The 288,358-nt window shown below is 49.6% G+C and overlaps 3 protein-coding genes, 1 non-coding gene and 1 pseudogene across 4 annotated transcripts; all 5 read left to right on the top strand.

Annotated features, from left to right (window-relative positions):
- Positions 1 to 40,527: 40,527 nt before the first annotated feature.
- LOC142452515 (kinesin-like protein KIF6) lies at positions 40,528 to 174,976 on the top strand. The gene is made up of 9 exons (XM_075553796.1): positions 40,528 to 40,634; positions 53,472 to 53,527; positions 112,406 to 112,456; positions 139,091 to 139,175; positions 141,305 to 141,440; positions 146,588 to 146,685; positions 158,239 to 158,349; positions 160,289 to 160,395; positions 174,891 to 174,976. Exons 1-9 carry the CDS (start codon positions 40,528 to 40,530, stop codon positions 174,974 to 174,976), a joined length of 837 nt encoding a protein of 278 aa, XP_075409911.1.
- On the top strand, positions 81,069 to 81,232 carry LOC142454001 (U1 spliceosomal RNA). The gene has a single exon (XR_012785541.1). It is a non-coding gene; the product is annotated as a U1 spliceosomal RNA (small nuclear RNA).
- Positions 174,977 to 182,377: 7,401 nt separating the features above from the next.
- Positions 182,378 to 190,310, top strand: KCNK16 (potassium two pore domain channel subfamily K member 16). The gene is made up of 5 exons (XM_075555163.1): positions 182,378 to 182,590; positions 187,461 to 187,575; positions 188,405 to 188,571; positions 189,505 to 189,670; positions 190,087 to 190,310. Exons 1-5 carry the CDS (start codon positions 182,378 to 182,380, stop codon positions 190,308 to 190,310), a joined length of 885 nt encoding a protein of 294 aa, XP_075411278.1.
- A 1,690-nt stretch (positions 190,311 to 192,000) lies between these two features.
- On the top strand, positions 192,001 to 205,632 carry KCNK17 (potassium two pore domain channel subfamily K member 17). The gene is made up of 5 exons (XM_075555162.1): positions 192,001 to 192,332; positions 196,232 to 196,346; positions 197,822 to 197,982; positions 199,111 to 199,285; positions 205,223 to 205,632. Exons 1-5 carry the CDS (start codon positions 192,090 to 192,092, stop codon positions 205,516 to 205,518), a joined length of 990 nt encoding a protein of 329 aa, XP_075411277.1. The 5' UTR covers positions 192,001 to 192,089; the 3' UTR covers positions 205,519 to 205,632.
- A 60,098-nt stretch (positions 205,633 to 265,730) lies between these two features.
- LOC142452955 (large ribosomal subunit protein mL62 pseudogene) lies at positions 265,731 to 266,511 on the top strand (annotated as a pseudogene).
- The last annotated feature ends 21,847 nt before the right edge of the window (positions 266,512 to 288,358 follow it).

Consider the following 288,358-nt stretch of genomic DNA (forward strand, 5'->3'; position numbering starts at 1 on the left):
TGTGTCCTAGAGAATGTTTCCTGTGTGCTGGAGAAGTCTTGTCGTCTGCTGAGGTTGGGGCCAGTGGTCTCTATCGGTGTCTGGCTGATCTGGTTGGTTCCCATACAATTCGAGTCTTCAGCTTCCTTGTAATCATCTCTCCAGTGGTTCCTCCCACTTTTCAGTGTGGGATGTCAAAGTCTCCACGTCTTGTTGAATTACCTATTTATCTTGCCCATGCTGCCAGAATTTGCTTCGTGTGTTCCAAAAGCTCTGCTGTTAGGCCATGCATGCAATGGTCCTCTTTGTCGCAAGGCAGGACAGGCCCTCCAAATCCCCACCACTTTCTGCTTCCATGGTGTGCTTTCTATTCGGTCCCTTTCAACCTGCTTGCATCTCTGACTATCAAGTGCATTGCCTATAGATAGCATGTAGTTAGGTCTTATTTTTATCCAGTTACACCATCTCTTCTCTTTGATTGGATTGCTTTAACACATTTGCATTTAATCATTCTCATTGAGTGAATCTTTAATTGTGAGCTTTTATTATTATTTCTTTTTTGCAGGTTTTATTGGCCTATAACTCACCTATCATACAATTAAATCATTCAGTCACATCCAGAGGAGCTGTACGATCAATGCCATAATCAGTTTTAGAACATTTTCTTCATTCCTGTACTTATCATTATTGTTCCCCTGCCATGCCCCCAAAGTATCATCAATCTAGTTATGGTCTCCATAGATTCACCTATCCTGGATTTCACATACAGAAAAACATTTTTTAAAACTGTCAATAATAACAAAGCAAAAAAGACGAAAAAACTTCAATTGAAAAGAAAGCAGAAACTATTCAAAGCAAGAACATATTTAAAATGGATCATAAAGGAGATCAATTGATAAGGTGATAAATTGTAGCCTAACTACATCTGTAGTAATCTACTTTCCAGTGCATTCTACCTGATATCAAGGCTGTGCACATGCCTGGTCCATGGTCAGAGGGGGTTCCCCAGGGGCTTAATGCATGTGTATTTTACACTTCACTTAAAAAAAACCCAGAAATAACATTAAAATGAGTCAAAAGGGAGCCCAAATGATAAGATTTTACATTTTAACCTGACTATATCTGCCATAATCAACTTTACAATGCTTTCTTTCTGGTAACAAGGCTATCACACCGCCCGGCTATGGCCAGCGGGGTGGGGTTGTTATTTACCAGAGCCTTGATCCGTGTGTGGACCCTGCAAATGGATGGTTGGCTTCCACTGTCCTCCACAGCCACTTATGAACCAGGTGTTCACAATTTAAGCTCTGGCATCATCCCCTCATTTGGATTTGGATTTTATTATTTACCATCCTTGCGTCAAACAGGTTAGTGTGCTTCTTCCACGTGGACTTAGTTGACGCCTCACTTAGACAGTCCTTTCTTAAAGACGAGCCTTTAAGACCTCAGATGCTATTCTTTCTGGTAGCCGAGCACCATCTAGTTTCTTCACCACACATTTCGATAGCACCACTATCTTCAGTGACCTTTTTATGAGAGCGAGCAGCAAGCAGGGGCATTTTATTGATGGAATTTAATTTTATTTAATTTATTATTGCTATAGTTGGATCCATGACTTCTACTTTTCTTTTTGTTTCCTGAGTCTTATGTCTTTTGTTACTCTGTTATTCCTTTGCTACTTTATTCTACATGACACGGAAAGAAAGTATTTACTGTAGCATTCGAATGACTCTTTCATGATATAACTTCGAGTTATTTCCTCGTGGTCACACTAGGATTTAAAATACTTACCAGAACTTGCTTCAGAAGTATGCTCGTTACAGTGTGGGTCATAAATACTGGTCCTTTGCAACTCTCTTTCCCCCTCTTTGTGCTATGTTATTTATGTCACATCTATACACGTTGCAAACCCAACAATAATTACCGCAGCTATTACATTATGTAAATCTACATGGTTTAAAGCAGACGAATGAAGAAAAGAGACCAAGGGTATATTTACAGAGCTTGTGAGATTAGCCTTACTAGTTCCCACTCCGGGCTCTCGTCGTCATTCCTGGGCACTCAGATCACCACCTGCCATCATCTCCTTACCCAGTACCTCACCTCCTCCATGCTCACATCATCTCTCTATCTGTTAGAGGCCCTGCAGTACAGCCGCATGCACGCTGTTTGTACAGGTGCTTGCAACACCAGCTAAGAGAAGAGAGGAGAGGAGAGATTTGTTTTGTACTATGATTTTGTAGCAGGTATTTGGGGTATTGTGCATTTTGATTGGGTTATAGAACGTATTCTTACTCCATCTCTTATGCCCGCCTGCACTGGCACGCTTGGTTCTGCTTTGCTTCATCGCTGTGGTTTTGTTTTGTCCCGTGCTGATTTCGTAGGTTTGGTTTTCTCGGGCAGCTTTCGGTTTAAAGGACGAGCATGCACCCCTTCTCCCACTGCGCGGGGTCCCCCCCATGGTTAGCATCTTGCGTTTGCGGGGACGGTTAGTGAGGCAGTACTGACACGTTGCTCATCACAGAAGCTCAGCACTGACTTTACACTCACTCTTTGATTGTACAGTTCTGTGAGGTTTGATACGTGCGTAATGCCACATGCCCACTCTTTCAATGTCCCGCAGAATGGCCTGCACCTATCCTTCCGACTTCCACACCCCCCCAACCCCCCCCCTACAATCTTTTCACTTTCTCTGGCCCCTCGCCATTTGCAGAATGTCCTACAGTCGAATCCTGACCGTAAGTGGCTTTCCCAGACTCGCTTCTTCCACTCAGCAATATGCACTTAGGTCTTTCTGTGGCTCGATCGCTCATCTCTTTTACAGCTGGAGAAGGCCCCGCTGTGTGGACGCACCACTGTTTGTCTCTCCGTTCCGTTATAGCGGGGGATCAGAGCTGCTTCAGAGTGTAGGCCGTTATGCTACAAACATTTGTGTGTAGGTTTGGGTACGGACATAAACTGTCAACTCATTTGGGTGAGTCCCTAGGCCTGTGGCTGCTGGTACACGATGTAGCTGGTAGAGTTACATGTCTCCTCTAAGAAACTGCCTGGCTGCCTGCAGGGGGACTGTACCATGTTGGGTTCCCTTGTGGGAAGAACCTCGAAGCCATTGCTCTTGAGCTGAGAATGGGGGCTGGACAAGTAAGGTGCCAGGATGGCGGGAGATCAGTAGCCTCCCGCTTTCTCAGCTCACCTCTCCTGCTGTGGCATCACCACCGGATGACGGAGCTGAGAGAAGGGTACTCTCCCCTGCCAAGATGGGGACGGGGCCTTTTCTGCTCCCCAAGTGGGAGCTGGAGGAGGCAGGGGACCCCAGAGCGCTTGGTGTTCATCCTTGCACTCGAGCTTCTTGAAACATGGAGCAGATGCTAGGGTCGGAGACGCCGAAGGCCTACACCCCCCTTCCAGCCAGGGCCAGAAGGCCTCCCGTTCTTGTCGGCACTGAGGTGGGGGGTGGAGAGGGAGAAAGTCTTGGCCCAGATGCCACAAACTCCCCCCATTCACACTGAGATGCAGCCCATTTTCTGAAGATGGAATGGTGCTTCATTTTCTGGGTCCCCTTAGAATAATTTCTAAAGGACACACAGCAAACTGGTCAATTTGTATTCATTGGGGTCGTTCCGCTGGGCAAGGACAGCTCCTCATGCTGTCATTCCAATAATATGAAAACCCAAAAAGCAAACTCCTGCCCACCATCCAGTTGCTGCTGATTCAGAGCAACCCGGTGGAACAGGGTAGAACTGTGACTCCAGGTGGTTTTAGAAAGCCCATGTGCTCTCAAGGTTCTGAACTGCTGGCCTTTGGGGTCACAGTCAGCTCAGGGCTCCTACCAGCTCCCCTAAATTTCATTCTTCTCTGAGGAACTGACGTATGTGTTCCTCCAAAGAGTTCGCAATCATTCTGGCAGCCGATGTTCATCAGAAGGAAGAAGGGGTGAGGTGGGGTGTTGAGGGCAGAAGAAGAGATGGAGGGAAGAGAGGGAAGGGTAGGGGAGGGAGGGACCCGGACACAGAACCATTTCTCAGAATAAGTAGCACCACAAACAGGAGAAGCTCAGTGCCCGGTCTCTGAGCACCCAACCCCGAGCTCAAGAACGTACATAGAAGTCAGACAGATGGACAAAGGCCAAGGGGCGCTCGCCACTTCATGGGGCTGGGCTGGGTGACATTTTCCCTAGCATCCCTGCTGCTTCTTGGAAGAGATCCCTCAGCCAGAGGTGATGGAGAAGAGAGTCTCTGGATTAGAGACTGGCACGGTCAGAAAGGACAGCGACACGGGGTGACTGAAATGTTCAAAGCACTGCACTTTGTAAGGAGCACTGCAGAGTGGGGAGTGGCAGCAGAGGAGGCTTTGGGGTTGGGTATGTGCAGAAGCAGGAGGGAACCTCAAGAAGCGTTAAGCATCCGTGATGACAGACCTGGTTTATTCTTAAAGGGTCCTCTTGATGAGCACGGGCGTGGGTTAGACTCGACTCCCGGCAGAAGCATAGGGAGGTATCGAGGGAATTATTTAGGCGTGAGGTGATGGGGCTGTGAACCAAAGCTTGGTGTGTTCAGGATGAAGAAGAGAGGCTTCAGAGAGTAGGGCTAGGGAATGGATGGAAAGGTCTTTGTGTTAGTCCGGGTCGACTAGAGAAACAAATTCTTAGATACTCATATGTCGGTAAGAAAGAGGTTTATATGCAAGAGCAATTGAATATTGAGAAAACGTCCCAGCCCAGTCCAGATCAAGTCCATAAATCTTGATATCAGCCCATGTGTATGATACCAATCTATAAAGTCCTCTTCAGACTCACGAAATACATGCAATGACACCGAATGCAGGAGGATCACAGGCCAGTGGGTGGGAAGTCTTGTGGATCCAGTGGTGTGAGCATCTCAGCACTGGCAGAGGTCTCTACGTGGCTTGTCCGGCTTCAGAGGTCTGGTTGCATCGGGGAGGGCCATGTGGCTTCTCCAGCTCAGGGCACTAGCGTAGTTCCATGTGTCTTGTCAGCTGCAATGTCTCCTGGGGAGTAATCGTGAGAGAGAAAGAAGTGTCTCCTGCCTCCAAAGAGGAAATACAGGAGTTCCCAGTATTCTCAGGAGAAGGCCATGCCTACACAGAGGTCTCATTGCGGCATCATTGATTATATCTTGATTGATAGGCCAGACTCCATCCTTTCATTCATAATCCTCTCAAAACGACACCAGATTATGGAGCTGCCACAGTCTTTGTGAGTAATTAAAATGCAAATGATGAAGAAGGAGCCCTGGTGGTGTAGGGGTTACACGTGGGGCTGTAACTGCAAGGTCAGCAGGCTTTCTACTCCTGTAACGAGTTACAGCCGCTGAAACCCATCGGGGCAGCTCGATCCTGCCCCATAGGGTTGCTGTGAGTCAGAAAGGGCTCAATGGCACTGAGTTTGAGAGTGGTTTGGATTGGTTTGGTTTGGTTTGGTGTAATCAAGATGGGGACAAGGAAGCCAATTCACCCAGAAGCAGGACTTGGAACCCCTTCATTCTGGTTGGACTTCAGCTGAGAATTTGCATTGCCACTCAGCTACATGGAAACAGAACCTACCTCTGACTGTTCTTGACAGATATTTCTGAGAAGGTAGTAGTACCACTTGGTATTGCCACCGGAGGTATATGAGGAGGCTGGCTGCATTATCTAGCTATCAAAGTTTGGATCAAAAGGCGACTTCTTAAATGGATCAAACTTGGGGCTCCTGAAAGCCTGACTCTCCCACTTTGGCCAAAAGAATGCTCCGTGGGCAATCAGGTTTGGGGCTCGTGAGCCAAGTGGGTGGAAGAAATCTCTCGGAAGGGCTGCAGGCCTCAGCAGGTGTGTCGTGACACTGATTCAGCAAGCCAGTGGTTCCCAGAAGGGCCTCCTTAGCATAGCCCTGCTCTGTAGAGAGGCGCTTGTGAACATTCCACCTGGGCGGCGTGGCCTGGCCACCTCAGCCCACTGGAATCCAGGCTGTGCTGAGGCAAGCCGCCAAGGTCTGACTTGACCCATCTGAGGAGACGGCAAGCGACAGCTTTGTGTTCCAGACTCCATCTTTAACCAGCTGCCCAATGATGAAAGAAGAGCACTGTGAAGCAGAGAGACATTTATGCAAAAGCAAGGCCCCTTCACTGGGACCGTTAAGTCAGTGTGCTGGTCTCCACTTAACTCCGGGCTAAGCGGAGGCAGATAATGGATTTCATTGAGGTCACTTTTGTCCAAGAGGAGGGTGGGCCTCACATATGCACAGAGGTTCCCTCATCTTCCAGATACTCGTCAGCCAAAATAAATATGTTTTCATTTTAGACTGGAAAGGCAGATGGTCTCCAAATGCCTGCTATCTTGTTCATCAGAGCCTAGCCAGCTCTCACCCGCCCCCCCTGCTGCTCAGCTCTGAGCCTGGCATGGCCCTGCTTCACAGCTCAGCTCCCTGCCAGAGCGGACCACCTAAGGTGGGGGGCCCAGGAGAAGTAGAGGTAATCAGGGCCCCGCCCTCTAGCTCCGCCCCTCCTGCCCTTGGCCCTGTCACCCTGTCAGACCACATCATACATACTTGGGAGAAGCAGACACAGCTAGTTACGAACTGCCAGAGATGAATGTGCACCCCGGGTAAACAGGTGTATCTGAACCATGAAGAACAGGAGAGTGGGTGCTTGGTGGTGAAGCGTGGCTGCACGTTCGGCTAAGATCCGCATGGTCAGCAGCTCAAAACCGCCGGAGCTCCTCGGGAGAAAGACTGGGCTTTCTGCTGCCATCATCAGTTACCGTCTCAGAAACCCACAGGAGATCGCTGTGAGTCAGCATTCTCCGTGGCAATTAGTTTTGGTTTTCTAACCCACCAGTCATTCTGCAGGAGAAATCACCTAGTGATCTGTTCCCGTGAAGATGACAGGCCAGGAAACCCTTTCGGACTGCTCTTCTTGTCCCCAGAGTAAACGGGCGTCAGAACCTAAAGGTCTTGGTGACTGATTGAAATGCTGATGACAGCACGCAGCGAGGGCCACAATGATCGACCCAGATGTCCGGGGTGGGTAGAAATGTGTGCTGCTGCAGAGGGGGAGGAGCAAACTCATCTATGGAAATGAACAAGCCAACAACGTGCCTCAGAGGTGACCAAACCAAATCCACCGCCATTAAGTCAATTCCGACTCATGGTAGTGTTTGTAAACTGCAGTCTGTAAAATCTCTAAGGGAGCAGATAGCTTCAAATTCCTCCCTTGGAGCAACTGGGGGATTTGAACTGCCAGCCCTGCAGTTAGCAGCCCCACACAAAATGAGAACATGTCTTTGGGGAAAATGGCACCGATAGACATTCTCCAAGAAGGGCTGCCACAAACCTTTGAGTTGTAAAAAACACAGTATCTGTGAAGCATGACAATGCAGTATGCCTGTAATGTTAAGGATACCAGGAGGTTGTGTGAGAAGAGATTAAAAGAGACGTCAGATGCTTTTAACCTCTGGAGAGGTTAAAGGTACTACCAGTAAAATAAAGGTGAAAGTAAGAGAGAATTGGGCAAAGTTCAACCAACATAGGCCTTGTCACTTTAGGTATTTATGAGATATAAGAGTTAGGCTAAAGACTTTTAAGTTGACTTATTAATACAGTAGCCCTTATCGGGGCTCTCTTTTGCTGATGATTCATTAAATGTTAAGCATTTTTATCTGTCCTGAAGAACTAATAGTGGACCTCCTTCAACTCATTTCTGGAAACCCCTTTGACATAGACCTGCTTACCTGCCTCAGAATGCCTATTGCCTCTCTTCCCAGAACGACGTGCTCTTTGCAGGAATTAGAAGATATTTCACTTGCAGGCATTATCTGTCTGTTAACAAGACGAGCTAGGAAATCTCAGAATTGGTCCTCCATCACAGTGATTTCTGTCAGGATGTCTGGTTATTACTATTTTGTTCTTTTATTATTATTATTAAACCATTTTATTTGGGGCTCATACAACTCTTATCACAATCCATACATCCATCCATTGTGTCAAGCACATTTGTACATTTGTTGCCCTCATCATTCTCAAAACATTTGCTCTCCATTTAAGCCCCTGGCATCAGCTCCTCATTTTCCCCCTCCCTCCCCGCTCCCCCTACTCTCATGAACACTTGATAATTTATAAATGATTATTATTTTGTCATACTATTTCATTCGTAATGTGGTGGCTCTTCATCCTCATGCAAGTTACCTCCTGAAAGCAAGACGTCTGCTTCAACCTCAGCCATAGCACAATGCTCACATCCAACTTAAGCAGAAGGAAGAAGCAAGGTTGCTGGAAAATTCTTCTCTTGAGCTTGTCCCTTTTATCAGGAAAGCAAACACTCTCCAGGAAAGCACTCCAATCTCCCTCCTACATTTTCTTTGGCCAAAAGAAATACATCTCTTAACCACCATGAGCTGCAAAGAAAGCTGGGAATGTGGACATATGGCTTTTCCAGCCCCATGTCACAGACAGCTAAACATTTGCAATGTGGTTAGTGTGACTGAGGAGCTAAATTTCTCATTTAATTTCATTTTAATTAACTTAATTGAAACGTAAAAACAAAGGCCATCTCAAACATGTCCTCATTGGATACAACTTCGTTGTTTCGCAATGGCATTGCCTAAGATGCTATTATTGTCCCCTCGCATTTACATCAACAGGCACAGATGCTGTTTCTGGGAGCACGCATCACGGTTTAGGACACTTTGCCAATGGGGATGCAAACAGTAAAGCAAAATAATCTGGGGATAGGCAATTTGGTTATTAGAAAAATTTTAAGTATAGTTGAAGCAACTGTACATTTTATGAGAACTAACACAGGTCAGAAGAGGCTGTGGTGGTACTGTTGGTGAGCTGTTAACCCCCAGGTCGGAGGTTCAAGTCTACCAGCTGCTCCTTCAGAGAAAGATGACACTGTCCACTCCCGAAGAGATTTACAGTTGGTATGGGTCAGAATCAACTCTAGGGCAGAGGCTTGGCTGTCACCATTTCTGATAAAAATTCAGTATCTGACTAGAGATGTGCTGTAAATGTAAAGCACACAAAGGGATGAAGAGCTTTAGCATAAAATGTGAACTATACTATTAATAATTCACTCATATATTTATAGTAAACCTTTATTATCATATTTATTAATGTTGGTCCCAGAGGAAATTCTAAAGCCTTAGATATATTTTGTAAAACAAAATATTAAAATTAATTTCTTGTCTTGCTCTTCACATCTTTACCTACTAGAAAAATTTAAACTACATGTATCTGTTCGTCTGGGTTAACTAGAGAAACAAATCCACAGAAACTCATATGTATCTAAGAGAGAGTTTTATATAAAGTGTACATTAAGAAAGCATTCTAACCCAGTACTGTCCAAGCCCATAAGTCCAACATTAGACCATATGTCCAACACTAATCTACAAAGTCCTCTTCAATCTCACAAAACACATACCATGACGCCGACTGCAGGAGGAAAGTCTAGTCAGTGAACGTGTAAGCATCTCAGCACTGGCAGGATCACCACATGGCTGCTCCTGCACCCAGGGCTGCATCAGGGTAGGAACATGTGGCTTCTCCTCAGGGTTGTCTCACAGGAAATGAGCCTTGTCAGCTGAAACAGGGAACTGGCTAAGGCAGCTGCACCCTGGTCCGACCATCAGAGAGCAAGAGTCCCAAGAATTAGAAAGGCGAGGCTCACTGGGCCATTTATCTCTCTGCCCTTCAATTAATCCCACATGTTTATTGGCCAGGTTGGCACAATAAACCTTAACTATCTCACATTCACATGTGTATATGAAAGAGCTTTCTATAAAGAGTACTTGTATATTAAGAAAACATCCCAGCCCAGCCCAGATCAAGTCCATAAGTTTGATATTAGCCCGATACCAGTCTGTAAATTCCTCTTCAGGCTCACGCAACACATGTAATGACACAGTATGCTCAAGGATTGCAGGCCAGTGGGTGTAAAGTCTTGTGGATCCAGTCGTGGTAGAAGCATCTGAGCACATGTGTAGGTCTCCACGTGGCTCCTCCAGCTCCAAGACTCTGGCTCCATCAGTGTAGCTCCATGTGGGTTGTCAACAGGAATGTCTCACAGGGAGAGTAAGCTGAGAATGTGTGTCTGGCCTCCAGTAAGCTATTTATCTCCATACCACCTCCAAATGAGGTCATCAAGCTGTGACCTGATTGGCAGGCTAAACCCACCTCTTAACACTTAATAGCCTCAAGTTGACACCAAGTTATGTAACTGCCACAATGTATAATTTACTCACATGGTATTTCTCTTTAACAGTGCTGGTCTAGGGTGATATGAAGGCAAAGGCAAAGCGTACTGGGGGTAATTTTTTAGACTGGTCGTTCTGTCTTATATAGCTTGTCATCTGCTAATGAAGCCTGCTCCCTCTGTCCCCAACTATTAGCAGGTGTGGAGTTCTTAGATGACATCATCTCGGCCCTGACTCACGGCAACTCCATGTACATCTGAACACAACAGTGCCTGACCCATGCCGTCCTCACAAGCTTTGTTGTCTCTGAGCTCATTGGTGCAACCGCTATGTCAATCTGCCTCACGGAGGACCATCTTTTTTACTGACTCTCTACTTTACCAAGAATGACGTCTTTCTTGATGGACTGGTCCCTCCTGAAAACACGCCCAAAGTAAATAAGATGAAGTCTTTCCATCCTCATATCTAAGAAGCCTTCTCGGAGTACTTCTTCCAAGAAGTATATTCAGGATTCTTCATCAATGCTCTAATTCAAAGGCATCCATTTTTCTCAGGCCTTCCTTACTCATTGTCCCATTTTCACATTCATTTGAAGTTGAAAATGCCATGGCTTGGATCAGGCACACCACAGCCCTCAAAGTGACATCCTTGCTCCTTCACACTTTACAGAGGGCTCTTGCAGCAGATTTTTCCAATGCAACATGTTTGCTTTTTTCTTTTCTTTTTATTTTATTTTGACTGCTGCTTCTATAATCCGTAGGTGTTGATGAGAGATCCAAGTGAAATGAAATCCTTGGTGATTCCAGTCTCTTCTCCAATTATCCTGATGCTGCTTATTGGCTGAGTTCTGGGGGGTTTTATTTTCTTTCCTTGAGGTGGGATCCATGAAGAAGGTGGTGGGCTTTGATCTCCATCAGTGTGTCGGGCCCTTGTGGCTTTCAGCATGGTTGTGGCATCTTCACATCTCAGGCTGTTAATGAGCCTCCCTCCCACCCCATGCCTTGTTCTTTAGATAGCTTCTCAGATGAACTCAGAAGGATCCAGATTATATCCTTTCAGATATAATAAGATGTTTTATCCTTTCAGATTGAATAAGTATGCTGAAAGGATATAACCTTGATGATACCTCTCTTGGTTTTAAAACACTTATTCTGTCTCAATGAGTATCTCTTGATGAATGTACAGGTTCTGCATGAATACAGTGAAGTGTTCTGGAATGCCCATGCTTCCCAATGCTGTCCATAATGTCTTATGAGCCACCTAGCTGGGTACCTGCACAGAGTCAATAGAACTCAAGTGAACATCTTTCTGGTATTCCCCACAATCAGCCAAGACACCTCTGACATCAGCAATGAGATCCCTCGACCCATGTCCTCTGCTGAATTGGGGTTGAATTCCTCCCAGTTCCTCGTCAATGTACCATATAGTAATCATCTTCGGTCATTTTTCCTTACATTCGACACTCGTGATATTCTTGGACAACTTCCACGTAGTGTTGGATTGTCTTTATTTGAAATAGTCACAAATATGGGTCTCTTCCAGTCACTTGGCTAGGTAGCGGTTGTCCAGAGCTGTTGGCATAGATGCACACATTTCCCACATTGCATTCTATCAACTTCCGGTCCCCTGGTTTCCCCAGTGTCTATAGTGAATCCTGGACGTCTTCCTTTGATACCATCCATCCTTGATCACATTCTGCCTCCTGAAACATTTGAATGTCCGTGGACCATTCAAGCAGCTCAATGCCTAACCCAAAATGAGCAATTTTTGGTTGCACAGTGGCGCCATGTATTCCTTCCATCTTCCTTTGATGTTCCCTGCATAGTTTTTACCCGTAGAGTCCTTCAATATTGCTACTTGAGGTTGAATTTTCCTTCCATTTTATGCCTGAGAAATATGAATTGTATTCGTGTTGAAACCATTGTGTTGTTGTTAAGTTGGGGCTTAAAGAAGACCTAACTGGGCTTTAAGGAAATTCTAGCTTACAGCACACATCGTGCAAAACCTCATCGATATTTCACATTCAGATCAGCAATTTTATGCACGCATTCCCACTTGCACCCATAAAGCAAATACGTGCTGTGGGTTAACACACATGTGAAGAAATGCAAGGATGAAAACGTTACTAATTCTGCTAGGCGGCGTCATGGAAGATTTCCCAGAGAAGGTAACACTAACATGAAAGTAGGAGGGTGAGTTGAAGCCTGCCGTGTGCAAAGGGTCCAGGAGCCAAGGAACAGGGTCACAAAGGCATGAGAAGGCCTCGCGTGTTTGGATAGTGGTGAAATAATGTTGTGCAGTGTGGACCAAGCTTGTTTAGAAATGAGGGTAAAGTTTCGACTTTCTTTAATGGTGGGGAAGGCATTTCTCTAAGCAAAGCATCATATGAACGGGATGTTTTCTTCTGATACCCTATGTATGTTCAAGTGAGGAGGCCCGACAGTATCGTGATTGTGCATTTGGCTGCTAACCACAAGTTCAGCCGTTTGAAACCACCCGCCTCTCCACTCGAGAAAGACCAGGCTTTCTACTCCCATAGTTACAGTCTAGGAAACCCGCAGGGGCAGTTCTACCCTGTCTTGTAGGGTGGCTATTAGTAGAATCAGTTTGTTGGCTGGGGATTTCAGGTTTGGGGTGTTTAAGTGAGGAGGTCTGATGGTGTTGAACTGCTGATCCTGCCGTTGTTCCACAAGAGAGAGAGCGTTTCCTAAATTCTCGAGGCAGACGCATCTCTCAGCAGCTTACAATCTTAGTTTCTTTTTTAAATTATTTTATCTTTTTATTGGGGCTCATAAGGCTTTTATCACAATCCATACATACATCAATTGAGCAAAGCATCCATATACATTCGTTGCACTCGTCATTCTCATAATTCACCTTCCACTTGGGTTCCTGGAATCAGCTCGGTTTCCCTTTTTTTCCCCCCATCCCCCTCCCTCCCCGATCCCACCCCTGGTCCCTTGATAGTTTATAAACAATCTTAGTTTCTAATGTGCTCTTTAAGCTACAAATTTGTCACTAAGTACAGATTTAGCTGAGTGCCACAAGATTTGATGTGTAGTGTTTTAAGGAATGTTCAATTGGTAAACAATACCTCATTTCAATCTTCTTTGAACCATGAGTAATTATGAGCTGTTCTATTATTTTTCAAACATATGAATGTTTTAAAAGTGCATTTAAAAATAATTCTAGTTTGGTTGTATTATAGTGAATGAACATACTTTCTGTGACTAAATCCTTGTTCTTCTTGTAGTTTAGTACATACTCCATGTATGTCATACTCCATGTGTTCTTAAAAAGACTATATATTTTCTCATTAGGGGTACATGATTCATGTGTGTTCCTAACACCGAACTTAGCTTTATAATTTTAAATTCGCTATACATTTACTCATATTGTCTAATCCATCTATCAGTTATTTTTAAAGTCCATTAAAATACTCCTGGTGGTGCTGATCTTGGCCATGTTGTCAGTAACTAATCTTTGATTTTATGTTTTGGTACGATATAATTAGGGCTGGTAAATTATGAGTAATTATACTTGCCTTGTAATTTTTATCACTATTAGTGATCCTGTTTAACCTACCAATGCATTGTGCCCAAAATGTGTTTGTTTTGTGTTTTCCTGAGATGAATACGCCTACTCCTCACTTGCTGGTGTGGTTAGTTCCAAAGAACAGGTCGTTGTGTGCAAATTGGTGTTCTGCAAAAATAGAGTAGGACCACATCAGATCCCGAAATTACGTAACTTCAAAATGACATCATTATATAACTGCCACCACTGGGAATCATGGCCCAGCCAAGTTGACACATAGCCTTAGATGTTAACTTCACCTGACAGTTAACCATCATAGCCAGCATGAATCCCAGCACGCACCTTAGCATTTAGTACTGTCAGGTATACATCACGGATTCACAGAATAATCAGATTTTTTTTCACTGTTGCTGTAAATGTGAAATGTCCAAAAACAAGATAGTTGATGCGTAAGGACAAAGTGTATTGCTACATTAATTTTTTCTTTTGGTTACCATTTCCTTTGAATATCTTTTTCAATCCTATGCTAGTAATCTTTCCAAATTCTTATATTTTAGATATGTTTTCTATAAATAGCATATAGTTGAGTTATCAAAATCTAACCTAGTAGTCTTTAGTATTGGGTTGGTAACCATTGTTCACTTCTGTTTATTTTGATTACTAACACAATGAGTTCCAGTGTTGAGTTTAATTTGTCCTTTCTAGTCACAATAGGGATCCTTAGTGGTGCTAGGGTTGGGTTAACTGCAAAGGGACAAGGTTGGTGGTTCAAACCCCCCAGCTACCCTGAAGAAGGTGAGATTGTCTGCTCCTGTAAAGGTCTACAGCAGCGATTCTCAAACGGTGGGTCGAGACCCCTTTGGATCACCTGATTCATCACAGTAGCAAAATGACAATGATGAAGTAGCAACGAAAATAATTTTATGGTTTTGGGTGGGGGGGTCACCACAACATGAGGAACTGTATGAAAGGGTCGCGGCATTAGGAAGGTTGAGAACCACGGATCTATAGCCTCAGAAACCCTAAATAGGGGCCCCGTGGGTCAGAGTCATCTCATCAGCAGTGGGTTTAGTTTGGGTTTTGGCTATCACATGATTTGTTGTTTTTGTTTGCTTATTTGTTTGCTTATTTGTTTGTTTATCTGGTTTTGCTTTCCTTGTTTTCCCCCAGGGTTCCATATTGACATGGAAGCTATGGATACTATTTTTATTATCATAAACATGAATTTTAATTGGTGAAGTCTTCAGTTAATTAATAATTCTATTCACTTCTAAACGTGTACCAAAACCTTAAAACATTTTCATTTGGAACTTACACCATCTTAAACATAATTGTTGTCCAGTTATTTAACAGTATTGTTTTTGTATTATTCTTCCCTTTCCCAAATTTATCATTAGTATTCATATTGTTTTTACAGGCACTACTTTTCTAGATTTGCCCTTATATTTATTAATTTACTTTTACTGTTTCTTCTTACGTTATTTCCCTTCTTCCTTTTGAACTGAATGTTCTTCCTGAAGTATATTCTTTCATTGTCCATCAACAAGGATCTGCCTAGTTTATATCTTACTGATATAGTTAAAGTTTATTGTGCCAACCTGGCCAATAAACACATGTGGGGTTAATTCAAGGGTGGAGCGATAAATGGCTCTGTGAGCCTCACCTTTCAAGTTCCCAGGTCTCTTGCTTTGTGATGGTCAGACCAGGGTGCAGCTGCCTTAGCCAGTTCCCTGCTTCAGCTGGCAAGGCTTACTTCCTGCAAGACACCCCTGAGGAGAAGCCTCATTAACCTGCCCTGGTGCAGCCTGGGTGCTGGAGCAGCCGGGTGGAGACCCCTGCCAGTTCTGAGATGCGTACACACTCATTGATTCAGCTTTCCTCCTGCAGGTGGTGTCATTGTGTGCCTTTTGTGATATTGAGCAGGACTTTGTAGATCAGTGTCAGACATATGGGCTAACGTTAGACTTGTGGGCTTGGGCAGCGCTAGGTTGGGATATTTTCTTGATGTGCACTTAGCCTTTATATAAAACTCTCTCTTATACATGAGTTTTTGTGGATTTGTTTCTCTAAAGGACCCAGACTAATACATTGTAGTACCTTGGGAGTGTGGTACTGGAGAAACAAGTCATAAGATGGAGAGTGGATGTTTGTGTGACCTCTCCCTCATGGTAGTTTTTCTTCTTGTCTAGCCAGAGGTCAGATAAAGCCACACTGTTTACTCGGTTGTTTCTGGGGAAAATAAAGAAGTAGGAAAATAAAAAGTTTGTAAGCCCATTTACTTTCAGCCATTAAAATCTGATCTTTAGATGGGTTTAGGCTATGCCTTTAAAAAAAGATATGTCCCACCCAGTTCTTTAGAGTACACAGGAACCAATGGTCCTTGTCAGAAGCTGAAAAAAAATCTGGAACCATGAAGAAAACTCCTATAGGAGCCTGTGAGCAGGTTAAAATGCTTGCTAGGTGACCACCTGGATCTACTTGTTGAGTAGAAGTGGGAGAAATGTAGCAATAAAGAGACGGGTTGAGTTTGGCCACTGACACCTGTGGACTTGGCTTACAGGGGACAAAAAAATGAGAGCGGGTTGACTGGTCTGAAGTTCATACCTGGCACGAGGGGGCTAGGCTTGCTGAGTATTGGTGAAAGCCCAGGTCTAAAGGCAAGGCAACCAATGTGCACCCTATGGAGGCTGAGTGAGGCAGCCCACATTGAGTTGACCAGAACCTGACCAGCTGAAGATTTTTGAGCCTGTGAACTGGGGCATATCGTTGCTGACTTTATGGATGGCCTGTCTGGATTTGACTTTGCTTATGGATGCAGACTTCACAAGGTTCCAACTGGAATGAAGATTTCTTCATGTCAAAAAATGATTGTCTTCTCAGAGCACTGGGTTGATGTAAGTGGGCAGTAGATGAATTGGAGACCCAAAATTGGGGGGATAAAGGCATGAAGTGGTTAGCTTACAAATTTCACAGGTGAGGAAACATATTCACAGGATTAAAGTGTGTTTCTTAATTGCAATTGTGAGGTCAAAGAATTATGCACAGGTGCCAAGTTGGCAAGGGGTGTATTGATATAAAGTTTATTGTGCCAACCTGGCTGATAAACACATGTGGGGTTAATTGAAGAATGGAGAGATAAATGGCTCCATGAGCCTCACCGAGTAGAAGCCACATGGACCTACCCCAATGCAGCCCTGGCTGCTGAAGCAGCCACGTGGAAACCCCTTCCCGCGCTAAGATGCTTACACATTCACTGATTTGGCTTTCCTCCTGCAGTCTAGATTCTGTGTGTCAAGAGCTCTTATGTGTACCAGTGTACATGCTCTGATCTAGCCAGATTTGTAAGATAGAACTGGGGTCATGATAGTGGTGGGGAGGAAACAAAGAACTAGAGGAAAGTCTATTTCATCAGTGCACCCTGGCTGGCTCACCCCTTCCTTGTGACCCTTCTGTAAGGGGATGTCCAATTGTCTACAGATGGGCTTTGGGTCTCCACTCCACCCCTCCTTGGTTGCATCAGTATGATTATTTGTTTTGGATCTTCTTATGCCTGATACCTGATTTTGTCGATGCCTCATGATCACACAGGCTGGTTTGCTTCTTTCATGTGGGCTTTGTTGCTTCCCAGCTAGATGGCCGTTTGTTTATCTTCAAGCCTTTAAGACCCCAGCTGCTATATCTGCTACCTTAATACTTAACCTATAAATAAATATATGTGCATAAATCTATATTCCCATCATTATATATTAGTATATTTACATATGTGCACGCCTATGTTTACACCTCTCTAAATATATTTTGCCTCCTAGTTCTCTCCTCTATTTCCTTTTATTTTCTGACTGTTCCAGTATCAGATTTGACCTTCATTTGATTCTCTACTACATTGCACTTGATGAAACCCCACCAGGCATTCTATGCCCTCCTTGCTGTTGATTTTAGATCTCTTGTTGTACCCTTGTCCCTGGGTTTGTTAGCGCCCCACTCCCTTTACCCCACCTCTGTCTCTCCCCTGTCCCCCTATAACCATCAGTCCTGTTCTGGTTACCTTGAAAATTCTTTGTTTTCTCCGCTCAGAATTTACTGTGCTTCCTGAATATAGGATTCATATATTTGTCGTTTCTGGGAAATGCAAACCCATTCCCTATTTGAATATTACCTCTTCCTGTTCCCTTAATTTTCTTCTTTGGAAACTCTTATTAAACATGCAGATATGTATGAATCATCTTACTCTGTTTTTCACGTCTCTCACTTGCATATTTTCCACCTCTTTAGTTGCCTGTGTGGCATTTTGAGTGATTTCCTCAGGCAGCAGTTTTTCTTTTCTTGAGTCTCCGACTCAAATTGTGCCCGAACCCAGTCTTGCCTGTGCATTTTCCATTACTTGAACCAATATATTCCATTTTTGTTTTCACACAACTGTAAAGTCTAGTTACCAGTATTTGTAACCTGTGAGTTCTGATAGGTACTCACACAGCTAATCCGTCATTGTATCCCATCAGAAACATCTGTATTCAACACACCCCTTCCTTCCCATCCCACTAACCTCCGCACTGTCACTTACACCACTTAGGTGGCAGACACAGTGCTGTTGGTGTTAGGGGCCATTCAGAGTGACCCTGTATGTACCACAGAACACAATGCGGCCCTGACCTGCACCATCCTCACCATTGACCTTACATTTGAGCCCATCATTGCAGCCACTGTGTCACTCTTGACCCTTGAGGACCTCCCAATGAACAGTCGGAGGAGTGGAAGGAGAATCGGTGGGAAATAATTATAATCGAGGAATTTCCATGTGGCCAAGAAGCGTGGCAGTTGGAAAGTGTGCCCTAGAATTACTCCTTGGGAGATGATTGCCGATCATCATGTTCCGCCTTTATTTCATGCCACGGCTTTCACTGGTTCCTTGGCAACGATGCCAATTATTAGCCGAAAGCCTGGGAGACAGGCATTCAAACAGCATTGAGTGATTGGTTAGTGGATTTTACTTGGGGGATTTGAGAACCTAAGAAAATAGCCATTAAGTAGCCATGGTTTCTATGGAACAGACAAGAAAGAATGGCTCTGCGCAGTGAGAAAAGCCGTTTTCAATGGGAAGCCCTTGGGAGAGAGCGTAAAATCTGACAGTCAGACATTTAACCTGGAGCCTAGTTCCCCACGCCGTTTATGGACCCTTCGTCGGTGGCAAAGAGGAATGGGCCACTATCTAAAGGGATTAATTTTTCAAAAGCCTCAAGCCATTCTTCCCAAATGGGCACAACTTGGATTACATATCCTACTAGTTCACTCTGGACCCCTGTCCCCTTATGGTGTTAATAATATCCAAGGCTCCAAGAGAGGACAGAACCCAAACAAACAAGCACACCCCACGTGTGTGTTCCCCAGTAGAATGGTGCCCTCAGGTCTGGCTCGGCTGTTACCTATGTGGAAGTCGCTCACCAGGCCTTGCTCCTGTGGCACTGCTGGTAAATAGCAACTGCCAGCCTCCAGGTCGGTAGCTGAGCACAGGCCATTTGCACAACGCTGGGATCTCCCAACGCCTCAGGGAAGAAAATTGGTCTTTTCAGCTCCAGTTACTGCTCTTAAATATGATGAAGAGCTAGTGATCATTTCAATGTTTCCCCAGTCAATGACCAATACAGCACAGGTACCCTCCAGAGAGGGTCCCTGCTTGGACCCATAACTAGATGGCATCTGCCTAATATGAGTGCGGTGTCTATGCCTCTCTCTCAGTAACTAGATTTAGGAAACCGAGAGTCCTCTGTCCTCACGAACCCTTTAATGACGTTGGAGGTTACATCGATTCAAAGAAAGAGACTCCTTCCTTGTCCTTGGCTCCACGGGGCCCACGGGAGCTTGGAGAGGGGGAGTGCAGGGAAGAAATGTCCAGGAATCCGGGCATGATGTGATTCGTGTGCTGTTGGCTGCACCAGTTGGTCTTGCATCTATTTCCGAGATGAATTTTCCTGACCATTTGCTTTCTGTGCCATTTCTACTATTTATTTTGTCACTTGGCTCACACCAGGCCTGAGCTTGACTTTGGTCCATACGTCTGGAAAGAACAGTGCAGTTCATTCTCCTTCCACATAGGCTGCTCTTTTAATAAAACTGTTTTTCGGTTTGCCTTTTTTTTCCCCCCTTGGTTCTGTTTGGGGTTTTTTAAATTTCTTATGCAGTATGGTTGATCACAGCATTTGGTAACAGGATAAAATCTGATAATTTGCTTAAAATGAGTCACTTCTGCGCCAGCTGGGGAGCCCCGTGACTCATAATTACAAGTTCAAAGACTGCCTGTTTCTAACAGGAGGAAGCCCAGCCAGAGCGGCTTTCAGCATGCTCCCTCTCTCATTCTTTATATCCAGAGAGCAAATGACAGCCTCGGGCAACCCAAAGCTCATTAAGGAGCCCAGTGAAGGGAACGACAGAGAGCCTCCTGAACTTGAGCAGAGAGGACAGTCTCTCACAAGCCCAGTGAGCCCCCAGCAGTTAACCAGAACCTGGGGCATCCACCCCTGACTGATTCCTACTCTGGATGGGTGCCCGTCTGAGTAGCTTGGAGCCACGTCAAACTTAGGTTCTTCGACCCTCCTCTTTGCTTCTCATCCTGCCCTGGAAGCAGCTGGGGACAATCAGGGCCCCATGCCCTTGGCATCCTTCTCCCCCATCCAATTCTGCTTCTAGCCGAAGGAAAAGGCACAACAGCCAGAGGGAAACTTAGACCAGAGTCATGGATGGAAACCCTGGGGGGAAATGCACATGTGCTGCCCCCACAGGGGGAGAGAAGGGGAAGAGAGCAAGGGCCCCCACAGAGAGCAGAAGGAAGGTCCCGGGGGGGGGGGGGTTGGGGCAGATGGGTGGCTTCCACTCAGTGTCTCAAGGCAGCCCGTCGCTCCAAAAAAGAGATGCTGTTGGTCATGTGGAGGCCGGTTTGTCCCACCCACTAGCAGTTTTAGCTGCAAAGACAGGGTATGCGTCCATTCCCCAACTGAGCAGCCTACAAAGAGTCTCCAAGGAGATCATGAAGATACGATGGCAGAGTGTGCGGTGTCGCAGAAGATCAGAGCAGACCCTTCACCTGAAGGAGCGACTCAGCTGGAAAGGCCCAAAGGAAATAAGGCGACATGATTGCAGCCGTGTTGGCCAAATCAGGCCAGTCCTCTTCACCAAGAGCATTTTAGTCGGAGGTTGAAAACAGAGCTTTGCTCACTGTCAGCTGCCGCCCAGGGGCTTGGGAGATTTGTCAACACATACCTACCTGAGCTGCAACCAAAGCCCTTGATGACTACAGGTTTGAGCACTTGACAAATTACAACCCCCCAATGCTGGTGCAAAAGGAGATGCATTTCCAGCTGGGGGAGGGGGTTTGGGGAGTGGGGGCTCTGTGGAGAAATCATTTACTCAGGGTTCTGTCCATTCTTTATGGGCCTCTCCTGCCAATTCTCGTTCCAGACCAGCCTAACTGTCCAAGGTGAGGGAGGTCAACAAACTGGTGTCCAGAGCCTACACAGGACAGTCCTGGGTCCTTTCCGTATTCAAATCCTCCAGACCCTGCCAGGAAGGGCATTACGAGCAGCCTCTTTTGAAGGAGGACGCTGGGGACTATTGGCAGGGTCATGAATGGAAGGGGACTTTCTTCATAGCATCTGACTCACCTGTCACGAGCCCTCCCAGACCTTCCCTTCTCAGCTCCTCGGTCTCCGTCAGCTCTCCGCAGAAGCTGGGGTCTCGGGTCTTCCGTGCATTCATTGATCTGTGCTACTGACTGTCTCATACGTGCTTGACACAGCATGTGTGCATGGCTTACCTCCCAGAACCCTCTTTCAATGGTGTCTTCTCCAATTGCTCTGCCCCACACAGCATGGCTTGATCCTTCCCTCTCCAGGCATAGGTAACTGCTTCCGACCCACTTCGCCTGGCACGCAGGACCTCACCACGCCATCCACTCCCAACCTCCTTCCCTACCACACACACAGACACATGTACTGTCACTTCCATTTCACATGGGGCGAGTCAAGGTCGCAGAAATTAAGTAACTCGTTCAAGTTCATACTCAAGTAGAGGGCCCTTTTATACCCAGCTTCTCTCTGGGCACCTCCGAGCTCAGCGCTGTTCTTCCTAGAATACTGGTCTTCCGTTCAGAACTTCTGCTCTGGCATTCCCTGTAGGAGTCTCGCCAGCAGCAATGACCCAGAACCGCACTGTGCAAAGACCTGCTCCCCAAAGAGCCTTTCTTCTGACCCACCCAGTAGCTTCCCCTACCAGTCATCAGAGAGCCCTGGTGCCTTAGTGGGTGGGGCTGCAGTTGGAACCCACACCAGTCGCCCCCCAGGAAAAAGATGAGGCTGCCCGCTCCTGTAAAGATTGAAAGTGTCCGAAGCCCAACAGGGCAGCTCCACTGTGTCCTGTAGCGTCGCTGTGGGTCAGATGGGCTCAATACCAGTGGGTTTGGGATCATTCACAACTCTCCGCTTCCTCTTTTAATTGGGTCTATTAATAAGCTTTCTGAGACTATAAATATTTTCATGAGCAGCCAGCCTCATCTTTGTCCCACAGAGCAGCTGATGGGTTTGAACTGCTGACCGTACAGTTAGCAGCCCAGTGCCTAACTCACAACCCCATCAGGACTATATTAATGACCCCAAACCCAGTGGTCGCTGAGTTGATTCCAAAGAGTATGTATGGGTTTGTTTCTCTGTTTGTTGGCTCTCACCTTCAATAGATTTTAAGCTCATCAACAAAAGTAGACCTTTGTCCTCTGCTACAATCTCAGCTCCAAGAACGGGACCTGGCATATAGTGGGCAATACATAAATACCTATTGTGTGAATGATTGAATGAGTGACCTTTGGCATAAGATCTGGGCAGCCGCATGCTCACTGCAGCATTATTGGCATTGCCTGCATATAAAAATCATCTAGAAGTTCAATTTTAGGGGAATGGGTTATATCTTTAAATAGTACACACCATTAAATATAATAGTCACAAAGATTTCACTGACAGAGAAAGGATTATGAGCTAAAGTTCAGCAAAATAAAAAGGCTACAGAATGGTATGTAAATTATTATCTTAACTGTGGTTTTAAAAAGGTGTAGGAGAAAAGCATGTGAAGACGGTGGAGGGATTGCGAATGTTTGGGTTTTCTTGGTTTGTTTGTTTGTTGCACCACTGGCCATTTCCCAGTCTTTCTGTAATAGGCAGAGTGCTTGTCTTTGGTCATTAGAAAAGCTAACGCTTTGCTTTCTACATATTCCTGTCCCATCAACAAAAATACAGAGATTGACATCTTTTGGATTTGCCTTCTGGATCAACTATGTTTCCTTTCTGAGTGCCCTAAGATAATGCCTGGGTGATTCATGAAGCACCATGGTAACTGACTTCTTTCTGCTGAGGATATACAAAGGCAGGCATGGACATTCAATTGACTTTTAACACTACAACGTTCTGAAATGATCAATAATCCTAGCAATTCTCTCTCTCTCTCTCTCTCTCTCTCTCTCTTTTGCTTTTTCACTCTCACTCTTTCCTGCTCTCTTTATTTCTTAAAAGTGGAAAAACTCTGGGGAATTTATATTCCATTTCTATGTGTAGTTTAGCTTGGCTTCCCTGAGTAATCATGACTTATAAGTCTCAAATACAGAAACTAAAAGCCCAACCAAAACAAGCTCAAAACCACCACAAAGATAAAAACTTAGTGAGAGAGGGATGGCAGGGGGAGGAGCTGCTGAGTTTCATCAGGGGGTGGGTTAAACAGGGCAAAGACCAGTGGAAGTTGGTGCAAGCCAGGTGTCTCAGAAAGAAAAACCATTTTTAAAAGCATGACTGTGAGTGCAAAGAAAAGAGCACTCACAGGCCAGGGGTCAGGATCTTCGGCGAACATTTGGGGCACGAGATATGAAGTCAAGGGCAGAGGTGCAAATCCGGGACCTATTCTCATTTAAAACTCTCTTCTATCAAGTCAATGCTGAGACACAGTGACCCTATAGAGCAGGGTAGGACTGCCCCTGTGGTTTTCCAAGACATAACTCTTTATGGGAGTAGAAAGCCCCATCTGTCTCCTGAGGAGCAGCTGGTGGTTTCAAACTGCTGACCTTTGAGATCACAGCCCAATGTGCAACCACTATGCCATCCAGGCACCTTTGGGACCCTTTTAGATGACTCACTTCCAAAAGGACTGTGACTCCTCTCCCTCTCTCTCTCTTTCCCATCCTTCCTGGTGCTGGAGAAGAAGCCATCAACAAGATAAATAAGCCTTTGTGGAGTGTCCACACTACACAGTGCATGCAAGCATGCCATTCCACCTGCTAATAAACACACGCATCGATGATATACCACTAAGCAGAATGATAGAGTAGAAAACTAGTGGGGAGAGGAGCAAAGAAGCTGAGGACTGAGTAACGGGTCGATCATCATAAAGATTTAGGGGGCAAACACTCCGAGCACAAGGAGCAAGCAGCAACTGTAAGGGCTCGGAGGCAGGAATAAGCTTGGCATCATTGAGGAGCTAAAAGAGGTCTGCTGTCTGAAACACTGCTGAACATGGATCAGAATCAGCTAGGTTGTTGTCTAGTCACAGGTAACACTACGCCTCAGTGACTTGTCATAACAGAATTTATTCCCCATGCATACCCCATGCCTGAGAGGGGTCGGACTCCCCGCTCCACAATCACCAGGAAGCCAAGCTGTCTTAGACTCTACATCTGGAATGACACTAGCCACCAGAGGGAGGGCACGAGAATGTAGAGAACCGTTCCTTGGCTCTGGAGGGCTTTCCCCAGGAAGTCCTGTGCGTGGGACCGCCCCGCCACCCACAGCCCTCCCCTGGGCCTTTCAAGCGTCACGGGGCGGTGAGTTGGATCGGAGCATGTGGAATATCTGATCAATGTTATTGCCCTTCTGAAGGTCAACTAAAGTGAGAACAGAAAGCTGGGCGTGCTTCTGGTGTGAGCAAATGCTGTGCTCACGGGGAATCTGAAAAGACCATTTCAACGGGGTCAAAATCTCACGGTCAGTGAGTTGACGCCTACTCATAGCAACCCTGTATAACTGCCCCTGTGGGGTTCCAAGACTGTACCTCTTTATGGAAGTAGAAAGCCCTGTCCTTCTCCCAAACTACTGGTGGTCTCGAACTGCTTACCTGCACATCACAGCTCTTTGATGGAGTAGAGAAGATGAAACTTCTGTGTGGCGGAGAGAATGGAACGTAGGGAATACCGAAACCAACCCACTACCGTCAAGTCAGTTCCCAGTCAGAGCAACCCTACAGAGCAGCGGTTCTCAACCTGTGGGCTGTGACCCCTTTGGGGTCGAACAACCCATTCACAGGGGTCGCCCGATTCATAACAGTAGCAACATGACAGTGCTGAAGCCGCGATGAAAATAATGTTATGGTTGGGGGGTCACCACCGTAGGAGGAACTGTATGAAAGGGTCCCGGCATGAGGAAGGTTGAGAACCACTGCTCTAGAAGGTTGCTGACACTGTGTATCAGCAGGTAACCTCAACTTTCTCCTGCAGTGCAGCTGGTGGATTCCAACTTCTAACCTTGAGATTAACAGCCCAATGCTTACTCAACAGTGCCACCAGTGCCCCCAGGAGAGGGACAGAGACAGTGAGCATACACAGGTCTGGGGAAGCATTGAAGAAGTGGAAAGATAACTAAAACATTAGCAGGGTGAAGGTTATTCTCTGGTCTGAAAGTCGCTCTTCCCAAAAACTGCCACTGAGTCAATCCCAACTCTTAGCGACCCTGTAGGACAGTAGAACTGCCCGGGTAGGTTTCCCAGGCTGTAAATCCTGCCGGTGGTGGATTTGAGCTGCTGACCTCCAGGTTAGGAACCCACTGTGATGCCACCATCCCTCTCTAGCTAGATGATCTTGTCTCTTATTTCATGGATAAAATCCCAGCCAGTGAACGTGGATACTTTAACCTTCGATCCCCTACTACAAATTCAAATATAGCTACATCAATCTCCAACTCGAGATGAACTGTAGAATATATCATTGTTCATAATCCAAGGAATTATGGATTATGAAGGGGACGTTGCTGAGGCCAGCGAGAAAGAGAGCTGGAAGAAGGCAGGAGGGGCATTTGGGAACTAAAGGCCAAGTGGGGGCCTTGGCCTTGGCCTTGATACCATCGTGGGCGCATTTTCCACAATAACCCTAGGGAACACCTGGAGAGTGGGTACACTTGAGGCTGCTGGTGGACCTGGCGTGGGAGAACAAGGAAGTAAGTCCCTATCCGGTTGCATTTATGGCTATTTTCTCCATGAGATTAGGTTGATTCTATGGAATGGGCCTGGCTGGCGTGGTCAGGAAGCAGGAAACACAGGAGCCAGCCTAATGGCTGAGCAGTCTCTCTCTGAATTGCTAAGCCGTTATTTGCAGCTAACTTAAGAAGACTCCCACTGGGTTAAAGTAGTTCTTGTGCTCAGAACAGCCTGCTGAGTGTTAGAAGACTTGGGTTTTCTTGTTTTTTGGGGTTTTTTTTTTACTTCTGATGATGATAATAACAACTCATTTTTACACATTTGCCTTGTACAATGTATTTCATAACCATTCACTCATTCTGTCAAGTGCTTTTAAAGAAGTGATTCAAAACGGCCTTCTATTTCCTTTATTATTATTTTTATTGTAAACTGTACACACAGAGAGCTGCAGTGAAGATCTAGGGACAGTTTAACAAATATTGCTTTGGGAAGAAATAAATTCCCACTGTTTGGGAGAAGCATAGGAGGGGTATTTCTGAAACACTGGGAGTGTCTTTAGATCCAGTGCCTTTGATCTCAATCCCTGAGATAGTTAAGGTTTATTTTGTCAACCTGGCCGATAAACACATGTGGTATTAATTGAAGGGCAGAGAGATAAATGACCCGGTGAGCCTCAACTTTCTAGTTCTCGGGTTTCTTGCTTTGTGATGGTCGCACCAGGGTGCAGCTGCCTTAGCAGTTCCCTGCCTCAGCTGGCAAGGTTCACTTCCTGGGAGACATCCCCAAGGAGAAGCATGGATCTACCCCAGTGCAGCCCTGGGTGCTGGAGCAGCCGAGTGGAGACCCCTGCCAGCACTGAGATGCTTACACATTCACTGACTCGGCTTTCCTCCTGCATTTGGCATCATTTCATGTGTTTTGTGAGATGGAGGAGGACTTTGTAGATTGGTGGTGGACATATGGGCTAATGTTGGACTTACACTTTATATAAACTGAATGTATACTTATCTTTTATATAAAACTATCTCTTTTTTAATATTTTATTAGGGACTCATACAACTTATCACAATCCATACATATACATACATCAATTGTATAAAGCACATCTGTACATTCTTTGCCCTAATCATTTTCAAAGCATTTGCTCTCCACTTAAGCCCTTTGCATCAAATCCTCTTTTTCCCCTCTCCCCCCCGCTCCCCCTCCCTCATGAGCCCTTGATAAGGGAGAGTAGAGGGTGAGTGGGTTGGAAAGGGGGAACTGATTACAAGGATCTATGTGTGACCTCCTCCCTGGGGGACGGACAACAGAAAAGGGGGTGAAGGGAGATGCCGGACAGGGCAAGATATGACAAAAAAATAATTTATAAATTATCAAAACTATCTCTTATACATATCTGACTTTCTGTGGATTTGTTTCTCTAAAGTACCCAGATTAACACAACCCCCCAAAGGGATGTCCCGTCCTTCTCCTACCACCTGCCCAGCCAGGCCCCTGTGTCTGTCTTCCTGTGGGTCTGGCTTCAGTCTGGCTGTTTCTGAGTTTGTCATGTTCTCCTGCCTACCTGTGCTTCCATTACTTTCTGTTACTAACAGTCCGGGTTTTGCTACTGTGAATATTTGTACAAGTTATTGTTTGGGGTCCATTTTTCTACTCGCTCCCTGAAATCAATTGGAATTCCAGTTTCAAGAAAAGAAAAATGATTGCACTAGTGATATAGCGCATCCCTGCTGATTCATTCCATCCGCAAACCATTCTTTCAGTGCAGTGTCGGCTGTGCTCCAGGCACTGAGCTGGGAACTGCGGCCATGGAAAGGGGACATTGGAGGAGAGGGGAGCAAGGAGGTGAAACTGTTCCAGCAGCACATCATTGCTAAACTATCCATTGCGTCCCAAATGGGGCTGTGCATAACGTGTTACATCCTCTTATGGATCCTTCTCAACCATGTTAGCCCGCTGATTCTGGCTCATCGTGACCCCCAACCCCGTGTGTGGATCTAGCCTTGATCTTTTGAAAGTAAACCGCCAGGTCTGTTGTCCAGTGAACCTCGGGGGGGGGGGGGGATTTGAACCACCAACCTTGTAGTTAGCAACCACTCACTCAACGCTCTGTATCAACCAGAGGCTCCACTCCATGCAGTCACGTTGCTGTTGCTATTGATTGCCGTCAAGTCTTGACTCATCCCAACTGCCTGGGACACAGTAGGGTCTTCCAGGCTGCCATCTTTAAAGGAGCAGCTCTCAGAGGCCTGTGCCCACAGGTGGGTTCAGACATGCTTAACTGCGGCACAACCAGAGTTCCTCTCAGTCACAGGAAGGGGTGGGGGTCGCGATCAGCCTCATTTTATAGATGAGGAAACTAAGCCTTCAAGCTCCCTCCGAGGCAAGCCCGCGATCATACAGCTAAGGGAAACCAGCCCTGAAACTCAGGTCTCCTGACTGCAAATCCCACACCCTTGCCCCAGTCACTGGCGGAGAGTAGCAGAAGAGTGGCCCGACATTACTCTCGAAGGTGGAGCTAGAGAGTCTCCTTCAGCCGTGTGAGGGAGGCGCCACTGCCCCTCGGTCCTGTGCTCGGGAATCTCCTGGGCCAGCATTGTGCCCAGACCTACCTAGAGGTCACATGAGCACAAACCCTATAGCCACCAAAGAACGCCCCCCCCAAGGTCCTGCCCAGCCACTCTCGTGGTAGCACCTGCACAAGGTGGGGTCCCCCACTGCCACCACCACGGCTTGGCCTGGAGCTTCTTGTCCTTCCGCTTCTGCCCCTCAATTCATAGAAAACCTGGCTCAGGACAAACGTTCCTTGGATAATCTCCCCCTCCCCCCCCCACCCCCTGCTCCTTTCTTCTCCTTCATCATCATTATGCCCTCCCTACAGGTGACTGTCGGCGCACAGTATCTTGGTCTCCTCCAACCTTTCCACATAAACCCTGGCCTTGCCCTGCCCCCAGGCAGGACGTAGAGTTCAAGGGTAATATGTCTTATTGATCCAGAGCTAAACTTAGAACTGGCCTCTCGGTGGAATGGATGCTCTGGTCCTTGGGAACAGATGGTCTGCTTCATTAATTGACTCCCTGCTTGAGTGAATAAGCAAATGATATGTTTCAACAATTAAATGCTTTCCAGAGAAGTAGTCCGTATACAGAGAGAGCTGGTGGAGAGCTGATGGTGACCTTGGGGTCCTTTTTAACTGTTGTCATAGCCAACATTCGTTGGGGAAGATGATTCTCTTCCTCTTAACCGTCTTTCTCGTTGCCTCCTTGTCCTATTCTCCTGGTCCCCCCGATGGAACAGCTTCTCTCAGCCGTGGGGTGCCCTCCCCAGTTTCTGGCTCACATCGGTCTCCAGCTCCTCTGGGACGCCATATGCCTTCACGGTTTCCATTCCACACGCCAACTCACAATGCTCCAGCACGTCTTGGTCTTCTCTAATTGTCTCTGACCTCCTGTCCCCACAGTCCTGACCTCAGTGGGTGGGTTAGCGTTTATGAGGTCATATCTACTTGGGAATGATTTTCACTGAGCAACACAGTGTACAACTCAGAGTCGGGCGAGCCTGGGATCAAACCCCGGCTTTGTCATTTGCTAATGGTGTCACTTGTCACCTCTTTCAGCTTCAGTCAGCTTACCTGTAGAGTGGATCGGTACGCCCTAGTTTACTGCATCACCGTGAGAGTTCTGTGGGACATCATACATATATATATAAGATCTCTAAACACCCACCAAGCATTAGCTCTCTCGGCACCTTCTTGTGATAATGAATTGAGTCGTATCTGTGAACTATGGAAAATGGCCGGCACAAAGGAGGTCCTGAAAACCCCTCTTCTGTTTCCCCCTCTTAGTTTGTTCTTTCCAGAGAATGAGCGTCAGCACCACTGCCTTCGGTTTTGCCTTTCCCGCACTTCTAAGGCGCAGCAAGAGCATTATATTTAGACCTACATGCATTTCCAGGAAGGGCGGTTCTCTTGCTGGTAGGCTAGAAGGCAATGCCCTGATTCTCTTTGTAAAGTGTGTGGAGATAAATTTGAGATCAGAGTAGGATCTATTCCGAATGCCGGCATTGCTAGGAGAGCTTGCCTCGTTTTCCAGACAACAGGACATGCCAGCAGTGTTGCATCTGCTTCCCCAAGACGCTGACACGAGGACTGAGCTCATCAGGGTGGAAGCGAGGCAACAGGACCCCGGTGACTGTCCTCTGACCTCATCAGGGACACCTCAGCCTTATGGAGCCCTGTGCCATCACCCCCATTCCACGTAATTTGCAGCCTCGTTCTAGGCTGAAAATGGACACTCCCTTTCACTTAATTGTGCCTTTCAGCCTTTAACGTCCAAAGAGCCAGGACACACCTGCCCTCTGGCCCCAGGTGGCACCCAGGTTGGTCCAAATCTGAGGTATTGAATTAACCATGCTCTTTCCAAGCGGCCTCATCTCTGAGTGAGGATCGGCGGCAAAGACTCCATCGAAGCTGTGTGGCCAGGCAGCAGGAGCCGCAGCATGCTGTCTTGTTTCATGGAAACCTTACCGGCCTCCAGCTTCCTGGGTTAACGCCAAAACACAGAACCGCCCACAGGCCTCAGACTGCCCTCCAAGCTCTCAAGGGGGGGGGGGGGGGGTTCTGAGCCGTCCACGGGTGCTCTTGCTCCCGAATGAGGACAGTCACAGAACAAAGAGTGCTCTGCTTTAGGAAAGTGAGGGCTCGCTGTGGACCATCTTCAGGACCATTTGAGAGCATCTTAGCAGGCATGCCCACGCCCTTGGCACATCAGGTCTGTCTTGATTTGCTCAGGCGAAGCTCCAGGACTCAGTCACCGAAGAGGGTGAATCAGACACAGTAACCAAGACAAAGAGAAAACACAACCTGCCCTTGAATGCTGCTCCCGAACTCCAGCCCAGCCTGCAGGCTCTGCCCTGCGGGGCCCACTCAGGTTGCTGGTGGGATATGTGATTTCTGGCACCACGAGTCGGGAACCCATTTGATTTATTTAGATGTGGTGCCACCATTGGGTGGGTCTCCTTCGGTTTATGTGGCTTTCTACTTCATAGTTTCCCTTCAGTCCACTCCCTAGAGCCCACGCCAAGCCTGCCATGCATTAGCCTGGTCCAAGCCAGCCCGAAGAAACTACTCATTAAAAGTCCTTCTTGGACATCTTTCATGTGGTAACTTAGGAAACTCCACAGCAAATCCTAATCTGAGGACTTTAGCCCAGGTGGTATCATGTGGACCGCAAACCGGCCTTTAACCCAAGGCTGTAGGGCACCAGCCCATCCAGAAGCTGTCAACCAAATGCAGGAAGGAGGTTGGACAAAGGTCTTTGGTCACCCCCAAAAGATCTGATCGCTAGAGCTTCACATCTGCTGTCACTTTGGCCGTGGCTAAGTGGTTTCTCCCTTCCCTCCTCCATGGACTTTTATCCTCTGTTGCACCCACTGCACAGCCCCTCAAATTGCAGCTGGGCTACTCCTGGCCCTTTACAGTACACAGAACCCTGGTCCCTGGCATTGCTTGCTGCGGAGACCTCCATCGCCCAGGCAGTGAAGGAGCAAGGAAGAGCGGTTCTCGGTTACGACTCACAGTCACGCTCAGGGGTCCGTCACTCTAGGCAGGATGCTGCTCCTTGGGAAGAGACCATCTGTTCATCAGCTAAGGTAGAGAATGATAGCGCCGGCCTGCTATTCTTCCCCGGAGATTCAGAAAAATTTTTAAAAAATAAAGTGATCTGATGGTAGTGGTCATTTCCTTGCTTTGTAATCGGGTGGGGGGGGGGTAGGAGGGGTGAGGTGGGGGAGGAACCATCTATTAAAGGAAGACCTTCTATACCAGGGATGGCATAGAAGGTTTCAGCTTGCTTGCCCACTCTCTAATTGACTGGGGAGCTATGCTGAAAAGTCTAAAGCTATAATGAGTTTTGCCAGGAAAGTGGGCTGTGCTTGGTTAGCAACGTCTTCCATGGGTATGTAGAAGGAAACTATTTGCCATTCCTGTCCTTCATGAAATTTCCAAACAATGTCTCCTTCCTAAATGACAGCAGGGGCTTCGGGTTGAGTGTCTCCTATGTGCCAGGTCTTAGAAGGTTACCATAAGGTCTCAAGGGTCCTTTACAATCCTACTGGAGATGATCCATTTTTCCTTATAAAATCATTTAGCACCTGCCCATCATGTATTTATCTAGTTCAACGTCAATGGACCCTTTTAACTCTCCATGCAAAACATGACTGCTTTTGCCTTTGTCCCAGAGTTTCTGCTTGTGGCCATCCTGTCCTCTCTCTGGGCCCTGCCCATCCTCGTTCCAGGCACCATTCCCAAGAGTGCTGGACCACTGGCCTCTAACCATCATATCTACGACCTTTACATCATGCTCATTGCCATCAAATCAATTCCAACTCATGGTACCTCAATAGGACAGGATATAACTGCCCTCATGGGGTTTCCAAATCTATAACTCTTTACACGAGTAGAAAGCCTCATCTTTCTCCCAAAGAGCAACTGGTGATTTCAAACGGCTGAGCCCATGATTAGCAGCCCAATGAGCAACCACTGTGCCCCCCAGGCTCCTAGCTATACAGGACGCTCCGCAAGGTAAAGGCTATACCTATTGTCCTGCCCTGGCTCTGCTTCAAGGCACCCTGGGAGCAATGTGGGTTGTGAGAGGGTCTGCTAACTGCAAGATCAGTGATTGGAAACCACCAGCTGTTACGCAGGAGCAAGATGAGGCTTCCCAGCTCCTGCTCCCCGTAGCCTCCCATAAAGATTTTACATCCTCAGAAACCCACAGGTGCGGCTCGGCTCTGCCCTATAGGGTCTCTATGCGTCGGCGCTGAGTTGATGACAAGGCGTTTGGGGAGCTCTGTTTCATCTGTTTTACTCCAGCGTTATCTCTATCCCCTCAACCCAGGCAGTCAGGCTTCTCCTCCCCTCAAGGATGGAATGCTCTGCTCATGATTGCTGTCAGCATATTTTTATGTAGGTTTCACTTCTGTCAACATTGACTGGGAAACTTCGGCCTATACAGGATCCACTGTCAAACACCATACTTTACCCTGCCCGTGGCGTGTCTCCTTCATACATGAAGGTCTGCCTTGCACACACGGTAGGTTTTCCTCACAGCACTAGATCCAAGCCAGCCCCCACCTGTGTTCCATTTCAAATCTTCCAACACCAACCCCCCACCCTGAGCTCCCCCTCTATGCCCACCAGCCTTCTCTGTCCATCTAGCTCTGAACTGTCTCATATTTTAAGCCCCACATCACGTGCCCCCAGCCCCTTCTCCCGTCATAACCCAGCACCCTCCTGCTCTGCACCATTCTCTGTTGGTCTTTCTCCCCCCGCTCCCCCCGCCCCACCCCCACTTCCTTCTGGGCTCAGAGGGAACTGAGACACCACATGAGTAACTGTCTTTCCCAAGGAAAATATATTTGGGGCTCTGACAAGGAAATGGTTTTTCAGCATGAACGACACAACTCTCCATCATGCCGCCCTTGTCCATTTTGTAAGCAATAGCTTCAGCAGCAGTAGGCTGCTTGGGAGCAGCCAGGAAAACGAGCTCTGGCCCACTCAGCCCAGACGACAGGAAATCAGACAGCAGGTCCAAAAGCGGGAGCGTAAACGCTCCACTTCCGATGTGCTCCCTGCCCGTTTGGTTTCCATGGATCCCTGTGTTGGATGGAAAGGGGAAAGGGCTTGGTGTTCTTTAACAAAATAAAGAATGGGATTTCAGGATGACAAAAAAGAGAGAGAGCCCGCACACTGATCAATGAGTACCGGACCATTGGGTAAACACTTTCTCCTTTCTCTACCCAACATTTCCAAAAACCCGACTTCAGGGCTAATTCTGAAAGCGCCTTAGGGAATGTTGTGTTAGACAGGGTTCTCTAGAGAGACAAAACCAGAGTGGTAGTAATTTATATATATATATATATATTTATAAAGATAGATATATAACAGAATAAATGAACTGTGAAATTATATACAGATAGATAGCTATATAATACAAGAAATGAACAGTTAAATTATAAAGCAGTACCATTGGCTCAGTGCAACTCACTCCCGTGAGAGAGTTGTGAGACACTGGCAGTCCTTCAAGTCTTGAGGGCCGCCAGGTAGTCCTCTGTAGAGAGAGCTAGACTATCCCAGCACAGGCAGCAAACAGCAAGCAGGTCACCAACCGTCAGCCAGGTCACCAACCGTCAGTCCCCAGCTCCAGAGATGTACATTCCAATCGTGTGGTTTTAAAGGGACCTAAATTTACAGAGACACAGTCCGCAGGCTAGGCGTCCCACAGGTAGTGTAGCCTGTAAATTGAACCACAGAACAAGCAAGGCACACTGGTCCAATGATCAAAGAGCGAGAGACAAGAAAGGTGAGGCTCACGGAGCCATTTATCTCTCCACCCTTCAATTAATCCCACTTTGTGTTTCTCGGCCAGGCTGGCACAATAAACTATCTCAGATTGTCATTGCTTCCCGGAGAAGAAACTGTACCTTTGGGACTTGTAAATATTTCCCATCCAACCCAGAACCTGGAATTGTGGTTGTCATATATTGGGGACCAAGATTGAGGATCTCTGTTGGGTTAGGGTTTGGGGTTTGTTTGTTTCGTTTCATGGGTATCTTTGGTTTGGGTTTTAAGTTTGGTGGTGAGTTAGGTGAAGGTCTACAGAACACATCGCAGTCTTACATTCAACTATCCTTTCACCTTCTGTTACAACTCACCCATGGCAGTCCCTTCAAGGTACCTGCATTTATGCACCCCCTTCCTCCCTGTGTTCCTTAAGGTTTTAAGCAGCCCTGTGACTCAGCAAGTCAGTCTGCCTCCCTGAGTCATCTGTATTTTCTGGATTCCAACACTGGTACCTATAATTGAAAGTAGCTGAAATAACTAAGAGAGAGAAATGAGCAGGTCCTGAGCCTTGATGAATCGCTGAGTCTCACAGAGGATGCTCACATTGATCTCAGATACCATCATGCCTTCCTTCCCCGTCAGGCTCAGTCCCCCACGGATTCAGGCACCAGCCGGAAGTCCCTTCAATGTTTCCCGTTAGTTAATTGCCACCAAATCAGGGATTTCTTTTCTCTTTTGCTAGTCCTAAAACAATGATGCCATCGAGAATATTTGCATTTTCTGAAAAAGGCATGTGGAGTTGGAATTCATATCTAATTGGTGAGCTGGTCAGCAAAGTGACAGGTAGTGGGAAGAGGATGATGTTGACTTTCTAAATTTATACCCACCCTCCTGCGGCTTCACCTGGCCTGGAGCATCATGGTGAGGCAGGAGAGCAAAGGATTCCTGGGCCACATCCCACATAGTACCACAGTGTGTTGCATATCACAAAGAAGGATATCAGCATCTAAAATATTCACTCACAACCTCTCGATTGAGCTTCTTCTGTGCGACAGGTGCTAGAAATAACTACAGTGGACAAAATTGACAAATATTCCTAAACCAAACCAAGGCCCACTGCCATGGGATGGATTCCAGGTCCTAAGGACCCCCAGACGAGAGTAGAGCTGCTACTCCTTAGGGCTCCTGAGATTTTTACAGGAGCAGACAGCCTCGTCTTTCCGGTGCGTTCAAACTGCTGACCTTTCGAATAACCATCCGACACTTAGCCCACGGCATCACAGGGCTCCTTATACAAATATCCCCAGAGCGCAAAAATTCTAGAAATGATACTCAAACACCTTAGCAATGAAGTCAACCACGCACACAGCAACATTCATGGTTTCGCTTCGGTGGTACTGTAAAAAATGTCGACGTGTTGGCCACGTTAGGAGCCGGGTCAGTCATGTGAATCCATCTACTGTGGCCCGGTCATCTCGAGCCCCGCCCTCTGCTCTCCTCCATCAGCCTCTCCTTCTCTGGAAAAACTGGGCAAACAGCATGAGATGCCTTCCTCCAAGAGCTGGGCCTTTTCCACTCCCTTACCGCTGTTGCTTTAACTGAGCCTCCATTTCCTCCTCTATAAAATGAAATCATTAACAGGGATCAGGGAGAAACTTAATTAGAATAATCTGTGGGAAAGCTCTAGGGACATTGCGCAGCGTGGAGTATTTAAGACATGCGTTTTTCTGATATCCAAGGTTATATCTCTCAGCGAGCAGAATCAGCCATTTGAATGCAGTCGTCCCTTAATTCACACTCCAGCCCTGCCTGCTCCACCCTGGCACTCCTTCCTCCTCTTCTGGAAAATGCTCTTTCAGCCTTCAGAATCCTGCCAGGCGAGGTTCACAAGCTCCCTGCAGCCTGCCTCTCTCTCTCTCTCTCTCTCTCTCTCTCTCTCTCTCTCTCTCTCTCTCTCTCTCTCTCTCTCTCTCTCCCTCCAGTGGAGAGGGCCTTCCATCCCTCCTTCTGACCCTTTCTCCTTCCTTTCTTTTCCCTCTGTTTCCCAGTGCCAGGCATGTTACTTGTGTCGAACAAAAATGTTCAGCAAATTGTTTTCCAAAAGGACAAAAAATCATTTCCTCATATTAATCTTCCCATTCATTTCGCTTCTCGGGCACGTGCCAAGCAGATGCCTGAGATAAACATTATGAAAATAGATACAAAGGGTTGAATGGGTTCTGATGGCTACCAGGAGTTTGAGGGACAGAAGAGAAGAGGTACCATAGACCAGACCAGGGCTCGGCACACTTCTGAGACGGAAGAGCCAGTCCTGTCCCTCACACAATTTAAAAATTACTCGAGAGCCATAAATATATTGTCACAAAACAAACCAAGTCACCATGATCTCAATACTATCCTTTACATGGAACTGTGGTCGTGTTATGTTCATTTTCAACTTTACTGCAGAGCGTACGTGTATGCACCTCAAGGGCCCTATCCGGCTCTGGAGCCATGGTTTGCTGAGCGCTGGGCTAGACGGTCCAAAATCAAAGTCACTGCCATCGAGGCCATGCGGACTCAGAGCGGCCCCCTGTGGGTCCGGAAGACTGTGATGTTGACAAGAGTAGGAAGCCTCGTCTTTCTCCCTCGGAGCTGCTGGTGGTCTCCAGCTGCCCACCACACAATCGCAGCCCAACTCAAAACCCCTACTCCACCTTCTGGGAGTTGTTGGCAGGGGCTAACATTTATGCAGGAGGGGAGCGTATTATACTACAAGAGGGAGAAGGGGGAGGAAGGCGGGGACAAGGCATACTATTGGGAGGTGTAATAAGTAGTTCAGGTTGTTGAATACACAAATGATGATCAGAAATGTAAAGTTCCACCTCATCCACAATTAAAAGTTGGTTTTGCTCACAGGATAATAATCAGATTTTTAAAGAACAGCGTACATAAAGAGGTGGATGATTATTGCTCTTTCTAATATGCCCCGTGTGAGCTTTCCATCTGAGAAAGAACCCGTGTTTCAAAGCTTCAAATGGAAGAAGAAATAATGCTCTGTCTTCCATGCATAGAAAGTTGTCCGTTCACATCATAGGAGAACCTAAAGTGGGGCCAAGAGGAGAATCCAAAAGAACTGGCTGTAGACTTGGCACAAGTCAAGTGGGGATGGCCTAGAAGTGACTGAGGTGGGACCCAGGCAGGACTCACACACTACAGCTGCCCACAACATGCCCTTCACACGTCCTCTCTGTGGAGGCTCCGCCCCACCCTCTGGAAGGCGCCCATAAGGTCTCTGGGGGCATCTGGGCCTTCCGTAGTCCTGTTGCCTTCCGACTAGGGCCATCACCAGCCATCTGACCTTGACTTCTCTAAGCAAAGACTTAGGACCCCAGCTCTCAGGATCATAGCCGTAATTCCATTTACCTGTGGGCACCACAATGAAAGAGCTATTCCGGTTACTTCCTCCGTCACAGCAGGAGGGGAATCAATGCCGTACTCCTCAGGAGAAAGCCAGGCAGGATCCCTCAGTGCCTTCTAAATCACCACCAGGCACCTGATTCCATGTTACGTCTTTGAAAATGGGTGCCTTGTAGATACGGTATTCTGGCACTGGCCCCAGATGCCTTGGGGCTTGACCTTCGAGATTCTCCACAGAATGATCCCAGACTACCTCCCTCAGGCTGTCTCCTCTACACAAGTCCCTTCTGCTCCGTCGCTCCATGTGGGGTTTCCTGTGGATTGTTATGTCAGGACCTGCTGCCACCAGCGCCAAGAGGCCTCCACGTGCCACCCCCCCGCGCCCCCGGTCTGTCCTGACTCTCCACTCCACAAAGAAAGGAGAGTGTTGGGGTGGAAAGCCCATTGAGAGCCTCTGTCTTGCCTTTCGAGCCATCCTCCAGCCTGCTTCTCACCCTGAGCAATACTGGTTTGGGGGAGCCTCTTTGTCTCCACCCCTGTGAGAAGGCATTTGGGGATGCCGCCCTGGCCCCTGCAGCTCTCTCTCCTCCCCGTCTCTCCCCAGGGAGACTCCCATCCCCTCTTCCCTGTGTGGATATTTTATTAGGCCGTGAAAGACATGTGTTGTTAGGATCAGGCATACATAGGCGCAAGGGATGTGTGGAATGAGTCCCTTGGCTCCCGATGGGCGCTGCTGGCTGAAAAGTGGCCCTTGTTAAAATGTCCCTCAGGCATCTGGGTCATCTTTCAAAGTCTCCTGTTCCCAGGCCCACCCAGTTCTGGAGTGTGCAAGACAGATGTGGAGACAGGACGGAGCTGTGCCCGTTGGCCTCTGATTGGAGAAGGCGGATGTCTCTGTGTGCCTCACCATTCAGACATTCTTCATGGTGCTGTTTTTACCGTTAAATTGGTATCAGATGGGCTGGTCCAGCTCCTCACCCTGAGGCTGGGTGATGGGACGCTGGTTTTTTTTTTCCAGGCAAAAAGGATGCGGTATGCAACCCATCTAAATGCATCTCGGAACCTCAGACCTCACCAGGCACCACCAGAACCCTCGACCAGGCTCCCGTGCAGTTAGAGCAAGAATGACGATCATTCCTAGTTCTTGCTTGACCTGGTTTATGTAAAAGACTTATGTTGGCCACCTTCTAAAGGCCAGGCATTGAACATGGCATTACGGATTCATAAACAAAGCCAACAACATTATCTCCACCCGCTGAGAGACTTATGTGTCACCAGAAGGGATTGCCAGGTGAAGTCTCAGTGTCTCTTGGGAAATGTTGGTGAGATAGTTAAGGTTTATTGTGCCAACCTGACTGATAAACACATGTGGGATTAATTGAAGGGCGGAGAGATAAATGGCTCCGTGAGCCTCGCCTTTCTAGTTCTCTGATCTCTTGTTCTCTGATGGTTGGACCAGGGTGCAGCTGCCTCAGTCAGTTCCCTGCTTCAGCTGGCAAGGCTCACTTCTTGCAATACATGCTTGAGGAGAAACCACATGGACCTACCCTGATGCACCCCTGGGTGCTGGAGCAGCCATGTGGAGACCCCTGCCAGCGCTGAGATGCTTACATGCTCACTGATTTGGCTTTCTTCCTGCAGTTGGCATCTTTCTGTGTGTTTTGTGAGATTGAGGAGGACTTTGTAGATCGGTGTTGGACATGTGGGCTAATGTTGGACTTATGAGCTTGGACTGGACTGGGATGCTTTCTTAATGTACACTTCCCCTTTATATGAAACTCTGTTCCCTTACACACATCTGACTTTCTGTAGGTGTATTTCTCTGTTCTGCCCGGACTCACACAGTTGGTTGTGGGTGTATGGACAAGGAACACTCAGTGTGGGCGGTAGGGAAAGCCTCATGGGGGTGGTCACTTCAGCCAGGGCTTCAAAGCACTGAATGTGCATGTGGAGGAAGGCTTCCCCCACAAGGGAAACCCAGGGCCAAGGCATCTAAAGAGGACGTCACAGATGCATCCCAGAGCCAGCCAGGAATTCATCTTGCCCCAAGGGAGTCCCAGGCCCACACCAGCACTGACACCCACCCTGGGAGGGTGTGAGGAAGAGGACCCTGTGCCGGGAGGGTTCGTGCCACCTGTTTCTCAGAGGGCCCTCCCCACAAAGCCATTTATAGGCACAGCGGGGTCCAGGTATAGGGATTTAAACCCTGAGAAGGTCCCAGCCCTGAGGGTTAACCTCGAGTAGCAACGGTGGCAGAAGATGCTGATGTCTGATGGAAACCAAGAACATCTGCCATTGTCTGCTCATGACCTTGAAATTGAGAACCTCCATTCCTGGATCAAAACCGAGGCCTCTCACTAACCATGGCCCACAAGAGCCTAGGCCCATGGCCTATGGAGACAAAGAACTGTCTCTTTGGGCTTCTAAATCTTTCGGGACAATTACACGTCTTTCAGCTACAGGCCTGGCAATGCAGGGTGGGGACATTTAGAAGTAAACTGAGATGGGGCATGACAGGGACACCAGGAGCAATATGACAACGCGTGACAGCAGAAAGTGCATTTCCAGATGTTCTCAGCAATCCAGGGCTGCCCGAGCTGGTTTTCAGGTCCTCCCGCCAGCCATTCCAGACCACCCCTCCCCAAGTCACATGGACGGCAGTCCTGCAGGGCACAGCCACTGTTGCCGGGAGGGCCTCCCAGTGAGTGGGTCTGCAGCCAGCTGGAAGTGCTCAGGGCCACCTGTCTGGTCAGGAGCCTCTCAGCTGTGAGCCTCTTGGAGCTGGGGCTGACTATGTGGTCTGACTAAAGAGGCAGTGAAATTCCCAGGCTCCCGATGCTGCTGCGACGGAAGCCATTCCATTGTTTCTTCACACAGGGATGGGAGAAGAAATGTCCTTAGGACGCCAGGAGGCCTTTGAAATCTTCAAGCGGGACCACGCTGACAGCATTACCCTCGAAGACAACAAGCAGATCCTGAAACAGAGGTAAGGCCGGTCCCGACAACAGCGGGTCTTCCCAGGCTTGGCCCGGCCAGCCTAGCGAAAGCACGAGCCTCTGCCCTATCCGGTCCACCAGCCTCACTTTTGAAGGCAAGATAAAGCATTTATTTGGTTCCAAATGTAATGGTCTCCAGCCAGACCCAACCCTCTTGTTGCCTATGTGGAAGCTTGTCATCCCCATACTATTGGGTTAAGCAACTTTTTAGTCCAAGCTCCATCAGGGACAGCGTAGGCCTCTCGTGATCCATTCACTCGCACTAGCCTGTGACCCTCCTCGTATCAGATGGCTTCCAAGGGAGGGGCTGGAATCTAGGATCGAGTTATAGTCTTGATCCGGAGAGGCCTCTCATGATCCATTCACTCGCACTAGCCTGTGACCCTCCTCGTATCAGATGACTTCCAAGGCAGGGGCTGGAATCTAGGGATCGAGTTATAGTCTTGATCCGGAGAGGCCTCTCATGATCCATTCACTCGCACTAGCCTGTGACCCTCCTCGTATCAGATGGCTTCCAAGGCAGGGGCTGGAATCTAGGGATCGAGTTATAGTCTTGATCCGGAGAGGATTCCTGCACTTCTGAGTCAAAGACCCCAGGGGCCTGTGCTGCGCTCTGCCAGGCCCAAAGCAGAGCAGGCAGGATTGTCCACGGGCAAGTTCCCAAACAAGGCTGTGCTCTGGACCCGTTTCAGGCTAAATGATAACTTAGAAGCATATCATTGGTCTCAGCCAACTCATGAATTAGATGGATATCCTCAGAGCACAGCAAACCGTCAGCTCTCCTACAGCGCACGGGACCCTGGATCGAAGCTCAGAGTCTCTTTGCAAAGACGAGTCATTGCGTTGAAGCAGAATCGAGGTTCGAGAGGCCTATGATTGTAAATAGGGATTCAAGGAAGCCAAAGAAGCGGACACGCTCTCTCCAGACTACTTGGAGAAGGGCAGGGGCCCAGAGGGTGAAACCAGAGAACCATTAGGGAAATGGATTGTAAAGGAAAGGCAGCAAGAGAGGAGGCTGTGGAGGAGACGGAGAAGGAGCAGACGGAAGAACGGGAAGAACCAGGCGAAATCATTTCCTGAAAACCAAGAGAAGACACCGCCCCAAGAAGTGTGGAGTCAGCGCAGCCTGGTGCTAGAAAGAGAGTAGCAGGAGGGGGCGGGAAAGTGCGCATGGATTTGGGATTTGGCAACTGGAAGACTATTGTGCAGAGCGGGAAGGGTGGAGACTAGGTGACCCAGAGAGCAATATCATTGTGCTTATAGTAGACAAAATACCAGTTTTCAAAATGCTTTGAGGAGTGTGGAAGAGAATTGGCCAGAAGCAAGCCAGTGGCCAGGGAGAGAGAAAGAAACAAGGGCCCAAGTGGGCACAGGGAGGTTTCAGGGAGACAGGTGGGTGCAGAGTCAAGAGCTCGGGAGACGGTCGTTCCTGAAAAGAAGCACCAACGGCCAACAGAATCACGGTGGAGCTGGCACTGGTGAGCTTAGACATGGAGGGAGAAAATTCAAGTTGACCTCTCTTTTGTTCTGTGTCAAAGAAATTGAGGTAGGATAGCCGACTTGAAGATGGTGATGAGGACTCAATAGAGCTACCACTGGAAACAGGAAAGCAAATAGGAAAAGAGAGAGAGAGAGAGAGCGAGGCAAGCAAGCAGCATGGAGGGCCCTGCTCTATTAACCAGTGGCTTTGAGTTGGAGAACATAGACCACTATAGGAATCCAGGGAAGGGCATGGGCCGTAACCAAAGCCTCCTCACTAGAGAGAAGCTAGACGTTCTTAGTCAAAAGTCCTCTAGACACCCCGTTCCCAGCAATCCCAGTCCTGAGATCCTCACACAGGTCCATAGGGAATGCGTTTGAGGATGTTGGTGGCAGCACTCTTGGGGCCTAGGAGACCTGGAGATGTTCTGGCTGTTTGTCACTGGGAAGGTGGGGCAGATAGAAAAATACTGGGAAGTAGCAGCTGACAATTAGGAGCAATAGCTTTGATGGACACACACCAACAAGCACATGGTGGTCCTCAGCATGGTGCTGAGGAAGAATGTGGGATTTGTGGAAACTATAAGTAAATGCACCTGAAGCCATCCATTTTTAAGGAGTCCATCCTTTGTGCTTTAGCACACAGGAAGGGCTGTCTCTGTGGGGAAGAAGAATAAGGTGCAGGACCTGGGAGGAAACAACGAGTCCATCGACCAAGCCAACCAACCAGGGAGTTGGGTGGGAAAAAAGTGGATCTAGTGAAGGCTGGGGACCCCCTCCCTAGAAACGTGGACATGAGTTTATCCGCACACGTCTCAGCAAGGGAATCCAGGACAACACTCATCCCTAACAGGGAGCCATGTATTTCTAGCATCGTCAGTTAGTCTCACTTGAGTTAGACTGTCTAAAGTTTTCCAGAGAACCCACAGCTGTCTCTAGACCTGAGATGTCTTCATTTAAACCAGTCATTCACAACCCCTTCTTCTTACTAAGATTATCCATGCAGCTTTTTTAAGTGCAAAAACCCCCTACCCCCACCCCTGCAGATAGTCTGTTGGCATTGGGCCGATGTGGAGCCTCAGCATCTTTTTGTTTGAGAGCTGATTGTAACACCCAGCCAGGGTTGAGAACTGCAGACCCAGACAGAGTCCAGAGATAGTCAGATCTAGAACTTCTGGATTAAACTACACAAATGACCAGGTGCTTGCTTTTTGCACCCTAAGGTTTTAATACCACTGGCTTAGGCAGAACACAAAACTCCATCTCTCTTATTCTAGAATTGGCATCGTTCCTGATCCTGGCCTGTCTCCTTGAATTCAGGTCTATTTTCAATGGGAGACGAGATGGGGGTGGGCAGGTGTGGGGATGCCGTGGTCTTCCCAAGCCTTCTCTCATAGACCTCGCTTAACTCTGGCACAACCCATTGGCAAATAATTCTCTCTCTCTCTCTCTCTCTCTCTCTCTCTCTCTCTCTCTCTCTCTCTCTCTCTCTCTCTCTCTCTCTCCCCACCCCCCCACAGTGCAAGGGTGTTCATGGGACTCACACAATGCTTCCCTTGCTGAGATTTTCTGTTCAGTCTTTTTCAATCAAATGAATAGCCAGGAGATCAACCCACATTAAAAATCTCTGCATCTGTTTGACGTTACTGTGAGGCTGATGGTTAAAGTTAAACTAAATGCTAGGGCGGGGATAGCCCAGGACCTGCCCCTCTCCTCAGCACTGGTACTTTGCTTTGCATGGATGGAGATGGCCCAGTCATTGGATGCTACTTGCTCACAGGTGCAAATAGCTCAGCACACCAGCGCGCCTGTAGTAGGCAGGGAAATGAAGCTCCTGCCCCCAGCCGCTCACTGAGGGAGTACTGTGCCACCATTCTCTTAGGAAATGTAACCCTCATCACTCTCACACTAGTCCGTTGCCCTCTAGTGGTCAGGAGGACCATCTGTGGGCGGGCTGGGACCAGAGCAGGTGGACTCAGAGCCCCAGCTGTTCCACGGAAGAAAGACGAGGCTTTCTGCTCCTGGGCAGCCCAAGGAAGCAGCTCTACTCTGCCCTGTAGGGTGACTATGAGTCAGAATTGACGTGATGGCAGTGCATTTGAATTTACTTTTAAAACTCCCCTTTTTGTCGTCCTTCTGCAACCATCTTATTCCCTTCTTCTCATGTCTAGTCGCTCTGCCGCTGTGGTTGGCTCTGGTCTTGTGGCATCATGTGGGCAACGTGCCATGAGAAGGGGGCTTAAAGCTAATGCACCACCCCCTGGGCACGAACCTCTAGCAGCTGGATTCTTAGTCCAAACATTGAGGCGGTGGCTTGTCCTGGGTCCCTTCTCCTGCCCTTCGCCCCCTTGCAGAGTACTGATTGACAGGGGCAGGAGAGGAACCACTGGCCATGCTCCCCATGCTACTGACTAGAGGGATTTTTCTTTTCTTCTGCTCTCTCCCGGCATCCATTGCAGCCCTCACAGGGAGCCTCTGGAAGCTCTGAGTCGTGCTCCCTGTCTGCAGCGACAGAAACAAGGTGTTGGCACATTCACGGGGATGCTTGCTTGCCCTTTGCTAAAGGAGAGCTTGCGGGCCAATTCTTTAGCTGGGTTTCTCCGTAGAGGACAAGGTCCATTCACAATCGCCACATTCCCCAGGCATGACGCATCCTTATAGTATATAATAATCTGAAGAGAGGCCCGGGAAACCCTCCTCTGGCCAATAGCAGAGCCCAGGCTCCCGATGGCTCTATCATGGCAGAGCTGACTTTCAGAGAAGCAGAATCCCTGCAGTCAGGGAGTCCCGTTGAATAAGAAAAGGAGATGCCCTTCCATTGGTGCTTATTCCTATCTCACTGCCATGGCTTCAATGCTGACTCCCAGCAACCCCATGTGGGTTTTTGAGACTGTCACTGCTTGCAGCATTCAAAGGCCCAGTCTTTCTCCCACGGAGCTGCTGGTGGTGGTTTTGAACTGCCCGCCATGCAGGTGGCAGCCCAGTGTGCAACCACTGTGCCACTGAAACTAAAGGCACTGACACTGTGGAAGCCAAGAAAAGCAGTGGCCCTTCAAACAGTAGGATCCTCAGACAGTGCCTAGAGCAGCAAACTCCAGCGCAGAGGCAAGCTGGGTGGAGGGTGGGGAGCCATCTCATGGCACCCTCTGGAAATGATGCTCCCGCTTCCTATTAGCTCCCGCTTGAAACTTCCTTGTGTTCCCATTTGGTTTTTGTTGTGTTTTGTATTTTGTGTTGACACCTTGCCTCCCAGAGCAGAATGTTAAACTCTGAGAGCAATAGATTAGATTAGAATCTCCACAACTGGGATCCCCATAAACTATAAAACCATGCTGGTCACATATACTGGGGGGAGGGGGGAGAGAGTCTATGTGTGTGTATGTGCATGTGTATGTTGTGTCCTTCTGTTTGTTTGTTTGTTTGAGAATGACTATTTGCAATTAACTTTTGAAAAATCTTAGCAGCCAAGAAAGCAGAATACACCCATTACACCCATGTGTCTCCAGCATGGGCGAGTTGCATCAGAATACACCCATGTGGTGTCTCCAGCACTGGGCGCGTGTAGGGCAGCAGGTCTCTGGAGAGTCGGGGAAGGAACTCCCGAGTGGAAGGAGGAAAGGGTACCATCTCGACGGAGAGAAGAAGGGAGCTATGAAAGAAATCCTTCCACTGGGTGGTGCAAACATTAAAGCATCCAGCAGCTAACTGCAAGGCTACAGGTTTGAGTCCACTCCAAGGTACCTTGCAAGAAAGGCCTGACAATCTATTCCCCCCCCCCAAAAAAAAAAAAAGAAAACCGTCGCTGACAATCCTGTGGAGCACGGAGGTGCTCTGACACGCGACAGGGACATTGTAGGTTAGAATGGACTGGATTAGAGTGGATAAAGGAAATGAATGGTCCGTTTTCGTTGCCATAGGATGGAGGCAGCCAAGGGACCATGTCAGGGGCAGGCTCACGGAGGAAAGAAGTGAGGGAGAGGCAGGCTGTCTTTCTCACCCTCTCTGATGGGGGAGAGTGTTAGATACTCACTCGATGGAAAAATCAGACTATTAAGTTAGGGTGGTCCTAGACAAGATAAGTAGGAAAGATGTCACACCATAGGAGCCCCTTCCCCACCAAGGACATACTGTCCCCTGCCCACCCGAGGAAGCCCTCCCAGCCAACATCTGATGAATGCAGAGGCTCTGGGTAGCCGAGTGCTTTTGAGCAGTGGCACCTCCTCTTGGCCTGCAGATTAAAAGCAGCCACGCCTCTGCCCATTGCCCCGCCCAAAGGGTCCCTGGTTCTAATTGCCCCTGAGCCTCCCCCGCTGCACCCTCAGGGACTAAGGTCTGCCACACACCTAAGGAGGACGAGATGCTTCTTGGAGCTGGCTTCTGGAGATGCCTGAAGATCCCTGTGTCATCGTCCATCCTTCATTCCTCCTGCAGATGAGACACTGGGCAGCCGCCGGGAAGGCCCCTGATGGTGGGTGTGCAGCCTGTTGGTTTGCTGGGAGGATGATACTGGCATATGGCCTGATGACACCCCCACTGGATCCTTGTGGTCAGTCCACATCCACAGGGGCGGATTCCCCACATCAGCCCAGCCCTGAGGGAGGCATCTCAGTGAATCTGAGAACCGAGGGCTCTGAAACCCAGCTGCCAATAGGTGGGATCCAGGTCTTGTGGCTCCCCACGTGGCCGAATGGCCTTCAGCCAAGCCTACTCGCTGGCTTGTCTTCTTTGTTCAAGCACGCATGGACTGAGTGCTCTCTCTGCCCTGCTTCCTGTCCCTGCCTCTGGGGATCCAAGCATGAGTGAACCAGCCATGGTCGGTGTCCACGTGGGGCTTACGTCACTGAAGGGAATGTAATGATTAGCCGATCCCCCAATGGCGCGGAGCACTGGGGGGCGCACAGCCATGCTCCCCACTCTGGACTCACAGGGCAAGGCGAGGGACGCAGAGAAAGCTGAGTCTGAGGGGTCAGATAAAAATTAGCCAGGTAAAGAGAATGGTCCCTCGCATAGGCAACAGCTCCGAGGGGAGGGACAAGGTGACACTTGCCGGATCACCTGCTTGGATCAGCTGGAAAAGTGGGGAGAAGGGGGTGAGAGACAAAGCTCAGATGTTGGCAGGAGACACAGGAGCCAGAGCATGAACAGGGGCACAGATGTGGACTTGGCCCTGAGGTCACTGCAAGCCCTTGTGGTGGTGTTGTTAGGTCCCATCGAGTCAGCTGACCCATAGCAACCCCGTGCACAGCAGAAGGAACCCCTGCCTGGTCCTGCGCTGACCTCACAATGAATGGTTGCTATGCCAATGTCCATGAATGCAGCCACTGTGTCCGCCCATCTCATGAGCTGAAGAAGCTCTGAAAGCACTCACCTAGGCCAGGAAATCTGGAAGACAGCTCCGTGCTCGTCTGACTGGAAGAGAGCCATGTTTGTACCCATTCCAAAGCGTGTTAGTCTGGGTACATTAGAGAAACAAATTCACAGAAACTCATATGTATAAGAGAGATTTCTATACAAAGGGTAAGTCCTTATCAAGAAAACATCCCAACCCAGTGCTGCCCAAGCCCACAAGTCCAACATTAGCCCATATGTCCGACACCAATCCACAAAGTCCTCCATCTCACAAAACACACACTATAATGCTGACTGCAGGAGGAAAGCCGAGTCAGTGAACGTGTAAGCATCTCAGCACTGGCAGGGGTCTCTCCACATGGCTGCTTCAGCACCTAGGGCTGCATCGGGGTAGGTCCATGTGGCATCTCCACAGGGATGTCTTGCAGGAAGCGAACCTTGCCAGCTGAAGCAGGGAACTGTCTAAGGAAGCTGCACTCTGGTCTGACCATCACAAAGCAAGAGACCCAAGAACTTGAAAGGCGAGGTTCACTGAGCCATTTATCTCTCCGCCCTTCTATTAACACCACATGTATTTATCGGCCAGGTTGGCACAATAAACTTTAACTATCTCACAAAGGAAGGTGACCCAATGGGATGCTCAAGTGCTAGCAATCCCTGGAAGCTGCTTAAAAGATTTACGTTTCAGGAAGATCTAGCTGACTTCTGTCTGGGCTGACCCTGGGAACCCCATGGGGTTCAGGGTAGAACTGAGGTTTATCCATCACCGAGTTTGGGGAAGTAGATCAACCAAGCCTTTCTTCCAAGCCTTCTGTGGGTAGACTCAAGCCCCCTACCTCTCAGTTGGCTGTCAGGAGTGTTGTCTGGATGGACACACCCTTTTCCGCAGGGACTCCTCACTCAGGGAGGCTCACTCGAGCTCACCTGTGGGAAGGTGCCAGAAGACAGGTAACAGGAATGTAGTGAGAGCGAGCAAGGAGTAACTGGAGTCCGCCTGGCAGAGAGGTGGCAGTGGTCTGTTGAAGGCAGACGGTTAGGTATGACGCTAGGTGGGAAGATACAGCAGAGAGGAGACCCCAGGATCCAGGGAAGGGACCAATAGAAAGGGGTGACGGCTGGTGGGCAGGTTCCCGGCATGGACGCGGGGGTGAGTGGGGTGGCCAGGCCATACAATGCGGAAGACTGAGGGCACGGTGTTTACAGAGCGTGTGATCCTTTCTGCTTTGGAGACCATGAACTTCAATCCTCTGCAGGCTAACTAAAAATGAAACTACTTTTTCTTCTTCTTTCCTGTGTGTGCCATGCAGGCTGTGATCCGTGGCTGCCTGCGTGGGTCAGAGTCAGCTATGCTCTACAGGGTTTCCTGTGACTTGGTGTGTTTGGGTTTTTTTGGAAGTAGATGGTCAGGCCTTTCTTCCGCAGTGCCTCTGGCAGAACTTGAACCCCCAGCCCTGTCAGTTGGCCATTGGATCTGTAAGGGCTAGGAAATAAAAGGGGCTGGAGATGCAGGTGTCAGTCGAGACAGTGAGTGGAGAGGAGGCAGGACAAACCCTGAGGATCGCCAGTGCATCAGAGATGGGCTGCAGGAGAGCCTGCTGAGGAGACGGAGCAGCAGCATTTGGGGGAGGGGAGTAAGAGACACGGGCATTGTGAGAAAGTCTCCCCGGGGCCCAGCACAGTGCCCGTGCGTAGCAGGTGTTGTCCAGGAATGAGGGCTTCCCATCCCTTGCGCACAAACTGCCAGGCTGAGCCTTTCTTCGCCCTTCCCAGCTCAAGCCTTTCCCTGAGGTAAGGGATGTTTCCTGCGTCCAGGACTCCCAGCCAGTCCTGCTCCACGTAGGACTGCACCCCTCAAAATGAGCCCCTCAGTGGCAAATGCTCAGAGGTGGGTCTGGCTGTCACACGGGACTGTCCTCCAGCCCTGCACCCTTAAGGTGCAGCCTCTGCCAGCCTGGACCAGGCCTCCTCCACCTGGGCGAGCAGTGAGCCCAGCGTGCCACGTGCCCGGGGAATGTTGGCTCTCTGAGCTCTCTCCATCAAGAGGTGCTCCCGCCACCATCCCATTCTCCCAGCAAAGTGCAGGTCAGTCAGGGGCGGGGCAGAGGAGGGAACAGAGCACTGGGAACAAGGGGCCTGAGGTTGGGGAGCCATGAACGCGTGGTGGGCAAGGAAGGACACGGTGGTCCCTTTCTCCCTCACCTCCCAAGAAGCCTCCTCGTGTTCCTGCTCACCCTCCAGCTGCTCCTTGCAAGTGTTCTTCCCCCCTTCGCCCTCAGAGCTCGGTTTCTCCTCCAGTTTGCCTGGACAACCAGGAATCAGGAACACATGTGGGTGGGGTGGCCTGGAGCAGTGACAATGTGCAGAGTGATGGGAAAATGGATTCACGGAGACAGGAAAGCCCTCAGACCACACCTCTGGGAGGAAGGGGGGCAGAGGGGAGCCCTTTTTAGCTCTGTGGGGGTGGCAGAGGAGTCTGCAGCCACTCCCGGCTTCCCTGACCCTTCCTGCCAGCCCCTCTGGGGCGCTTGAGCACAGACAGCCCAGCCTCGGCAGTTCCTTCCACCAAGAGCCCTGGCCACAGCCAGGCACTGCCAGGGCTGAAGGCTCTGTCCCAGGAAGTGTGACAGGGAGATGGCGTCTCTTCTGCCTTCACCACCACCCAACTTTTGTCCCCTGTGCCTCCTTATTCCCAAAAGTCAAAAGCTGGCAGGGCTCTGCAGAACCGGCAGTAGAAGAGGCAGCCATTTGTCCAACTAGGACTGACCATCGAATCCCATTCAATACTAGATAATGGGGATGTCGCCAAGCACTTGGGACCCCTCCCTTCACGCAGTGCAGAGTCCTCATCCCTTGGAGAGCCTGGACCAAACCTCAGATTATGCCTGCCCAGCAGGCAAAGACCAGTGGCTCCAGCAGAGCCCAACACACCTGTGCAGTCACCTAATCTAATCAATTGAAGGATTAAGAGTGTAGGGTAGAGTCTAGGTTGTCAATTTGGAGCTAGCCAATGAGACTACTTCTGTGTGGGCATGGCCTTCTGAGAATCTGGGAAATCTGGGAATTCCTTCTTGGAGGCAGGAGACACACACACTCTCTCTCTGCTACTCCCTGGGAGACACTGCAGAAGACATGCCACATGGACGTAACCAGACCTCGGAAGCCAGAGAAACCACAGAAAGACCCCCTGCTGGTGCTGAGATGTTTCCAATGACACTGGATCCAAAGACTTTCTACCCACTGGCCTGTGATCTTCTGCATTCAACATCATTGCATGTGTTTCATGAGTCTGAAGAGGACTTTATATCAGAAATATGGGCTAATATCGGACTTATGGACTAGAATGGGCTGGGATGTTTTCTCAATGTTCAATTGCTCTTGTATATAAACCTCTTTCTTATACACATATGTGTGTCCATGGATTTGTTTCTCTAATCTACCCAGACTAACACAACACCTCACGGCTGTTTGTTGAGCGGAACTCGCTGGGCACTGCAGGACATGGAAAGTCTCTCCTGGAGGGTGGCAGGCCTGCGCCCAGGAAAGGGCACATCCGACATGGCGCTAAGCACCCTTCAGAACAGACCCAACACCGGGGTCCCCAGATCCCTGCTGCTGAGAGAGAGTGCTGTCCTTTTGCGTGGGAACTGCCTGTCTGCAGCCCCAGGCCAAGCAGAGAGAGTCGGAGAGTCCCAGATAGCAGTGACATAATTCACGCTCCTCTGTGAATCACAGAGCCATGGTGGCCTGCTGGCCTTGGCTGAGGGCATTTCCATGTGCGCACACACACACATCCAACTTCCTACTTATACATGGGTGGAGGAGGGAAGTGGTGTCTCCGATGTGCTGGGTCCAGCAGTTGGGAGCGAGCATCTCAGTTGTCTACGGCTGGGATTGAAGAAATGCCATGAGTGGGTGGGATGGCTTTACCAAACCAAGAGGAATTTATTGTCTCACACTTTGGAGGCTCATGTCTGACCTCAGAGTCCGGGCTCTCAGGAGGGTTTTCTCTCCCTATTGACTCTGGGGGAAGTTCCTTATTCCCTTATCCCTTGGGGGACCACTCTTGGCATAGCATCTCTGCTTCCTTCTCTGCCCCAATTTGTTCTTTTTAGTATCTCAGAGCTGATTAACTTGAGACATACCCTACACAAATACTGCCTCATGAAGACAAAAATAAAACAAAAGTCAAAAAGAAAACAAAATCATGATGCCGACTCATAGCGACCCTGTAGGGCAGTGCTTTTCAACCTTCCTCAAGCCGCAACCCTTTAACACAGTTCCTCATGTTGTAGTGACCCCCCAACCATAAAATTATTTTTGTTCCTACTTCATCACTGTCATTTTGCTACTTTTATGAATCGGGTGACCCCTGTGAAAGGGTCATTTGACACCCCCCAATGGGGTCACGACCCCCGGGTAGAGAACCACTGCTATAAGGGAAGGTAGAACTGCCCTGTGGGTTTCTGAGATTGTTATTCTGTAGGGGAGCAGAAAGCCTCCTCTTTCTCCCAAGGCACAGCTGCTGGTTTTGAACTGCCGACCTTGTGGTTAGCAGTCACACAACCCGTTCTCAGGTGGGATTATGCCCACGGGTTTAGGATTTGCAACACATATTTAGAAGTTTGGGAGGGGACACAATTCAATCCATAATGGGAAGGGAGAAGGAATGAAGGGGAAATATAGCTGAAAGAAAGTTTCCCAAGTGTTGGCAATTACTGAAAAACAATGGTGGGTAGATATCGGGCCATACGACAGTGCTGTTTTGTGTATATTTGACACTTCCCATAATAAAAATGTTTCTAAAAGTTCCTATGCATCCTTAAAACCCAAGATCAAGTTCCACCTTGTCCACGGCACTTGCTTGACTACTTCCTGCCCACCCACTGACAGGGCCGCTCACAGCACAGCCTGCGTGATCTAAGGTAGCATCGTCAGATATTATAACCGTATATTATGTAATTTTGATATCATGGGCTTTCCATGGCAGAAAAGAGGGGAAGGGAAAGAAGCTCAACATTTCTTCCAGGCCTACTATGTGTCAGAAACTGACCCATGTCTTTCTCATGTGGGAGGCTGGCTTCAAAAAAAAATGTGGGGGAAATGGGAATTGAAAGATAATGGGAGCTTCCCACCAACAGTTGAAGGTCCCTCGTGTGGACTGTGTCTTAGGAGGCTTCTCCAGCAGAAAGTCAGCTGATTGTGGGTCTCTGTTAGGCAGCAATCAAGACTAACAGAGAAGAAAGGCAGGGAATGGCTTATGTGACAAACGCTGGGTGAAATGGAACCAGGACACAAGGTCCCGGTGCTGCTGTGATGTTAGCACTGTAAGGTGGTCGGACACAGCGATCTGGGATTATCTATCCACCTGACTAGCTAGCTAGCTATCCACCTGCCCATGCCTATTTCTGGATTAGAGTTCATCCCTTATTTTCGTGTTTTCAGAATGTCATTTGATATGATTGCACATGGCAGGCATCGGCGACTTTACCGAGAGGGGATATTTGGGGTTCTGGGGGCCATACGGGCTCTGCTGCAGCTGCTCGGCATTGTTCGTGTGGTGAGAAATCAGCCCGAGAGACAGTGACTGCATAAATGCATGAGGCCGGCTGTGTTCCCAAAAAAAATCTTTATTTGCAGAAATAGGCAGCTGGCTGGCTATGGCCTCAGGGCCATCATTTGCCAACTCCTACTATATCATTTTATAATCAGGAAAAAAAAAAAGGATGTTATATGTGCACTCTCTGGCTGTAACTGCTTGATCTTGGTACTGTGATGACTCGACCTTGGTACTGGCCTTCTAATATCACAAAACAATCTGAACCAACAGTCACAACGAGGGGCCATGAGACAGAAAAGCCCATGCCAGCATCAGACCGAAGCATCCACCGTCCCAGGAATTAACACACATCTCATTTCTCTGGTTTGTAAAGCCTGCTTTAAGATGAACAGGAAAAGTTAAACTTTCTCTTTTTGTGGTGGTTCTGTTTCCGCCCTACCAGATTTTCCGAAGCAAAGGCGCTGGGAGAAAGCATAAATGAAGCAAGAAGCAAAATTGGTGAGTGGATCGTCTAAGCGCCTCCTTCACAGACCCTCTCCCTGGTGAAAAGCAGGTTCCCCGTGACTGCAAATGCGCACGATGGCCCCACCGCCCAACAGGAAAGGCCCTTTCTCTGTCCGAGAATGTCTTTCACCTCCCTCGGGCCTGAGTTCTAGCATCCTAGTTCTAACATCCCGGTGAGAAAGCTCTCTGTTCTCCGGAGTGTCCCCACAAGAGCTCTGTGAGTCTCACCCACATTTTCAAGGGCTGTGGAACACGCTTGCACCCCCCCTTGCTGGCACAGATGGGCAGCTTTCAGAGCCTGCCGTCAGCCGAGGGCCATGAGCCACCAGGGGCTCATGCTGAGCAGGGGGGCCCGGCAAGGTGAGCATCTGAAGAAAGGTGAGGTAAGGAAGAGGCAAACTCAATTAAAAAAAACAGGAGGTATGTTAGTCTGAATTCATTGAGCAAATTCATTGACATGCATATAGGTGTAAGAGAGAACTTTATATCAAAGAGCAAGTATATAGGAAACATCCTAGCCCCATTCAGATCAAGTCCTTAAGTCCAATATTAGCCCATATGTATGATGCTAGTCCACAAATTCCTCCTGAGACTCATGCAGCCATGCGATGAGGTTGAATGCAGGAAGATCACAGGCCCCTGAGTGGAAAGTCTTGTAGATCCAGTGGCGGTGGTAGCATCTCAGTGCTGGCATGGTTCTCCATGTGGCTCCTCCAGCTCCAGGGCTCTGTCTCCATCAGTGTGTCTCCATGTGGCTTGTCAACAGGAATATGAAGCAGAGAGGGTGTGTCCTGCCTCCAGGGAGGAAGACAGGAGTTCACAGAATCCTCAGGAGAAGGCCATGCCCACACAGAGGCCTCATTGGCTTTGACTTGATTGACAGGCTAGACTCCACCCCTTCACTCAAGTTGGCAGGAGGTTATCTAACTGCCACAGGAGATATTCTATCTTCTTCAAAGAGAGAGGTAAAAGGTTTCTTTCTCCCCCAACTTGAAGACACAGTAGAGACTCGCCTGCCAGTTTGGAGGGATAATTCTATCCATGGGAGCCTGGGAGCCCTCACCCTTGTGCTAAGGAAGGCAGGCTTTAACGGTCCTCAGCTGACTCCACCTCCCTTCCCCAGCAGTGAGGGCAAAACAGATGCCCCAAGGAGCACCCCCTGTGACGTTCTCCCACAAAAAATATGCAAAGTTGCCCATCTCAGCTTATTGCAGTATGCGAAACAAGAGCCCTGTGGGGCATCTGGGGCCCAGCAGAGTCATTGAGAGGCCTGGGCTGAGGTATGGGGCCCTGGGCCATGCCCAGCACCCCAGTGAGAAGCTTGAGTCTCGGGGGTCCTTAACCCAAAGTCCAGGATCTCAGAAAGAGGGAGCATGCATCGTTATTTCACTAACTTCTCCGGAAATAATACATCCCGATCAGTGATGAACACAGAGAGCAGACCACTAGAATTAGCAACCCTAGTGGTGCCATGTATTAAGCATTGGACCACGCTTCAAACTCACCAGCTGCTCTGAGAGAGAAAGATGAGGTTTTCTGCTCCCGTGAAGATTTGCAACCTTGAAAGTCCCAGGGAGCAGTTCTACTTGGCCCTTGTGGGGTCCCTATGTGTCAGAATGGACTTTCAGGCAGTGGGTTTGGGTTGCCGATGGGTAATCACGTGGTCATTTCTCATAGCGCTGTGCTGGCCTCGTAAAGCTGTGTAAAAGCTCGCCATGATTTCAAAACGACCGCCGGAAGTCACTGCACCCTTAGACCTTGTTACAGCATGCGTTTGCCGGAGAGCCCACTGAGTCTTCTGCGTCGCAAAAGGGTCTTTAGATATGGATAACAATTTCCGTGCCGTTGGCTTCTTTTGAAAATCATGTGCATCTTGGTGACTTCTGTGTGCCCCTGTGAAGATCGCCAGTCTCAGAAACCCTCCATCGAGTGGCCAGCAGTCAGAATGGCCTCGGTGACAGCAGGGACGGTGGGGTTTGGTCTGGGCACTTTGTGTTCTGCCTCTAAACCCCTGATTCTGATTCTGAAATGGGGCCTGTGGCCACATCCGGGCATCAGTGGGGCTCCTGGAACAAGAAAAGCTAGCAAACTTCTTCCTTGGCTTGGGTTCCCAACCCCCCTAAAAGTGTGTGTGTGTGTGTGTGTGTGTTGGGAGTGGGGGGTCGGGTGAAGAAGAGGGATATAAGCATGTGCATGTTTACATCGGACAATACCTATAGCTTAGCCACTTCTTGAAGGGGTTAAAGACATCCAAACGGAGGAGGAAATTGCTTCAGCCCCACAAGCAATGGCAGGAAAACAGACCACCCGCAGGGAGGTGGCCCACTCACAGAGGGCAGTGCCGTAGGCCCCCGACAGGTGGAGAGGAGACACAGGATACATTGGGTCTCATGGGTCCCGAATATTACTGGTCAGCCAGCTTCAAGAGACCCAAGGACTTATGTTCATGGGGGAAGGGGAAGCACGAGGGGGACAATAAAGATGAAAAACCTTTTTGAAACACAACTCTCCCCCAAATTAATGTGCACTTTGCCTCTTTGAAAAAAAAATATTGCACTCTGTAGGCCAAAATATGGCTGTCCTTAGAAGGCATCCATCAACTCTATTAAGATACCCAAATCTCCACTCGGCATGCAATGGGTTCTTGTCTGTCACACACACACACAGACACACACACACACGGCATAAATGCCCCATTATTTTGGTGAAATGACCTGTGTTGATGCATGCATCGGCCACCTTCTTGAGATTAAGGAGCTTTGGAGACCACCTCCCTGCTGCACAAGTTGTGCACTGGCCAAGAGAACAGGGGTCCGGGGGTATGAGGGCTGCCACAGACCTGCCCCCAGAGGGTGTCTGTTTGCAGAGGCCCGCGATGCCAGCGGAAACCTTGGGCACAGAGCCTTTGTTGTGTTTCCTTATCAAAACAAGCAGAGTTCCCCGTGGTGCCGAGAGCCCGGCTTCTGCGGCCCCGAGGAGACTAAGACAGCTGGTGCAGTGATGTTGGTAAAGTCAGTACCAGGCTTTACTTTATGTTACTGACTTAGGTCCAGGTGGGGGGGGGGGTCTCAGAGACCCTCACGCCACTACTAGACAAGCCCCTGGTGGCCTTGACCCAATGCCCTCCCTCTCTGTGTCTCAGGAGGCCAGGTGAATATTAAGGGTCCCTATGAGTCGATGGCTGTGCGTTTGGTTTGGTTTTCTGGAAGGTGGAACCTGTACACATAGTCCAAGTTTCCCGGGCTCCCTTGCAGAAGGCTTGTTTCAGGAGATCTCTTGCATGACTGAGTGTGTTTTCCCCTCGGGAGAAATGAACTCAAGTGACATTTGCAGTCAACGCATACTCAGTCTGGACTCGGGAGGTGGGAGCACAGCAACAACAGCATGGCCCGTGGGAGATGGCGACTCAGCTCCACCCCAAAAGCCCCCCACATCCTGCCTCAGTACCCTGGGGCCGAAGGAGGCGAGCCTACAAAGTGCACGCGTCCTTTAGCCTACAGGGAGAAAACAAGAGCTGTGTCTGGAGCTACGGCACACCTGCCCACATGTTTCATGTTCAGGTTGACACTGTCTGTTCAGCTCATTTGGTCTTCAGTGACATTGGGATCCCGAGGTGCCCCTGGAGTTTCATCTTCAAAAATCCCTGAAGGTTGTCGATTCAGCAGTGGCCACGGAGTACCTAATGTGTACATCCGTCTGAGCTCCCACCTGACGTCCTCTTCTAAGAAGAAGTCAGCCCAAACGAGGGAGAGACACTCTTGCCACTAGTCCCTTTTGGGGCCTCTCTCTGCACGTGGTCAGCACACAGAAGAAAGGCCAGGCGACCGACTTCCAAAGGATCACGGTCCTGGAAATCCCTGCAGAGCGAAGGTCCCTATGAGACAGGTGGGGCCACCACCCATCAGAAGCTACCCAGGGGCAGCTGGGATTTGGGTTTCAGACACCACTGATATCATGCCGATGGTGAAGACCAAGCTGACACCAGAAATGGGAGGAGCTGCCTATTAAGAGTCTCCCTGCAGTCAGTCTTTGTTTTAGAGGAGGGCCAGTGTGTCTGCCCGCCCTGTACACCAGGGCACTAGGCTTCCATCTGGCACACGGGCTGTGTTTTGAACACATTCACATACCCAACGTCCATTTGTCGCATCTCTAAGATTGCCGTTGAGCTCACGCTGTGGGGAAAGGAGGGGGCCGTATTGGAGGCAGCAGCATATCCTAAGCCACTCTTTTTGCTCCTCGGAAGGCTGGCATTAGTTTTTCTACATCCATGTTCTGCCAACGGTGCCATCGCCAATGGCAATGAAGGGCGTCTGCTGGCTGTCCATTGGAATAGGGAGGGCCCATGCCCAGATCAGGCCAAGGGTCAGTTCTTTAGGAGGCAAACCAGAGAGTTTGGCTGACACCGCTGGGTGACTCTTCATCCCTCTACAGCCCTCTGCCCCCAGGCCTAAATGAAGACGAGGGTGACAGGCTGCTGCGCAGGATGGTTTTGACCAGTGAGTCACTCGGTGATCTATTCATAAATCATAGGGACGGTCATCGAGGTTAGTGACAAGCAAAGAAAAACTAGCAAAACACTGTGGAAGTCCTTTTTCTCCTACGCAAAACCAGAAGACTCCAACCCATCCTTTGAACCATAGCCTTTTAGAAAAATGTCGTCTCTTATGCATTTGGGGAAATCATTCCTAAGTCTTCATCGGTCAGTAAATGGGACTCTTTGCCAGTGTGTTAGTCTGACTAGGCTAGAGAAACAAAATGTATAGACACTCATGTGGATCAGAAAGAGCTTTAGATACAAGAGCAATAGAATATTGAGAAAACAACCCAGCCCAGTCCAGATCAAGTCCATAAGTCCAATGTTAACCCATATGTCTGATACCAATCTATAAAGTCTTCTTCAGACTCATGAACCACATGCAATGACGCCAAATGCAGGTAGATCACAAGCTGGTGGGTGGGAAGTCGTGTGGATCCAGTGGCACTGTAAGCATCTCAGTGCTGGCAGGGTCTCCACATGGCTTCTTCAGCTCAGGGCACTAGCATAGCTCCATGTGTCTTGTCAACTGCAACGTCTCCCACAAAGTGCTCTTGTGTCCCGCCTCCAACAAGCTACTTATCTCGTTAGCACCTCCAAATGAGCTCATCGAGCTGTGACCTGATTGACAGGCTAAACACCACCCCTTCACTCGCAAGTCTCAAAGTGACAACAGATTATGTAACTACCACAGTCCGTTTTGAGTGTTTCCTGAACTTGAATCTTCCTTTGGGTTTTACTTTTAGACTTTGTACACGTCGGCTTCTAATATCTTCTCCTGTGATAGAGGAAAAGCAAATTCTTAGTCATTTTTCTAGTTTCTGCTGACCTGAATCAAGAATATCCTTTGGTTATTGTGGTCATATTGGTTATTGTTTTCACCGCCAAATAGCAACGATGACAGTGGTGATGACAACTCAGCAGTCACAGCTGCCACAGCGTATTAAAATCTTACCAGCCTTGCTCAGAGCTTGGCATCGCTTGTGTAACTTCCACCAGGAAGAAGCATTTACCTATCAGCTGGGTATTGCCATAGGTCTTAGATTCTTTTTTTTTTTTTTAAGAAACTTTCAGGCTCCAGCACACTTCTGATCACCAGAGAACAAGGGGTGGGGTGGTGGTGGTGGTGGTGGTGGTGGTGGTGGTGGTGGTGGTGGTGGTGGTGGTGGTGTGTGTGTCAAGGTCTTAGATTCTAAGATACATTTTCACATGCTTAACCCAAACCTCACTCCCACTGCATCTACTCAGACGTGTAGTGACCCAAAGGGCAGAGTAGAACTGCTCCTGTCAAGGGTCTCAGGCTGTAGGTCTTGCGTCCACATCCTCCTGGCATGGCTTGGCTGGTGGGTTGAAATGCCAACCTTTGGGTTGGTAATGAGTGACTTAATCACTGTGCCAGCAGTGTTTCTTACATTCTTAATCCTTCTTAATGCCATTTACCTTTGGCCATTGGCACATTTGGAAAAACTTCCATAGGCAGGATGGGTCTTAGAGCTCATGGAATCTTGTTGTTAGCTGCCATTGAGTCCGCTCCAATGCATGGCGATCCCCTACACCACCGAATGAAATGCTGCCCAGTCCCTAAGATCAATGCTGCCCAGTCCCTAAGATCAATTCCTCTAGTGATCCAGAGGGTTCTCACTGGCTGCCTTTTGGAAGCAGAGTGCCAGGCTTGCCTTCCTAGTCCCTCTTAGCCTGGAAACTCTGCTGAAATCCATTCAGCATCACAAGGAACACACAAGCCACCACCAACAAATGAGGGATGGCTAAACATGAGGTGCTTTGGCCAGGAATCAACCACTGAACTGCCACTGCCCAAAAGGACCTTAGATTCTATGAAATATTAGCTTCTTCTCAGCGTACACAAGAAAAACAGAAAGCCTGAGACTTACCTAGTAAATGGTCAACCTGGACTTTAAATTCCTTTACATCAAACTCTAAAGCTTGTAAATACCATATATTGGCTCCTGACCTTGATACTTCCTCTTGTGTTTAAAATCTCACCAAGAGGTTCCTGGACTCCCTTGCATCTCTGGCCTTTATCCTATTTGATGTGTGCAACAAAAGTCTCAATCTAGGCTCCGCCTCAGGGGGATGTGCACATAGCCCAAGAAGATTAAAGGGGTCTTTGTAACACAATTACATGAATCCTTGAGGGTGGGGGGCAAGTGGGAGGCTGGAACCAACCTGCCCTCGGTCATCCATTCGAGATGCGCTGGCTCAAAGTTGTGCCGGTCCATGAACAGGGGCATCTCATTTTAGTTTGTTGAAGGGTGTGCTGTGGCTTGCAGCAGCCAGGGCAGGATCCAGTGTTCCCCGGGAGGTTCAACTACTACCTTAAGTGCTTTAGAGGATGGAGGTGCAGAGAGTATGCTACGTGATGCCAACTGAGTGAGTTTACCAACGCTCCCGAAAACACGAGAGTCCAAAGCACAGGCTCAGGTGAGGTTGCCTGGGAATAGGTGTAAAGAGGTGCTGATGCTTAAGCACCAGGGCACACACAAAGAAAGACTTGCTAGGTTCGTTGAGTTCATTGCCCACATGGCGACCTTACTGGTTGAAATGTTCCCAGGTCCTGTGCTATCCGCATGATCTTTGATATGGTTACACCCATTGCTGTAGTGAACATTCATCTCAGAGAGGACTTCCCTTATTTTTGCCAAATGTACTGGATGCATGTTGGGCTGCGATCTGTAAGGTCCCCAGTTTGAAACCAGCAGCTGCTCCTCAGGAGAAAGACAGGTCACTCTACTGCCGTAAACAGTTACAGTCTCAGAATCTCACGGGGGCACTTCTGCCCTGTCCTATGGGGTCATTGTGAGTGGGCATTGAGTTTGTTTCCTGATGTTGGTTGTAGTCACCTTCCCAACCAGGATGCCCTTTTCTAGCCATTGAAAACAAGGACCAGGAGGAGCGAAGCCAGCACATTTCAGAACAGGCAGAGCAGCCATCCAAAAGCCAGCACTCTCGAGTCGATTCTGACTCACACCAACCCTCTCGGGCAGAGCAGAAGCCACGTTCCGGAGACTGCCGGTGGTTGCAGTAGCGGGCAGACTTCTCTTCCTCCCGGGGAGCAGCTCAGCACCCTCAGGCCTGTGCTCTGGGCCATTTCCTCGGTCACTCCACCCGCTCGAAGGGAAGAGATGTCCAGAGGGAAGCAGCTACCGCAATCATTAAGACACGCTCTCGATTTTAGAACACGCTCTAGATGTGCAAGGGAAAAGGTTGCCAGGGAGACTTTTACTTCATTAAGAAGCTCACCGCCTATTTATTTAAAATAACCATCTGCACAACGCATTCAGGTAGTTCGTTTGATTTACAAACATCACGGCGATCCAAAGAAGCAGTCATCCTCTTGGCCTCAGTCGGTATTGGCCGGGGTCCTTATGGCTGCAAATCACACTGGATTTAACATGAAAGGAAAAATATTGTCTCCTGAGACCTAGAAGGCCCAGCAGAGCGACTGGTTCCAAAGGTGGGGCCCACTTCTCGCCCTGCTCTGAGTCTCCCGCCATCTCTCAGCTCCGCTGACTATGCTCTGTGTCCCTGTGAGGTGCCGCTCTCCACGTGGAGGGCCCAAGGTCACACAGGCTGCCGACACCATCTTCTCATGAAAGAGTGATCCTCTTCCCTGACATTTTTGGCAAACGGCTCCGGAGAGAGGAAGGTCCGGTATGGCTCAGCTCATGTGCCCGTCTCTGAACCAGTCCAGGGGCGGGCGCTCTCCGCTTGGCCAGGTCCGGATCACGTGCCCAATCCTTAGGGAAGAACCTCGTCCCAGATGACCCATATCAACTGCAGAAGATTTTGAAGTAATCAGGGCCCCTACATTTCTCCATAGCAAGAAAGGGGCACCTCTGGCCCCAGCCTCCCCTGACATTGTGTCCCCGAGACTACTAAATCACCTACTTGTTTCTTAGTTCACAGAAAAGTGGGCAGACATAAAACTGTGTTCACTGCCAGGCCTGACAGGATTTTATGTCCTGCCTCTGAGAAGAGGCTGGTCGAGGGCAGGGTTGTATTCCTGGGAGAGGGAGGGAGCAAGGAAGGAAATTATAAATAGGAAATGTAAAACCTAGTTGTAGCTACAATGAGATATTTGTGAAATTGCACGCTGACCTATAACGGGTTTGCGTGAGAAATGAGATTGAGGAAGATTTCTTGAAAGGTAGGCAACCTTTAAAAAGCACAAACAAGACCCATGTTAAACCCCCAGCACATAGGAATACATGATATAAAACTTGGAGGGTTGTTTGTGTTTTTTCCTAAGATGAGACCGCCGTGCTAGCAGAGATGGTGAGGAAGGTGGAAGCTGTTGGATGATGATGAAGTGAAGAAAAATGGCGCTACCATGGGGACGAGCAGCACAAAATGCACTTTTTTTTTTAAAAGAAAACAGATATCTGGTCAGATCTCGGAAATTCGGTACTGTTAGGTATAATATTACAAATAAAAAATGATTCGTGGTTTTCAATAAAAGTGGAAACCTTGAAAAACTAGAACAAATTTAAAACGAATCAAAAGGGAGAACAAATGATAACGTGTTAGGTTTTACCCTGACCGCTTCTGTATTGTTCCACTTTTCAATGCTCTGTCTGCTCACAGCACGAGTCACACGTCTGGTGAGTGGTCAGAGGGGATCCGCTGCAGGCTGAGTCCATGTGGGGTCCCTGCAAATGGACGTGAGGTTTCAGCTGTCCTCCACAGTCTTCTGCAAACATGGTGCTCAGAATTTAAACTCGAATACCATCCCCTCTCTTCCTAGAGATTTCTTTTTCTTTTTCTACCTTCTTGAGTTGAATCATCATGTCCTTTACTTTTCCTTTTTTTTTTTTTAATTCATTTTATTGGGGGCTCGGACAGCTCCTCCATCCAGCGTGTCAAACACATTTGTACAGATGTTGCCACGAGAGCTCAGTACAGCCAGAATACTCCTCAGATGCAAGGATGGTGAGACTTCATCTCACGTATTTTTAGACATGTGTCAGGCGAGGCCAGTCCCTGGGAAAGGACATCGTGCTCGCCAAAGGAGAAGGGCGGCGGCGACAGTGAGGAAGATAAGATGGACCGACACAGTGGCTGCAACAATGGGCTCAAACATAAAGACAGTTGTGAGGATGGCACGGGACTGGGTGGTGTTTCACTCTGCCGCACACAGGACTGCGCAGTCGGAACTGGCTCAAAGTCACGTAACAACAAAAGGCACACAAGGATCTCTGGTGGTGCAGCGGTTAAGCACTTGACTGCTGGTGACAAAGGTAAGAGTTTGAATCCACCCAGAGCCTCTGCGGGAGAAAGATCTTATTCCTATTTAGTTGCTGCCATTTGATTGTGCAAAATGCTAACTTACTCTGAAAGGAATCCTGTTGGAACCAATGAGACGGCTGCATTATACACTGAATTATTTCCCCATCAGTCAATGGTATGTGCAGTAGTTTCTATTAAAGAACCATATTATAAGAGCTCCAACTGTACTATTGGTTTTCATATAGAGGGAACCAATAAATATAATTCAATCTTAAGGTCATTCACAAAGGAGGAAAATACTCTTGAGTTGTATCATGCAGAAGAACACTGGGTCGGAAAGGTAATTAAATGAAGACGCTCTAAAAGCCAGAGATGGGCATGTTGCAGAGATGAGAAGACCAAATAGCTTCCCAAGGTCCCTACAATGGCAATTCAGGTGTCATCGAAGTTGCAGAACATGCAGACGCACAGTTATCGGTGACAGCCCACAACCAATATGACCAATGTCTTCACCGAATCCGTGGGGCGTTTTGATTGGCGACCAAACACAGGAATGATTTGATGCAAGCCAGTGGGCCATGGCCTACATTAACTGCCAAGAGGTGTCGTGTATAGAGGACTCGAGGATCTTGTCAGAATGTCACCAGGGAAAGATGGAGGACCTTCTCCAGGAGGCCTGACAGACCACACTTACCTTACCGAGTGAGCCGCCGGCCAGGCTCTGCTTCAGCTAAGTGCCCGACATGCCAGCCAAGCTCGCCATGAACCCAAGGCAGTTCGCTGATTTCCCTGGGCAAGTGCTCTTTGATAAACAGAAACTCTACAACCGTTTCGAATCAGGGGCAACCCTCCCAGATATTAAAACGCATGGGGGGAATGGTGTAAGTTAGTCATTGAAAGCCTGCAAATGGGCATCTCTGAGCATAAGGGGAAGCAGCGAGTTTGGAGACGTTCTTGGTGTTCTCAAGGTCACGATGAGGCCTCATCAGGTGCCCTTAGCCCCAAGAGCAAACGACCCCGCAGCAATCACAGGCCTCGGTCCACTCTCTCTTCCCTAGACTGCTCATTCACCAATGCAAACTTCTGTCTCCCCTCCTAACTGGGGGAACCAGCCCCCCTTCTGTGTACCATCCTTTTCGCTCCAAACGGTTTCGTTGGTTTCTACTTGGTGTGGTTGGGTGGCGTCAAGTCCACTCTGGGCTCACAGAGACCCTACGTAACAAACCAGAACTTCCCCCAAGGGCTTCCTAGGCACGAATATCTTAAGGAAAAAATCTTTGATCTTTGCTTCCAAGAGACTCCAAGTAGATTTGAACCTTGAACCCTTGAGTTAGCAGCCAAAAGCTTAGCAGGTGTACTACCAGGATGCCTCAGGTTTCAACTTCCTACATCATCAGTGTACCCATTGCTGCCTCTCCAAAATGAACTCCAACCCAAACCAAAACCCGACTGCCATTAAGTTGCGGCCGTCTCATAGCAACGCTGTATAGGGGGGTCCGCGACGGTAAATCTTCACAGGAGCCAACAGCTGTGCCTGTCTTCCCTGCTGCAGCTGATGGGTTCGAACTGCAGACCTTGGCTTTGAGCAGTCCAATGCTTATTCCACAGCCACCAGGATTCCTTACGATGACCCTGAAGTCACAGTGAGTAATCAGAAATGATCACTTCCAGTCTGGATCTTTTGGTTTCCAGAAATTGAAACCCAATTGAGCTAGCTCAAGATGCATGGCGATGAGGACAGGGATCTCAAATACAGTGACAAAACTTGGGGTCCCTCCAAGACCAGTGAGCCCTCACGAACCAAGGTGGAGCCAAAGCCAAGCTCCCTGGTTCCCTGGCTCCCTCCGGGTCTCTGCTCCTCTGTGCTTGATTGCCTTCACAACCCACTGGGGCTACCAACCATGCACCCCATCTGCTTGTGGCCTGGGCCTGGTCTGGTTCCATCTGTAACTGAGAGCCTCCATTGACCTCGCCAAAGCTAGACCATCATTTACTTGTTTCTCAGCTCAGCTTAGCAAGAATGTGACTGGCCTAAATGACCATTTCAAAGCCTTGTGGACAGCGGCTGTTGGTGGCTTAAGAATATGCCTCTGAAGGGAAGTGCGGAGTGGAGACCCCAAAACCCATCTGTAGGCAACTGGACATCCCCTTACAGAAGGGTCGCAGGGAGGAGACGAGCCAGTCAGGGCGCAGTGTAGCAACGATGAAACATACAACTTTCCTCTAATTCTTTAATGCTTCTCCCCTGCCCCCCACCTCTATCATGATCCCAATACCTTACAAATCCGGCTAGACCAGAGCATGTACACTGGTACAAATAGGAACTAGAAACACAGGGAATCCAGGATGGAAAAAACCCTCAGGACCAGCAGTGAGGGTAGGGATACCAGGAAGGTGGGGTAGAAAGCGGGAACTGATCACAAGGATCTACATATAAGCCCCTCCCTGAGGATGGACAACAGAAAAGTGGGTGAAGGGAGACATTGGACAGCGTGAAACATGACAAAATAATAATAATTTGTAAATTATCAAGGAAGGGCAAGGAGGGAGGAAAAAATGAGGGCTCAAATAGAAGGAAAATGTTTTGAGAATGATGATGGCAACAAATGTACAAATGTGCATGACACAGTGGATGGATGGATTGTGATAAGAGTTGTACAAGCCCCCAATAAAGTAATTTTTTTTCAAAAACATATAATTCCAGGTCTGTCTATTATAAATTTAGTTTAATTCTTTTTTGTTTCATCTATCAGGGAATGTGATTGTTGTGAGGTGAATATTTTTACACACCTTAATCAGGAGTATATTTAATATATTATTTAAACTGGCAGAAATAGGAAAATAGAGATGAGAATAATTCACAAAAATGTAAATTATAAGTGATAAATGGGTTTCAGAAGCCCCGGTTACTTTTAAAGTCTGATTTCTATTTGGTAATGTTACTTGGTCTCTGTTTTATTTTATCATTTGAAATTCTGAAATATTACTCACTAGGATCTACTCTCCTAGTTAGGGATTACAAAGGTCATAAGCAATATTCCTAGGTAACATTTTCAATTGGGGGAAGATTTGGTCTACAAGCTAGAGGTCCTCAATGAAATGACAATACCTGAAGGAATAGACGAGGCAGCCTGTTGTTTCAGCCCTTTCTTTGAAATAAATGGTCTTCATGTACACATCTAAAAATATTTTAAAAGAAAAAAGCATGTGCCACTTTTGGGTTAGAAACCCAGCCCCAGTCTTGTGTTTCAGGAGGCATGCCAGGAGCAAGGGACGCTGGGAAATGTAGTATCCGCTTGCTGTCATCTCCCAGGGGGCTGTGTGAGGGTTTTATGCTACTTAATTTCTGACAAGGTCGATGAGTTCCTTTATCACCCGCTCCTTAAGGAGGCACCTCAACGTTGCCCCCTTTGGTTTGCCCACAGTCACAGTCATAATCTCTGTGATGTGCATTATGATTTATAGGGTTTTTATTGTTTTTATGCAGTCAAATGCATTCATGTTTTCTTTTATGACTTCCTCCACTTCTATTATACTTAGGAAGGCTCATGGTCACCATCATAACAGTAGGTTGTTCATTGGCCCATGATCTGTTTAATACGCGGCAAAATTTTCTCACCGTTTTCCCCCCCCATTTATCACCCACAGCTCACTTAGTAGCTATTGTGGAGTAGAGTATGAGATGAAGCTCTACATTGAATCTTTTTCCAATAACCAATTTTCCCCACCCCGGTTTCATGTTAATGAAATGCCTGGAAGGAAAACGCCTTTCCCCTCGCCGGAGAATCGTTTGAGATTTTCAGAGGACAGTCGATGCGTGCTAATCTCACCACAGCAGGTGTGTCCATCGTGGCAAAGTTATCTTCATGCACGCATGGCAACAGTGACTTTGCCAGCAGAGGCTTTTATGTGGAGCTCAGGCTCGAACCTGCGGGAGAGTGTCCACTTCAGGGCAAACCAGGAAACATGGGTGAGGAGCACAGGGGCACACCTGGTAGGGGGTGGCCCCAGAGGCTAAGGACTAATTCAGGGGCCTCTAATGCAGGGGTGGGGAACATCCGGCCCGGGGGGTGTACGCAGCTCCAAGCACCACTACGACCAGCTAACTTCATAGCCTCACCATAAAGAGCCAGCTCCAGCTATCACATCAGGGGTGAGTGAGTTCATGCAACGTTTGGCCAAATGCACCAGGCTGATTTTTGAAGCTGATAATTTTGTACAGCCGGAGAATGATGTTATGAATTTCCACCTAGTCCTTGGCAAAGTAAAGGTTCCCCGTGCCTGCTCTGAAGGGAGAAAGACTAGCTTTATTTTTTTTTAATTTACATTTTGGTGAGCGATCAGTTCATCATTGCTTTAGGTGGGGCTACAGAAGTGGTTCGTTACCATGATTGGGATGCAGACATTATTATTTTTGTAATAACTCATTTTACTGGGGGCTCTTGCCGCTCCCACAACAATCTGTACATCCATTGTGACAAGCACAGTTGTACAGAGGTTGACATCACCCTTTTCAAAACATGTTCTTTCTACTTGAGCCCTTGGTATCAGCTCTTCATTTTTTTTCTCTCCCTTCCCCCACATCCCCCCTCATGAACTCTTGATTAAATTACAAATTATTATTATTTTCATGTCTTACACCATCTGCTGTCTCCCTTCACCCACGTTTCTGTTATTCGTCACCTTGGGGTGGGGGCGGGGGCAGGGGGGTGAGGGGTTATACATCAATCATTGAGATCGGTTCCCCTTTTCTCCCCCCACCACCTTCCCCCTACCCTCATGGAATCACTACTCCCATTACTGTTCCTGATGGATTTTATCTGTCCTGGATTCTGTGTGTGGAAAGTTCTTATATGTACCAGTGTACAGGCTTTGGTCTAGCCGGATTTGTAAGGTAGAACTGGGGTCATGATAGTGGCGGGGAGAGGAAGCATTAAAAAACTAGAGGAATGTTGTGTGTTTTATCAGTGCTATACTGCACCCTGGCTGGCTCATCCCTTCCTTGTGACCCTTCTGTGAGGGGATGTCCAATTGTCTACTGATGGCTTTGGGTCTCCACTCTGGCTCCCCTAGTTTGCATCGATATGATTGTTTGTTCTTGGTCTTCTGATGCCTGATACGTGATCCCATCATCACCTTGTGATCACACAGGCTGATGTGCTTCTTCCATGTGGGCTTTGTTGCTTCCCTGCTAGATGGCTGCTTGTTTACCTGCAAGCCTTTAAGATATTTTTTGATAGCTGGACACCATCAACTTTCTTCACCACATTTGCTTGTGTACCCATTTTGAAAGACTAGCTTTAAATGCAGGAGCACCGACCTTACTTACTCAGCATGGAAAGATGGTTCGGCAGTGCGTTGTTTTGCTTTTAAGCAGGAAACCTGTATTTTGTTGTGTTATATTGCTGAGAACGGGGAATAGTTGTATCTGAGATTGAATTGGGAATGTGGGGGATTCTCTCAGTGACAGTGAGTAATGAATGGCAGAGGATTTGCTGGGTCTAGTTTCCCAGTTGACACAAAAGATCTTACTCAAGTCCTAACTGAAAGGGATCCACCTCGGAGATCTGAGAAAACCCAGAAGAACAGTTTGACCCTGTAATGCATGGGTCAGAACCAACCATTGGCAGCGACCTGGTGTTCCAGTTTCACTGTATCTACTGTCGGCAGCCCTGAAACCATTGAGACCGCCCCTGCCCCAAACCTCCAGTAGCTTTCAATAGGAGCACACAGAGAGGGAATGCCCCTCCCACTGTGGCCAAGCTGCTCAGAGTGGAGACATCCTTGGTTGAGCGTGGCTTTGTGGAGTAACATGACCCTGTGTAACAGACCTGCTCCCTGATGCCTGAAAATGCACATGTGATGTCTCGGGGCTGAAACCGCACGCGGGCAGAGGCCCTGGTCCTTTCTCAGAGACCAGGCCCTCCCTTCCAGCCGGAGGCCAGGTTGTGCACAGTATCTCCCAAGCACAGGTTGCATCACGAAAGATACATCTCACGAATAAAAACGGCCAACCCAGGCAGTTGGTCGTCACAGCAGGGTCCTCGCAACTGCGGACGCGAGACCAAAAGGAGCTTCTAGAAGCAGGATCACCAGAAGGAAGCTCACAGACCCCCTGGGGTCCGGGATGAGTCGCAGGACACAGTGAGGACTGCCTGAATGGACTTGAACTGACGGTGACGCTCGGGGCTCTGTGTGCTCTAGCACAGACTGGAGCCCAGCAAGCCGCAAAGAGGTGAAGTTGCCAGTAGCCAACTGCAGTCAAAGCACTCGGTCCACATTAGCCACCATGCCGGGAGCACTTTGCAGGTATCGCATGCAGTGTCTCACTGAAGTATCAGAATCAACCCAGTGGAAGAGGTCCCATTATTATCAGCCTGATACAGGTACAGAAACCAAAGCAGAAGGAAGATAATTAACATGCCCAATAATATGCAGGCTGTAAGGAAGGGGGCCAGGGCTTGAACCCATTTCTCAAGGCTAAGAGCTCAAGGTTAATGGTCTTAGCCAGATGGCAGGAAAATGCACAACTCACATAGGCAAGAGGTCCTACTAGGCCCCACCCTTGTAGATGCCCAGAAAGCCCCCCTTTCCCCCTGTGCACTCAAGTTGTTTAAAATGAGGAAGAGGGTCCAATGAAAGACGCCTCCCACTCACCATTAGATCCAAGAAGATTTCCCAAGGGATGAGGGGAGGTGGAGACAGACCACTCAGGAGAAGGCAAGCCAACCCCTCCACGATCAGTCCCATGATCTGAGTCTAGAAAGTCGCAGCTTCTTCGTGGGCTTAGTTTGCGTTTTGGTTTTTATCAAAGTGATTCTTGGATGTGGTCTCAAGCAGTACATTACTGTGCATAGCAAAATGGAAGAGAACCACCCCCATGTCACGTCCCTTCCCTGAGAAACCAGGTCCCCTCTCTACAGAGGAGTATCCACTTCCAACAACAGCCTGCACACAGACACACACGCATCTTGTTTTATTGTCTAAATGGGACTAGGCATGTGTGACTCTACATCCACCTTTGTCCACACAACAGTGAAGATGGATGCGCTGCACCAAGTGAAACGGGGCTGCATTTAAGGATGAATAAACCATCCTTAACTACTCCCAGTAGCCAGGAGTGAAGCGTTGGGCTGTTAGCCACAAGGTCAGTAGTTCAAACCCACCCACTGCTCCACAGGAGAGAGCTGAGCCAGGCAGCTTTCATAAAGATTCACAAACTCAGAAACCCTGCGGGACCACTTGCTGCTAGCCCAGAGAGCCATTGTGAGTCCGAGTTGCCTTGATAGCAGTGGATTTGGGTGTTTTATTTTGTAGCATAAATCCTCTTTTGTTCTCTCTCACAAGTAATTTGTACATTTTTGTGTACAAATCCAACTTTTTCTCTGGAGCAGGTGTGTTGAAGTGGAATTGGGGGAGTCTGTCGCTCAGGTTTATTTTGCATTTCCATGACCCCCACGTTGCCTTCCCACAGAGCCTCACTGATGTAGTTGCCATCAGTGTGTGACAGTGCCCAAGCACCCGCACCCTTGCCAGTACGTGAGAGCGCCAGCCACTGGTGGTTCTGCCCATTGGAGAGCAGCAGAAAACAGTATTCCGTTATGATTTTAATTTGCATTTCCCTCACAGCTGGTGGGACTGAATATTTTTTCACGAGTGTCCTAATCTCCGCCCATCAGCTGTTTGGAGTCTGTCTGTTTTATTCGTAGGCTTGCTTTGTGTTCCCTGCATATTGGCTCTTATGAAACACATAGCAGATGTGTTCCTCCAGTCTTCCGTTTGTTCCATTTCTTTTTCTTTTCCCTTGAAGACTTTTGAAAGAACCCCATTAGCATAATTGTTCTTTTTGGTTTTGAAAAAGGCCTCGCTTGGAGAGAGAGAGGTTGGTCGGCCTGCTCAACCTCTTGAGTTGTTCAGACTTGGGCGGCCCCCATCCTGGGTCAGTGTCACTCTGCTGAAGGGCAGACACCCAGAGCAACCTTGGCCCCATGTTGCAGGTGGCACTAAAACATCGCCCAGTCAACACCAGAGATGGTGACTTTGCATCTCTTGTCTCCCACACGAGCCACCCAAGAAGGAAGTAACTCCACATACAGATGGTTCAACTTCTTACCAGGTCACAAGCCTAGTGATTTTATGGCAAGGGACTTGAGTTTCTTTTGTTTTAATCGTTTTATTGGGGGCTCACATAACTCTTATCACAAGCCATACCTGTATCAATTGTATAAAGCACATTTGTACATGCCTGACCCTCATCATTCTCAAAGCATTTGCTCTCCACGTAATCCCTTGGCATCAGCTCCTCATTTTTCCCCTCCCTTCCCGCTACCCCCTCCCTCATGAACCCTTGATAATTTTTAAATTATTACTTTGTCTTATCTTACACTGTCCGACGTCTCCCTTCACCCACTTTTCTGTTGTCCGTCCCCCAGGGAGGGGGTCACATGCTACCCTTGTGATCGTTCTCCCTTTCTACCGGACCCTCCCTCCACCCTCCCAGTATTGCCACACTCACCACTGGTCCTGAGGGGTTCAACTGTCCTGGACCCCCTGTATGTCCAGTTCCTATCTGTACCAGTATACATCCTCTTATCTAGCCAGATTTGTAAGATAGAATTGGAATCATGATAGTGGGTGGGGAGGAAGCATTTAGGAACTAGAGGAAAGTTATATGTTTCATCCTTGCTACACCACACCCTGACTGTCTCATCTCTTCCCTGTGACCCTTCCGTAAGGTAATGTCCAGTTGCCTACAGATGGGCTGTGGGTCTCCACCCCCTCTCCCCCTAATTCACAATGATATGATTTTTTGTTCGTTGATGCCTGATACCTGATCCCTTCAACACCTCGTGATCACACAGACTGGTGTGCTTCTTCCATGTGAGCTTTGTTGCTTCCGAGCTAGATGGCTGCTTGTTTACCTTCAAGCTTTTAAGACCCCAGATGCTGTATCTTTTGATAGCCAGGCACCATCAGCTTTCTTCACCACATTTGCTTATACACCCATTTGTCTTCAGTGATCGTATCTGGGAGGTGAGCACACAATGATATGATTTTTTGTTCTTTGATACCTGATACCTTATCCCTTCAGCACCTCATAATCACACAGGCTGGTATGCTTCTTCCACGTGGGCTTTGTTGCTTCTGAGCTAGATTGCCGCTTATTTACCTTCAAGTCTTTAAGACCACAGACTCTATATCTTTTGATAGCTGGGATCCATCAGATTTCTTCACATTTGCTTATGCACCCGCTTTGTCTTCAGCGATCATGTTGGGAAAGTGAGCATCATGGAATGCCAGTTTAATAGAACATAGTATTCTTGCATTGAGGGAGTGCTTGAGTGGAGGCCCAATGTCCTCCACTAAACTAAACCTCCACTATATTAAACCTATAAATATATGCACATAAATATATTTCCCCATCCTCATATATAAATAGATTTACATATGTACATGCCTGTATTTAAACCTCTATAAATGCCCTTTGCCTCCTAGCTCTTTCCTCTATTTCCTTTACTTTCCTCTTGTCCCACTATCATGCTTAGCCTTCATTTGAGTTACAGTAATTCTTCTTGGTTACATTACCCTTGATCATACCCTACCAGGCCTCTTACACCCTCCTCACCACCAATTTGGATCACTTGTTGTTCCCTTGAGCCTGGGTTTGTTAACACCACTTCCTGCCCTGCCCCATCCTCCTCTCCCATGTCCTCCCAGAACTGTCGGTCCGTTGTTTTCTTCTCCAGATTGTTCATCCAGCCTATCTTATTTAGACAGACCTGTTGAAATAATAACATGCACAAAAACAAGACAGAGCAAAACCAAGCAACAAAAGAAAACAAAACAACAACAAAAAGCCAATGACAAAAAACAACATAACACAACAACAACAAAGAAACTGTAGTTAGTTCAAAGACTGTTTATTGGCCTTTAGGAGTGATTTCTGGTCAAGTCTGATGGGATGCCAAGACCTGGCCCCAAAGTCTATTTTTGACATTCCTTGGGGACCTCGTTGCTCTGTTCTGTTGCTTGCTGTTCTGTTGCACACCCTTAGTGTTTTGCCTTGGTGTGGTGGGATCAGATTGTGTGCAATTCCCTCACTGTGTCTACAGCGTTGTCCCCTGTGGGGCTATGGGTCAGTGAGAGATGTCATGTCTCATAGTGGGGCCGGCCATATGGTTTTCTCTGTGCATTGGCTGCTCTGAGCGGGAATATCGTCATCAAGGCTTGGTGGGCCAGGATGTGCTCCACTCTCTCTTCCTCCCTCTTCATTTGCTCCCGTGTGCTCTGATAAAACATGTCCTTCTCCCTGAGCTGCAGCTTCAGTGCTGTCCTCTGAAATAAATTCTTCTTGCGGGGGGCGGCGGGGAAGCAGCTGTCCACGTCATTGGGATTGGGGCCAGCTCCTCAGACATCTCCACTGGCTCCCTACTTCATGCCAGCATATTGCATTTACGTTTTGGAGCACCGGGTTGAAGTCTGGTCCCTTTTTCCCTGCGGAGATATAAACAATACCCTCCCCTTGGGTGGGTTAGTGCACTATTCCCCAGCTACCCATTTCTTTTTTAAGGACTTATGTTTTGTAATGAAGCAAAGACCCACTTGATTCATTTGATCTTTATTGAAGACATCTTTCATGATGCCTGAATATTCTAAAACTTTTCGTTTTGCAAAACAATTTATTAACACATGTTGGAATGATGTTGGCCTCTAGGAACCATCCTAATAAATAATTAGAACGTAGCCATACCTAGTAACTAATTAGCGAATACAAAGATCCAGGGTGCTCTCTTTTGTCAGAAGAGAAAAGCAAATCATTAAGGACTGACTGCAGAAATGGATCGCGCAAGAACTAAACTTACTAGGAAAGGGCCATCAAAGACACAGAGTTTATTACTTGCCTGCACGAGTCACCTAGAACAAGGCCAGGTCTCTCTGTGAAGGTTCTGAAATGATGGTTTTCTGCCTAAAAGGAAATGCTACAATTTTATATAAAAGGAGAAGAATCACGATGGGGAGGAGCCATGAGAGCTGAGTTTCTCTCTTCCCCTTGTACCGCGTGATCCATAGGCAAGACCTCGGTGAACTCCTGTAACAGAAGAGATGCCACCGTTCAAAATGGGGCCCAATAGGTAGGAGGACAGATACTTCCATCCACAGGAGGGCAGAGCCAATTATGAAAAAATCATTGGCCAAATAGGCACAAGCTGGGCCAGGATGGCAACTCCATAGGCCAGAAGAAGAAGGCAAATCGTAGGCAACTCATCAAGAAGACAGCCATGACAAGACCTCATGCGTTTGTCAGTGTGGAGGGGGAGAGAGGATGGTGTCGATGCAAACTGCCGTCGAAGCCATGAAGTTGCCCAAGTGCTAAAGAAGAAGAAGAATTCGAAGATGCCAATTCCAAATGAGGGGAATCACCTGAAGGCGGGGGGAGGTTTGGGTGGTGAGGAGAACAACAGATCTGACAGCATCTCCGGGGGTAACTACCCTGCCCACTGGGTGCTTCGTCGTGAAGAGTGCATGTAACGAGTAATACCCCAAGCCAGAGCAACAATCAGTCTCTCCTCTCTATTCTGACTCAGAGACCTCCGAGACCCATCCATTGCCAAGCAGAAGTGTTTATTCCCTTAGCCCAATATTAAAGATCACTTCTCTGTGTTGGTGTGCTTATAGGACTATGTGAGGGGATTGGCATTGCTTACTGTATCTATACATGCATATGCACATGTATATACAAATATACACACATGCATATAGAGGGCTTTCTTGAATCACAGGAAATTTAGAAAACTCAATTATCTATTCATTCCATTTTTCCACAAACTTTTTGAAGCCTTCTCTTGGTGTGTGTAAATAAAACAACCATATTTCATGTATGCGTCTATGAATATAATAGAAAATCTTCCAGATCACTGAGAGAGTTATAATGAATTCTTTCTAATGGCTATGTAATATTTTATGAAATGGGGGTGCCAACGCACAACAGCCTTTTGCCGTTAATAAGTATTTTCTGTGTCCATTATTTTGCCACATGAGATAGTACGATAAAAATCATGGGCATGGAGCCTTGAGCCAAAAAACAATGATGCTTTTACTTCGATGGAAACCTTTCCTATAGAGGATCAGATAGGGAATGTTTTAGGTTTTGTGGGTCACATATGGTCTGTCTACTGCATATTCTTCTCCATTGTTAATTGTTGTCACTTTACAACCCTAAAAAATAGCAAAAACCACTCATAATTTGTGGTCCAAAGTCATAGAAAAATAGATGTAAGGACAGATCTGGCCCACAGCCCCAGTTTCCTAACCCTTTGAGTGAGAAGGATAACTTGGATGAGGAATATGTATTTTTAAATGTAATAAACATTGTTACACAAGTAGGATGCAAAATTACTTATTAACACTTGTTAAAATTATATTGAAATCTAGGAAGCCTCCTACTAAATCATCACAGTTTAGCAGTACCTAGCAACTCATGAGCAGACATATAAGAAGGTCCTTGAGTTCTCACTTGTACTGGAAGATAAAAGCAAATAATTAAGGAATGACTACAGAAATAGATAGTATAATAAGTAAATGTAATATTACATAATTTATATACCTTTACTAAATGTGAGACTTATTTGGATTGTGATGTGACTTGATGCCCATCTTGTTTTCTTTAAAATAGCTAGCCTGCTTATGCTTTATTAAGTAAGGCATCATTTTCCCACTGAGTTGAAGCATCACCTTGGTATGTATTAAATTGCAAAGTATTTAGAGGTCTACTTCTGTCTTTTATATCTTGTCACAATGGTCTTCTGTCCTATACTAGCAGTGTGTTATTTATTATTTTGATTATAGTGATATTATGTCTTAATATATCAGAGGAAAAAGCTTCCCTACCAATATTGTTTATATTTACAAAGTATATTTGGTATAAGGAAGGTGAATTCAAAGGACATAACTACTCCTTTCATCATAGGAAATGTGGAGCCATTGGATTAATACCAGACAAAATAAACTATTCAGCAAGGGAAATTACCAAGGATAAGGTGGTATGACCCACTTACCAGGAGGCCAATCCCAAAGTGTATGCCTTTAATAACAGAGCTTCAAAATACATGAATCAAAATGTATACAACTGAACTGAGAAATAGACAAATCATTTATTACAGTCAGGGACTTCAACTCCTCTCTCAGTAACCATTAAAACAAGTAGAGAAAATCAACAAGTAATCAGAGGAAATGAACAACATCATCACCAACTGGATCTAATGGGCATTTATATAATATTCCACCCAATAAATTACAGTATACATATTTTTTCCAAGTGCACCTGGAAAGCCCATCAAGACAGACTATATTCTTTTTTTCTTTAAATCATTTTATTGGAGGGCTCGTACAACTCTTATCACAATCCATCCATTGTGTCAAGCACATTTGTACATCTGTTGCCATCATCATTTTCAAAATATTTTCTTTCTACTTGAGCCATTGGTATCAGCTCCTCATTGTTCCCCTCCCTCCCCAGCCTTCCCTCTCCCTCATGAACCCTTGATAATGTATAAATTATTATTATTTTGTCATGTCTTACACTGACCAATGTCTCCCTTCACCCACTTTCCTATTGTTCATCCCTCTGGGAGGGGGTTATATATGGACCATTGTTATCGGTTTCCCCTTTTTCCTCCCAACCTTCCCCTTCCCCTTCTGGTATAGCTATCTGGTATGGCTACTCTCAATATTGGTCCTGAGGGGGTTATCTGTCCTGAATTCCCTGTGTTCCCAGCTCTTACCTGTACTGGGTACATGATTTGGTCTAGCCGGATTTGTCAGGTGGAATTGGGATCATGATCTTTGGAGGTGGAAAAGCATTAAAAAACTAAAGAAAAGTTGTATATTTCATTGATGCTATACTGCACCTTGACTGGCTCATCTCTTCCTTATGACTCTTCTGTAAGGGGATGTCCAATTGTCTACAGATGGGCTTTGAGTCTCCACTCATCCCTCTCATTGACAATGATATGATTTTTTTTTCTGGATCTTTGATGCCTGATACCTGATCCTATTGACACTTCATGGTCACACAGGCTGGTGTGCTTCTTCCATGTGGGCTTTGTTGTTTCTCAGCTAGATGGCCGCTTGTTTAGCTTCAAGCCTTTAAGACCCCAGATGCTATATCTTTTGATAGCCAGGTACAATCAGCTTTCTTCACCACATTTCCTTGTGCACCCATTTTGTCTTCATCAATAATGTTGGGAAGGTGGGCATCATGGAATGCCAGGTTATTAGAACAAAGTGTTTTTGCATTGAAGGAATACTTGAGTAGAGGCCCAATGTCCATCTGCAAACTTAATTCTAAACCTATAAATATATGTACATAGATCTATTTCCCTATCGTTATATATAAATATGTTTACATATGTACATGCCTGTATTTAGACCTCTATAAATGTCTTTTGCCTCCTGGTTCTTTCCTCTATTTCCTTTTACTTTCCTCTTGTCCCACTATCATGTTCATCCTTTATTTGGGTTTCAGTAATTCCTCTCAGTTATATTCCCCTTGATCAAGCCCTATCATGCATCTTACGCCACCCCCCCCCCATCACCATTGATTTTAGATCACTTGCTGTTCCCCTGTCCCTGAGTTTGTTAGCACCTACTTCCTTTCTCTCACCTCCCCCTCTCCCATGTCCCACTGGAGCTGTCGTCCCCTTGTTTCCTCCTCCAGATTGTTTATCCCACCTATCTTATCTAGGTAGGCCTGCAGAGATAATAATATGCACCAAAAAAGACAGCAAAACAATAGCAACAAGAACAAAAGAAAAGTCTATAAATAGTTCAAGGTCTGTTTGTTGACCTTTAGGAGTGTGTTCCGGTCGAGTCTGATGGGGTGCCATGCCCCAGCCCCAAAGTCTATTTTTGGTATTCCTTGAGGAATTCATTGCTTTGTTCCCCTTGCTGCTCTGTTGTACGCCCTTGGTGTCACCCTGGTGTGGTGGGATCAGATAGGGCACAACTCTCACACTGTGCCTCCAGTGTTGTCCTTCGAAGCTCTGTGGGTCAGTGAGAGTCGTGTGTGTGTGTGTGTGTGTGTGTGTGTGTGTGTGTGTGTTGCAGCTAAAGCAGTGCTTAGAGAAAATTTTGTAGCATTAAACACTTATATACAAATTAGGATGGCGTTGCCTCAACACACTGGGACTAGACATACCATATGACCCAGCAATCTCTCTACTTGGTCCCCAGAGAAAGAAGAGGCACAACATGAATAGATAGATGCAGAAGTGACTATATGGCAGGGAGAGTTGTTTTGTTTGTTTGTTTGATGAGTCTGTGAAACAGCCCCTAACATGGGTGAACCTGGAGGACATTGTGCTGAGTGAAATTAGTCCATCACAAGTGGAGATTGTTTTTAAAAAGTCAAGAAATGATGTTCCTACCTACAGGAACATTCCTTGGTGCCTACCAGTGATGAGATGAGATTCCCAGCCTAGATAATAGACACAAGTTCACTGGCAGATGGGGGGTGGGGGGGGATACACATTAAGAGAGTGGTTCTGCCCCACCCACCCCCCAAAAAATGATGGCAGCAGGGGGAAGACACTGGAAAATCGGCAAGAATCAGAGGCAAGCACTGTTGTACCCACAGTCCTGTAACAGAGGGGATCTACAGAGGCAAGCACTGTTGTACCCACAGTCCTGTAACAGAGGGGATCTGCAGAGGCAAGCACTGTTGTACCCACAGTCCTGTAACAGAGGGGATCTACAGAGGCAAGCACTGTTGTACCCACAGTCCTGTAACAGAGGGGATCTACTAGTAGATGTTTCAGGCATCCGGGCTGAGCAGACGTAGGAAGGAGAAAGGACATATACCCATAGATGTATGTACATTTGATAGAGGTTATTTATTCATGTGTATTTACTTCTGCTGAAAATATATCCATGGATATAGTGGAAAAAACAGGGTGCAAAGTAATAAAAAGATCTGAGCCATAACCAAACACCTTGAGGAAATGAGTCTCCGGACCTAGAGAATCAGGGTCATATTCTCAAGAGACATCACGGTCAATTGGCATAGCACAAGTCACAAAGACATGTTCTACATCCTACTTTGGTGAGTCGTGACTGGGGTCTTAAAGGCTCATGAGCATCCATCTAAGAGGCAGTATCAGTTTCTCCCTGTCCAGAGGAAAAAGAGTGACAAAAACTAAAGGCATATAAAAACAATTAGTCTAGTGATCTAACAGACCATGCAAACCATAATAGACTATCATTCGCCACAACCCTGAGGCCAGGAAAGGGTTGCTGGTCCCTGGCTACTATTACTAAGTGCCCGGAAAAGGACCACATTAGAAGGACTGAATGCAGTAGGGAAGGGGGGGTGGACTGTGGCAAAAAGCTCAAAATCATACAACAGATCAGGTTTCCTGATCAGATAGAGGCTGAGGGGACCCCCAAGACTAGAATCTTAGTCACCCCACGGGTTCAGAGCTGAACTCACCCCTGTGATACAACAATCGGCCATTTATTGTCCAAATGGCAGGCGTTTACCCGTGAGCAATGTTTAGAAGGTTAGAGAAGAATGCCGGATGACAACAAGAAGCATCAGGAGAAAGTGGGGGACATGATGGTCCACTGAGGCAACGGAGGAGTTGAAACAAAATGTGTATCGAGTATTAAATGCAAAACCGATAGTCTTCTCTGGAAAGCTTTACCTGATTCACAATAAAAAGATTTTAAATATTTTAGCCTTACCGGATAGGGCAAGATATGACAAAATAATAATCTATAAATTATCAAGGGCTCATGAAGGAGGGGGGAGGGGGGAGGGAGGGGAGAAAAAAAGAGGACCTGATGCAAAGGGCTTAAGTGGAGAGCAAATGCTTTGAAAATGATTAGGGCAAAGAATGTACGGCTGTGCTTTATACAATTGATGTATGTTTATGTATGGATTGTGATAAGAGTTGTATGAGCCCTAATAAAATGTATGTGTGTGTGTATATATATATATATAATGACTACAAGTGAAAGAAAGAAAATTGATATATTGGATCTCATTAAAATGTAATAATATGTCTGGGGGAAAAAAGAACACTAGTTTAACTTCACTGATAAAAGTCATCTGCCTTGAGCATTATGCTCTTTTAAAAACTATCCATCTACTGGAACCAGGTTGCGCAGAGGGTTAAGAGTTGGGAGGTCAACCACAAGGTCAGCAGCTAGAGAGTACCAGCTGCTCCTCAGGAGAAACATGGGGATCCCACTCCCCAGAGATCTGTCCTGTAGGGTCGCCATGAGTCAGGATCACTAGTGGCAGTGAGCTCAGCATGGTTCAGTTTGACAGCAACAACTGGAAAGATTGAGTAGGAAGCTTAGGGGTCAGGGGCCTCGTGTTGCTGAGAGAGGGAAAGCTCAGAAAAGAAGGGTGAGAATGGTCTCACAATTCGAATCTAGGCAACGTCCCTAACGTGCGTTTGTAACAATGACAACAGCAAAGTAAATGCAACCTGGAGAAAGAAAGAATGAGGCACTGGTCCAAGCAGCCCACACAGTGAGCTCAACAACGCAAATGAATGAGCAGATTACTTGAAAGTCACAAACGACCAAAACTTGCTCAGAAAGAAAGAGAGACCCTAAATGGTTCTTTAGCTATTAAAGAATTGAAATAGGAATGAAAAGTCTTTCATAAAACAAATCTCCAGGCCCAGATGGCCTCACTGTTGGATTCTACCACACACTGAAGAAAGACATCTTAAAAAAAGAAAATTAATACTTACCTGGCAGGGGAGACACCATGATCATGAAGGTGGTTTTCCCAGGGTGAGGCTTATCCATTGCACTCCGGATGTGCTGACCCCTGCGATTTCCCCAAATGTGGGAAACTCGACTGCAGAATTTGTGGTAGTGGGGGACTGCGTTCGCGCTCTCCCCTGTATAAAAAAAAAGAAGAAAATTATGCTCCAATATTCCCTCATAAATAAATACTACAAAAACCTGTCAGATGAATTCCACCAAAAGGAAAGGGCATCATGACTTACTTAGTCTCCCCTTTGTCCATCAGCTTGTCAGGCTGTGGTGGCTTGCATGTTCCAGTGATGCTGAAAGCTACAACACTGATATTTCAAATGCCAGTCGGATCATCCACAGTGAACAGCGTTCAGTAGGGCCTCCAGATGAAGAACAGAAAAAGGAAGAAGAGAGAGGCAATCTACTTTGAGGGATTAGCCCGGGAAAACCTTGGAAATAGCGATGAACATTGTAGGCTACAGTGACAGAGGATGAGCCCCGCGGTTTCAAAGACACTCGACGTTTGAGGGGGGGAGAGCTGGCCCCTCAAAGTCGAGTGGAGCTTAATGATTTCAAGGAAGCAGTGCTTTGGGGGTCTTCATTTGTGGATGGATCACGACTCAAAATGAGAAGAAACAGCTGCTACCATTTATTAATAATAAGAACACGGGATGTACAAAATCTAAACCTAAGAAAATTGGAAGTTCTTAGAAATGATTGGTATCCTAAGTATGAGTGAGCGGAAGAGGACCGGTATTGACCATCTTGGATTGGACAACCATGGTTTATTGTGCCCGGAATATGACACATTCAAGAGCAGTGACATCACGTTCATCCTCAAGAACATGTCAAGATCTATCTTGAGGTAAAATGAGATATGTCATTTTCCTACAAGGAAAATAAAATAATACAACTTTTATTAAAATTTCTGTAGCAACCAATGAAGTCCGTGATGAAGAAATTGAAGAATTCTATGGACTTCTTCAGTCTCATATTGATCAAATATGCAACCGAGTGGTTGATAATTACTGGCGACTGGAATGTGAAAGTTGGAAACCACAAGGCAGGCTCAGTAGTTGGAAAATATTGCTTGGTGATAGAAGGAAAGCTGGAAATCATATGATATAATTTTGCAAGGCCAGTGACTTCTTTATTGCAAATACCTTCTTCAAAAATATAAACAGTGATTTTACATGTGGATCTCACCAGATGGAATACACAGGAATTAAATCGACTCCATGTGTGGGAAGAGACTTGGAGAATCTGGATATCATCAGTCAAAACAAGGTCAGAGGCCAACTGTGGAACATGCCATCAATTGCTCACATGCAAGTTCAGATTAATGCTGAAGAAAATTAAAACAAATTCATGAGAACAAAAACACAAACATAAGTACGCCCCACCTGAACTTAAAGACCACCTCAAGAACCAATTTGACACATTGGACACTAATAATCGAAGACCAGATAAGTTGTAGGATGACGTAAGATCACATCATACATGAAGAAAGCAAAAGGTCATTGTGTTAGTCTGGGTAGACTAGAGAAACAAGTTCATAGAAACTCATATGTGTATAAGACAGAGTTTATATAAAGGGTAATTGTACATTAAGAAAGCATCCCAACCCAGTCCAGTCCAAGCCCATAAGTCCAATATTAGCCCATATGCCTGATACCAGTCTATAAAGTCCTCTTCAGACTCACAAAACACATGCAATGATGCCGAATGCAGGACGATCACAGTCCAGTGGGTAGAAAGTCTTTGGATCTAGTAGTGTTGTAAGCATCTCAGTGCTGGCAGGGGTCTCCACGTGGCTTCTCCAGCACCCAGGGCTGCATGGGGGTAGTTCCATGTAGCTTCTGCTCAGTGATGTCTCACAGGGAGTCAGCAGAGAGAGAAAGTGTCTCCCATCTCCAAGGAGGAAAATACAGGAGTTCTCAGAATTCTCAGGAGAAGGCCATGCCCACACAGAGGCCTCGTTAGTTATATCTTGATTGACAGACTAGATTCCACCTCTTTACTAATAATCCTCTCAAATCCTAAATTGACACCAGCTTATGTAACTACCACAGTCATAAAAACGAAAAGACCAAAGTGGATATCAGAAGAGACTCTAAGGCCAAAAATTTACATACATGTAAAATTTACAGGGACACCTCCAAAAAGAGGAGAAAATATTAGCTATGAAACTAGCCAAATATCAGAGAAGGGGGGCAAGGGAGACTCCAGATAGGGCAAGATATGACAAAATAACAATCTGTGGATTATCAAGGGCTCATGAGGGAGGGGGGAGCAGGGAGGGAGGGGGAAAAAAAAGAGGACCTGATATAGAGGGCTTAAGTGGAGAGCAAATGCTTTGAGAGTGATTAGGGCAAAGAATGTACAGATGTGCTTTATACAATTGATGTATATACATGTGTGGATTGTGATAAGAGTTGTATGAACCCCTAATAAAATGTAAAAAAAGAAAGGAAAAAAAAGAAAATGATTAGGGCAAAGAATGTACAGATGTGCTTTACACAATTGATGTATGTATATGTATGGATTGTGATAAGAGTTGTATGAGCCCCTATATTGAATGAAGGGGGAAGTGCAGAGTGGAGACCCGAGGCCCAAGTGTCGACCACTGGAGATCCCCTCATAGAGGGGTTTAGGAGAGGAGATGGGTCAGTCAGGGTGCGAGGTAGTACCGATGAAGAACACAGCTTTCCCCCAGATCCTGGATGCTTCCTCCCCCCAACTACCATGATCCGAATTCTACCTTGCAGGACTGGATAGGGCAGAGATTGTACACTGGTACATATGAGGGCTGGAGGCACAGGGAATCCAGGGTGGATGATACCTTCAGGACCAGGGGTGTGAGGGACGATGCTGGGAGAGTGTAGGGTGAGTGGGTTGGAAAGGGGGAACTGATTACAAGGATCCACATGTGACCTCCTCCCTGGGAGATGGACAGCAGAGAAGTGGGGGAAGGGAGACTCCGGATAGGGCAAGATATGTCAAAATAGCAATGTATAAATTACCAAGGGCATTTGAGGGAGGGGGGAGCGGGGAGGGAGGGGAAAAAAAAGAGGACCTGATGCAAAGGGCTTAAGTGGAGAGCAAATGCTTTGAGAATGATTGGGGCAAAGAATGTACAGATGTGCTTTATACAATTGATGTATGTATATGTATGGATTGTGATGAGAGTTGTATGAGCCCCTAATAAAATGTTTAAGAAAAAAGAAACTAGCCAAATATGTACAATATCACTATGCTGGAAACTACCACAGTAATGGAAGAAGCCCACAGAAACCTAAATAAATGGGGAGACTCTTGCTACCTTCATGAAGAAACCCCTCAAAAAAAAACCAAACTCATTGCCGTAGAGTTGATTGCAACTCAGAAACCCACAGGGGCAATTCTACCCTGGTCTGTGAGGTTGCTATGTTCATGACCAGGAAAACTCAATACAGGGAATATGTTCATTCTTCCCAACATGATCTTTAGATTTAATGAGATTCCAATCAAAATCCCAGCAAAACTTCTTTTAGCTAAAGAAAATGTGATTCTACAATTAATGTGGAAGAGCAAAAACTGAAGAAGGAATTCTGTCTCGAGACTGCAACTTAGAAACCCTGCCTGTGTTTCTAGCCTGCAGGCCTGCCTTGCAAACCTCAAGTTTGTCAGCTCCCACAACTGCTTGAGCCAATTCCTTAAAATAAATCAAGCCCTAGCTTTTGAAGATAAATAAATAAAATGTCTACGAAAGGAAGAAACTAGAAAAGCCCGAAGAATTTTATAAAAGAAAGAAAAGGCTGCAGGATTCCCATGGCCCAATTTTAAGGCTTCCTTTAAAAGCTGCTGTGAAAAAAAAAAAAAAGACAGTGTGGTTTTGGGGAACAGTAGATCGGTGAAACACTAAATAGAGAGGCCGAAAATAGACCCGTATATTTAAATTGCTTTTCAAAAGAAGAAGAAGTGGCAAGACAATGGAGAAGGAATAGTCCTTTCAACAAAGGATCTGACCCCTGAACATCTACACGCAAAGAAGAAGAAAATGAAGGCCAGAACCTTGGCCTGAATCTCATGCCATCATACACAACTTAAGAATTAAGTCACAATTAATCATAGGTCTGCAGGTAAAGCTATACCGTTTTAAAAGAAAACACAGGAGAAACTCTTTATTGCCTGGGGTTGGCCATTAGGAGTGAAAGAATAGCATATTGATGACTACGAGCTTGTGATATATTGATGCAATTCTGGCGATTTCTATTTATTTACTATTTTATTTTATTTTGCATTTTCTTTATTTTTTAGAGATTTGTGTTTGTTCATGAAGCAATTTATTGTTCATCTGTTAAGTACAATGTCCTGGAGGGCCACACAAATCCATAGGCAAGTCCCGGTGAAACTAAGACAAAGAAAACTCCCGTGTTGCGCACAAAGTGCCCCTGCAGAGCCTCCCTAATAAGCCAGACGGCACAGGCTTCTCAGGCAGGGCCTTTGGGTGGAGTAATAAAACCCACTGAGTAAATTCCAACCCATGGTGACCCGATAGGAGAGGGTGGAACACCCCATAGCGTTTTCACGGCTGTAATATTTATGGAAAACAACTGCCTCATTTTTCCCCTTGGTTTCAAACAGGCCACCTTTTAGTTAGCAGCCCAACACTAACCCACTGTACCACCAGGGCTCCTTAAACAATTGTCTTGGAAAGAGACAGAGGGACCACACCCCATTCCAGAGCGCCAAGCCTTGAGGGCGACATACGGGCATGGAACAGTGAACTAACAGAAAGGATGATGGGGCTGGGCCCAAGCTGAGCTGTGTTGACACCCTCCACAGAAGAATGTAATACACAGGACAGCACTGAAGATATAGCCCAGGAAGTGTGGCAGGTCTGCCCAGACCACACAGTGCAAACTAAGAGGGAAAGAGAAACATCCATGGACGACATTCCTGCTCAGAGCAGCCACTCCATGAGACAATACATTCCCCCACTGACCCATAGTGTTACGGGGGACAGCACTGGAGACCCTGTGCAGAAAGTGTGCCGGTTTGCCCCACGCACAGCAGGGTGAAACGTGAAGGGAGTACAACAGGACAGAAAGGGGAGCAACGTAACCAAGTCCCCAAGGAATTCTGAAAACAGACTTCTGACTCAGGGACAGGGCTTGCACCTCATTAGACCTAACTGGAAAACACTCATCAGGGTCAGCACACAGACCTGGAATTATGTAGCTTGTTTGTTTGTTTTGTATGTTGTTTTTTGTTGTTGTTCTATGTCTATCTATATAGGATAGGCAGAACAAACAATCCCAAGGAGAAAACCGTGGGACTAGCAGTCCCGGGGGGACATGGGAGAAGAGTGGGCAGGGAGGGGGAGTAGGGAGCCAACAAACTCAGGGATCAGGGAACAATAAGAGATCTAAAATTGATGGCGAGGAGGATGTATTATGCCTGGTGGGGGTTGATCAAGTGTAATGTATCCAAGAGGAATTTCTGAGAGCCGACTGGAGGGTGAGCATGATAGTGGGACAGGGGGAGGTGAAAGGAAATAGAGGGAAGAGGTAGGAGGCAAAAGCTATTTACAGAAGTATAGCTATAGGCATGTATATATGTAAATATATTAATTTAAAATAAAAAGAATGGAGGCCAATGTACATATATTTATATATTAAGTATTAAGATAGCAGATGAACTTTAGGCCTCTACTCGAGGCCTCCCTAAACACTTTGCTCTAATAACCTGCCAATCTTTGATACTCACCTTGCCAACACAATTGCTGAAGACAAAATGGGGGAAGAGAGCTGATGGTGGCCGGCTATCAAAAGATATAGCATCTGGGGTCTTAAAGGCTTGAATTTAAACAAGCGGCTATCTAGCAGGGAAGCAACAAAACCCACATGAAAGAAGCACACCAACCTGTGTGATCATGAGGTGTCAATGGGATCAGGTATCAAAAGACCCAAAACAATTATATTGATGCAAAAGAGGGGGTTGGAGTGGAGACCTGAAGCTCATCGGTAATAAATTGGACATCCCCCCACAGAAGGGTTACAAGGAAGGGATGATTCAACCAGGGTGCAGTATAGCATTTACGAAACACACATCATTCCTCTAGTTCCTGAAGCCTTCCTTCCTCTCCCTCCCCAACACCACTGCCATGACCCAGTTCTGCCTTACAAATCCAGCTAGACCAGAATACACACATTGGTACAGAGAAGAACTCTCAACACATGGAATTCAGGACAGATAAACCCTCAGGAACAGTAGTGGGAGTAGTGATATCACGAGGGTAGGTGGGTGCTATGGGGGAGTGAGGAAGGGGGGAAATGGGAGAACCCATCACAAGGTTGGATATACAGCCCTCTCCTAAAGGGGACGAATAACAGAAATGTGGGTGAAGGGAGACAATGGACAGTGTAAGATAAGAAATAATAATAACAATGTATAATTGATCAAGGATTCATGAAGGTGGAAGAGTAGGGGAGCGAGGGGAAAAAGAAGAGCTGATACCAAGGGCTCAAGTAAAAAGAAAATATTTTGGAAATGTTGATGGCAACATATATACAGGTGTGCTTAAAAAATAATAATAATTTGTCTTGTAAACGACTCAGGGGCCTTTTATACGAGGTGGTCATCACAAAACCTCCTTCTCTGGTCAATCCCACTAAATCTATGGATCTCCTAAAGCTATCTCGGGAGATTTTCTGATAGCTCTATAGGGTTGTGCTGTGCGTTTGAATTGGCTCAGTGGCAGAGAGTGTGCTTTGGGCACTCCACTTAGAGGGCTGAGGTGACCTGACTCAAGTTGTAGTATTGTCAATTGCCAGATATCCATGTGGACGCTGAAAATGAACACGGAAGACCACAGGAGGATTCACACAATCGAATCGTGATGTTGGCAAAGAATGCCAAAAGGTCCACGGATCCCCTGAACAAATAACTTTGTCTGGGTGGAATCACAGTCAGGAATTAGAAACTTCCCTTAGGAACAAGAGGCTTCCGCTCATGGACTTTAGACATGTTTTCACGAGAAGACAGCATGTTCAGGAGAGGGTCCGGAAAAAGAGGAACCACCTCAACTAGATTGACATGGCGACGGCAGCAATAGGCTCAAACCTCAAGTCACAGTCATGACCACGGCAGTGTGTTGGCTGGCTGTCCTCATAGCCACTATGAATTGAAGCCAACTCTGTGGCCCCCAACAAACAAAACACGTTCAAGAGCAAATTTCAGAGTCTCCTCTGGCCTCTGCTTTGGTCTAGGCAACCTGGTTTTTATTAAAATAAGGTCGGTAGGAAAATAGGGGCTCCTACAGCCATTCCATCCATCAGGCCAGGAGTAAGCCCCTGCCCCATAAAACCGTCCAGGCCTCTAGGCAGCCAGGCAGTGGACCACTGGAATATTTCATTTCCTCTTTCTCTTTCCTGGCTCGGTTGCCAGAAAAACAAGCTCTGTTTATAAGAGACTATATTAGCTGTAGGCAGGAGTCTATTTCTGAGACTAAGAGGATGGAGAACATGCAATAAAGGGTAGAGAGAGTGCCGTCCGAGCCCCAGCCATACCCCTTCCACAAACCACATGGAGGCATGAGAGTATGAGCTCATCTGCCAGCACCTTCGGCTCAGCCTGAGAACAGACACCCTCTGGTTGTCCAAACCTGTCGGATACATGTGGTGGTGGTGGGGGAGCGGTTGCTGGAAGTACTCGGAGAAATTAATGCTCTCTCCTCAACAGACTTTTCCCAATGATTGCTGGAAGCTGGTGGCCCCAGCCCTAGCCCCCTCTCCGCTCAAGAGGGGCAGCTATGAGCTGTGAGTCCCACCCAGGCTCACAGAGTCCCCCCACCCCACCCCCGGCAGGTTGGAGCTCCAGCTGCCATTGGCTCACTATTGTGCCCTTGATTTGGCTGCCTGCCTCCCCCAGGTCACACCGGCATTTCGGGGACCCCTTCCCAAATAAACCACTGTGCGAGTGCCTGCTATGGGGTGGGGGGCAAGCACGCAAAGATCCCCCTCACAGCCGTGGAGTGGATTCCTGCTCCCGGTGGCCCCACAAGGGGCATCTGAGACTGTAAAGCTCCACAGGAGCAGACAGTTTGTCTTACTCCCAGGGAGAGGCTGGTAGGTTTAAACCGCCAGCCTGCGGGGTTAGCAGCCCAGTGGCTAAACCACAGAGTCCCCGGGGCCCCTGAGAGGTAGCCATCACTCTGGTTGTGAAAGGAGAGTGGCAGCGTGAGGGGCCGGAAGATGCGGGTTGGACCAGAGAGAGCTAGGCAGTTGAGAAACCCCCCACCCCACCCCCCACTAGACCTCTGACCTCGTGCCCATGCTGATAATGTCCCACTCTTAGGCCTTAGAGGTACTCAGTCCACCCTCCAAATTCCTACTGGTGCTTTCAGTATGTGCAAGATCTGGGCACAGCCCACAGCTGTATCAACACCATCAACAATGTTCCACGATCCAGGTAGAAACCACCAAAGAGACGAAATGCGCCCACACTGCGAACATAACCAGCTGCTAAGGGTTGTGGGCATGAGTCAGCTGACATGCCCTCCGTGCAAAGCAGCTCCCTGACATTCTGTGGCCCAGGAAGTCATGACCTCCGGTATGTTGTCCCCGGCAGGCCCAGAGCTAAGTTCTCCACAGAAACTGCATGTCGCACATACCCCCGCTTCCTTGATGCCCCCGACTTCGAAGAGAATAAAAATGATAAACCCCCATCGCCACAAAGAAGGAGCCGCGTCTGCTTCCAGTGGCCGGTCAGCCTCAGCATCCTTCGACAAGAGCCTGGATGTATTCATAGGCATCGACCTCACCACCCCGCTCCCCGCCCCTGCTCACCACGCACGCACGCCCCCAAACGCCCGCAAAGCAGGAGGTATTTGAAGTGGAGGCCTTTCGGGATAAAGAACAATCTTCAGATTCCTCTCTTAATTCCTTGGCCACTTCTTGGGCCTCCTGATGTTGACCAAATCTAGATCAGGTGTGTTTGTTTTGGACCCCACAAGGCCTGGCCAACATGGCCAGCAGAGGACCGTCTGCAAAAGATTAGCTTTTGAGATTTTTAAGAGCAAAAGAAAAGAGAGAGAGAGAGAGAACAAATGTATCCAGATTTCATTTCTTCAGCAGTTCTCGAGCGAAGATTGGCATGGGTTAGGAGTGCTATCAGCCAGTCTGTATTTGAAAGAACGCTACACTTTTCCGGTTTGCACGGCTTTCTTGCCTCTCGCCTGCCCTGAGAAGCCACCCATCTCGTTCCTGGAGGGGTGACAACCGTGAGAAGAAGCTTCTCCCCATGTGTCCCACAGCTCCAGGTCTCACCAGCATGTGACAGCCAAACGGGGCTGGGCTTCCTTAGGATTCCCAGAACACAGCCAATGGTCCCCTTGGCTTTCCCGCTTGAAATGAATCTACTCTTCTCCAAACATTCCCCCAGCTGTTCCTAAGAGGTTCTCCAACGACTACCCCTGGAATTCAACCTCGGATCCCCTCCCTGCAGCACCCTCCCCTGGCCTTGCTGCTGCAGAGGAGCCCCTCCGCTGGGCACGCTCTCGTCGGGTGGAGCCATGGCTGTGGTCGTGGCTCTGGTCTGAGGGCCCCATCGTCTCAGCTGTCACAACCGACTAGGGCAGCAAGACACACACAGGCTTCATGGAAGGCTCAGGGCCGGTGGAAACAATTCCTGGAGGTGGGGGTGGAGGGAGGGTCTTTGGTTTGGTTTGGTAATCATTTTCTTGGGGGCTCATACAACTCTTATCACAATCGGTCCATCCATCCATTGTGTCAGGCTCATTTGTACATTTGTCGCCATGATTATTCTCAAAACATTTTCTTTCTACTTGAATCCTTGGTATCAGCTCCTCATTTTCTCTCTCTCCCACCCTCCCTCCCTTCCTCATGAACCCTTGATAATTTATAAATTATTATCATTTCATGTCTTACATTGACCAATGTTTCCCTTCACCCACTTTTTTGTTTTCTGTCCCCCAGGGAGGGGGTTATATGTAGATCATTGTGATCAGTTCCCCCTTTCTCCTCCCACCTTCCCCTTACCCTCCTGGTATTGCTACTCATTATAAGTCCTGAGAGGTTTATCTGTCCCAGAGTCCCTGTGTTTCCAGTTCTGATCTGTACCCATGTCCATACTCTGGTCCAGCCAGTGGGACACAAGGGATGCTCAGCAAGCTGTTGGAAAAATCTGCAACTCCAGGATTGTGGGATCCTCCCATGAACTCTTGAAGGTCCTGAGTCCCTTGATAGAGGAAGGACCTGGCGCATTATACCAGGAACACGCGGCCTGTTCAGGCCACACAGAAAGGTGCTTCTGAACCCGCGAACTGAAAGCATGGCCGCCTTGTCTGGCTTCCGTGTGCAGACTCAGACCATAGATGTGCCTCTTCTCATCTCCAGCCTCCTCAGACGGAGGTCAACTCCCACCTCCCGAAGCGCCAGCGAATCCTTCCGGAGGCAAGCTGGCAGGTTCACCAGGGATGACCTTTAGTCGGGGTTTCTTTCTTTCTGTTGGCCATTTGAAACACCAGCTGCTTTGAAGTGAAGGGAGTAGAATCGGGTTTTATCTTGGAGCGAGAGAGTCTACTGCAAGGTAAGTCCAAAAGCATTCCCACGAGGGTTCAAGTTCACACCGGCCCATGCTCATCCCAAGCCAACTGCGTTGACGCACATCCCTGATCAGTGGATGGCCACAGACAGACAAAGGCTCTCTGTGTTAAGTCTTAGTCTCAGTAGGGCACCTGTGAATCAAAGGCCCCATCAGAGCCCTGGCTTCCAAAGGGATGTAACAGGCCACTTCAAGGCAGATCGGTCAGCTCAGCAGGTTATCGAAACTGTTTTTGTGGTGTTTTAAAAGGGGTTATCTTTTATTTTTTACGATCATTTAATTGGGGGCTCTTACAGCTCTTATAACAACTGTATCAAGCATATTTGTACATATGTTGCCATGATTACTTTTGAAACATTTACTTTATGTTTGAGCCCTTGGAATCCGCTCCTCTTTTTACCCTCCTTCCCCACCCCTCCACCCTCGTGACCCCTTGATAAATTATAAATGATTATTATTTTCATATCTTACACCAACCACTGGCTCCCTTCCCCTGCGGTTTCTTCCTCCCGTCCTCTCCCCACCTTCCTACTACTCTCCTGCTATCGCTAGTCCCGTTTCTGTGTCTGAGGGCTTTATCTGACCTGGATTCCGTGTGTCCTGAGCTCTTATCTGTACCTGTGGGCATGCTGCAGCCTGGCCGGCAGCCCAGCCCGCAGTGAAACGCAGGATCGGGGTCATGCTAGTGGGGCGTGAGGAACCCTCACGGAACCAGAGGAGTAGTGTGTGTTTCATCAGTGCTTTACTTCGCCCCGGTCGACTCCTGCCTCCCTTGCACCAAAAGGGCTCATGACCTTGGTTGGTTTTTTCTAAAGGACACAGGATGATCAAGGGACGCATTAGGATGATGTCTTATGAAAAGTGAAGCGTGGGCGAGAATAGCGCTGAGGGATATTTTCCGTCACAACCATGAGCCTGCCTATTTCTTTGAGGGTAGCAAGGCCGTCCTAGGAGAAGTTTGTGGGAAAACCTTGCCCCAGACACTTGACAAGCCCTCACCTTGTCCCTTCAAACTCTTTTTCCTTCCCCCCAAACTCAAGGGGCACTTAAACGGAACAGGCTTGAGTCCCCCGTGGAGACAGAAACTGCTGTCTTTTACACGGAAGAGCTCAGAACTCTCTGGGGGCAGGGTCAGAGAGGTGGGAACTCCGCCCTCAGAGGGAGACCCGCCTCCATGGGGGTCAAGTGGAGAACTCAGCTGCTAAGCATTTTGTAGTTTGCTGTTGAATAAAGAAAGACCCCTGTGGTTTGGCACAACTTTGTGCGTGACCCTTGAGTGTCAAAGAGCCTTACCGCAAACGTCCCTGTCTCCAGGTTTTACTCCAAGCCTTTTAAGCGGACCGAATATTGTCCTGCCTGAGGTTTAGTTTAGCTCCCAGGTCACCGCAGGGCTGGCCACAGGGCTGGTGCAGGATGGAGCAGTGTTTCACTGTGTGGGGAGGCCGGCCTGTCAGGGCCAACTAGAGGGCGTGAACCAGCAACAACTGCCAAAGACACCTTGTCCTCCCTCTTCACCCTTGGCTGGGGAGCCCCGCTTGGCCCTCCAGGGCAGTCCAGGGGACCCTCGGGACAAGTGCCAAATGTCTGTCCCACCCACACACACATGGGACCAAAGGAGTCTCAAACACACCAGCACCCCAGGAGTGTCCCCCGCACTGCCTGTGGGGCTGCAAGGAGGGATGTGAGGCTGCCCTGGCCCCACTGGAGCCAAGCTGGCCTTCAACTGGAAACCAGATTGGGATTTCCAGTTCCTCCTCCTCCTGAGCAGGCCTTGAAGCTGGCTGTGGCCTCCCTTACAGTGGTAAGAGCTTCCCAAAAGCATCTTAAGTAGCATCGTTTGAACGGATGCCAGCACAACCAAGAGCCCCGGGATGCTCAGCGGCAAAGGGATGCATCCCGGTTGCTGGGCTGAATGCATTCCTTACTCTCACCTACACATTCCAACGAATGTGCTTGTTGACTTAATTCTCGGAATATGTTTATGGAACCTTGTCACCCTCTCTAATAGTGATCCCCATAAGCTCCTTAGCTTAATTAAGCGGCGACAATAGCCAAATGCCTAAGCCTCAGATAGACCGCGCTAATCTTGTCTGGTTATGATGGTTCCCCTGGTGGCAGGGAATGCATATCCCACAGAAGAAGAAGCCGAGTCCCTCGGACTTGGAATAATGGAGTCGTTTTTGAAATAAATGAGAGCGTTTGCCCAAATGTGATCGCTGTGGACTGTGCTGATGATAAGAGAAGGGGCTACCTGAAAGCCCAGACCACTCCTGTCTGGGCTTTCGTCCCCGGTGGAAATGCTCATCAATTACTGGGCACATCCTCTGCTGGAAGCTAGAGCCAAGATGCTGGGGAGGGCTTCTGAAAATCCGTGCGCGCGCGTGTGTGTGTGTGCGTGCGCGTGCACGCACACGTTCTGTAGGGGGGTAGGGGAGCAGGGCAAGGCACAAGGCTGTTTCTTGAAATTGATTTTTTCCTCTAGAATGAGTTGCTATGATTGACTAGTCTTATGAAATGAGAGGTTTGCGATACCAAAGGGTAGAAGAATCTTGAAATCTGGAGACTAGAAATGCCTCCAGGAGACATTTAAAAATGAGAGGTTTGAGAACACTGGCCCCTGGTCTGCCCTGCTCTCTACTGATAGATGTTTCTTCAGGTGCACATATGCCCGTGTGTGTATACATCGATGTGTATATGTACATAGTATACACACAACCGCACAGGCCCCTCCGCACCCAGCTCAGACACGGCATTCCCTTGACTTGTTACTGCCATCCTGGGCACTGAGTCTCTCTTCTCTACCCTCACCCCTTCCCAACCAGGCTACTAGGTGATAACAGAGCTCAGAGCACTCCTCAAGGGGCCCTGGTAGCATCGTGGGTTAGGTCTTCGGCTACTAACTACAAGGTTGTCAGTTCTAACCCACCAGCTGCTCTGTGGGACAAAGATGAGACTGTCTGCTTTTGTGAACCTTTAGTCTCCAATGCCATAAAGGACAGACAGCGGTCAGTGTAAGACATGAAAATAATAATGCTTTATAAATTATCAAGGGGTCATGAGGGAGGGAGGAAAAAAATGAGCTGATACCAAGGGCTCAAGTAGAAAGGAAATGTTTAGAAAAGGATGATGGCAACATAGGTACAAATGCACTTGAGACGATGGATGGATGGATGGATGGATGGATGGATGGATGGATGGATGGATGGATGGATGGTGATAAGAGCTGCAAAACCCCCCAGTAAAATGATTTTCAGAAAGAAAAGAACGATTCTACTTTGTCCTGTAGCAACGAGACAGAATCAACTCAATACCTGTGGGCTGGAGAGAGACAGTACTTATCTACCCATGCCTACATTGAGACAGGGTCAATATTTGAATATGTTTGGTCAGCACTTGGTGACAGAGAAAAATCACATGAGTGGCCTGTGAGCACCGTTTTCCATTTCCACAGGAACCTCTGCCCCTCTCGGAGAAGCATATGGCAGTGTGGTTTTAGTGTCACTGCCTTCTGATACAGACATACAGACAATTCATCCTCCACCCTCTTTCCACCCTCAAGTAACCCATCTTAAAGCTGTGTAACTGGCCTTTCAGATGATGACCAACTTCATGTGATCCTACAGATACACATGTGTGCACACAGCAGGGGGGGGACTTTTGTCATTGGTTTGATGAAACACACAATCCAAGACCATTAAACCTTTTCTTTTTAATCTCCTCATCCTCTTCTCTTTGTCCCTTTGGTCCCTTCCGGCCGTCTGTCGGATTATTAAAATGTTGACATTCCCTCTTCCTAACCTCCCTAACCCTTGCCATCTCCTTTTTTTTAAACCGGGACCCTGTCTGGTTTGGCGGCTATCTTTTAGATCTTTATTGCGCTCGAGTAAAAAGTAGCTGCAAGTTCCTGCAATGGTCTCCTCCTCCTGACCACATCCAGGCCACTGCTTATTTGAACTCCCCATGAAGAACATCCCCGCCCCTCTGCACCCCCGCCCGCCATCTTCTCACTGTGAGTTCCAGGTTTAGTTCACACACACACACACACTCGCTCGCTCGCTCAAATTATTATCATAATCAATTGTAAAGTATCTTTACTCAACTATATTGCTCAAACTTATCACTGTTGCCTTTATTGCGCATCGATCTCTGTTTCTCTCCTTGCCAATGCTAATTATAATGTCTACTTCCACCCCCGCCCTCCCACTGTCTTATTCTTAGATTGTTCTTATTATGTGCTTCCATCCTCAAGTCACTCCCCCCGGAAACTCTTTTGGGTACTTTACTTATGTGGCCTAAGTCCGTCCTCAGACCGACACGCTCAGGATCCCCAGCTTGCAAACGAGGAAGCTGAGACCACGGGAGTTGGAGTCCTTTGTCCACAGTTGCCCAGCTGGGAGGCAACTCTAAAGAACTTGGCTCCAAAAGAGGACCTGGTGCCAAGGGCTTGAGTGGAGAGCAAATGCTTTGAAAATGATGAGGGCAATGAATGTACAGATGTGCTTTACACAGTTGATGTGTGTATGGATTGTGATGAGAGTTGTATGAGCCCCTAATAAAACGTTGAAAAAGAAAAAAGAGGTTGGCTGCAAAGTCCACTTGTCTACCTGCACACGTGGCCGCCTCCCAGTGGAGCTCCATCAGAAAGGGGCTAGAGGCAGGGCGGTCTATGGGTGGCAAATGCTCTCCGTTCTCAGTTGGCTGAAATGTCTGTACTGTGCCCTCGCCTGTGAATGACAGGTGGGCTATGTATAAAATGCAACTTGACGGTGATTTCCCTCCATGGTCTCCTGGTGCCTAGCCGTTGTCCCTGCAGAGCAGGCAGGTCGCCTTTCTGCGGGTCTCCTGGAAGCTCTTGATAAGAGAATAAACCATGAGCCAAACCCCTCGCTGTCAAGTCAGTGACTCCTCTGGGCATCCTGTACTGTGGAGAGTCTGTACAGAGCAGGCCGCTGCATCTTTCTCCCGGGGACCAGCTGGTGGGCTCAAACCACCGGCCGCCCTCTTCGCTGCCAGCCACTCAACCACCGCACAGCAGGGCCCTTGGGTCGTATTCCAGATGAGCAGCTCCTTTCGTGGGGACTCCCACTGGCTGAGGTTTTGTACTCTGCTATTCTATGCCTACGGGCAGACTTATTTTTATTTACCCTACTCAATACCTAAGATCAGCTTTCTTTTCTGTATTTTTTAATAAATCATCTTATTGGGGCTCTTACAGCTTTTATAACAATCCATACGTCCACTGTGTCAAGCACGTGTACATGGGTTGCCATCATCCTTTTCAAAACATATTCTTTCCACTTGAGCCCTCCTTTTCTTTCCCTTTCTCCCACACCCTCACGACCCCTTGATAAATGGTAAATTATTATTTTCATCTCTTGCACTGTCCGCTGTCTCCCTTCACCCACGTTTCTGTTGTTCATCCCACTCTGTCCCCGAAGCAGGGGGGAGGGGCATTATACATCAATCATTGCAATTGGTTCCCCCTGGCCCCACCCTTCTCTCCCCACCTTCCCCCTACCCTCATGGTATCCATACTCCCATTAGTGTTTCTGATGAAATAGCAATGACAATAATGTTCTGGTTGGGGGTCACCACCACATGAGGAATTGCATGAGAGGGTGGCAGTAAGAGGAAGGCTGAGCACCGCTGGCGTAGCGTGTGATCTGCGCTACACCCTAAGATGGACTCAGCCTCCCACACCTCTGCACCAAGAAGCCTCTTTCCGCCCGACTAGAAAGTTATTTCATTATTTGTGTCCCTAATGTTGATTCTGTTAACTATCTTTTTAAAAAAAACAAAACAAAATGGTCTTCCCCCACCCCTCTATCTTAGCATCCAGATACATAGACCCATTTTAGTGGAACCTATTTTATCTACTTACCTACCTGCCTAGCCACTTGCCTCCCTACTCATCCATCCATCCATCTACTTATCTATCATCTCCCCATTTATCTCTACTAACGAGACTCTGTCTGGCAGACCCTCAGGCCCTCTCTCTGGAATGAACGCTAATGAAGGCAATCTGGAGAGAGTGGTCCAGGCTAATACCGGGGAGGTGGGGGGAGGCAGGACCCGTCAGAGTGAGCCGGCAGCTTGGGTTTGCAGCTTAAGAGAGCTGACTATGTACCTCTCTTTCCCACCTTAGACTTGCAACCAGATAGGCGCTATGGCCCAAGGCAAAGTCTGGCAACACGGTCATCTCTCAGTACCTCGTTCACATAATGTACTTTGCAGTCAGCCTTCTGCTCCTGGACCCAGAGCCCTGCGAGCTGAAGGCAGCCTTGCCATTTTGCATTTCTATCCCACTTCTGCGTTCCAAAATATACTCTGCGATCTAATGTAGCTCCGTCTTCCTGACAGTCTCCTTTTTTATTTTATCCATCATCACTGTGTTTTTAGAGCAGTCCGTGGGAAGGGGTGGTTCCCGCCTCAAGAAATTTCCAAAGTATGCCAACAAGTTTGGATACAGCCTGGTGAAAGGAAGGTGCCTTCACAAGGAAGAGAGGCCTGTGCCTGGTATTAAAGCTGTCGCTTATTTACTCCTGCTTGTTGAAAACATATCAAAGGATTGATTACCCACATTTGCAAATACCAGGGGGCTTCAGAAGGTGTATGGGAAAATTCCATTATTTTTTCATTCCAGTTTTCTACAAACCTTTTGAAGGCCCCTCGTAGTCCTATAAATAACCTTGAAGTACCTAACTCTCGGCTTGTCTGGTCAGTTTGTCCTGCACTGGCAGCTTGCACGTGGCTCTGATGCCGGAGGCTGTGTCACTGGGATTTCAAACACCAGCAGGGGTCCACCCTCGAGGGATCCCCATGGAGGCTCAAATAGACCAAACGGATTGAAAACAAGGAATGTGTCTGAGGTGTATCCTTTCCATCCTGAATCCATGGGTGTGCTGAGCCAGTCGTCTGCAAAGTCGGGCGATAGGAAGAGCAGACATCGAGATGGGAGGAAGGCTCACTGACAGCCGCGATGGAAGATGGGAAGCCTTGCTCGCTGAAAGCGAAGAGGACTTGAAGGCACTGACAGATGGAGATCAAAGACCGCAGGCTTCCATGTGGATGACATCCTAAGATAAAGAAAACGAAAATCCTCACAACCGACACTTCGCTGCTCCTTCTGGTGATGGCTCCTGGGGGCAACCAGGCCACCAGGCCGCCACAATGAGCATAAAGAAGTCTCCCGCCGAAGGGGAGGAGATGAGTCAGTCAGGGTGCGACGTAGCACCGATGACAAATACAGCTTTCCTCCAGTTCCTAAATGCTTCCTCCCCCCACTAGCATGATCCGAATTCTACCGTGCAAGCCTGGATAGAGCAGAGGATATACATTGGTGCAGACAGGAGCTGGAGGCACAGGGAATCCAGGGCGGATGATCCCTTAAGGACCGGGGGTGTGAGTGGCGATACTGGGAGGGTAGAGGGAGAGGGGGTTGGAAAGGAGGAACCGATTATAAGGATCTACATGTGACCTCCTCCTTGGGGGACGGACAAGAGAAAAGCGGGTGAAGGGAGACGCCGATAGGGCAAGATATGACAAAATAATAATTTATAAATTATCAAGGGCTCATGAGGGAGGGGGAAACGGGGAGGGAGGGGAAAAAGAGGACCTGATGCAAAGGGCTTAAGTGGAAAGCAAATGCTTTGAGAACGATTGGGGCAGGGAATGTGCGGATGTGCTTTATACAATTGATGTATGTATATGTATGGATTGTGATCAGAGTTGTATGAGCCCCTAATAAAATGTTTTTAAAAAAAGAAGAAGTCTCCCGCCGAGCTGAAGAGCGCCGGCGACAAGTGTGCAGCCAACGAAGGTGCCCTGGACTGGCTGGCCAAGGATGAGCAGAATTCCCAAACTTACTCCACACTCCAGCTGCCCTCGATGGCCTCTTGCAAGAACTGAACAAGACTGGAGATGGAGAAGTTAGTGCTGAAGCATTCTGGGTGCTAATTTAAATTTTTTTAAAAAGATATCCCAGTGAAGGAGAAACTCAAGACCCATACCCAGAGCCCAGAGAGCACTCAAAAGAAGGCATGCCCGTCACCAACGGGCCCCATCTGCCTGGAACCCCCGCCGGTTCATTCTGCCACAATGATGGCGGTCAAGCAATGTGAATAAAGACGTTCCCTGACACAAAGAAATAAAACAAAATCCTCACAACCGATTGATAAAGCATCATTGTGACACAGAGAAAAGATAGACTCCCCAGCAGCATTCATGGAAGCAGCCGTCGGGAAATCAGAGGATGTCTTGCACGGGAACCCTGTTGCCATGGTGGGTTGTGCATTGGACAGCTAACCACAGGGTCAGCAGTTCTAAACCACCATCTGTTCCTTGGGAGAAAGATGAGGCTTTCTACTACCATAAAGAGTTACAGTCTCGGAAACCCACAGGCATCGTTCTACACTATCCTATGGGATGACTTTGAGTTGGAGTCAACTCAATGGCAGTGGGGCTTATTATTTTTATTGCTTTGGGAAAACCTGCTGTACAAGACCTCTTTAAAGTGTGCAAAAGCAAACATGTCACTAGGACTCAGGTGCACCTAGGCCAAACTATGATATTTTAAATTGATTTGATGCATGTAGGCACAAGCTGGAAAATGAGTAAAGAAGACAGAAGGTGACCCCGTGCATGTGAATTGCAGTGTCGTCAATGAATATCGACTCCACCATGGAGGGCCCGGAGAACGGACAAATCTGTCTTGGAAGAAGTACAGCTAGAATGTTCCTTAGAAGTCAGGCTGGCGAGGTTTTCATTGGACAGGCTATCAGGAGGGGCCAGTCCCCGAAGAAGGACATCAAGCTTGATAGAGTAGAGGGTCCACTAAAAAGAGGATGGTCCTCAATGAGATGGGGTGACATGGATGCTAAAACCTTGGGCTCAACTATAGCGAAGATTGTGAGTCTGCACCAGGACCATGTGTGTCTCATTCTGTTGTACAGAGGGGTTGTTGTGAATTGAAACTGATCCATCAGCATCCAACATTAGCAAGTATCTAACCTTTGGGTAATCATGTACCTTGTCAATTAGTACAAAGGCTAGCTTCCCAATCACAACTGGGATTGGCACTGCAGAATTCAGAACCACTAATTGGACCATCCCTTTCAAAGAGGCCCCTCTGGCAGGAAGCATATTCTGTGTGTTTATTTGATTCGTTCATCCTGGGATACCATAGCAGGTTAAAGGAACAGAAAACACATTTTACGTGGGCCACTACCCCTCATAATTATAGTAAACCTTTAAGTCCCATTATGACTATAACCCAATCTAACTCTTAACTTCCACTTACACCTTCCCTTCCAACCTCTGCCACAAACCAGTGCATGCCTGGCCTCCCCCGACCATTTGCCCCAGGTCCCTTTAACTGAAAGGACATTCTCAAACCCATCTTAACACCCCTGCTCTTTTCTGAATCGCCTGCAACGATGATGCCTTTCCTGATGCCCTCACCTGTTTCTCCCTCCTCATATTTCCCCTTCGCCACTTAGTCTCCAGCTTCCACGGGTAGCATCCTTTCACTAGATCAGAACGTGTTTAATACCTAAGATTAGTGTGGAACATCAGGTACACCGGGACATTGTCCCTTGATCCTCCCAAGATAAGTCTCCCTGTCTTAAGATGTCATACAGCAAGTTTATCAGTTATGTTATTATTATTCCCATTTTCCACATGGTGAATTTGAAGCTCAGAGATGTCAAGCAAACCATTCAGCTAGGACATCACGGAGCTGGAATTTGAACGCAGCCCGACCACCAAATGTAGGAACGCACTTCCTCCATGGTGTTGGCCTCATCTCAAATCCAAAGCCGGCCCAAGTGATGGGCTGTTTGACTGCCCAGCTTGCGGGATGGAAAACTCAAGCTCAGACTCAGCAGGAACATAGGCCACTCGTGAGAGAAGAGTAAGGCCAGTCATGGGGACCCCTTTCAAAGGGAGAGCGTGGGAGGTTGATGGACTTTGCCATCCCCTGCACTGTGCTGCTCCCGGAACTAGGATAGACCCCTCCGCTGGGTCAGTGGTCCCGCAGCACAGGGAGCACAGGGCTTAACATGGAGTTGTCGTGATTGGCCTTCTGGTCAACCCTGACGGATTGCCAGGTCTTATGCCATCCCCGGGTCCTTGATTGCCTGAGTCCAGTAACATATCATTGGCATGCAATCGGTACATGTTTCTCAACAACCACACATACATCCTCCATGAAGCACAGCATCAGACGCCTGGCTTGAGCAGGCTTCGGCCAGCCCTCCGTGGAGAACAGTCTTAAGTGACTCTCCCTCCTCTAGACCAACTAAGCAGATTTTGCCTGGTAAGCCATCTCAAACTGATCTGTGTGCATAATAAATTTTGAAGCTTAAGAGGGAAAATATTTTTCCTATTAAAGACAGTGTATAGTGTAGGATATGAAAATAATAATAATCTATAACTTGTCAAGGGTTCACAAGGGTGGGAGAATTGGGGAGGGAGGGAGAAAAAAAGAGGAGTTGATACCAAGGGCTCAAACAGAAAGAAAATATTTTGAAAAAGATCAGGGCAGCACATGTACAAATGTGCTTGATACAATGGATATATGGGCTGTGGTAAGAACCCGAATAAAATGATTTATAACAGGAGAGCAAGAGAGACTGACCATCAATGTAAAAAATAGGTTTTACCAATTCTATCTTAAAAATCCGGCTAGAACAGAGCATGTACATGGGTACAGAGAGGAGCTGGAAACACAGGGAATCCAGGACAGATAAACCCCTCGGGACCAATGAGAGTGGCAATACCAGGAGAGGAAGGGGAAGGTGGGGGGAGAAAGGGGAACCAATTACAATGATCTCCACATAACCCCCATCCCATGAGGATAGACAACAGAAAAGTGGGTGAAGGGAGACACCGGTCAGTGTAAGACATGAGAAAATAATAATCATTTATAAATTATCAAGAGTTTGTGAGGGAGGGAGGGAAAAATGAGCTGATACCAAGGACTCAAGGAGAAAGAAAATGTTTTGAGAAGGATGATGGCAACAAATGTACAAATGTGCTTGACACAATGGGTGGATGGATGGATTGTGATAAGAGCTGTATGAGCCCCCAATAAAATGATTTTTTTAAATAATAATAAAAGCACCTGCATGATGATAATACTCTTCACAGAAACCACTTGGTAACTGGGAAGCTATAAGCCAGCATCACACCATCATGTCTAGACTCCCCTTCTGTCCACCCCCATCACTCAGGCCCTCTCGCACCCCCAGCCCTCACACCTACCCTGCATCCAAGTGGGTTTCAAGGCCAGGCCTCTCCTGGGCCTTCCCCCCGTGGTGTTGTAGGCTCTCTGTGCCTGGCCTACCCCTTGGCTGCCCGATGCCAACCTCTCCCACCCCATCTATGAAGGAATCAGGAGAAGGCATTTCTCGCTGGGTTGTCCTCATTAGCAACACCCTCCTACAGTGGAGTCTTCCTTCACTCCCAGCATTCTGGGTTTTCAACCCTGATTTGGGCTCCCTCCTGCCCTCCCTGACAGCCTCCCGCCTTGGGCTGGGAGTTCTGCGTCATCTCTGTGCCATAGCCCTGGATGGGTCCAGGAGCCCAGGCCAAAAGCAGCAAACTGATCTCCATGCTAATGACAGCAAGCTGCATGCTAACAGAGTTCAGCCATCCCTCCTCACCTCCTCCCTCTGCCAAAACCTGGGGTGCTCAGAACCAATAGATTAAGGAGCCTGTTATCTTCATAGGAAAATTGGCCCTGCTGGAAAATGCAGTTATGTACCAGCCAAAAGGCTATGTTTGGAAGCTTGTCTGGTGAGATTTTTTTTTTTAATTTATTGCCACGTGATGGGAGCTGGTAACCAAGGCTAATCCAAAACTCTGCATCGCTAAACACATGTTTAGAACCTAGAGCCAAACGATGCCAGGTCCTACGCCAGGGGCACAGTCGTGATGTTGGAGCCCACTGGGGCACCCCCTGTGTCCATCCATCTGTGGAGGGTCTTCCGCTTGTCGCCTGGCCCTTCATTTTACCAAGTGTGATGTCCTTTTCCAGAGACGGGTTTCTTCTGGCAACGTATCCAAAGCACGAGAGACAAACGCCTCACCTTCCCCCCTCACCTTCCCCCTCACCTTCCCATCTCACCTTCCCCCCTCACCTTCCCCCCTCACCTTCCCCCCTCACCTTCCCCCTTTCTAGGGAGCATTCGGGCTGAACTGTTTCCAACACTGATCTGTTTGTTCTTCTGACAAAGCGTTGGTACTTTCACTAGCCGTCACCCACAGCATCATTTGAGGGCATCAGTTCCCCACGCAGTCTTCCTTAGGAAGCTCTCCATGTTTGACACAGAGGAGGCCAGGGGAAGCATGAAGGCCTGGGTCAGGTGCACCTCCGCCCTCCACAGACCACTTTGCTCTGTAGCAAGCGAAAAGGCCTCCTACCGAAGAGTTGCCCGATGCAGCGCATCCTTGACCGTGGGTGTTGTTAACTTTGGATCCAAGCAAAATGAAGTCCTTGACAACTTCTACCTTGTCCCCATGTATCAGGCGGGTCCAGGGGGATCTGCTATGTTCTTTACATTGAGCTGTCCCCCACGTTGAGGACTCTCACCTTTGACCTTCGTCAGTAAGTGGGTGCTTCGGGTCTTCATTGCTTTCAACCAGCAAGGCTGCGCTATCTGTGTGCCCAAGGTTGATAAGGGAGGTTCCCTCCCTCCCGGCTGAGGGCACATTCTTCTCCGCGTGGTCCAGCTTCTCAGAGTATTTACCCGGCAGACAGACTGGAAAAATACGGTGGAAATATGCCAGCGTTATTTGCATCTTTCCTCGTTTTAAAGCATGTGATGTGATATCAGATACAATTGGACTCCGTGAGTTTTCATTTATATGTATGATAGATGATTGAGGATAAGTGTAAGTGTGATTTCTTCCATGTCTGGGAATTATGTAAACATGTATCGCTAAAGAACTGTGTACAGGTGCCAGGTTGGCAAGGGGTGGATTGCGATAGTTTATTGTGCCAGCCTGGCTGATAAACTAGCTCAGATATGCTCTCGTTCTGTTCATAACGACGGCCCCGTGATCTATGCACAGGTTCCACATGAGCACAGTGGGCATTCTGGAATCCCCATTCCTGCCAACGTTGTGATCCACATTCTTTCACCCAGTCAATAAAACACAAGTAAGCGTCTTCCCGGTACTCTGGGCTGTCAGCCAACATCCGTCTTGGTTGATGGGATCCTCATCATTCTTAGGCTCAGTATTTATGTTTGTGAAGTTTATAGAACTCTCAGTCCTCGTGGCCAAATCTCCCTCTTTATTTACATGAGCCACCCTTCCCAGGCCAGCAACTGTGGAGAATCCTGAATCCTGTCATGGGGAAGGAGGGTCCCGTCAACCCAATGGGGACAGAGGAAGCTGAGCACCTACTGTGGGCAAAGCACACAGAAGGCACAGTTCTAGGGGACACACTGGTGGGCACATGCTTCTGAAGACACCTTGTTGGAAGGCTCGATTGGGGGAGATCCTTGTCATCGAGGCACACACGTTGTCAGGGAGGTATGTGGTTGGGAGACACTGTCGGCTAGGCTCCTTGCTGAGTCGTGTTACCCCGGAGGCACTTGCTGGGGAGGCTTGTGGTGGAGGAAGCACACAGTCTAGGTAAGAGGTACTTTGTTCAGGAGGTTTGCTGTTGATCGGTTAGATTGTCAAGAAGGCACCATGTTGGACAGACATTTTTTCGTGGGGGGTGGGGGGTGGAATACAGCCCAGCGTGCGTTCTTCAGGGACAAAATCCCATCCAGTCACATGAGGACGGGGATGCTCAGACATATAAGGGGTCATGGTATAAGACACTTGTACAAAATTCCCAGGAAAAAGGACGCAGAGCAGCAATGCATTACTGCCTCTCCATAGTGTGGAAGCAAGAAAGACGGTCATTGAGAGATGTTCCTAAACATTCAGCAAATGTATGGGATATGCTCTTTCTTTTTCTCTTTTTCATGCAAGCCAGCAATGTTTGTTGTGCACAGACAACTCAGCCTCAGCCAGCACTGCCCAATGCCACACCGATGGTCATGTTTCTCAGGGTGGGAAACAGGGCCCAGCTGTCACTGTGGCTGGCCCAGGCTTCAGCTTCTTCTGTTGGCTACCGGCTCACCAACAGTCATCACTGGACCAGGTTTCTCCCACAGACCCCCACATCATGCTCCCTATGTCTCATTCTCCCTCACTTAGAATTAGGGTACAATTCCTTGTTTATAGTCAACCATGCGCCCTCTCAGTGCATACCCCCAGCAGGGGCACACAGAAATTAAGGCACGACCTGAGTGGTGCCCACGGACCCTCAACCAGGACGATGAAGTACCGAGAGGTAGTGGCCTTCAAGGGGGAGCCGAAGGAAGTGGTGATGTCTGACTCAGAGGGAGTAAGTCCAAAAGGAGAAACCGTGGTATCGGCTGCCAATGAGGGAGGCTCCATTTACAGTGCTGTTCCAGAGAACAGATCACGCCCAACCATGGAAGGCTACAGCAAGGCAGAGTTCAATTCTATACAAATAATTCATTATATATAAAAAATGAAGTGAATGGAACCGCAAGGGTGAGCTGAAATGCCTCTTTCGTTCTGGATGGTTCTTAAAGTAGATGGTAAGTTTCGCTAAATGACCTCTGCCATCCCTTCCGATCGTAACATCCCAAGAGTGTTCTAGATGCTCTGTGAGTGGCAATGTCTCCTGTGGCTGCCTCGTGGTCTGCTCATCTTTTGTGGACTCAGCTCAGCCATAACCTTTGAAGTGCAGAATGTACTGCATATGAGGGAAGAATTATATTAGACAAAGGAGCAATGACATGCCCAGGGTTTCTCGGAATCCCCCCGTGGTTTGGTCACATCCCCAAACAGGACAAGAGCTACAGACAGCTCTGACATTTTAACAAGTGTGCTGAGCCCTTGCAAATAAACAAACCCCCAGGCTGCTCCCATCCCTTAAGCACGGAATCATGGAATTTCAGAGACAGAGCACACTCGGAAGTCATTCCGCCCTAACTCCTACCCAGGACAGGCATTCTCTCTCTAAAAGTCCAACCGAAGGTCAGTGGGCTTCTACTTGTGCATTCTCAGGCAGGGCTCACAGCACTGCCAAGAAAAGGAGTCCACGTTGATACAGCTTAACCCAGTTTGAGGTAGTCCTCGCTGTGAGCTGCTGCTTCCTCAGACTGAGCTCCAGAGCGGCCTCCATGTGACTTGCCTTCTGTCCTGCCACAGGACACACACACACACACACACACACACACAGTCTGATCACTTATCCGTTTGAACATGTTCAGGTATTTAAAGGTTGCTATTATCTCTTTACCTCCACTCCCTCCAAATGTTTTCTTTTTCCATCTAAATGTCTTAGAGTGCCTCATACATTTCTTTTTTTAAAAAAAAATCATTTTATTGGGGGCTTATCACAATCCATACACAGACCCATTGTGTCAGTCACATTTGTACATTTGTCACCATCATCATTCTCAAAACATTTTCTTTCTACTTGAGTCCTTGGTATCAGCTCCTCATTTTCCCCCTCCCTCTCTCACGAACCCTTAATAATTTATCATCTTTTTCATGTCTTACACTGTCCAATTTCTCCCTTCACCACTTTTCTGTTGTCCATCCCCCCATGGAGGGGGTTATATGTAGATCATTGTGATTGGTTCACCCTTTTCTACCTTACCTTCCCCTTACGCTCCTGGTATCTCTACTCTCATTATTGGTCCTGAGGGGCTCATCTGTCCTGGATTCCCTGTTTCTAGCTCTTATCTGTACCAGTGTACATGCTCTGGTCTAATCAGATTTGTAAGGTAGAATTGGGATCATGATAGTGGGAAGGAGGAAGCATTAAAGAACTAGAGGAAAGTTGTATGTTTCATCAATGCTATACTGCACCCTGACTGGCCCATCTCCTCCCTGTGACCCTTCTATAGGGGGATGTCCAGTTGCCTACAGATGGGTTATGGGTCTCCTCTCCACACTCCCCCTCATTCACAGTGATATGATTTTTTTTATTCTTTGATGCCTGATACCTGATCCTATTGACACCTCATGTTCACACAGGCTGGTGTGCTTCTCCCATGTGGGCCCTGTTGCTTCTCAGTTAGATGGCCACTTGTTTATCTTTAAGCCTTTAAGGCCCCAGATGCTATATGTTTTGATAGCCAGGCACCATCAGCTTTCTTCACCACATTTTCTTATGCACCCATTTGTCTTCAGAGATCATGTAAGGAAGGTGAGCATCATGGAATGCCAGTTTAATGGAACAGTGCTCCTGCATTGAGGGAGTACTTGAGTGGAGGCCCAATGCCCATCTGCTACCTTAACTCTAAACCTATATATATATATGCACATAGATCTATTTCTCCATCGTCATATATAAGTATATTTACATATATACATGCCTGTGACAACACCAGAGACACAGTGAGGGAAATGCACCCAATCGGATCCCGCCACACCAAGGCAAAACATTAAGGGGGTACAACAGAACAGCAAGGAAATGGAGTGGCAAGGTCCCCAGGGAAAGCTGAAGGTGAACTTTGGGACCAGGGTGTGGTCCCCCAACAGACTGGACTAGAAAACACTCCTAAAGGCCAACAAACAATCCTTGAACTAACTACAAGCTTTTCTTTCTTGTTGTGTTTTGTTTTGTTTTTGTCATTGGTTTGTTGCTGTTTTGTTGGATGAACAATTGGAGGAGAAAACAGTCGGACTGATAGTTCTATGGGGACATGGGAGACAGGAAGGTGGGGGGAAAGGTAGTGGTGTTAATAAACCTAGGGACAAGGGAACAACAAGCGATCCAAATCGGTGGTGAGGAGGGTGTGGGAGGCCGGGTTAAGCATCATCAAGGGTAATGTAACTAAGAGGAATTGCTGAAACCCTGGTGGGACTGAGCATGAGAGTGGGACAGGAGGGAAGTCAAAGGAAATAGAGGAAAGAGCTGGGAGGCAGAGGGCATTTATAGAGGTCTAAATAAAAGCACGTACATATGCAATATTTATACATGAGGTTGGGGAAATAGATCTATGTGCATATATTTATAAGGTTAGTATTAAGGTAGCAGAAGGATATTGAACCTCCAGTCAAGTACTCCCTCAATGCAAGAATACCTTCTTCTATTAAATTGGCTCACCTTCCCGACACAACCGCTGAAGACAAAGTGGGTGAATAACTAGATGTGGTGAAGAAAACTGATGGTGCCCAGTTATCAAAAGAGATAGCATCTGGGGTCTTAAAGGCCTGAAGGTAAACAAGCTGCCATCTAGCTCAGAATCAACAAAGCCCACGTGGACGATGCACACCAGCCTGTGTGATCACAAGGTGTCAAGGGATCAGGTATCAGGCATCATCAGAACAAAAAAATCTTACTATAGTGAATGAGTGGGGGAGTGCATAGTGGAGACCCAAAGCCCATTTGTAGGCCATTGGACATCCCCTTACAGAAGGGTCTTGGGGAGGAGATGAGACAGTCAGGGTGCGATGTAGCAACAATGAAAAATACAACTTTCCTCTAGTTCCTAAATGCTTCCTCCTCCCCTCCCCTACCCCCCACTGTCATGATCCAAATCATACCTTGCAAGTCTGGCTAGACCAGAGGATGTACACTGGTACAGATGGGAACTGGAAACACAGGGAATCCAGGGCAGATGATCCCCTCAGGACCAGTGGTGTGAGTGGCGATACTGGGAGGGCATAGGGAGGGTGAGTTGGAAAGGGGGAACCTATTTCAAGGATCTACATGTGACCTCCTCCCTGGGGGACATACAACAGAAAAGTGGGGGAAGGGAGACGTGGGACAGAGCAAGATATGAGAAAATAATAATTTATAAATTATCAAGGGTTCATGAGGGAAGGGGGAGTGGGTAGGGAGGGGGAAAATGAGGACCTGATGCCAGGGGCTTGGATGGAGAGCAAATATTTTAAGAATGATGAGGGCAACAAATGTACAAATGAGCTTTACACAATTGATGTATGTATGGATTGTGATAGGAGTTGTATGAGTCCCTAATAAAATGATTCTTAAAAAAATGAGGTGCTGCTACCAAGGGCTCAAGTAGAAAGCAAATGTTTTGGGAATGATGATGGCAACAAATGTCCAAATGTGCTTAATGCACATATAGATGGATGTATATATAGATTGTAATAAGAGTTATATGAGCCCCCAATAAAATGATTGAAAAAAATGTACATGCCTGTATTTAGACCTCTATAAATGCCCTTTGCTAGTTCATTCCTCCATTTCCTTTGACTTTCCTCTTGTCCAACTATCATGCTCAGCCTTCATGTGGGTTTCAGTAATTCCTCTGGGTCCTACTGCGCTTGATCAAGCCCTACCAAACCTCCTACACAATCCTTGCCATTGATTTTGGATCACTTGTTGTTCCCTTGTTCCTGGGTTTGTTAGCACCCGCTTCTTTTTCCCTGCCTCCCCCTCTCCCATGACCCCCCAGAACTGTCGGTCCAGTTGTTTTCTCCTCCAGATTGTTTATCCCGCTATCTTATCTAGATAAACCTGCAGGGATAATAATATGCACAATAAACAAGAGAGTGAAACAAAGTAACAAAAAAAAACGACAAAAAAAGAAAAGCCTGTAAATAGTTCAAGGTCTGTTTGTTGACTTTTAGGAATGTTTTCCGGTCAAGTCTGATAGGGTGTCATGCCATGGCCCCAAAGTCTACTTTTGGTGTTCCCTGGGGACTTCCTTGCTCTGCTCCCCTTGCTGTTCTATTGCACACCCTTAGTGTTTCGCCTCAGTGCTGTGCGGTCAGACCGGGCGCAATTCCCACTCTGTCTCCAGTGTTGCCCCCATAGTGCTGTGGGTCAGTGGGGGATGTCATGTCTCACAGTGGGATGAGCCCTGTAGTCTTCTCTGTGTTTTAGCTGCTCTGAGCAGGAATATCGTCCTCAGGTCTTAGTGGACAAGAATGTGTTCCACTCTCTCATCCTCTCCCTTCATTTGTACTTGTGTGCTCTGATCAGACATGTCCCTCTCCCTGAGATGTAGCTTCAGTGCTGTCCTCTGAAGTGAATTCTTCTGAGGGTGGAGGCGGGGGTTGGGGCTGTCCACATAGTTGGGATTGGGGCTGGCCCCTTAGACCCACATTTCTTAAGTGAAATGGTTTCACACCTCTCAGGATCCCAGTCTGCATCTTCTGGAAATTTTCCGCTTTGCTAATGTCCCTTGCAAAGCTCCTAGAAGCAGCTACCAATGTGGTCCAAGCACTGCAGAGTCCACTGGAGTGATCACCTCCCTTGATCTACACACTACACCTTTATTAAGTCAACCTGGAATTCCATGAGCTTCATTACCAAATGATCAACTCTGGGGCCAGAGTAAGATTATTGCCAACAAAAGCTACCCTTTTTTATAGCTGAGGTGATTTCACATAGCTTCAAGAAGGACGATGGTTTCATATAGCTTTGAAGAGTGACCCCACAGATACTAGCCAAGTTCTTGAGAGTGGGGCTGTGCATCTGTTTTGTATGCTTGCCCCTGTGAGTGTTCTATTTCACAATCAGGATGTCTGTGTATGTGTGTATACATATGCAGAATTATGTGCAAAAGTAGAACTTCATTATTTTAATGTGACATCTTCTAACTACTGGATGAGAATGACAACAATATCAGATAAGAAAATTTTTCATGAAATAAAACACAGAGCATAACATCACAGTATACTCTCTTGATTATAGTTATACATCGGAAAGATCCAAAAATCAATACATTGTTTGGTTCAAAGAGCCCATTACACAAAATCATCCTGAAGGCTAATTAAAGACCAAAAGTTAAACTCAAAGAACGAGCAGGAAGAGAACAAATTTTTTAAATGACAACGAAAAATTTGTGCAAGGAGGGAAGAACAGACATCAATGAAAATACTTTATAATAAAATGAAAATGTTAATATTATCGCTTTCATTGCTGTACTGATGAAATGTCGGGACCAGGTTTTGACACACTTGCCAGTATGCGCTCTTAGACCAGTCACTGTCAAGTTGACCCAAGCTCATGGTGACCCCATGTCTGTCAGAGTAGAACCATTTTTTAAAAAAATAGTGACCCTGCAAATTGGAAAAAAAGAAATCCAAACTGCTTGCCTTTAACTATGAGGGACTGTTGTCCATTATTGCCCGTTGCTGCACAGTGCCGCCCACCTCGTCACAACCCCACGTGGGCAGTAGAACTGCCCCATAGGGCTTTCAAAACTGTGAGTCCCCGAAGCCGGTCACCAGAAATGAGTGGGTGGGAAGCAGCGATATTTCGTCTCGTACCCCAGCACTGCCCAGGGACCCACCAGCACAGAGGAGGCAAGAACTGAGATTGTTGACTCCAGAGATGAAATGTGTCTTTGCCCAAGGGCTCCAGTAGAAAGAAAATGTTTTGGAAATATTGATGTCAACATATGTACAAGTGTGCTTAATACAATTGAGTGATGGATTGACATAAGAATTATTATAAGAGCCTCCACCCCAATAAATTAATGAATGAAAAACATTTTAATATAAAGAAATGTGTATTGGCATCGATATGTCTGTCCCCTCCCCTGTCTCCCTGTCTTTGAGGTCTCCATTCTCCTATCCCCTTACTCTACCTGATTTATTTTTCTCTTGTCAGCACCTTCCCAGGCTGATGTTTTCCTCCAGCCCCTCGGGGACTGGCTGACGGGTGGTTTCCTTTATGTCTTTGCCAGGCCACCTGAAGGAAGAGATCACCCAGCGGCACATGCAGCAAGTGGCTCTAGGTGGGTACAGCACGCACTCTGCGAGGAAGGAGGTAAAAGTGTCCCAAGCTAACTTGCTCTTAGCTATTCAAGTCCTGAAAAGAGGGAATCCGTGTGAAACTTGGAGAGCTTACGGACAGTCTGGCGTACTGTCAGAGCAGGTGCCTTAGATTCCCACCTCGGTGTAGGACCAGTTCCCCCAAATGGTCTGCTCATGCCTGCCTGTCACCAATTCGCACCCACCCTTCCAGCTGCCACCTCATCCTCCTGCCCTCTGCCATCCCACACCCGATCTGAATTCACTCCTCTGTGCCCAAGCCCCTCACTGCCGACTCTGAACTTAACTTCACTGATGACAGCAGCCACCGTTCGCTGGCCCACTGAATGGCCCCCGCGCACCACCTCCTCTGATCCCCGTGGCAGCCCCGTGGGAGGAAACGGTTGCCAATGAATCCATTGTAAGCCATGGTGACCCCCACGCACGTTAGAGTACAGCTGTATACCACAGGGCTTTCAAGGGGTGATTTTTCAGAATCAGACCACCACACCTTTCTTCTGCCATCCCTATAGCTAGACTCAGACCACCAACCCTTGTGTTCACATGCAAGCGTGTTCACCATTTGAACCACCCAGGGACAACCTGAAGGGGTACATGCACTTCGCAGATGAAAGTGAGTCCCTGGCTTGCACAAGGTCACACGGCTAGTGAGGACTGACACAGACTCGGGGCCATTTCTCTCTGAGTCCAAACGCGGTGCTCTTAGACGGGTGCTAGTTAGCTGCTCACAGCCATCGTGTACTCGCTCCAGGATCTTGGGGATGCAAACCCTGAACCCACAGCATCAGCTCTAAGAGGTCCTTGGCCTCATTGAAGCAGTGGGCATCTGTAGCACACATTACCGTTTGGCGTGTGGTCTAATGGGGTCCCTCGGGAGGACACAGTCCCCAGGAAGGTTTAGTGGAGTGGGCATCCCGGGAGCAGCCACCTTGATCTCTCTCCAGCCAGCCCGGGGCCGCTTGGCGAGATGTGATGAAAAAGAAGCTCACACAGCCCAAACAGAGGCCTGGCCCCACAGTGACCTGTCATGAGAGAAAGCCAGCACCCAGGGCCTTGGGCGGGGAAATACCCTCTCGGGGATGATTCATCAGACCCTGGTGTGGGCCGTTAGGAGAGTTGGTTGGTTGGCTTCCATCATAATCGGGATCGTATGAACTGTTGATAACACCTGAACCATAGACTGAGGAATCCTGAGACACACCGACTGGTGGTCCCAGAAATGAGAGAGGAGGTGGATTCACCAGGTCTTCCCCCTCGATTGCCAAAGACCGGGTCCCCACTTGGAGCTGAAACTCGGTAGTGCGCCTTCTCCAGCAAAGTGCTGGCATATCCCCCGGTCCTTCGCTCAGAGGGCGGGAAGGGAGAGTGGCTCTGTTGAAAAGCCGCGAGGGGACCTCTCTTCCAGCCTTCCAGGGGGTCCCACCAACTCACTCTGGACAGGGCATGGGCTGTGGAGTCATCGCCCACACGGTCCTGGACATCCGGTCTCTTCCCCTGCCTTCATGGTGCTAGCTGACTAGAAACAAGACTGACCAAATATCACTCCAGTTGCCCCAGGGCTGTTTTTTTGTTTTGTTTTGTGTTTTTAATCTGGGAACTGAGAAGTCACTTCCATGAGCTTGCAGAGCAAGGAACCCCTGTCCCCTCTGCCCCCAGCTCCCCAGGCTCCCTGGGGGCTCATCTGTCTTCTGGAGCAGACCCTCACTGGCCCTTGGAAGACTGCGCTGTCTCTTCCATCAACAGCACTTGGGCACACAGACATTTTCCAGACCACATCCCTTGAGGAACACGCCACTCTGAAGCAGGCACTTTGGTCCACAGCCTGGATTCCATTAGCCAGGCCTCCTGACATTCTGAGCACATTCCACCAGGAGCCGGGAGCCTTCTTCCAGATTACAGCAGGTGCCAGCCGGGTTCAGTGGTGCCCGGCTTTGCCTGGGGTAATCAGCCAACTGCAAACAGAACACCCTTTGGTGGGGAGTCTAATTAAGAGAATTTGGAATACCTATTTATTCGAAAAGCATACTATCCCAATTAGAGAAGACGTGTTAACATCTCCCAGCTGCCATTTTGAGATGAAATGCCAGGTCGCTGTCCTAATGCCTCAGGACATTGTCTGCCAGGGATTTGGGACCACCAGAGCTCCTGTGTCCCAGGGGACCACGTTCAGACAGACAGAGAGGTCTCCCCAAGCCACAGATGCTTTCCATAGCCGTTTCCTGCCTGAGCCCTCAGCCTTCTGGCCGCTGCAGTCGACAAGACAGGGACTCCTATGCGTGCATCCCCTGATGGTCTGTGACTTTGACCCCAGAAGTGGGAACGGAGCAGAGACTCACCACAGAATTTCCTCTTTCCATTTTTGTGTCTGCCACAGGCTCCCCGCCCCTGTTCCTCTGTGGTTCTTTCTCTTGCCTAAGCGTTCTGAAGTTTCCGCGCGAGTGTAAGTGTTTGGCGGTGGCTAGGGAGTGAGCAGGGCTGAGCAAGAGAGGTTGTCCCATATATTTTTACAGGTGAGTGTGTCCCTATGTGGCATAGGGAGTTCCGCACAGGGCTACTAACCACAACGTCGACGGTTCTAGCCCACCAGGTGCTCTTCCAGAGAAAGATGAGGCCGTCTACTCCCATAAAGTTTAAAAGTCTCAGAAACCCAGAGAAGGCAAATTCTACACTATCCTATAGAGCCATTGTGGGTAGTGGCATGTGTGAGCAGACACAAACCCAGGGAAATCTGTATAGAATGTCCTGCTGGAATGAGAGGCATCGGTTAAAAGAGAAGATGGTGGAGATCATGTGCAGGGGCGTGCTGAAGCCAGTTCATTCCAGATTGTAGCAGCCAGTTTTCAGAGTCTCGAGAATTTGGTGAGTCAGCTGTTCGGCACAGCTGTTATTAAGAATTAAATCATATAAGCTTACAAATCAGTAGATCATATTCAAAACAAAGGTGATAAATACTCGAAATGTCTCATTACTAATACCTGTACATGTTACTTTTATCCATGCTGTTGGGGGTCGCTTGCATCTGTTGCATCTACAGAATGCAATGCTTCTACTGAACATCACTTTCCAAGTTGACGATCATGGTGAAAAGTTTGCAGCTTGAAACCAGCCATGGTGGGGGTATTTATACCATAGAAATTGGCAGGTGTTACAAGTCAGGGCTTTCCCATCCCCCGCCCCCCATGCCTCAGTGGACCAGTGTCTAGCATTTCCAGCATACCACTGGCATCTCCACAAGTACCTGTGTAGAAGGTCAACTCTGTGCATGTGTGTGCACATGAAAACCTATGAACGTTGTGGAAACATCTACTCCCTTTCCTGATGAAAAATCCAGATGAGGACTCTCTCTTTACTTACTGCCCACCCAGCATACATCAGGAAGCATAAACATCACTGAACCCTGGTCCTTCTGAAAATCATTAAATGTAGGAAAGCAACCAGGCAGAAATGAGGCAGGAGCAGCACTGGGCCCAGTGAGCCCCAGATGGGAAGGCCAGAGCTGGAAGCAGGGAGAGGTCCCCTTTTCAGAGTCGCAAAAATGACCACAAATGGAACAGTTCTAGAACAAATCTGAGCTTGTTACTGATGGCTTTAGAGTAGGACATATTCCCCCATGCTGCTTCATAAACAATAAAACAATGCTATCTAGCAGTTCCCACAGATGGTGTTCGACATCCTACTGTGGTGAGTAGTGACCGGGGTCTTAAAAGCTAATGCGAGACCGTCTAAGATGTAACCATTGGTCTCTCCCTGTCTGGAACAAAGAATGAAGAAAGTGAAACACTCTGGGAAATAAGTAGTCCGAAGGTTGTAAAGCACAACCTCCATTGCACAGAGACCAGAAGAGAAAGATGGTGCCCGACTACCACTCCCAACTTCTCTGGTTGGAACCCCCAGCGGTCCTGGATAAAACGAGGGGAACGATGTAGAGCAAAACTCACAGTCATACTAAAAGGCTAGACTTACTGGTCTGATGGAGACAAGTAGACTCCCTGAGACTGTGGCTCCCAGGCATCTTTCAAATGAGGAGTTGAATCCACTGCGCTGGGGAACACCGTTCACCCAAGCAATAGACAGGCCTATAAAGTCAACCTTCTCAGTCACGAGGAACACACTTCTCAGAACCGTTAACCGTAAGAGACCAGGAGGGTACCACTGGCCCCCAAACAAAGCTCAGAAGGCAGAGAAGAAGGACACATGGGAATGGGACCCCATGGAGGAAGAGGAAAAGCGTCCCGTTACATTGAGGGAATTGCAACTAATGTTATGAAACAAATGAGTCTAAATTGTCAAATGGGAAACTAATTTGCTCTGTAAACTTGAGCCCAAACCACAAGTTTTCTAAATGTTATTTTTAAACTAAACATCATTTGGAAATGATACTCACATAACTAGATTCAGCTAACTGAGTTGAGAGGGCTTTGCTGATTTCAGTTATGTGTTTATACAACTGTAGTGTACTGGGCATCCCTAAATGGTTTAGTATTACAGAGAATGCGTATGAGACCAATCAGAAAACATTTTCTGGCCATTTACCGTGTGCCAGGTGCGACACTAAGCTCCTTATGTGTATTTTCTTCTTTGATGCTCACAATAACCCCTAGAGATATTTCTGTGGTTCCCCACTGTACAGTGCAGGTCCAGCAGGGTTAAATAAGCCCGTCTACTTTCTCTCAGCTAAAGATGCAATAATCCCAGGCAGTCTGACTCTCGGGCCCATGTCCAGCCACTGCAATACCCTCCCGGTCCCTAGTTAGTACTTTTTGCCCACAAACAGCTGGGGAGCCAGTGTCTGCCCTCAAAGAGTTTCTAATACAGCCAGGGTGAGGCAAGATGTCGATAGAAAAGATAATGCTTAACGTCCAGACTGTGTACATCCTATGAGGGTACACCCAGAGGTACTTGTCCGAAATCATAAAGCCACTTATGAAACTAAAATGACGGCATGCGAAGCTATTTTTCCCTCACCGTATCCACCTATCCACTCCTGAAGGTGGTATTTCCAGGTCTCTAGCCCTTCCCCGGTCAAGACTGGAGTGAAAGAGGCACAGTGAAAGTGCCCTGAACGGCCGAGGAAACACATCTGTCTTGGAAGAAGGCCAGCCAAGACTGGCAAGACTGTCTCATGTGCATTGGACAGCGTATCAAGAGTGCTCCTGGGGGAGGGCTTTGTGCCTAATGCAGAGGGTCAGGGGGAAAGAGGGAGACCATCAAGGAGATGGATTGGTGTAGTGGCCGCAGCAATGGGCTCACAGATAGCAAGAGCCGTGAGGATGTCCCAGGCCTGGGCAGTGCTGTTCGCTGACGTGCGCAGAGTGACTGAGTGGGAACGGCCTCCCAAGCACTGACCCGCCTCCAAAACCCTCCTCCAAAGAGTCCTTCACACTCTCCAACTCACTGGTGTCCACCGAACTCTGACTCATCGGGAGCCTATCAGAGGATCAAATACAACCACTCCTTGGGGTTTCCAAGTCTTCAACTCTTGATGAAAGCGGACAGCCCCTTCTTGCTTCCAAGAAGAGGCTGGCTTTGAACTGCAGACCTCTTGGGATAGCCGCTGAGTGCACACTCCACCAAGTTCCCCGTGAGGGACTCCGATTATGTGTAAGTGTTCTTTGAGTTTGGGAAGCAAACAGAGATCAATCAGAAGGGGCAAAATCCAGGCTGCGGCCCTTGGTGTCCTCCATCACAAACAGATGCATCCTCCTTGAGGAGCAAAAAAATAATTCCTCAACACAACTCTCCTGGGCTTCTTCTCACTAGTGCCCGGCGGGTTTGTTTGGTTTGGTTTTCTTAAAACAGCTTCCAGTAAGCCAGTGTGACCGCCCAGTGTCCTCCATGAAAATCCATCAGGACTGCTCCTTTTGGATTTCACAAGACAGTCGCCAGAGCCTCCTGAATGGAGCCCTCTGCCGTGAGTTGAACGGGCCCACAGATCCCTCCAGAAGCCACTGTTTGGATGGGCGGGTTGGGTTTTGTTTGTTTGGTTGGTTTTTTAACTTCCTAGCGTGACTAGACAGCGTATTTCTGAGAGAACTTGTCTGCGGCCGCCCACTGATCAAAGAGATGTGTTTACGCATGTCTTGTTCGTTTAAAAATAAAATGTGTGTTTGAACTAGAGTTCACATAGCAATGCTTTGGGGACTTCCTCCGGTGCATCCTGGCATTCACTGTGTTCCCCAAATCATCTCTACCTTGACCTCCGCCAGGGAGCCTTCCCGACACGTCTCCCCACCTGCCACCCACCACCCTCGCTCCCAGCGAGAAAGTTGGCTTTGTCCTCCAGCCTCCTGCATGTCCTGACCTGGCTTTCCGATTATCTCGGACCACAGCCCTCCTAGCACGCAAGCTCCATGAAAGCTGGACCTGCTGAATCCCCGCTTTCCTTCCCAGCAGCCACGGCGGGTCATGGTCAATGGCCAAATGAAGACGCCCCCAGATGACTTCCAGGCGCACCCATCTGGGAGCAGCACACAGGGACGTTTGAACACCAAATGAAACCAGCCCACTCACAGGGAGGAGAAGGAGTACGGGCTTTTGGACTCCACAGCTGAGCAAATTACAACACGCTGGCAATGCATGTCTGCATTCTCTCATCTCGCTGCTAAGCAAAAAACTAAGAGCACCCAGACGTATATTGTTCTTGCCTTCTGACACGGGGCAGCATGCTAACTAGTTTATCTGCAGAAACAGAATTTCCTCCTGGAATTAAATGCAAGCTGGAATCGATCACGTGACTCTTCGTAGAAAGGACACGGGGTGCTGTGTCTTTCACTGCAGTTTTATGACAGGTACTGAAATGTTGTTCCACCGGATGGTTCTTGGGGTGACCCCCTGTAAAGGGAAGAGGCCTGACATTAAAGCATAACTCCCAGAAAGTGTGACTGGCCGAGATGACATGGCCCAGGTATGCCGCCTTCCTGGCTGTGGCCCAGGGCAGCGATAAGACAGGCATCCAGCCCCGCTGGACGTGGCATGGCCTTTGTATCAAACGCCGTGTTGACCAGTTCATTCCATTCCCAGTCACATCTCTGGCGCATAGTCTGCGCTGAGGATTTGAAAGGTGTATCTCACTGCCAGGTGGATGGCCTGTGTCAGCTGCGAGGGAGACATCACTGGAGCTTCAAGAGTGGTCCCTGCAGGTAGTCTCGGAGGCCATGGTCCAGGCTGAGCCTTGAGGAACGCACAGGAAGCAGAGCAGCAGAAGCGTAAGGTGGAGGTGGAGGTGGAGGTGGAGGTAGTGGTGAGGGTGCTGCTGATAGTGCCGGTGCTGGTGCTGGTGTGTTGGGTGGGGGCCTAACTCTCCTTAGGGGTCCCTTTGCAGTCGTTAGAAAGAAAGGCTTAAGATGGTAGGATGGGACCTCTCATGAAGAGCCTCAGATCTGAGTTGTATCTTATAGTTTGAGCCCTTGAACATTGTTGAGCAAGGAAGTCTTGGTCCAAGACACCTTTTAGGTCAAAGCAAGCCCCCGGGCACTGAGTGGCGTTCTCGGGATCCGCTGGCAGATAAGCAAGTTGTCCGTACAGCCCTGCTCTCCCCACGCCTTCACTGTAAACCAGCTCTGGGCTTTGGCGCCAAGTGGCGGCCTCATGTTCTTGGAGTGCGCACACGGGCAGCCCCGGCTCGGATGGCTGCTGAGGAAGGAGTGGAGTGCCCTTGCTCTCCATCATTCCCGAGAGCGCTGAGCTCCATGGGAAGCCGCCGCGGGAGTCCCACCCTGACCACACTGACCCGGCCCATGCAGGACATGATCAGTGGGTGATTGTGTTCTGTTGAAGGGGGGTGGATGAGGGGCATCACCGTCCTTGGGACGCGCAGAAGCGAGCCCCCACACCGCAGTTGGCAGATCACGCACCAGCACACCACGCTCAGCTTCTGGGTGAATGAACTTAACCTTCCAGGAAGTCCCGCTTCCTGCATTTGTCAGCATGCCCCGTGGGCTGTTGTCGAACATGGTCCTCACAAGAATCGGTCATCAGTAAAATGAAATTATCCACCAACAGGGCAGTTTGCAAAGGAGCTTTGAGATTTGCTGATGAGCCTCTTAGAGCTTAGCCCTCCTTCCTCTCTCCTTTCCCCGTCAGTTCTTAGCGCCCAGAAGCAAAGATCGCCATGCGCAAAAGAACGCAAGTGGTCTTTTGTGGCCCCAATGCCAGGTGCGCCCCTTGGGTTGCCACTGGGTGGTGTGCACTGGGGGCCCCAAAGTCAGGCAGCAGGAGGACTTGGGAGAAGTCCCAGCTGAACACTCCCTGGGAAGCTGCACTGTGAGTGCTTCGCTTCCTCTGAGTGGCTATTTCCTCCCAAACAGAATTCCTGCAGTGACCTCTTGTGGCTTCCTGGTTGTTCTCCAAGGCAAGGCCTTGGCTGCGGCTCTGTCCCCCATTTGGTGGTAAATTGTTTAAGATGGAGTCTTGCGATGCTTTTTGGAACACTGCACCTGGGGACAACACATTTGAGCAAGCACACAAGGCCAGGCTGCCGTCGGCTGACTCAGCAGGCTTCATGGGTACTTAGTATAATGCAGACAGTCTGGGACACTTGGAATTGCAGGGTGGGGAGGGACAGAGCTGAAGGGGCCCTGCTGGACTCATCTAGCCCAGTCATTTGCAAAAATGGGCTCTGCAGAGACGCCAGTGTTGCAAACAAGCCGTCAGGATGGCGAACTGAGAAGCCAGGAGGCTGCTCTCTAAGCAGCAGGGCCCAGGATCCAGTTTTGTTTTGTTTTGAACATATCCCAAGTCAATCAAAGCCCCAAGACCAAACCAGTTGGCGTCAAGTTGATTCCAGCTCGTGGCGACCTCTTCTTGGGTCAGATTAGAACTACGTCCCATGGTGTTTCGGCGTTTGTGATCTTTCTGAGACCGTTGAGCCAAACGATCTTCGAAGTGGCCGGAATGAGCGCTGAGGTTTGAGCTCGGCACTCGCTGATTGCTTGTGGAACTAGCAAGTGAATTTCTCCCACTCCTAAGTTCTCAGGTGCCCCAGTGTTTCCTCTTGTGTGACTGTAGATTTCTGGGAGACAGTCGTGAAACACTTCACCTTCGTGAGGAGACCCGCGAGGGCTTTGATGGATCGGAGATGGTTTTATCCTCACCGAAGCGAATGATAAAGTGTTGGCCTACTGTCATAAGACAGAATGTAAAAGGAAAAGCTGCCTCCAAAGCTCCAGGGCATCTCAGTCCCCTCTACAGGAGCTCCGGCCATTCTGTAAGGTCACTGATGAAGTCTAGCTGCCATTGCTATTCAGTGCCAGCGAGTCAGCCCCAAATCATGGCAACCGCGTGCATAGCAGAGCAAAGCACTGCCACCCAGTCTTGCGGTGTCCCCACCGCTATTGTCACGTGTGAACCCAGGATTGCAGCCACTGTGTTCATCCATTCATCTCATGGACAGTCGCCTTACTTTTCACCGTCCTTGGGACGCGCAGAAGCGAGCCCCCACACCGCAGTTGGCAGATCACACACCAGCACACCACGCTCAACTCTGTCTTCGGGGCCTGGTCCCCCCAATATCAAGTCCAAGGTGCCTGAGATGAAGTCTTGCTGCCCTTGCTTCCAAGTCGCATTCTGGTTGTACTCCCTCCATGGAGGAAGAAGGCAGACAAGGTCCTGTCGTGAAAAATTAGCTACTGGAAACCTTAAGGAAAGGCAGTGGGACCCGGTCTAACCAGAGAGGAGATTCTAATTCACAGCTGGTTGTAAATGAGCAGACTAGCTGCAGTAGCATGAAATCTTTGGCCCAGTTTCTAGATCCAACCTCTTCTCCCTGTTCAGTTCCCCAATGGCCCCGGTTCCAACTCTGTGTGGTTCCAGGCCCCCTACCCACACCCCACCAGCCACACTGGAAACCAGAAGGAGGCTGGGTGTCTGCTGCGGTGCCAGCCTAGCGCTCCCCCTGAGGTTGAGTAAACCAACACTCCTCCTGGAATCAAGGGAGCCCGTCTGGTTCTTGCCTAGCTCTCTTGCCCTCCATGTGCACTTGGCCTGTTAACTTTCCTCAACGTCTGCTTCCTTCTCCATAAAAGAAGCGGGTGCCCCCCACCACAGGACCAAGTGTCGCATAAGGCCCATGCAAGCCTGTGAAGGAACGAAGGACAAGGGAGGTGCTCGGCAAACCATCTTGGAATCTACAGCCCCGTGCAAGAAGTCAAAGGAAAGGAATTCCTGGGCAGTGGGTACAGCTCCCTGCCGACCACCACTCACCATGGCTCTGAGCGCCCCACACTGAGGCGCATGCCTGATGGAAGTCACAACAGGCCCATAACCACCGCAAGCAGCATCTCTTGAGCCTATGTGTTGGAGGGGCCCCCGGCTGCTTTTCCTTACAAACTACAATCTAAGCCCTGTGCCTTCGATTAGCAGGCGCCGAGTGGCAGTGGTCCTGTTACCAGAGCCATATCTTGGCGTGTGTTTTTCCAATCAGGCAAGGATGAAACAAACGTAGCACAGAGACCATTCATATGATTTTGAAGACAGTAGGCATTGGACCAAATATACAGAAAGCAAAATCTAGCCTCTTGACTTCGTCTGCCAGGTTAGAATGTGTTATAGAAGGCAAGCAACCCTCCATCTGCCCTCCATTTCCCTTCCAAAAACCAAGCCCAACTCGTTGCCACTGAGTTGATTCTAACCCAGAGTGACCCTAGAGATCAGTGGAGACCTGGCCCTTGGGGGTTCCAAGATTTAAAAATTTTATAGGAGTAGACAACCTCATCTTTCTTCTGTGGAGCGACTAGTGGATTTGAACCACTGACCTGTGGTTGGCAGCGCAGCTCAGGGTCTCACTGTGCCACCAGAATCCCACGTGTGCTTGGCAAAGCCAGGCAAAGACCTTGGAGATTCCTAGCAGCAGCTGGGTCGCATGTATAGTAGAGCCGGGTAAGTCCTTCCCATCCCTCCAAAGAAGTCATCGGTGAGTTTGAGGAAGACTGACCAACAGGAATCCTGGGGTGTCTGTCCTCAAATACACAGGTACTCCGCCAACCAGCAGCCACCGTGTTTTTAAAATATGGACATCTGATAGGGTAACCATGATTTAAGGAGCTGTTTTCGGGAGAAAAGTGTCCCCTCCGGGTATGTAGAAGCAGAAGGAGACCCTCGATGAACGGATTGACACAATAGCTGCAACAGCACAGCGGGTGCAGACACAGTCGCAGGGGTGAGCACGGCACCTGACCTGGTAACATGTCCTATGCTGTGACGAGCAGCCGCTGGGAGTCGGGGCTGACTCGGGCAGCACCCCACAGCAACAGCCAATGATGGAAATGGTGCTTCGGGGCAGAAATGGAAAAGGGGGACACCCAGAAAGCTGAGCAGAAGAAGTGCGATTTTTTCCTACAAAAGCAGCATCGCGAAGGGAAGAGGGCACTGCCCAAGCTCGTGAACAACGCCCTGGGGGTGGATGTGGCACTGCCGGCAGTAAAACCCACCAAGGCTGTGCGAACCTCCAGCCCAGAAATCCCGCGCCAAGCACAGACGCCACGAGCGTTCGCATACACAGGTTGCCCAAGGAGACGTTCTTCACAGTGTGTGTGTGTGTGTGTGTGTGTGTGTGTGTGTGTGTGTGTGTGTGTGTGTGTGTTTTAATTCACGACTGTCAAACAAACAGAAACAAAACCAGGACACAACCCAAAGATCCCCGCTTCCTCCCGCCGCGAGTGGGAGAAGTGCCTTCCCGAGGTGTTCAGGAAACAGAAGCAACTGACCATGGAGGCCAGAAGGAGCGGTGGTACCAGAGTCCCTGCCTGGCCAATTCCCGAGTCACACAACGTGGGAAGAGGAGCCAGTTGGGTGTGACATCGCACATTTCGCACCGGAAATGTCACCGAGAAGAGATTGCTGGCTTGGCGAAATCATTGTAGTGGTAGAAGAGGTAGTAAAAAGCAAGCTCTAATTCAATGCTGATTTCTGAGAGTTCTCACCCGTGCTATGGAGGGATCGTTTTACTTAAAGGAGAAATCGGGAAATTGACCAAGTCCCCTTTTCTTCTGAGGTGCATCGTGTTTTCCAGCAGGGCCTGGCGGCTGCAGGCAACACACCTGGCATGTTGAGCAACACCTGGGAAGGGATCGCCCTTTCCTTGCTCTGCTCGCACAGTCTCCGTAAAACCTCACCCAAGGGGGAAGTTCTTCCCCTGCCTCGGGATGAATGGGGTCCCCGGTTGCTTAGAAGGGCCAGAGACTCCCTCCCTCCCTCATTGTTCATTACAAATAAAACAAAGAACAGGGAAGACTAGACAGAAGGAATTTCCAGACAGAGACCCAGAAGGAAGACCAGACAGAAACCCAAAGTGTCCCCCTTCCTCCCTCAAAGGCCAACTGCCAGGAGGACATGGGTAGGGTCAGTTCACTTCCTCCTTCAGTGTGCTCGGCTCCAGTGTCTGACAGGTGAGCCCAAAGGGCAGAGGACTGGGAAGGGAGCGGCGCTGGGACAGATTCCACACATCCTGCTGTAGTGTGGTGCTGTGCTCCCCAGGCTCTACAGGTATTCACAGCTGTCTCATTTGGGGCACATCCATGGCCCCCCTGTAGGTCTTTCACCAGCAGCTCCCTTGACCTGGGGGTTCAAGCAGTTGCTTCCTCACTTGGGGTTGGCAGGGGGGCTGGCAGGAAGCAGATGGCAATACTCGAATGAGACATAGCTATTGGATCTGTTCGCAAAGGCAAGCAGAGGGTAGAGTAACTCTCGGGAAGGGGTGGAGGACCCCAGAGTTAACAGCAGCAGCCAGACAGGAAGCATTGCAGCTCTGACCCTGAGGGGTCAGAGGAGTGCGAGGTGCCTGGACATTGCAGATGATGCGCCCCAGTGGCTGAGCCCAATTAGACTGCAGAGGTAAGAAAGCCCACCCATCTACCAATCAGCTGCCCAGGACATTCCGTGGGGTCGAGGAGGGGTGGGTGGCTTTGGAGGAGCAAATGGAGTTGCCCAGCACATGACCCTGGGCATCCTGTGTTGCACCTGCAGGTTTCTTCCTGCTCGGGTCCCTCTTGTAGCTCCAGGTGGCCCTTTGGAAAGCTCTTCAGTGGTGTCTTGAGCGGCTGAAACCATTAGCAAGTTCAGATACTAGCTAAAAGGTTGACGATTCCTGTTTGCTTAGACACGCCCTGGGAGGAGAGGGTCGGTGCTCTATCCCAAAGAACAGCCATGGACACCCCCAATGAGGCACGGGTCTGCTCTGACACATGTGCATGCGGCAGCTTCCGGAAGCAACTCAGCTCTAACCAGTGGTGGCCGCCTTTTGGGTGCTCCCTTCCACTCCAATGGTTTCATTTCAGTGTAAAGACACATGATCAAACATGCACCCTTCTCAATGATTTCAACAGGGACGGTTCAGCGACACAAATCACATTCTTTGGGCCACCGTTCTCCCTCCCCTTTTCCAAACCATCCCACCGCCATTTACATAAGCTCAGTGCTCCCCAGCAAAGACGCCCTCCCTCTCCCTCTCCCCCTCTCCTGCCCACCTCTGGGGAACTACTTAGTCGCCTTGGGTTCCTAACTCTTTGCTTATTTCTTACAAGTGAAATCATGCACTAGCCATCCTTTTGTGACTGCCTTCTTTTGCTCGGCATGATGTTGTCCGTTTTCCTGTGGTGTGGCATGCACCCAGACTTTATTTCTCTTGATGGCTGAGTAATATTCCACTGGGTGTGTATGTCTGTGCTGCACTGTGGGCACGTGGTGTGCCAGAGCCGGCTCCTATTGGCTCTTGAGACTATCTCTTCCCCATGCCCCATGAGGGCCATCATGTTGGAAGCTTGAAATTGGCCGTGGTAGGAGTATTGGTAACACAAAAATGAGTCATCGGAGTTCCCCCCACTCCAGAGAGCTAGTGGTTGGTCATTTGCTGGCACACCATGGATTTAAAATGACCCTGTGACTTCTGCCACACTTACAGTCCAGGTGGAGAAACGGCAGAAAGGCCACATCTGACCTCTTCGGGCTACACAAAGGAGAAGCCAACTCCACATCTGCCCAAGGATGCTTGCTTTGAAGCAGAAATCAGGCATGCCTCCAGCCTCCAACTTTCTGTACTCTGCCACCAACCAGCCCTCCTCCCGTGACGCTGACACCCCCACCAAATCCAATCATCCTTTTCAGTGACCACGCAGAACTCACAGACAAAACTCGTGATCTGGGAGTTTCATCAAGGAAGCTAAGCAATCACCCCAAGTCAGGATCAGAAAATGTTAAGGATACAGCCCTTTCATCTGAAACAATACCAGCAGGCATGTCTCTCTGTCTGGTCTTCAGTCTCTAACTCCTGGGTCTCTTGGCCCCTGCTCTTCTCTGTCAGCACTGATAAATGGCCAGAGGGCACCCCATTCTGCAACCCAGGCTCCTGCCCGAAGGCACTCAGCATTATACATTCCATGGGCCAGAAAGACCACCATTCTGTGGTCCGTGAAGCCCACCCCTCCAGCCCATGGTCGTGGTGCTGTGGCCTCTGCGCCCTCTGCCACCTCCCACAGGATCTCACCCAGGCTCTGCTGACAGCTCTCTTTCCTGATGACCCTAGGAGCCTGCGCTCCTACTTCTGAGGCGGCGATCCCCAAGTCAGAGTCCTCTCCACCTTATTTGCGTTGTCCCCACACAGTCCCGGGATGGCAGTGGCACCGGCCAAGTCAGAGCTGGGCAATTTCCTTTCACTGCACCAGGTCCACAGGCGTGAGGCAAGCCACGTGCTCCCAGCAATCCAACAGCTCACTCCCCACCTTCCAGAGTCCCTGTGTGGAACCACACCTCAGTTCAGTGTGTTCCCTATGCTCACGCAGATTCCAGAGGAGTCTTGCCAAACGTCCCGAGTGGCCTCTTTCAAAGGGCTCCCCTCACAAGCTGTGCAAGCGGAGGAACGCCTCTGGATACACCGTCCTCTGTGCTAGGATGCAGGCAGACCTACGGGCCGTCTGTCCCTAGTGGTGCAGTGTTCTAAGTGCCAAGCCTTCAACCCCACCGGCTATTCCATGGCCGCCAGCTTCCACAAAGATTGACAGTCTCTGAAGAGGGATTTGTGGACTAGTATCAGACTTATGGGCTAGCATCGGGCTTATGGACTTGATCTGGTTTGGGACTTTTTCTTAAATATAATAACTTTGATATAAAGCTCTCTTTTATACTTAAAAAAAAACCAAACAAGATTGACAGTCCCAAATACCCTGTAGAACAGCTCTGCTCTGCCCCCTAGGATTGCTATCAGTGAGAACGGACTGGAAGCAAGAGGTCAGGCACTGCCAGCTCTCCTCCAAGGACTTCTCCACAGAAGCCCCTCTGCCTGGATGCCTGAGTGGGTGTGGGCACCTGGGTTGGCTCGCCAGCTCATGCCAGCTTGCTTGGGGAAGGTGCCTGTTCTCTGTGGTCATCCATCCCAGACCTTACTTCTCTTTCTTTTAAAAAAAATCATTTTATTAGCGGCTTGTACAACTCTTATCACACTCCATCCATCCATCCATTGTATCAAGCACATTTATATATTTGTTGCCATTGTCCTTCTCAAAACATTTGCTTTCGACTTGAGCCCTGGGTATCAGCTCCTCATTTCCCCTCCATCCTCCCCTAACCTCCCTCCCTCCCTCATGGGCCCTTGATAATGTATAAATTATTAGTATTTATTCATGTCTTACACTGTCCGTTGTCTTCCTACACCCACTTTTCTGTTGTCCTTTCCCCAGGGAGGAGGTTATACATAGATCATTATGATCGGTTTTCCCCTTTCTCCCTCACCTTCTCCTACCCCTCCCGGTATCTCTACTCTCGTTATTGGTCCTGGGAAGTTTATCTCTCCTGGATTCCCTGTGTTTCCAGCTCTGATCTGTACCCATGTACATCATCAGACCTCACTTCTTTCTTTTTTTAAAAAAACATTTTATTAGGGACTCATACAATTCTTATCACAATCCATACATACATCAATTGTATAAAGCACATCTGTACATTCTTTGCCCTCATCATTTTCAAAGCATTTACAAGTCCTCTTTTTCCCCTCCCTCCCCACTCCCCTCTCCCTCATGAGCCCTTGATAATTTATAAATTATTATTTTGTCATATCTTGCCCTGTCCGGCGTCTCCCTTCACCTCCTTTTCTGTTGTCCCTCCCCCAGGGAGGAGGTCACATGTAGATCCTTGTAATCGGTTCCCTCTTTCCAGCCCACTCACCCTCTACCCTCCCCGTATCACCCCTCACACTCCTGGTCCTGAAGGGATCATCTGCCCTGGATTCCCTGTGCCTCCAGCTCCTATCTGCAGCAGTGTACATCCTCTGCTCTATCCAGACTTGTAAGGTAGAATTCGGATCATGGTAGTTGTGGGGGGAAGAAGCATTTAGGAACTGGAGAAAAGCTATATTCTTCTTTGGTGCTACATTGCACCCTGACTGACTCATCTCCTCCCCTAGACCCCTCTGTGAGGGGAACTCCAGTAGCTGACAAATGGGCTTTGGATCTCCACTCTGCACTTCCCCCTTCATTCACTATGGTAAGATTTTTTTTTTCTGATGATGCCTTATACCTGATCCCTTCAACACCTTGTGATCGCACAGGCTGGTGGGCTTCTTCCATGTGGGCTTTGTTGCTTCTGAGCTAGATGGCGCTTGTTCACCTTCAAGCCTTTAAGACCCCAGACACTATCCTTTTTGATAGCTGGGCACCATCAGCTTTCTTCGCCACATTTGCTTATTCACCCGTTTGTCCTCAGCAATCGTATCATGGAAGTGTGCACCCAATGATATGATTTTTTTGTTCTTTGATGCCTGATAACTGATCCCTTCGGAACCACGTGATCATGCAGGCTGGTGTGTTCTTCCATGTGGGCTTTGTTGCTTCTGAGCTAGATGGCCACTTATTTACCTTCAAGCCTTTAAGACCCCAGACACTATCTCTTTTGATAGCCAGGCACCATCAGGTTTCTTCACCACATTTGCTTGTTCACCCGCTTTGGCTTTGGCAGTTGTGTCGGGAAGGTGAGCATCATAGAATGCCAATTTAATAGAAGAAAGTATTCATGCATTGAGGGAGTGCTTGAGTAGAGGCCCAACAGACCTCACTCTGATGACGAATAAATTACTGTCAGGGGCACATGTTTATAAACTGGCCAGCAGTAGGTACATTTGACACAAGTGCAGGGAGGTCATTTATTACAGATCCCGCACTCAAGTCCCAGAAGACCTGGAATGGCGCTCATAAGCCACACAGGGAGAATTGGTCTTACCCCACTGACTCTCATCCTAAGGGGTGTTATGGGAGGGGTCCCATGCTCACTCTGACAGGTGCAAGAAAGACTGCCACCACCCCCACCCACCCACACACTCACCCCTTAAACAAGGCCAGTTCTGTGTGGCCAGAGAGCGCTCCAGATTGACTGGGCACTGGGGAGTGTGGTGAAGGTGCCATTGGGTCTAAGAAATGCCAGTGTCTCCCTGAAAAGCCACTGAGACCCAGGCACATGGTCACCACCTGTCAGTGAGGCTGGAGTGGCCGCCGGGTGGAACTGCTGAGGGACTTGGAGCCTTGAGGAGTACTCTTAAGTTCAGAAATGTGAGCTTCCTTGAGACTGGGCAGTGAGACAGGCGGTGGGAAGCAGGCAGGAGCTGTCCCTGGACAAACCTACTACTTCTGCAGGGGCGGGGTGGGGGGCCTGGGAAGGAGAGAAACCCCGAGGTCTGGATTCACAAGTACTGGCCAGGATACGACGGGCTGTGGCAAGAAGTGTTGAACCGAAACCTAAAGTTAGGTCCGAGGCCCCAGCAGCAAGGACCATGGAGAGACAGCACAGCAAGCGGCCCCATTTGAACTGGAGAGAGAAACAGAAGTGACTGTCGAAGTGACTAGGAATATCTCCCCTTCCATCAGTCTGTCCCGGGGAGCCCTGGTGGTAAGGAGGTGGGCTGCAAACTGCAAGGGCAGCAGTTCAAAACCACCCGCCACTCCACGGGAGAAAGACTGGACTTTCTCATCCTGTGAAGAGTGACCGTCTCAGAAACCCACAGGGGCGGTTCTGCCCCGTCCTGTAGGGTGGCTCTGAGTCGGCCCGGACTCGATGGCAGGGAGAGAGGGAGTCCTCACCGACCTTGTGGCACGGTGACCCTTGGACTCTGTGGATGACAGCCTCATGAGACACCTGCCGGGGGAACCAGGAACAAATGCTACAGGGGAGACGGGCCATCCTAGGGCCCCCTCTGTCTCGGGTGTAGACGAGCAGTAGCAGGGAGCTCCTCGTCCAGGCAGAGGCGGTGGCAGCCCCTTCATAAGGCCTGCCTGGGCCTGGGCTTTGCTGCCCGCAGGCATGCTAAACGCTCCGAAGGCAACTTGATGTGGCCGTGCCTCACCTGGGACATGCCCCGCTCTCCCCGTGGGGAAGATGAAGGCAGGGAGAGAGTGGGCTAGCGCTTGTGGGTACGAGGGTGCCCAAGGAATTATCAGTGCCCACCATGTGTGCACGGGACCGTTCATCCCGCCCTCGGGTCTGCACGCGCATGCCAGGGGCAGTAAAGGTGTACACACAATCATCACCAGGGTGGATGGGGGCGCTGAGCAAGCACCGGCCGATGGTGCACATGAGCCATTCAGCAGGCAATGGTCTGATGGGGAAGCCAGACTCTCTGCCTCTGAGCTGCTGACCAGTGTGGCAATGGAGCCGCTGACCCCATCATCCCCTGGCAAACAGACGCGCCAACTTCTCACCCAAGGTGAGGCTCAGCAATCTGCGGTGCCCAGAGGCCGGTCAGCCCAGGGGCGGCCCAGAGTGGGTGCCAAGCAATGGAATCACTAGTTGGGTAGCTGAGGCGACCAGCTGGGGTGCCCCCCACCCACCTCGAACGTCTTTTCTGCCTTGATAGAGCCACCTGGCGCACCGCCCTCTCCCACGAGGGGCACGACCATGCCCTGGCCACGTTAGACTCCTTAGCCTTTGCTCTGTGGAAGCCTACAGGGCCTGTGGTTGGAAATACTATTGTCTTCCTTGAAGCTTTTAGGGCAGGATCCCAGAGGCCGAGCAAGCTGGCCCTGGGCCTCCCTTGGGCTGAATGAGGACCGCAGCGCCCCAACAGTGGGTAAAGCAGTGAGTAAACATCGAACGACACGTGGCATCAGAGGTGCCAGTGGGGTTTCCGTTGGCCAAGGGCAGTGAGGCTTTCTCTCAGCGGGAAGAGGCTTTCATGGGAAAGCGCCTCACCTTTGAACAGCGGGGGCAAGTCAATCCCGACATCAGCAATGCCACCCCGTGACTTCCTTCACTAGCGTGGCCATTCACCACGGGAGAGGAACGCTCCTCCACAGCTTTGAAGTCGGGCGGAGCAGGACCCCAGCCCTAGCTGCCCTCGCTCAGACCGTGATCCTGGAAAGACAGCTCACCCGGCCAGGCCCCGTTCCCTGAGGGGCGAGCACATGAAAGGATGCGCAGGAAGGACCTGGCCCCGGGTGGATGCCGTCACTCCTGGCACCCTGGTGGTGTCATGGCCCGATGTGATCCACATGGTCAGCAGTTTTCAAAACCGCCAGCAGCTCCTCCTCGGGTGTAAGATGGGCTTGCTACCCCCGTCAACAGTTCCGGTCTCGGAAACCCCCAGCGGGTCGCTCTGAGGCAGCACTAGCTCCATGGCAGTGAGTTGAGAGAGTCACCGTCACTCAGAGGTGATTGAGCACGATTGGGGGGGGGGGGGGCACAGGGGGCTGCCAGCTGCAGCCCTTCAAAGAGTGAGCTCCTTCCTCCACCCAGACATCCCGTCAACCTGGGGTCAGCTCAGACTCCTAGCGTCCCATGTGTGTCATCGTGGATAGAAACGTCCCCCACAGGGTGGCCGGTGGCACTCTCCTCCCTGCCGCTCACTCCCTCACAGCCATCGAGTCGATGGCAACTCACAGCCTCACTGCAGGACAGGCTAGACTGTCCCCGGGGGCGTAACTCTTCTCAGGAGTAAGAGGGCCAGTCTCTCTCCCACGGAGCGGCTGGTGGATTCAAACTGCAGACCCTGTGGTTAGCAGCCCATCCCGTAACCACTACATCCCCAGGGCCCCTCGGGGTGCCCCCAGTGGACTCAAACCTCCAACCTGCTGATAGCAGCCAAGAGCCTTAGCCATTTACACCACCCAGGGGCTCCTCTGTGGCTCAAAGTCTCACTCAGTGTTCCTCAACAAGGGGTAGAAGGATCAGCATCACCAGGGGGCCAACCTGGCACCTCCTGACCCAGGAGGTCCCCGGGCCCAGTTGTCCCTGTCCACTTAAAGACAATCACACGTGCAAACCCCCTCCCCCTCCCCCAGGCGCCCCACCACTGAGAGCCACTGAGCCAAAGAAGTGAGACCCTAAACAGAAAGGAGGCTCCGGGGCAAAAGATTAACAGGCCTCTCTCCGGTGTCTTTGAAACCAGGCCAGACAGGAGTGTGGGCCCACATTGTGCCTGGCCCTCCCAGCAAGAGCCCCCTCTTGTCCTTGCCGTGGCCCTGCCAGTTCCCAAACATCAGACACAAGAAGGTCAGCCGGGTGCTGCTTCCTTCCAGCTGGCAACGTCAGTGACTCTCGGGCTGCTCGGAGCATCCTCGTGCCACGGTGTGACATGATTCAGATCAAGGGCCACTGGAATAAAAAACACTCTTCTCTTGCTTTTCTGGCTTTAAAGAGACCACCCCCACCGCCGCACACACAGGCTAGCAGTCTGACCTCGTAGCTCCCTCGGGCCTCTGACCTCCCATGCTCCCATCCCAGCCAGGATTTGTCCTTGAAAGGAAGGCGCCTCCCCCCACCTGCCTCCTGTCATGCGACATGGAGGTTCTGCCCTTGGCCAGAGCCCCAGCGGGGATGGAGATGCACAAAGCCCAGATGCCCTTTCGTTACTTCATCTCGCTCTACTCTAGTCCAGTGGCTTTTGTTTAGTGCCCTTTGGGTTCCCAGGCCCCGTTTCTGTAGAGAAGCCATTGGTAAGTCAAGCCTCAAAAAGCTTCACCAGCCACCAGGGGCTGTCTCTCCAGGAGGGGACAATGCATCTCAGTAAGCAAACACCACCTTTGGCACCTGGCCATGGTTGTCATGACAACATGGATAAGCTCGTGTCTTGGGGCATGCGGTGCCCTCATTCTGCCTTCCCAGGTTCCTTTGCTCCAGCTCCGTTTTCCCACATCCTTTCAACACACGCGCACCATCCTGGTGTGCCCCACAGTCACACATTCTTCAGTTTGGAGTAGCTTGGCTTCGCTTAGCAAAAGCCCTCCTGGCTTAGCTATTAAAGGAGGAGGTTAGACCAGTCCTCTCTTCTAAAGCCTCCAGCCCCTCATCCATCCCAAAGCTAAATCTTGACCATGGCCTACAAGGCCCTGCATGATCTAACCTCAACGTATTCCCCAGCCTCACTGCCCATCACGCACTCCCCTAACAACTGTGCCAGGCACTTTGATGTCCTTGCTCCTCCTGGCAAGGCAGACCTGGCAGGCTCCCACCTGAGACCCTCCACACTCACTGTAGGTACACTCCGCTCCTGATTTCTGCACGCTTGGCCCTCCCCTCCTTCCGGTCTCTGTGCACATGGCCCCTCCTCAGACAGGCCTCCCCCTGACCACGCTACCTACCTTAGACTCCTACTGCTGCTATCAAAGACATCCCACAAGTGGGTGATGGTCAAGAACAGGAATTTATGTTCTCACTGTTCTGGAAGCTGAAGTCGTACGTCAGGGGCCTGGTCACCAAGGTGGTACCGTCCTCAGCGACGCCCCATGCCAATCTTGGCATCTGTCTCCCAGAGCGAGTGCTCAGGTCTCGGTGTCCATGTCAGTCTTTGTACAACTCAGACGTGAGTTGGTTCACAATGCACCCTACCGTGGTCTGGCCTCCACTGATGGATGAACTGCATGACCTTGGACTGCGCTGGTCTAATCCAATTTGAGGTCATGATAGTGGGGTGAAGGAAGCACCAAAGAACTAGAGGAAAGTTGTGTGTTTCATTGGTGCTATACTGCGCCCTAACTCATCTCTTCCCTGTGACCCCTCTGTGAGAGGGATGTCCAATTGTCTACAGTTGGACATTGGGTCTCTACTCCATGCCTGCCCCCAACCCCGCCCCCCCCCATTGACCTGGTTTCCCTCTGGGTCTTAGATGCCTGATACCTGATCCCATCGACACCTCCTGATCACACAGACTGGTGTGCTTCTTCCATGTGGGCTTTGTTGCTTCAAGTCTTTAAGACCCCACACACTATATCTTTTGCTAGCCAGGCACCATCAGCTTTCTTCACCACATTTGCTATGTTCCCATTTTGTCTTCAGTGATCGTGTGGGGAAGGTGAGCATCACAGAATGCTGGATTGTTAGAACAAAGTGTTCTTGTGTTAAGGGAGGACTTGAGTCAAGGCCCAATAAGACTAACTCTTTATGGGAACAGAAAGGCCCGTCTTTCTCCCTCAGAGCAGCTGGTGGTTTCCCATTGCTGACCTCGTAGCTAGCAGCTCAACACATAACCACTATGCCACCAGGGCCCCTTCTTTCTGTCCTGAGCACCGCATTCTGTGCTCAGTGTTATGTTTGGCCAGACAGTCCATCTTCTCCACTAGAACGATCGTGGAATGAGGACAGGCACACAGTAGGCCCTCAGCAAGCAATCATTAAGTGCGTGCCTGAATGACGAGGCCTGGGGTGAGCCCTGGCTCTGCTCTTCAGGAGCTATGTGGAGTTGTGCAAGCCACCCAGATTTCCCCAATCCCCAATCCCCTTGTCTGTGGCATGAGCACGATCACACCTGACCACGATCACACCTGCCGAGGAGAGTGACGGGGATCGATGCACGTGACTAGACTGACTGCGCTCTGTGAACAGGAGCTAATAGTAGCTTTCTGTTCTTCAACCAGCTGCATTCGGGATGTTCCGCCTTCCCTGGGAATCCCGAGCACCCTACACATGCCTGGGGCACCGATAACTGTGCTCTGCCAGAGGAACCTGTAAGATTTCCAAGGAAAAGACAGCCCAGCAATGGGGCAAGAGCCTCTCTCCCATAACCGAGCTCTGTACCCAGGCCGGGTCAGCCATCGCGTTTACATGGAAGAAAAAATCATCTGAGTGTTTTTTCCCACCTTCCTTTCATTCCGTGAAGTCCTTAGACGGCCTCACCTGGGCAGGCCGAGGGGACTACCGTGTGCAGACCCAGCAGTTTCCCCCACCCAGCTCCAGCAGCCTCCCACGTGGTGCGTGCGGTGCCGGACATCCAGCCAGTCCACTCAGAGCAGGGACCTCACTGAGTGTCTTGGGGAAGATGAAGTCGCTTGCTGATGAATATCAGGGACACAGTGGACCACATTGAAGCATTAAAAAAGAAAAAATATCTCACCACTGGGCCAATAAGCAACATCACGATGAAAGAAGAGGCATTGAGGTTGTCGATGATCTCATTCCACCTGGATCCACAACCAACCTCCCTGGAAGCAGCAGGCAGTCTTTCACATGGTGATCAGGCAAACCTGCAGCACAAGACCTCTTCACAGAGTGTTCAGAAGCCAAGATATCACTTTGAGGACAAAGGTGAACTTGACCCGAGCCACGGTCTTTTCCATCACCTCATACGCATGCAAGGGCCGGCCAGTAGAAATAGGAAGGTTGAAGGAGACGTCTGTAAACCACATGTGCTAGTCACAAACAAATTCACTGACACACTTATGTGTGTAAGAAAGAGCGTTATAGAAAGAGTAATTGTATGTTAAAACATCCCAGCCCAGTCCAGATCAAGTCCATAAGTCCGATATTAGCCCAGATGTCCAATGCCAGTCTCTAAATTCCTCTTCAGACTCATACAAAACATGCAATGACTCTGAATGCAGGAAGATTACAGGCCAGTGGGTGGAAAGTTCTTTGGATCCAGTGGCAGTGGAAGCATCTCAGTGCTGGCAGGGGTCTCCAAGTGGATCCTCCAACCCCAGGGCTCTAGCATCGTAGCTCCATGTGTCTTGTCAGCAGGAAGACAAAGCAGAGAGTGTGTCCCACCTCCAGGGAGAAAGACAGGAGTTCCCAGAATCCTCAGGAGAAGGCCATGCCCACACGGAGGGCTGGCTAGCTATGGCCTGATTGACAGGCTAGACCCCACCCCTTTGCAAGTTGACAGATTATGTTACCGCCATACCACATCACTGAAGCCTCAGGAAAAGGAACTGGACAGAGGCGGGTGGAGAACAGCACCATAGAGATGGCAGCTTGTTGTTGCTAAAGGGTTTACAGGGCCATGGGATTAAAAAGGGTGTGTGTGCTGTGTTGTACTATTCTGAAGAACCCACGAAGAAGTGAGTGGGACTGACTGGGGCAAGGCTCCGTGAGAGTAAGAGGACATAGCGCTGCCCGCAATGCCACGCGTTACTGCAAAGCAGCGAGCTCCTCCTCGCCAGAAGCGTTTGAGAAGACGTCTAGCCGTCAGAAAGACTGCAGGAGGGATCGCTAGATGCAAAGCCCTGGGAGCCGCAGACAACTGGATTTGAACCAAGATCCCCAGAGTTACCCACGTGACCTTGGAGCCTCTGTGGTTTTAGAAGGAAAATGGGAATAACAGTACTTCCCTGGCCTGCCTGCTGGAAGGATTCCATCTTATCCATCAGATTCTCCCCTCCACGGGTCAAAAGCAAAGCTCTGTGGCTTCTGTGATGCAAGGGAGACTGGAGCATCCACAAAGAGACTCCTAGGACAAGCAGATTCCCACCCCCACCCCCGCCCCTCTCCCGCCCAGCAGCTGGTGGAGAACCAAACAAGCCCTGGAGCCAGAGCCGTCCAGGAGGCAGCCACAGCAACAAGATGGTGGCCAGACTGTGACAGGTGACAGTGAGATGCAGAGTGTAGCCGCCCGCTTACTGCTCCTGACAGCTCCAGCCCTCCCGCAAGCGCCACCTGGCTCTACAGCCCAGGCTTGCCGGCAGGGTGTCTGAGCAGGGCTCTCGCCTCTGGTCGCCGGCTGGCATCACGTGAGGAGCTCATGGACAAAATACCGCTCTTGGAGCCTCTCCTGGCCCCGCCAAACCAGAACCTTTCAGGGTGGGGCCTAGCATTGGAGTGTGCGTGTGTGTGTGTGTGTGTATGTTGGGTCTAGCAGTGTGTGTGTGTAAAAGGCTTGAGAACCACTGCATTAGAGGGAAGTAAACAGCATAAGACAAACCATGAGGCTAGGAAATGTGTGTGTGTGTGTGTGTGTGTGTGTAAAAGGCTTGAGAACCACTCTCGGTGTGTGTGTGTGTGTTGGGGCCTAGCAGTGTGTGTGTGTGTGTGTGTGTGTGTGTGTGTGTTGGGGTCTAGCAGTGTGTGTGTGTGCAAGGCTTGAGAACCACTCTCGGTGTGGGGGGGGGGGTCTAGCAGTGTGTGTGTGTGCAAGGCTTGAGAACCACTCTCGGTGTGTGTGTGTGTGTGTGTTGGGGTCTAGCAGTCTGTGTGTGTGTGTGTGTGTGTAAAAGGCTTGAGAACCACTCTCGGTGTGTGTGTGTGTGTGTGTGTGTGTGTATGTTGGGTCTAGCAGTGTGTGTGTGTGCAAGGCTTGAGAACCACTCTCAGTGTGTGTGTGAGTGTGTGTGTGTGTGTTGGGTCTAGCAGTGTGTGTGTGTGCAAGGCTTGAGAACCACTCTCGGGGTGTGTGTGTGTGTGTGTGTGTGTGTGTGTGTTGGGTCTAGCAGTGTATGTGTGTGCAAGGCTTGAGAACCACTCTCGGTGTGTGTGTGTGTGTGTGTGTATGTTGGGTCTAGCAGTGTGTGTGTGTGCAAGGCTTGAGAACCACTCTCGGGGTGTGTGTGTGTGTGTGTGTGTTGGGTCTAGCAGTGTGTGTGTGTGCAAGGCTTGAGAACCACTCTCGGTGTGTGTGTGTGTGTGTGTGTGTGTGTGTGTGTGCAAGGCTTGAGAACCACTCTCTGTGTGTGTGTGTGTGTATGTTGGGTCTAGCAGTGTGTGTGTGTGCAAGGCTTGAGAACCACTCTCGGTGTGTGTGTGTGTGTGTGTGTGTGTGTGTGTGTGTGTGTGTGTGTTGGGTCTAGCAGTGTGTGTGTGTGCAAGGCTTGAGAACCACTCTCGGTGTGTGTAAGTGTGTGTGTGTGTGTGTGTGTGTGTGTGTGTGTGTGTGTTGGGTCTAGCAGTGTGTGTGTGTGCAAGGCTTGAGAACCACTGCATTAGAGGGAAGTAAACAGCAGAAGGCACAAACCACGAGGCTAGGAAACGTGCCGCTTCAGCCGGTACAAAGAGGGAGACGGGACAGCTGGGCGATGGTTTGTGGGTTTGCGAAGCGCTCTCCATCTCAGGAGGGGAAACGCTGCTTAGCCTCTACTCTGGGGACCCGAGAGGAAATGCGGGAATCCTGTTCTAAAGGGAGAGATGTAAGGAAGACTTCTCTCCCAGGGACAGATACCAGACAGGACAGCTGGGGGAAGGTAATGGGCGAGTTTCCTCCAGGGTGGGGCTGGGGTGGGGTGGGCGTTCAGCCAGGCAGAGATTGCCATCCAGTGGAGGCGTCGACGCCAAGCTGTCCTCCCAAAATCCCAGAAGGGCCTCACGGGGCCCTCTTCCTTCTTGGGGTGCACGTCCACGATGTCATCTGCCCAAAGTGTGACACTTTCCCAGCTGCCTCCCTCCCTTCCCCTGTGGATAAGTGACCCCAGGGCTTCCTCCTCTCACAGGGATCTCAGAAAACATGGCTGTGCCCTCAACGCCAGACCCGCGGGAGGAGAAACTGCGAGCGCAGCTGGAGGAAGAAAAGAGAAGGTGGGAGAGGGTGGCCGTCCCTCCTGCTGCTGCCCTCTGACCCCAGTCCCCAGAGCTTTCCAGCAGCTGCCCCGGGGACCCAGCAGAAAGGCCATGCCCTGGCCCAGGGCCGGACCTCCGGGGGGTGAGGTGGTGGTGGGGACTGGATCCCACAGTTGGACCCTAAAATAGCAGGAGCGGGAGATGGACAGGCCCCCGTGGAGTGCAGAACCCTTGGCCAGGATGAGGTTGGGACGGAGCAGAAGACCAGGGCTGGTCCCAAAGACTGGGCATTTTCACGTGTCATCCACCCAGAGGCAGCTTGACTTGTATACTGCTGCCACCTGGAGGAGCCCAGAAGTAGGGCCACAGTGCTCCTCTACGTCCTTCCGGAAGCCCCTCCCGAAGGCATGGAAGCCCCGCACAGCCCTGCAGGGCGTCATTGCTCATGGGACCTTTAAGGATGCTTACAGCATCCTTAATCTCGCTCCCCACCCGCCACCCCCTCATCAAGCTTCTTGGTTCACTGGTTCACGTATGCGTCTAGCAAAAATGCTCAGTGTCTCCTTCCTGCCACACACGTGACCTTCCCTGTCCTAGAGGAACTTGTGGTCATTCCAACACTGTCCACCTGAGCTGGACAGACCGGTGCCTGAGCAAACCCCCACGCCAATGCCCACTCACATGCGCCTGCTGTCCCTAGGACACGGAGACCCTCAGGACCCTGCATTATGGCTTCTCCTGCCTGCCGCCGCGTCCTCCAAGAATGCCCTGCACTGCCTGTCCAGACAACCACTGTGGTTGCCTGGCTCTGTGGGTGCATGGTCCTCCCACCCTTGCGGGCCCTCCTCCCCGGGCACACCGCCCCGCTGTCTGCTTCCTCCCTCATTCATGTACTTTTCTGTTTCCTTCCAACTCATTCTCTTTTGTCTCCTCTCTCCAATCGCATCATGTCCATGGGTCCGCATGTCCCACCGCAGGATTATCATCTCAGAAGCCATGTTGTCTCTCAGGCTTGGCCACTTCCTGTCAAACAACATCTGGCTCCCTGGTGATTGTATTTCCAAAGGCCACATATGTCAGTCTGGGTTAACTAGAGAAACAAATTCATAGACACTTGTGTGTTTAAGAAAGAGCTTTATATAAAAGAGCAATTGTATATTGAGAAAACATCCCAGCCCAGTCTAGATCATGTCTTTAAGTCTGACATTGGCCCAGATGTCCAAGACCAATCTGTAAATGCTTCTTCAGACTCACGAAGCGCATGCAATGATGCCGACTGCAGGAAGATCACAGGCCTGTGGGTGGAAAGTCTTGTGGATCCAGTGGCAGTGGAAGCATCTCAGTACTAGCAGGGGTCTCCAAGTGGCTTCTCCAGCTCCAGAGTTCTAGTGTAGCTCCATGTGGCTTGTCACCAGGAGAACCAAAGTGGAGAGAGTCTGAATGTATCTGGCCTCCAGTCAACTATATATCTATCTCTTTGGTGCCCCCAAATGAGGTCATCAAGCTGTGACCTGATTGACAGACTAGACTCCTCCCCTTCGCAAGTTGACAGGAGATTATGTAACTGCCACGCCACACACGCATTTACAAAGAGGCTGAACTTTGGGTCCTCAGCGTGGAGATGAGGCTGTTGAAGTCATGGATTCTAGCGTCAGTCAACCCAGGTTCAAATTCAGGCTTCTCTGTTTATTTGCCATCCATTTCTCAGTTTCCAAGCCTGAGAAACAGAGGTGATGGTGACAGCATCTTGTTCGCAGGGTTACGAAGAGGTTGAATGAGTTCATCTATACTCGGTTCCGAGAAGAGGAGCTGGCCCTTAGTCAATAATCAATAAAGGCCAGCTGTCATTATTGGAGAAAGGTTATCATCTCGCACAGAGCCCCGTGGGGCCCACTGTGTCTGGCTTTGTTTCTCCTTGGTGGTCTCAGACCCTAACACCATACCCCGGCCTCCGTGAGCTCCCCTAGGACGCCAGTGCCCAGAGCCCCAGGGCAGCACTGCCAGGCTTGTGGTGCACAGGTCATGTAGGCTGACATCCAGCTGTCCCTGAGGTCGGGCAGCCCACTTAGACCCCTCCCTCCCTCTGAATGACCATCCAACTGTCCTTTCAAGAAGGCAGAACGTGGACTCCTCCCATTTCCCCGCAGGTATAAAACAATGTTCACGCACCTCAAAGCCCTGAAGGTGGAGATCGAGCACTTGCAGCTGCTGATGGACAAAGCCAAGGTCAAGCTGCAGAAAGAGTTTGAAGCCTGGTGGGCAGAGGAGGCCACCAACCTGCAGGTATGGCCGGCTGTACCCCACCACCGCCTTCCTCGCATGGTCAGGGCAGCTGGGGATGGGGACTGAGGCACAAGCCCCACAAGCCCCACATGCTCACAGCCCCTGGCTCCCGAGGCAGATGCTCTTGTTAGTCACAAGGTGTTTAAAAAAAACAAAACAAGGGGTTCCGTGTTTACTAATGCGCTAGTGCCTAATGTAAACACCTGTGCATGGAGGAGTCCCCCATTAAAGGCATGCCTTCTCAACCCACTGGATCATCACGGTGGCTTTGTGCAGTGTTCCTCAATGGTGCCCTGTCCATATCACTCGGCTTTCTTCCATAGGCCTATCCGGCATAGACCTTTTTAAAGACCCCATCCAGAAAGACAGAGGAGCAAGTCAAGTTCCCCATCACACCCCCAAAGGAGAACCAATGTTAGCATGTTGGAGTATTTCATTTTGTTTTATTCCTATGACTATATGTATGTTACTGAGATGGAATCATGCTGGTCTGAAAGCACATAAACGACTGTTTGCAAACAACCATGAGAGGTGCCCCTGTCTCTATTGTAGTGTTCCCCCACGCTGTGCTAACCATCCTGTGAGTGCCATCATGCGGCTAGCATCTCATCTCCTTTACCCCCTCCCACGACTGGATACTTAGGTTGTTTCTAGTTTTTCACTCGGAACACATCTCCGTGGTTTACCTAGTTCCTAGACACGTTTCTAGAAGTTCCGCAGACTCTTACGGGATGGTCTCCGTGTCATTCTTCAGCGGTGGGGGACCAGGAAAGGGGTAAAATGCACAGAATCATGTCATTCTCATGGCCAGCAGAACCAGAACGCTTAAAGATGATCTGACAGGCTGGCCCCTTTGTTTTATGGATAAAGAAACTAAGAGATGGGGAAGGGACTTGCCCAAGGACACCCAGCCGAGCAGTGGCCACCGGCCATGTGACAGGACGTGTGAGGAAGATGCTGCTGTTGTTAGGTGAGGTCTGGTCCATCCCGGTTCGTAGCCGCCCTTGGTCCAGCAGGAGGAAGCCTGTGCCATCCTGACCTGGTTATGTTTGGAATCCGTTGTTGCAGCCACTGTATCAATTCGAGGGTCTTCCTCCTTTTCGCCAAGCATGATGCCCTTCTCCAAGAACGGGTCTCACACAGGTAACAGGCTCAAAGAACGTGAGACTACGTTTTCTTGCCTTCGTCGCTTCTAAGACGCATCTGACTGTACTGCCCCTGAGACGAGTGTGTTTGTCCTTCTGGTCGTCCGTGATGCTTTCAGTATTCCCACCAGCCCCATCGTTCAAGTTCATCCATCCTCCTCCAGTCTTCCTTATTCACTGTCCAGCTTGCCAGGCTGGTGAGGTGACTGAAATACCATGGCCTGGGCCAGGCGCACCTTGAGTCCTCCACGTGACAGCTCTGCTCTCTGATGCCTGACACGGGTCTTATACAGTAGACTTGCCCGGTGAATGCAACGCTAATCCTCCTGAATTTGTCCTTCTTGCCCTGGTAAACCATATGATTGTCTGATTCAAAATGGCCCGTACCAGTCCATTTCACTAGTGTGCAAGGTGTCAATCTTTGTGTACTCCATTTCATTTCCTGATAGCTTACCATTTCCCTCGAGTCGTATTTATACATTCCACATCCCAATTATTAATGGATGTTTGCTGCAGTGGCTACCCACTCTGCCCCATCAGCAAATGAAGGTCCCCAAAGCTTTGCTCCATCCACAGCATTGAGTCGACTCTACTTTGAGGCGGCAGCCCTTCCCCTGGTTGTATTTTATGTGCCTTACCAACTGGGGGGGCTGGCCTTCCACACTATATCTGACTGGGTTATGGCTATTCATAAGGTTCCCCGTGGCTCATCCCTCAGAATCGACCACCCTATCCCTTCTTCTTAGTCTCTTCTTAGTCTGGAAGCTCTGCTGGACCCTATTCACCATGGGTGATCCTGCTGGTATTTAAAGGACAGTGACATCACTTTGGCCTCACTGTGGGGACACACAAGCCCCCCACCCCGACAAAATGACAAAGGAGTGGGGAGAGAAAAGGATACTTAGAACATTTAATAAATTATCAAGTAAATTAGCCCAGGGTGCCAACGGGCCTCCTTATAGGTTTCATACCAAAGCACAAATAAAATTTGATAATTTAATAAAACTAAATGCATAGAAATGTGAGGGGACTTCAAGGAGCTGGTGGGAAATTTCTATTATTTTTTAATTCCATTTTTTTCCATGAGCTTTCTGAAGCTCCCCGCCACCCCACCCTCATATTAAGAAAACTAATTACATTGAAATCTGGCTATCAAGATCATTTTTTACATTTTATTCAATTGGGGATTCTTACAGCTCTTATCACAATCCATACATATATCCATTGTGTGAAACACATCTGTTCATATGTTGTCATCATTTTCTTCAAAACATTTTCTTTCTATTTGAGCCCTTGGTATCAGCTCCTCATTTTTAAATTTTTCCTCCCTCACCCATATCACCTTGATAATTTATAAATTATCCCCCCCCCCATGTCTTACACTGACTACTGTCTCCTTTCACCCACTTTTGTGCTGTCCATTCCCCTGGCAGGGGGAGCATACATCGATTATTGTGATTGGTTCCCCCATTCTCCCCCCACCCTTCCCTTACCCTCCTAGTATCGATGCTCCCCTTATATGCCCTGGGGTCAAGATAATTTAAAGGCAAGATGATGGTATAAAAACAAGTATAGTTCGTGCACATTAATTATTTGATCTAGGGAGTGGGCTGAGAGTCCTGGTCATGCAGTAGGAAAAACCTTGGTCACTATCCAACAGACCAGCGGTTCCAAGGCACCAGGCATTATGGGAGAAAGCTGTGGCAGCCTGCTGCTGCAGACAGGACATCCTTGAAGACCCTGTGGGGCAGTTGTGCCCTGCCCTATACGCTTCTCCCAGTCAGGACCAGGACTCAACATCGACCAATACCCACCTAACAGGTGTGGGGTGATCTTAATATTGCCATAAGTCCAAAGTAATGATAAACCCCATATGTCAAGGATTTGGAAACACCACCATGTGGTATAAAATAAATGTGATAAGGCACTGCTAATACTTCGGTGGTATGTTGCCTGCACCTGCCTTTGAAGGACATGTTCACTGTCAGGGAGAACGGAAAAGAAATAGGTCATTCTTTCCCGCTCAAGTTCCCAGCCCCACCCCACCCCACCCCCGGGTCTTGTCTGTGGGCTCGCTGTACAGGACCCTTCCTCGAAGGCCCTGGGTGAGTGAGCCCTGCAGTCACAGCGGGTCCCTCAAGGAGTCTCCCACCGCAGAGCAGACAGAGGTCATCCAGCAGGATTCAGGAGGTTCCCAGGGGAGGTTGGCAGAGTCACCTGGTAAGGAAACAATCAGTCCTCATTAGAGCCTCAGCTCCTGAATTACATCATGAAAACCAGAGGCGAGACTTCTCGGGGTCCCCTGCCCCACAGAACATCAGGAAAACAAAAAGGACCAGATGACCGCAGCCCGAATGGCAGGACACCCCGTGGCTGGGGAGCTGAGTCCTCATTGCAGCTCAGCAGCGTGACAGTCGGGGGCAGCTGTACCCCGAGTGGGCCAAGGCACAGCCTCACATCTTGTCAGAGCAGGGGAGGTGATGAGAAACTGGTGACAGCCTCTGGAGAAACAAGGGAGAAAGTGTCTGTGAACAGCTGCTCACAGCGCCCCCCTGTCCTGGGAGGCACCCTTAAAGATCAGCTGTGCTTTAAGCCCCGTCTATGAAACCTATACAGGAGCCCCGGTGGTCTGCAGTTCAAAGCCACCAGCCACTCCACGGGAGAAAGGCTGGTCTTTCTAACCCCGTGAACAGTTACAGTCTCGGAAACTTACAGGGACGGCTCCACCCATCCTATAGGATCACTATGACTCAGCACTGATTCGATGGTGGGACATTCAGTTCTTTGCTTTGGTATGAAGCCTATCAGGAAGCCTGGTGGCCCCACGGGCTAAGCGTTGAGCTGCTGACTCTAAAATCAGCAATTCACTTCCACCATTTGTTCACTCCAAGGAGCAAAGACCAGACTGTCTGCTCCTATTTAAAAAATCACTGCCTTGGAAACCTGATGGGGCAGTTCCATCCTGTGGATCCATCCTGCTCCATCCCATAGATCAGGTTGAGGTGGAATCGACTGGGCAGCCATGGGTTTGTGAAACCAATAAGATCACGGGGTGGCACAAACAGTTTGCACTCAGCTAGTAGCTGGGAGGCTGGCAGTTCAAACGTGGCCAGCAGTGCCATCTGTGGAGGAAAGGCCCAGAGATCTAAAGATTGCCACCACGGGAAGCCCATGGAGCTCCGTTGGACTCCGTAGCAACGCAGGCTAGACTTGACTCGATGGCAAAGGCTTTGTTGGGTGATTCTGTTGGTGTGGAGACGCACAAGTTCACCAGTGTGACCCGCTGGAGCTGTTTCATGGTTGATGGATTTCTCCAGACTCTGATACCAAGGCCAAGAAAAATAAGAAAGGCTTTCTGAAGAAACATCAGATAATCTTTGAAACATTTTTCTCCTGACCACGAAGAGTAACCCATGCCTAATTTGGAAAGCCCAAAGACTGAACAGTATCTGTGGTCCTACCACCCCCAAAATAATATTTTAAAGTCAGCAGTGATGGTTATGATGAGGTCCCCAGATACACTGCACCCATCCAGTCCCCAAGTTGCAAATATCCTGGCACGTATGATCATAGTTCTGAGCCAACCTCTGAGAAGCCGATTATATTTGAAATCTTGAGAAACACACAGTGGTTCATAATACAAAACAGACATGACTTTGGAACCTACAGCAAAATATTATTTTTACTGTATCTTTATGTTAAATATGTTTTCACGTATCTGGAAGTGTTTCTTAAGTGTTTTTATAAGTAGAAAGGTGTGCCTTCTACCTAGTAACACAAACATATAACTAATTGATATCAGATACAACCATACATAGCTGTTAAAAATTGCATACAAATATGACTTATAGACAGCTCAAGAATGGAACTCATTTGTAATCTGGGGACTGCCTTTATACCAGCTCCTATAATAGGATTTCCTCCTTGAAGCAATATGTCAGAACATTTTCTCATGGCTGTATGGTCAAGCTAACATTAGAAAACTCCTTCTTGTGCCAATAGACAAATTCTCCAACAGCAAATTCACATGATCACACGAAGTCGCCCCCCCAGACACCTGAATCCCAGCATGACCAGCCCTGGACTCTCTCAAATAAAAGGTAAGGGGTATTCATGTTCATGGACTCGAAGGCTTAAAACAGGTAAGATGTCAATACTACTCAAAGCAATCTATAAATTCAATGTTATTGCTGGACTCTCGCAAATAAAAGGTAAGGGGTATTCATGTTCATGGACTGGAAGGCTCAACACTGGTAAGATGTCAATACTACTCAAAGCAGTCATTGTTATCCCCATCCCAATTGCCTTCTTTGAGGAAATGGGCAAGTCGATCCTGAATGTATATGGAAGGGAAAAGGGCCCCAAATAGCCAACACAATCTTGAACAAGGGTAAATAAAGTAAGAGGACTCACACTTCATAATTATAAAACTTACTATAAGGCTATGTGGATCAAAACTGGTTGGTACCAGTATAATGATAGACATAGAGACCAATGGGGAAAAAGTGAGAATCCAGAAATACACTGTACATCGATAGTCAGCTGACACTCAACAAGGGTGCAAAGCCCATTAAATTGGGGAAGGAAATACTCTTTAATAAATGGTTTTAGGAAGATGGAATTTCCACATTAAAAAAACCTCAAACGCACACCATATCAAAGAAATAAAACACAATTCAAACTGATCTGATAGTTTCAGATGGAACTCCTGAGCCTATGACCCTGGAGACCCCCTTCAGGCCTAGAACTGAACTCACTCTTAGGGTTCAGCGTTCAGCCAAACACTAGGCAGGTCCAGAAGGCGTACAGTAACACCAGAGAAAGCCCGCCTCCTTAAAGTCATCAACCATGGGGTCAAAGAGGCAGCGTTTGCCCAGAGATCAAGCTGAGGGCAGGAGGGAGAGCAGAGAGCGATGAACTGCCAAGCACAAGCAGGGAATGGAAAGAGCGCTGTTGACTTGTGGGGGTTGCAATCAGTGTCACAAAGTGTGTATGTATTGTTGAATGGAAGACCAATTTTCTCTGTAAACTTTACCAAGATCACAATAAAACACGTGTGTGTGTGTGTGTGTGTGTGTGTGTGTGTGTGTGTGTGTGATATTACATCCTAGAAAGCCCTCTGGCACATTTCTCCTCTTCCCTTGAAGTCACCATGAGCCAAAATAAACTTGGGGGGAAAGCACAACGGATCAAGGAGCGAACTGTGAGAATGAAAGCCGTCGACTCTGGAGAAGTGAGCATAGGGCTGCAGCTAGGAGACCTCGCTTTTTAACAATGGACTGCTTTTTTGGTTAGGGTGTGGGTTTTAATCGTTTTACTGGGGGTTCTTACAGCTCTTATTACATCTGTACATCTATTACACCAAACACATTTGTACATTCGTTGCCATCACCCTTTTCAAAACACGTTCTTTCTACTCGAGCCCTTGGTATCAGCTCCTCATGTTCCCCTCCCTCCCCCGCCCTCATGTGCCCTTGATAATTTATAAATTATTATTATTTTCATACCTTACACCAAAGGGAGACGGCTCTTTACAGAAGTAGACACAAGTCAAACCAACAGTGATACATCACTTCACCCCCACATTAAGAGCAAAGTTAATAAAGCCGCAAACCACAAATGCTGCCTGGGCTGCCGTGAGACTGAAGTCCTCACACCCTGCTGGGGGACGAAACAGTGATGCAGCCACGGTGCACAGCCCTGCGTATGGCTTTCCTCAAAAATATGGCAATAGAATCCCCACATGACCTAGAAATTTCTCTCCTTGGTACAAGTTCTAGAGAAACAAGAGCCACAACCTGAATCGACACGTGCACACCCGTGTTCGCTGAAGGACTCGCCGAAATGCTCACGCCTGGAAGGGAGCGTACATAAACTTCGGTGCGTAACTCACTGACAACCAGTCAATCCTGACCCTCTAAAATAGCGGTTCTCAACCTGTGGGTTGCGACCCCTTTGGGGGTCAAACGACCCTTTCACAGGGGTTGCCTAAGACCATCGGAAAACACATATTTCCAATGGTCTTAGGAACCGAGACACCGCTCCTCAATCCATCTCCAGGTGGGTCCACCCACATGCAGAGATGCCCACCTACGAATACCCGGTGTGAAGACTGTTACCCATGCTGCACCATGCTTCAAGACAACATTTCATTGATTCGTCATTAGAAATAAATATTTCACAATATATAATTACATGTTGTTTTTGTGATTCATCACTATGCTTTAATGATGTTCAATTTGTAACAATGAAAATACATCCTGCCTATCAGATATTTACACGACGATTCATAGCAGTAGCGAGATGACGGTGATGAAGTAGCAACAAAATAATGTTATGGTTGGGGGTCACCACCCCATGAGGGACTGTATGGAAGGGTCGCGGCCTGAGGAAGGTGGAAAACCCCTGCTCTAGGACAAGGGAGAACTAACTGCCTCGGGGTTTCTGCAACTGTGACTCTTGGCGGGAGCAGAAAGCCCGTCTTCTCCCGAGGAGCACCAGGTGGTTTCGAAGTGTGAACCTGTGGGTCACAGCCCACTGCTCAACCACTGTGCCACCAGGTTGCGCAGGCAGCATTGAAGAACCGTGATGAAACTACTGAATTATATGCCAGTAAAATTGTTTTTAAAAGCGTTACATCTGCGAAATGCTTCGTCGCGTGGATGAACTGGTGGGCATTGCGCGAAGTGAACTTAGTCAATCACAAAAGACCCACTATTGCATGAGACCACCTTGATATCAAGAAAGGCTTTCCAGACTTTGGTCACCAGAGGTGGGAGGGGCAGCCGCAGGCTAGAGGGAAGACGAGTGTTAATGTAGATGGAGGGAGAGGCAATATACGATGAGAGGAAGGTGTGCCCCACACACAAAAATTAGGGAAGCCCAGAAAATCTGGATGGTTTGTAAGAGTTAAAGTCAACAGAGTCAAACACTGCAATAGCTACGGTTTTGTGCCAACTCGACTGGGCCAGGATTCTCAATGGTATCGCCATCACCTGTGGCCTGGCCGACCACAATGTAATCACAGCCCATTAGTTGTAAGCCTCCATAAAGGGATGGTATTAGAGTGGGGTGCAACACCCTTTCACAGGTCAGTGCATTGCATCAGGGCTGTGGCCTGCCTCCCACAGCCCTGTGGGTGCTTTCTGCTGGATCTGAATCTTGTATCTGGATCATGGGCCTCCGGTTCTTTGGACTTGTACCAACAGCCTGCCATCTTGCCTGCTAATCCTGGGAGGCTTCTGTGAAGAGCCATCTGATCTGCCGGCCTTGGCTTCACTTATCTTTGCAGCCACAAGCCTGACCTGCTGCTCTTGGGTTCCTCTTCCCCTATAGTCATCTACCTGTCCCCTCGCTGTTGGTCTGGAGTTCATCCACCTCTGCAGCTACGTGAGCCAAGAGAAGCCTTCAGCCTAACCTCTGACCCACAAACTTGGAACCTGTCACAACTTGACTTGCCCAGAACGACACCTGTGTGACGCATCGTCTTGGTATAAATTTCTTTCTCTGCATCAACGTATACAAGCTTCCCTGGCTTTGTGTTTCTAGAGAACACAGTCTAAGACATCACCATCCTGGAACAGTAGTGATCTAGGAGTAGATGCTTGGATAGAACAGGTATGGGAGAGACAGCAGACCCATGAATATGTGTGGGTTTGACAGAGAATATTTGAAAATGTGTACTTCCCAGTGCTGCGAGTTTACCTGTGATGGAGCACCCAGGAGGCAAAGTTAGGGCAATTTCTCAGACATAATGAAGCGCCGTGAGGGAATGAGTTCCCGGGCCCAGGGGCTGAAGATGCTAGTCTGTGAGGACACCAAGGTCAATGTAGTTCACAAAGATAATGTTCCACAGCCTACTTTAGTGAATGCTGGTGGGGGAGGGGGGGCGGGGATCTTAAACACTCTGAGCAGCTACCTAAGGTTCAACTCTTGGTCTCCCCACACGCAGAGGAAAGACAAGTGATGAAAATTGAAAGGCTTGTGAAAATAATTAGTCCACTGGACTTGACCCCACAAATACTGGTCCCCACAACCCTGTTACCAGGAGAACTAGATGATGCCCTGCTCCCCCTACCAACTGCTCTGACAAAGATTACGCTAGAAAGCCCTGGATAGAGAGGGAGAGAAATACGAAGCAGGATGCAAAATCATAGAGGGAAAAAAAAGAGCAGGTTTATTGGTCAGAAAGAGACTGGTAGGAACCCCCCCCCCACTCCCACCCCAACTATGACCCTTAGTTATCCTTCATTCCAGAACTGACCTTGCGGACCTGGTTAGACCAGAGGATGTACAGCGGTGCAGTAGGGATCTGGAAACACAGGGAATCTAGGACAGACGAACCCCTCAGGACCATCGGTGGGAGTGGTGACACCAGGAGGGAAGGGGGTGTAGAAAGGGGGAACCGATCTTGGGGATCTATGTGTAACCTAGATGGCAATGGGAAGGTGGGTGAGGGGAGATGCCGGGCAGTATAAGAGAAGATAAAATATTTATTTATAAACTATTAAGGGAGCAGGGGGAGGGGGGAGCGGTGAGGGAGGGGGAGGGGAAAAAAGGAAACCGAGCTGATCCCAGGAACCCAAGTGGAAAGCAAATTTTGAGAATGACGAGAGCAACGATTGTATAAGGGTGCTTTGCTCAATTGATGTATGTATGGATTGTTATAAGAGTTGTATGAGCCCCAATAAAAAGATTTATTCAATTAAAAAAATTTTTTTAAAGAAAAGAAAACTCACTGCTATCGAGTCAATGGTGACCCCTAGTGGCCCTATAGGACAGAATAGACGTGCCCGCGTGGATTTCCAAGACCGAAATGCTTCATGGGAATAGAGTCTCGTCTTTCTCTCGAGGAGCAGCTAGTGGTTTGAATTGAGGACCTTGCCCCTATGTAAGAATAATCACTCACTTAGGATTAAAAGGGCAGCGTCTGCCCCCAGGACATAGGACTAAGGAAGAAGGAGGGATGGAAATAGGAAGCACAGGAGATGTGCCAAGGGATAGTTAGTACAGAGTCTAAAGGAAAGGTGTATGTGCGCGATTGCCTGTAAAACTGATGGTCTGCGCTGCAATACCTTCACCTCCATCACAATAAAAATATACTTTTAAAGAGAGATGATGGAGATGCTAAATACCATCAGCCAAACAAGGCCCAGGGCTAACTGCGGAAGGGACCATCAACTGCTCACATGCAAGTTCAGATTGAAGTTGAAGAAAACGCAAATCCATGAGAGGCAAACGGTGACCTTACGTCTATCCCATCTGGATTGAGAGACCATCTCTAGAATGGATGGGATGCGCTAAACACTAATCCCAAAGACCAGATGAGCTCTGGAATGACATCAAGAACATCGTACATGACAAAAGTAAAAAGTCATTTTTAAAATAAAAGGAAAGGTCAAAATGGATGTCCAAAGCGACCCTGGAACTTTCTCTTGAACTTAAAGTAGCTAAAGCAAAGGGGAGACATTATGACGTTAGAGCCCCGCACAGAAAGCTCCAAAAAGCAGTCAAGAAACCCAGGTAAAATGTACACTGAAATGTGCAGAGACCTGGAGTTAGAAAACCCAAAGGGAAGAACGCATTCTGCATTTCGCCAGCTGGAAGAACGGGGGAAAATTCAAGCCTCGGGTTGTAATATTGAAGGATTCTCTGGGCAAAATGTTGAATGATGCTGGAAGCATAAAAAGGCCATGGAAAGAATACATACACACTGTTCTAAAAAGAAGTGGTCGAGGTTCCATTTATTCCAGGAGGTCGTGTATGATCAAGAACTGATGGCATCTAAGAAAGACGTCCAACCTACACAAAGGCATCAGCAAAAACCAAGGCCCTCGGAACTGGCGGAGTACCAGCTGAAAGGTTCCCACAAGCTGGTGCAACCCTGGAAGCACTCTATGCTCCGAACTTTGGAAGGCAGCTACCTGGCCAAACAATTGGAAGAGATCCATATTTGTGCACATTCCACAAACTGTGGGAAATATCTAGCAAGAGCCTCAGTGTCACATTGAGAGGAAGCTGCCCGAGATCCAAGCCAGTTTCAAAAGAGGGCTAGCCATGCTGAGGTTAAGTGGATCTTGGCTGAAAGAGAATACCAGAAAGATGTCTGCATGGGTTTCAGTAACTATACAAAGGCATTTGACTGTGTGGGCCATGTATATATAACATTGCACAAGAGGGAATGTATGTGTATATATATACATATATATATAACATTGCAAAAGAGGGAATTCCAGAACACTTGTGTAAGTCTAGGTACTTTGGAGGAACAAATCCACAGAAACTTATGTATAAGAGAGAGTTTTATTTAAAGGGTAAGTGCACATCAAGAAAATATCCCAACCCAGTGCTTCCCAAGCCCACAAGTCCAACATTAACTCATATGTCCAACACCAATCCACAAAGTCCTCCTCCATCTCACAAAATACACACAATGACACAGCTGCAGGAAGAAAGTCAAATCAGTGAACGTGTAAGCATCTCAGCATTGGCAGGGGTCTCCACACGGCTGCTCCAGCACCCAGGGCTGCATTGGGGTAGGTCCATGCAGCTTCTTGATAATGTCTTGCAGGAAGTGAGCCTTACCAGCTGAAGCAGGGAACTGGCTAAGGAAGTTGCACCCTGGTCCAACCATCAGAAAGCAAGAGATCCGAGAACTAGAAAAGCGAGGCTCACTGAACTATTTATCCCTCCACCCTTCAATTAATCCCACATGTGTTTATCAGCCAGGTTGGCACAATAAATTAACAACCTCAACACTCCATTGTGCTCCTGCAGAGCCTGTACAGGGAGCAAGGGACGGTCGTTTGACCAGAACAAGGGCATACTGTACAGTTTTAAATTCAGAATGATGTGGGAGAGGCTTGTATCCTTTCGCCATACTTACTCAATCAGACCAGCCCAGAAGTTAGACCGTCTGAAGAAGAACGGGACGCTGGGATTGAGGGAAGGCTCATCAACAACCTGACAGATGCCGATGCTACAGCCTTGCTTGTTGCAGCAGAGAAGATGTGAAGCTGTCCTATAAAGAAAAGCAAACTCCTCACAACTGGACCGATCAGTAACCTCAGGATAAACAGAGAACAGATCCAAGGGACAGGATTCCATTGCACTTGGCTCCACCATCAAGGCTCACGGATGCGGCAGTCAAGAAATTAAATAGCTAAATGATTCGTTGATCTTTTTTAAAAAGACATTAAATGCCATCTGGAATGTTACAAACGACTTCTTTAAAGTATTTTTCTTTTTACGTTATGACTTTGAGGACTGAGGTGCACCTGACCCAAGCCAGGATTTTTTCAAATACCTTGTTAAGCATTTGCAGGCTGAACAACGAGTAAGAAAGACTGAGCAGGGGCGGGAGCCTCTGAAACACCGTGTTGTTAAAGAACATTGACTACACCTGGAGAAGGAACACAGGTCTTGAAGGAAGTACAACCAGAAGGGGCCTGAGAAGCAGAGGGTGAAACTGGGTCTCACACAGCTGGAACCTGTGCTCAGTGGGGGACCAGTCCCTGGAGGACGACACAGTGCTTGGGTGAAATAGAAATCGAAGGAAAGGAAACCCCTCAAGATGGGTTGGCATAGTAACCGCAGCCACGGACTCAAGCAGAATCACCGTGAGGCTGGTGCAGGACTTCACAAGCTTCCGTGCTCTGGTGTGTGACTCAGAACCGATTCACCGGCCTGACCAGCACAGCGGCGGCGGGAAGGAGGGAAAGGGGAGCGAGGTTGCTTAGGAAGCATCGAGCTTGTTTCTGGTGCTGAGATGATTTCAGAAAAGGGTAGTGGTCGTGGTTGCACTGTCAGTAAACACTAATGCACGCAAACACTGGGGAATTGGCAGATGCTGCGTCATGACTACTTTTACCAGAAAAGGAAGGGAGGAACTCCGCCAACAGTGTGGGAGGCCAGAAAAGGCGCCCTGCCCCTCTCTCCAACCCACGTCTGCTGCTCTGAATATCTCCTTGTCGGCTGCATGATCAGGGAGGACCAATCACCCTCACGGTTTCTTTGGTTGTCCATGTTCAGGCCAGTGACCTCCAAGCTTGTCTGAGCACACCTGGCTGCATGACCGCCCCCACTGCTCTGGCAGCCGGTGGACCTAGTACCGTGATGGCAAGGGACCTCAAAGTACAAGCCTCGTGCCTGCAAATCGCATGTTTCTATAGGAAAACGGGCCTGGTGGTGGGCAGAGGAGCGGTGTGGGAGACAGAGGGGACAGAGGAAGCAGGCAGTCATGGCCATGGAGCAAGCAGCAGCCAACCTGCCAGGATATGGATTACCTGGAGTAAGAGGCCGTTTTTTGTCCTAGCAAGGACAGGAGAGAGATGTGGACAACCTCCCCTAAGTCCCCATGAAAATGCCCCGGGGCAGGTTCCCTTCATCAGGAGCTCAGCATCCCTGTGCAGGCCCTTCTGCACGCAGGTCCCTCCTCACACCATCCATGTTTCTACTGTCTTCTCACTCTGCAAACCCGGATGGCAGCGCCAAGGGTGTGGGCCTTCCACCACGCTCCATCACTGAGATGCAGCCCTGTCATGCCCAAGGGCAGACCACCCCAAGTGAGCCTGTGGCTGGGGTGGAAGGGAGCTGAGCCCTCCCATTGGAAATGAGAAACAGCTGTATTTTTTTTAAAGAAGGCCAAGCAGGAGGTACACCCTTGATATGGTGTGATGAGAATGACAATGTACCTCCGTGTTCTTCTCAAAGTCTTTAGCCTAAGGCTAATCCTGAGCAATCCCCAGAGGAGAGCATCTGTGTTAGTCTGTGTTGACTAGAGAAATACATTCAAAGGCACTCATGCCTGTATAAGAAAGAGCTTTATATACAAGGGCAGTTGAATATGGAGAAAACATCTCAACCCAGTGCCAGATCAAGTCCCTAAGTCCACTATTAGCCCATATGTCCGATACCAATCTATAAAACCCTCCTCAGACTCATGAAACACATGCAATCATGCTGAATGCAAGAAGATCTCAGGCCGGTGGGTGGAAAGTCTTGTGGATCCAGTGGCGGTGGAAGCATCTGGGCTCTGGCAGAGGCTCCGGCTCCACATGGCTCCTCCGACTCCAGAGTTCTAGCATAGCTCCATGTGTCCTGTCAACAGAAATGTCTTGCAGGGAGTAAGTGTGTCCTGCCTCCAGTAAACTAGCTCCTTAATGCCTCCAAATGGACAAAAGACTGGCAGTTGATTTGCTTCCCTCAGGGAAAGAACAGGGGGCACTGGCTGCAAGCCCACCAGCAGGACACCCCCCCCCCCTGTAACCACAACCCCCGGGGTTGTTCCCCAGGTGTTCTGGCTCGTCACTCTGAAAGAGTCCCAGGGCCTGCAAGTCCCCTGCATCCGGGGCCCAGTGCCAGCACCTTACCCATCCTGGCTCTTCTCTTGGGATGGCTCCCTGAAACCTTGCTGCACTCCACCACCCAGACCCTCCTGGGAAACAGGCCTGTGTGGAAAGAGGAAGCCAAAAGTAGGCCCATGGGCCATGCAGAGTGAGCCCCGCCAGGCAGCCCTGCTGGCCCATCCCTGTGTTCAACTTCCCGGGAGAGACAAACCCTCCAGTGTGCGCTTGGCCACTCGGGGAAAGGCACTCGGGGATGGGGCTGTTGGGTAAGGGCCGCTAAGAGGACCCCTTTGGGGGCTCCAAGTGCTCCGGCCTCCCTTACTCCTTTTGAGGAATGTTGTCACCGTCAGCCAGCTGACCCTTGCAGGTCCTTGGGGCAGAGGTCCCTGCAGTTGAGTTGTCAACAAGGCTGCCCTGTTCCTTGGGGTCATCTAGGGCAAGCACCATGATTAATAGCAGGAACAAGAGAAGAGGGGGGTGACGTACTTCCTCAGATGCTCCGTGCTTTCTGTTGGCATTCAATCCACTCGGCATGAGTCCCAGTCTCTGGAAGAAGACGGGTAATACTAGGCCAAGTTCACTCTGCAGAGCTTGTCAGCCCTGTGGGGTAGTTCAAGTTGACTCCCGTCTAGTAGGGTCCCTGTGAGACAGAATGCACTCCAAGAAGATTGGGCTTTCGTGGGGGGCAGGGGAATCTTCAAAGAAAACCCATACAACGCCTGCTGCCTGTGGGCAACTCTGGCCCTACAACAACCCCCCCCACACACACACACACGGACCCAGTCCCTTTATACACACACACACACACACACGGACCCAGTCCCTTTATACACACACACACACACGGACCCAGTTCCTTTATACACACACACACACACACACACACACGGACCCAGTCCCTTTACACACACACGGTCCCAGTCACTTTATACACACACACACACAGAGAGACCCAGTCCCTTTATACACACACACGGACCCAGTCCCTTTATACACACACACACACACACACACACACACACACACACACACATGGACCCAGTCCCTTTATACACACACACACGGACCCAATCCCTTTACACACACACGGTCCCAGTCGCTTTATACACACACACACACACACACACACAGACCCAGTCCCTTTATACACACACACACACACACACACAAACGGACCCAGTCCCTTTCCCAGTCCCTTTACACACACACACACACACACACAGTCCCTTTCCCCCTCATAAGAGCATCCAGGAGTCTCTAAACGAAGAGGCAATGGGATGGGGGAGAGGGAAGGGCAGTAGGATTCCAATTTTCTTTCTGTTTGTCCAAACCCTGATCCTTGGGCATCAGCCCCAGGTGAGAGGCCCTGCCACCTCTTGAAGGCAGGAGAGGGTCAGAGGCTGAGGCTGAGCAGGCCTGTCCTCATGGTGAGACAAGCAATAGCTGGGTAGGACCTCACCCTAGCCCACCTCTCAGCCACCCTGAGCATCCCATCTCTAAAGGGCAGCTCTGTGGCTGCTTAGGCCTCTTCCAGCACCAACAAGGCCGGATCATCCCCGTAAGAGAGAAATCCCTCCATGGAGTCCTTACAGCCAGGACTCGGGCCTAGAACACTAGAGATACATATGCAGACAGCACTGGCACCCTGGGCTGGCATTGACTGCTGGCCCCTGAGCCTCCCAGGTGGCACTGCTGGGCTCCACTGTCTGCACCAGCGAGCCTCGTTCACCAGACGAATCTGTACCTGTGTGAGTCGTGGCTGACCCCTCGTTGAAGGAGCTGGTCACCCGGCCATCCTGGGTGAGGTCCAAGTTCAGCCTTCCGCAAAACACCAGTGTGGGGCATGAAGCCTGAGATGCCTCACAGACTCAGAGCTAAAGAATGACTGGCCTTTCAGAATGTCCTCCCCCCCTAAGCCCCAGTTTGCTCCTCTGTAAAATGGGGACATGGCCCGCCCTGCTTAGCTGTGGAGAGACAGACTGGCATGGTGTTTGTAGAGCGCTCTCGCTAGGCTGGCGGGCTATTCTGCCTGTACATCCCGTCTATGCAAAGCCACACTCACTGCCATCGGGTCGATGCCCGCTCGGGGCGACCCCCTAGGACAGGGTAGAACTGCCCCTGGGGGTTTCCAAGACTGGAACCCTTGATGTGAGTGGAAAACCTCATCTTTCTCCCATGTAGGCAAGGTTCCAAAAACTAGTATATGAGCCACTCAAGACGGAGGATCTGTCACTTCTGAATGTAACCCCTGAGCTTTGCCTCCAGAAGCCTCTTCCCTCACTTCTCACCGGTTTGTTTTTTCTGCAGTGACGGGAATACCAGGAAAATCCTGCCCTCGCCGCTTTGCCCAGCACTGCTCAGCCGGGAGAGAAGAGGGCCCAGCCCCAGCCCCAGCCCCAGCGCCTCTCTGGAAGACCGGTCTGTGGCTCCTCCCCTCCTTCCGCCCGGGACTCTGCCCCCAGTGTGTCCCCCTACAACCTGGGGAACCCCTGATCCAGTGACTGCAAGGACAGAGTAGCAGAGCTGGCCTTGGTGTGCTGGGCACCCCTGTCTCCCAGAGTAGGGCTTTGGGGGGAGCCTGACTGTGAGGCTTCAAAAAAACCCACTGCCATCATGTCGCTTCTGACTCTTATCAACTCCATGGGACAACTTTTATATACTAATATGTTCAATAAAGCTATTAATTTTAAAAGAAAAAAGGTAATACGACCCCTCCTCAATGCCATGCTCATTGACAGCCCTGGTCCTTGGTATGGCCCATGCCCTCGAACAAGAAACCCTACCTGCCCTTTCTCACCTGGAAGACGCTACTCTTCCCTGAAAGGCTGCCCAAGGGGGAATGCTTCTACTTACCCCCCCCCACCCCCAGCCCATCAGATGGATTAAATGGCCCAGGTCGGGCCCTGCCCTCTGGCCTTTGTTCTTCTTGATGCCTTGCGGCTGGAATGTGTCCAGAAACTAGCAGTTACTGTGGTCGTAAAAACATACAATCCGCACAGCCTCCCGAGGAAGGGGCCTCTGTCCCGGATGTTGAGTGGTGGGTATGAGGATGCAGGCTGGAGAAGGTCGGAAGGTGCCCTGAAAGGAACTCTTATTGAAGGGGGCGATTAGATGGAGAAACAAGTGGAAGAAGGGCACCATCTAAAGGGATTTCTCAAAAGGACGCCACCCAACACTTCTGCTTACAAATCTCATTGGCCAGAGCCTGGTCACCTGGGCACGTGCAGCTGCCAAGGAAGCTGGGAAATGTAGTTTTTAAAGCTTGTGTGGTGACTTGCCTCACTAAGCCTGCTGGTTCTTTTTTTTTTTTTTTTAAACGTTTTATTAGGGGCTCATATAACTCTTATCACCGTCCATACATATACATACATCAGTTGTATAAAGCACATCTGTACATTCTTTGCCCTAATCATTTTCTTTTCTTTCTTTCTTTTTTCTTCCCTTTTCTTTTTTTACATTTTATTAGGGACTCATACAACTCTTATCACAATCCATACATATACATACATCAATTGCATAAAGCACATCCATACATTCCCTGCCCCAATCATTCTCAAAGCATTTGCTCTCCACTTAAGCCCTTTGCATCAGGTCCTCTTTTTTTTTTTCCCTCCCTCCCCGCTCCCCCCTCCCTCATGTGCCCTTTGTAATTTATACCTCGTTATTTTGTCATATCTTGCTCTATCCGGTGTCTCCCTTCCCCCCCTTCTCTGCCATCCCTCTCCCAGGGAGGAGGTCAGGTTCTGCTTTTACAGAGAGCATGGAGAATAGGTATCTCTCTCTCAAGGCCAAAGACCTAAGCTAGGGTTGGAGATGGAGCCTTACTAGGGAGATTCCCTAAAGGGCGTGATGTCTAAACTGGGAGCCACGGGAGACAGGCCGCAGGCAAAATGCTTGGGGGCCCGGCAGGCAGATGGGGTGGTGGTGAGGGGACAGAAAAGTCCGTGAGAGAATGCACACAGGCCACGTGCGGGCCCAGGAGGACAGGAGGACAGGGAGAGGAAACCGGAAAAGCTGAGGCTCAGAGGCAACTGAGTGACCACAATGATCCTCCCTCCAGAGCACGTGACTCTTGGGGGCAGGGCAAAGGGAGAGAGCGCTAGCAGGCGACAAGGTCAAGGGTCAGTCCATACAGCGCCTGGCAGGCCATAGGATGGAGTGAGAATTCCACGGGAGCACGTGATGAGCAGCCCTGGACATGACTCCGTTTGTACTGTAAGCCAGGGCTGGCTCAGGCTGCAGGGCAGAAGGTGGGAGATGGAGGAGCGAGCGGCGCCACCCACCTGCACCGTTTCCAGGGGAGGCACCCCGAGTCTAAACATGAGGTGCACTAACTGTGTCCTGTGGTCACCCCCAGGGTCTCCGAGAGGCCGACGTCATCCATCCCGCTCACCGGGGACAGCCAGACCGACTCAGACATACTGGCCTTCATCAAGGCCAGACAGAACCTCCTGCAGAAGAAATGTAAGTCACCTCCCTCGGGGGCCCTGCTCTGCCCTCTCATACCAGGGGCTGGGGGGGCTGCTCTTGGTTGTTGGGGGTGACGTCCGAGCAAATAAACTTCCTGCGTGTGCCCAGAGCCCCAAGCCTGGCTTCCAGCCACGTCACTCCAGGGGGTACAGCATGGGAGCCGTCATGACAGGGCCAAGGGGGTCCGGCAGATCCTTGTCTTCTCTTTGTTCTCCGTGGCCCAGCCGTCTCCAGACCGGAAGTGTGGGGGGTGGCAGTTTGGTCATGCGTTAAATCTCCCCCTGGGGTGCGAGTGCTGGTCTTGCCAGCAAGCTGTGGATGTAGACACCACTTGAAGCTCAGGCCGGAGGCCGTCCTAAGTGAGGACGTCCTAAGTGCCGGAGGAAATGTGTGTGGGTGTCCGACAACAGGAAGAAACCAAGAGGCTTCTTCCCAGCCTTCCCCTCAGCTCGCCCAGCTCCTGGATAGGCCTTGGCATCTCCTGGATAGGCCTTGGCATCTCCTGCCTTGTGTCTCAACCCAGCCCTTCCCCCAGCCCCGCTTTCCCATTTAGCCTCTTCCCAAGAATTCAACAGGCTTAGCGGTGCTTTCACAAGACAGAGGGGCAGGTTGTTGTTGTTGTTGTTGTTGTTGTTGTTGTTGTTAGGTGCCATCAAGTCGGTTCTGACCCACAGCGACCCCACGCACAAGAGAACGAAGCGCTGCCAGGGCCTGTGCCAGTCTTACAATTGTTCCTTTGCTTGAGCCCATTGCTGCGGCCACTAGGTCAATCCATCTCAGAGAGGGCCTGCTCATTTCACACCGTCCCTCTACTCCGCCAAGCATGATGTCCTTCTCCAGGGCCTGCTCCATCTGACAACCTGTCCAAAGAACGTAAGACAAAGGCTCGCCATCCCTAAGGAGCATTCTGGCTCTTCTTCTTCCCAGACAGATTCCCTTGTCTTTTTGGCAGTCCATGGTACTTTCCATAGGTCTTCACCAGCATAATTCAAGCACATCGATTCTTCTCCCGTCTTCCTGAGTCAATGCCTAACTTCCACATGCATATGGGGCGAATGAAAATACCACGGTTTGGGTCAGGCTCACCTGAGTCCTCAAAGTAACATCCGTGCTTTGCAACACTGTAAATATGTCTTGTGCAGCCGACTAGCCCGACGCAATCTGCCTTTTGAACTCGACTGCTGCTTCCAGGAGCATTGGTTGTGGAACCAAGCAACACAAAAGCCTTGACACCTTCCATCTTTTCTCCATTGACCATGATGTCACCTATTGGTCCAGCTCTGAGGATACAGTTACATTTACACCCATCACAAGCTGCCCTCCTTGATCTTCCTAAGCAAGTGCCTCAAGCCCTGCTCACTGGGGCCCCTGAATAGTATAAAGTGAGCTTGGATCAGGGGAGGACTGACAATCCTGACTTTGAGGGTTTGAAGCCGACCGTCGGCTTCGCAGCCAACTTTCTGCAAGTGGATTGGGGCGAAGGGGTTGGACAGTAGGGAAGCACCCCAACCAAAGGATGGCCTCTATCATGCCATCCTCACCCTTGTCAGAATGCCAGCCTGCTGACTGTTCTCTCATCACAGGGTACGCACCATCAGCAGGGCTCTTTGAAGGGCCAAGGCACCTCGGCTCTGCCATCAACTTCCTGTGGCCCTTGAGCACTAATCTGCCTTCTCATCCTCAGTTTCCCCAATGGGGGCGGGGTGGGAGGGAGGGAGGAAATTGGATTCAGTGCTCCACAGCCCCATCCATCTTTCTCCCAAATACTGATGCTAGACACTAGATAATGAGCAGTAGGCAATGCTCAATCAGTCGGAACACACAGCTGTGGGTGTCTTCTCTGTGGCGGGCACGGCAAGGAGCAAGATCGAGAGTCAAGTCCTCAAGGACTTGGTATTCTGGGTGGGAGGGGGAGACAGGTAAAGAGCACACCAGCTAAGACGTGAGATCACTTCCTATGGGCTGTGGCCTCGTGGCAGCGCACTATGTCGTACACAGCAACCGGTAAGGCTGCGCTGGGCTGTGGTAGGTTAGAGAGAGAACTTCAAACTGGCGACTGCATCGTGAGAGTGGAGCAGCCTCGTGAAGTCCTAGAAGCAAGTCTTCTAAGCAGAAAGTGAAGAGACCTATCTTAGCTATCAATTGCTACTAAACAGAGACACCACAAGAGGAGGGTTTTTACAAACACATTTACTCTCGCACCATTCAGGAAGCTAGACATCCAAATTCAGGGTGATTTCTCTAGAGGAGATTTTTTCTGCCAGCTCTTGTCTCGTTTCAACATCTGTGGGCCCGGGGTTCCTTGGGGTCTTCATGTGTCTGGGAGGTTCTCAACACAAGAACTCCAGGTCCAAAGGGTACACTCTGTTCCCAGCTCTTCTTTACTTTGAGGTCCTCGTGCCTTCTGCTCCCATGTGCAATCTCTCCCCTGCCACACACACCCCAAAGGAGATTGGCTCAAGACACAACCCAATCCTGTAGTTGGCATAAATGCCTCATTGATGTAACTGCCTCAAATCCTGCCTCAGGAACATCATAGAGGTTGGGCTTTAAAACCCATAACATAATTTCATGTGATCACAAATAGAGGGCTGTTACATAACACTAAGAATCATAACCTAGCCAAGTTGATACAGCATTTTGGGGGAGGACATAACTCAACCCATAACAAGGCCTGAATGGAATGAGTGGGAGCTTTGCTTGACCATGAATGGGAAGGAGGCCACTGTGACTTGAGTAGGGGGGTCCAGAGAGCAGCGCCGGATCACATCAGCCTGATGGGCCAATGTGGAGAGTTTGGGTTTAATTCCAAGTGTAGTGGGAACTGAGGAATTATAACCACCCCACTGAAGCTTTAGAACGCTCATGCTGGGGAGCCAAGAGTAGGCCATTCTCGGGCGATTGTGAAGGCACGGGATGAGAATGGTGTGGCTTATAGATGAGGTGGATATGAGTCGGAGTGCTGGAAGGAGGAGAGGAAGCATGGCTCCCAGGCATGCGGTCTGAACAGCAAAGAGCAGGGTGGTGCTCTCACATGGCCAAGGCCATCCTTGGATTGGGGTACTCCATCCTGCTGACTAAGGCCCCTCAAAGCAGGACTGTCAGTTCACATATGATCTCACTGAGCTGAGAAAGTCAAGGAGAGGGACTCTCGAGGGAAGGGGGTGGAATAGCCAAGCGTTCTGAGTGAGAAACTTCAGGTGCCCTTTGCCTTCCAAGCAGAGGTATTGAGTAGGTAGGCAGCTGGGCATATGAAACTAGATTCAAGGGAGAGGCCTGGGCTATAAAATAAATAGGTAGGTAATATTCAAGTATTCAAAGTACTCCCTGTGTGTGGGTAGTATTCCATGCCATGGGACTGGATACCGTCTGCTTCAAGCAGCATAGAGTTATTTTGACTACAGAGAACAGCTCCCTGCAGCTCTCGGGCACTAAGAAGCAGAGGAGGCAAATTCACCCAAAGACCCTGATGAGGTGCAGGCAGGGAGCGAGCGGGTGAGAGAGGATGGAGCCAGCACCAGGGAGACGGCAGCCAGTGGAGTCCGGTAAAGGCTAAGGGCTCAAATCAGCAAACACAGATCGTGGACCACTGGCCATTTTGCACATCACCCAAATGAGTGCCGTTTCCAGCAGAGAAAGAGAGCCAGAGGCCCCTGTCGGAAAGGTTGGGGAAAGCATGAGAGGGGAAGAAGCAGAAGCCGTGAGGAGGGACCACTGTCCCCTGAAAACATTAGGCGGTGAGGTCAGAGAAATGGGGACGTGGTGTGTTTTTAAGTAGGTACTATGACCATTTGTTGATACTCTGAAGGGAAGGCGCCAGTAGACAGTGCTGGTGTGGGGTGGAGGACCAGACCGCGGGAGAAACCCCCTTGAGAAAGGGAGAGGCAGTAGTACCCTAGGTCCTAAGTAGACAGGTTGTTGCCGTTAGACACTGGGAGACTCCCTTCCCCCGGGTGTCACCCATTCATAGAAACCTGCCGTCGAGAAAGCAGCATTGGAACATCATGTACACCCTGCCTTGGGACCCATCACAGAGCTGCCATCGCTCCATCTCATGAACCCAGCATGTCTGTCCACGGTGGTATCTTCCTGCTGGCACCATCGCCAGAGAGCTGGGCTGAAGGATGGCCGTGCTGCTGGTGTTGACTGCCGCCGAGCCAGGGCTGACTCAGTGACCCTGTACACAACAGAGCAGAGCACTGCCCCGTCACACGCTACCTTCACAGTCACCGTGGTGTTTGGGCCCATGGCGTCATCCATTCCATGATGCCATCCATTCCATGGAGGGCGTGCCTCTTTTGATGTGGGCACGCTACTGTACCAAGCCTAATGCCCTTCTCCAGGAACTGTTGTCTCCTAAGACAAGGCTCTCCCTCCTTACCTCTCAGGAGCATTCTGGCTGTTCTCCTTGCAAGACGGATTTGAGTAGGAGGCATTCACTAAACTGTGTAATACTATAATCCTCTCAAAGCAGACAGAGCCAAGAGGATGAACCCCTTTAGAAGACAAGAAACTGGGGCCCGCAGAAGTTAAGTAACTTGCCAAAGACCGCACTGCTAAGGGCAGGGCCCAGATAACCCGGGTCGTAGCATCTCTCCCTCCCCCCCCCCCCCCGGGGCCATGCTGTTGTAAAGGGAGACAGCTGCCAAGATGGTCCAGCAGGGTGTCCAGCGTTGGCCCCTTGGCCTGGTGTGAGAGGAGAGTGACCCCGGCCCCCACGCTCATACGGGAAGAGAGCTTTGTTCTCCGGACAAACAACAGCTTGGAAGTCATTCATCACCACACACAGAAGTTCGTCAGTTCCATTGCACGCCTAGCGGAAGAAAAATAACCTTGGTTTCTTAGTGACCGTGGGCCGCAAAGGCAGCCAAGGACACGGCGACCAGAGACCCTTCTCCGGCCAGGTCAGGGCACAGGGCCAGCAGGCCGAGCCTCTCCGCCCCCAGCAGATGGCACGGCCCCAGGAGGCAGCGCTGTGTAAGCAGCCCAGGTATCGGGCAGGCCTCCTCCCGCCCCGGCAAACACGCAGGCTGGGGCCCAGCCACCTAACCATCCAAAGCAAACAGGCCCTCTCCCAGGCTCGCTCGCGCGCACCCGAGGGGCTCCCACTGTCCTTGATTTAGCGGCGCTGTCGTGGGCGTCTTCAGGCGTGCTCATTAGGGAGAATTTGTGCCCATCCGCCCGAGAGCAGGGCCCCAGAGAGGGTGATTTTGCCAAGGGCTGGGATAAATCTGCTTGATTTAGGATCCACACAGAAGTTTTCAGACGCTTAAATCCCAGCCAGAGGCGCTTTCGGATGGGTCTGTGTTCCCCCTATGGGACATCAGTCCTTCCTGGCGTCAAATTTACCATCTCCAGCAGCCCCTGCACACCCCCCTTTTGCCCCTCCCCTTTTTAATTCTTCCTTAGTCCCTGAGTTTTAAAGTATTTCCATCTGGAAAGGACTAACCCCACCCGACCTCCACCCCCAGGGTGACCCTTGAGACCCAGATTCTCTTTCTTTGGCTGGTGCCATGCCTCCACCTGTCCCCGCCCCGCCCTCTTCATGCAAAGCTGGGCGCACACCTGGGGGTGAGATGCCCTGGTCTGCTCCGGCCACCCTAAAGTGTAGCGAGGGGGCTTCTGAGGGCTACCAGGCTGCAGCTGCCAGATCCAGCCACAGATCTGCTGCTCGCTCCCTCTGCGCCAGGGCCAGGGGAATGGAGCCAGAACCAGCTTGCACCGCAGCCTGGCCAGGAGCCGCAGGACAAGAGCTGCGGGAGATGATCAGGGTGGCAGCAGGCAGGAAGAAATGCTGCTGGGGCCGGGCTCAGAGACGCAGGCCTGCAATGACAATGCTTTATTTGAAGGCGTTTCCGCTGCGACTGAGGTTTCCATTTGGCAGTTTCCGCAGAAATCCCGTGGTGGCCTTGGTGACGGGGCCTGTGTGCTCTCCCGTCTCCCTTCTCTTCTTCGCGTCTTTGCTTCTGAGTCACCACTGACCCTTCGGTCTCCTCTGACAGTTTTCAAGTCGGGTGTTGCTCTTATGATCACCATTCTTTACTGTGTGGACCGCTCTGCTGTTTTCAAGGAAGTGTGACCCCGGGGTCCGCTCAGTTCAAGGATTATCTTCCCGGGCGAGAGTTTAGGGCGTCTTCTTCTGTTCTCCTACCGTTCCAGCTTGTCTGGCCATTTCTCCTCCAAATAAGAACTTGAGTCCTGCTCCCTATTTGCTTCCGCTCTGTCCAGAAACAGCTGTTGGGACCTCCGTGAGAACTGCCTGCGGTGGGAGCCGGGCACCTTCTAGTTCCTCTGGTCTCAGGGTAAATGAAGTTGTGACTTGTGTGGACTTGTTTCTTCTCCGCACGTTTGGCTTGACTTCTCACCCCTTTGCTCCCGCTGAGACGAGACCTATAGTTGTGTCTCAGATGGCTGCTCACAAGCTTCGAAGGCCCCGGGCGCCTCTCACCTCGCCAGGACACAGAGGAGGATTCTGTGAACAATGTTATGCCAGTTGACTAAGCTGTCCCATGAAACTACTGTTCCAAGTCTTTAAACCCAAAAAGGCAATGTTGAAAGGTGTGTGGGTATGTCTAAGAACGACCACATATCTCAAGTTGCACTTACCTATAGATCCCTCTAAAGCAGTAGAACTCAACCTGTAGGTAGAGACCCCATTGGGGGTCAAATGACCCTTTCACAGGGGTTGCCTAAGATCATTAGAAAACACATATTTCCAATGATCTTAGGAACTGAGACACCACTCCTCCATCTGTCTCCAGGCAGGTCCGCCCACATGCAGATCACTTATGAGTCCCTGGCGTGATGACATCCTCCCACCCATCACATACACCCCATACAAATACAGGTGTGTGTGAAAGGGTTGGCACCATAATGTACTTATACAGACCAGTCACACGTGTGTAAAGAGCAGCTACTGTGTGGAAAGCAGCTGCTGTGTTGAAAGCAGCTACTCTGTTAAAAGCAGCTACTGTGTGGAAAACAGCAGTATTAGAGATAAAACAACAACACTTCATGAACTATAATTATTGGTAAATGTAAAATCATGTACTGTAAAATCAACTACTGCAACAACAACAAATATATATATATATATATATACATATACATACCATGGGAACTTAATCTGGATGCTGATCAGTCTTTTTATATTCAGCTGTGGTTATATTCAATTTGTTACAATGAAAATACATTCTGCATATCAGATATTTATATTACAATTCATAACAGTAGCAAAACTACAGTTATGAAGTATCAATGAAACTAAATTTAGGGTTGGGGTTCACCACAACATGAGGAACTGTATTAAAGGGTCTCAGCACGAGGAAGGTTGAGAACCACTGCTCTAAAGGAACCCTGGTGGCATAGGAGTGATGAGATGGGTCACTTGCTGTAAGGTCAGCAGCTTTGCAGGAGAAAAACGAGGGTTTCCCCTCCCAGTCTCCGAAACCCACAGGGACAGTTCTACCCTGTCCTACTACTCGCTATGAGTCAACCCAACGGCAGTGGGTTCAAGTACAGCTTCTTCTATCATTGTCACGTATGCACAGCTCTGCACCTACTATCTTTTACTTTGCTTGCAATGTGCTCACCATATCCGCATCTGGTACCACTGTTCTCACCGCCTACAAGTTGGACTGGTGACCACAAGGTCAGCAGCTGGAGCCCACTTGCAGGAGAAAGACAAGGTTTTCAACTCCCATAAAGAGTCACAGTCTCATAGAGGAAAGAATAAGAAAATAAAAATTATATATATTGTATAATATAGATACATAAATATATACAGATAGGTGTATTTGTATACATATATATATATATATATATATATATATATATATATATATATATATATATATATATATATATGTCTATACAGCAAGGAAGCAGATGGACTTGGGCCTCTACTTTAATCTGACCTCAATACAAGAACGGTTTGTTTTAATAATGTGGCAATGTATGATACCTCCCTGACAGGATTGCCGAAGACAAAATGGGTGCATAAGCAAATGTGGTAAGAAAAGCTGATGGTGCCCAGCTACTGAAAAATACAGCATCTGGGGTCTTAAAGGCTTGAAGTTAAACAAGCAGCCATCTAGCAGGGAAGCAACAAAGTTCATATGGAAGAAGCACACTAGCCTGTGTGGTCATGAAATTTCGATGGAAATAGGTATCAGAAGTTCAAAAACAAGCAACCAAATTGACATGAAGGAGCACAAAGTGGAGACCTAAAAACCACCTCACAGAAGGGCCATATGGAAGGGATGATTTATCCAGCGTATAGTACACCACTGTTGAAACACTTAATTATCCTCTAGTCTTTAATATAGCCTCCCCCTACTATTATGATTTTAGGGGTTTTTTTAACTTAATTCTTGTTAGACCTACATATGTTCATTTGTATCATTAAGATCATTTGGTGCATGAAATCCAAGATAGATAAACCCTTCAGAAATAGTAACAGGAGTAATGAAATCCAAGATAGATAAACCCTTCAGAAATAGTAACAGGAGTAATGAAATCCAAGATAGATAAACCCTTCAGAAATAGTAATGGGAGTAATGATTCCTTGAGGATACAGAAAGAGGAGGGGGGGGGTTAAGGGGAAACTGATAGCAATGATGACTATATAACCCACCTAGAAGGGAACGAATAACAGAATCACAGGTGAAGAGATACATTGGATGATGGAACATATGTAGGGGGGGATAACAATAATAATAGTGATATTTAATATAACAAGAGGTCCTGGGGATAGGGTGGTGGAGGGTGGAGACAAAGGGGAGCTCATATGAAAGAGTATAAGAAGAAAGAAAATGTTTTGAAAATGATGGTGGCAGCAATTGAACTAATTGAACTGTGGATTGTTATATCTGTAAGAGCTCCCAATAAAATGGAAAGGGAAAAAAAGAGTCACAGTCTCAGGACCCCACATGGGCAGTTCTGCCTTATGCTGTAGGGTCACTGTGAGTCAGAATCAACTCAATGACATTGAGTATGAAGTGGGACTCTATAGAGCCCAGCCCACACCCCCTGATAGCCACCAATGAACATTGGTCTGTATTCTTATCTTCTAATGAAAAAGGACCATGCCACCTTTGTCCTCAGATGCTTGGCCATCCATGTTATGACATGGCTCATGGACTCGTTATTGTCCTTTATAATTGTGTAACATTCCATTGCATGTATGTACCAGGATTTGCTCCTCCAAACCCAAATAGGCCCCACCCCAGAGATTTAAGAGTCCTGGGATGTGGCTTGGGGATCAGAAATTTTAAAGGGGTTTTCACCAGATCCAGAGTGACTGGAACACGCCACCCTCATAAGCTGTGCCCTTGCCTCCTGTCTGGAATGCAACTGGGACATGCCAGGACCCCTTAGAAAGAGGGGCCGTCTCTGTTGAAAGAAACGGTCAGGTCTGCCTGGGTCCTCCCCGACAGAAGTTGATCTGAAGGACCAGAGGCTCACAGCCTGGTACTGTTGAAGGCTCTTCCTCCATGTGCCTCCAGTGTGTCACTGAGAATTGCCAATCTCCGCTTCGACTCATGCCCACGCCCGCCACCCACTGCCAGGTCCCCGGAGGCCACACCCAGATGGCTGACGGGTCTCACCCTTCCATCTCTCTGCCCACTGTCATGATTTTTAAATCTTGCCTTTATTCCTCTGCCCGAGAAACTTCTGCGACCCCTGCTGGTTTTTATTTCACTAGCCAAATTTCAAGCAAAGTAACTGTCCATCATCAACCTTACACACAGATTCCCCCGGGGGGGGGGGGGGTTGTGACAACACGGGTTCTGATGAGTACGTCTGGCAGTGAGGAGGTGGGGCCCTGACTCTGCATCTCTTAACAAGCTCCCAGGAGCTACCAAGCTGCTGGCCTTGACGCACACTTGGAGAAGCAAGGAGCCGTGCAATGTGCCTATCCCAGATATTCCATCTGCTCTGAAATTTGGAGCTAAGGGATGTGAGATCCGGAAAGTTGACCCATGATTTACCCAAAGTCTTATCACATCACTGGGTTCCTCATCCAGAGAGCCCTCCTCCATGCCCAGCCCTGGCAGGTGACAGAAGTGGGCACTCACATGGGGGTCAGGAGGAGCCAGACCGGAAGGTATGTCCTATCTGAAGGCAAAGGCAAGGAAAGACGCTCTCAGGGGGTGAAGGAGGTATGTCGGTGAAAACCATGGCCTTGAAGATAAGCCCTGGTCTGGGCGTCTTCATTCTGATTTGGGGAGCCAAGGGGGACCCTGGGAGACAGGGCATGGGAGAAGCCCTGCCCAAGGCCCTGGGGGATGTGGCGCACACCCTGCTCCCCTGGCCCTTGAACGCCATGCTAAGCCACTGCTCTCGTGCACAGCCTAACCAAGAGCATGCCTGTCTCCTTGCAGGTTTGGGAAGCAATTGAATTTCAGCTGAGTCCAGCCACACGGTGGCCGCCAGCAGGACGACACGCAGACAGAGGCTCCGCTCTCCCCCATGCAGCTTCAGGAGAGACCTGCAGGCGCTGGGAACCCAGAGACTGTGGTTCCAAGGGGAAAGGGGCTTTTCTCTTCAAGGGTGATGCCCTTGGGGGGCAGGACTGAGAGGAGCATCCTCACTGTGGTTTCTGACGTTGCCGGCAGTGCCAGGTGATACCCGGGTAGGTGCTGGGATAGGAGGAGGGGTTCCACTCACCCCCGTCCTCAACCAAGTAAAGAAAGCTGGGTGTGGCAGTGGTGTTTCACTTGGATGCTCACAAACCTTTGTGACTGCGGGGAGGGGGGACGTTCGTACTGATGGGATGGGGGTGGGTGTCCAGACTCCCCATGGACCCTGTGCACAACAGGCCGCAATGCTTCCCGGTCCTGCACCAGCCCCCCAATCGCCATAGTGTCTGAGCCCATCTTAGCTCTCCACTTGCCCCCTGCCCCCCGCCTACCCCATCTGAGACGCCCAGGAACGGCCAAAGGCAAGGAGGTGGAATCTTGACTGGGCACCTGAACCCCAGTCCTGGTCTCCCAAACCAAACCAAACCCCTCCGCACCGTCACCCTCAGGGCCTGATGACCTGTGGGTGGCCCCGGAATTAGCTGAGTCCCCACAGGCTGCCATCCATGCCACATTCAGAGAAAACTGGGTGCTCCTCCACCTTCTCCCCAAGGGCTGCCATCTCTGGAGATGGGCCGTGGGCACCTCAGGCTCCCTCGGCCACTTTGTGTTCTGTGGGGCTGAGGCCCAAGCACTCAAATAACATACGGCTGCTTTGGAGTTGGTGGGGTAAGGGCTTCATCGAGCCAACACAGGGAGGCTGGCCCATGGGGTGACCCCCCAGAGATCTGTTGGCCATCCGGCCGGGCTGTAGGGTGGGAGCAGCAAGGCTCCGGTTCAGCAGTAGCAGGGTGGGTGGGGTGGGGAGTAAAGTGTAGGGCAGGAGCAGGCGGGCACCTGAGTCTGAAGCGAACCATGTAGAGATGTTCGTGCACGGCTTCCCTTATCTCTGGCCGACAAATGCAGGAGCTCCTGTCTGGAGAGGGAGCAGGGAGATAGACCGTGTCCTCACTGGTTTTCTCCCCCGCTTTCACGAGGAGGAACAGGATCTTGCAGACGATAAAAGCCTTACAGTGCAGAGCTCGACAGGCCCATAAAGCTCCTCTAAGCCCAGCTGAGACTTGGTATAATTAGAAACCTCCAGTCAAGGGAGTGGGGGCTGGGCCTGGCTTGCTCTTATACAGCTAGTGGGTGACAAAGGTCCCCTCCTCAAAGAGGCTTTCCCTGACCGCTCCATGGGGAGCCACCACCCCACAGTGGCCATTGAGTCCATTCCAACTCATGGGGACCTCAGAGTGTTAGAAAGGAACTGTGCCCAATTTGGGGGTCCCCGCCCCCCTCAATCACTGGCGATCTGGAAGTAGATAGGGCGCCAGGCCTTCTTCTGAGGCACCTCGGGGTTGACTGGAACCCGCACCCTCACCCCACCTTTCGGTTAGCACCTGAGTGCGGTATCCATTGGCTTAACCAGCCCTGTTTCATTTGCTTCATCACACCATGGTGTTTGTTTTGTCTTGGTTCTCAATCATCCGCAACACCCACACACCAGACTGGAAGCCGCAGAAGCCTCCGGGGCCCAACTGCCAGGCTCACCACTGTGTTCACAGCACAGTCAGTGCTCAGGGTGTCTTCTCCCCCTGGTGCTGTTTCCCCCACCCCCCACCCCTGGGCAGGCCTCGTCCGTCTGGTTTGCTGCGGCGGCCCAGCAGCTGGACATCCCGGTTCTTCGGCACATAGTCCCAGTAACATCTACAGTCGGAGGAAGACAAAACAGATCACTGACAGCCTTCCTCCAGAAACCTCCCCCAGGAGTCTGTGGGACACACACACACACACACACACGCGCGCGCGCGCCCTGGAGATGGAGCGTGGAGCTCTCCAGGGGCCTAGTGAGTCACCATCATGTTCCTGGCTCCCTGCAATAACCCAGGTCTTCCCAAGTTGGCAAGTCTGTCACTTTGGATCTCCTGCATCCTGGGTCCTCAGGCCTTATCGACAGGTGTGCGGCATGGCGTGGCGTGTCCCCAGTGGAGTGTGAACCTGGAACACTCTCTAAAGCGGGAGAGGAAATGAAGAAGAGAGCAGACAGCCGGGGCATCTTGGGCCACTGGTGTCCTGCTGTGTTAGTCGAGGTAGACTAGAGAAACAAAATTCATAAACACTCATATTTTCTATGAGAGTTTAAAGGGTAATTGTACATTAAGCATCCCAACCCAGTCCAGTCCAAGCCCATAAGTCCGACATTAGCCCATATGTCCAACACTGATCTACAAAGTCCTCCTCAATCTCACAAAACACACCCAATGACGTGATTGCAGGAGGAAAGCCAAATCAGCGTGTAAGCATCTCAGCACTGGCAGGGGTCTCCACACGGCTGCTCCAGCACCCAGGGCTGCATGAGGGCAGGTCTATGCAGCTTCTCCTCAGGGTTGTCTCACAGGAAGTGAGCCTTGCCAGCTGAGGCAGAGAACTAGCTAAGGCTGCCGCAACTGGTCCGACTATCAGAGAGCAAGAGACCAGACAGGTGAGGCTTGCCGAGCCATTTAGCTCTGTGTCCTTCAATTGATCCCACATGTGTTCATCTGCCAGGTTGGCACAATCAACTTACCTATCACACCCGCCAAGCAGGTCACAGGCAAAGTGCATGCAGTGATGGGCAAGTGAGCGTCCCGTGCCAAGCAAACTCTCCCACTAAAGGTTTGGCCTTGGTGTGGACACCTGCTTGGGCCCAGGACATCTGCCCCCAAGTTCATTGATCTCTACAAATGAGTGAGACAGGTGGGCGAACTGTTTTGAAGAGCCTCTCCATCAAGCCCCTGGGTTCAATATGACCATGAAGGTATCTGAGGCCACACCTGGCCAAAATGGGGACTTTTCCTAATATTCTTTGAGAAGCAGCCTGACCAAGGACTCCAGCCCAGTCCTTACTGGGATTCTTCCAATCTTTGGACAGGAAGTGTCAATTGTGAAGGACTCCCTTGGGGAGGTGAAATGTGGTTTGCTCAGATCTTGCCAAAAAAAGAATTTTTAGGAAAGCAGATACATTGTAGTAGGTTGAATAACTATAATTCTTGACCCGATTAGTGGAATTCCACCCCCCACCCCCCAATGTTCACATCCATCCAGAAACGCCGCCTGTGACCTTACTGGAGATAGTGTCTCTCTGCAGATACACTTAGTCAAGATGAGGTCAGACTGAATCGGGGTGGGACTGACGTCCCATAGGACTGGTGCCCTTGTAAGAAGAGAAGGGGCCGCACAGACCCACGCAGAGGAAGGACAGACGTGTGAAGACGAAGGCAGAAATCGGAATGAGATGCCAGCACAAGCCAGGGAACGTCAGGATTGCCAGCAGCAAGGGAGAGGAGAGGAAGGGCTCTCGCCGAGAACCCCCAGAGGGAGCGTGGGCCTCCTGACACCCTGATTTCAGGCTTCAAACTTCCAGAGCTCTTAGAGAAGACGTGTCTACTTTTTTTCATAGCCACTCATTTTGTGGTCATCTGTTTACAACATCCCTGGGAACGTCAAGCAATTGTGCATCCAAAGGCTCCCTGCAGCCTCATGGGACCAGACTAGACTTTCTTACCCCTTGAATTTGGGTTTGGCCTTGCGACTCCTGTGGCCGATGGTGTGCTAGCACAGGCTTGAAGCCGGCTTCTTTTGTTAATCTGAGTTGACAGGAGAAACGGATTCTTAGACATTCATATGTGTGTGAATGTCCAACTCCCACATACATGTGAGACCACTGAAAATACCATGGTTTGGGTCAGGTTCACTTTTGTCCTCAAAACAACGTCCTTGTTTTTCAACACTTACAAGAAGTCCTGTGCAGGAGATGTACCTAAGGCCGTGTGTCATTTGATCTCGTGACCGCTGCCTCCAGGCACACTGATCGTGGGTCCATGCAAGACAAAATCCTGGACCGACTTCACTCCTCTCTGTTTACCATGTTACCTTCTGGTCCAGGGTCGCTGAGTCAGAATCGACTACATGGCACTGAGATCAAGCTCCGGCTGGTGAAAATTGAGAATCTGCTCCCCACCTTCAACTAGAGCTGCCTGTCTCAAATGTAGTACATTTGAGGGATTGGGGGAGAGATTCTATAAGACAAGGGAAATAATGATGAACGACGAGAGGTTAAATAAGTCTGAGCAAGATGAATGACAGGTGTGCTTGTTCTTTGGTTAATTTTTGAGCCTTCCCCTCAGGCTTGCACATCCTCCCAGCTGGTCTCAGAGTCCCCCAGGAGAACAAGGTCCCACATCCCAAGCTTGTCATCCAACTCCCTTGGTGTCACTCACCAGACAGTCTTCTCCCTGAGAAGGGCTGAGCTGAAGCCTAGACACCTCTGCCCTCGCCCTTTTCCCTGTAAGGGATGTACCTGGGACAGGTGGGCCTTATCTTCTGCCCCTTAGCTCCGGTTTGGAAAGCACTTTATCATTGTGCGGATGTGTCTATTGAGTGAGTCCATCGGGCATACCTATGTTGGACGGTGGGGGTGGGCAGCCTGTCCCTTCCTTATCTCGAGGCTTGCTCAGATGGAAAGAGGCTCGTGCTCCCCGGCTCTGTTGACTCTGCCCTCTCTGCCTATTGTACCTGGGATTGATCCGGGGGTATTTGTTTGCCTTCTTTTTCCTCCAATCTCCCCGATTAGTTCAGCCTCAGAAAGTTCCTTATCGCACACCCCCCCGGATGTCAGGCCCGCGCTGCCATCAGGCCAAGCCATGTCAGCACCTCCATTAATTGATTTTGCCCTCCCCCTTTTGGGAAAGCACAAATTGGCTCTGCCCATTAACAGCAATAATTCTCTGAAAGAGGTTATAAATCACGCCCTGGGCCCACCCCCTCGATCACAGGAGGGTGGTGCCCATGTGGGGAGGTGTCAGGCGGAGAGATGGAAGGGCTAGTGAGTAGGTGTGGGCCTTCCTGCAGGTTCCCACCTAAACCTGCCCGAGATGGAAGGGCTAGTGAGTAGGTGTGGGCCTTCCTGCAGGTTCCCACCTAAACCTGCCCAACCAACCGCTGACCTCACGAGACCACAGCCGACAAGAGGGAGCACGTATGACAGGCAGCAGCCCAGAGAGAGGGCCAGCACTTGATAGATCGGCATGGCTTGAGCAAAGGAAGTGGCAAGGAGGGCAGAGCTTCCTCTAGGGAGCACAGTGCTTTGGGCACCTCACGAGCAGACCACCCCCAAGTTCTACCATTAGGTTACTTGTCTTTCACTTTTGTAGCCTGGGGAGTTTCAGAAGTCCCCAGGAAGCTGGTAAGGCAGACTCTCTGAGACGCAGTTAGATGATCCCCGTGGGCTTGGCTTTGGGTGCTTTCCTGAAAGCGCTGGGGCATGAGGGTGGTCCACAGAGAACACCTGCCAGCGAGCAGAGAGGAAGGCGTGCCCGGCGGACCAGAGACAGCGGCCAGGAAAGGCACGAGACCGGACAGGTCCAGCCAACCCCCCCAGCCCGTAGCGAGGCCTGCACAGGTAGTACATGCACCAGAGTGTACTGCCCGCAGAGAGTCTGGTGCCCCTTCCCAAGGATGGTAACGCTGACGCAGGGCTCCCTCTACCAGTCCGGGACGCCGGCAAACCCCTCCCCACCCACAGCCACCCCTGCCCATTGCTTTCCCTCACTTCTCCCCTGCATCTAATCCATCCTCTTTCCCTTTATTGACTTCCGACTCAAAACCACGGTCATAGCTTATAAGGGGTGCTCCGACCCAGCAGGGCCAGTCCGTGCTGAAGAGGTTGCTCAGTCCCCACCTTTGATCCTCCTGCACTCTTCGCATGTTAAGAGCTTCTCTGGTGCCACAAAGTGGAATTTAACTTTGTGGCCTGGGACCTGCTGCCACATCTCCCCCACACTCGAGGGACAAGCCGGGCAAGGAGAAGGTACATGTCTTCAGGCTCGCTCTTCTCCTTCAGGACACACTCGCCTTCCCCAGGTGCTCTTCGAGGAAGCCCCTGGGCCCCTGGGAGGTAGAAGGCGTGGAGGGAATGGTTTCAGTAGGTCCTCCCACCCAAAGGACCTCGGAATTCCAGAGAAACCGAGCCCCCGGCACACCACCCTCAGCGCCACTTCTTACCCACCTAACAGATGAGAGGCACCATTGCCAGGGAAGATCACCCAGTAAGCAGAGTCAGTACAGGCTGGCTTTCGATTAATTGCTAATCTGTCATGCACAATTCCACTACTACAGATTAGTAAAGAAGCACAAGGAAGCCCGTGCTTACCTGCTTATGAAGTAATCCAGCCGGGGAGCTCCACCTTAACCCCGCACCTGGGACAGGGTCAGGAAGTTCTTAACATCCGACTTCCGTTCACCTCAACGCATTGGGTCATTTAGTTGGAGGTGGTTTTATTTGTTTTGAGAAAGATCCTTCTACCAGATGACAGTACTACATCCTATCCCTCTCTCAATCATTTATGTACCTGAAACTAGTAAAATTCTCCCCTTCTAGTACCTGTAGAATACCTCTCTCTCTTCCCCTCCCTCTTTCCCCCCTCCTGTGCTTTCTCTTTTCTCCTTCTTTTCCTCCTCTTCCTCCTCTTCCTCCTCCTCCTCCTCCTCCTCCTCCTCCTCCTCCTCCTCCTCCTCCTCCTTCTTCTTCTTCTTCTTCTTCTTCTTCTTCTTCTTCTTCTTCTTCTTCTTCTTCTTCCAGAAACCAATATTCCATGGTGTGAACATACCAGCCACAGTATCTGCCACTCCCAAAACTCCTTCAATGCCAATACCTGTGCATGTGGTATCTATCTACCCACCTGGTGGCAGCTGAGCAGCCGATGGCAGCACTGTATGGCCCCATCCTTCCCACCAGACCCCTGTGAAATGGCCAGTAGAGAGGGCTGCCTCGGGTGCACAGCCTCTCCATGGAGGACCTAAGCTGAGAAATACAAAGGCATGACTCAGCGGGCCGCAGGAGCTGAAGCTGACCAGATGCCAGCAGGGCAGCCTCTGAGGCAGACAGAGGGAGACAAGCATCTCTGGAGAGGGAGCGACATGGAGCAGAGTGGTCAAGCCACATGAGTAGTGGAGATGGAGTGAAGAGTCAGGCTTAGGTGTGCCAGACCCTGGCTGTGCCTGGGTTCCTACGGTAAATGACCTCAGTCGTCTGGGAGAACCAGCGAGAGATCCCCATTTAAATAAACCTTTCAAGGCTCAAAACCAAGAAGCACTCCTGTAACTATTGGGAAGTAAAGGGACACCCAACCATGGCCTAGACAAACAGAGCCATTCCTAGCAGGGCCTGGCTGGTCTTTCTGGTGATTCTCCAGCCCTACCCCTTGTGGAGACAAGATGGCTTTTGGGGTCTGTGCATTCCAGGAACAAAGAACGGAAGAGGTGGAACCAGCTGCATCTAAGCTCTTTATCAGGACAGGACAGCTCCCCACAAAACCCTCTGACCAACTTCAGCCCCAGTCTAATAGGCCAGCAAAGGCAACTTGGAAAAGTAGATACAGGGGACACTGTGACTCATCCGGCCCCCTTAACACTGCTGTGCCCCTCTCTCCAGCCCCTGATGGGTCCTCAGTTCCAGTGGGCTGGCCAGCATGTTACTCTTCCTCAGTGGACTGTCTACAGGCTGCTGGAGCTGTTCTCTCTGCAGGTGCACAGAGCTAGAAATGCCTGAGTGGCTGACTGGTGCAGGACAGGGAAGCCCAACTGCCCTGGCTCCAGTGGAAGTAACCCAAGTGTACTTGACCCTCCAGAGCTCCCCAGGAACCAGGCTGAGGCTGGGACGATGACACGTCCTTTGGCATCTCCTGCTTCCTTGTCCTGCATGTCCTGCTGTCTTATTGGTCATCACTGGCTAGTCTGCAAACCCCCCTGTTAGGGACTGCTGCTGGGGAACCTGGTTCAAGACGGGGAGAGCAAGACTGCCATGATGGATTTAGGCCAGTAGTGCCCGTGGCCTGGAGCTGGCAGCTGCAAACCCAGGGTCTGCTAGGAAGAAGGGGATGGGAATCCACTGGGACTAATGGCCCATTGAAGCAAGGTCACTATAGACAACAGTGGGAATCGCCCATGAGTAAGCAGAGTACACATGAACACAATGGAGGTAACCATCCATAAAGACAAACGACCTACCGAGGTCACAACCTAAAAACAGTATGTACACCACGAAGTAAGTCAGGCACGAAGGGACAATGATTGAGCGACCCCCCCCCCCCTTACTCAGAATTGTCAGGAAACAGGCAAATCCTTTGGGACAAAAGAGGAATGGTCTTTGGGAGGGACCAACAGGCCTCCTCACCCCAGTCCTCATCCAAATCCTCTTAGAACAAGAAACCAAGGGGCGAAAGCTGCAACTGTCACTGTGTTGGATTCTAAGGGTTGCAGCCTTCAGTATGGATCACAGTTCAATGGGGAGAATATGAAACCCTCACATCGATTGATCAATCAATGATAGAGGGAGAAAAGGTTGAAGTTGTCAGGGTTTTATCTCACTTGGATCCACAATCCATGTTCCTGGAAGCAGCAGTCCAGAGATCAGATGACACCTGGCATCAGGTAAATCTCCTGCACAAGGTTCTTTAAAGCATTAAACAGCAAGGACATCTCTTTGAGGACAAAGGTACACGTGACCCAAGCCATGATATTTTCCATTGCCTCACAGGCATGTGAGAGTTGGACATTGACTAAGGAAGACAAGTAAAAATCAATGCATTGAACTATAGCATTGGTGAATAACACTGAACGTACTATGGACTGTCAAAAAAAGAATACAAACAGATCTGTCTTGGAAGTACATCCAGAATGCTCCTTGGTGGCAACAATGGGAGATTTGGTCCTGTGGTCAGGAGAGACCAGTCCCTGGAGAAGAACATCATGCTTGGTGGAGCGGAGCGGCGGTGACAAAGAGGAAGGCTCTGGACAAGATGGATGGACACAGTGGCTGCAGCGAGGGGCTCAGATGTAAGAAGCCCCGAGAGGCTGGCACAGGCGTGGGCAGTGTTCGTCCTGCTGTGCACAGGGCCACGGTGAGTCAGCACTGATTCGATGTCACCTAACCACAACCAGGGTCGCTAGCAATCCTGGTTCTGCCCGCCTGGCTCCAGGAGCTTCTTCCAGGTGCCCAGGCTCAGCTTCCTCCCTCCCTCCTAGTGCCCATCCTCCTGAGAAGGAGCAGAGAGTGGACTCAGCTGAGTGGACCCATTTCTATGGCACTCACACCACCCCTCAAGCTCCCTAGAGAGCACCTGGCCAGGGCCTGAGCCATCTTTTTTTTGTTTGTTTGTTTGTTTGTTTAATATAGAATATCACATCATCCCATAGTTCAATTGCATCAAGCAGAATTGTACAATTGTTATCACAATCAGTGTTCCAATGACATTGTCTCCCCTTCACACACACACACACACACACACACACACACACACACCACCTCCACCATTGTACCTCCCTCCCTCATGAAACCTTTATTCTTTTTGCTGTCTAGAGGTTCATCGATCCTGGGTTTCATACAACAAAAAACGGGAAAAGCATGTAACACACCTTCAGGAGGGTGACGTCCCCTGGCATGACACCGCAGAGCCGCCTTAAAGAAGCGGGGAAGGGGAGACAGGGCAGCCACTTCAGCAGACATGCGGGAGAGATTCCTCCCAAAGCGAAACATACGAGTTAGCCGTAGCCGAAACGGAGGACAGGACCAAACCCGCTGCTGCCAGGTCGAGTGTGGACCCTTTGGGCAGAACCGAGCTGGGCCATGGCATTCCCACGGCCGCAGCTCCTCACAGAAGAGGATGGTCACACCGTGCTCCCTGGGAGCAGAAGCTGGCTGGAAACAGCTGGTCCCTCATTTAGCAGCAGAGTGCTTAACCACCGCACCACCACTGCCCCTCCCCTAGAGGGCCGAGCAATTCCACTCCTAGCAATTCCACTCGAGAGAAGCAAAATCTACAGCCACCCAGACACTGAGATCCAAAGGCTTGTTACAGCATTCATCATAATGCGCCCCCCACAAAAAAGGGGGGGGGAGGAGGATTACCCAAAGTGTACCAACATGAGAAAACAGAAGTGGTCTCTGCGTACAGTGGAGTGCATTATCCAGTCCTATCCTCAACCCAACCCCAACTCACTGCCCTCGAGAAGATGCTGACCCCACGGGGCAGGGTAGAGCTGGCCCTGTGGGTTTTTTAGTCTGTTTACCAGAATTAAAAGCCCCCTCTTTCTCCCAAGGAGCATCAGTAGTTTCAAACTGCTGACCTTGCTGATCACAGCCCAATGCATAACCACTAGGCCACCAGGGCTCCTTGAGCATATTAAGGCCAGTGAAAGAATCCAGTCGCCATGAAGCACCCACGGCGGTCCTGTGGGACCATTTCTCAGAGGGATCCAGACCAGATAAATCCATGGAGACAGGACAAAGATTAGTGGTAGCCAGGGACTGAGAATGAGGCAGGGGGCGGAGGGAGCAGCCTGCAGAGCCTGGGGGGTGGGAGGGGGAGATAGCTAAGGGGTATGGGGTTTCTTTTTGAGGTAATGAAATGTCCTAAAATTGATTGCGGGGATGGTCACACGACTGTGAATACACTAGAAGCCAATGACTTGAACACTTGAAATGGGTGAATTTTATGACATGTGAATTATATCTACAATAAAGCCATCACACACACACACACACACACACACACACACAAACACACAAAGCCGCTGCTAATGCTCCGGGCCTAGGATATATGCTCAGCTTCCTTTTTATTCACACATATATCTCACCAACATATTATCCTCTGACGGGAAGGGCTTCAAGCAAAGCACACTATCAGCAAAAGTTATGAGGCAAATGCGTCCAATTTATTAGGAGCATCAGCCCTGAGGCTGTCCCTGCGTGAGGCTGTCATTTGTCTATTTGCGCTGCCCTGATTTGTCACCCAGTGCGCTCTTCCCCACACCCCCAGATAGGCGGGTGGAGCCGCACAGTCCCATGGTGTGGCCAGGGCAACTGAGCGGAGATGTGTTCACTCCCATGTGGTTTGCTCCCCAGCCCCCACTCCCTCCCCAGCTCGGGGTATGTGACTCCTTCAGGGTGAGAGGCTGGGGGTTGCTGAAGGCACCTACTGGGGCCCAGACAGAGGGGGGAGGTATACTAGATGTGGTCCAGAAACACCCATCCCATGTGGAGGCTGTGAGTGAGCCACGGTGGCCTCAGAAACACCTGGGTGGCCTCTTTGAGGGGTCCTGGTGGCCACTGACTTGCCGTTCCCTCTGCAGAAGGACAACAAAAAAAAAGGCCGTGGTGGGGGTTGACAGGCCTGTTTGCATTCGCACCGTGCACTAAGTGCAGCCAAGCTCAGCCGCACTGTTCAAACAGACTCCCAGCCTGCAGACACCTGTCCCAGGAGGGCGAGGTGGACAGGCTGAGGCTGCCAGGGTCCCTGGGAGCTGCCTACTGCCTGCCTCCCGCCTCTCCTCGGCAGCCAGCCTCCAGGCCCCAGCCCAGTCCCAGCCACACTATGCCTGGTGCTGGGCTCAGCAGCTGCTGGGGTGGCCGGGTGCTGCCCCTGCTCCTGGCCTATGTCTGCTACCTGCTGCTCGGAGCCGCGGTCTTCCAGATGCTGGAGAAGCAGGCGGAAGCTCAGTCCAGGGACCAGTTCCAGATTGAGAAGCTGCGCTTCCTGGAGAACTACACCTGCCTGGACCAGCGGGCCCTGGAACAGTTTGTGCAGGTGAAGGGGATGGCTCGGGTGTGGGGGCAGGGAGTGCTTCTCCTGGTGCTCCAGGGGAGACCCATATGTCCTGTAGGAAGCAGAGTGGAAACTCAGAACCAGGTGTGACCTCCTGGATTCAGGCCCCGGGTCTAATGCGGGAACTTTCTGGAGCCCAACCTCTCATTATCCGTAAGGTGTCAAGAGCAACCCTATCCATGCCACAGACATCTGACCGCAGAGATCAAAGTCGCCCCCTGCATCAACATGCCTTGTGTGTCACTGTCACCACACCTATCCAAATGTCCTTCTCCCCCCTGCCTGCACGGCCCCCACCCACCCAGCGCTCTCCCAGCCCCAGCCCCTGCTCTGAGCACCGCAAGTCCTGTGGGCGGGAGGCAATGAAGTGTCAGGAATGGCCACCCCTCTGGCCGTCCCTGGCCCAGCATAGTGGGCATGGGCCAGGGCGGCGGAGTTCTGCCAGCATCCTACCTGTGGACCGCTCTCTGGCCACATCCTGTCCTCACACCGACCCTGGGTCCCCAGGCCTCAGGCCTTCCTGGCCCAGTGCCTTAACTATTAGGGTGCTGGACAAAACCTCTAGTGCTGGAATTGGGCAATGGGGTGGGGGTGGGGAGGAGACGGGGCTAAGGACCAAGTCAAGTGCAGAAGAATCATCATGACGGTGTGGTGGTTGACAGTGTCAACTCCACCCCTGGTGCACGACCACCCCATACACCCCAAGATCAGACCACTAGGATCTGTAAGGGTGTCCCTGGGGATTTTGGGAAGTCGATTGCCAGGCCTCTGTCCCTGGCTCACCTTGGTCTGGAAGCTCGTCGGCGTCCTAGCAACATGCCTGCCTCCACTGGCAGACAGGTGATAACATGGGGCACACTGCCCAAAATCTGAACCCAAACGACCAGTCTCTCAGTCACAAGGGTGCGTGGTATTTAGTGGGCACTTACAAGGCACCCAAAGCGGCGGAAAACAGGATAAACAGAATGGGTTTAGCCAAATCACGATCCCACTTGTATTCTTCAAATCACCACCCTGATGGTCACTATCCACAGTTGTCAGAGTTCAGACTCAGGCCTTGCTCGGGCCCATGCAGCCTCAGTGCTGGGGGAAGGACACAGTCTAGCACACAATGGTTCCCGAAAAGGTGAGCCCCGTGGGAGAATCTCGATTCACAGCAACCCTGCAGGGCAGAACAGACCTCCCCATCGGCTGTCAATCTTTACATGGGCAGAAGGCAGCGTCTTCTGCAGAGCAGTCCGTGTGTGGCTCCAGTGGTCACCCTTGCAGGCCTGTCCTCCAACTGTGCCGCCCGGGCCCGTCCTCCAACAGGGATTTAGCTGCAGAAGCAAAAAGGTCTGTTTGAGCATGCGCCCTGTTTCAGCCTCTAACCAGCTCTTTCCAGTTGGACTCCCTGCTGAAAGTTCGCATTTCTACCCTCAGTGTAGTGAATCCAATCTACATTTTAATAAATCTTACATAATGTGTTAGTCTGGATAGACTAGAGAAACAAATCCATGGACATTGATAGGTGTATACGGAAGAGCTTTATCTAAAGAGCAATTGTACATTCAGAAAACATCCTAGCCCAGTCCATATAAAGTTCATAAGTCTGATGTTAGCCCAGATGTCCAATACCAGTCTATAAATTCCTCTTTAGACTCATGCAAAACATGCATTGGCGTCGAATGCAGGAAGATCACAGGCCAGTGGGTGGGAAGTCTTGTGGATCCAGTGGCAGTAGAAGCATTTCATCGCTGGCGTGGGTCTCCACATGGTTCCTCCAGCTCAGGGCTCTAGTGTAGTCCAATGTGTCTTGTCAGCTAGAATGTCTCTCAGAGAGTGTGCATGTATTCCACCTCCAACAAGCTATTTATCTCCTTAGCACCTCCAAATGAGAGCATCAAACTACGACCTGATTGACAGGCTAAACTCCACCCCTTCATTCTTTTTTTTTTTCACCCCTTCATTCTTAAGTCTCAAATTGACAACAGATTATGTAACTACTACACATATCCAGAAAAATCTTTAAGATTCTGGGGACCCGTAAGAATTGATATGAATTCTGGGGCCGTCACAATCTGGGGGATCTATAAGCATTACTTGAGTATCTTGGTACAAGGCCTAGGAGGAGTCCAGCTATCGGGGCTGGAGATGCAAAAGCTCAGCAGGGGACTGAGCTGGAATGAGTTGGTTCATAGCCCTGACTCTTGGAAGAATTACCTGTACGGGATCAAATTGACACCAGCAATTCTAAAGGTTAGATGGGAACCTTAGGGGACAGTGAGTTTCTGTGAATGGAGAAGGAGGTCTCTAGGGGGACCGTGGGGCTGCCCTCCCATTAGGGGACAGAAACTTGGGGTTTCCTGAGCAACTCAGAAATGAGGGGTGCTGAGGAAGGTCACACAGCTGGAAGCATGGCATCGGTGTCACTGATGAGGGCATGAGACACGGTTGAGATGGAGTGTGCTTGGCTGTGAACAGGGGCTCAATAACAACAAAATAAATAAAACTTATAACAAAGAAAACACGTGTGGAGCCCAGACCCATAGCCCCCAGATCACCTGGGAGGTTGTCAGAAAGGCAAACTGTAGGGTCCCGCCCGACTTACTATGTCGGAACCTCGGGCGAGGGCCCAGCAGCCTTGGCTTTACCAACCCCTCCAAGAGCTGCTGCTGCCTCTCCAGGCTGAGAACAGCTAGCTTAGGAGATGGCCGGGGCTGGGTGGTCTGAGAGAAGCTTCTACAACTTCGAGACACTTGCCCAGACCCGTTCGTTCAAGAAACCAGACCTGGGACCTCAGGCTTCACTTCCCTGGTTTCTGGTCAACCAGAATGATCAGGTTGGGGGTCATAATGCCTAGGTCAGGGCTGAGAAAGGTGCACAAGAACCTGAAGGCACCGCAAGAAAGCAGAAGTGGTGGAGATCCTGAGACCGCCAACTCCGTCAGCCCTGGGTTAGAGGAGAACGCAGGAACCAGAGAGAGTGTGGGAAGGCTTATACTCCGGACAGAGCTTACAGACTGGGCTGCAGCTCAGAGGTGGCGGTGTCTTTGATGAGCACTTCTACATCCCACCCATCCTGGTGGGGACCACCCCAGGGCAACCCCGGTCTCCTTCCTTGCTGCAGGAGTCGTCATCCTGGGTGGGGGGAGACCCTCCAACCTCACTATCATTGAGTTGATTCGGACTCACAGAAACCCTACAGGACAGGGCAGAACTGCCCCTGTGGGTTTCTGAGACTGTAAATCTTTATGTAAGTAGAAAGCCTTCCTCCCAGGAGCAACTGGTGGTTTTGAACTGCTAACCTTGAGGTGAGCAGCCCAACCCATAACATAGCCTATCACCAAGATAATCTGGCCAAGGGCAGAAGAATTCTGGGAGAACACACCAAATTGAAGCCAAACTCATGGCCATTGAGTCGATTCTGACTCATGGTGAGCCTACAGGACAGAGCAGAACTGCTCCTATGCGTGTCCAAGGCTATAAACCTCTACAGGAGCAGAAAGCCTCATCTCTCTCCCAAGGAGCGGCAGTTGGGTTCAAACTGCTGACACGGCAGTGGCAGCCCATTGAGTAACCCCCTAAGTTCACCATCAAGGCTTCCTGGGAAAACAGGTCTTACAGTGAAAACTCCAGGGGACAAAAGAGCAAATCGGACTCCATGGGAAAATAAGGGCCTGCCTAGACCCACAGAGCTAGGAAGTCTGATTCCTTTCCACCAGCTCCAGAGTCTTAAAGAAAGTGGCCCACGGCTGCCTCCTCACCCACCCTGGACACAGTCTCTATCTGGGAACTGAGGGATGGGGACCTCTGAGTGGCCTTGGAGGGGAGCCCGGGACGAGGGCAAGGCCTTCTCCCGAAGGACAGAAGGATGAGGTGCCTGCTTGACCAGAGTCGCCTCTAGGGGAGTGTGGGAAAGAGAAGAAGTCCAAAGTCCACATCCTCAGAGGCCAGCTCCTGACAAAGTGAGGAGAAACAGACGGGCTGCATCCGGGCGCCAGCCCACCCTGGCCAAGTGGACTCTCCCAGCCAGGGCGCAAACAGTTTCCATAGGAACTGGGGGGATGGGGGTGGCAGGGGAGGCCATGCAGGCACAGCACCTTGTCCCCTCCCCCAAATGTAGAACTGCACCCTACAGGTCTTTGGGGCCCAACAGGTGACAAGATTGTGACGCTGCCCTGGGACAACTCACAACTAAAGGGATTTTGCGCACTCTTCAAAAGTTCCATGCGCTCATACACACAGAGCACACATACAACACCCCACACATGCACTCTCCCACCTCAGCGGCTCACCCCCTGCTCCCACAGTCTGCTCAGGACTCAGACGGAATGTCTCCTATTGGTGCAGCCAGCACTCACTAGAGGGCACCAAAGAGCAGACTGCCAGCTCACCTGGAAGCTCAGCGCCATCCGATAAGTGGGAAGATGGCCCCATAGCTTTCCCTGGAGTCCCCAAACTCCATGTTCCCTTCCAAGAACATCCAACCTAAAGTTTCCCGGTTGTTCCATGTGTGCCTGGTCCTCATGAAAACCTCGCCCAACATTGACCCCCCAGAACCTTCTGTTACCTTCTGCCTCACCTCTGCAGAGCCCACTTCCCCTCCATCAGCCCAGGCTTGAAGTTCACACCTGTGGACAGCCCCAGACAGCAGAACTGAAACCAGGCTTGGGGTCCGAGGGCCTGGGGAAGCCACTTAATCCTCCTGAGCCTCCGTCTTCTTTGCTGAGGCATGAGCAAGATCCCAGCTGAGAGCATCATTCAGCGAGATGGATGAAGCCTCCCTGTCCAAGGCTTGGCCAGAGGCAGGTTCTCACTAACTGTCAACTCCTCTTGCCCACCCCTTACCCCCATGCCACCCTCCCTCACAGGTCATCATGGAAGCCTGGGTAAAAGGTGTGAACCCCAAAGGCAACTCCACCAACCCCAGCAACTGGGACTTCGGCAGCAGCTTTTTCTTCGCAGGCACGGTTGTCACTACCATAGGTAAAGGGTTGGAGTGGAGAAGGACCGTCCTCAAAGCCCCCATCTCAGTGGGGACTCCCCTCCAGAGACCAGGAGTTGGTTGCTCTGGGAGGAAATTCCAGGATGCGCAGGTAGTGGGGGCTGGGGGGAGGCAATACAGTGTGCACTACACAGCAAGTGACTGGTTTGGGCACCTGGGCTCCCTCTGATGGTCTCTCTCTGATGGTCTCACTGGGGGCTGATGAGAGGGGGTGGTATTTATCTACCCACTCCTGCCTTGGGGCATGTTAAACCTGCAGCATTTTGAGCCTGCCCCCACAGACCAAGCACCTTCCTGTGGCCATAAACATCTCTCAGATTGAGAGACGTGGGGGCTTGAGGTGGGACGTCGTCCATGTGTTCGCAATCTGCCCACCCAAACTGTAAGTGCTATACCAGATGTCCCCAGGGGGCTGGCCACATCTGCCACACACACACCACCCCACGAAGACACCTCCACACCGCTCTACCCATTCTGCCAAATCTAGGTCCACCCACCTTCCTTGAACTCTGGTGGCCTGCCAGGCAGGTCATTTCAGCCAATGGCAGTAGCTAGATAGGAAAGACGTGCCACATGACTCACGCGCACGGGGCAGGAGGAGGGGCACAGTCAAAGGGGAGTGTCTTTGAGCAGGGCCTTCTGAGATGAGCAGGGTTCTTAAAACTAGAGATCATTCTAGCAGCATGTGGAAAGCACCGGCCTGGGACCATCCTTGAGAGATGGAGATCAACATCGGCAAAAGTTTGGGTGGAGGGTGGTTAGACGCCAACTCTTTCCCCGTGTTCACACACACCCTTCCTACCCCAACAGGATACGGGAACCTTGCACCCAGCACAGAGGCAGGGCAGGCCTTCTGTGTCTTCTACGCGCTAGTGGGCATCCCTCTCAATGTGGTCTTCCTCAATCACCTGGGCACGGGGCTACGCACCCACCTGGCCGCCCTGGAGAGGTGGGAGGATCAGCCCAGGCGTTCCCAGGTAGGCCCCTTACCTTCCTCGCCCTGCTGGGACCCAATGGGCAGGTTCCGTTGTGCTGAAGCTGACGCTGGGCCTGGGCATTAGGGACTGAGTGTGGTGGGACCGGGCAGATGGAAAGCTGGACTGCTGGGCTGCTGGAACCAAGACTTGGCCAGTCCCATAAGGAGCTCTGTAGCCACGTGCACACTACCAGCATGGTCCCACTGTGGCTAGGCTTAGCCAGGCCTTTAAGCTGTGCCTCCATCAGGCACCCAGGAGGTGTGTGCCCGGGGGTGAGGAGCCTCTCTCTGCAGGTGGCACCCTGAAGGAACTGACAGCTAGCCAACAGCCTCCTGTGAAGGGGGATCTGGGCAGCCATCTCAATGTCCATCCCCTCCTTTTCTGGGGCCAAAAACAGGCCCTGGGCCACGCAGGGCATCTCCATGCAACCCTTCCCCCCTTGGCCAATCCTTTGTAAGATGCTGGAAGGGACAGGGAGCAGAAGGGGAGCCTGTACAAGCATGATTTCCAGACCCCAAAACCCAACTCACTGCCATCCAGTCGATGCCAACTCATAGTGACCCTATAGGACAGGGTAGAACTCTCCCGAGTTTCCAAGACTGTAACTCTTTACAGGAGTAGAAAATCTTTCTCCTGAGGAGTGGATGGTGGTTTCGAATGGCTAACCTTGCAGATCGCAGCCCAATGTGTAACTATTCTGACACCAGGTGTCTCTAAATCCCTCCTGGCCCAATAGCACAAGTCCTCTGCCCTCATCATTCCTGAGCTAGAACCAGATCACTCACACAGAGATAGACCTGCAGAGCAGAGAGGAGACCCAGCTATGGCCTAGCCCCACTCCCAAACTCAGCCCAGGGCTTCCTGTTCCTGACCCAACTCTGGGGCCTCCCATGTAAATACAACCAGGACTCCTCTTCCCTCCCTCCCTCCCAGCTCCTGCAGCTCCTCGGCCTGGCTCTGTTCCTGACCCTGGGCACACTGGTCATTCTCATCTTGCCCCCCATGGCCTTCAGCCACGTGGAGGGTTGGAGCTTCAGCGAGGGCTTCTACTTTGCCTTCATCACGCTCAGCACCATCGGCTTCGGGGACTATGTTGTCGGTGAGAACGTGACAGCCACATAGCTCGGGGCAGGGGGTGAGCTGGCTAGGATCTGGGAGGTGGGGAGGTGGGAGTCAGGTAGGGATAGCTGTGGAGGGTATACCAGCTGCGGTCAGGTCAACTTCGATTGCAAGGAGGCTGTGGGTGTGTCCCTGGAGAGAGGAGCTCCACGTGGTTTTCAACAGCTAGTTTTTCAAAAGCAGCTCCCAGACTGACTTGTTCAGGGGCGATAGCTAGTTTCTGTGGCTTCTGTGCATTCTCAGTAACATCGTCCCGAGGCCCATGGTCATTTCACCATTGTCCACCAGGGGCTGTGGGAAAGAAGGAGAGTCCATGGTGAGGCTCGGGCCATCTGGAGCCTGGGGGTGGCTGTGCCCTCAGCCCCCTGGCATTTATCCTATCCCCTTCACTGCCAGGCACGGACCCCAGCAAGCACTACATCTCAGTGTACCGGAGCCTGGCGGCCATCTGGATCCTCCTGGGCCTCGCCTGGCTGGCGCTGATCCTCCCACTGGGCCCCCTGCTTCTGCACAGGTGCTCTCAGCTCTGGCCACTCAGCAGGGGCCCCAACCTCAAGGAAAGGGGCACCCCTGGGACCGATGGGCTGCCCAGACCTCAGAAGATCCCCATCTCTGCCTGAGGCCCGCAGGTGGCCTCACTGGCCTCTCCCGGCTTCTCTCAGCCCACCCTATCTGCCTTCTGGTTTCCTGCCACACCACCCCCTCGACCAGCCTAGTCACTTCCCAAGGCCCCACAGGAGGCAGGCCATATAACAGAGAGGCAGGGTAGAGTCAGGATCCCAGACAGATATGTGTGTGGAGTGAGACTTGTACCCTCGTCTCAGAGGTCCTGGCCCTTTCCCCTTAAAAGTGACCTGGGCCAAGCATCCAGCGGCAAGCATCCTGGGCCAAGCATCCAAGTGACCACCGTGGCCAAGCATCCAGCGGCAGGTCATCCCCCACCCACCCCTTCTTCCCCACCCCCCCCCCCCACACACAGGACAGAAAACCAAAGGTGCCTTCCTGTCTGTCTCAACACAGCCACACTCCGTATTTGCCAAGCCCACAACATGCACCAGGCTTAAGGGATATGGCACTGAAACATCCTGTCTTCAGCGCATCCTTAGTCAAGGGGTAGGCCTGGACACACACAGGCAAACCTCAACACAGCACCCAAAATAATGTGACGGGGGCAGGTCCAGGGCGCAGTGGGAGCCCATGAGAGTGGCTACGAGGGACAGCCCAGGAGAGGAGAGGACCGGGCAAGAACGTTAACAGAACACTCTACATGCACGGAGCTTTCAGCCTCAGGGGTGGGCAAGCTGCCTCTCCCAACTCACCAGCTCCTGTTTCCTGGACATCTAGAACTATCCAAGGAACAAGACTTAGGACCTCTTAGGTGATCTATCCACTGATTCCTTGGACTTGTTCCTCCACCCCCACAGGGTACCCTTTGAGCTCAACACCTCCTCTGGACTTCTGTCTTCTTAAGAGTCTTTCCAAACATCCCCCAGGGAGCCAGAGAACCTGCAGGTCCCAAGAGCCTTCCAGGAAATGAGCCATCTGGCAGGCTGGCCTCCCATGGGAATCTCTCTCTCTCTGGGCCTGGCCTTTCTCCCACCAGAAGGGAGTTGGGGTGGGAGGGAGGAAGTTGGGCCAGGCCAAGGCTGAATCTCACTAAGGCCTGGGAACCTCAGTCCTTCCCCATCCCCCTGCCTGAACCATAAGTGGCGAGACCGCTGGACAGGACTGAGGCATCGCTGTGGTGCAGAGAAGCCCCCCATCCGGTCAGGAGGTTCAGGGGAAGGATCTACAGCAGTGAGAAGGTTCTCAACCTGACACTGCGGGACTTCCCATCGTGGAAGAGAGGCCCGGAGCCGGAGAAGGCCTGGGGACTCCACAGGGCCTCAGAACCTCCTCCGCGCAGGGTGGCGGAGGCAGCTCAGGCTCTCCCCGAGAGGTGGGACATGCCTCCTGCTGCTGGACGTGTGAGGAACAGCAGGAACCTTCTTTAAGTCCTCACAGAAACAGGCAGCCCTCAGACTCCAACTCCTGTGGACAGAGGCAGGGGACCTGACAATAAATGTGACTTCTACTTTCTCTGTCCCCTGAGTGAGTGCGGTTTCCAGGAGCCTCTAACCACGGAAGTGCCGGGGGCTCCGGGCCTCTTCCCTCTTGCTTGCTGGCTCTGGTCACCTCCCCGCCTCCCTGATGGGGTGGGGAACAGACACTCCCCACACACTGAGGCGGAGCCAGGTGCCCAGGGCTCCAGCCCTTCTCTTGTTGTCCCTGGGATTGGATCCCTGTATGGGGTGGGGCAGAACAGTCCCAGGCCCCAGCTCCCCACCCCAGCACTGACCAGAGAAGGGACCAACCCAACGGGGTCCTGGCCCCCGACGCCAGCTCCGGACCCTTCCACCATGTGCAGAAGCAGAGCGCGGCCCCCGCCTGCGGGCGGGGCTTGGGGCTGCGCCTGCTCGGTGCCCCGCACGCTGCTCCTGCTCCTCGTCTACCTGGCCTACCTGGCACTGGGCACCGGCGTGTTCTGGACGCTGGAGGGCTCCCTGGCGTGGGACTCCAGGCGCAGTTTCCAGAGCGACAAGTGGGCTTTGCTGCGGAACTTCACGTGTCTGGACGGCCCGGCGCTGGACTCCATGATCCGGGTCAGGGGCTGGCGGGGCGCGGCGGGGGCGCGGGCAGCGGGCGAGGGGTCCTGCCCTGGTCCAGGGATCAAGAAAGATGCTAAAAGAGAGATGGGGGGCGGGGCTAGACGAAGGTGCCGGCGGGGGTGGGGGTGGCAACTGGAAGCAGTGTCACCTCTTGGGACGCACGGGAAAGTCAGGCTGGCTCCCCACTCCTGGGAGAGGGAGGCGCCGCGCAGTGACCGATAGGGAGGGACCCTGCTCGAAGTAAACATCTGAATCGGGGCGCCAGGACCAGAACCAGGGCCCGGGGTGGACAGTGGCGGGTGCTGGTCGGAGTGGAGATGGAAGGACCCTTTTCAGAGAGAGACCCCGGGGGCGCCTGGAGGGGGGGCAGCAGGGGCCGCGGGCGGCTCAGAGGATGGGCAAGAACCAGCGCCCGATCTCGGTTTTGGGGTGGGAGGGGCTCGCGCAGGCGCGCTCCGCCCGCTCCGCAGCGGGCTCGGAGCCCCAGCCGGCGGGCACAGACTCCCCCAGAGGGCGGAACTCCATGGGCGGCCGGGCTGGGAGGTGGGGAGCGCGGGGGAGGTTCTTGAGGACAGTGTCCCCCTGCTGAGTGTACCGCGTGGATGGCGTTTCCCTGGCAAGCGCAGCCGGGTTCCGTGCTGTTGGGATAAGCTGGATGCGTTGATGGGCTTGGTTGGCCCCCACCCCTACCCCTACCCTAGCCGGGAGCCAAGGACCTCGGGGTGGGGGGCATGACAACTGTGAGCTTATCCAGGAATCACTGCCCAGCTACGCGGTGGCCAAAGAGCAGCGGGGGTAGGGGTGGAGCCTGAACCCCAGAGACCCCGCCTACAGTCACGCCCTGAAGCTGCCCGGGAAAGGATTAGGTGGACATGGGACAGAGGGAGAGAGGAGCCCTTAGACAGAGCTGCGTCCGCAGGGTCTACAGCTGGCAGAGCAAAGGTGGCGTTTTCTAAAGACAATGTGGTCTCAGAAGCTTGTGGCTCGCTGGCTGAAGCGCTCTCTGCTAACAAAAACGTTAGCACCGCTGCACGAGAGAAAGATAGGCAGTTCTACCGCACCCTACCGGTCTTTCCCTGCCATGCAGCCAATGCAGACCCGTAGCAACCCTTATAGCACAGGGTAGAACTGCCCCCCTGTGCGTTTCCAACACTGGCACTGTTTACCGGAGTAGAACACGCTTTTTCTACTGGGAGCTGAGGGTGGTTTCGAACCACTGACCTTGAAGATCCCAGGCGAACTCTAACCACTGCGCCACCCTCATACCAAGGCAATGGGTTGGTCTGTTTGTGGGTTGGGAATGTCCCTGGCCCTTCCTTCCCTCCCACTCCCCACACATCCAAGTTTGTGAAAAAAACAGGCTGGCCATCTGGCTGGGGTTCACAGACCATGTAACACCCCTCTTGGGAAGGCGGTGAACTTCAACTGTTAAAGAAAAACGTTGTGGTGGTGATCACAGTAGATGTTTCTGAGTAACTCCCATTGTGTTCTAAGCACTCTACCTTGAACTTAATACATAGGAACTACCTTCAACTCCACTCAGCTCACTGTTATCAAGTTGATACGGACTCATAGCAACCTCACAGGGTAGACCTGCCCCTGTGAGTTTCTGAGACTGTAACTCTTTACAGGAGTAGAAAGTCCCACCTTTCTCCCTCAAAGCCGCTGGTGGTTTCAAACTGCTGACCTTGGGGAATCACAGCCCAATGAGCAACCTCGATGCCACCAGGGCTCCTCTTTCAACCTGACACAAGCCATAAACAAACAACAATAACAAAACCCGTTGCCCATTGAATCTGTCCCAACTCCTAGTGGCCCTATATTGAGTTTCTGAGGTTGTGTATCTTTACAAAAGCAGAAAGCCTCCTCTTCCTCCCAAGGGTGGGCTGGTGGGTTTGAACCTCGAACCTTGCATTAGCCATCCAGCATTTACGATTAGCATCTCCATCTTAGAGATGAAAGGGAGGCTTGGAGAAGTGAGATCCAAACACATGGTTCCGCAGAACTGGGCTGTTCACCCCCCTAACTTACAGCCTCAGCTTGGACTGGGGATGTGGAGTGTTTCCCAAGCCTGCCGGCTGGGACGTCATAAACCAGCGGTTCTCAACCTGTGGGTCTCGACCCCTTTGGGGGCAGAACGACCCTTTCACAGGGGTCCCCTGATTCATAACAGTAGCAAAATGACAGTGATGAAGTAGCAACGAAAATAATGTTGTGGTTGGGGGTCACCACCACAAGAGGAACTGTATGAAAGGGTTGGGGCATGAGGAAGGTTGAGAACTGCTGACATATACCCTCCTCCCCAGGCTTTCTCAGCCCCCTTGTGATTTCATCCATCCTCGAGAATAAGGATGTGAAAGCTCCGGCCCAGATCTCCGCGCGCAGTCAGACGTGTCGAGGTGGAGGCTCACTCTGGCCGTCTCCTGTTATGGAGAACTGTACTCCCTGGGGCTTGGGTGGCTGGGCTCGACCCTGCAGCACATTGCCAGGTCTTTCCTCTGCAGCAAGCTGGATGGTGTTCAGCAGACTGCCTTAAGGTTCATAACCAAGTGCACACTATTGGCATTGCCCAGGGTCCTCTCTGCAGCTTCCTTACCCAATCGGAACAATCCCCTTAGCTGTTGGGTCAATCCCCACTCATGGGAACTCGGGACCACACTGTAGGACACAGCAGAATTGCTCCGTCGTGTTCCGGAGGCTGTAAATCTTCACAGGAGATGCTTCCTCTTTGTTCCCTTGGAATGGTGGGTGGGTTTGAACCACTCATCTTTGGGTTAGCAGTCCAATATTTAATTCACCATGCTACTCACATTCCTTGGCAACTTCCTAACGACCCTCAAATTCCCCCAAACCGAGAGCAAACCCCCTTCCCCCGCTCAGCCCCGCTCTTCCACTTGTTCTAAACCTTGACTTTTGACCCCCACCATCCACACATGTCCTCAGTGGCTTCCCTAGCTGCCTGTGCTAACAGGGCCAGAGGCCTGCATTTCTGAGTGTCTCCTTTCTGTTCCTCCTGGACCACAGCATGCCAGGTGCTGACCAGGCCCTGTCCATCCATCACCCCTTCCAACCTGCTGTCCCTTGTCACCTCTGCCAACTACTGCAGCACATTCCAATCAGACCCGGTCTCCCCTCCTTTCGACGACCTTGAATGAGACCTACCACCATACCTAGCATGGCAGAGCCATGCCAGACCAGGTGTTCCCTGACCCTTCAGCCGCCTAGTCTAGAATCCAGGCACAGTTCTCCTTCCAGGCTTCTGCCCCTGCTGTTCCATCGACCTCAATGCCCTCCCACCGGGAGCAATCCTATGCTGCCCTCGAGGACCACAGAGTTGAGACCTCGCCTCCTCCGTGAAACTGCTGCCCTTACCTCTTCCTACATGATGATGACAATATTCCATACACACACGCACACGCACGCCGTGTCAGATCTGGGCCAGAGCTTATTGCAAAAATGGAAGGGTAGTGGAGGGATGGAGAGAGGGAGGGAGTGGAGGAGAAAGTGAATAGCTGTTCTACCAGTCTAAGAAAAAAATCACATGCTGGGCTCTGGGGAGGAAGGTAAACCAACCAACTCACTCCCATCAAGTTGCTTCTGACTCAGAGCGACCCTACAGGACAGGGTAGAACTGCCCCTGTGGGCTCCCTAAGCTGTGATTCTTTACAGGAGCAGAAAGCCTCATCTCTCCCATGCAGGGCGGCTGGTAGTTTTGAACTGTTGACCAGGGCTCCTGAAGAAGAGAGAAGAAGGTGTTTCTGGTTAGCGAGGGAGGGTTGCCTTGCTCTGGTCAGGCTGGGTTTAAAGTGTGTGTGTCTGTGTGGAGGGCAAAATCCCTACACACACACACACACACACACAGAGCCTGGCAGTCACGGTGGCCTTTCCCCTAGGGCATCGTCCAAGCGTACAAAAGCGGGTCCCTGGTCATAGGCAACACCACCAGCATGGAGCGCTGGGAGCTGGTGGGCTCCTTCTTCTTCTCCGTGTCCACTATCACCACCATCGGTAAGAGTCAGGCCAGGCCAGGCGGGCAGGGGTGCACCTGGGAACAGAGGTTCTCTCTGAGGGGCAGGAGGCTGGGAGACATCTGAGGACTGTCCCGGGGGCTTACTGCCCTTGGAAGCAGAATTCCCTACCCTCACACAGATCTCCTGAATCTTTCTGCATCGTACCAACGTCCCCAGGGGCTTCCTGGGTTACCTCCAAGTTGAAGAAGTGCCCCCCTTAGGGGACTTCTGCTGCCCTCCCAACATCTCCCAAGAGTCAGGAAAGATGGAAGAGTTAGGGTCTACTCAGCCATGCCCACCCAATGCACTGTGCCTTTATATTTTTTTTGCGGGGGGGGGGATGCGACTCCCTGTTCTCAACCTTAGGGAGAGCTGGCCCTCTTCCCTCGCCTGGGATGAGAACACGCTATTCCCAGAGGGGTTTCTTCAGCTCCCCAAAGTCCTCTGTTCCCACTCCTATCCTCCCCAGCCTCCTTTCCCACCTGGACCAGATTCACCTCCGATTTCCCTGAGCCCTCCTCTGCAGGAGAGCTGATGGGCATTGTCCCAGGGGAGCACCTCCGATGCTTTGTGAAGAGAGAGCCAGGAAGGCCCATCTAGATCCCCTCCCACTCTGAAACCGGTGAAACAGACCCACTAGGCCCATTTCCACTGGCTGGGGTGCCAGGCCTGGCTGCAGCTCCAACCAGCCCCTGCATCACACTAGAGTGAACACCAGGTGGCAGGCGAACACCACTGATGAATCGGAGTTGCTTCCACTCCCATGAAACCAGTATCCTGGCCTCTGGCCTCCCCCACAGTGGGATGAAGCACCAGCTCCCAGAGATCTCTCCATCTCCTAGAGATCTCTCCATCTCCTCTTAAGTCCGCCAGTATTTCCTGAAAGCAACTCTCAAGGTCACAAGGGAGGCTGGCCAGCTAACCTTCTGCCTTCAGACAGGAATTCTTACGCAGCCCTCTGACTCCATGATCCCGAGCCCCTAGAAAGACTGGCCAAGACTGTGTCAATTCATCTCACACCCCGCAGGGCCAGGCTCGGCATACAATGAGCACGCAAGCAACCCTATTACATTCATGGATTCATTGACTGTGCACTCCAACAGAGCGTGGGCTGAAAACAGAAGCAGTTGGCTCCGGCCTCCCCAATGTGAGGGGGAGTCTATAACCTCTGAACCTCATACCTCCTACACCCTCTTCCCCAGGCCTGTCACCTGGACCATCAAATTTAGTGTTCCCACCTCTTGTTCCACCCACACCCTTCCTGGTCTGGACTATCTATCTCTGTCTCTTGTCTCATCTCCACTCAGCCCTGCCCTAAAGCTGTCTGAGTTGGGATTTGCAGGCTGGGGATTCTAAGCAACAAGAAGAGTTAGCTACTCTCGGCTGAGCCACAGGGCAGTGGGTGGGAGTGGGGCTGCAGGGTGGGAGCCGGCAAGGTCCCCTGAAGACACACACACACCCCTCTCTCCCCAGGCTATGGCAACCTGAGCCCCCACACGCTGGCCGCCCGCCTCTTCTGCATCTTCTTCGCTCTGGTGGGGATCCCGCTCAACCTCGTGGTACTCAACCGCCTGGGCCACCTCATGCTGAGGGGCATGCACCGCTTCGCCCACAAACTGGGCAGCACCTTGCGGGTGAGGGACGGCCAGAGAGGGAGGGGTGGTCATGTCCAGAAGGAAGGGCTGGTAGGGTCCTGCTGGGCCTGGGCCCCTGGTGGAAGCAAGGGTGTATGTATATCTGGGGGTCACTGATGGGGGGTGGCATGAGTGTGGGGACTGCCACACTCAGAATTGAGTGATGGCCTTAGTAGTAAAGGGGTGGAGAGGGCAGGGCTGGGCGACAGCAAGGTCATGGTCATGTGTCTCAGAGTCCCACAGGCCAGTGGCTTCAGTCACACTGAGCTTCCTTGAAGTTTAGGGGTCTCCAAGGTCAATTCACACCCATCAAGTCGATGCCAACTCAGAGCGCCCCTATAAGCCAGGGTAGAACTGCCCCTGTGGGTTTTCCACAGGATAACTCTTTCTGGAAGGGCTGGTGGTTTCGAACTGCTGAACTTGTAACCTAACTCATAACCACAACGCCAGCCACCAGGGTTCCTGTCCGAGGCCATCAAGTCCCTGCCATGAAGGGCAGGCTCTCTCCAGCTCTGCTGTCCCTCCATTTCTGGGTGATCTTGGCGTTTCCCTCGGACATGGTTCAGATCAGGTGTTACACAGCTAGGGTCTTATCACACCACAGAGAACCCTATTCCCAACTTGGGTCAGGACCACAGGGAGTGGGTTGAGGATTTCAGCACACAGGACAGGGCTTCACAAAGTCCTTGCGGGGAAATGGGATGAAGAGATCATGGAATTTTTCCACAAACTTACCAAAAACCAAAGATCCAACTCTGCCATGGAGTCGATGCTGACTCACAGAGACCTTATAAGCCAGGGTAGAACTGCCCCTGTGAGGTTTTGAGACTAACTGTTTATAGGAGTAGAAAGCCCCATATTTTTCCCATGAAGTGGCTGGTGGTTTCGAACTTCAGACCTTGAGGAAGTCAAGGCTCTTATGACTGTCTGCCTCCTACAGCTGTCTAAGACCCCCTCAAATTGTGTGTGTACGGCAGGAGGATGGGGGAGCACAATTCAAGCCCCAACAGGCTGGGATCTGGAAAACCATGCTAGGTGAAGGAAGCCCACCCTTGCTGGGAACAAGTGCCCCAGGGCTGCCTGTCCCCTTGTGCCCACACCCACGCATGATGTGCCTGCTCCCCGTAGGACCCGGGCCAGGCACGCTGGCTGGCGGGCTGCGGTGCCCTCCTGGCAGGCCTCCTGCTCTTCCTGCTGCTGCCCCCGCTGCTCTTCTCCTCCATGGAGGGCTGGAACTACATGGAGGGCTTCTACTTCGCCTTCATCACCCTCAGCACCGTGGGCTTCGGCGACTACATGATTGGTGAGGAGCCCCGGCCGGCGGGCGGGCAGTGGGTAGGGTGACCCAAGGCTCTCCACTGACCCACCCGTTGGCCCATGGCTGATGGGCACCCACTGTGTGACCTGAGGGTAGGCCTTGGAGCTCAAAATCCGACTTGCTTTGGGGAGTGTGAAAGGCCTGAGGTCACCCAGGTGGGGGGTGGGGGGACAAGAAAAAAAAAAACCCAGGATCATGAACTCCATGCCGACTCTAGGACAGGATGGAACTGCCCCTGTGGGTCTGGGAGACTGTCACTCTTTACGGAAGCAGAGAGCCTCGTCTTTCTGCTGAGGGGCGGCTGGTGGTTTCGAGTTGGTGACCTTGGAGTTAGCAGCTCAATGTGTAACCATGATGCCACCAGAGCTGTGAACCCTTTGCAGCTGTGCACTGCAAAATGAGATTCCCGCCCTTCCTGACAGGCACTGTGAGTCCTCATGTCCCCCACAGATCCAGCGGTCCTTCTTAGTGCTCACCAGGTGAAGGGGTCCTGGTGGCAGCACCCTTGCCCCACTCACCCTTCCCCAACAAGACACCAAGTCTCTTCCATGCTCCCAGGTTGGGGCCACAACCATTCTCAGAGGGGTCAGGTGTCTTCCACAGCCAAAGTCGGAGTACCAGCGAGGAAGACTGTGTGGATCAGAGGACCCAACGTGGGGTTGAATCAGTGGCCACCGCCTGGCATGAGAGAGGGGAGGGACCCAGGAGCCAGTGGTTTGCATAGGGAAACCCTCTATGCCACCCACCCCCAGCCCCCCAACCCATAGAGTCAATCCGGCTCATGGTGAGCCCCTGAGTACGGCTGCCCCATAGAGCTTTCAGGAGCCCCAGTGGCACAGTACTTAAGCTGCTAACCAGGAAGTCCGGTTTGAGCCCAGCAGTCACTCTGTGGAGAAACGTGGCCATCAGCTTCTGTGAAGGTTTATAAGGAGGGTCAGGAAGAGGAGGATGTGGACATGTGTGGGTAATTGTATCCATGAATGACTGCCTCCTTTGTCACGAGACCTGAAGACCTTCTACCACTGCTGAGCATTTTGATCAAAGATTTCATAGAAGAATCCTGATCAAAGCAGGGGGATGCAGAACAGAATTTCAAATTCTCAGAGACTAGATTTTCTGGAGCCAAGAAAGGGGGGGGGGGTTGAAGGGGGTGGTGGTGAATGAAACTCTGAAATGACTGTCCTATGATAATCTTTTAAACTTTAAACCAAAAAGATCCCCTGATGTGTTCTTAAAGCCAAACAATTGTTTCACTGAGCTAACACAAGTGTTTTGAGTACTGTGCTCTTTGACGAACCATCTAACCCACTGGTCGTTTCCAAGGCTGTAAATCCCCTCAGGAGCTTTAAAGGCTCATCATTCTTCTGCAGAACGGCAGGTGGATTTGAACTGCTGACCTTTCCAGTTAGCAGGCCAATGTGGAACTAAACCACGATGCCACCAGAGCTCCTTAAGAACAATCTAGATGGGATCAAGTTGGCAACAACAACTAGAAAGATCAGATGGGGGAGGGCAGAAAGTCTGTGTTCAGGAGGGAGGAGGAGCTCAGAAAGGGGAGAGGAGGAGAGGGGAGGGGAGAAAGGTCGCTCGCAACTTGAAGAATGTTATCCGTGCTGGGTCGGTCATTGTACATGGAGAATTGGTGTCTGTTTGTTGCCTATTCTCAACAACAAAAGTCGCCCAAATTTAAAGGAATATACATATTCCTTTTAAGTGTGGGCGATATAATCAGCCTTAAAAATGCTATAGGGGAGTTCTAGTCTGTCCCATAGAGTAACTATGAGTCGGAATCAACTCACTGGCAATGGGTTTTTTGGTTTTGTTTTTGGATCCTTCCGGAAGCCGGTCACCAGAACTTTATCCTGTGGAGCCGCTGTCCAGATCCAGACCACCAGCCTTTAGGTTAGCAGTCACGGCAAACCACCAGCCCCAACCCTCACTGCCCTCATCATAGAGCTGAGGCCAGGCGCCCAGCAGGGGCACGCTCTGTGGGGCCACGCGAATGGCGCCCACCAGCCTGCAGTCAGTTCCTCTCCTCCCCACGGCAGGTCGACCCAGGACAGCCGGGTCAGCGGTAGCCACTGGCACCAGACTGGGGTCTGGAGGGGTTCTGTGCCCCTCACTGATGCTGAGACTCTACATGGGGGAGGAGCACTTCACCTTCACTCCTCCAGCCTGGAATCATGAAGGGAAGTTTTGCTAAAGGCTTGGTGCTTAGAGAGGAAGGGAAGCAGAGAGGAATGAACGGATCCGAATGCATCCAGTAAACCACTAGCCATCCCCCAGGCACCGAGGAGGAAGCTGAGGCGCAGAGAAGCCCCAAGCCATCCGCCCGAGATGGCATGGCCATTGGGATAGGAAATCCTGTTTGGCTCCCAAACAGGTATTATTTTCAAAGCAGCTCCCCCTCCACCCTACCTGGGCAAAGTCTCAATGGTCCCTGAGACACCCCCCTCAGCGCCTCCTCCTTGCGCAGGGCCCTCTTCAGTGAGGAAATGCCTTCCAGGTTGTGGCAGGGGTGGGGTGGGGGTCCTGGTGTCCCTCTGGGCCCTCCCGCTCCTGATGTTCTGGAAGGGACTGAATCATGTCTCCATCTCTACCCTCGGAGTGGAGAGCTGAGCCCCGTAGGTCCGTGGGCCATCCACATACCCCCTCTCACGACTTGGGTCTGTCCTCCCCTCCCAGTGCCCACTGTTGTCTCCCTGGGCTGGGCACGACCATCACGTATGGTTGTGCAGGTTGGGCACCATCCAGCCAACCCGAAGTTGTGCAGGCCCTGTTCTTGCTCCACCTCCTTGCCTTGGACAACCTTTCAGAATTACAGGTGCTCCAAAAGTGGGAAATCTATAAGGAGGCTGTGGAGGGCACTCTCCAGAGCCCAGCCCCAGCCTTGTTCTCTGTGCCAGGTGCCCTGCTGTTGTCGGGTGCTTCCAAGTCTGTCAGCAGGTCACTGGGTTTTTACTCCTGCAGAGCCACTGGGTGGATGCAAACTGCCAACCTTTCCGTTAGCTGCAGAGCGCTGAGCCTAACTGTTGTGCCACCAGGTGGCGGGACTAGACTCTATCCCACCTGCCACTGAACCCATTCTGATCATTGGGCTTCCGAGAGTGGAAATCTCTATGGAAGGAGAGAGCCTAGTCTCTCTCCCAAGGAGTGCCTGGTGGGTTTGAACTGCTGACCTCATGGTTAGCAGCTAAATGCTTAATCTGGTGCACCACCAGGGTCCTGGAAACACTGCAGAGATGAGCCATAGCGGCTCTGACCCTGGGAGGTGCCATCTGTGGGTCCTGTGGTCCCCTCCCTACTCTCCAGCACCCCTACCCCAGCAGGGCCCTGAGGCTGAAATGCAGAATTTGCCCTGCCCACAGTCACCATCAGAAAGGGCTCCTTCTCTGGGGGCCCTCCATGCGAGAAGAGGGGATAAGAAATGGTAGTGGGATCCTCAGCGAGGATCCCAGGGTTGGATCCTGAGTGGGGAACTTCTCCACACTGGATAACCGGCCCTAAAGGGCTGGTGGGGATGTTCTGCGGCAGAACATCCCCTCATGGGAACTGTGGAAATGGGAACAAGACCTCGAGGAAGGGACCATGAGACCCCCTCCCCCCAGAAGCCAGGCTCTGTAGAACACAGGTTCCTAAATTTATTTGGCCTCCTGCCCACTCTTCAAGGAAAAAAAAAGGACATCATCCCCCTAGCTATTAAAAACCCTTATATCATAGACGATAATCCAGGGTAAAGTGTAGGGATCTGCTTTTACAGCCCCCCTGCATCACTCCAGTGCCCCCCAGGGGGCAGCATCACCCACTTAGGGAAACACTACTCTGCTGGACTGCCCTCAGGGAGCAACTGGCCGGTGGGGCGGGCCTGATACGGGAGCCCAGGCAGTGCAGATCCCCCTGAGAGAGGAGGCTTGGCCACATTCCACAGAGCCCATTAAACCCAGTAGACTGGCCAGGCATGTCCTTCCAGCCCAGGGGTTATCCTCTTGCCCCCACCCCCCTCCAGTGATCTGCTCCCCATCTGGCTCCCTCAGTAGCCATTTTCATCTCTCGTTACAACTTGACATAGGAGAGCCTTCAGCTGCTCCAGCTGCAGGTTGGAAACTGTGACTCAGAAAACGGGACCCCCCAAAAAAACCAAACTCATTGCCCTCGAGTTTATGCCAACTCATAGTGACCCTATAGGAGAGGGTTGAGCTGCCCCTGTGAGTTTCCAAGACAGTAACTCCTTCCAGGAGTGGAAAGCCTAGTCTTTCTCTGGAAGAGTGCTTGGTGGTTTTGAACTTCAGACCTTGCAGTTAGTTGCCCACCACACTAGGGCTCCTTCAGCTCACACAACACTCTTCCTGGAACCTTCTACTAGCCAAGAAGAGGACAAACCTTTCATCCAACTCTTCCTCATGTCTTTCAACTATGCCGACCCTCCAAGGACAGGGTCGACCGTTTGCTTGGATGAGAATGCCGGGGTCCACCACCTCCTGGACCCTGGGTGTCCCTTGTCCCATGCCAGCAGCCGCAGAGCTGGGTTTCACAGTCAGTTCTTGGCCTGAAGGGCGGTGGACAGAGCAGTCCACAGAGCACGGCGGTGCCTGTGCTTTCCTGCCCTACACAGCTCTTGTTTCCCCCAATTGCATTTGCAGCTCAGTGGAGCGCCTTGCCAGCTGCCAGGGCTCCTGCCACTTAAGATTGTGGCTAAAATAAAATAAACTAAAAGTGGAGAGGACCGCTGCCTCCCCTCAGTGACCAGGAGCCAGTCAAGCTGGTATGTGGCAGAGGCCGCGAGCCGGCTCCCCGCTGATCTCATTTGGGACCGCCAGCGGAATGGTGGCCCCTGAAACCCAATCAGCCTAATCCGATCTGCTTCTGCCCGCCAGGGGGTTCGGGCCGGCTGGCTCCAAGGCCAGAGCTCATCCTGGGGAAGGAAGCCTGAGGGGCCCAGCCTTGGAGCAGGCCCAGGTGAGCAGAGGCCAGCTGGGTAGGATGGAGTGGCAGGAGGACGGGCAACCAAGGCAAGAGCTAAGAGTGAGGTGCTCCAGGGAAAGCCAGGCAAACTGAGGTTGGAGATGGGCAGGTAGGTCTCCTGGTTGGATTTAGCAATTCTGTCAGACTTTCATCTGCCAGAACCTGGCTTCCTTGGGGAAATGAGGAAATTTAATTCTCCCCATTGTCTGACGCCACCACCGCCCCAAACCTAAACCCACTGTCATGGGGTCAATGGTGACTCACAGAGACTCTATAGGGCAGAGTAGGACTACCCCCATTGGGTTTCCAAGACTGAATCCTTACAGGAGCACACAGCCTCATCTTTTTCCTGCAGAGCAGCTGGTGGGTTAGAACCACTGATCTTGAAGTTCCCTGCCCAACACTCAACCCACAGCACCACCAGGGTTCCTTGGAGGGCATACCATTAGTAAAAACAGACAAGTACCAACACTTGCAGTCCGCCCATTGATTCTCCAACCTCTTCTCCGGCAAGCTGCCTCCCTTCAGACAGACGGAGCCCAAACCCAAAGACCAGTGGACGATACAGCGGGCACACAGTTGGGCTCTGGGTGGGCGTGTTAAAACAGACTGCTAGGTCGACGCAGAGCTTCTGATTTCGTGGGTCCTGGTGGGACCCCAGGTGGTGCATCTCCCACTAGCTCCAGGGGATGCAGCTACTGCTGGTCAGGGCATTTGGAAAACTGCTGGGATGGAGCAGAAACTGAGCCTGTCTCAGGAACAAGGGGGAAATGTAGCTTCCACGCCCAGAGTAGTCTTGCTGGAATTCCAAGTAACCAGGAACTTCAGACCACAATGGCTTGTCATATTCCAGGCCATTGACTCCCACACTGGCTCAGACATGTCAAGCCACGTGTCCCATTTCTGTTACGGGAATATGGTCCCAACTTCTCCCAGCCTCTGTCCTCTGCCGCTCCCTAGGGATGGACCCCTCCCGGAAGTACCCGGTGTGGTACAAGAACATGGTGTCGCTGTGGATCCTCTTCGGGATGGCGTGGCTGGCCTTGATAATCCAGGTCATCTTCTCCTTCATGGAAACCTCAAGGGAGGTGTGTTCCTGTTACCGCCGGAGCGCTGAGGAGGAGGACCTCAAGCCCCCCAGCTGGGAGTCAGAGCCCCACCCGCCTCTGCCAGCCTGCCGCGAGGAGGAGCCGATGGGAGTCAGCCCGCATCTGGAACCTTCTACTCAGGCTATGCACTGTGACAAGGACAGCTAGTTCTCGCCCTATGCTGATCCCTTCTTCTTCCTCCTTCTGCCGCCTGGACTCAAGATTGCCCTTTGTATCCCCCCAGAAGGCTAAGTGCTGCCATGTCATTAACTTCCACAGATGCGAGCCATGGGACTTCCTGCATGTGATTTTCAAGTTGGGGGGGGGCGTTCCTCCCCCACTTTCCCCTTCCGGCTGCCTGCAATGGTGAGCTGATGGCTGGAACCCTGGCAGCCACGGGGCACCATGAGGTAGAGGGCATGTTAGAAATTGGGAGGCAGCAGAAAAAGCCTGGCTCCCTGATTAATCACCGAGCCATGATAACAAACCAACCTGGACTGGATTCCACCAGATGTTATTTATGTAAGGGAGAAATAAACATCATTTTATTGAGAACTATTGCTTGGGAACCTGTCACTCAGAGGTAATGTCACTCTAATCCATACACATCCCCAGAGACAAAGGCAGCATCTCTGGGCTGGAGCCTATCCAGGAGGGTTTGTAGGCCATTGCCAGGGCCTCTCCGGGTAAAGTAACTAGAGAGTTGATGACCCCCAAGGCTGACACAGCCAGTGGGCAGCTAGTCCCAGTCCAAGTGCCAAGTCCCTGCCGTATCACTCACTGGCACCGCAAGCGCCAGGTGCAGACCCGTGGCCCCCAGCCTCCTGCCTCACCTTGCCCCTCTGCTCAGCACCCAGACCTTTCGTGCATGTAAAAGCCACAGTCACAGTTTTCAGACCCAGAGACCCAGAGCCTCTCAGCTGGAGCGTAATTCTGCTTCTCACTGAGGTTGTTACCAAGACAGCACACTAAATGCTACGGCCCCACCATATGCGCACCTAATGTCCTCAGGGACCCCTGGCAGCGCCAGCCAGCACCTGGCGGCCACCTGGACTCAGTGGGCACCTCGGACTCTGTTCCCCTCCACTGGCCTATAGACGGCATCACAGCGACACTGGACAAACCCTGGCACTGGCCAGGAGAAGCCTTTGGCCCCGGAAGTAATAAGGACTATTTCACCACCCCTCACCAGTGAGTGGACGGAGGCTGCGCGCAGGGGAGAGCACTGGGGTGTCAACCACAGGGCTCATGCCCGTTTGCCGAGGCCCACAGGCATGCCTGGGGAGCAGGCGGTTGTGCAGGCCTGGGGTGGTCTTCCAGCACCCAAGAGCTCCCGAAAGACTCTCGAAGCTCTAACCTGGGAGAGCTGGAAAGCAAGGATAGACTGCTCTCGGGGTGGGGAGAGGGCCAACCCTCTTCCTGGCCACGTTGGATTTGGTTTCTCTTTCTACCATGGACTCCTTCACCCCACACTCATTGTGACCCCAAACTCAGAAAACCCAGCTCCCCCCAGCCTCCCCCTCATCTCACCCCCAACCCTACCACCAACCCCCAGGTAACCAACCAGGAGAAGAGAGAGAGAGAGAGGGAGGGAGGAGGGGGGGGGCGGAGAGAGAGAGAGAGAGAGAGAGAGTGTGTGTGTGTGTGTGTGTGTGTAGTGTCCCAGAGGAAGGATTCTGATTGGCTGGCCCTCCCAAGGTCTGCTCCTCAACCAATGAGAAACATCCAGTAAAGAGCTGCGTGAATGGGACAGGGCAGGCAGGGGAGGGTTAAGAAGAGAGTTGGGACCACTTGGGTGAGGAGGGGGGTGGAATCTGGTTCAGAAAAAGCCCCAAGAACAGAGCTCGGGATAGACGGCTAGAATGGGCAGTGAGGTCTTTATTTCACAGACAAACGGAAAGGCAGGTCCTTTGGCGAGGGAAAAGGAGTGATGAGCATATGACAAGACCTAAGAGGAATGTGACCGAGAACCAAGTCATTTATTCATCCACTGACCAGGTCACCAAAGGGTGGGGGAGGCACGCGGAGGAGATGCCCTCAGCACAGGGCGGTGTAATGGTTAAGGGGCTGAAATCCGGCTCCACTCTTTACCCACTGTGTGGCCCTGGGCACATCCCTTCACAGTCCCCGCTCCTCCGAAATGCGACGAGAGGCCTGTTCCCCAGCCAGACCCACCCAGGGACAAGAAGGGAGACAGACAGCCACGTGGCTGGCAGCCCCGCTGCTGACCCCCCTCTGCGGGCTGGGCTGAGCGAGCAGTGACGCTGCACTGAGCCCCGCCCTTGAGGGGCGCCCGCTGATAACGGTGAAACTGCGGGCCAGAGGATGGGTCTGGACAGCAGTGAGTCAGAGGAACAAAAGGAGGGGAAGTGTGTGCCAAGTGTGTAAAGGCAGGCCCGGGGGACAGGGGGGCGGGTTGCGGGGAGGGGGGCAGATCTTCCCCCAATAATAGTGGCTGCCTCGTGGGCCATCCCACCCTGGTCTGGCTGCCGGGAGCCCTGGGGAGACCCAGTGAGACTGGGTAGTTCCATGGAAAACAGAGAGACAGCTCCAACAAACTCAGACCGGCCCTCAATCCCAGTGGCCCAGTACCAAAGCGTAGACCTGCCCCTGCGGGTTGGTTTACAAGCCTGCGTCTCTTTGGCTTTTCAATTGTCCTTTTATTTATTGGCGATTTTAATAGTTTTATTGGCATCAAATTCACATAGCACGCAATTTAAGAAGTCTGATCGCATTCAGAAGGGTTGGTTGTGCAATCGTGGCCGTGATCAATTTCAGAACATTTTCTTCGTTCCCACACTCTAGTGCTGTTGGCTCCTCCACCACACACCACACATCCCATGCTATTAGATCATTATTAACTCGGTTTCTCTCTATAGGTTGGCCTCTCTTGGATTTCACATACCAAAAAAAAAAAATCATTCAAACTATAAACACGAAACAACCAAAACTAATGACAAAACAGAGAGAAACCACAATTAAAGGAAAGTCGAAAATATTAATAACTGAAACAACTTTAAAACGGATCACAAGGGAGATCACGATACAGCATTACACTTGCAGTCCGTCATGTGCCTTAATCAACTGTGCAGTGCTTTTTTGTCTGACTGCAAAGGCTACTGACATTCTGAGGCTACGGTCAGAAGGAATTCAATGGAGGCTTAACCCATGTGGGAACCTGGCAAGTGGATTTGGGGTTTCTACTATTACCGATAGTCTTCTGTAAACTGGGTGTCCAGAATTTAAACTCTAATACCATGTCCTCCTCCAGATTTAGATTGTATTATTAAGAAACCACGGATCTCACAGGCTGGTGTCCTTCTTCCAAGTGAATTTAGTTGATGCCTCACTTAGATGGCTGCCTGTTTTAAGATAAGCCTTTAAGACTCCAGATGGTATTCTTTCTGATAGCTGGGCACCATCAGCTTTCTTCACCGCACTGTGCTCTAGCACCCATATGTTCAGGATTCTCTTCATGAGGGCGAGTATCAAGTAGAGCCATGTCATGAGAACTAATTGTTCTTAAATTAGGGCTGTAATGAAGTGCCACCCCAACATCCATTTATGTCTCTATGGTTATATATGTAATTCTATGATTGCTGTCATTGATTTAGTCAATGGTGTCGAATTTGAAACACGGTTGAGAAGAGGAAACTATTGAATTGTTGACTGGTGCAGACTAAAAGCTTCAACGACTGGATACTACTTGCATGGAAAATGACCTTGACATTCCCTTTTCCCATGAACTTTCTGAGACCCCTGGCAGTATTACTCTTACCTCCTACCATTGACTGGGTGCTGACCATGTACCAGGCTCTGTTCCAATGAAGTCTTTCCCTTCTCCCAGCATCTCCATGAGGAAGGAGAGATGGTTTTGAGCGGTGTCTTCAGATGGGGGAAGTGAAGTTTGGGGTGAAAGTTGAAACCAGAGGTAGCTGCTCCGGTCCATGTGAGCAGCCCCCCAGCGAATGCCTGAACCGAGCAAAGGGCGAGTCTTCCTTTAATTCGAGCCTCTGGTGATCTTGACCGGGCCACTCCCCTTTCTGTGCCTCTCTTCCATCACCCAGGAGCGATGGGGTTTGCCAAACCCAAAACCCCACTGCCTCCCAGGTCATTCTGATCATGGTGACTTGGAGGACAGAACTGCCTCCGTGGGTTTCCAAGCCTGAAACGGGGCGGGGGGGGGAGGGGGGGGGAGTAGAAAGTCTCATCTTTTCCCCAGGGAGCAGCAGGTGGCTTCGAATTTCAGACTTGAGGTTAGCAGTCCAATTGGTAACCCACCACAACCCCAAGCTGTTCTAATTAAACACATTCCTGAGAGTGTAGCGCCAGGCCCCACCCATCTCAGTCCTAGAACTTCTCTTAAGCATTTAGATCCAATGAGCTAGTACATCTCCGTCTCTGTGTCTCTAAACACACACACACACACAGGATCTGGAGACAGAGAAGAGATCTGCATAAAGCTCCTAGTACCTCAGCCCCTTCTCCCAGGCCCCTGCACTCTGAAGACCTGGCTGGGGGAATAGTGTCTTTCTTTGTAGGAACCAGAGAGGGATCTGACTCAGTGGACGCAAAAGAACTGCTTGGTCTGGGCGACAGCTCTGCAGAATCTCCCAGTCCCCGATTCCCCTCCACCCTTACCTCACCCGTCTCCACCCCTGGGCGCCAGGCCCAGAGCATTGGCCCCTCTGACCCCTTCCCTCCCCACTTACTCACACAGAGTGCTGGACCCTGGACATCCCACCTCACTGTCACACACACACACACACACACACACACACACACATCACATCACATCACATCACACACACACATCACATCACACAGTGCTGGAGCTCAGACCTGCTATCACACTGTCCTGCACCACACATCACATACACATTGCTCATACATACAGCGCTGGACCCCAGACATCCCACCTCACTGCCCCCCCACTCACACACATGCATGCGCACATATAACACATCACACACAGGCTCGACCCTGAGCCTCCCGCCTTACTGTCCTCCACACATACACCCACACCCACACAGTAGTGGTCCCAAAGCCCCCCCGTGACACTGACCACACATACACATCGCTCTGCTCCCTGGACCTCCTGCTACTCAGATCACTGTAGACCCCATGCTCAGTGTCAACTGCTGCATCCTAACCTACCTTCCTTCCTCAACCAGCTTGATCTCCAGACAAATCGTTCCTTGAGGGCAAAGACACAACCCTCCTTCCCCAGACTTCCAACAGAGGGGTCTTTGCTCAGGATCCCCAGCCCCTGCCCACACCCCAATCATAAAACCTCTCCTAACTGCTCCAGGGCCCTGCAGCTCCTAGGGTGGAAAGGCAAGAAGGACAACCAGAAGTGGGTGACTCCACCCCCCATCACAGCTCTTGTATGGGCAGGGGGTACTCCCCATGCCCATCAGAACATTCTCCAGCATGGTGAAAGCCAAATCACATTGACAGTTGCTGATGGAGACACATTCTTCCGGTCTTTCCCCCCAGCTGTTGGCAGAGCATCTTGCCCTGTCCCCTGCCTGGTCCTGGGTTGGAGCCCTGGTCAGCCTCCCCCTTCCCACCCACAGCTTTGCTTGTCTCCCTTCTGCCCTGGAACATCCTGGTCCCCCAACTGCTTGCTATGCGCTATCTGAGAAGCCGCATCACCTCCTCGGTCCGTAAGATGGAAATGCCTCCACAGCAGTCTCTGAATGGTTTGGATGGGGCTGGCGGGTGGGGCGGGGAAGGGAATGGGGTGTTGAATGCACAAACTGAAAACAACTCATGGCCATTGAGTCGACTCCACCTCACTACCATTGGACGGGACAGGGTGGGACTGCCTCCTCTCTCTCCCAAGAAGTGTCTGATGGGTTCAAGCTGCTGTCATCTCAGTGAGGGCCCAACAAGGAACTCAGGACTTCCCCGGGGCTCCTTAATAAATGACACACCCCCAGTGTGGCCTCGGGTAGATAAAAACCCGATCAGACGCCTGTGGACCCTATAGGGCAGAGTAGAACTGTCCCCCGGGGTCCCAAGGCTGTATATCTTTAGGGGAGCTGACATCCTTATCTTCTCACAAGCCACCTGGTGGGTTTCAACCGTGGACCTTTCTGTTAGCAGCCCAGCACTTAAACCACTGCACCACCAGGATCCTGGGGAGGGGCTCAGAAACTGCATGTGTTCCCCGACTCTGATCTCCCCTCTCCTACTCCCTCTCTTTCAGCAGCCAGCACAGGAGACAAGTGAAGCGGAAGCCTATTCTGCCGCAGAGCCCTGGGAGGGGTGTGGCGGTGGCATGGTTTGCTGTGAATGCCCTTCCCCCTCACGGTGACCCTCAGCACTGTCCCAGAGAGTCTCCCAGCTTCTCCTTACAGCAGAGTCCTGGGTCTCTCAGCTCCCAAAGTAGTTGCTGGTGGGTACCACCCGCCAGCCTTTCCCTTAGCAGCCAGGCACTTAACCATAGCACCCCTGGGTTCCTTGAAGTGAGAAGGAAGATAGATAGATAGATAGATAGATAGATAGATAGATAGATAGATAGATAGATAGATAGTGTGTGTGTGTGTGTGTGTGTGTGTGTGTGTGTGTGTGTGTAGCTGGCCAGGGTCTCTAGGGACAGACAGATAGCACCCTTGGGAATCTCCTCCTCTTGTCCACTCTCTGACTTTCTCTCAACCCCACGGGGTGGGGGGGGGGGTGTTATGAATTGAATTGTGGCCCACCCCTAAAACGGGTGGTGAGTCTGACCTCTGGGTGGAACCCCATTTGAGAAACGGGATTTGTGTGTGATGTTACTGAGGCCCTGCCAGTTTAAGCAAGCCCAGTGCCGTCCAGTGGGCTCCAGCCTCACCTCCTTTGAGGCGCAGGAAGAGCTGGTGGACACAGAAACAGGCCGGCACAAATGAGGGGGAGGCAGGGCCCTCGCGGAGACCATCAAGGAGCTCACAGAAGTACATCAGAGGGGCTGGGAAGGGGACTGGGCCCCAGAGCGCACCGAGGGAGCCTCCCCATCCAGCTGGCACTGCAACTCTGGCTTCCAGCCTCCAGGACTGTGAGAAAGTAAACTCTTGTCTAGTAAAGCCACCCCGCCCGCCCAGGCCCTTCTGAAACAGCAGCACGGCAAAGGAAAGGGGAAGGGAGCTGACCCTCACGCTCTATGTCAGCGGGACTCCTTTGATCTTGGCCTTGCCCTTTGATGAGGCCACTGGGAGACAGGGAAGGAGATGAGAGGGCAGGAGGGGTGAGAAGTTGGGGTGTTCATCCCACCCTTCCCTGAAGCCCTGGGTTTTGTGGATGACATTGTTCCTCGCCTGAAGCCACGGCTCTCCTCCCGGCAACCCCTTCCCCTGCTACAGTTTGGGCTGTGTTCCAAAAGTGCCACTCTCCCATGCCCCTTAGATGCAAGGATGGTCATGGCTGCCTACTGTTACTGCCCCAAGCCCGGGCTGCCACGCCAGCCCTCAGCCCTGTGCGTTGTCCCTCCAGTGGGCTCTCCGCCACGCTCCCGGCAAAGGCCCGGCAGACCCAGCTCCCAGCTCTTCAGCCTTCCCCCCATCCCTGAGCCAAAATGCAGGCCCACTAAAGGGCAAGGGCCCCAAGCCCGGAAGAAAGCTCAACCACCAGCATTACGCATTGGGTTGTGTTCCGCATGGTCAGCGGTTCGAACTCACCAACAAGTTGCAATGGAGAAAGACTGGGCTTTCTACTCCCATAAACAGTTCCAGTCTCAGAAACCCACAGGGGGGTCGCTCGGGGTCAGCATGGATTCGATAGCCCTGCAGAGAAGCCAAGAGGAAAGAGCATACCCTCAGCCCAACCTGGATCTCCCTCATCAGCTAGACGCTTAGAAACAGCGTCCTCCCACACCCAACTAGGTGCTCCCTGAATGCAGGGGCTGGGTCTCACTCTTTTTTTTTTTTTCTGACTGTTCCCAACATCCAGCTCCATAGCAAGCACACACGTCGTAGGTGAAGGCACAGAGATGTCCGAAACAATATCTGTGCAACCTGGTAGGACAGAGTAAATTCCAGGAGAATGGCCCAGACAGGTGGAGTCGGTGCTGAGCTAGCAGGTCAGAGCATAGTCCCCGGAGCCAGCCTCCGGGCTTCAGTCCATCTTACTACTCACTCACCACGTGGCCTTGTGCTCCACACAGTTCACTGCCATCAAGTCGATGCTGACTCATAGTGACCCTATAGGACAGGGTAGAACTGCCTCTGTGAGTTTCCGAGACGATAACTCCTCATGGGAACTAATAGCCCCATCTTCTTTCAAATCTCCTGGAGCTGTTGATAGTTTCGAACTGCTGACCTTGGGGATAGCAGCCCAACATGCAACCCCTATGCCACACCAGCTCCAGGTTATTTCATTTGCAGCTAAGCAACTCATCCCAGGATTCCCAAGACCGCTTCACACTCAAAACTGGAAGTCCCACCTCCAAGGACTCCTAGAGAACCCAGGAGACTTGTCCCCCAGTATGGCCCCCTTATGCCTCAGTTTCCCTGTAGGCAAAATGGAAATGATGCTAACAGTATCCGCCTCCAAAGGAAGGGGGTTGTGGGTGAAATGAGTCTGGGCATACGGGGAACTTGGGAAGGGCCAGGCACGGTGGAAGGTCTCTCTGGTTGTCTTCTGTGAGTCCCAGCAGCAGACACTGGAGCCGGTCCTGGATGCATTTGTGATCAACTGCAACCCTTTGATTTTTGGAGGTGGTTGCCAGAAGCAGTGGGGGTCGCTGTGGACAACTGAGACTCCCTCCATCCTGCAGGGGTGGGGGTGGGAGGTGCCGTGAAGGGCCCCATTCAGAGTTGTTTCACCCAAGAGGCTAGGAAACTGTGAGGTTTCATCTCCCATCTCCCTCTCCCCAGGGTAGTCCCATGGCAGTGTGGATGCTGGAGAAGACAACTGGTTTCCAAGGCTGCGGATGTTGAGAAGCAGCTTGGCAGGTCTTCCTTCTGAGGCACCTCTGGGAGCTTTGAACCACCATACTTGCAGTTGGTGACTGAGCATCGGGTCGTGGGAGCCGTCCAGTTTGGAGCAGCCATGGAGTCACGATCGACTCAACGGGCCCTGGTTTGGGGTTTTCTCTGGAGTGGTGAGATGTTACATCTGTCCACGGATGGGAGGCTGCAAAGTCGTGGAAATGGGGCAGGCAGAGCAAGCAGGGCTGTGCATCTAGCCTCTTCTCTGGTGGTATGGTGGCTAGGTGGCAGGGCAACAGAGGGGGACACCTGCGCAGCTGTGGGGAAGGGCGTTTTGTTTTCCAGGCAGAGGAGGGGGCAGGCCCTGCACCTGGCCGATGTACAACAGGTGTTTCCATAAACTGAATCTCAGTCAAGGGCTCGCAACTCCAGTGGGGCCGACTCAATGGGGAGACCCAGGGCAGCCTTGGGAGAAGGGAGCAATGCCGTCTGGCCTGGAGGCATCAAGAAGGCCTGGACCAAGGCCTGGAGAAGTGGCCAGGGGACAAGTAGGGCAGGCCGAGCAGATGGGGAACTTCTGGTGATGAGGCAGGGATGGGCAGCAGGAGAAAAGAGGAGTTGGGGAGACAGAGAAATGGACGGGGCGGGGAGGGGAGAAATGAAGGAGAAGAAGAGACAAGAAGGGAAAGAAAGTGGTGACCAAGGAAAGGCGGGGAGAAAGGAAGGGTGAACTGGGGGCTGCATTAAAGAGAAACAGCACAATCCCAAGGGCAGGAGAAGCCTGGGTCTGAGATTGAAGGTAGAGAGTGAGAACAGGGCAGGGTCTTGATTCTAAGTCCTGAGCCCCACCCAGAGTGGGGGCTGGAGCCAGCGGAGGTGAACCCTGAGCCAGCCAGGAGGCTGCTGTGGGCCCCCGATCTGAGCTTCGTGGAAGACAGGCTCGCAGAAGCTTGAGATCAGGAATGAGACGGGCAAGGCGCTGTCAGCCGGCCAGGAGGGAGGGAAGGTTCCAGTGGTTATGACCAGAGCTACACAAATATTGTTGTTTTGACTGGAGGTACGGATTGTTTTATTTCCCCCCAGGAACCACAAGTGTGACTTGCAAGTTCATTTCAGAACATGACATCCCAGGAAAGGCAGCAACCTCTGGCCTCCCCTTACCTACCAGCGCACCCAACGGACACAGACGCACACCACACAGACACGCAACACATGCACAGAGACAAACACACAGGCACACACAGAGACACAGCATGCATATAAATACAGAGGGCCACAGACACACACACATATAAACCAGAAATATATATAAACACACACAGAGACACACAACATGCATATTAACAGATAGATACACGCTTACATACACACATACACCAGAAATGCATAAACACCTACAGAGACACACAGACACAATCACAGAATTCACACATGCACACACATACCAAACACACAGAGACACACAAGAAATAGATACACACACACACACACATACACAGCAAATACATGGACAGACAGTGATGTACACAGACACAGTCACACAATGCACACACACACGAACCAGAAATCCACAAACACACACAACAGTCACATATACAGGCACACAGAGATACACAGTCACAGAACACACACACCCATCACACACAGAGAGTCATACACTGACAAAGACACACAACACACAGACACACAGCGGTATAGACACAGACACACAATAGCCACTTCTGACACAGATATAACATACACATATACAGATATGCAGACACTTGCACACAGATCCCTAACAAACACAGACCTGCACACAGATACCCACAGACACAAAGACACACAGACACAGACAGACACTGGCATATACACACACACACAGATGCATACATACACACACAGTCAAAAAGTGTGTGGGAAAATTCCACTCTTTGAATTATCATTTTTAAAGCCTGTCTTATAACGCAAACCATAAATGCTAAATCCATTCATGCCACTGAGAACCCCCCATTAGTACCTGGAATATCAGAAACCCATTAAAAAGCACTTACTGCTCTATTGGGAGCAGGAGATCTCAGTGGCCTAGAACATGGGCACTGGAGTCCCACTGGGCTCAAAGCTCAGCTCGGCTTCTTACTGGCAAGTTGCTTAACCTCGTGGTCCCTCCTCCTCTCCGATGTTGAGGATTAAATACAACTATCCAGGTGAAGAGTTTAGAGCAATCTATTGTTGTTAGGTTCTATCCAGTAGGTTCCGACTCATAGTGACCCGATGCACTATAGACTGAAACACTGCCTGGTCTTGTGTCATCCTCACAACTGTTGTTAGGTTTGAACCCACTGATGGTCTCAGTCACTGTCTCCCCATCTCACTGCATGTGTCTTAGTCATTGTGTGTCTTCTTCCTCTTTTTCACCGAACCCCTACCACGCATGATATCCTTCTCCAGGGACCGCCCCTTCTGATAGCATGCCCAAAGTAGGGAAAGTGAATCTTGCCAGGTATGTGGAGCTATCCGGCTATACTTCTTCTGAAATAGATGTATTTGTCCTGGTAACCATGGCAACTTCAATAGTGTTTGTCAATGCCATCATTTAAATTCTTCTCCAGACTTCTTTAGTCACTGTCCAGTCCCCACGTGTATAGGAGGTGATATAAGATACCACGGCTTGGGTCAGCCACACCATAGCCTCAAAGTGGCATCTTAGCACTGAAACACTGGTGATAACCACTGGAACCTTCTCTCCAGTGACGATCAATGCTCCATTATTGAGTGTGTGAGCAACATCTGACTGAAATGCTGATGGAATTCTTTCATTTCTTCATTGTTGGCTTTAGTGTTTGGTGAACTTGAATAATAGTTGTATTAACTGGTTCTCTCTCTCTCACTGCCATTGAGTCAATTTAGACTCATGGTCACCCTATAGGACAGGGTAGAACTGCCCCTGTAGGACTGTAACTCTTTCGGGGGGAGGGGGAAAAGCCTCAACTTTCTCCCAAGGAGTGGCTGGTGGTTTTGAACTGCTGACCTTTTCGTTAGCAGCCCAATGCATAACCCAGTACACCACCAGGGCTCCTTTAGGTCTTTCTTGTAGGCTCACGGCTATTATCCTTTTATGGATTGCATTATACTTAAAGACAGATCGTGAAGTGCTCTTTTTGACAATGAATGTCCCATCATTCCTCTTTGTCATTCCCGGCAGGTAGGTCAGAGTAGAACTGTGCTTCATAGAGTCGGTATTTTGTTTTCTAAAGTAAATAACCAGACCCTTCTCCCAAGGCACTGGGTAGACCTTACCCCGCCAACCTTTTGGTTAGCAGCCAAGCTGGTGAACTGTTTGCAGCACCGACAGACTCCCACATCAGGCGTGGCAGGACTGTGTTTTCTTTATTTCTTCGTGATGTAGAAGACTGACTTCCTTCATTGGAAAAGGGACCCGTTTGAGGAAGTGGAGCCCAACTGGACGGCCATTGTTCTGACTGTAGAGGAGGAAGTTGATCGTTTGCATAGCTGGCTTAAGATCTGCAGGGGGAGGCTGTACAATCTACGAAAGCTGTTTTCAGATATGGATGATCAGGTTCCTGTTCACTGACCTGCATCAGGGCTCCTTATACACTGCTATCTAGTCGATTCCTACTCATAGCCACCCTGTAGGACAGGGTAGAATTGCTCCTGTGGGTTACTGAGACTGTAACACTTTGTGGGAGTAGAAAGTCCATCTTTCTCCCTCAGCGTGGCTGGTGGTTTCAAACTGCTGACCTTGTGGTTAGCAGTTCAACTCGTAACCACTACACCACCTGGGCTCCTTAGAATCAGGGCTTAGCCCAGCAGTTCTCAACCTGTGGATCGTGACACCTTTGGGGAGTTAAACGATCCTTTTGCAGGGGCCGCCCGATTCATCACAGTACCCAAATGACAGTGATGAAGTAGCAAGGAAAATAATGTGATGGTTGGGGTCACCACCACAGGAGGACCTGTAGGAAAGGGTCGTGGCCTGAGGAAGGTTGAGAACCACTGGCTTAGCCCTTGGAGAATGGAGTAAGCCCCTGAACGTATCGGTAGCTGCAGATACTGGCGCTCCTCTCGGAGGGCACAGGCATCCTGGTGGTGCAGTGGTTAGCGCTCTGCTGCTAGCCCAAAGGTCCACAGTTCGGAATCGCCAGTGTGCTAGAGGGAGAACGCTGGGCAACCTGCCTCCGTAAAGATTACGGCCTTGGAAATGCTGTAAGAAAGTTCAACTCTGCCCTGTAGGATTGCTGTAATTTAGCATCACTTCAGGGTAAGGGATGGGGACAGTGGGACAGGAAGGGGCTGGAGATACTAACCTGCCTTCTCAGGCTCCCTTGCCAACTCATTGTCTGTAGATGGTGGCTGCCCTCCAGATCTATTGTTGTCTTCTTTTTTCAGTCTACATTTTCACCCTAGGCACGGAATGCCTGCCAAGGTTTCATAATCCAGCTATAGCTTGCCACACTCCAAGCTCATTGTCATCAGCCCTTTCTGACGCACGGCGAGTGACTGTCAATAGTGACACCAAGACTGTAAACCTTTACAGCAACAGACCGCCTCATCTTTCTCCCAGGGAGGGACTGGCAGGTTTGAACCGCCGGACCTGTGGGTAGACCACCCAACGCCTAATCCACACCACTGTCGGGTTCATTGCCATCTTTCAAATTCTCGTCTCTAACCCAGACCCTCCTTCGAGCTTCTGAAGCTAAGCAGTCAACAGCATCACTTTCTAAATCACCTCACGGTTCAAGAGCGCCGCTGGAGGACCAGCCATGTTTGCCTACATCCAGTCACTGTGGTGGTTCTAGAACTGTCCGTTTGAGAGGATTAAGAGTGAAGGGGTGGAGTCTAGTCTGTCAATCGGATCATAGCCAATGAGGCTTCTGTATGGGCAGGGCCTTCTCCTGAAGATTCTGGGAAATCCTGTTTACTTTTCTTTTTTCCATCTTTGAAAAAAGGCCATAGGGGTCTCCTCCCTAGTGAAACTTTTTTTCAGTTCTTTTGCCCAATTCCTCAGGGGGTGAACTGTTTTCCTATTTTTGCAGGCCAGGAGGGTGTTGTAGAGTTTAGTAATGAGCTCTTTGTCTGTTGTGTCCTTGCCAAAAAGCCTCTCCTCTCCTGTGGGTTGCCTTGTTAACCTCTTGATGAAGTCTTTCAGTGCACACAGGTGTTTTATCCTTAAATCCCACTTGTCGGTTTCAGGTTGGCCTGTGTGTGGTCCCTTCCCTATTGCAGTGAGCCTACATATTCCCTGGACCAAGGTTCTTAGGTTTGTCCCCATTCCTTTGTTGATGGTCCTGATAGTTTGGGGTTTTACTTCTAGGTCTGTGATCTACCTTGAGTTTGTTCTTGTGCATGAGGTGAGGTAAACATCTTGGTTCATTTTTCTACATGTGGTTACCCATTGTTTCCAGCCCTACTTGTTAAAGAGGGCATCCGCCTCCCACTTGATGCTCTGGGGACCCTCATGCAGCCATCTCAGTGCACCAGTTTGGCAAAAAACAAAAAAAAACCCCAAAAAACCCAGCATGCCTCTCTTGCCCTATGCACCTTACTCACCTGACCTTGCTCCATGCAACTTCTTTTTGTTTCCACAAATGCAGAGGGACATGAAAGGACAGCAATTTGACGATGTAGATGAGGTGAAGAAAAACATGAGGGATGTGCTGTCAGCCATCCAAACAGATGAGTTTGAAAAATGTTACCAAGAAAGGAAATGCAGATTTGATAAATGTATTAAGTGTAATGGAGAGTACCTTGAAGGTGATAAGGTTGGGGGGCGGGGATTGTTTTGTTTTAAAAAATTTTTTTAAATACATAGATTTGAAAAAAAAATTCTGGGTTTTTTTTATGAGTACGTGTGTGTGTGTGTGTGTGTGTGTGTGTGTGTGTACAGAGAGATGGGGGAGAGACTAATAACCTGAGGGAATTGGGAATCTTGGCAACAGTGACCACAATTCTAAAGTAACCCCAAGCCTGCACTGCCATGGGATCTTGTGTGAACACATGCCATAAGCACGCACCACATTGCACACAGGGAAGCCTGCAGGGAAGTAAGCCTCAGGAAGTGGGGACTTTGCTGGTTCCTATCAGTCCTGGCACCGGTGACACTCACTACAAAAACATTTTGTAACATATAAAGGATTCCGCCTCTTTTCCAGCCCTCATCACCAGTTCATTCCAAAGTCCTGTGGTTTGACCTCGAATCAGCTATTCTTTCTGGACCTTCCTTCCAGTCCCACTGCCATGACGCAGTCCAAACCGCCCAAAGATGGGAGGCCTTGGGCCAGGCCCCGCCACTCCCTAGACAGGCGATAGCAAGAGCACATCTTTGCATCAGACTTTGGATGAGTAGTCTTGGAATCGATCACCAGGACTTCCAGGAGACGATTAAAGTGACAGCACACTGGTTTCATTCATTCATCCATCCATCATTCATTCATTCTTCCATTCTCTAGCAAGTCAGTATGTGTGATTTGGAAAAAAAAATTTTGTGTGTGTGTGAAATGGGGGCTCAGTTCTCCGGTGACAATTCATACACATTTTGTTTCAGCTCATGGGTTGCGCTTGCCGCAACGCAGCATCACCTATCCGACTTCCACCCAGTGTTTCCTATTTCCATTCCTCCTTTCTCCCGGTTCTGAACCCGGGCCTGGGATAAATGCTGCCCTTTAGATCTCAAGTGGCTGAGTGTTCTAAAATGCGCGGACCTCCCTGCTGTTGCCATTTCCTTGTCGGGCTTTCTAGGGTGTGGTTGAAAATTGGACGAGAGGGGTAAGCACGGCCCCTGCTTCAGGGATGACTAAGAACATATCCTCAGGGGCCTACCAATCACTCACTCTCTGACCACCAAGAGTTCTGTTTCACGGTTTCCTCCCAGTCTGCACAGCATCTTCTAAGACAGCCACGCCTATTTGTGGAGCATCTCCTCTGTCACAGATGTGGTCTGGGGCTGCGGTGTCCCAACGCACAACCTAGACCAAGGAGAAAACACATCCGTCAGCCATCTCGGCTCGGCGTACAGTGGGTGAGGTTTCAGCCTCCAATCTTGTGTCAGTCCGAAACACAGAAAACCTGAGAGGGGCGGAACACGTGCGGACAGAAAGTTGGCAGAGAAGGAAAACTCAAATATGAATATTTTCCACTCAGAGGAGCGATAGGAAAGTGATAAGACTACGCCCTGTCAAAGGCAGAAATCGGCGGAGACCCAGAAAAACAAGCCAGTTTTGTTAAGTTCTGACAACCGCAGGTTTGTTTCACTGTCTAATGCTCTTTAGTCCTTTCTACTCCATCGCTACGTCAACCTAGCGCTTGGCTGAGGTGGAAGTGTGCGCCGTGAGCAAGACTTGGGAGCAAGACTGCAGCCTTTTTGATTTCTGTCCACCAGGTTTCAGTAGCCTCAGTGTTGTTCCACACTTACTACTGTATGTTGTGACTGTTTCTCAGGCTTCCGCAAGAGTCCGAAATGCTAATCACTGTTTGAACCCTGGCTTGGTGGATAAGGATAGGATAAGGTCAGTTACAATGTCAGGTCAAGATGATAACCTACAGACTTCTTCTGTTATACTCATGCGTGTTTTGTGTACTTGCTGAATTTTATGGTTTTGTGTAGTCCATTACATCTCTTAAAAGTTAAAACTCACCTTCATGAGAAACATGATAAATATTGTTAGAAGCAATTAGGACCTGCCCCTCCTCCCAGAAGAATTTATTTCAGAGGGCAGCACTGAAGCTGCAGCTCAAGGAGAGGGACATGTCTGATCAGAGCACACGGGAGCCAATGAAGGGGAAGGAAGAGAGAGTGGAGCACATCCTGGCCCACCAAGCCTTGAGGATGATATTCTCCCTCAGAACAGCCAATGCACAGAGAGGGCCATAGGGCTGACCCCACCACGAGACACGACGTCCCTCACTGACCCATAGCCCTACAGGGGACAACACCGGAGACACAGTGTGGGAATTGCACCCATTCTGATCCCACCACACAAGACAAAACACTAAGAGCATGCAACAGAAAAGCAAGGGGAACAGAGCAACAAAGTACCCAGGGAATACCAATAACAGACGTTGAGGCCAGGGCTTGGCGCCCCATCAGATTCAACTGGAAAACACTCCTAAAGGCCAACAAACAGTCCTTGATCTAACTACAGGCCTTTCTTTAGTTGCTGCTGTTTGTCATTGGCTCTTTGTTATTGTTTTGTTTTATTTTATTTTGTTGCTTTGTTTTGCTCTGTCTTGTTTTTGTGCATGTTATTATCTCCGTAGGTCTGTCTAAATAAGCGAGGTTGGACGAGCAATCTGGAGGAGAAAACAATGGACCAACGGTTCCCAGCGGATATGGGAGAGGGGAAAGTGGGGGGAAAGGAAGTGGTGTTAACAAACCAAGGAACAAGGGAACAACAAGTGATCCAAATCGGTGGTGAGGAGGGTGTAGGAGGCCTGGTAGGACGTAATCAAGGGTAATGTAACCGAGATGAATTACTGAAACCCAAATGAAGGCTGAGCATGATAGTGGGACAAGAGAAGAGTAATAAAGGAAATAGAGTAAGAGCTAGGAGGCAAAGGGCATTTATAGAGGTCTAAATACAGGTATGTACATATGCAAATATATTTATATAAGATGGGGAAATAGATCTATGTGTATGAAATTTATAGCTTTAGTATTAAGGTAGCAGCTGGACATTGGGCCTCCACTCAAGTACTCCCTCAATGCAAGAATATTTTGTTCTATTAAACTGGCATTCCATGATGCTCACCTTCCTGACACTATCGCTGAAGACAAAGCAGGTGCATAAAAAAATGTGGTGAAGAAAGCTTATGGAGCCCAGCTAGCAAAAGATATAGCATTTAAGGTCTTAAAGACTTGAAGGTAAACAAGCGGCCATCTAGCTCAGAAGCAACAAAGCTCACATGGAAGAAGCACACCAGCCTGTGTGATCTCAAGGTGTTGAAGGGATCAGGTATCAGGCATCAAAGAACAAGAAATCAAATCATTGTGGAGGAGGAGGAGTACAGATTGGGGATCCAAGACCCATCTGTAGGCAACTAGGCATCCTCTTACAGAAGGGTCTCAGGGAGGAGATGAGCCAGTCAGGGTGCAATGTAGCAACAATGAAACACACAACTTTCCTCTAGTTCCTAAATGCTTCCTCCCACCCCTCCACTCCCCGCTACTATCATGGTCCCAATTCTACCTTACAAATCTGGCTAGACCAGAGGATGTACACTGGTACAGATAGGAACTGGATACACAGGAATCCAGGACAGATGATCCCTTCAGGACCAGTGCCAAGAATAGCAATACCGGGAGGGTGGAGGGAAGGTGGGGTGAAAAGGGGGAACCAATTACAAGGATCTATATATACCCCCCTCCCTGGGGGATGGGCAACAGAAAAGTGAAGGGAGACATCGGACAGTGTAAGATATGACAAAATAATTTATAAATTATCAAGAGTTAATGGAGCAGGGATTGGGGAGGGAGGGGGGAAATGAGGAGCTGATGCCAGGGGCTTCGGTGGAAAGCAAATGTTTTGAGAATGATGAGGGCAATGAATGTACACATATGCTTTACACAATTGATGTATTACAGATTGTGACAAGAGTTGTATGAGTCCCCAATAAAGTGATTGGAAAAAAATGTTTTAAATAAATAAATAAAAATGGAAAAAAAACCAGAGGAGCTCAAACCAAGGGCTCAAACAGAAAATGTTTAGAAAATAAAGGCAACATATGTACAGATGTGTCTGATACAGTTGTATATATTGCTATAAGAGATGTAATAGCCTCCAATAAAATAATTTTAAAATTAAAGAGAGAAATTGATATGGATATGAGTACAGCAGTTTACTATTTTAGGGGTATATGAGTAGTGTATTAGTGAAGCATAAATATTAGTATAAATGTTGGAAATTCTTACTTTGACAAGTATGCACAAAGTCTGCATGAGAAAGACTTCTGGGTGCTCCTCAGAGAGGTAAAATAAAATTACTTCAAAAAAGAAAGAAGTCTTATAAATAGATGAATAATTGTTGGCTATTGGGATTATTCAAACACCCACCAAACAGGCTTGCAGCTGTAGGAAGCCCCATTGGCTAGACTCCTGGCTGCTAAAGGGCCTTTCTCTTGCTCTGTTCCACTCGGGGCTGGTTATTAATTGTGCTCAATTGCTCTAGAGCAAGGACCCCATATTTGGGGTGATAGAAGGAGAATGCATTAGCTATCTATTGCTGAGTAACAAATTATCCCCCAATTTAGCTCCTTCAAACAGCAGATGTTTATTATTTACACTGTTTCTGAGGGACAGGGATCCAGGGTTGGCTTAGATGAGAGGTTCTGGTTGACTGTCCTTAGGATGGTTTGGTCATGATGTTAGTCAGTGCTGCAGTCAACTGACAACTTCACTCAACCAGGGGGTCTGCTTCACAATGGCTGACTCGGTGGCTGCTGCCTGGAGACCTCAGTTCCTCCCCCTGAGGAATCTCCCTGAGGATCACTCACAGCACAGCTGCGTAAGTGATCCAAGCAAGAGTGATCCAACAGATGCTACGGTGCCTTTTAGAACCCAACCTCAGTAGTGGCCTCCTTCACTTCGGCTCTATTTGATCCTATAGGCGAGCCTTTACAATGGAGAACTAGGGTAGGGAGTAGGGGTCCTTGGGGGTCAACTTGGCGGCGTGCTGCTGCTAGTGCCATTGACTCAGTTCTGACTCACAGCGAGCCTCTGCCCAACAGAAGGAAACGCTGGGCGGTCCTGTGCCATCCTCTCAATTGTTCCCAGGCGTGAGCCCACGGTGGCAGCCACGGTATCAATCCATGTGGCAGAAGGCCTTCCTCTTTTTCCGATGTCCCTTCACTTTACCAAACATGATGTCCTTCTCCAGGGCCTAGTCTTTCCTGACAACCTGTGAGATGAAGTCTTGCTCGAAGGAGCATCCTGGCTGTACTTCTTCCAAGACAGATTTGCTGGACCTTTGAGCAGTCGTTGGTACTTTGAATATTCTTCTCCAGCACCACAATTCAAATGCATCAAATCAATTCTTCTTTTTTTTAAAAATCATTTATTAGGGGCTCATACAACTCTTCTCACAATCCATACATACATCGATTGTGCAAAGCACATTTGTACATTCATTGCCCAAATCGATTCTTCTTCAGTCTTCCTTATTCAATGTCCGACTTAGACATGCATATGAGGCAATTGAAAATGCAACAGCTTGGGTCAAGCATGCCTTCAGTCCTTAGAGTAACATCCTTGCTTTTCAACACTAGAAAGAGGTTTTGTGCAGCAGATTTACCCAATAAAACAAGTCTTTTGATCTCTTGACTGCTGCTTCCAAGAGCATTGATGTGAATCCAAGCACAATGAAATCCTTGATAACTTCAATCATTTCTCTTTTGATCATGATATGACCTACTGGTCCAGTTGTAGGGATTTGAGGTATTTTGGGTATTGAGCTGTCACTTATACTGAAGGTTGTAGTCCTTGATTTTTATCACCTTGGCTTTCAGCAAGCAAGATTGTCATCTGCGCATCTCGGGTTGTTAATCTGCCTCCCTCCAATTCTGCTGTCGCCTTCTTCAAAGAATCCAGCTTCTCTGATGCTTTGCTCTGCACACAGATGGAGTAAGCATGGTGAGAGGATACAACCCTGATGCACACCTCTCCTGATTTGAAACCAGGGAGTACTTACTCCCTTGCTCTGGCTTCCACCAAGTCTGATTTCAAGTAGATCAGGACCCCTGTCCTGCTCGGGAGGGTATCTGAGCAGAATGAAGATATATAAGAAAACCTGTCACTTGTCTACTCAGATGTCCATTCCCTTGTCTGGAGCCCAGTCCTTGGTCACCACCTGACCAGGCCCTCCTTCCTGGGCAACTCCTCCCTCCTCCCCTCTGGCCTTCCCAAGGCCCGGGCCTTTGCTGTACCACCTGCATTCTGCTCCTCCCAGACAGGATCTCGGGTGCTCTGTGGGGCCCTGACCCCCCCATAAAAAGCAAACCTACCAACGTCTGTTTTTCCTTCACATCCTTTCCAGCTCTCCTTTTTTTTCCTAGTCCAGGGAAAACGGTCTTCAAGGCGAGAAAGGAAGAGAGTCGATGGTTACGGGCCACACGACACCCAAGCTGGTGTGTTGTTATTAGTTGCTTTCCAGTGGATCGCTACTCATATGATCCCGTGGGTGAGAAGAGACGCGCTCCCTGGGATTTTCAAGACTGGCTTTTCCGAGGCGTCTTTGACTGGGTTTGAACCACACACCTTTCAGCTAGCAGTGAAGCGCTTAGCTGCTTGCACCACCCAGAGACTCTTGTCCCCACATGGAAAATGACAACATGTTAAGTGACTCCAAGTGACAGCATTTATTTTGCACATGGATTTGCTGTTCGGGCAGGGCTGAGTGGGAACGATAGATTAAACCAGGACCTGATCAAATATACCTTGGGGTCCTCACCCTTATCCCTGTGAATGGAATTCTGTCTGGAAAGCTGGTTTTCCTTTGTTATGTGAATGAGGTTAAACCCATGTAGGGTGTGTGTTAATTCCACTTCTGCTTTTTAACAACAGATTAGACACAGACTTGGGCACACACCTGGGAAGACAGGCATCAGGTGAGTCCTATGAGAATCGCCAAGACCATGAAATACCCAGAACTCCTGACAAACAAGGAACCAACAAGGTCAAAAGGCTGAGCTGGACTTTCCACCTCCTGAATTGTGAGAAAATAAATGTCTGTCTTTAAAACACCACCCACTTGGGGCATTAGTGTGGCAAATGCTTAGCTAGGAGGCTAAGACCGTGGGGATAGGCCTCCGTCTGCCAGCATCTTCTGAGCTGGTTTGAAGGCTGGGTTGAGAGGAAGCCTCACTCACTCCCAGCTCTTGGATCTGTAGGCTGGATCGCCGACTGACTTAGACTTTAGCACGGACGGACGGACGGACATAGGCTTCTGCCTGCCATCTACGCTTCCTGACAACTCAGCAGTTGGGTTTCAGGGACTCGCGGGGAAAGAGAAAGAGTGAGAGGTACCGCTTGGACCGCATGCTTATTCATCCAGGCCATTCCACAGCCCCACCCAGTTTCAGTAGAATGAAAAAAAATAGGGTCCACCTGCTGATGGAAAGCTCCAGGGTGCTAGAAGAAAATATGGCCATGGCCTTGTCTGGAAAAATGCCATCTCTCTAGGGGGGAGGCATACTGCTTACATGTGTGTCTGTGTTCCTCCCATGTTTCATTTCCTCATCGTCTCCCTTCCGGAAAGGGGGGAGGCTTCAGAACACAAAGGCTGGTAGCTTTTCTGGTTTCTGTCTTCCTGCCGCTGAGACCCCTTTCTGAAACAACCAGGATCTCTCTGTTAACTTCCCAACTTGAGCACTGAGTCCTGAGAGCCCAGAAGAGATGCCTCAAATCCAGGCCTCCTTGAGGAAGCAGAAACTTGAAGGATAGTCAGAGTCAGAGGCCAGGAGAAGCAGGCCAGTGGAGGGGTGGCAGCGAGGGACTACTACGTGCTGGGTGCTGCCAGGGAGCCGCATGTGCCAAGCCCAGGGGGGAAGAGAGAAGAAAGGGTCAACTCAGAGAGAGAGCCGCCACAGCAGGAGTGAGCATGGGGGAAAGAGCTGACCCGTGGGACTTTATCCAGAGTCTAGTGGGAAGTCTTTCAAGGATTTTAAGCCAAGAAATGAAATAAGATTGTCCTTTATAAAGATGACTTTGTCAAAGTGAAATCAACTGAAGAAGCATTTGAGAGACCGGACTATTGGGTCTTGGTGACTGATTGGGCAGATGGGAGCTGGGAGCGTGTGAGTGCCAGCTCCCAGGCTCCCTCGGCGGTTCCTCTTCAGAGCTGGCCCTGACACAGGGCACCCTCACTGCCAGGGGCCTGGTGTGCCCCATGGGCACACCTGCCTGCAAAGGCCGCTGGGCCTGGGCCCTGACGGGGTCTCCTTGGGCATCACGCGGCAGACACTCTATCCACCTATGGCTTCCCGAGAGCAGAGTGGGGGAGCCCTCCCACCAATGGCCTTCTGGGAGGCCGTGGAGCAGAGACAGGGTGGGGGGGGCAGCTGGCTTAGGACAGGGGTGGGTTGGAAGAAGCGCTCGGCACACCTGAGACCCTTCACACCATCTCTATCCACACCCTTGGGTGACCAGATGACCCACACGACCTTCATCAGGAATAATTGGGAGGGAAGGGGTTGGAAGGGCAGAGAGCTTTTAGTACATCTGGGGCTAGCAATTGGGTCTACCCTCCCTGGCACTTCATGTGCGGTTACGTGGGCTCCCATCCAGGCACACAGAGCTGGCACCATTTGCCTCGGGGCAGTAACTCCACAGAATTAAGTATGGCCCCTCTTGCAAGTGCTTCGCTGTGACTTAAGGGAATCTAGTGCAAACTTTACGTGTGGGTTTTGGTGTCAAGCTAAAGACTTGAGATCCTGCTGGGGGCTGGGGGTTGGCTGTTCTGAGTCAAGACCCTCAGGCCCTGAGGGTCCTGCAGTCTGGCCCCCATGGGTACCAACCTACTGGAAGAGTGGGAGAAAGGTCAACACCCTCTGTCCCAAGGACAGGCTCTGCAAACAGTGGGTGCAGCTACCAGGAACAGCTGTGTGTGGAAGGCGCAGTTTGGCCACAGGGGAGTCACCTTGACGAGCAGCTCCTGGGGCCGTGGCCCCACGTAGCCAACTGCATAAGAGACGGAGGAGAGGTTGGCAGAGACTCCCACCAGCTGATGTTTTCCTTTCCCGCAGCCGGCCCCTCTGACCAGCAAGTGATCTCTCCCTTGTTTTTGCCTCGCCCTCTGGCTGCAGCACAAGCTAGCTCGCTCCCTCTGTTCTCGGCCTCCACGGAGGACGGAGCCAGAGTAAGCCCAGCTGGACTTTAGTCAGCTGTCGGCAGGAAGGAGGACAAGTGGAAGATAGTCAGTCCTCGCCCAGTCTGTTGGGTTTCTCATTTCGTTGGTAGTGCCCAACTCGGCTACCTTTGTCCCCTGGTCAATGAGTACCAGAGAGGCATGGAGTTAGAACGAGGGACCAAAGGGCGGGATGGGATGGGTGGGAGTGGATATGTCACAGGATTGGGGATAGATGGAAAAAGGAGGGATCGCCCTTCCTGGGTTGACTAAGAGAAAGGCCTGATGGGAGGAGAGAGGAGTCAAGAGAAGGGAGATGGGGAGCTAATAATGAGTCCAAGCATGAAGGAAATGATCTAACATTGCTTGTGATGATGCTTGCCCAACTCCTTAATGTATTGAAACGTTTGACTGGATGGCCTATGAATCAGATGTCAATAAAACAATCTGAAACCTTTTAAAAGATGCACTAGGAACCTCAGAGGGCAGTGAATTTATGCATTTATGTTAACCGGGAAGGACTTACCCAGAACAGGAGGTGGAGAAGAGGGCTGCAATCACTGCCACTAACCTGCACGTGTAGTTGAATTGATTGAATCGGTGCATGTTTTGCTGTGCATAACTCAACAACAGCAACATTAATTAAATCATATAAATAAAGAGAAAGTTGCCTGTCAAAGAGAGAGAGAGAGAGAAGTACAGAGCCTAGAGCAGCGGTTCTCAACCTGGATCAAAGACCCTTTCACAGGGGTCACCTAAGACCATCGGGAAACATATTTCCCGATGGTCTTAGGAACCAAGACACCGCTCCTTTGCCTCCAGGCGGGTCCACCCACATACAAGTACCCGGTGTGAAGACTGGTACCCATGCTACATCAAGACAACATTTGTCATTCAAAATAAATATTTCACCATGTATCAGGACAGCTTGTTTTTGTGATTCATCACTATGCTCTGAAGATGTTCAATTTATCACCATGAAAACACATCCTTCGTGTCACATATTTACACGCTCAGTCATCACAGCAGTAAAATGACAGTGATGAAGTAGCAATGAGCATAATGTTATGGTTGGGGTCCCCACCGCATGAGGACCTGTATGAAAGGGTCGCGGCCTGAGGCAGGTGGAGACCCAGTGACCTAGAGGAAATGAGGGACTCCTGCACAACCATCTTCCTCTGATGTGAAGAACCACCGCCGAAGAAACGAGGCCACCGAGTGGGTTTTCATTAGTTGGTGGGCCCAAGACTACCTCCAGGAGGCCCCCAGAAAAAAAGACTATTCCCCGGAAGCCTCTGACATGATGGGGAGACCCAGCCCTGCCTCCCAGAGCTCCATTCGGAGAAGGAGACACGGCTCCTAGTCAAATGGAGAAGACACACAGACCGCTGTCACAAAGACCCCAGTCTGACTGAGGAGACAGTGCTGGTCCTCAGGAGTCCCTGGTCCGAAGCGATGGACAGTCTCAGGAAGACTCCGCAGAGCCTCTTGCCTTGCTTTGCCCAACACAAGCACTTCTGTGACTTTGCTTTGAATTCCTGTAAACAGAGATGGGAAATCCCAGGAACTGAAACACTGTTAATCATGCCTCTATTGCCCTGCCCTGTGTGACTCAGCAGGAGGAAAATCACAGCTTCTCAGTGAACCCCGAAGGAAAGCCGAAAGGGAGAGTGGCGAGTGAGTCTCCCCCAGAGTTTGCTCTGAGCTTAGCTTCGCCGTGGGCAGCCTTCAGAGCTGTTGACGGAGCCCACGGAGTGGAGCGGTCCAGGGCCAGGAGGCCGCCCAGCCCCTCGGGAGCCCTTGAAGCAGGGCTGGGCCCCACCTAAAGACAGGGGCCAATACACAGAAGTGAAATTTCTGGGTGGTCTGAGACTTGCGACCTACTGTCCAGGACCTCTGACTCAGGTCCTTCCCGGCACACGCCACATCCTGCTCAAGTCCCCACTTGTCCCTCTCCCTCCAGGGTCCCCTGTGCTGCCCTCCTTCAGCCCAGCTGCCTCATCACAGCTGTCAGCACACACCCTGTCTGAGCTCCTCAGGCCACTAGCTGTGGTGGCCAGACTCATCTGTGCCATTGGGGAGGGGGGGGTTCTCTTTTCTGCTCCCTTCAAACCTCAGGAATAAGGGGTGTTTGCTGCAGGAGGAGGGCTCTTAGAACACATAAATGAAGAATGCATGAATCACTTGTCGTTTTCTGGGCAAAAGCACAGGCTGCCACGTGGAACGCTGGTCAATGCCCAGCTCCCCTGAAAGCTTGGGAGGGAGACATCTGACCGGGCTGAGAGGAACCTTAGAAAGTGCTGGGAACAGTGGCCCACGGGGGAAAGGGGCTCACCGGAGGTCACACAGCTCGCCAAGAGCAGAGCTGGGATGCACACGAGGGTCTGCTGTCTCTCTCTCTCTCTCTCTCTCTCTCTCTCTCTCTCTCTCTCTCTCTCTCTCTCTCTCTCTCTCTCTCTCTCTCTCTCTCTGCCTGACCAGCTAGCTACCCTTGAACCTGGACTCTGGGCTCCGGGCCAGGCAGACACCCATAGGAAGACACACTGTTCTGTACTCACTGCAGCAGGGCAGTGGCTGATTGGCCCCATCCCAGGGGCAGGCGCGTTTCATCACCAAGAAGTGCTGGCCAGGGGCTGCAGCTGCCTAGGTCCCCATCCCCACTCTTATGCAAGCACCCGGACAGTCTAGCTCTTTCTGTCCAGGAGGGCAGGGCCTCCTGGGTCCCCTTCAACTGCCAAGGCAGTTCCTAGGTTCATGCGAGGTTGGGGATCCTGACCTTGGCAGCTCTGGAAGGGTGCTGATATATTCCTAAGGCTCCCGCATTGGCAGCCATGTTTTCAGAGGATCGCGAACAATTAGTATTGGAGTCTACTCTCTCCGACACTCACTCGCAGCAGGAGTGGTTTCACAAATAATCCTCTTACCAACCCAACGCCATGGCTACTGTCACTTCCTCCCATTTCAGAAGAGGAGGGCGTTAGATGCAGAGAGGTGCAGTGACCTGCCAGGGTGCACGAGTGGTGAGCAATAGAGCTGGGATTGCACAAGCTCAAACCCTTGTGCTTCATTGTCACATGGCATGGTCAGTGACCTCGCTGCTGCCAGGCCCCTGTCAGCCTCTCACGCTCATTCTGAGGACACCTAGGGCCTTGGGAGCAGGAAGCAGATGTTCTGGATTGCACAGTGGCTGCAAGGGCAAGGGGGCTGTGGATGCCGGTGGCCCCCTTCCACTGACCATCACGGAAGGCCAGCTGGCATCTCCCCCTTTGCTTGTCTTCACAGGACCCCAAAACTCACTGCAGTAGATTCAGTCCCAATTCGTAGGGACCCTGTAGGACAGGGTAAAACTTCCCCTGAGGATTTCCAAGACTATTAACTGCTTCTGAGAGGAGAGAGCCTCCGCTTTTGCCTATGGAGCAGCAGATGGTTTCAAACTGCTGGCCTTGTGCTTGGCAGCCCAATGTGTCACCCACTATGCCACCAGGGCTCCTTCCTTGACCTGTGTGGGATACAAAAAGGGTTTTCCCCGGGCTGTTCCCCAGATTTATTGTATGCCCAGCCTAGGCCACTGCTTGCAACACGTGGCAAATGACTTAGCACATTTGGAAGCAAGCTGCTTAGAAGTTATCTCCATCTAGAGCACTCAGACTTTATTGTCTGTCCCACCCTAGGTGCCGCTCACTCCCTGCTAATGAGGATTGTGGATTGCTTTCCTGAAGGAGAGCTAAGAATGAGCCGAGCCAAGCCAGCCCAAGAATGACCAAGGTTAGGCTGCCATCTTGGATCTAGGATCCACCCATCTTGTCCCATGTGTACTCCTAGTCCCTCCCTTTCCTATTTCATGCACACCCCTAGATTGTCCTCCTCCCATTGTTTGTATTGCCTATGGTGCAACCCCTTCGTGTGACATATGTGGTTACCTGTAATCAGGGGGCTTGCATGCCCCCTAAGAACATATATATAAAATCTGTGATTGGAACTATATAGTCCTCCCTCTCTCTGCGTGGACCTGGCTGCTGAGATCATGGCCGTCCCAGAGGTGAGCATGCGACCATAAAATGTGTCTGACTCCTTTATTTTATCTTCTCTCCTACCTCTCCTACCCTCTATGACTTTACTATGATCTTTATATGTTATAACCGCACGATTGCACCTGCGAAGCCCGTGCTATTGTCAGAGGCTGCTTTACTCTGACAGATCGGCTGGAAGAGGCCGTTCCTCAGGGAAGTAGGCCCAGCCCGTCAATCCTGGGCTGGGCGCCGGTGAGCTGATGGTACCCGACCCAGGCCAGGGCAAGTAATTTAAGAATTCTTTGGCGTGCTCAGAGAATCGTTGGTGGTGCAGGAAGTTAAGCATCGGGCTGCTAACCAAAAAGTCAACTGCTCCATTGCAGAAAGACGGAGCAAGCTGCTTCTATAATCATTCACAACCTCCGCAACTCTGCGGAGCACAGCGGTTCTACTCTGTCCTACAGGGTTGCTATGAGCCCAAACCGGTGAGTCCAGGCTGAGCTGGTGCCATTCAAGGGCAGCGTGTTTGGGAGTTTTCAGGACTTTTGTTGTTATTGTTTTATTTCATTCCTTTGGTCGTTCTTAGGACGGGTCCCTGGTGGTGAGGGCCTCTACAGAACTCAACTCTTAGATTTTCCCAGCTCGGCATTTTCATCCTTTCGCCATACTTATTCCATCTATACATTGAGCAAATCATCCAAGAAGCTGGCCCATAGGAAGAAGAACATGGCGTCAGGATTGGAGGCAGGCTGACCAACCACTGGCCACATGCAGATGACACCACCGTGCTGGCGGAAAAAGGGCTGGAGGCCCAAAGACAACAGCCCTCAGGAGAGATGACACCTCAAGAGAAAGAAAACAAATCCTTACAACTTGGCCAAGAAGCCACATCAGGAGAAATGAAGAAGAGAGAGAAGTTGACGGGGATTTCATTTTCCTGGGAACCACAATCCCCCGTCCAGAAATCCAACGGCGTGTCACATCATTGCAACTCTGTTTCAAAAGACCACTTTGAGGAGTCAGGAAAGCAATGAGTCATTTAGAGCCTAAGGTGTGCCTGACCCAAGCCAAAGTATTTCTCTTTTTTAATTTCATTTTATTAAAGGTTCTTACAGCTCTTATCACAATTCATACATAGATCCATTGTGTCAAACACATCTGTACATAGGTTGTCGTTGTTTTTTTCCACACATTTTCTTTCTACTTGAGCCTTTGATATCAGCTCCTTTTCCCAACTCCCTTCCCTACCCTCCCTTCCCCATGTCCCCTTGATAATTTATCTTTTTTTTTTCATGTCTTACAAGGGCTGCTATCTCATTTCACCCACTTTTCTGTTATCCATCCCCCTGGGAGGGGGGCCATATGTCAATCATTATAAACAGTTCCCCCTGACTGCCCCCCACCCCCTTACTCCCCTAGTATTGCTACTCTTTTTATTGGTCCTGGGGGGTTCATCTGCTCTGGATTCCCTGTGTTGCAAGCTCTTATCTGTACCAGTGTACATGTTCTGGTCTAGCCAGATTTGTAACACAGAATTGGGGTCATGGTAGTGGAGGGTGGAGGAAACGTTAAAGAAGAAGGTTATGTGTTTTGTCGGTGCTATACTGCACCAACTGGTTCTTCTCTTCCTTGTAGCCCTCCTGATCTGTGTACATATGCTTATTTATACAGTATTACAGTACCAGATGGACATTGGGCCTCCACTCAAGTACTCCCTCAACGCAAGAACAATCTGTTCTACCAACATGGCACTCTGTGATGTTCACCTTCCCTGACATGGTCCCTGAAGACAAAATGCGTGCATAAACCAATGTGGTGAAGGAAGCTGATGGTGCCCAGCTATCAAAAGATCTAGTGTCTGGGGTCTTAAAGGCTTGAAGACAAACAAGCAGCCATCTAGCTCAGAAGCAACAAAGCCCACGTGGAAGAACACACCAGCCTGTGTGATCATGAGGTGTCCATGGGATCAAGTATCAGGCATCAAAGATCCAAAACAAAACAAACAAACAAACAAAAATCATATCAATGGGAATAGGAGTGGGGGCAGAGTGGAGACCCAAAGCCCATCAGTAGTCAATTGGACAAACCATGATATTTTCAATCACCTCATATGCATGGGAAAGCTAGATAGCGAATCAAGAAGACTGTGTGAGTCTGGGTTGACTAGAGAAACAGATCCAGAGACACTCATATATATGTGTAAAAGAGAACTTTATATCAAGAAGTAATTAGGCATCAATAAAGCAACCCAGAACAGTCCAGAAGTTCAATATTAGCCCATAAGTCCAATCTTAGCTCATGAATTCCCCTTCAGATTCATGCAGCACATGCAATGATGCCAAATGCAAGAATATCACAGGCCAGTGGGTGGAAAGTCCTGTGGATCTAATGGGAGTCGACGCATCTCCAGGGCTCTGCTGCCATCAGTGTGGCTCCATTTGGCTCGTCAGCAGGAATGTGAAGCAGAGAGTGTGTCCCACCTCCAGGGAGGACGAGAAAAAGTTCCCAGAATCCTCATACTTAGGCCATGCCCAGGAGGAGACAGCTTCAAGCTGTGACCTGATTGACAGGCTAGCCTCCACCCCTTCCTTCTTTTATCAAGTTGACATGAAATTGTGTAACTAGCACAAAGACCAAGGAAGAATGGCTGCGATGGAATTCTAAACCAACACACCAAACCCACTAACACTGAGTAGGTCTGACTGACAACCGTGTTGAGGGTTTGTAAGGCGACAGATCTTTTCGGGAGCCTCATCTGACTCTGATGGAGCCGCTGGTGGGGCTAGCCTGCCACTCTCTCCATCAGTGGCCCAGTGCTCACCTGACAGTGCCACCAGGGCTCCTTTAAGAATTATGGTGTGCGTACAAAATACAGAATATCCCACGAACTACCAGAAGAACGAACGAATATGTCTTAGAAATATACTGGCAGAATGCTCCTTAGACGCAAAGGCGGCATGACTTTTGTTTCACTGGCGTGGAGAGACCAGTCCCTGGAAAAGGTCATCGTGCTTGGTAGAGAGTCAGAGAAAAAGAGGAAGCTTCTCCAGAAGATGGTTGCAACAATGGGCTCAGACAGAGCAACGATCGTGAGGATGGGGCCGGAGCGGACAGTGTTATGTCTGTGGGACTTAGGTCACGAAGAGTTGCAACCGACTTGATAGCACCTAACAACCACCACCAACATCATTGTCTTTAGTCCCAGAGGAAGATTAAAAACACACTTGATGAATTTTCAGAGAAGGGAGTGGCCTAGGCCGAGTTAGCTCAAGCTTCAGGGAAGCAAATTCTAGGTGACAATCTGCCCCATCAGTGATAACTTGGCATCATTCAACATGCCTACTACTGAGTGCCAGGCCCTGGTGACTCAAAGGGAGGAGGCATGTGTCCCAATCCAAGATGGGGAATTGAGAGAAACTATAGAATCCAGTGAGAGATTCAGAGATCACCCAGCCCCAAGGACAGATGATTAACGTGGGGGGCGGGGGGGGCGCTTACCAAATAGCTCATGTGAGCCAGGCTTGAAAGACAAATAGGAAGGACAATTCTTCCTAAGTAACCACACGTTAATGTGAAGATTGGATGGGTTAGTGAAGAGGGAATTTTGCAACCAGCTAAAACCCCAGATAACTCCAGGCAAGGGCCTGTTACCCTTCCACAGGTGAAGAAATTGAGGCCCAGACAGAGGGGGAGGGGATAATGCTTGACTTGCCTAAGATCACCCAGCGATTTAAAGGATAGCGCAAGGCTTGAATTCCGACCTCCTTGGCTAAAACAGATTTTCTAAGCATCTTGTTTTTTAAGTGCTAGTAAGCAGAGAGTGGGGTGGAGTGTCACTGACACTGTAGGATGAACTGTTGGTCAGCATGCTTTGCAAAAACCCAGTAAGGAAAAGGGTTATTTAAAGGTGAGGTGGGAGATGGGGAGAGACAGGAGAGTACCTGGAGCGTGGGGACAAGGAGGTGTCTGGGAGTGAGAAGACCCCTTGGAAGAGAGAGGAGAGTACCAAGCATAAACGAGGGTCTGTGGCCTGGACTGGGGGTGAGAAGCTGGGCTCTTGAGACCCATCCCCATCAGCCCTCTGGGACCTTCCAACCCATCTGAGAGCCATCCTGGGCCAAATGGGGGGCTCCAGTTTGTGCAGATGCAGAAAAGAATATACAAGAATTGGATGCCGATTCAGGCTTCTTTCCTCCAATTCTTTTCCTTTTTTACTAGAAGTTCTACTCTGGCAGTGGATCCTTGTTCCTGATATGAAAATGCTGAGTGTGGAACTCATCCCCATGTTAACTGGATTCTGAGGGTCATGCCAACTCCTCTCTCTCTCTCTCTCCCTCCCTCCCTCCCTCCCTCGTTTTTCTTTACCTTGGTTGATTTCCTGCGTTCGCCAACAGCATCAAACCATGAAGATGTGTTTGGAGAAAACAACAACAAAAGTAGAAAGAAGAAAATAAGAGTCATTTATCTGACTCAAGTGAGAAAAAAACCCACGAAAACGACGGTTACCTTTTTGGCATACTTCCTTCCATTTGAGATGCCTGCATGTATGTCTGTTAAGTAGCCAGGATAGGGACAGGGGTTGTCCCTCCTATGCCTGTACAGGCCCCCATGGAGGGGGAGGGAAGGAATCAGGCGAGCATGAAGACCCTCGAACTGGGCGTGCGCCAATTCAGGCCCCAAGCCAGGTGGACGGTATACCTGGGCGGCCCAAACTAGACCCAGGTGGGCTTAATTCAGCCAATGGGGTCAACCAATACCATCAATCAACCAATACCATCAAACACGCCTCCGGAGCCAGAGCCAAAGGCTTTAAATATCCTGGCACCGGAAAGGTAATTTTCTTTTCACTCTGCTGCTGGTTAGAGACGTGGGAGGCACACATGGGCCACCTGCGCGGGCCCTCTCAGTGCCTCTCTGGGCCTGCTTGGGACCTGAATGCACACCCCCATGCTGGGCCTATTCTGGGCCCACAGCCTCTCTCCTCTTTTTTTACCCTGCTCTTCTCACTGACTCCCCACCCCACCCCAAGCACCCTCTCATGCTGTGCTACACTCTGGCCTCAGTTCACCACGGGTGGATATGCAGACCCACCAGGTTGCCCGTGTTCAGTTGTGAACCCCAGCGCGGCTTCCTTGTGGCTTGGCACCTGTTCCCTGAAATAGAGACGATAAAACCTGAAACTTCTCCCGTCCTTCATAAAAACCCACTTGGATTACAAACGGGCTTCAGTGTGAATGCTTTCTCGTGCGACACCAAGAACCGAGGTCTTACCCACTCGGGAAACCTCACATGTCTACATGTATAGATCTCCTACGACACAGGTGATCTGTGTAAAAGCCATACCATCCCTGGCCCTGCTGAGTGAAAATGAGCAATCTCCATTCTAAAAAAGCAATAATGACCTCAGGACATTTGCAGAAAGGTGGGTCCATTTTCTTCCTGGTAGAACCAAATTGTGTGCGTGCATGCATTGAATGTGTCAGCTGATTCTCACAAGCATCCCCTGGGGCATTGACCAAACCCGATTCCCACAAGGACAGGGTGTCCACCTTCCCAACACACTCTTCCCAGGGCTGGTCTATGGGCTAGGAACTAAGAGAATGTTTGTACACTTTGCCACCCTGTCCCTGCTGCCTGGGGAGCTTGGTCATGTTCATGTTGGCCGTGGCCTCAAGTTGGCGTCCTCTCTTGTGCTCAGAAGGAACAATCTATATCTGAACCCGGTCCTTAGAAAAGACAGTGAGATCATGGTAGATTCGTTGCCACCAAGATCCATGTGGTTTATGCCCAGAAACCACCCGGTTCAAAAGACTTGGGAGGGCAAACCGTGGAGGTTAGTTGGTGATTAAGTTTTCTAGTTATTCAAGGCTAGGCAATATAGGTAAGCCTTAGTCTACAAGCCAAAGGGTCATGTGTTGAACCTACCCAAGGAGCCTCCGAAGACAGGCCTGGCAAATCCGCTCCCAAAGGGTGGCAGGTTTGAAAAGCCCTGGAACACCCGTCTCAGCATTCCACCATACTCCTCCTGATTCTAGACTGTGGAGAATCCCTTTGTCCTGCCTGAACTCGTCTGCTTCCGGGTGTGTGTCCACGAGCACAAATAAGTGCTCTTGAGTTCCCAGACGTCACAATGTGATCTATAATCTGACACGATCCGCAGAGCTGAATGCCTGTGCACAAACACAGGGAAACATTTTTCTTGTCGCCTCCTCTTCCGGCCAAGATCGTCTGATGCCTGTTACTAGGAATGATAGCCCATGTTCACATCCTCTTCGGAATCTGGCTGGCATTTCTGGCAGGTCCCTGGTGATGTACTGCCGCCACTGATTTACATGAATTCATCTTGGCAAAGTGTTGCTTGCATGTACTATTAATGCTATTGTTCAATAGCGCCTCCGTTCTGCCTGTCTTTGCAGTGATCAAGAATCCGATCTCTTCCAGTCGGTTAGCCAGGTAGCATTCTTGGCATCGACAGGTGAGCACCCCCAGCAGTGTTCTGTGTATCGAAACATCTCCACTGACATGCCATCAATTCCTGGAGCCTGGTTTTTCAGCAACGCCTCAGTGCAACCAGGACTTCTTTCAGTTCCATAGGCTCTTGGTCATGTGCTCGTTCCTGAAATGGTTGAATGTTGACCCCTGGCCTTGTTCTGACTGGTGATATTGAGCTTCTCCCTCGACTCGTTTCACGGGTTGAGTTGATCTGGTTCTTGCATATTCTACCTGGCACGGTCCACATATGTTGTCATGGTTTATGGTGTTGTGAATATCTCTATCTCTATCTATGTCTATGTCCATGTCCATGTCCATGTCCATATCCATATCTATATCTATATCTGTCACAAATAAGCTGGTGCTCTCGCAAAATTATATCGTTCTATCTCAGGGGCTGTTTCTTGTAAAACAATACTAACTGCTGATCCTGCTTTGTTGCCAGCCCCTTGGTTGCATGTTTAATCAATTTCAGACTGAAGAAAGGTGCTTTAAAAAATCTTCATTTGGTGGAGCGATTTGAAAAATTGTCATATTAGCTCATCCTCCTGGTAGGCATATGGATATTATTTCATCACTGACAGCATGGTACTTCAGGATAGATCTTGAAATGCTCCTCTTTTTTTTTTTACAGTTTTATTGGCACATAACCCACCTATTATGCAATTCAATAGCACAATCATATCAAGAATTGTACAATCATTAACACAATCGATTTTTAGAGCATTTTCTTTTTAAAAATGAGCTGTGTGATCACAGTCAGTTCTAGTGCACCCTCTCCACTCCCACATACATGGTTTGTTCCCCCACCCCCTCACCCTCCCTATCTTTCACCTGCTACTCCGACCTCCTCAATAAACCCTCCCGTCAGTTATGATTTCTGTGCATCTGCTCCATCTGTGCTTTACAAACTGGAAGACTCAACAGAAACAAAATGAAGTAGTTAGGGAAAAATATAATACTATAAAGATAAAAATGCAAATAATGAGTTAGAAAGAAAAGAGCACCATGGGTATTTTAAAAGCCAGGAAAGAAATGTTTGTCATGGAACAAGAAATACTTGCACCTAGAATGATTTCAGTCTGGGTCAAGAGGAAAGTCAACGAACCAAGTCTAAAGTTCAACCCAGAATAATCAAGATTTCTAGTTAACAGTAATACTGTTTAAGACCCTTACCTGTGGCTAGTTGGGATGTGCCAGCAGCTTAATCTGACTAGGTACACTGCAGGTGGGTTTTGGGGTCCCACTGTCCTCCATAGCCATCTACAAATTGGGTGTTCATAATTTTAGCTCTGATACTTTTCCCTTTGTCATACTTGAACTTTGTTATTATCATTTTTTGGATCACACAAGCTTGTGTACTTCTTCCATGTGGACTTAGTTGACTCCTTATTTAGATGGCTGCTTGTTTGAATACAAACTTTTAAGAGACCCCAGACACTATTCGAATTGATAGCCAGGCACCATCTGCTTTCTTCACTACACTTTGCTGTAACACCCTTATCTTCAGTCTTCATTTCATGACGTTGAGTATCGAGCAGGGCCATGTTATCAGAACTAACAGTTTTGGGGTTGGGGCTAGAGTTCAGTGGGAGCCCAGAATCCATGTGCTTGTCATGGGATATGCACGACTCAGATTTACAAAACCAGAACCCCATAAGACCCAAAACACCAACAACAGCAACAGACTAACCCACAAATAAAACAAAGCAAAAACTAGCTAAAGGCAGATAAACAAAAACCCACAGAAACAAAAAAGTACAATGCAGCTGCCTGAGCTAGTCCTTTACCTCAACCGTGCACTGCACTACCTGTGGGCCACGTCAGCCCGTGCATTGTGCTGCCTTGCCATCATCACTAGAGCTCGAGGCTCCATCAGGACCTGCATCGGGACACTGCCGTGCTATTGGCCTCTGCTATGTCTTGACTCTTCATCTTCCTGCTCTTGCCCTCCCTGCCCCCACTGCCAAGTCTGCTGCCTGCAGACCAACAAGGGCAGATTCCACTGTATACTTCCTTACCCTTGGACCAGCAGCTTGCATGAATCAAAGGACCTTCAGTATATTAACTGTCCCACGAAAGTGAGTTGGACTGAGCCCTCTACCCTGCTTTGTAGACTAATTTGCTGATGTATAGCTATATAAACCTATCTATCTATGCCAGCGGTTCTCAACCTGTGGGTCGTGACCCCTTTGGGGGTCGAAAGACCCTTTCACAGGGTTCGCCTAAGACCATCGGAAAACACATATTTCCGATGGTCTTAGGAACTGAGACACTGTTCCTCTCTCCATCTCCAGGTGGGTCTGTCCACCTGTAGATATGCTGATCTGGTGAGAAAGAACCGATCTCAACCAGTGTGCTGCCATTGGCTTTCTATGCACTGTCGCAAAATGTAGAAATGTCGTTTATTGTTGTTATGTTAAGACTGTTACCCATACTACACCATGCTTCAAGACAAATCTTCATTTATTTGTCATTAGAAATAAATATTTCATATCATTACATATTCTTTTTGTGACTAATCACTATGCTTTAATGATGTTCAATTTATAACAATGAAAAATACATCCTGCACATCAGATAGTTACATTACAATTCATAACAGTAGCAAAATAACAGGGATGAAGTAGCAACGAAAATAATTTTATGCAGGCCGTGAGGATGATGTTCCCAATTAGAGCAGTCAGTCCACAGAGAGGACCACATGGCCGGCCACATTATGTGACATGACGTCCCTCACTGACTCATAGCCCTACAGGGGACAACACCAGAGACAGTGTGGGAATTTGACCCGATCTGATGCCGCCACACCAAGGCAAAACACTGAGGGGGTGCAACAGAACAGCAAAGGAATGGAGCAGCGAGGTCCCCAGGGAATGCTGAAGGTGGACTTTGGGCCAGGGCATGGTGCCCCAACAGACTGGACTGGAAAACACTCTTAAAGGACAACAAACAATCCTTGAACTAACTACAAGTTTTCCTTTCTTGTTGTGCTTTTGGGTTTGTTTGTCATTGGTTTGATGTTGTTTTGCTGTATATTGTTGCTTGGTTTTACTCTGTCTTGTTTTTGTGCATGTTATTACCTCCACAGGTCTGTCTGAATAAGATAGGCTGGATGAACAATCTGGAGGAGAAAACAATGGGACTGACAGTTCCGGGGGGACATGGGAGAGAGGGATGTGGGGGAAAAGGTAGTGGTGTTACCCAACCCAGGGACAAGGGAACAACAAGTGATCCAAATCGGTGGTGAGGTGGGTGTGGAAGGCCTGGGAGGACATGATCATGGGTAATGTAACAAATAGGAATTGCTGAAACCCTGTTGGGGACTGAGCATGATAGTGGGACAGGAGAAAAGTCAAAGGAAATAGAGGAAAGAGCTGGGAGGCAAAGGGCATTTATAGAGGTCTAGATAAAGACATGTACATAGGCAAATACATTTATATATGATGATGGGGAAATAGATTATGTGCATATAGTTATAGGTTTAGAATTAAGGGAGCAGATGGTCATTTGGCCTCCACTCAAGTACTCCCTCAATGCAAGAATACTTTCTTCTATTAAATTGGCATTCTATGATGTGCACCTTCCGGACACAAATGCTGAAGACAAAGTGGGTGAATAAGCAAATGTGGTGAAGAAAGCTCATGGTGCCCGGCTCTCCAAAGACATAGCGTCTTGAGTCTTAAAGGCTTGAAGGCAAACAAGCGGCCATGTAGCTCAAAAGCAACAAAACCCACATGGAAGAAGCACACCAGCCTGTGTGAACATGAAGTGCCGAAGGGATCAGTTATCAGGCATCATCAGAACAAAAAATCTTACCATAGTGAATGAGGGGGGTAGTGTGGAGTAGGGACCCAAAGCCCATGTGTAGGCCACTGGACATCCCCTTATAGAAGGGTCTCAGGGAGGAGATGAGCCAGTCAGGGTGCGATGTAACCACGATGAAAAATACAACTTTCCTTTAGTTCCTAAATGCTTCCTCCTCCCCACCCCATTCTTTCTTGTAAATCTGGCTAGACCATAGGATGTACACTGGTACAGATAGGAACTGGAAATACAGGGAGTCCAGGGCAGAGAATCCCTTCAGGACCAGTGGTGTGAGTGATGATACTGGGAGGGTAGAGGGATGATGGGTTGGTGGAATCGGGGAACCAATTACAAGGATCTACAAGTGACATCCTCCCCGGGGGACAGACAACAGAAAAGTGGGTGAAGGGAGATGTCGGACAGGGCAAGATATGACAAAATAATAATTTATAAGTTATCAAGGGTTCGTGAGGGAGCGGGGAGGGAGGGGAAAAATGAGGAGCTGATGCCAGGGGCTGAAGTGGAGAGCAAATGTTTTGAGAATGATGAAGGCAATGAATGTACAAATGTGCTTTACACGATTGATGCATGTATGGATTGTGATAAGACTTAAATGATCCCCTAATAAAACGATTACAAAAAGAAAGAAAATAATTTTATGGGTGAGGGTCACCACCACTGGAGGAACTGTGTTAAAGGGTCTTGGCATGAGGAAGTTGGAAAACTACTGGTCCATATAATCCTAAGTGTCCTGGTTTTGTTTCTCTAGACAACTCTGTCTAGCACAGCACCCATGTGGAGATGGGATCATGCAGAGAAAGTACATGAACCCTAATGAGGGAATTGGTGAGCTGTGCCGTCCCACTAGCCTTGGTGGCATAGTGATATTATAGTGACTGCAAGGTCAGCTGTTTGAAACCACCAGCCACTCTAGGAGAAAGACTGGACTTTCTACTCCTGTAAAGACGTACTGGCATGGAACCTCACAGTAGCAGTTCCACCCTGTCCTGTAGGGTCACTATGAGGTTAATTAACCTGATGACGCAGCATTCAGTTTTGGTTTGATTTAGCCTTAAAATGAGTCATTTACCCTTTTCAACACACTCACCCTCCACTAACTGATTACAAGGATGCACATGTGACCTCCTCCCTGGGAGATGGACGGCAGAGTAGGGGGGGAAGGGAGACTCCGGATAGGGCAAGATATGACAAAATAACAATCTAAATTATCAAGGGCTCATGAGGGAGAGGGGAGCGGGGAGGGAGGGGAGAAAAAAGAGGACCTGATGCAGAGGGCTTAAGTGGAGAGCAAATGCTTTGAGAGTGATAGGGCAAAGAATGTACGGATGTGCTTTATACAATTGATGTATGTATATGTGTGGATTGTGATAAGAGTTGTATGAGCCCCTAATAAAATGTGAAAAAAGAAAATAAAAAAAATTTTTAAACATGAGTCATTTACAAGGCAGAAAGTGGGGACCTCACTACTACCAAGAAAGAAGAGCTAAGAATGAAGTGTTTCCTTAGTACCCAGGATCCCTGTGCTGATAACCTGCTAGATCCAGAAGACAGAGAGAAAGAGCTGAAACACTGAGGATGGAGAGACAGGATGAGAAGCAGTGGCAGAGAAATGGTGGCAGTAGAGTCAGCAGAACCAGGAGACTGTCATGAGATAGTGTGGTGGGCTCCTTAGCCCCTGGAGTGAGTGAGCTAGGCACTGGGGCAGAAGGCTTCCTGGCCGAGGTGAAGTGCCTCTGAGAACTTGGCAGAATTATAGAGTTTTGTAATACTTTTCTGAGCAGGCCAGAGGCTGGGCCAGCCCAAAGGCTTAAATGGCTGAAGGTCTAAATGCTGAGGGCCAGGGAGAAGACCCTCTTATGGGCATGACTATGACTTCTGTTCACAGAAGAATTGTATACTAAGTCATTCATTCCTGAGCCTGAACTGGAGTCTGTTACTTCCTGAATAAACCCCATAATCAGGATTGTCTCTGAGTTTTGTGAGGCCATTATAACGAATTACGGAACCCAACAGAGAAGTAGACTGTATCATGGGAGGGATTTAATAGGTCAGAAAGTTGGAGAGGAGGCATATCTGACCTCAACCTCATGGGAATCAGAACTGGGCTAATATTGATGGAAATTCTCTTTCCCTCAGACATAGATGCTACCCCACTGGTTTTACGCCCTCCTTCACCTCGTCAGTCCATCAGTCCCCAAGAACTTTTGAAGACCTCTGAATCCACACCCCTGAGTCTCCAGCGCCTCTAGGTCCCCTGGGTGTTACCAGTCTACCCTCACTGACCCCTAACACATGATCTATCGGAGCATTCAGCTCCCTGAACCCCTTTGTCCTCAAATGTTAACCTTCAAGATCTTACCCCTATTTCTGGCCAAGGGATCCCTAGTAGTTCAAAGCATTAAGTACTCACCTTCTAACCAAATGGTTTGCATTTCAGGCCCACCAGAGGCTCCCCAAGAGAAAGCCCTAGTGCTCAGATCCCAAAGGATCAAACTCTGGCAACCCCTCCGGAGCACAGCTCTATTCTTCACACATGACGTCACCTTGAGTCCGAATTACTTGGACAGCAACAGGTGGGCTTTGTTGGGTATCACTCTCTGGTCACGGCCACTGCCTCCTGTCATTCGTTCATTCTCAACACCCCTCTCACCATCCCTCCCTAGTCTTTGAGCCTCCCAGTGCTGTTCTTCTACACCAGTCTAGTGCACACCTTGACCTTCCTGTCTCTATCTGAGCAGCCCATGCCACAAAGATTTACAGCCTTCCCTGATTGTTGCCCCACGCCTCAAGGTTAGGTGCTTTTGCCACAGTCCCTGCCAAGGTGTTTGCCAAGTTCTTGTAACCAGTAACTTATTCTACTGAGATCAGAGTCCAGCCCACTGAGCCCCATCCCAGCTCTCAGGCAAGGTGCTCTCCTGCTATCCCTCTGCCTTAGTGTCACCTCCCACCTCTACCTTTTTGGGGTCCTTAACTCTGGTCAACCATGAGCCCCACCCAGATGGCCACTGTGACTGAGGTAGTGAGTCCCAGGAGGGACCAATGCACTCTTCTCCCTCCCTTCCTCCCACAGCACCTCACGACAGCGACAGTTAATGTGTGACTCTCACACGGGGAGCCGTTAGGAACGGCCTCACAGTGCATAAGCAAGCACAGCTCTGTAGGAAGTGACTTGAGGAAAGGAGTTACTGTTCCTATGCTTAGCTCAGCTCTAAAGAGCTTTCCAAAACGTCTTCCAAGGAGATTGCATATCTCTTATTTTTCATACTGAAGAGAAAGTGGACGCATGTACACACACGTTTATTATGACTCATAGAAAACATCTGTGTGTCAGACTAGAGCTGTGACTTGTTGGAAGAAGGTCAACAGGGACTTCTTTCCCACATGCCTTGGAGAGGACTGGAACTTCCAACCTGTTAGTGAGCAGCTGAGCTCACTGACCATTTGCACTGCTCAGGGACTCAGTTCAGACAGACACGTTTCCCCGTTATACAAAGGCAGGTGGCTGGGGATAGTGTCCGTCTCTGGGAGAGAAGACTGGTGGTCATGTGAGTCCAGGTAGACTAGAGAAACAAATCCATAAACACGCATATGTGTCTAAGAAAGAGCTTTATATCCTCTCCCAGGGGGGTGGACAACAGAAAAGTGGGTGAAAGGAGACATCAGTCAGTGTAAGACATGAAAAAATAATAATTTATAAGTTATCAAGAGTTATTGGGGGTGTGGGGGGGATGAGAAGCTGATACCAAGGGCTCAAGTAGAAAGAAAATATTTTGAGAATGATGAGGTCAACAAATGTGCTTGACACAATGGATGGATGGATGGATGGATGGATGGATGGATGGTGGTAAGAGTTGTATGAGCTCCCAATAAAATGATTTAACAACAACAAAAAAACATCTGTTTTATATACAAGGGCAGTTGAATATTAAGAAGACATCCCAGCCCAGCCCAGATCAAGTCCCTAAGTCTGATATTAGCCCATATGTCCAATACCAATCTACAAAGTCCTCTTCAGACTCACGAAATACATGCAATGAGGCCAAATGCAGGAGGATCACAGGCCAGTGGATGGGAAATCTTGTGGATCCAGTGGTGTTGTAAGCATCTCAGAACTGGCAGGGGTCTCCAGATGGCTTCTCTGGCCTCAGAGGTCTGAGTCTATCAGCCTCTCTCCATGTGTCTTCTTCACAGGATGTCTTACAGGGAGTCAGGTGAGAGAAAGAGTGTCTCCGGCCTCCAAGGAGGAATACCAGAGTTCCCAGAATTCTCAGGAGAAGGTCATGCCCACACAGAGGCCTCAAACCTGATTTACCGGCTAGACTACACCCCTTCACTCACAAGCCTCTGAAATTGACAAACAATTATATAACTACCATGCTGGTCCAAGGACAAAGTTGGAAGACTTAATTTTCTTCTTCTTTCATGTTATTTACCAAATCATTTTATTGAGGGCTCTTATAATAATCCATACATCCATTGTATCAAGCACATTTGTACATATGTTGCCATCATCATTTTCTTTCTTTTAAAAAAATCATTTTATTGGAGGCTCATACAACGCTTCTCACTATCCATACATCCATCCATTGTGTCAAGCACATGTGTACATTTATTGACTTCATCATTCTCAAAACATTTTCTTTCTACTTGAGCCCTTGGTATCAGCTCATTTCCCCCTTCCTCTTGAACCCTTGATAATTTATAAATTATTATTTGTTTTTCATGTCTTACACTGACTGCTGAGGAGACTTAATTTTCAACTGCTCTCTTTTGGACCTTTGAGATTTTGAAATGCGTTGAAGTATAACCTATCACCTTTTTTTAATAGAAAAGAAGGGGTCCTGCATGCTTCCAACCCTCTCAGAGATTTAGAACAGCTCCCCAAGCCTCCCCTCACCCCCAGATCCCTGTGTGAGAGTGGCACTCCTCTCTCCCACCCCTATTCTTTTCTATAAAAGCCAACAATCCTAATAGAGTTACTATGAGCTCCTGATCTGAAAGGGAACCCTGGTGGCAGAGGGGGTCATGCGCTGGGCTACTAACCACAAGGTCAGTAGTTCAAATCCAGCAGCTGTTCCTCGGGAACAGCTTTTAAAGTTGTACCATTTCAGAAACCCGTAGAGGCCGTTCTACCCGCCCTATAGGGCCTCTCTGTGTCAGACCAAACTCTGTAGCAGTGAGTTGGGATTGGAGGTGTGGACAGGGGCCTCCTGACTGGGAGAAGCTCCCAGTTGGAGAGAAGTGAAGCTGTGCAGGGATGACAGAGCCTTGGAGAGAACAGTTTCCAGCCAAGGTGGTGGAGCTGCTGTCAACGCGTGGCGACCTGATAAGGCAGCGTAGAATGACTCCATAGAGTTTCTGCAAATCTTTATTGGAGAAGACTGCCAACCTCTTCCTCCTGGGAGGCAACCCAAGGGACGGACAGGCAAACACAGGTCTAGCCGCATCCATGCATCTTGAAGAAATGGACATAAAGAAATGCAAAACTAAGGTGTGGTCTGGATTCCCTGGCAGGAATCTGGGAAGACTTGCTGGTTAGGAAATTCTGAAGGGTAGGAAAGACTGAAGGAAGGGGAAGAAGGGGACATTTTCCAAACTCATGAGAATGTGGGAGAGGGGGTAGGCCGAATAGATGTGCAGTGCAGACTGCTCCCCTTCTGCCTCCCTTCCACAAACTTTGCCATTTCATTACACACACACACACACACACACACACACACACGGCCTCGATCCCAAGAATATTGGACACGTCTCATTCAAGGACCTAACTGCTTCCCACTCCTCAACCTATCTCCACACTTCACCTCCCTGCCATCCACCTACCCTACAAAAGCTTGGCAGGTCAGGCCTAGGAAAACACACTAGAAATCTGCTTATTCCCCCAGAAGAATTTATTTCAGAGGACAGCACTGAAGCTGCAGCTCAGGGAGAGGGACATGTCTGATCAGAGCATATGGGAACAAATGAAGGGAGGAAGAGACTGTGGAGCACATCCTGGCCCACCAAGCTTTGAGGACAATATTCCCACTCAGAGTAGCCAATCCACAGAGAAGACCATATGTCCAGGCGAACTATGAGACATGATATCCCTCATTGACCCATAGCCCTATGGGGGACAACCCTGGAGACACGGTGTGGGAATTCTGCCCCATCTGATCCTACCACACTGAGGCAAAGCAGTAAGGGTATGCAACAGAACAGCAAGGGGAACAGAGCAACGAAGTCCCCAGGGACACCAAAAATAGACTTTGGGGCCAGGGCTTGGCACCACATCAGACTCAACCAGAAAACACTCCTAAAGGCCAACAAACAGACCTTGAACTAACACCAAGCTTTTCTTTTTTGTTGTTGTGGTTGCTTTTGTCATTGACTTTTTGTTGTTATTGTTGTTGCTGTTTTGTTTTCTCTGGTTATGTCTTGTTTTTGTACATGTTATTATCTCCGCAGGTCTGTCTAAATAAGATAGGGTAGACGGACAATCTGGAGGAGAAAACAACGGGAATGATGGTTCCAGGGGGACATGGGGAAAAGTGGGTGTTAACAAACCCAGGGACAAGGGAACAACAAGTGATCAAAATTGGTGGTGAGGAGGGTATAGGAGGCCTGGTAGGGCATGATCAAGGGTAATGTAAACAAGATGAATTGCTGAAACCCAAATGAAGGTTAACCATGATAGTGAGACAAGAGGAAAGTAAAAAGAAATAGAGGAGGGGGGAGGGGAAAAAAATAGAGGAAAGAACTAGGAGGCAAATGGGCATTTATCGAGGTCTAAATAGAGGAATATACATATGTAAATATATTTATATATGAGGATGGGGAAAAAGATCTATGTGCATATATTTATAGGTTTTATTATGAAGGTAGCAGATGGACATTGGGCCTCAACTCAAGTACTCCCTCAATGCAAGAATATTTTGTTCTATTAAATTGGCATTCCATGAGTGGGGAGCGGGGAGGGAGGGGAAAAAAAAGAGGACCTGATGCAAAGGGCTTAAGTGGAGATCAAATGCTTTGAAAATGATTAGGGCAAAGAATGTATGGATGTGCTTTATACAATTGATGTATGTATATGTATGGATTATGATAAGAGTTGTATGAGCCCCTAATAAAAGGTTTAAAAAAATAAATAAATTGGCATTCCATGATGCTCACCTTCCTGACATGATCACTTGAAGACAAAGCAGGTGCATAAGCAAATGTGGTGAAGAAAGCTGATGCTGCCAGGTTATCTAAGGATATAGTGTCTGGGGTCTTAAAGACTTGAAGGTAAACAAGTGGCCATTTAGCTCAGAAGCAACAGTCCACATGGAAGAAGCACACCAGCCTGTGTGATCACGGGGTGCTGAAGGGATCAGTTATCAGGCATCAAAGAACAAAAAAATCAAATCATTGTGAATGAGGGGGTGCATTAGTATGGGTATATTAGAGAAACAAATCCACAGAAACTCATATGTATAAGAGAGAGTTTTATATAAAGGGTGAGTGCACATCAAGAAAACATCCCAACCCAGTGCTGCCCAAGCCCACAAGTCCAACATTAACCCACATGTCCAACACCAATCTACAAAGTCCTCCTCCATCTCACAAAACATACACTATGACATCGACTGCAGGAGGAAATTCGAATCAGTGAATGTGTAAGCATCTCAGCACTGGCAGGGGTCTCCACATGGCTACTCCAACACCCAGGGCTGCATTGGGGTAGATCCATGTGGCTTCTCTTGGGGATGTCTTTCAGGAAGTGAGCCTTGCCAGTTGAAGCAGGGAACTGACTAAGGCAGCTACACCCTAGTCTGATAATCAAAGAGCAAGAGACAAGAGGGGCAAGGCTCACCAAGCCACTTTTCTCTCAGCCCTTCAATTAACCCCACATGTGTCTATCGGCCAGGTTGGCACAATAAACTAACTAACTCAGGGGAAGTAGAGATTGGGGACCCAAGACCCATCTGTAGGCACCTGGACATCCCTTTACAGAAGGGTTGTGGGGAGGAAATTAGCCAGTCAGGGTGCAGGGTAGCAATGATGAAACATACAACTTTCTTCTAATTCCTAAATGCTTTCTCCCACCGCCCACTCACATGATCTCAATTCTACCTTAAAAATCTGGCTAGATCAGAGGATGTACACTGGTATAGATAGGAACTGGAAACACAGGAATCCAGGACACATGATACCTTCAGGACAAGTGGTGATACCGGGAGGGTGGAGGGAGGGTGGGGTGGAAAAGGGGAACCAATTACAAGGATCTATATATAACCTCCCCCCCTGGAGGATGGACAACAGAAAAATGGGTGAAGGGAGTGCGTAAGATATGGCAAAATAATAATAATTTTTAAAAAGAGGACCTGATACAAAGGGCTTAAGTGGAGAGCAAATGCTTTGAAAATGATTAGGGCAAAGAATGTACAGATGTGCTTTATACAATTGATGTATGTATATGTATGGATTGTGATAAGAGTTGTTTGAGCCCCTAATAAAATGTTTAAAAAAAATAAAGGAAAGAAAGAAAATCTGAAAAAATAAAAATAAATAATTTATAAATTATCAAGGGTTCATGAGGGAGGGGAGAACAGAGGGGAAAAAATGAGGAGCTGATACCAAGGGCTCAAGCAGAAAGCAAATGCTTTGAGAATGATGAGGGCAACAAATGTACAAATGGGCTTGACACATGGATGGATGGATGGATTGTGATGAGTTGAATGAGCCCCCAATAAAAGGATTTTTAAAAACAGTAATAAAACCATTCTTATCAATTAAAAAAAAAAGCGAAATCTGCTGGTCCACCCCCATGCTATGGTTTGGAGGACATTTGCGCCTCTAACTGGAGCCTAGAGGACTTGGTTGTTGGATTGGGGCTGAGAGGCAGGAGCCTGCACCATCTGGCTGTCTCTGCTTTCTCAACTTGCCATCCTCTGGGGAGGTGGGGGAAGTGGGGCGAACAGCACGCAGCAGGAGCTGCCAAGTGGTGAGCCTGTCTTCAGAGTCTGCTGAGCTCCTGAGAGAGTTGGACACGCTGCTTCATCATAGTGATGCATCATGAAAACAATATATAGTGATATATTGTGAAATATTTATTCCTAATGACAAATAAATGAAATGGTGTCATGAAGCATGGTGCAGCATGGGTAACAGTCTTCACGGTGGGTACTCATAGGTGGGCATCTCTGCGTGTGGGCGGACTCACCTGGACATGTTTTCAGATGCTCTTAGGCGACCCCTGTGAAAGGGTCGTCCGACCCCCAAAGGGGTCAAGACCCACAGGCTGAGAACCGCTGGTCTATGCCATGTGCAAGGTCCAGTGCTAGATACTGACGATTCAGTGATGGCTAAATGATGACGTCGTGATTGAATAGGGAAGACCGAGGAAGAATCCATGCATGTGGATCATGATGCTGAGGAGCAATATTAAAAGCACCGGGGACTGCCAAAAGAACAAACAAGTCTTTCTTGGAAGAAATACAGCCGGAATGCTCCCTAGAGGCAAGGATGATGAGACTGCTTTGTCTCACGTACTTTGGGCATCCTGTCAGGAGAGACTGGTCCCTGGAGAAGGCTATCCTACTTGCTAAAGTAGAGGGACAGCGACAAAGAGGAAGGTCCATGACGTGATGGATTGACACGGTGGCTGCAAGCATGTGTTCACACAGAGGAACCATTGTGAGGCAGATGCAGGACTGGGCAGAGTTTCATTGTCCGTGTTTCTGCCGAGCCAGTTCTGTTGTACAGAGTTGCTATGAGTTGGAACCGACTCCACAGCACCTGACAGCAGCAACAACAAGGGATGAAGAAAACAGACTGTGGCAGTTACATAATCTGGTGTCAATTTGGGACGTAAGAGGATTAAGAGTGAAGGGGCGGAGTCTAGTCTGTCAATCGGCTATCGCCAATAAGACCTCTGGGCATGGTCTTCTCCTGAGAATTCTGGGAACTCCAGTATTTTCCTCCTTGGAGGCGGGAGACACTTCTCTCTCTGCTCATTCCCTTGGAGACGCTCTACTGACAAGACACATGGAATTATGCTAGTGTCCTGAGCTGGAGAAGCCACATGGAGACCCCTGCCAACGCTGAGATGCTTACAACACCACTTTGTCCACAAGACTTTCCACCCACTGGCCTGTGATCTTCTACATTCAGCGTCATTGCATGTGTTTCATGAGTCTGACGAGGAAGTTATAGATTGGTATCAGACATATGGGCTAATATCGGACTTATGGACTTGAACTGCACTGGGCTGGGATGTTTTCTCAATATTCAATTACTCTTGTCTATAAACCTCTTTCTTATACACATCTGAGTGTCTGTGAATGTTTCTCCAGTCAACCCTGACTAACACACCTTTAATCAGTCATCCCCCTTATACTTCCTTATTGAAGTCACTCCCTGGCTTGAGTCACACCTAAACTGGAAGGAAGTTCATTTCTATTTGTAGCGGTTCCGAGTTGGGCTGTGATCCAAATGGCCGGCAGTGTGAAACCCCCAGCAGTCCTCAGGAGAAAAGCTGGGCTTTCTACTCCTGTCAATAGTTAGAATCTGGGGAACCCACTGGGGACCACTATGCGTCAGCACCGACTCAATGGCAGTGAGAGCAGCTAGTTTGCGGTATGTCTAGTAGAGCAGCCCTGCAGAACTAGACACCAGCTGTGTGTGACTTCAGAGACATCGGGACGGCTTCCCTGTCCCCGACAATCCCTTCCCAAGGACATTCTTCCTCTGGCTTCCCTGAAATGCTACCATCATATTTGCTCAGCTATTGATTCAGGAGTGGATTGTAGGACTGGATACTCAAGCCACTTGACTCTGAGAACCAGGAAGCCAGAGTTACAAATCTTGCAAACCCATGTGCTTGAGCGGTCCTTTCCTGGTAAATGCAGCTAGCTGATTCCTTGTCCAGCTTTCATATGCCGGAGAAAAGACCGTGGTGCTGGAGCTAGGCACACCTCAGTCCTGAAAGGGACCGTTTTCGTGCTTTGAAGAGGTCTGTGGCTGCAGATTGGCCCACCTCCACCCATTGTTGGGTTTCTGAGCACTGGTTGTAGTGAACTAAGATCCTTAGCTTCTGAAAGGTAACTGGAGAGGGACAAAGCAGGGGTGCACTAAACGAAAATTAGCCATCCACGCCACCAGACAGGGGTCGGAAAGAAGTCAGGCACACTAATTAGACACCTATGGGAATATCCCGGACTGAGCATGCGCAGACTCAAGTCCACTAGGCCTAGGCTGGAAGTCCACCCGGGCGGGCGTACAGACCAGGCACCAGCCACCTGACGTCAGACAGGTGAGCCTAAACGCAACCAATAAGAACAGCCAGTACTCTCAACCACACCTCCCCAGCCAGTGGGGACAGGACTGAGTAAAAGCAGCCGGCGGGCAGGCAGCAGATCTCGCCTCTCTGGTTCAGGTGTGATCTGCAAGGGAAAGATGGGAATCTCTCCCATGTGCGCAGGTACAGAAGCGCCTGCGAGCCCTCTGGGGGCCAGACTCTCTTGGCCTCTGGGGATTTCCTGCTCTCGGTTCTGCACGTGTAATTTTGTGATCCTGAGCTGGTCTTTTCACGTGGTTTTACGGGCTGTCCTGAAATGGCCATGTTCCGTCGGGAGCTCCCATGCTGCCTCCGAGAGGCCTTGAAATAGCGTGCACTTTTTGAGACTATGATACCTAAAACTTTCCTTTCCCTGGTAAGAGTTACTTGGGTTGACAAACGTGCTTTTGTCGCCTGAATCCTTTCAGCATTGACAAGCAAGAACTGAGGCAAATCACCCAGAAACCTAGCACGTCAATCTTTTCTCCGCTTACCATGATGTAGTCTATCAGTGCCAGAGAGAGGATGTTGGTTGTCCTTCCATCGAGTTGTAATTCATACTGAAGGCTGGAGTCTGATTGTCACCGCCTTGGCTTTCAGCAAGCAAGATTGTGTCACCTACGCATCCCAGGGAGTTACTGAGTCTTCCTCGGATCCTGCAGCCCTGTTCCTCATTTAGTCAAGCATCTCAGACTACTTGCTCAGTATACAGATTGAATACGTACAGGTAAAAGATCCCACGCTGACGCCCACCTTTCCTGATTGGAAACCACAGAGCATCCCCGTGTTCTGTTTGCACAACTGTCTCTTGGTCCATGTCTGGATTCGGCATGAGCACAACCAAGTGTTCTGAAATTCCTGCTCTTTGCACTGTTATCTATAATTTGTTATGCTCCATAAGATCAATTTCCCTTTCATATTCTTTTTGTTTATTTGTTGGTGTTTTGCATATTCCATAGCACACAGGTAAACCTCTTTCCAGCCTTCTCTGCTTTCAGCCAAAATCCATCTGATGTTAGCATCCCTTGTTCCATGCCCTCTTCTGAAGCCAGCTTGAATTTCTGGCAGCTCCCTGTTGGTGTAGCTCAGCAACTGTTTGGGGATTATCTTTAGCAAAATTTTGTTTTTCAGTAACATAAATAGTAAAGTATGTTCGCTTTCTGCATTATTCTCCTCTGTGAGGGACCAGCCTCCCCACAACCAAGTGGGCCCAAGGAGCGGCTGTGTAAATGAGGGGTAAATTAAAGAGACATCCGCTAAAGTAAAGCACGCAAGGATCTCACCTTCACAGTCATGGCTTCAGGAGCCAGGCCTGTTCAGAAAGAGAGCTCAATGCATTCTCACGAGCTTACATCGTCTCAGGGATGCAGGCTATGGGAAGCACATAGATAAAAGGAAGGGTTTGTACAAGAGGCATACACGTAACATGAGGGGATGAGCTAGGGGTATACATGCAAGAGGAAGGGGGGGGCACTAGAGGCATCAGGTAACAGAAAGGCACATACGTAACAAGATGACCAGGCTCAAAAAAAAAAAAAAAAAAGATGAGCAGGCTCTAGAGTCAAGATGGCAGCCTAATCTTGGTCCTGTCTGAGCTGGCTTGACCTTAGGTGTCCTTGAGCCATTCTCCAGGGGAACAATCTGTGATCCTGATCAGAAGGGAGTGGGCCCTACTTATGGTGGGACAGACAATTGGGTCTGATTGCTTTTGATGGCTCTGCCTTCAGGCGGTTGACTTTCAAGCACGTATAGTCGCAGCCATGTGCTTGCAAGTAGCACCTTAAAACTGGTATTATTAGGGGGACATCATGAGGAATAGCTTTTCCTTAGGACAATGTGAGTGGGACACATCTCCAAACCACGAATGTGAAGGTTCCCTCCATGGGAACCCTGGTCTCCCAGACTCCTTCATGTATGAATGTTGAGTTTGTCCTCATGGCCTCTCTTCCCAGTTCTGTTTCCCACAATCTTCAAAGATCTATGTCTGTTAGGTTTCTCCGGCCTAAATCTCAGCCTCGGTCCTTAGCTCCACGCGAGAAAGATTTCACGCCGAAGCCGGGCTCGTGATTCAAGTGAATTTTTTTTTTTTTAATTTTGATCCAAGTGAATTTAATGAAAGTTCAAAGAAGCATCAGGTTTTACGCGGCACCCATAGGATTCCTTTAACCATGCGGCCTGGCAGAGACTGCCCCAGGTCACGCAAGGATCTCTCTCCTCCCACGAAGACCACCAGACTGCCCAAGCAAGACAAGACCAAGAGACCAGGCGCCCAAGAGCCCAGGCGCCCAAGAGAGCTCTCCCTTCCTGTCCCTGCCTTTTCAAGGGTTCCCGGGGGAGGTGTGGTGAACGACCCCAGGTCGATCCCATTGGCTGAATTGCAATCACCCGGCCCAGGTGGGCTGCTCCAGGTGTAACGCCCATCCAAGCCCACCTGCGGGAAAATCCAGCTTTTGTCTTGTGCTGGCTCTCCTGGGCATGCGTAAATGGACTTCCCAATTCCCTAGGCTAAGCTACCTAACATGTCCATTGACCAAATAGAAAGATTAGATAGGAACCTGAAGAGTCCTGATAGAATAGAGGTTACCTGTTGAACTGCTAACACCAAAGTCAGCAGTCCAAAACCACCAGATATTCTGCTTTCTACTCCCAGAGAAAGCTGAGTCAAAAAAATAAATAAAATTAAATTTAAAAAGGAAAAAACACTAAGAGTCTTGGGAACCCACAGGGGTGGTTCTACACTATAAGGTCATTATGAGTCAGAATTGACTTGAGTCAGTGAGTCAGTTTGGGTCTTATTTTAGGGAGTTTGGGTTGTTTTTGGTTTTTAATTTTAGGCAGTGGGTTTATTTTGTTTATGTTTTTATTTTTGGAAGCAGTGACTTTCTGTGAACAGTCAGGAACTCCTCAGAAAAGGAAGATGAAGGGAAAAAAGAAAGAAAAGTAAAGGAAGATAAGAAGCGTTGAACAACTCAAAGAATATTATCAATGTCCCTAAGTTGTACACGGAGAAACTGTTGAATTGGTGTATGTTCTGCTGTGTTTATTCTCGATACTAAGATCAAAAAGAAAGTATTTTTTAAAAACAAGGTCAACTACCACCACCACCCAAGGTTATGACAGCTGCACTCATACACACGGGGCCTCCCTCCGTCTACAGAGTGCTGGACTTGTTGAGGCCAGTTGCTGTGGAATGGACCCTGACTCACGCTGACGCACGTGTGCGAGTAGAGCTCCTTGCTGGGACTGTCCAGGCTGGGCCCTCAGAAGCACACCATCACTTCTGTCTCCCCAGGCACCGTGGGTGGGTTTGAACCACTGAGCTTGGAGCTAGTAGCTGTTTGCTTGACTGTTCGCCATTCTTCTGACGTTTGAACCCCCATTTGGCAGCCCTTCTCATGGAGGGTCTTCCTCTCTCTCCCTGGCCCTCAAGAGGTGGTTGGTGCTAAATCCGCTGATTCGAACTAAGGACTTGTGAAAATCTTTCTTTTTTTGTTGTTGTTGTTGTGTTTTTTTTTTGAAAACCTTTCTAATGATGACACAACACCCAGAAGCCATAAAACAAACTCCAGACATTCAGCTCACAACCGTATTTTATGTGCAATTTTAATTTTACACTTGATCTTAGCCAAAAGGCCGAGAAGCAATGTGCAATTTTAATTTTAAAGCCATAAACAAAAGGCCAAAAAAATCCACAAGCTTGGAAAAGTATTTGTGATGAACATTGCAAACATAGAAAAAATTTCCTTAATAAAATAATAATTTAAATAATTTCCTTAATAATAAAATAATTTCCTTAATAAAATCATTAAAATAATTTCCTTAATGAAATAATACAACTCAATAAGGAAAATAAACCAAGAGATGAACAAGCCCATATTAAAAATGTAGCCCCCCCAAAAAAATATATCCTCTCCTCCCCCCCCTCTACTATCATGACTCCAATCCTGCCTTTCAATGCAGGCTAGGCCTGAGCAAGTGCGCCACTACAGATAAGAGATAAGAGCTCAGACACACACATGGAATCCAGTAAGAGGAATGGAAATAGTGATACCAGGAGAGTAGAGGGAAGGCAGAGATAGCAGGGGAGGAAGGGAGAAACAGATTGCAATGATGGACACATCACCCACCCCACCCCAGCCAGGGGGAGGAACAACAGAAACCATGGAGGAGGGGAGACAGCAGTCGGTGTAATATATGAAAATAGTAATTTATCAAGGGGTCATGAGGGTGGCAGAGGAAAAAGAGGAGCTGATACCAAGGGCTCCATAGAAAGTAGATGTTTTAAAAAAAGAATGTAGATGTTTAGAAAATAATGATGGCAACATGTACAAATATATTTCATACAATTGATGTATGGATTGTTAAAAGAGCTGTAAGAGCCTCCAATAAAATGATCTTTTAATAAAAAATATACCGCTATATATATGTATATAGATATATCTGCAAAGGACTTGAACAGACGATTTACAGAAAAGGAAATGCAAATGATTCTTAAACATGTGAAATGAGGCCCAACCTTACTTGCAAGAAAAGAAATGCATATTTAGCTTATCACTGACATACCCGTTTCACCTATCAGATCGGCACAGCCCAGACATTCTGCTGAGCACTTCCGTGGGAACACACTCCCTGCAGAGCAGCTTTGTAACCCCTCAAAATCATAAGTACCCGTCCCCTCCTAGCCAGCAATTCCACTGTGTCCTTCTACTTTTCACACCAGTTTACAAAGCTACCTCCCAGTGCCGTGGGAAAGTTCCAGCATGGCACAGATAATTTGCTACTGGCTGCTACCCAAAGGGTTGGCAGTACAAATCTGCCCAAAAGGTACAGTGGAAGAAAGGCCTTCAGATCTGCTTCCAGGACGATTACAGCCCAGAAAGCTCCGCGGAGCTCTATTCTGAAGCGGTTGAGGTCACAGTGAGTTGGAAGCAGCTCAATGGCAGGGAGCTGGGTTGGGCTTTTTTAGAGCCATGTGAGTCAGCATGGGACTGGATTTCTCAGGTAGCCTCTTAGCTTGGAACAGGATCATTGAAATAGTTTGGGGTCTGGCTTGGTTTTCTTCACTATTGAACTAAGAAACCAATAGACTCCAACATAAGCCAGTGACCTCATCACATCCCTAGAGGACCAAGGAGACCCGCTCCCTAGGGCGTCCCTTTCTGAGAGCAGATAGATAGCTTCATCTTTCTTCTAGGGAGCAGCCTGTGAACCTGAAATGCTGACCTTGAGGTCGGCTAACTCAACACTCCTCCCCGGAGTACCTTCTTGGGTCATTCCTCAACTCTCCCTCGTGTTGTCCAATGCTGTGCTTTACCACTTTATGTCGGTGCACAAGGTGTGGCTGGTAATTAAGGAGCTGCATCCGACTGCCTGGTTTGGAAGCGTGACAACCCAAGCAGCGGCTCATGGTAGGAGTTGTGCAACATGCCTCTAGGTGCTGGACGCCTGTTTCGTCCTTTGCATTCATCAGATCCGAATGCGTTAAAGCACAAGATGTGTTGGGGTCTTCTCCATAACACTAAAAAGGAAACAGTAAAAGGCTGGGTCTCCAATGGAGCTTTGCCCTTTTTTGGAAATGGAGAGGGCAACCAGCCACATGTGGGTTGCTGTATATGAGACATGCTTAGAAAAAGCAGCTGGGGCGGGGGGGGGGGGGAGCGGGGATGGAGAGGAAAAATTTTTTCAAGAGAACCTGATGCAAAGGGCTTAAGTGGAGAGCAAATGCTTTGAAAATGATGAGGGCAAAGAATGTACAGATGTGCTTTACACAATTGATGTGTGTATGGATTGTGATAAGAGTTGTATGAGCCCCTAATAAAACGATTAAAAAGAAGATGAAGAAGAAAAGGCAGCTGGAAGCCTTCTCCCCCACCAGGCAGAAACCAAACTTGAAAGATCGATGAAAATGCGGTTAGCAGCTTCCTCGTAGTGTAAAATGCAAGAATTCTCCACACTGGCTTCTGAAGTCATTTTAAAAAAAATAGTTGTTGATATTCTAACATCCACGCAGGCATGAGTTGTCGATTTGAAAGTGTCCCACAAGTTATGTGCTTTGTTGAGTAATAGGTGCATGTTCCTTGGGGAACACTCAAAGCCTGTCTTCATGCCTTATACCGGTGTAATGAAAACAAACGCTATCCTGGCATCTGTGTTATATGCTTCTTAGATACAGCTGGGATCTGAGAAACACTTGTGCCTACCCAAAACCCATCCCACATTAACTTGACGTCTTTCTGTAGGCAGATCCCATTGTCACCACCGTTGGCTTGATGCTGACTACTCGTGGTGACTCTGTAGGACAGGGAGGATGTGCGCCTGTGGACTTTGTGACTGTAACTCACAGGAGTAGAAAGCCCTGTCTTTCTCCCACACAGATTAGGCCGCCATGGAATTCTTTCTGTTCAAGACCTAGGAAGTAGGTAATCTTGCCCTCGGGCAGAATGCCTTGGATTGTGGATTGCCTCCTCTTCCTCTCTAGCCAGTCTGGGAGAGGTAATCACTCTATAGGAGCAGGCCTAGGTGTGTCCTTGATAGAGGTCACCGTAAGTAAGGGGCGGGGAGGGCATTGCATAATGATGAGTCATGCCCTGTCAATCTAACCCTGACCTCCTGGGTTGGAAGACCCTGGACCAATCTGGTAAATCCTTCTATCCAACAATGTAGATGTCCTAATTTGTCATGGGCCCTCTCCTGCTTCGGCTTCCCCCCTGTGTCTGTGATGCATTGATCTGCCCCCAGTCGCCACCCAAGCTTGGTCTCTCAATGAACCCTTGTGTGTCATTTCAACCTCCTGCTAATGGCCTCCCTCATCCGGGCGATATGCCTGTGCTCTTGGGCTGTCTCTGTCCCTTTTACGACTTCACACATGTTCTACTTAAATTGGATTTGAGATGGAGGGTCTCGGGTACCCCAGTAAAACACTTCAGGTCATCAGTTTGTATTGGACAAGTTTAAGACGATTTCTCTAACCTCTCAGTCGCTTGCCCAGCTCCCATCCCCTTTCTGTCCCCTTCTCCCTTTGACAGGATACAGGCTCCTCCTGCACCCACGCCATTGCCTGTCTACCCTCTAGCCCATTGCCTCCTCTCCCTTGATTTCCCTCCTCCGAGCTTCACGTCTCTTTCTGCTGGTGCAAAAACCTTTACCTCAAGTTTTCTCTTTTATAACAATGCTCCTGTACTCGAGTGATTGACTAACTTCCATTAGCATCATATTTTCCAAATCCACCCGTGTCAGCTTGATTAGGATTCCTGGCAACCCCACATACGGCTGAATAGACCTGTGTTCAACAAACACACTCACGGCCACCTAGAGTTGATTCTGACTGAGAGAGACTGTACAGGACAGAGTAGAACTGCCCCTGTGGGTGTCCCCAGACTGTAACCCTGTACAGGAATACAAAGTCCTATCTTGCTCCCATAGAGCAGCGGATGGACCTTGGGTAACGGGTAACCTTTACATCACCAAGGTTCCTTCAGACTTGTCTAGGGGCTTCAGAAAGCTCATGACATTTTTGAACGAAAAGATAATGAAATTTTTCCACGACTTTTGCAAGACCCCTTGCATTCCACAGGAGTTTCAAGCCTGTGACTCTTGAGACACATATCTTGTTGGGCTTTTCTGTGGGTGAATTCAAATGAGTAGTGAAGCACTTGGTAACTTTTAAATAACAACAAAAAAGTCATCTCAGCTTTTGGCTTCCAAAACTTTACATCTAGGGCTATGGTCTCTGCCCAAACAGCTGCAGCAAGCCAAGTGGGGGGTTAATCTTCCTTATAGATATGCTGCTGTCTTCAGCAATTTACAAATATTCCTGATCTCACTTGAGCCTTCCCCAAACTCTGGCATTCATTCATTCATTTATCCATTCATGTATCCTTTTATTTGTTTTTGCATTCCTCATTATACTGAAACTGGTAAGATTTACATCACTTGCCTAAGATCACCCAGAATTCACACTCAGGCCGAGGATGCTCCCTCATGGTCATGATCACTCATCGTGTTGTGTTATAAGGACGCGTCTGTGTTCTTGTGAGAACAATGGAACACAGCAAAGGTGTGTAGGGTCTGGGAGGTGTTCAAAGCCCAAAGGGTGAGCTGGGAAGGGGGCAGGGTGGTGGTGAGGGACCTAGGGGTGGGACAGAGGGCCCAGGTGCAGGCTCTGAAGTCAATGTCAGCAGTTCCGCTCCATGACCCACTGAATGACCCTCAGCAGCCTTCAGTGCCTGACAGGCCCCTGCCCCTGGAAACCCCGACTGGCTCTGGTAAATGTTTAAGCACTGGGGGGCAGGAGGAGTGAGGCACCTAGCTGTGGGTTGTTCAGGTTCAAGGAGCACAGAAAAGGAGACTTTAACCCCAGGAGGGGGTCCTCCTTCAATCCCCCCCCCACACGCATCAGTAGTCATCATGTTCTCAGAGGTCGCAGCAGACATGTGCCTGAGTCATACTGCCAAGACCTCCCTTTCACAGGCCCTGCTGGAGGTCATTGCAAGAAAGAGACCTTGGCTCCAAGAGCCTGTCGCCTCACCTTGATTCTCACCAGAGTCAGTCGGGGCCAGCCTGAGCAAAGGGCTGGAGAGTCGGCTGATGCCTTGCCTGGCATCCGATTCTTCAGGGTATGCAGTGCTCTGACCCTCACATGCCTTGGCCACCTCCTGGTGGGGCTGCTTCATGAGCCTCTGCCCTCCCAGTCCATCTGGGATGCCTCCCTTGTCATGGAACCACTGAACCCTGCAGGTCAAGAGTGCCTCCTGGCCTGGCAAGTGGAAAAGAACCAGAGCCGAGGTGGCTGACTCAGGTCAGTAGTCATGCATGGCCGTTACCTAAGACCTCTCAACGGGGCCACTGGGCTTCTTAAGTGGGGCTGCCGACAGCTAGGGGCACTGAGCATAAACCACCAACATCCCCTTCATCACCATCAGCTTCTTCACCACCAACTTCTACGGGTTCGGCTTGGATGAAGAGGCTTGGACGTTGAAGAAGATCCAAGAAGAAGAAGGAACCCTGGGTCACTTATGAGCTCTGTAAAAGACGTCTATTTGTGGACTTCGCTCACTTCCGAGAAAACAAATCTCTGCCTTCGTCAACAGCCGTCACCGTGAAGCCCACTCACACCAACCGAGTGGAACGCCTCGCTGAAACATGAAGAGGCCTCCCCCAAAGTCCCTCTGAGAAAACAAATGCAGGGTCCCCTCCTCTCCTAGGGGCGACTCATGGGGACTTTCTGGATAACCGAGACAAAAACCTTGCCTGGTCCTGTGACATTTTCCAGATTATGGCTGGTATGTCGGAGCCCGTTCCCGTGGCTGTTGTGTTGAGTCTTCTCACCATGAGGGTTCCTCTCGCTTGATGACCTGGACCCAGGATCCCTGGTACCATAGTGGCTAAAGGCCCAGCCAAGCCCAAAGTCCAAATCCACCCTTCTGCCCCCCACCCCCACCCCACCCCCCGCTTCCCCTGCCCCTCCTGGTATCTCTACTCTCATTATTGGTCCTGAGGGGGGTTATCTGTCCTAGATTTCTATCTTTCTTTTGGAAATCATTTTAGTGGGGGCTCATACAACTCTTATCACAATCCATACATACACCAATTGTGTAAAGCACTTTGTACATTCGTTGCCCTCATCATTCTCAAAATATTTGCTCTCCACTTAAGCCCTTGATATCAGTTCCTCATTTTTCCCCCTCCCTCACCCTCCCTCATGAACCCTTGATAATTTATAAATTATTATTTGGTCATATCTTACACTGTACAACGTCTCCCTTCACCCACTTTTCTGTTGTCCATCCCCTAGGGATACAGTTATATATGGATCCTTATAATTGGTTCCCACTTTCCATCCCACCCTCCCTCCACCCTCTTAGTATCGCCACTCTCAGCCCTGGTCCTGAAGGGATAATCTGTGCTGGATTCCCTGTGTTTCCAGTTCCTATCTGTACCAGTGTACATCCTCTGGTCTAGCCAGATTTGTAAGGTAGAATTGGGATCATGAGAGTGTATGTGTGTGTGGGGGGGGAGGAAGCATTTAGGAACTAGAGGAAAGTTATATGTTTCATCATTACTACACTGCACCCAGACTGGCTGGTCTCCTTCCTGAGACCCTTCTGTAAGTGGATTTCCAGTTGCCTACAGATGGGCTTTGGGTCCCCATTCTGCACACCCCCTCATTCACAATGATATGATTTTTTGTTCTTTGATGCCTGGTACCTGATCCTTCGACACCTAATGGTCACACAGGCTGGTGTGCTTCTTCCATGTGGGCTTTGTTGCTTCTGTGCTAGATGACTGCTTGTTACCCTTCAAGAGTTTAAGACCCCAGATGCTATATCTTTTGATAGCTTGGCTCCATCAGCTTTCTTCACCACATTTCCTTATGCACCCACATTGTCTTCAACGACGCTGTCAGAAAGGTGAGCATCATGGAATGCCAGTTTAATAGAAGAAAGTATTCTTGCATTGAGGGAGTACTTGAGTGGAGGCCAAATGTCCATCTGCTACCTTAATACTAAACGTACAAATATATGCACATATATTTCTCCAACCTCATATATAAATATATGAACATGCCTGTATTTAGACCTCTATAATGCCTTTTGCCTCCTAGCTCTTTCCTCTATTTCCTTTGACTTTCCTTCTTGTCCCACTATCATGCTCAGCCTTCATTTGGGTTTCAGTAATTCCTTTAGGTTACATTACCCTTGATCACATTCTATCAGGCCTCCTACACCCTCCTCACCACTGATTTGGATCACTTGCTGTTCCCTTGTCCCTGGGTTTGTTAACACCACTTCCTTTCCCCTCACCCCCCCCCTCTCTCATGTCCCCCCAGAACTGTCCGTCCCGTTGCTTTCTCCTCCAGATTGTTCATCCAGCCTATCTTATTTAGACAGACCTGCGGAGATAATAACATGCACAAAAACAAGACAGAATAAAACAAAGCAACAAAAGAAAACAAAACATCATCATCAACAACAAAAATCCAATGATAAAAACAACAACAGCCCCCGGACCCCGAGCATGGCGGCCTCCCGCTGCCTTCGCTGGGCCCGCGTGGGCCGGGCCGGATCCTGGCTGCTCGCGCCGCCCGCGCACTGTCTGCGCCGGGCTCTGCACAAGCAGGCGGACGGCACCGAGTTCCGGAGCATTTACAGCCTGGACAAGCTCTACCCCGAGTCCGCGGGGCCGGACACCGCTTGGAAGGTCCCGGATGATGCCAAACAAGCCAGCAGTGACATTCCTATAGATCGCTTGACCGTCTCTTACTGCCGGAGTCGCGGCCCTGGGGGGCAGAACGTGAATAAAGTGAATTCGAAGGCTGAAGTCAGGTTCCACTTGGCAACAGCCGACTGGATCGCAGAGCCCGTGCGGCAGAAGCTCGCCCTCACGCATAAAAACAAGATCAACAGGGCAGAGGAGCTGATCCTCACCTCCGAATGTAGCCGCTACCAATTCCGGAACCTGGCCGACTGCCTACAGAAAATCCGAGACATGATCACTGAGGCCAGCCAGAGCCCCAAAATGCCCTCGAAAGAAGATGCGGAAGTGCGGAGGCGCAGGGTAGAAAACGCAAATCGGGAAAGACTTCGGCTCAAGAGAATGAATTCTACCATCAAGACGAGCCGTCAGGTAGAGATGGACTGAGGTTGTGCCCTGGCACCCGCACAGCCAACATCGCCTCGAACGAAAAGGCCTGGGGCTCCCTCTCCTGCTCATCCTCACCTGCAATATGGGAGCCGCCCAGGGACCGTCATCTGGACCCGGCTGTGAAGATCTCTAAGCAATCACCATGCTGTCAACCCTTCGCTACCCCTTAATGGACTTGCAATAATAAAATGTAAACTTCAAAAAAAAAAAAAACAACAACAACAAAGAAGAAAAGCCTATAGTTAATTCAAGGGCTGTTTGTTGGTCTTTAGGAGTATTTTCTGATCGAGTCTGATGAGTGCCAAACCCTGGCCCCAAAGTCTATATTTGGTACTCCCTGGGGACTTTGTTGCAATGGTCCCCTTGCTGTTCTGCTGCATCTCCTTAGTGTTTTGCCTTGGTGTGGTGGGATCAGATCAGGCGCAGTTCCCACACTCTGTCTCCAGTGTTGTCCCCCATAGGGCTATGGGTCATTGAGAGATGTTGTGTCTCATAGTGGGACTGGCCATGTGGTCCTCTCTGTGGGTTGGCTGCTCTGATCAGGGATATCGTCCTCAAGGCTTGGTGGGCCAGGATGTGCTCCACAGTCTCTTCCTCCCCCTTCATTTGCTCCAGTGTACTCTGATCAGACATCTCCCTCTCTGTGCGCTGCAGCTGCAATGCTGTCCTCTGAAATAAATTCTTCTGGGGGAGGTGGGATTTCTATGTTTCTTAGCTCTTATCTGTACCAGTATACATGCTCTGGTTTAGCTGGATTTGGGAAAACTGATCACAATTATCAACATATAAACCCCTCCAAGGAGGACAAAAAACAGAAAAGTGGGTGAAGGGAGACAGTGGTCAGTGTAAGACATGAAAAAAATAATAATTTATAAATTACCAAAGATCCATGGGGGAATGAGCTGATCCCAAGGGTTCAAGTAGCAAGAACATGTTTTGCAAATGAAAATGGCAATATATGTACAGATGTGCTCAACATAATGTATGGATTGTGATAAGAGCTGTAAGAGCCCCCAGTAAAATGATTGTTTTAAAAGTTCAAATCCACGAGCCACTTTGCAGCAAAGATGTGGCCGTCTACTTGTGTAAAGATCAGCACCTTAGAAACCTGGAGAGGAAGGCAGTTCCTGTGTGTCCTATGACTTAGCTGTGACTGGATGGCAGCAGCTACTTCCCCAATCATGACATTCTCCTCTGACCATGGATCTTTCCTGAAGAAGACAGATCCACAGTCAACATGCTAAAAGCCGCTCTTCCCTCACTTCTGAGGACCATTCTGGTTGTCTTTCTTCTACAGGACTTACCTGCGAGGCTGGAAATGCTCAGTGTAGTCGGTGTCCTTCCGCCACACCACAGTCCCAAGGCGTCCGTGTTTCTCCCGATCTCCTTCTTCGTGGTCCAGCTTTCGCATGCAGATGAGGTCACTGACAAACAGAACCTGGCTCATTTCCAAGCACCCCATCCATTCCTAAAGGCCCGTAGTGTTGAGAATGATGCAGCTGATAGTCCTGTGAAGCTGGACACAATTTTTCCTGATCAGTCGCTCCATCATCTCTCTTAAATGGCCGTTAACAACCTCTGTGGGGAGCAATTAACACCACCACCCTGCTCTCGCTGCCTGTCAGTCCAATCATACCAAATCAGTCTAGAGGACAGGGCAGAATTGCCCCTGGTGGTTTCTGAGACTGCAACTCTTTCAAGGAGAAGAACGCCTCCGCTTTCCCCTGTGGAGCCACTGGTGATTTCAAACTGCTCATTTTCCACCCTGGAAAATATTTGGGAGCAACCAGGAGGCCCATCAATCAGACGTTGCTTCAAGAAATGATGCCATCTTGGGACAAGGGAACACTGCGCAACCGTGTAGGAGAACAGGGAAACTCACTCGCCACAAAAGAACTACTTCAAGATGCTGGAGTGAACAGGATTGGGGAACGTGACTGGTTTGGGACCCGGGTGAGAGCAAGACTACATCCGGCTTTCTATTTCTTGGCTTTTAAATTATATGAGTGAATTACCTTTTCAAAGATAAGTAAAGTACCAGTTAGCCGTGCAGAGATCTTGGATATAGTCAGTCATTTATTTCACCAATATTCATCCAGGGCTTGCTTAGTGCTGGGCACTTGGCCAAGAGCCGGGAGTATAAAGAAGAAAGGCCTTCATTCAGCACTTGCCCTGATGGGGTGGTAGATGGGCACGGAGACAGGAAGTTAACCAGCACTTACGAGCCAATGGATAAGGGCCCCACATGGAATAGGTACAGAGCATGATGGGAAAGCAGAAGAAAGGTGACCAAACCACATGCCAAGTCCAGGCAGGCTTCCTGGAGGAGAGGACGTTTGTTTTTTGTTTCAGCCTGGAAGAACGACTAGTCAGCCAGCGAGGGAGACAAAGGAAGAGCCCAGGGAAGGGAGAACAACGGAAGCAAAGGTATTGACGGTACGTTGAAAAGAAAGCCAGCAAACTAAATAGATTGCGCTCCAAGGTAGGAGTGTACTTGAAAACCAAGAATACGTTTCTCTTACAAAGAAATCGAACCTAGACTGGAGAAAGAAAGCCTCCATCCGGTGGCTTCAGGTGGCTTTACTGCACCTCTCCCTCATCTCCCTCCTGGGAGGGTTGGCCAGGAATGGACCTGCCCATCAACAACAACAAAAACACCAACTCAGACTCATGGTGATGCTATCAGACAGGGTAGAACTGCCCCTGTTGGTTTCGGAGGCTGTAACTTATTATTATTATTATTAGCACCTAATCCACATTCTCAAGAAGAATTGAACAGTCATCACCACAATCAATTTTAGAATACCCCCCCCCCCCGTGGCTAAATCCCCTTCAAAATGAGTTGTGTAACCACAGTCAGGTCTAGTGCTCCCTCCCCCTCCTGCCTTCACTGTGGGCGCCTGATGTCACCCCACCCTCCCTCTCTCCCACCCCTTCCCATCCTCAGCCCCTCGCATCAGTTATTATTGCTATGCATCCATTCCTTCTGTGCTTCATACGCACGGAAACCCAATAGAAACCATCGAAAACAAAACAAAGTCAGAAGGATAAAATAATACTATAAAGATAAAAATACAAATAATGAGTAACAAAGATAAGACTGTCCTCTGGGAAGACATTATTACCCTGGAACAAGAGATATGTATACCTAGAACAAATTCAGATTGGGTCAATAGGGAGGTCGGTTGACCATGTATCAAGTTCGATCCATCAAAACCAAGATTACAATGCTCTCTGTCTGATATAATTTTTTTAATTTAATCATTTTATTTGGGGCTCATACAACTCTTATCACAATCCATACATACATACAAGCAATGTTGCCATCATCATTCTCAAAACATTTGCTTTCTGCTTGAGCCCTTGGTATCAGCACCTCATTTTCCCCTCTCCCTCCCCATTCCCACCTCCCTCATGAACCCTTGATAATTTATAAATTATTATTATTTTGTCATATCTCACACTGTTTAACGTCTCCCTTCACCCACTTTTCTGTTGTCCATCTCCCAGGAAAGAGATTATATGTAGATCCTTGTAATCAGTTCCCTGTTTCCACATCACCCATCCACCACCCTCCCAGTATCGCCACTCTAACCACTGGTCCTGAAGGGATCATCTGTCCTGGATTCCCTGTGTTTCCAGTTCCTATCTGTACCAGTGTACATCCTCTGGTCTAGTCAGATTTGTAAGGTAGAATTGGGATCATGATAGTGTGTGAAGTGGGGTGAGGAGGAATCATTTAGGAACTAGAGGAAAGTTGTGTGTTTCATCATTGTTACACTGTACCCTGACTGGCTCATCTCCTCCCCAAGACCCTTCTGTAAGCAGATTTCCAGTTGCCTACAGATGGGCTTTGGGTCCCCAATCTGCACTCCCCCTCATTCACACTGATTTGATTTTTTGTTCTTTGATGCCTGATAACTGATCCCTTCAACACCTCATGATCACACAGGCTGGTATGCTTCTTCCATGTGGGCTTTGTTGCTTCTGAGCTAGATGGCCTCTTGTTTCCCTTCAAATCTTCAAGACCCCAGATGCTACATCTTTTGATAGCGGGGCTCCATCAGCTTTCTTCATCACAGTTGCTTATATATCCACTTTGTCTTCAAGCAATTGTATCGGGAAGGTGAGCATCATGGAATGCCAGTTTAATAGAAGAAAGTATTCTTGCATTGAGGGAGTTCTTGAGTGGAGGCCCAATGTCCATCTGCTACCTTAATACTAAACCTATAAATATATGCACATAGATCTATTTCCCTATCCTCATATATAAATATATTTACATATGTATATGTCTTTATTTAGACCTCTATAAATGCCTGTTGCCTCCTAGCTCTTTCCTCTATTTCCTTTTACTTTCCTCTTGTCCCACTATCATGCTCAGCCTTCATTTGGGTTTCAGTAATTCCTCTCGGTTACATTACCCTTGATCACATCCTATCAGGCCTCCTACACCCTCCTCACCACTGATTTGGATCACTTGTTTTTCCCTTGTCCCTGGGTTTGTTAACACCATTTCCTTTCCCCCCACCTTCCCCTCTCCCATGTCCCACGGGAACCATCGGTCCCATTGTTTTCTCCTCCAGACTGCTCATCTAGCCTATCTTATTTAGACAGACCTGCAGAGATAATAACATGCACAAAAACAAGACAGAGCAAAATAAAGCAACAAAAGAAAACACATCAACAAAAAGCCAATGACAAAGACAACAACAACAACAAAAAAGAAAAGCCTGTAGTTAGTTCAAGGAGTGTTTGTTGGCCTTTAGGAGTGTTTTTGGTTGAGTCTGATGGGGTGCCAAACCCTGGCCTCAAAGTCTATTTTTGGTATTCCCTGGGGACTTCCTTGCTCTGTTCCCCTTACTGTTCTGTTGCATGCCCTAGTGTTTCACCTCGGTGTGGTGGGATCAGAAGGGGTGCAATTCACATACTGTGTCTCCAGTGTTGTCCCCTGTAGGGCTATGGATCAGTGAGGGATGTCTTGTCTCAAAGTGGGACCGGCCATATGATCCTCTCTGTAGATTGGGGGCTTTGAGTGGGAATATCGTCCTCTAGGGTTGGTGGGCCAGGATGTGCTCCACTCTCTCTTCCTTCCCCTTCATTTGCTCCCACATGCTCTGACCAGACATGTCCCTCTCCCTGAGCTTCAGTTTCAGTGCTGTCCTCTGAAATAAATTCTTCTTGGGGGAGTGGTCTTTGTATGATATTAAGACCACTGGAGGCTCTTGCCTGTGGCTAGTGGGGGTCTGCCAGTGGCATAATCTAACCAGTAACTCTGCAGATGGATTTTATGTTCCCACTGTCTTCCATAGCCATCTACCAACTGGATGTTCACAATTTTAGCTCTGATAATTTTCTTTTTGTGATATTTGAATTTTATTATTGTCTTCATTGGATCCCACAAGCTGTTGTGCTTCTTCCGTGTGGATTTAGTTGACTCCTCACTTAGATGGCTGTTGGTTTGAATAGAAGCCTTTAAGATCCCAGACTCTGCTCCAATTGATAGCGAGGCACCATCCAATTTCTTCACCACACTTGGCTGTAGCACCCTGACCTCCGGCGATCATTTCATGAAGATGAACATGGAGCAGGGCCAGGTTATCAGAACTAACTGCTCTTGGATTGAGACTGGATTTACATTGGAACCCAGAATCCATCTGCTTTGTCCATGGGATAAGCATGACTCAGGTATGCCGGCCACAATATGACAATATCAAAGCCCCATAAGACCAACTACATCAATAACAACGGCAAACCAATCCACAAACAATCAATATAAAGGCAGGGAAACAAAAACCCCATAGAAACAAAAAAAGCACAATATTGTTCATCATCTCCCTGGAGTATAAGGCAATGCCCTGATCACATCTTCAATTTTCCCAGTGACACCGCCCTCCAGACACTCAGTATGAGGAATCTATGCGAGTACAGTTCCACCTTGAGCTGAAGCCATAAGTTGTTTCTCTACCCAGTTCCCTCTCCCATTACATTGAGCTCTGTTTACCCTACATATGGGGCTTGGTGCCAGGTGGGAACTTCCTGGATCAATCCCTGCCCAACAGATCAAAACCTGTCATGTCACTGTGAGGGGGACATCCAGGCCCGAGGGTGATTTGGGCTCCCTTTCCATTGTACACCCACCAAGACAGGGTGAGGCTGCAGCTTTTTATGGGAGTAGAAACCCTCCTCTTTCTCCCAAGGAGCAGTTGGGGGTTTCAAACTGTTGACTCGGAGGTGAGCAACCAAGCAAGAAACCTGTGGTCCTCTGGCTATTCCACTGCACCATCAGGGCCCCATTCTTCTCAACAACTCCGAAAAACCCCAACCATCGCACTGCCATTGAGTGACTGCTGACTCACATTGACCCCGCTGTGGGTTTCCAAGTAGAAAGCCCAGTCTTTCTCCCTCAGAGCTGCTGGTGGTTTTGAACTGCCGACCACGCAATTGCAGTACACGTTGAAATGACCTATGTTCAACACAATCATCCAATGAGGCATTTCTTAATTTGGAGAGCTATCGAGTGATCTATGGAGTCCCTAGGCAGCACAAGTGGTTAGCTCCTTCAGCTGCTAAGAGAAAGGTTACAGGTACGAGTCCACCTGAGGGCCCTCAGAAAACAGGCCTGGTGACCGGCTTTGAAAGCGAGCCACTGAATGCCGGATGCAGCACAGGTGTACACTGACACTCATGGGGTCGCCACGGGATGGACTTGGCGGCCACCCGGTTTGGTTTAGATTATATAGAATGTTATTCTGGCCGTAAGGAATTCATGTCTGCAGCTTGCTCGTAAAGGAAACATTTTTTTCCCCAAAAGATGATGAAGTATATGTGACGAGCGGGTCATGAAACGGGCGCGGTGGGACATGAGCAGAATCTGGGTGAAGGAAACCAGGCGGCTCTGAGGACTGCGCTTGGTTCGCTCCTGTGAGTTTGAAAGTCTCCCAGCATAAATTAAAGTCACCCAAAGAAGGGCACCCACGTGCTTCACAGACTGGACGGAAGGAAGGGATTACTGTGTTTTTTAAACACAAGGGACTGTTTAGAGAGAGCATGGTGTGTGCGTGTGCTCTGGAGAGGGTGAGTGGGGGCAGGGGCGAGGGCAGGGAGAATGTGAAGGTGTGAAGGGGTTGTCAGGGAGGATGCAAGTATTTACTTTCTCACTCTCTGATTAACTCTTTGATTAACCCCCCTCAGGGCAACAGGTGATGCCATCCAGGCAGGGTTGAGGGAAGGACACAGCTGAACAAATAACAAACATGAGCTGAGCCGAAGCCGGGAGTGCTGCTGTCTCTTCACTCTCGACCCGATGCTGCCCAAACAGAACAGCCAAGCCCAATGCCATCAAGAGGATGCTGACCCAGAGTGACCCCTGAGGACAGGGTAGACCTGTCCCGGTGGGCTCTCCCAGGCTGTGACGTTTACAGAGGCGCCCTGGTGACATAGTGGGTTATGCACCGTGCTGCATCGAACCCACCGGCCACTCCAGGTACAAAGATGAGGCATGTGTTCCTGTTAAGTCTTACAGCCACAGGACCCCCAGGGGAGCAGGACCGCATGGCCTGGGCTGAACAGGGTGGCGATGAGTTGGAATCAACTGGATGGCAGTGAGTTTGTTTGGGGAATCTTTACGGAGACAGGTTGTCACATCTTTCTCCCACAGAGTGGCTGGTGGATTCAAATGATCTGCCTTATTTTTTTTTTAATCAGTCTAACACTTCCTGCGCCACCAGGGATGTGCATGCTCTCCTGCCATCTGTTTTTACAGCGCTGGTGAAACAACACAGCTTAGTACATTGTTTGCTGAGAGCTGTGGGAATATCCACTGAGTGTGGCTAGATGCGCCGATCTGCTTCCTGCCTCCCTCCCTGGCTGAGATTTCATGTGGGGCTGGGCTCCCAATGGAAGCAGGGCACGGAGCACAGAGAGTGGGGCTAGGCCCCCAATGCCACCCAGTGACATCCTGGCAGGCTAGGGTTGGATGTGCTACTGTACAGTCTTTATCAGTGGCCAGGCATGTCTAACCTCTCCCGGGCAAAGAACCTGCTATCTGGCACAAGGAGGCAAGAAAAAGGAAGGGCACCAATATTGACTGCAGTTAATCTCGCTTGTTTATTTCTTTACTCCCTCCCTCCGTAATCTGACAGAGGCTGATCAAGCCTTTCCTGTCTGCCCTAGGGCTGGCGGTTGGATAAACTGGTGAGGAAAAGAGACACCAAGCACCCGGAAGTCAACAGCAGGAGGCACAATGGCAATTGTGAAGAGGGCTGTAAAGGGGGTAAATAGGGGCTGTCAGGTGGATGTGCAGGAAAATCTACTTTAAAAAAAATTCTTTCCGTTTTATTGGCCTATCATTTACATATCCTGCAATCCAATTGTGCGATTACATCAAGAAGAGTTGTACCATCAGCACTACAATCAGTTCTAGGACAGTTTGTTCGTTCCTGTGTATATTCCTCATTCTTAGCTTCCTGCTTTCCTCCAACCTCCCCTGCCACAGCCCCAGGAACCATCAGTCCAGTTACTCTCGCCATAGATTCACCTATCCCGCATTTCATACTCAGAAAAACAAATTTAAAAAACACAATAACAAATTAAAACCGGTAGGACTCCCAATAGAAAAGAAAATCTTAAAGACTAGAACAAATGGTCTCTGGTTAGAGGGGATTACCTGGGCTTCGTTCACAAGTATTTCCCCTTCAATTTTTTTTTAAACTGAAACAGCTTTAAAATGGGTCACCTGGAATCCAGGACAGATAACCCCTTCAGGAACAATGATGGGAGTGGCGATACCATGAGGGCAGGGGGAGGAAGGGGGAACCGATCATAATGATTGATGCCCAAAGTAAACATGGGTGAAGGGAGACAGCAGAAGATGTAAGATATGAAAATAATAATATATAATTTATCAAGGGTTCACGAGGGTGGGAGGGTGGGGGAGGGAGGAAAACAATGCGGAGCGGATACCAAGAGCTCAAGTAGAAAGAAAATGTTTGAAAAGGGTGATGGCAACAAATGTACAAATGTGCTGGACACGGTGGATGCATGGATGGTGATCAGAGCTGTAAGAACCTCCAATAAAATGATTTTTTTAAAAATAAAACCCAGTTAGAGACCTAGATGGAAGGCGTGTTGAGAGCAGTAGCTTTCCATATTGATATTTTTACTTAATAAAGCTTCTATGACGTAGCCACCAAAAAGGGGGTCAGAAGGGAGACCAAAGGTTAAGACCATCGTGGAGGACTCTCTGAGGAGGTGACAGTGATGCTCAACCTGCAGGGGGAGAAGAAGCAAATGGCCAGTGGTCCCCATGGTGGGAACATTCTAAGTAGAAGGTCTCCAACGAGCCTTCCAACTTGGAAATGTGAGGGCGGGTTCCGAGGGAAGATAATGGAATTTTATCTTGGAGAATATTCTCCTTCTCATCCTCCTCCCTGATCGCCGCCACTACCATCATCATCTTCAAAGTGACTACCACCATCATCATCTCACTATCCGCTCATCAGCATCACTGTCATCAACATCATCACCATGGTTACTATCACCATCATCACCCCCACCCCCACTGCCAACATCATCATCATTGCCAGGGCTTCCCCCACCATCGTTGCCAGTGCTTCCCCCTCTCATCCTCATCACCATCACCACCACCTCCACCATCACCACCACCACCACTACCACCATCACCACCACCATCACCACCACTACCTCCACCACCATCACCACCACCATCACCACCACTACCTCCACCACCATCACCACCACTACCTCCACGACCACCATCATCTCCACGACCACCATCACCACCACTACCACCACTACCACCACCACTACCTCCACCACCACTACCTCCACCACCATCACCACCACTACCTCCACCACCATCACCACCATCTCCACCACTACTACCTCCACCACCACCACCTCCACCACCACCACCACCACCATCACCACCACCACCATCACCACCACCACCACTACCTCCACCACCACCACCTCCACCACCACCACCTCCACCACCATCACCACCACCACCACCTCCACCACCATCACCACCACCACCACCACCATCACCACCATCTCCACCACCACTACCTCCACCACCACCACCATCACCACCACCACTACCTCCACCACCACTACCTCCACCACCTCCACCATCACCACCTCCACCACCACCACCTACACCTACACCACCACCACCACCACCACCACATCATCATCATCATCATCATCATCTAACTTAGATGGAGCTAACCAGAGTAGGTAGGCACTGTTCTTAGACCTTGACTAGCCTTAAATCATTCAGTCCTCCCATAGTGGATCTGAGAGAAAATGGAACTGAAGCTCAAAGAAGTTACACCATCTCCCCAGGCCACACAGCACAAAAGTATGTCTGTATCCCGAGGCCAGCTCCTCTCCTCTCCTCTCCTCTCCTCTCCTCTCCTCTCCTCTCCTCTCCTCTCCTCTCCTCTCCTCTCCTCTCCCCTCCTCTCCCCTCCTCTTCTCTCCTCTCCCCTCCCCTCCCCTCCCCTCCCCTCCCCTCTCCTCTCCTCTCCTCTCAGAGGCCCTAGCTGTGTGTACATGATCAGTGCCCATCTCCTCCTACAGGAGATGTTTTGGTTAAGTTAAAGTGCCAGCATCACCCCCCCACACAAGCTTCTCAGGGGGCCCCTCAAGGACCCAGCGGAGCATGTGGGGACCCTAGGCTGGGCAGGGCCATGCAAGGAGTCCCACTGTCAGGCCTGGGTTTAGTCTTTGCCCTTGGAATGCCTGTGTCTGCACAGCAAGGCGCTCCTGCCCTGATGTCGGAAACCACGGGCAGAGGTGGCAATCACCTTTGGATAGAGCACTCAGATGGATTATGGTGGCTTTTATTGCTCCACTTGATAACCAGGGGCCAGGTACACAGTAACCACAACTCTCAGTAAATAAATCTGCGCTGTGTGCAAGCATTCTCAGCAATCGCCAGGAAGGATCCAGGAAGTATTTTCATTTCCCTAAACAATGAGTGCACATGGTCCAATGCATCTCCCATTATGTCTGGGACTGTTCTTGTCCCTGCCGTCCGGTCTGCTCTGACTCAGAGCAGCCCCATAGGACGGGGCAGAACTACGACCGTGGGTTTCCAGGGCTGTCCCTCCTTACAGGAGTACACAGCCTTGTCTCTCTCCCTCAGAGCAGCTGGTGGTTTGAACCTGCCAACCTTGCAGTTAGCAACCCAGCTCATAATCACACCACCACCAAGGGCCCACGAAAAAGGCCATCCTTCACTCACAAATGCTAGAACGGCTTGCAGGGCCTACGTCTGTTTGTGCAGACTCTTGTTTGTAATTGCTTTAAAACTGATTTTGAAGAGCATGTTTTCAAACGTGCAGGAGCTGTTTGTAGGTGTCACAGAGCCTGTGGCTATTGGTGGAGGCCACTGCTCTAGGGAGCTGGCAGATACTGCACTTGTTTGCAAAGCTCTTGAAGGTGATCAGTCTGCCGGAGCAATGCTTGGTTTCTGGCTGTGCTGTTCTTATGGAACTAATTGGAGCCATGTCTTTTTTAAAAAATCATTTTATTGGGGCTCATACAACTCTTATCACAAGCCATACATACATCAATTGTGTAAAGCACACTTACATATTCATTGCCCTCATCATTCTCAAAATTCGCCTTCAGCTTGGGTTCCTGGAATCAGCTCATTTTCCTTTTTTCCCTCCCCCTCCTTCCCTGCTCCCCCCTCCCTCATGAACCCTTAATAATTTATAAATTATTTTATCTTATCTTACACTGCCCGGCGTCTCCCTTCACCCACTTTCCTGTTTCCCATCCCCCAGAGAGGAGACCATATGTAGATCCCCGAGATCAGTTCCCCCTTCCTACCCCCACTTCCCTGCCAGTACTGTCACTCTCACCCTTGGTCCTGAGGGGTTCATCTGTCCTAGATTCCCTGTGTTTCCAGATCCTATCTGCACCACTGTGCATCCTCTGGTCTAACCAGGTTTGCAAAGTAGAATTGAGATCATGATAGTTGGGGGGAGGAAGCGTTTAAGAACTAGAGGAAGGTTGTGAGTTTCATTATTGCTACACTGAACGCTGAGTGACTCATCTCCTCCCCACTACCCCTCTGCAAGGAATGCCCAGTTGTCTACAGATGGGTATTGGGTCCCCATCAAGAGCTCCCCTCATTCACGATGATATGATTTGCCACCCCCCCCACCCCCCGCCGCCTTTGTTGCTTGAAACCTGGTCCCCTCGGCCCTTCATGATCACACATGTTGGTGTGTTGCTTCCATGTGGGATTTGTTGCTTCTGGGCTGGATGGCTGCTTGTTTACTTTCAAGCCTTTAAGTCCCTAGAGACTATCTCAGTAGCCGGGCACCATCAACCTTCTTCACCACACTTATGCACACATTTGTCTTCAGCATTTATGTGGGGAAGGTGAACACACAATGATGTTTTTTGTTCTTTGGTGTCTACTACCTGATCCCTTCAACACCTCGTGTTCACTTAGGCTTGTGTGCTTCTTTTCTGTGGGCTTTGTGCCTTCCGAGCTAGATGGCCGCTTGTTTGTCTTCAAGCCTTTAAGACCCCAGATGCTATATCTTTTGATAGCTGGGCACCATCAGCTTTGTTCACCACGTTTGCTTATGGACACGTCTGTCTTCAGCGATCATGTCGGGAAGGTGGGTATCATGAAATGACCATTTAGCTGAGCAAGGTGCTCTTGTATTGAGGGAATGCGCTCGAGGAGGCCCAATGTCCACCTGCTACCCTACTACTGAACCTATAAATATGTGCACATAGGTCTATTTCCCCCACAATCATATTTGCATATGTACATGTCTATACCTAGGCTTCTCTGTATGCCCTGTGCCTCCTACTCCTTTCCTCTATTTCCTTATGCTTTCCTCCTTTCCCACTACCATGCACAGCCTTCATTCAGTAATTCCTCTCAGTTACGTTGCCCTTGGTAAACACAGACTGTGTGTCTGGTGTGGTGTCGGGAGCTTCACAAGACACAGAAATAGAATGAAAGGGCATTCGTGAATTAAGGGACAGGAGCTATTACGGGTGATAGAAACACTTTAGAAATGGCTACGTGGTGAGCCATTTGAGCATCACGGTGAACACAGTTATGGGCACTGAATGGTACCTCTGAAGAATGTTCAAATGGCAAAGGTTCTCTTGCCTGAGTCAATTCCTAGCAGAAAGTCTTCTGGGGGGGGGGTTGGGAGACTGGGGGTGGTCGTTTTTCTTTACAGCTGCTCTCTCTACAGGAGCCCTAGTGGCATGGTAGTGGGTTATGCATTGGGCTGAGGACTGCCATGTCAGCAGTTCAAAACCATCAGCTGCCCCAGGGAGAAAGATGAGCCTTTCTACTCTCCCAAAGAGTTAGTCTACTCTGTCCTAAAGGAGCGATATCCTGATGAGGCATATGTGACTGGATGGAAGTGAGTTCATTTGTTAATCCTTATAAAAGCCAATCATATGTACACTGGTACAGATACGAACTGGAAACACAGAGAATCCAGGGCGGATGATCTCTTCAGGACCAGTGGTGTGAGTGGTGATACCAGGAGGGTACAGGGAGGGTGGGGTGGAAAGGTGGAACCCATTACAAAGATCTATATATAACCTGCTCCCTGGGGGACGGACAACAGAAAAGTGGGTGAAGAGAGATGTCAGACAGTGCAAGATATGAAAAAATAATAACATAAATTATCAAGGGTTCATGGGGGAGGGGAGAAAATGAGGAGCTGATACCAGGGGCTTAAGTAGAGAGCAAATATTTTGAGAATGATGAGGGCAATGAATGCACAAATGTGCTTTACACAATTGATGTATGTATGGATTGTGATAAGAGTTGTATGAGCCCCTAATAAAATGATTTTTTAAAAAAAGCAAATCATAGCCAGACCTTTCCCCCCACCCCTTACCCCTTAGCACCACTGGGTGGATTCAAACTGCTAACCTTTCTTTCTCATTTAAGTAAACATTTACAGGGCCAAGTGGTTTTCCATTCAACAATTCATATGCTGGCATGGACTGCAGGCCCCACAATGTAAGATCATCCTCCACCCCACCCCCACCCCTACCTTGGTTTACCTTTTTCATTCATCCTTTTTCCTACCCCACTCCCTACTGGCTGACCTGAATCCCGGGTAAAGGACGTTCACCCACTTGCTGTTAGCCCACCAACCAAAACCATTTCCTTCCGGGTGGTTTTAGGCCTAACTTAAGGTTTTTTTTTTGGGGGGGGGCGCACAGATTCAGAAAAGGGCATTAGATGGATCCCATCAGCTCTGTCTTCTCAGAGACAGTGTTCCACTGCCCCTCTAAATTATATTAATATATTAACTTATCATCCTACTTTTAAATATGAGAATTCAGGCCTGCAAAGGATACGACCAAAAAAAAAAAAGTAAGAAATATTTGAAAAAGAATGAGGTTTTAAGGGACTTCCAGCGGAAGCTGTACTATGGACCCCGGTGGCTGCTGGGGCTGCACTAAGCTGCCAATCATAAGGTCAGTGGTTTGAACTTGGTAGGTTTCTGGGGCGGTTTACCTCGATTCTTTCTTTTCAACACGGAAAGAATTCACGTAGCAGAAGCACTTTTGTAATCCACATAGCTTTCGTGAGGGACAGGGAAGTTTCAGGCATTACAGCCTGAAAGCACACGTTATCTCTGAAAGGCGTGCGGCCAGAGAGTTCGAGACTGAAGGTGGCCACCTCGGGAGGACGGGAAATTCCGCGTTAAAGGACTACTGGAACAGGAAAGCCACACCGCGCGTGCAGAACCAAGAGCAGGAAATCCCAAGCATGCACACCCACAGAGAGGACTCTCACCCCCAGACTGGCAAGAGAGCACCGAATGAGAGCGAGGAGGAGGGAGGAGCGAGGGATAAGAGAGAGAGAATGAGAGAGAATGAGAGAGAATGAGAGAGAGCGAGGAGCGAGAGATAAATAGCCTCAGTCTGGTATTTATCCCTTCTTATCCACACTGGCTGGGATGGGGTGGGGTAAGGTGGGGTGGGGAGCGCGTGGTTGAAGGTATTGGCCGACCTAGTGGCTGAGTTTAGATGCACCTGTGTGACGTGATATTGCTGGTGCCTAATGTGGGTGTGCCCAGGTTGGCTTCCACCTGGGCCTAGGTGGCCTGGGTCTGCGCATACCCAGCTCGGATTTCCCCATAGGTGTCTAATTAGCGTGCCTGATTTCTTTCTGACCCCTCTGTTGCGGCAGTGCCAGCTGATTTCATTTAGCCGCCATTCGGAAAGACCACCCTCTTTTATCCCTAATCTAGCAAACTCACCAGTCACTGCAGGCTTTAAAAGATTTAAAGGTTTAAAAGCCCAAAGGGATGAAGAAAATTATAATAATTTATAAATTATCAAGGATTCATGAGGGAGGGAGGGAGGGGGAAATGAGCTGATACCACCGTATCAAGTAGAAAGAACAAATACCAAAGTCTATTTTTGGTGTTCCCTGGGGACTTCATTGCTCTGTTCCCCTTGCTATTATGTTCCACACCTTAGTGTTTTGCCTCGGTGAGGTGGGATCAGATGGGGCAGAATTCCCACACTGTGTCTCCAGTGTTGCCCCCTGTAGGGTTATGGGTCAGTGAGGAATGTCAATCTCATAGTGGGGCCGGCCATGTGGTCTTCTCTGTGCATTGGCTGCTCTGAGCAGGGATATCATCCTCAAGGCTTGGTGGGCCAGGATGTGCCCCACTGTTCCTGCCCCTTCATTTGCTCCCGTGTGCTCTGATCAGACATGTCCCTCTCCCTGAGCTGCAGCTTCAGTGCTGTCCTCTGAAATAAATTCTTCCAGGGGGAGGGGCAGGTGTCCACATAGTATTTGGGATTGGAGCCGGCCCCCCAGACCTCTCCCCTGAATCCCTCGATGGTTTCTTGGTGTAACTCAGTACTCATTAGTTGTGTGCTAATCTGTTATTTCACCCAAAGGTGACCTTGGGATAATTTCCATGAGAAGATTAAAGGGCATCCCAATACAGCCGTAGTGGGGAGTCTTGAGCCTCACCTAGTTCAATAGAACTGGACTTTTTAAGAATTGGAACTATGTGTGCTTCATGTTTATCTTCCATACGGTCCTGCTTCATCTATTGTGGCCCTAGTCAGGAGGGTTGGTAACGATACCTGGCACCATCTAGTTCTTCTGGCCTCAGGGTAGCTGCAGACCCTGACTGGTCTAGGCTATTAGTTTTGTAAATGGTTTTATTCTGCAGAGGGAGGAGTCGCCAGTACACATAGAGCTCAGGGACATCCATTACATTCACCAGGTTGTGCAACTAACCCCATTATTTGTTCCTAAAACTTTTCAACACCTCAAACAGAAACTCTGTACTCATGAAGCAATCATGTCCAACTCCACTTCTGCCAGCTCCCGGTAGCCTCTAATCTTCTTTTTCTGCTTCCATGAATTAATTTCTTTCAGTCAGCAAAAAAAGGAGCCCTGCTGGCATAGTGGTTTTAAGCTCAGCTGGGATCCGCAAGATCAGCAGTTCAAAACGACCAGCTGCTCCTCAGGAGAAAGATGGGGCTTTCTACTCCTGTAAAGAGTTACAGTCTCAGAAACTCCTAGGGGTACTTCTACCTTGTCCTAGAGGGTCACTATGAGTTGGCATTGATTCAATGGGAGTGAGTGAGCAAGCATATGTTCTCAAGGTCCACCCTTGCGGTAGCATGTATTGGGACTTCGTTTCTTTTTGTGTGTACCATATTGCATTGCATGGACGTACCACATTTTGTTTATCCATTTATCTGGTGGTGGTCTACACCTTTTAACCATGACAAACAATGCTGAATTCATTATCATTATTTATTTGAATACCTGCTTTCAATTCCCTTGGCTCTCTCCCTTGGAGTGAACTTGCTGAGTCTGTGGTAGTTCACCTTGGGGCTCTTGAAGGGCAAGGTGCTCTTGGTCTCCTGGGTGAAGAAGCCCTGAGGGCATTGGGGAGATGGACCTGAAATTCGGGAGTAGGGGCTAAAGAGACGGATTCAGAGTGCACAGCACACAGATGGTATTTGTCATCTCAGATCTGGATCAAACTGCCCCATTCCTGCTCCCAGGCTGGAAAAGTAAGGTATTAGCCACTGTGGTTTGCACCTGACTGAGCGCTCAGGGAAAGGGAGGACTCTTCACTGAGACAGGATACAACTGATCCCAGAGGTGAGACAGAAACTGTAGGAAACGGGACCAGTCCCCTGATCCAAAGACTGGAATACAAACTGCTCTCAACTACATGTACTGAATCGGAGCCAAGCCGGGGCTTAAGAAGACCCACAGGCATAGTTAGGGAAAGGCAGACTCAACAAGAAGCAGAACTCTATCGCCACAAAACATCCCTGGCTGAGACCAACTGAATTGCCCTTCGGCTTCTCCAGAGACTGAAACTACTTCTCATTCCAGGTGCAGCCTTGTTCTCAAATGGGCCCATGAGTCACTTGGAAAATAGGATTTGATTAGCAAAGATTCAGTCAGACTACAGCTGTTGCAAAACCAGGCACACCTACAAGCTTTCCCCTTGGGCAGCCAGGACTGTCATGCACCCTGTTCAAGCCTGCTGCCTGCCACCGAGCCCCAAATCCAACCATCGGGCTTGCCATTGGTGAAGAAGGCACGCCTGCTCCCAGGGTCTCGGTTCCTCTTCCAAGAGGCCATGGACTTGTTGCAAATTGTTTTTCAGTTCCCCTTTTGCCTGGAGGGTTAGCTAGGGTCGGGACCCGATGAGAAAGGGATTTTAATGATGGAGATCCAGAGGGAGTTGCATGATCTGGTATGCAGGGTGGCAAGCACATGCAGACCGAAGGCTGTGGACCCAGGGTTGGGTGGGACATGCCTGGGAGCGTCTGCATGAAGTGGAGCTGCTATGCTCCAGTTGTGTCAGAAAACAGATACACGGGAGACCCCAGGTGGCTGACCCAACTCGTATTCCCCAAGACCCTCTTTCCTCATGGACTGTCCTCAGCGGGGTCTTATGGTCCTGCTATATGTTCCATACTTCTATGTCACTATATGGAAAAGCTCTTCCTAGCAGAGGCTGTCTGCTTCTCCTCCTCCTCCTTCTCCTTCTTCTTCCTCTTCCTCCTTGTGTTGGGTTTATTGTGCCAACTAGGCCAATAGGAACATGTGGGTAGATTTTAATCAGGTCACAGCCTGACTGGAGGAGACCGAAATAAAGACAGACAGCATCCCATCTCCCTCTTGTGCCCTGGTGATAGGGCCAGCGTGCTGCTGCTTAGCTAGTTCTCTGCCTCAACCTGTGTGCTGCACTACCTGTGGGCCACGCCACCGGAGCTAGAGGCTCCTTTGGGACCTGCTTCTCCACGATGCTGGTGTGTGCACTGTTGGAGCTTGAGGCTGGTGGATCCGGTCAGCCCCATGCTTGTGTTCGAGATCCCATCAGGGCCTGCTTCCCTAAGCTCCCAAGCTACTGACTATTGCTGACCTACCCTGCTGTCTGCTGACTGCGAACAGACCCTGCCTGCCTTGCCTGAGGGAAGTCTCAGCTGTCTGCTTCCTTGACCTTGAACCCGGCAGCCCACATGAGTTGAAGGACTTCCAGTATATTAACTGTTCCACGGAAGTGAGTTGAACTGGCTAATATAAACTTATTCATACACACACACACACACACACACACACACCATATATACTCATGTAGAAGCCGAGGTTTTCAGCACATTTTTAATGCAGTTTTTGTGGGAAAATTAGGTGCCTTGGCTGGTATTCGGATTGACTTATACTTCAATATATATGATATCTATATATAATCATAAGTATCCAGGTTTTAATTCTCTAGAGAACCCTGCCTAACACACCCCTCTCTCCCTCCTTCTCCTCCTCTCTCCCTCTTCCTTTTTAAACGGCGGTCAATCTGTGTCTATCAGCGTGCACCCCAGGTGACACAAAGGTGTGTGCTCACTTATGAACTGAAAGCTTAGTAGTGGTCCCTTGCTGCCACCGCTATCCACTCCGCTATCCCTCCCTAGAGGGCCCTGGACAAAATGGGAGATCCATGTGGAGCAAAACTCTAATTCCTAAAGATGGCCAGGCTTAGTCCATAGAACTCTGAGGGTACAGCCCTCAGGCCACCTCAGGCCTGGACTGGAAACCCCTTCCTGGCCCAATTTTTGTCAAAACACTGTGATAACCGATACATGGTGACCAATAACACTGGCCAACACACATTTTGGTGCCTCAGACATTAGCCTTGTCTCTGGCTATATTTGACCTGGGGATACTTGATTCCAAAAGTGGTACCAGCTTTTCCCTATCAGCTTTAGGTTTTGTGATACAGAACAGATGCCATCTACCATTGTTCACTCTGCTTGCACATAAAAGATAATCAGGATCTTTTAATGTAGTGTTAGCTATCCTGAGATACAGGAAGTGCACACTGGTCTTATCTGAAGTCGTTTGTGTTGTCCTGAACACCAAGGTCAAGTTATACTTCACATCATGTCCTGTGATCCAAACACATATTTGAAGAGTGAAATGACACGAACTTGGAATTTCCCCCAAGTATCTTTGCACCTTTCTTAGGAACTGGATAGCAGGCAGTTCCAATGTGCTGTCTTAAAAGGGGGCCAGAAATAAGAATTATTGTACAATAAATGTTAGCAGCCCCAGTGATGTAGGGATTACAAATTCACTGGGCTTCGATATTCAAGGTCAGCAATTTGAAACTACCAGTTAGTCTTTGGGGAGAAAGCGGGTCTTTCTACTCCTATAAATAGTCACAGTCTTGGAAACTCATAGGGACAGTTAATGAGTTGGAATCAACTTGATGGTAATGACTTTGAAGGTTGGTTTTGTACAATAAATAAGGAGCCCTATGGCTGGAGTAGTGGCTACTGAGTTTGACTGCCAATCACAAGGTCCGACATTTGAGCGCACCAGCTCTATAAGAAAAAGACGAGATTTCCTGCTCTCATAAAGACTTATCTAAATACAGGCATGTACCTATGTAAATAAGTTTATATATAACTATAGGGAAATAGATCTATGCACATATATTTATATTTTAAGTATTAAGTAGCAGATGGACATTGGGTCTCTACTCAAGTACAATGCAAGAACACTTTGTTCTAATAACCTGGCATTCCGTAATGCTTATCTTCCCATCACGATCACTGAAGACACAATGGGTGCAAAAGCAAATGTGGTGAAGAAAGCTGATGGTGCCAGGCTATCAAAAGATCTAACATCTAGGGTCCTAAAGGCTTGAAGACAAACAAGCGGCCATCTAGCTGAGAAGCAACAAACTCCACATGGAAGAAGCACACCAGCCTGTGTCATCATGAGGTGTCAATGAGATCAGGTATCAGGCATCAAAGACCCAGAATAAAAAAAATCATATCAATGCGAATGAGGGGGAGGGCGGAGTAGAGACCCAAAGCTCATCTTACAGAAGGATCACAAGAAAGAGACAAGCCAGTCAGGGTGCTTGAAGCACTGATGAAACATACAACTTTCCTCTAGTTCTTTAACACTCCCCAACACACACACACACACACACACACTATCATGACCCTAATTCTACCTTACAAATCCATCTAGACCAGAGCATGTACACGGGTACCGATAAGAGCTGGAAACACAGGGAATCCAGGACAGATAAACCACTCAGGAGTAGTGATACCAGGAGGGTAAGGGGAAGGTTGGGGAGGAAGGGGAAACCAATCACAATGATCTACATATAACTCCTTCCCAAGGGAATGGACAACAGAAAAGTGGGTAAAGGGAGACATCGGTCAGTGTAAGACATGAAAATTATAATTTATAAATGCTCAAGGGTTCATGAGTGAGGGAGGATGGTAGAGAGAGGAGAAAAAATTAGGAGCCGATACTATGGGCTCAAGTAGAAAGAAAATGTTTTGAAAATGATGATGGCAACAAATGCACAAATGTGCTTGACAATGTATGGATGGATGGATGGATGGATTGTGATAAAAGCTGTATGAGCCCCCAATAAAATGATTTTTTAAATCAATAAATAATTGTAGAAAAATGTTTCTAGAGTATAAAAATGGATATGAAATTAATAATAATGTATCAAGGGGTTACAAGGGTGGAAAGGGAGAGAGTAAAAAGAGGAGGTGATACCAAGAACTCAAATAGACTGTAAATTTTTAGAAAATAATAATGGCAACATATATACAAATATGCTTGATACAATTGATGTATGGATTTATTATAAGATCTGTAAGAGCCCCCAATAAAATGATCTTCCCAAAAAAGTGAAGCATCTTTCAGCAAGTCAAAGAAGTAATGTCTCCAGATTTACAAAAGTCTCATGGAAAAAAATATAGGTGATTCTTGTATCTACCTTTGAAATAAAGAAGCATGTTTCCAAATTAAAACAAAATTTAAAGAAACATACAACTTTCCTCTAGTTTTTTAATGCTTCCTATATGCCTCCCCTCCCCCCCACCACTATCATGACCCCAATTTTACCTTACAAATCTGGCTAGATCAGAGCATGTACACGGGTACCGATAAGAGCTGGAAACACAGGGAATCCAGGACAGATAAACCACTCAGGAGTAGTGATACCAGGAGGGTAAGGGGAAGGTTCGGGGAGGAAGGGGAAACCAATCACAATGATCTACATATAACCCCCTCCCAGTGGGATGGACAACAGAAAAGTGGTGAAGGGACACATCAGTCAGTGTAAGACATGAAAAAATAATAATTTATAAATTATCAAGAGTTGGGGAGGGAGGGTGGTGGAGAGAAAAAAATAAGTAGCTGATACCAAGGACTCAAGTAGAAAGCAAGTGTTTTGAGAATGATGATGACAACAGATGTACAAAGGTGCTTGACAATGGATGGATGGATGGGTTGTGATAAGAGTGCCCAATTAAATGATTGGAAAAAAAAGAAAGCATCGCTAGGAGACCAAAGGTCATCAATTACTGGGGAGCAAAATGTGAGCAGAGGGTAGGGAAACTAGAGCTCTGGAAATGGAGTCACCA

Source organism: Tenrec ecaudatus, chromosome 7, assembly GCF_050624435.1.
Source record: "Tenrec ecaudatus isolate mTenEca1 chromosome 7, mTenEca1.hap1, whole genome shotgun sequence".
Taxonomy (NCBI): Eukaryota; Metazoa; Chordata; class Mammalia; order Afrosoricida; family Tenrecidae; genus Tenrec; species Tenrec ecaudatus.

Bases quoted from the DNA above. Each gene is read 5' to 3' on its own strand.
- LOC142452515 (XM_075553796.1), top strand. From the start codon at position 40,528: ATGGGAGAAGAAATGTCCTTAGGACGCCAGGAGGCCTTTGAAATCTTC. The intron at 40,635-53,471 runs GTAAGGCCGGTC...CCGCCCTACCAG, and splicing joins AAGCAGATCCTGAAACAGAG to ATTTTCCGAAGCAAAGGCGC. The intron at 139,176-141,304 runs GTGGGAGAGGGT...ATTTCCCCGCAG, and splicing joins CTGGAGGAAGAAAAGAGAAG to GTATAAAACAATGTTCACGC.
- KCNK16 (XM_075555163.1), top strand. From the start codon at position 182,378: ATGCCTGGTGCTGGGCTCAGCAGCTGCTGGGGTGGCCGGGTGCTGCCC. The intron at 187,576-188,404 runs GTAAAGGGTTGG...CTACCCCAACAG, and splicing joins CACGGTTGTCACTACCATAG to GATACGGGAACCTTGCACCC. The intron at 189,671-190,086 runs GTGAGAACGTGA...CTTCACTGCCAG, and splicing joins CTTCGGGGACTATGTTGTCG to GCACGGACCCCAGCAAGCAC.
- KCNK17 (XM_075555162.1), top strand. From the start codon at position 192,090: ATGTGCAGAAGCAGAGCGCGGCCCCCGCCTGCGGGCGGGGCTTGGGGC. The intron at 196,347-197,821 runs GTAAGAGTCAGG...CTCTCTCCCCAG, and splicing joins GTCCACTATCACCACCATCG to GCTATGGCAACCTGAGCCCC. The intron at 199,286-205,222 runs GTGAGGAGCCCC...GCCGCTCCCTAG, and splicing joins CTTCGGCGACTACATGATTG to GGATGGACCCCTCCCGGAAG.